The 288358-nt window shown below is 48.7% G+C and overlaps 1 protein-coding gene and 2 long non-coding RNA genes across 5 annotated transcripts; 2 read left to right on the top strand and 1 right to left on the bottom strand.

The window, feature by feature from the left end:
• Nucleotides 1-59425: 59425 nt before the first annotated feature.
• Nucleotides 59426-217849, top strand: LOC142070926 (uncharacterized). Of its 3 annotated transcripts, none has more exons than XR_012666855.1 (5): nt 59426-59777; nt 82545-82600; nt 167318-167428; nt 167557-168095; nt 212713-217849. It is a non-coding gene; the product is annotated as an uncharacterized LOC142070926 (long non-coding RNA). The 3 variants fall into 3 exon arrangements; XR_012666854.1 differs by lacking the exon at nt 212713-217849 and adding an exon at nt 180569-184701; XR_012666856.1 differs by lacking the exons at nt 82545-82600; nt 212713-217849 and adding an exon at nt 180569-184701.
• Nucleotides 71716-78279, bottom strand: ARC (activity regulated cytoskeleton associated protein). Its single transcript, XM_048841799.2, has 3 exons — nt 74824-78279; nt 74011-74170; nt 71716-73579 (listed from the first exon to the last, which is right to left on the bottom strand). The coding sequence occupies exon 1, from the start codon at nt 77734-77736 to the stop codon at nt 76519-76521; it is 1218 nt and encodes a 405-aa protein (XP_048697756.1). The 5' UTR covers nt 77737-78279; the 3' UTR covers nt 71716-73579; nt 74011-74170; nt 74824-76518.
• LOC142070927 (uncharacterized) lies at nt 133420-151471 on the top strand. The gene is made up of 2 exons (XR_012666857.1): nt 133420-133647; nt 151184-151471. It is a non-coding gene; the product is annotated as an uncharacterized LOC142070927 (long non-coding RNA).
• Nucleotides 217850-288358: the final 70509 nt, after the last annotated feature.

Below are 288358 nucleotides of genomic sequence, written 5' to 3'. Positions count from 1 at the left end.
TGAGGAAGTGGGTCCCGAGCTTCAGAGACTTCCCAGTTGAAATCCCGGACAAGCCCCCATTTGTAACGCTGACAGACCCCTGCTGTCGGCGAGCAGGATCTAACCTGGGACCTCTAGAGCTACATGCATGAGCCTCTACTGCATGATCTAAAAGCCACATGGCCCTTAGCTAATGATGTAGAGTGGACTCATTAACATCTCTCCCTAAGTGGTCTCGGTGCCATTACATGGGACAGAACACCACACCCAGGATGTGTGTGGGTTGCATAAGCAGCTGTCCCTGGGCCTCTTATTGATGCATGTCCACATAGAAAGACTCCCACCCCAGGAAAAGTCTTTGTATTGCTCAAGTCAGGAGCTGGGCCTAATACACGTAAATTATAACCTCACATTCCTCAAAGGAGTGACACCTCTGCGGATTTTGGATTGAACTCTGCATGGATTTTTCTTTACCCAGTGCCCACCCAGACGGTCTTTTCAGGGGGCTTTTCTGCTCCTGCAGCGTACCATGTGACAGAGCATGCCGAGGTCTGCTAGGCAAACCTCGTTAACATATCATTAGATGTGTTTATACCTCTGCAATGGCCAGCGAGGTTTCGAGCTTGCCCAAAGTGCCTGCCCCTCCAGCGTGAGCCTCCCCCGAGAACCCGCTTTCCCATCACCCCCTGGCAATGCGCTGGAGAAGGGGTGAGCTTAGATAATGCTCTGCATGGCATGGTACGTTCCCCTTATCAGCTAGTCAAAGCCAGTAAAGAGCTTAGCTATTGGAGACGCCTTCCTCTGCAGCGTGGGGCACGGGGTCACTTGCTGGAGGATTCTCTGCACCTTGAAGTCTTTAAACCATGATTTGAGGACTTCAATAGCTCAGACATAGGTGAGAGGTTTATTGCAGGAGTGGGTGGGTGAGATTCGGTGGCCTGCGTTGTGCAGGAGGTCAGACTAGATGATCATAATGGTCCCTTCTGACCTTAATATTTATGAATCTACACCCAATCAGTTGCACTGGGTATGCTTTTCTCTTGTACAGAACATGCCTGGTTTGTTTCCTCAAAGCACATCAGGCCTGTAATTTCCTCTTCAGAAATCCCTGTTCTTCCCCAAAGCTGGAAGGTGATGAAAAGTCACACAGTGTCGGCTGCCATGAGAGCAGTGTGGCCCAGTGGGTAGAACACTGGACTGGAACTTGGGTGAGCTGCATTCTATATACAGCACTGCCAGTGATCTTGGGCAAGTCACCTCCCCTCCAGTTCCTTTCCCACCCTGTGTCTGTCTTGTCTATTTAGACTGTTAGCTCTTTGAGACAGAGACTGTCTCTTCGCCGTGTACAGCGCCTATCACAGCAGCAAAGCTAGCCACTTCGGATCCAAGGTGACAAGAAACAGCTGTGCCTATGACCTTCCCCTTCTCCTAGGTGAACTATTGGTCGTCTGAGAAGAATACATTTTGGTGCAATGTAAGTCAGACGTGGGAAGGCTTTTCGTGAGTCTCCAGGCTCGTTTTCCTACATGCTCAAAGTACAGCAAACAAGATGAGTTCAGCAAAAGCCGCATGACCTAGAAGGATGATTTGGTGCCGAATCTCTCTGATTTGTTCCTCTTTCTCCATCTCCAATCGCTGTCCCTGTGTGCCCTTGCAGTGTTATTTCTCAGTAAACACAGTGCAGATATCGGCTTGCCCACGAGGTGGCGCGAGACCATGAATTGTGAGAGCAGTTGGCACAGGGATCTCGCCGATGAAGTGAGCTGGAGCTCAGAAAGCTGATGCTCAAATAAATGTGTTAGTCTCTAAGGTGCCACAAGTCCTCCTGTTCTTTTTTCCTTAGAGGGAGTACACGGCTGATATTTGAGAAGAGCTGGAGTCCTTCCCCAGCCATCTGGCTTCTTCAGCTCACCCACTCAGCTAGGAACCATGAGCAGCAGCCTCAGCTCCTGCCAATAGCATCCTATTTTCAGCTGTTTGGAATCACGAATCTTGGCCGCGTTGCAATGAGTGGAAACCCTTCGTGTCTTCCGTCGGGAGGGCGGCTACAGGACTGGAACTCAGCGGATCTGCATTCTACTTCCAGCCGTGCCAGGGACTCACTGCAGGTGTGTCTACACTGCAGCCGGGAGCACGCCTTCCAGGCTGGAGACTAGCCAGGCTCGAGCTAGTACACTAAAAAACAGCAGTGTGGACATTGCAGCTCCGGTGCAGACTCGGGCTAGCCACCCGCGCTTGGACCCAGGGGCCAGGTGGACTTGAGAACCCGGTCTGCCGCCTGACCCACAACATCCACGCTGCTAGTTTTAGTTTGCTAGCTCGAATCCTGCTAGGGCAAGTCTATCTACCTGAACAGGGAGGCTTGCTCAAGGGGCAGGGTAGACGTACCCTGTGTGGCCTGGGCAGATGGCTTTAGCTAGCCATGTCTAAGCTTCCCCCTGTGGGGAGAAATTTACTCCTTTCCTTTGCAAAGTGCTTTTAGATCCAGCTGTGGAGAGGGGAAAGTGGTTATTGGTTTCGGAGGAGAGGCTGTTGGCTTTGCAACCTTTAACCGTTTTCCCTCTGGGTCAAATGGGTGACCCACCTTGAGATCAAGAGAGGTGAAAACCCGGCTGATTCCAAAACAAGAGCCTTTAGGGCGTAGCTCTGCTGACCACTCATTTGGGCTGCTTGATTCTCTCCTGTGTTTGCCCCCTTCTCTTGGTTTTTGTATCCGCCCCTTTCATTTCCCCTCATTCTTTCTACCACTGGGGATTTTCCCCCTCTCACTGCTAGATGTCTTGTCTTTTGGTTTGCCCTTAGTCCAGATGGTTTTGAGATTGCTTGGGATGGTTTACTTGGGCCGCTTAGCTTTTCAAAACAATTCGGTAGTAGGTTTATTTCCAAAGTGCTTTGCAAGGGTGAAAGAAAGAAAGAAAGAAAGAAAGGTGAGGATTTGATGAGCGGAGGTGGAAAGATTCGACAGTTCCTAAGTTGGCAGGTGTTAGAATGAGTTGCTAAATGGTGTCATTGCATCAGAGCACGACTCGTGTCATAACATCACAATGCTGCATTCCAACATGACAACACGGCACATGGCAACATTCACAAAGTTGGGACGGTGGCCCAGAGGCAAGGTCACAAGGCTGAGACAGTTCTGCCCCTGGGTTGGCCCTGCCTGAATTTAGGAGTGGAGAGCAGAGAGGTGGTTTCCTGGAGAGCTCCAGTCTCATGTAGCAGACCTCAGAGGTTACAAATTGGGGGCACTTAGGATAAGAAACTATTCAAGCAAAACAAAATGTCCAGGCGTTCTTGCCGTAGGCAGTGTCAAATCGCTGAAGATATTGTGCAAAACTTTTTGTTGTTATTTACTTTATGGTAGCACACAAAGGTCCCAAGCAAAATCAGGGCCCCCTGGTGCTAAGCGCTGTGTATACTCACAGTGATAGATGGTCCTGGTCCAATAGGGCAGATGGTCGAAATCGACAGGACAAAGAGCAGGAGATGAAGCAAGCACAGAAAGGGGAAGTGACATGCTTCCAAATCCTGAGCCAATGCTATGTCTGCTAGACTACCCTGCTTTCCAATGTCTAGCCTGTAGTATGCTTGTGACAGGCCCAGCTAAATCCAGACTGGTTCAGACCCACAAACTCCAGGACTGGTAGCTTACTCAGGTCTTATTTATAGTCTGAGAGACAAGGTGGGTGAGGACGTATCTTTTATTGGACCAACTTCCGTTGGGGAGAGAGACAAGCTTTCGAGCCACATCAAGCTCTTCGTCAGGTCTGGGAAAGGTAATCCAAGCATTACCGCTAAATGCAAGATGGAACAGATTGTTTAGCATAAGTTGTTAGCATATACTATAAGGGTGAGAGAGTACGCCAGTAGAGGGCAGCAGTGCACATAAAGAAGCCTGTACACTACATCCTGTTTGTCCAGCAGCACGCATGATACCATGCAACATTTCCAAATGTAGTGTTTGTTTTGGATATCTGGGGCCTTGCTTAGCCATACCAGCACCATTGCCAACCGCACGTTAGGAGGCACGTCTAGGTTCAGCAAAGACACAAATAACTCCTGGAGCTTTGCGGGGTATGAAAGATCTTCTTCGCGAATTTACAGGTCTTTGGATAGTTTCTGTCTCAGCAGACTGGCATTGCATGTTGCATGTGCCAATGGAGATGAAAAGAACCCCCATAGCTTAGGTCTGGGTCCCCATGTCCCCTGCTGGTTGCTTGCAATCCAAGAAGGCAAGACGTTGGAGAGCTGTAAGTAAGCGTGTCTGATTTAATCAGGCTTCCTTATTAAAGCTCTCAGAACCCTCTGTCTCCAAAAAAAATCCATCTTGGAAAAAGAATACCCATAAATAAAGAATAGTGAGGCCTCGTGACAAGAAGCCCATCCGGGAATAACAAAGGACTAATTAAAGAAATGTAACATATCTCAGCCTGACAGTGGGTAAGGAAGGAGCTGTGTGTGGCTAAATGAATCTTTCTGTAACGGAATCAACATGGGCAATGCATTCGGAAATGCTGCCTTGCAATATGGTCCCCTTACTGGTTTAATCAGAATTGCTGGGCGATTTGCCTGACTCTGGCACCTCCTGTGGGCCTTGGCACCTAGGGAAAATAGGTTTTCATGTATATAAGAGCTGGCTGTTATTATGTACCGTCTGTCTAAGGTACTTATACAGCTCCCATCACCAATATACTGGAGCACCTCATGGACTTTAATGTATTTATCCTCTCAAGCCCGCTGTGTGGTAGGGCAATGCTGTGATCTCCCTTGTACAAATGGGGAACTGAGGCATAGATGGGTTAAGTGACTGGCCCAAGGTCACACAGAAAGCCTGTGGCATCCCTGTCTCTGTGCGTTTTCTTTCCAAGCAGCAGGAGGAGGGAATGAATGGTGGAGCTGATCTACTTGCCAAGCTGCACTCTCATGAGTAGCCTCATTTATGAGGATGATTCATTATATTGCAGCAAGTGGCTATGGGCAGCTAGGTGGGGGGCCCCTAGGACTGCCGATCAGCCCTGATCCTCAAAAGGGATTCAGACCCCTCTCTCCCACTGAGATCAATGGGCAGTATTGATCTGTATTGATCCACAGTATTGGATCTGGGCGCGGCCCTCAGAATCTTACAATCTCTGAACTCAGGGAGGCAGCTCCGGTGAATAGAATTACTGCCATGGACCGTTGCTTGCTCTTTTTCCTACCCAAGCTCCCTCTGGTATGTTTGCCCCAGGCTTTGTCAGCAGTTTATAGAATCGGTGTCTGATCCAACCCACACCCACGTGGGTCAAAAAGCCTCCAGCTCAACTGACTGTTTACAGCATGTTTTAAACCGTGACCAGCTTCTAGGCCTTTGCTCCCCTTCCGCACGCCCCTGCCTCCCCGTCCATCTTGCCGTCAGTCACAGCACAGGAAAGCAGTGCGCGATCCAGGGACATCGATCGAGATGTAATCTGGGCAATTAGGAGCTGGGTCACGCGGGGCTGCTGAGCTGTGACAACTTAAAGGAGCACGAGAGGAGAGCGAGATTGTAATCGCCTCATTGATTTGAAACCCGCTATGCGTGAGAGTGAGAGGCTGGGGGGGAAAAAAAAAGGCCTTACAAGGAATTCAGAATGAGGGAGGATTGGCAGGTTCCTCTGTGCCTGCTGTTTGTACGCAGAGCTGGTGAAGGGCAGGTCGGTTACCCAGTGGGAACTCCTTGGCACCCTGGCACTGCCTAGTCTAGCTAGAGTCTGGCATCGCCTGCACTCCGGCAGCAGTAGGGAATTAGCTGCAAGCAGCACCTCCGTGAGTCACTTTTGTCCACCCACTTTCAGTTGTCACCAGCCTCCAGAGACAAGGAGCGTCATGCCGTGGCCAACGCATTGTCAGAGCTGATCTTAACTTGCCGGCATGCATCGGGGGGTTGTATGCGGGATTGGGAGCAGGAGGGGCAAAACGTGGGCTTATGCGAGCTGCCCCAGGACAAAGCAGTCAGTGTCAGAGTTGGGATTAGCGAGGAGAGTTTCTGACTCCCATTCCCGCCCTCTTCCTGCACATCGATCACTCTAATCTGGAGAGGAAGGCTGGTGCACTGTTTGCAAAGAATGCTGGACAAGTGAAGGCATTTTTATGTACACATACAAAAAAAGGGAAACATTTTGCCACTTCCGTTTCTCTTTCTCACCCCTCCCCACTTTTTTCTTTCATTCTGTTGTTCCTTGTGTTGCATCAGTTAACCTAACACAACCTGCTAATGGCTAGGCCAGGGGGGAGCGGAGATCAGTACCCCTGACCAGCTAAGTATTGTGCACGTCCTAATGTATTTATTTATTCCACAGTCTCTCCCACTCACGCTCATTCTTTTGTTTGTCTCATCTTGCTGTTGCTTCTTTGTCGTTTAGACTGCAAGCTATTTGAGGCAGAGCTGTCGTTCATGATATGTTTGTACAGCGCCTAGCACAGGGGCCACAATCTGGGTATGGCATTTAGGAACTGTAGCAATAGAATAATAATTCACTTGTTAATCATTTCAAGATCTTAGCCTGATAAATATGGGCAACCTATGCTTCCCACCTCCTCTTACTAAATATACCCATCACAAACAAACAAACCCCAACCCTTTGCTTTGTATCCCCTTCCATTTTTGTGTCCAATCACAATTGCTTTGGAAGCCAAGGATATTGCTCCAGTACAGTGCAGGAGAACTGGCTGACCCTAAACAGAGCTGCTCTGCTAGGCTCTTGGTTCTAACAGCAGACCAGGAAGAAAGAGAGTAAGGGGCTGATTCAAAGTCCACCGAAACGCATGGGAATCTTCCCATTTACTTCAATGGGCTTTGGATCAGACCCTCTGAGAAGTGGTTATTGTCCTTAAGCATACTAGTTACAAAGCCCCACAGGTGTCACTCTAATGTGTTCATTACAAACCCCACTGAATGTCTTAGCATCCAGATCATTCCTCACCACCTCCATTTGCACACCAAGGACCATATGTCTCACCAGCACCCAGAGATCCCATTAGTCCACATCTCAGCAGCACCCACGTCTTCCGTTTGCGTTCCCAAACCTGCAGCATCCACCAGTTCAGTTAGCATTAAAGAGGGGCTTTTTTCCAGCCAAGAAAAACCCAGAATGAATCTCAGGAAAACAGCATCCGGACACAAGATGCCAAATGCAGATCAGTCATGTTAAAGCAGGGATGTGTTTGAGCCAAAGCCCATTCGCTTATGAAATGTGGAATAGTCAGCCATGGAAGGGATGCAAGTCCAATTGCTAGTGCCACTTGCAATTGGGGGAAAAACAGAGGGCCTGTATATACCACAGGTCAAGCTATCCCTTAGGAGCAGACATCGAGGCCTAGCTGGTGGGGTTTCCATTAATAGTGAAAATGATGCAGTCTGGGCATTCTCTTAATGTAACCTGTTTATTTACACAATATACACCAGTCCTTGAACAGAGGTGGCCACAAACAGCATTCCCTCTTTCAGAAATCTCAGCCTGAATACCAATGTGTGGTTGCCAGGAAACAACGCAGCCTCAAAAATTGAAGGGAGATTAAAACAGGGAGCAAAGACTTCCTGTTTGCAACAGCTTCCCCAAAATAAAACTACGTAACAAAACTAACAATGCAATCCTCTGGCTGCTGACATGCTAAGAAAGAGAACTTGTAAGACTATATGTAACAGGGCCAGCTGTTGACTTCTTCGTACATCGTATTCCATTCAGGACACGGATACCAGAAGGATATTGATAAATTGGGATGGATTTGAAGAGACAAACTAGAAGCATTAAAGAGTCAGGAGGGAGGAGAGATTAAAAAGGGTCAATACATACAGCTTGTCTAAGCTGTGACAAAGGGGACTAGAACGGTCTACAAGCATTTGCAGAACGTAAAATCAGCAGATTTTTTGACACTAAACCAATTAGGACCAATGGGATGAACAAGAGAAAAGGGAAGTTTAGCCTGAATATCATAACAATGATTTTTATTAGATTGCAGAATTATTACTTGTTAGTTGTTTGCTGTGTTATTGCCTTGTTGGTCCTGGGATATTGGAGAGACAAGCTGGGAGAAATAATCTCTTTTATTGGACCAACTTCTGTTGGTGAAAGAGACATGCTTTTGAGCTACACAGAGTGCTTCTTCCTCTTGTTTGTTAACTGACCATTTCACATTATTTTGATAAAAATATTATATTGACTTTGTTTAACTTTTTTGAAAAAATGCATTCTTTGCAGAATTTCTTGCAACATTTGTTACAAACGTAATAAAATTATGATCAAAACCATTAGCTAATTTTTTCATTTAGTAAAAAAATGGGATTTTATGTAAACAAAAATATTCTATCATCCCTCTGAATAGAACATTTTATAGAACATGTTTATGAAAAGTTTTGAAAAAAATAATTGAAAAAAGAGAAAAGGAGTACTTGTGGCACCTTAGAGACTAACCAATTTATTTGAGCATAAGCTTTCGTGAGCTACAGCTGATGAAGTGAGCTGTAGCTCACAAAAGCTTATGCTCAAATAAATTGGTTAGTCTCTAAGGTGCCACAAGTACTCCTTTTCTCTTTGCAAATACAGACTAACACGGCTGTTACTCTGAAACCTGAAAAAAGAGAGTGTTTCCAACCTTGAGAAATGGAGAAAGCTTTGAATTTTTTCAACAAAAAAATGTTCCTTTTCCAACCGGCTCCAGTATTTGTATGAATATATTTTTTTTACGAGCAAAAGGAATCATTATGATCACCAAGTCTGACCCCCTACATAACACATACCAGCCAATTCCACCCCTCCCTGCATCAAGCCCATAACTTTTATTTGAGCTAGAGCAGATATTTTAGAAAGACACCCGGTCTCGATTTATAAACGTCAAGTGACAGAGAATCTGCCACACTCCTTAGGAAGTTGTTCCAATGGTTGATTACCCTTGTTGAATGTTTGTGTCCTGTTTCTCGTCTGAATTTGTCTAGCTTCAGTTTCCAATCATTGGATCTCGTTATGCCTTTTCCTGCTAGAATGAAAAACCATCTGCTCTCAGAAATCTCTTCCCTGTGTAGGTATTTATAGACTGTGTTCAAGTTACCTGTTAACCTTTGCTTAGATAAACAAAATAGACTGAGCTTCTTTACTCTCTCTGCATGAGGCATGCTATTTTCCAGACCTTGTAGCTCTTTTCAGAAGCCTTTCCAATTGTTCCCCCTCATTTTTGAAGTGTGGATACCAGAACTGTACACAGTGCTCAGTAATAGTTGCATGGTGTTGTATACTGAGGCAACACTACCTTCCTATTCTTAGCGGCTAGTCTCCTGCTTGTGCACCTGAGGAGCACATTTGCCCTCTTAGCTACAGCATGGCATATGTTCAATTTGTTATCTACGATGAGCCTTCAATCCAGGATACTGATTCCCTCCTTAGAAGTGTGATCTACATTCTTTGTTCCTAGATAAATAACCTTGCAGGTCATTGTACCATAGCAGCACTGAGAGGCTGCCGTGGGGTTCAAGGCCAACGTTGCACTAAGAGCTGTACCAAGACGTGTGGTACAAGGCAACAAAACGACAGATGAAATTCAGTGTTTATAAGAGCAAAGTAAGGCACGCTGGGAAATGTAATCCCAACTGTACATACAAAATGAAGGGATCTAAATTAGCTGTTACCACTTGAGAAAGATCTTGGAGTCCCTGTGGAGAGTTCTCTGAAAACATCCACTCAGTGTGCAGAAGCACTCAAAAAAGTGAGCAGAATGTTGGGAACCATTAAGCAGGTCCCTTCCAACCCTGATATTCTATGATTCTATGATTCTAAGAAAGGGATAGATAATAAGATAGAAAATAATGACACTATATAAATCCACGGTACGCCCACACCTTGTGCAGGTCTGGTCACCCCATCTTAATAAAAGATGCATTAAAATTGGAAAAGCTGCAGAAAAGGTCAACAATAATGGTTATGGGTATGGAACAGCTTCTGTATCAGGAGAGATTGAAAAGACTGGGACTGTTCAGCTGAGACAAAAGATAGCTAAGGGGGTAGGTCTATAAAATTGTGACTGACATGGAGAAAATGACTTAGGACGTGTTATTTACCCCTTCACATAACACAAGAAACAGCGGTCCCTCAATGACATTAATAGGCAGCAGGTTTAAAACAAACATAAGGAAGAATTGCTTCACACAAGGCACAGTCAACCTGTGGAACTCATTGCCAGGGGATATTGTGAAGGCCAAAAATGTAACTGCGTTCAAAAATGAATTAGGTAAGTTAATGGAGGATAGGTCATCAGTGGCTATTACTCAAGATGGTCAGGGATACAATCTCATGCTTCAGATGTTCCTAAACCTCTGACAGCCAGAAGCGGGAACTGGACAACAGGGGCTAGGTCACCTGATGTTTTCCCTGTTCTGTTCATTCCATCTGAAGCATCTGGCACTGGCTTCTGTCAGAAGACACACCATTGGTCTGACCCAGTGTGACCATATGCATCCCTGTATTCACATCCTCCACACTATTGTAATAATCTTTGTACAAAATATGCCTTATAGGGTATCATTTGAAAACTAGTAACTCGCTGATCAATAACCCCCTTCTTCTCTGATCTCTATCCAATTAATCAACATCCTTCTTGAATTGTGGACATGTGGCAGGCCTGGCACCAGCCCGACCCGACCCCTTTGTGGCAGGGGTGGGATGGTGTGTCAGAACCTCACCATTCCCAAGTTCACATGCCTGTCTCTCTGTGGGTGGCTGGTTGCGGTCCTATGGCCTCCTTCCACACAATCACCCCTTGGCCAGGGTAGTGCAGCCTAGCGGCCAGAGTCCAGGTTACTCACCCCAAGTGTCAGGGCAGTATGGCCCAATGGCAGCATCCATATAATCCCCCTCTCAGACATGGTAGTATGACCTAGAAGCCAGAGTCCATAGGATTCCCACAGGGTGTGTGGGGAGGGTGGTAGGGGGACCCAGCCCCCCAGGTCCCAACCCAGGGCCCTGGTAGTGGCAAGCTCCCCTTGCCACCAGCTCGGCAGGGATCCACCCACAACGCACCAAATGTCTGTGTGGCTCTAATGCCATTTGCCTCTAAAGTTCCCCTGGGTCACTTCCTACCATAAACACCAGGTTCTCCGCTTCGGGGGGTCCTCTATTCTGCTCCCCTCCAGTGACATACTCCATCTGGTCATCAGAGTGTGTCCCAGCCTGGCTGGCCTCCGGATCCTGGTGCACAGGCTGTCCCTCCTCAGGAGCTGGCAGCATACCTCCTTCCCCTCCACCAGTCAGCCCAGACTGAGCAGCTCTGCAGGCTTTTATACCTGTTCTCCAGTTGGAGCATGCCCAGCAGAGCTCCCGGGGCGGGGCTTCCTCCACTAGGAAGGAAGGGTTAACCCCTGCGGTACCAGTGTGGGGCCACTCTGCCCCGTCACAGGGCACCAGAACAGGACACAGTATCCCAGCAGCGGTCACACCAGTGCCAAATACAAAGGTAAAATAACTTCTCTACTGCTACTTGATATTCCCCTGTTTATGCATCCAAGGATTGCATTTGCCCTTCAAGTGTTCAGCTGATTCTCCACCACAACTCCCAAATCTTTTTCAGAGTCACTGCTTCTCACCACAGGGTCCCCATCCTGTATGGCTGACTTCCTTTGCTCCTACATGGATACATTTACATTTGACCAGTATTGTCTTCTTGTTTCCTTGTATTCCGCTGTCTGTCTAAATCCATCTGTCATCTCTTGTCTTAGATTGGAGATTGTAATCTTCCTAGGGAAGGGACCATCTTTGTGCTCTATGTCTGTACAGCCCCTAGCACAATGGGCTCCTGGTCTGTGGCTAGGGCTCCTGAGTGCTACCGTACAGCAAATAAATAATAACAATGACCCTAGTACTGAGGATGGGGGTTATTTCCATGTTAACTCTTTAACATATCTGAGAATAGATGGCATGATTCTAAAATAATAAATTATATTTTACATTCTAGGTAAACAAGAAAAAAAAGTTGGGAAAAGGAGGATTATTACCATCATTCTCATTTAACAGAGGCCCAGAGAGATTAAGGGCTGGATTTTCAAAGGTATCTAGGCACCTACAGATGCAGATAGGTGGCATTGAAAATCCTGATAGGCACCTAAGCAAGATGCTTAACTCCTTTGGAGAATCCCGCTGGGTGCCCATCTCCATCTATGGGTGCCTAAATACCTTTGAAAATATGGCCTAAAGGTCACAGTGCAAAAACCTGAGAGATCTCCTGAATCTCAGACCCCACCTTAGTCAGTTTCAACTTGTACATTCTCCCTCTGTATGGGCATTCATAGATTGCCCAGGCTCCAACCTTTGGTGTTCCACTCAACTCTAACAATGGATAATTCATAGGCAGATTATCCATCCGTTATTTTACTAGCCTGCAAAAAAAACAGTGGTTCCCAACTTTCCCACTCAGCTGTAGGAATTTCCACTACTAAGACTTGATCTGTATTGGCTAGTGCCTGCTACTTCCATTTGCCTGTGTGCACTTCCACCCAACCAATCCAAGGCTGCTCGTGATTATGAGACTGGGGACTGGAGCAGCCAGCTTCCACGGTAGGCTGGAACTGACATGGCAGAATGAGAGGCAGGCATTGGCAACACAGTTCTGATCCCCATTCACAGAATCATAGACTATTAGGGTTGGAAGGCACCTCAGGAGGTCATCTAGTCCAACTCCCTGCTCAAAGCAGGACCAACCCCAACTAAATCATCCCAGCCGGGGCTTTGTCAAGACAGGCCTTAAAAACCTAAGGAAGGAGATTCCATCACCTCCCTAGGTAACACATTCCAGTGCTTCACCACCCTCCCAGTGAAAAAGTTTTTCCTAATATCCACCCTAAACCTCCCCCGCTGGAACTTGAGACCATTGCTTCTTGTTCTGTCATCTGGTACCACTGAGAACCGTCTAGATCCATCCTCTTTGGAACCCCCTTTCAGGTAGTTGAAAGAAGCTATCAAATCCCCCCTCATTCTTCTCTTCCGCAGACTAAATAGTCCCAGTTCCCTCAGCCTCTCCTCATAAATGATGTGCTCCAGCCCCCTAATCATTTTTGTTGCCCTTCGCTGGACTCTTTCCAATTTTTCCACACTCTTCTTGTAGTGTGGGGCCAAAACTGGACACAGTACTCCAGATGAGGCCTCACCAATGTCGAATAGAGGGGAATGATCACGTCCCTCGATCTGCTGGCAATGCCCCTACTTATACAGTCCAAAATGCTGTTAGCCTTCTTGGCAACAAGGGCACACTGCTGACTCATATTTAGCTTCTCGCCCACTGTAACCCTTAGGTCCTTTTCTGCAGAACTGCTGCCTAGCCATTCGGTCCCTAGTCTGTAGCATTAAAGTGGAGTAGGGGAGCTAATGTACTAGCCCCCCACAAAAAGCCTGCATTATTAGCACTGATAAATCTACACCAGTGTACCGAAAAGATTGTATCAAATAATACAGCCCGTTCTGTGTGGAGCCTGGATTATTTCTATAACTCGCAACATTTGTGTCTGTTCTTAATTAGTAGATTTTATGAGCTTTGTTTTGGGTTTTTTAAATTCTTCTGCATACTGGTAGAGAGTCATATGTTACATTCTCCAGTCCCTCTGAGACACCAGCAGGGGAAGTCTGGCCTTTGCTCTAATGCAAAAATAATGATTCACCAGAATAATTGCTTTTATTCCTGCAGTAATATAGACTGGAGAGCTTTTCTGCAGCCAGAAGAGCAGGAGCTGACTTACATTAACCCTGTGGATGCTAAGGTGGGGGAATTGAAACCAGTTCTCTATTCTTGCTACCTCTCTTCTTTCCTATATTTTCATCCCAAAAGAGATATTTGCAAGATCTTTAAAGAGCAGCTTCCAACTGAGGGGAGGATAGCACATTCAGGGCCTAATCTTCAACTAGCATTATTCATAGACTTTAAGGCCGGAAGAAACCATCATGATCATCTAGCCTGATGTCCTGCGCATCACAGACTACAGAACCTCACCCACCCACTCCTGTAATAGACCCCTAACCTCTGGCTGAGTTACTGATGTCCTCAAATTATAGTTGAAAGACTTCAAGTTACAGAGAATCCACCATTAACTCTAGTTTAAAGTGACCCGTGCCCCATGCTGCAGAGGAAGGTGAAAACCCCCCAGGGTCTCTGCCAATCTGACCTGGGGGAAAATTCCTTCCTGACCCCATATATGGCGATCAGTTAGACCCAAACAAATGGGCAAGACCAGCACCCAGGTACCTGCGAATAAATTCTCTGTAGTAACTCAGAGCCCTCCCCATCTAGTGTCCCATCACTGGCCATTGGAGGTATTTGCTCCCAGCAGTTACAGATCAGCTATATGCCATTGCAGTCAGTCCCATCAACCTCCACTGGACTTCCCTGTAGCTGCTCCCTCTGAATGACCAGGATATAGTTTGTGTCTTGATTAGGGCTGGCATATTCAGAGCAAGGACCCACCTGTGGGAGATGCTCAGCTCCCACTGACTGTCACGTTAAAGATAATATCACCCCATACACCAGTATGTTTCATGAGGGTGAGCGTGCCCTTGACACAGGCCAATTGGAATGGCCTGTGCTGTTCATAAGCTGGATGGGCCATCTCAATGCAGTCCAGACTCAGACATAGGGTAGCATCAGGGATATCCAAATGAAGGAGGCAAGACCACATTGTCGTAAAATCCAACAAGCTTTGAATACAGCCAGATCGCTCACAAGGCAGTGCCTGTTCCCCTAGAGCTGGGTACAGGAAGCCCCACATCCCAATACACTTTCATTTGCCCTTTCCAATCCAACACCCACCTGCAACTCAGCTAGTGGAGGAGGGGGAGACTCGTTACAATGTATTTTATTACTTGCAGATTTTTACTCCAATTTCTTTCTTTCTTTCTCTCCTGTTTTGTGCAGCAGGGTAACAATGCCACAGATTTAGGCTCTTCCTAAAGATTAAGGCAGCTGAGCCTCAGGAGGCTAATTTTCAGCAACCTCACCCTAGCCTCCGTTTGTGTATGTGAAATTTGCACATGTCCACACCCCTTTGGTACACCACTATGGCACATGCAGTTGCCAGACTGCAGTTCCTGTGTGCGGGTGAGAGAACTGGAAGGCACAGGTGTTCTTTTGCCCATGACCGTGCTAATCGCTGCAGGTTGCAGGGGTTCGAATCTAGCAACAGTGCAGGCAGGGGCTGGATTTACTAGCCCCACGCACAAGGGTTAATGCACCAAAATATATATATGCCAAAGTGGAGACTGCTTGCAGACAAGCAATTCTGTTATTGGGCCTGTGCATGATGGTCTACAGTATTTCATTTGCTCTAACCCCTTTTCTGCATCCTGGATTGAGGCAGAGCAGCCTGAATTAAAGGCTGTCAGTCTAGGAAATATGCCAGTTAATAACACTGCAGTAAACAGGGACTCCCATCCGCTTGCAGGTGCCTTGTTTTGTAGGACATGATCGCCACGTTTAGTGATTCTATAAAGGGCACTTCCATTCATTCCCAGAGTAGTAAAGTGCCAAGGGGCAGCCAGTATTGGCAGAGAAACTTCCTGCAGGCTGGTGGCTCTCATCACCAGCTGGGGATAGACAGACAGCTACACCCACGGTTAGGTTTCTGCTCCTTTATGACCCAGGTTCCACAGTGCCTTGCAGCCTGCTGCTCTCTTTGCCACAGAGTATTCTCTCTCTTAACAACCCCCACCCCGTCCCTTCAAGGCTCAGTTCTTCTATATATTCCAGCTGAGAGGGTGGGCCAGTCATGAGGTGCTGATTAGCTATGTCTGGGCTATGTCGGCTGCTTCTTGCCCCCTCTCCCATTGCTATTAAGAGGGCAGATCGCCTTGTAAAACTTCCCAGCAAAGAGTTCAATACGGAACTGAAATATATGAATGGATCTACCCTTTCATTCATGAGCCAAGGTTAAACTGGTCTTTGGAACATATACAATACCCAAGAAATCACAGACAGTGGGAAAAAATGGTATTTCCTTCAATTGTAAAGGAAATGTTTCATTCTTACAGTCTTTGGGGGTTTTGTCTACATGTTGCCCAAGTCTGAAAAGGATGAAATTTGCAAAATGACTGGTGTTTTCCTCAACCTTTGGAACCTGCCTGTTTCCCTCCAAGGGAGTATTCCAGAGGCATCTGTGGCCAATTAGCCAACTTATTGTTACATGCCAAAAGTGTAATTACAAACCCTGGACACGTTAGGACCCTGGAGAGTGAAAATAAATGGCTCAATACAGATCTCGCTGACAATAGACAAAGTCATTGACACCAGAACAGGAATGAGGCATTAACCATTTGTTGATGGTTAGATGCCAGTCGGTAGCAGTATAGACATGAAGAGCCAAAGGTTTAAAGAATATTTTGGCTCTATCATACCTCGATAGGTGTTGGTCCTGCTTTAAGCAGCGGGGTGGACTAGATGACCTCCTGAGGTCTCTTCCAACCCTAATCTTCTATGATTCTATGATTCTTCTATGATTCTCTCTGCTTGGCTTGCTCTCCCGTGCACTGTGCCATGTTGAAAGTGAACTGTTGCTCTGGGTTCTAATGATGACTCCATCTCTGTGCATGAAAAAGAGCAACAGATTCACATACTTTTAACTGGATCTGTCCTGGGTCTCACCCCCATGGGGCAGAGCTTCTGCTCTTATACAGTGTCAGAGCACCAGTGGATTCAGGTAGGAAGGATCGTTAGTGGTTAGGGTGTCTTTGTGTTAATATAGATGGAAGATATGGCCCAAAGGTGTTAACATAACCCAGTTACTTTCTGACATTAAACAGCGTTAAACAAGGTCTGGAGTTTGGTATACAGAGACTCAGCCTGCCTAGCTCCATGGCAAACACTATTAAAAATCCTTTTAACCTTTGCTGTATCTTTTTAATAAAAAAAGGGAACACAGTTAAAGCGTTTGAAATGTAAAGTATCAAGTCACGCTTTCATTTTAGCAACGTCCCTTGTTCCCTTTCCCTTTAGCTGGAGAGAGTTTTCAAAAGAGACATCCCTTTATCTGGCTGTCTTTGAGGTGGTCCCAAAGATGGTAACTGTTCTTTTGGGGAGAAGAGAAGAAGTGAGTTGAGGTAAGATGGAGCTGCTGTTGTTCAGTTCCAATCCTGCTTCATCTTATGTGGTGGCTGGGATCCAGGTGGACCTGCTAGGGAAGGTGATGTTATCTGGGTCCCTCTTTCTGGCCTGGCCTGGTCAGACATCTCTTAGGATCAGGTTGATGAAGTCCCTGGGTCCCAGGAAATGGGGTGGGTTTGGCAGTCATGATGGTGAAGCTCACTCCGTTAGCCTCCGAGGCTAACGGAGTGAGCTTCACCATCATGACTGCCAAAATCTCCCCCCAAAATCTCTTTCTTTAAGGGCCCCCAAAGGGAATGGTGGGCAGAAGAGCCCATCCCCTCATTAATCAGTCCACCAATTAGGCACAATATCCAGCATGCCAATTTTGGTTCATTAATTTCCAAGCAAGATTTCAGCATATGGAATCATATCAACTCGGGCTTTTTGTTTGGACTAATTTAGTCTGTCTGGCTTTCTTGCACCTGTAGAACGTTCATTATTGAGAACAGATGGACCTATTTTCCATAACAAAATTGTTATTCTAGGTTACTGTCTCATCTTGTAAACTTTTACGTGCTTTTTTACAACTGAGCTCTCAATTACGGTAAATTTGTCAGTCCAATTATCACAACAGTGCTAGCCTAAGAATGAGAAACCTGGGTTCAACATCCTGCTGAGCTACAGACTTCCTGTGTGATCTTGAGCAAATCCCTTAGCCTCTGTGTGCCTCTGTTTCCCCATCTGTTCGCTGAGGATAATAGCACTTCCCTACCTCACAGGGGTGTGGTGAGGATAAATACACTAAGCTGTGAGATGCTCAGATACTATAGTAATGAGGGCCATATTAATACCTCCTCTAAAAGACAGGCAGCTGAGTCTGCCACTAGATCCTAACACTCCAGATGGGGCTTTGAAATTTGGACCGGATTTTGCAAGTGTCCCCTTATCATAATAACGGCTTGAACCGAAACCCTGACTCTTAATAACCTCAAACAGTGTAGCTTTCCAAATAGCTATTTTATTCATGTCACACTTGTTATTAATTAGGTCTTCCTTTTCCTTTCCTTGCCCTTCACTGTTTCCAAAGATTTCAACAAGACTGTTGCTGAAGTATTTCCAAATTGGCCACTGTGTTACTTAAATTAGTAAAAATACTCAGAATAAAAATGAGGGTAAGAAAAAGAGCATGCCTTGCATTCATACATCAATGTTTATCTTAAATGAACCAGGGATTGTGTCATCTACCACTAGAATGCAGCCAGCTCTGGGGTGGATCACAGCACACAGCAACACTACAAAGCACTTTTAGGACATGAAGTGAAGTTATTAAAGGGTCTAAGCAAACTGTCCTTGGCCTCATGAAAGCAATGGGGACACACAGGACTGCAAAACGTTGTAGTGGACAGCACTGTATTTCTAATAAGCTTGATGCTCTGGTGTGGGATGATATGTCATATTACCTGTTAATCTTCCACCCACTTCCAATAGCTTCTTCATTATTTTCTCTGTCTGTAACCACTTTAGTTATTAGACTTATTATTAATAGTCTTTCTGCCTAGAAAGCTGCTCCTCGCTCTCTGGTTTCATAGAGAGAATTTCTCCTCCAACATGGTTTCCAGACACTTTGTACTGATATTCTATAATGATTTTGGCAGGAGGAAGAGAGGCTCTTTAATGACAACGCGCATGAATGACATTTCAAAGTTACTTCCTTTTATTAACAAGCAGAGATTTTTCAAATCCTAGTCAGGAGCCAGAAGGAGAATCAATCCCAGTCCTGATGAGTCTTTTTAATGGCTTGTCCTCTGCTATTTCATCCTGCACCACTGTACAGTACTAGGCCCTCTGGATGCCCCTATATGTGAGTTAGGGTCTCATTCTATATGAGCTCGTACGAATAGCTCTCAGATCGATGAGTTTCTTCAGGGCCGTTACAAGATGTGGAGGAAACATCTGTTAAGAACTGGTATAATGAGCTGCACAAAGAAAGCCATTCAGACTGTACACACACGTGTCATTAGTTTACACACTCCAGGAACTATGCCATGCATTCTGGAGCATCATCGACCGGCACCCGACTTTGTTGCTATCTATTTACATATAGACAGACATGCAGCAGTCTCCTAGCCTGGTTTCGCAGCTGGAACACGGGACTGCAAATCAGGAATCCTTGGCCCTCAGAACTTTGCCACTGGCTTGCTGAACGCCCAGTGTGTTGCTATGGCTAAAAAGAGCTAACACGCTCCGTGGGTGTAAAAACGGGTGACTATCGAGCAAAAGAAGATAGGTGGTAATATCTCTGTATGCAGCACTGGTGAGACCTCTGGGGGACTAGCTGTGGCCCATTCTGATAACCACACTTCAAAAAGGATAAAGATGAGCAGGGGTTCAAAGAAGAGCTACAAGAAAAGTTTAGGTTGGGGAAATATACCTTCCAATGAGAGACGCAGGGAGTTCAGTCTGTTGAGTTTAATCAAAGAGAAGGTTAAGGGGTGATCTGATCACAGGCTGCAAGTCCCTACCCGGGGAAAAGATCTCGGATAGGAGGGGGCCCTTTCATCTAGCAGACAAAGGCATAGCAAAATCCAAGAACTGGAAGTTGAAGCCAGACAAATTCAGGCGCCCCACTTAGGAAAGCATTGATGCACTGGCTTAATTAAAGTCCCATGGACTTCAGTGATAGAGGAGTCAGGGAAAGTCTTGCAGCCAGTTTTCAGAGCCCTTGCAGTAAGGGCAATAGTGTTAGCCACTCCCTATGTGGCTGGTTCACTTCTAGATCAGGTCGGGACTCTTCTGCTGAAATATTTTTTTCATTGGAACATACCAACTTGTCGGAACTGAAATGGTTCACTGAAAAGGGTCAATCCTGATGAATTTTTCAACTCCTAAAAGTTTTGAAATTGTCAACATGTTTTGTTTCGACAGTGTCTAAAGAAAAACTTGTTTATTCCAGTTCAAAATGACTTTTAATTTGGAAATTTAAGCTCACGATACTTTTTTACAAAATGGAAATGGTCAAAATCCATAATTTTGCAATGTTTGGTTTCAATTGACCTGACCCAATCTGCAAAAGTGTTTGAAATTTTGACTTTTCATCCCAATTCAGGACAGGAATTCTTTTCCAATATCTCAAAAATTTTCATGAGAAAGTTTTACGGACTCATTTCTATTTATTTCCCTTGTTCCTGATAACAATGAGAGTCTCTAATGCTCAGATTAAACTGTGTGTAGCTTACTGACCCCTGTGAGCAGTATGCAGCTGTCTCTCTGTGTCATCCGCAGAACATTACAACTGGCAACTTCTCACCTGGTGTCTCTTTAAAGGGCCAGTGTGACTCAGCAGTTCCGGTGATGGCAATTTGTTACAGGAGTCCAGGCACCTTGGGAAGAGCTATGTCCTCTCACTGACAGATTTATTTCCCAGCCTCGCTGCTACTCTGCTGATTCATAGTCTGAACCAGCATATGAGGCTAGAGCTCCATGCCAGGTGCTAAAATGGCAGCCACTGTGTGGGGCATGATGTAGGCCTTTGCAGACAAGGGCCCCCACCTTCCCTACTGAGGGGCAGCTCAGCATGGTGTGAAGAGAGCTGGCAAGTTCCCACGGTAATGGTGTGGGAAACATGTCAAACACAGAGACGTGCTTGTCATCAGCATCAGCTCAGACCAGGTTTCGGTCCCATGCAGTTTATCACAGCTTATTTCGGAAGCCACCAGCTTGACAGCAATGTTTGACTGAACTCATTTCAGGGGCGAAACAAATGGGCAGCCGAGGAAATAATGTATCATTGTCAAGCTGTCTCGCTGCTCCATTCAGGGAAGCCAGGAGGTGGAAATTTTAGCCAGACATACCCCTGCACTCATTCTGGCAGAGATTTCATTTTTCTCTTCTTACTAGATTGTATCAGAAATGAGCCGAAGACACAAAGTTGGAAGCAGGGTAGGATCCGAGCTTCTCCAAAGCGGAGAACATTCAGCATGGGGAGTGTGGTTTGGTCCATTGTAGAGACCCAGGTCTGAACTTGGTCAAAAGGCATATGTGCCTCTCTGGAAGGTATGCTTTACCCAAACACAAGTCACTGGACTCAGTGCAGGGGCAACAGGGTGAAATTCCACAGCCTGAAATATACAGGAGGTCAGACTAGAGGTTCCCTTTGAAGAACCAGATGAAAGATGGTAGATGACAGAACAAGGAGCAATGGTCTCAAGTTGCAGTGGGGGAGGTCTAGATTGGATATTAGGAAACACTATTTCACAAGGAGGGTGGTGAAGCACTGGAATGGGTTACCTAGGGAGGTGGTGGAATCTCCATCCTTAGAGGTTTTTAAGGCCAGGCTTGACAAAGCCCGGGCTGGGATGACTTAGTTGGTGTCAGTCCTGCTTTGAGCAGGGGATTGGACTAGATGACTGCCTGGGGTCTCTCCCAAGCCTAATCTTCTATGATTCTATGGTAAGGCCTTGTTCCTTATCATCAAAGTGCTCTATTGTCTATGCCCAGGATATCGAGGAAGACATCTAAAGCATTGGGACAAAGACCATGATCGGCAGCTATGCTCCTCCAGTCCGATGGAACTCTCAGCAATTGGAGCAAAGCTTGTCTCTGCGGGAGCCAGAACTTTCTCCGGGGGGCGGTCCAAGGTTGTGGAATGAACTCCCCAAGGTGCTAAGAACCATCACAAACCTCCCTACTTTCCACTCCAAGTGCAAGGCACTTTTTTGGACCCAGCCTTCTCTAAAACATAACAAGAGGTATATTTATTAAAAACCACCAAAAAACACACACCTACCAAAACAAGACACTCCGCTGAGCACATTTCTCCCTCTGGTGAGAGCACACACAATATGTGACAGATATGTGGAGTCATGTTGCTTTCGGCACTGCTGGAAGGCGCTCAGTTACCAAGGTGATGAGCATGGTCTGAGAACCTCCACAGCCTAGAATTCTGGCCTTAGATTCTATGAATCTCTGATTTCTACAATTTCATGTCCTTACCATTGGGTTCAGGACCAAACACTTGCAGTCTCCTCAGGAGGATCAGTTAGGGATAATCAAAAATTTTCTGTCAGAAAATTGGGATTTGGCTTCAGTGGTTTTTGTGTGTGTGGAAAGAGTTTGCTTTCCGTGGAAAAATCTGTCCAAAAACAACACAAAAAAACCTCATGAAAATCAGAAAGTTTTTGGGTTGTTGGGGTTTTTTTTGTCCAAAACCCTTACAACGTTCAGTTTTCATCTAACTTTTTTTGTTTTGTTTTGTTAATCAACAGCTGAAATTTCCCATGGGGGAAAAAATTCCAACAAGCTTTGAGCTCAGTTTGAACCTTTCTGCTGGCTCCGCTGTCACAAGGTTGGCAGTTAGTATCCATGCTAATACTGCAGAAGGTTTGCTTATGAGGATACCCACCAGCCCCAACTCTCCACTTTCACTATATTTAACCCAGTGCAACTTTTATCCACTCTTCTATATGGCTCAGAAACATGGATGACTTATGCCAAACATACCAAAAGACTAAAAAGTTTTCATATTTGATGCTTGCGTAAAATTCTTTAAGACGGCAAGACCGGGTGACAAATGTGGAAGTGTTAAATCATGCTAGTATGTCATTCATGGGAATGTTGATTAGTAAGAAAAGACTCAGGTGGCTTGGATGTGTCACGCGAATGCCGGATTACAGGATCTCATAGAGTGTGCTGTACTTTGAAGGCTGCGAAGGGTCCAGAAAGAGAGGCAGACCACTGCGCAGACATCAGGATGCTTGCAAAGATGATTTAGTATCCTTTGGAATCTCTGTGGATGATTGGGAAAGTAGTACAGAATGCCACTCCGGTTGGCGGAGTCAGCTTCTAGATGGAGTGAGGCGTTGCAAGGTGGACTGGATCAAGCTTTGTGATGACCAGTCTCAGATGAGGAAAGAATCTGCTACAAAGAATCTGTCAGATTCAGAGCATGGCTACTGCATGGGTGTGCCCTACCTGTGAACAGGCCTGTCACTCATGCATCAGACTCAATAGCCAACAAAGAACACTTTGGCACATACACCATGCTCTGTAAAGAGTGACGATGCCATTGTATTAACGTCACCCCCTTCTGTGGTGTTGCTCTCAGGGATGCAAATGCAGAGAAGAATCAGGCCCCAGATGGTTGTGTGTGAATGTGTGTTGTTTGTCTGTGTGTGAATGTGTAGGTCAATTTGTATGACTGTCAGCGCATGGGCACATCTGCGTGCACCGGTGCACGTATGAGTGTACACGTCTGTGTTTGGGTGCGCAGGTGGGATTGTGTCTCTACATGCAGGCTATGCGGGAGAGTGGCATTGGTATGTGTGAGTTGACGGGGAATTGATGGGCCTGGGTCTCTGCCATTGTGTGCACCTGTCTGTGAGTGTGTGTCCCTGTCGTAGAAAGTGTGTGCAAAAGTCTCAAATTCCTGCAGGTGGACAGGATTGTATTTTTGGTAGGTTTTCTCCCTGTAGTTTCTTGTGTTCTAGAAGACTTTTTTAAAAATTGTGGGGACCTCTGCATTTGACTTTCTTTCATAAATTCAGTGGAATTAGCAACCAGCTCACAGGGGAAATACAGAGCAGCAAAGTGATTTGGGCTTGACAGATTAGCTCTCAAGTCTTTATGAGAGCATTATTCAATGGTGCTCAAGAGAATCTCTTCTCGTTACACATTTAATTAATTAATTTGCTCAGAAAAGAGGAGTTTAAAAAAATCTGAAGTCACCCTGATGCAGTATGTCTCTCGGCAGCATTTCTGCTCATTTCTCGTTCACAGCATTTGTATGTATATTGGGGCATCATTGCAGGTATGTTAGGTTATACCTGAGGCTGCCTTTGTATATTGCAAATGGCTTTATTTTGAGAGTTGTCATTAGGTTTATGGTGGGTATATTTCAGTTTTCCTTTATGTATGTTGTCCTGTCCTTATGTTTACAGTGACATATCTTAGGATCCCTTTTTACATAAGAACGGCCACACTGGGTCAGACCAAAGGTCCATCTAGCCCAGTATCCTGTCTTCCCACAGTGGCCAATGCCAGGTGCCCCAGAGGGAATGAACAGAACATGTAATCATTGAGTGATCATAGAATCACAGAATCATAGAATATCAGGGTTGGAAGGAACCTCAGGAGGTCATCTAGTCCAACCCCCTGCTCAAAAGCAGGACCAATCCCCAATTAAATCATCCCAGCCAGGGCTTTGTCAAGCCTGACCTTAAAAACTTCTAAGGAAGGAGATTCCACCACCTCCCTAGGCAACACATTCCAGTGTTTCACCACCCTCCTAGTGAAAAACTTTTTCCTAATATCCAACCTAAACCTCCCCCACTGCAACTTGAGACCATTACTCCTTGTCCTGTCATCTTCTACCACTGAGAATAGTCTAGGAACATCCTCTCTGGAACCACCTCTCAGGTAGTTGAAAGCAGCTATCAAATCCCCCCTCATTCTTCTCTTCTGCAGACTAAACAATCCCAGTTCCCTCAGCCTCTCCTCATAAGTCATGTGTTCCACATCCCTAATCATTTTTGTTGCCCTTCGCTGGACTCTTTCCAATTTATCCACATCCTTCTGGTAGTGTGGGGCCCAAAACTGGACACAGTACTCCAGATGAGGCCTCACCAATGTCGAATAGAGAGAGACAATCACGTCCCTCGATCTGCTCGCTATGCCCCTACTTATACATCCCAAAATGCCATTGGCCTTCTTGGCAACAAGGGCACACTGCTGACTCATATCCAGCTTCTCGTCCACTGTCACCCCAGGTCCTTTTCCGCAGAACTGCTGCCTAGCCATTCGGCCCCTAGTCTGTAGCTGTGCATTGGGTTCTTCCGTCCTAAGTGCAGGACCCTGCACTTATCCTTATTGAACCTCATCAGATTTCTTTTGGCCCAATCCTCCAATTTGTCTAGGTTCCTCTGTATCCTATCCCTGCCCTCCAGCGTATCTACCATTCCTCCCAGTTTAGTATCATCCGCAAATTTGCTGAGAGTGCAATCCACACCATCCTCCAGATCATTTATGAAGATATTGAACAAAACCGGCCCCAGGACCGACCCCTGGGGCACTCCACTTGACACCGGCTGCCAACTAGACATGGAGCCATTGATCACTACCCATTGAGCCCGACAATCTAGCCAACTTTCTACCCACCTTATAGTGCATTGATCCATCCCCAGTCCCCCATTCCCAGCTTCTGGCAAACAAAGGCTAGGGACACCATCCCTGCCCATCCTGGCTAATAGCCATTGGTGGACCTATCCTCCATGAACTTACCTAGTTTTTTTTTGAACCCTGTTATAGTCTTGGCCTTCACAACATCCTCTGACAATTGGTTCCACAGGTTGACTGTGCGTTGTGTGAAGAAATACTTCCTTTTGTTTGTTTTAAACCTGCTGTCTGTTAATTTTATTTGGTGACCCCTAGTTCTTGTGTTATGAGAAGAAGTAAATAACACTTCCTTATTTATTTTCTCCACACCACTCATGATTTTCATAGAATCATAGAACTGGAAAGGAACTTGAGAGGTCATATAGTCCACTCCCTTGCACTCAAGGCAGGACTAAGTATTATCTAGACCATCCCTGACAGGTGTTTGTCCAACCTACTCTTAAAAATCCCCAATGATGGAGATTCCACAACCTCCCTAGGTAATTTGCTTAACCATATAAATTTTATAGACTTCTATCATATCCCCCCTTAGTCATCTCTTTTCCATGTTGAAAAGTCCCAGTCTTATTCATCTCTCCTCATACGGAAGCTATTCCATACCCCTAATCATTTTTGTTGCCCTTTTCTGAACCTTTTCCAATTCCAATATATCATTTTTGAATGCTGGGGGATCTTTATGTTCAAAGTACTGATGGGTGCAAACAGGCCTGGGTTTGGATGTGTAAATACTTGTCCTGGTGGCTTTTGTTTTGCAAAAGCTCAGACAGAGTCATTCCAATGAAGCACGCATTTCAGCAGACTCCTCAATATGAAAGGGGTTCAGACAAAAGGTGCAGGTTTTGAACTGCCAGTAACTTAAAGATTTCTTTCCATTGATGCTGAGTAATTCTTACAGGGGAATGAGCAGAGTTGGTCAGGAAGTGTATATTACTTTGAAGGAAGTGAAAACTTTTCATAAGCATTTTTTACGGAATTCTTTGGTTTGCATCAAAACGCAAAAAATCTCCAAACCATTTTTAAATAAGTTTTCAGAAACCCAAACATTTTCTGGTTTTGGTTGTCAAAACCCAAGAATGTCCTCAGTTGATGAACCAAAAATTGTCCATTTTCATTTTCAAATTTGGGGTTTTTTCCAGCAAAAACTCATTTTTGGATGAAAATGGACACTTTTGCAATAAAATACTGGTTTGTCAAAACCACATTTTTCACCCTCCTCCCTCCAAAAAAGTAACTGAATTTTTTTAACCAGTTTCAGTGTGGAAATTGCACTAATTATGACGCAGTGTTCTTTTTAAAATACCTTTGCCCTTTGAGGTTATAGTTACTATGTCTCCTTATTTGTCTTATGGATGTGACTAGGTACCTGAACTAAGATGAGAACCCCATTCGGTAGGCATGGTACAAACACAAGATCTCTCTATGTTAGAGGATTTGGTTGTGTTTTAAACTCCAATTAATGGGGTTAACTAGCCCAAGTTTAAATACTACTCTAGACACTAATTGTTTGTATCAGGACAACAAATGCTGTTTCTGGTCCTGCTTCAGGCTAGGTGCTGACTGACATGGGAACCCCAACGTGTCAGGCGCTGTACACCACAGACAGTGGCAGCTATTGCCTCAAAGATTTTACAAACTAACAGGAAAAACAGACAAATGGTGTGTAATACCAACAGACTCCGGTCATCACCAGCTAGGATCAAACCTGGGAACCTCTGGAGCTGAAGGCATGAGCTGCTACTGCATGAGTTAAAAGATGCATCTTTTTTAGCCAAGTCTGGAGCAGGCTCATCAATCTCTCCCTGGTCTCACTGCCACTCGAGGGGGACAGAGTGTCACACCAAGCAGGCATGGGTTACAGGTGGAAAGAAAAAGTTTCGTTGTCTCCCTTTAGAGATGGGGAAGGGGTCACTTCTGGCAGGATCCCCTCAGCCCAGCAACTTCCAGGGGCTTCCCATTATGGAGCCTGCGCCTCTGAGGGTTCTTCTCCCTGGGAGCAGGGTTGAACACAGCTCTCCTTCCTGGGGCGGTGTTTTGCTTCTGACAGGCTCCCCCAGGCCCAGCAGGGTTCTGTCCTACCAACCACTTTCCCTGCCCATCACCCCTGGCTGAGCCTTTCTCATGCTCCGCAGGGTAGTCGCCCGACTTCAGCCTGGTTCTACTGATGCTTTCTGGACACCTGTCCTTAAAAGGGCCCTCGCCTTGGAACAGGGCTGGCTGGTCCGAGGCCCCCACTGTCCTTAGAGGGGACAGGCCACCTTTTCCCTCCTCCTGGGCTGGGTCCTCTGTGCTGGACCTACACAGTACACATTCTAATGCGGTATATTTGTGGGCCGGTATCATCATCCTGAGATCTGCTTTATAAAAGAGGGGGAGAAGCAATCAGCAGCATCTGCCCCCATTCCCCATCCCTAGGCCTCACAGAGGATGGGGGAGAGGCGGGGCATGGGCCAGAGAGGGAGGGGTCAAGGGAAGATGCACATAGACACAACCCCACCCCAGATGCGAACCCCTCAGACACTTATGCAGCACAAGGATGTGTTGTGTCCTTCAGAGTGGAGATTCCCCAGGTTGCAGAACCTCATTTCACTGGGTGGGGGGCTCTCTTTGCAGGGGCTTTACCACAGCAATGCTGAAAGGGATCCAGATGAGATCAGGAGCCAGCATTGGGGCAGTGGGGAACATGGCCCCTTTGTGCCACCAGCAGATCAGAGGTCTGGATCACTAGAATCCTGGCGGAGATGCATATCTGGACAGAGGGTAGGTGATAAGAGATCTGGTGCTGGTGAGACCCTCAAGGGTGAGTGACACTACTTATTTCACATATATAACATCAAGCCGTGGCAGCTGACAATGATTACGGCGTGTTATACGTCTGCTATGGCTAGGGAGAGCATAGATGATGGTGCAATGCGATCTAAAGCTTGCATTATGCACGAGTGGCCTATCCCATCCATGATATGTGTTCATAAACCTGGTCGTTACTGAAGGACATCAGGCACATTCCTCTAGGGAAGATTACTGCATAATCCTCTTCTCACTGTCTCACTCCTGTGGCCTTGGGCAAGTCACTTAAATGATCTGTGCCTCAGTTTCCCCATCAGTAAAATGGGGATAATAAAGCCAACATCTCTTGAAGGGCAGGTAGGGAAGATGACTTCATTAATCTTTGTAAAGTACTTTGAGATCCTCAGGAGGAAAGGGCTATAATAATGAAAATTATTTTACCCGACACATGTTCTGAAGGTGCTAACCTGCTCAATGCTGTCCCATTCTCAGGTCTCCAGGCTGCCCCATGTGCTAGAAGCACTGGGTAAATCATTTGCTGTCAGGTTACAGCTGGAGACCCTCTTTCAGTGCTGCCGTCTCTGCATTCCATGCACAACCAGGCCCAACCTAAAGCTCAAACCTTTCTCAAGCCAGACGAGGGAGAGGCAGAGGAGGGAAGTAGCTGTGGAGAAGGGGAATATATTTCCTGCCCTAACCATTAGAACTCAGCCCATTAAGCCCGGCTCCATGTACTAAAACTGTGGGAATGCGGAGCGGCCACAAACCCATCCCCCATACAGAAGCAAACAAATTGGCACCAGGACCCCCCTTCCTGTCTCTAGTCCACCCCATTGAAGAGGTGTGAGAATTCGCGGTGTTTTTGTAACAGCGACAGGGGAGGGGCGGGATCTGAATGTGGTCCCCAGGAAGGAAAGGCCTGCAGGAGTAATCAGTCTGAGTTCAGTGTCACATTAGCACTGTAGCGTTTTACACTGGGGGTCTGGGCTCTGAGAGTTACTCAGAGAAAATTAGTCAGAGTGGCAATTTCAATGCAGCTTCTGCAAAGCCTCCAGTTTCAAAAGACAGCCACGGCCGCTAGCTATAGGCACAGTCGGAGGCCCTCCTACGCAAGAGCGATGCAAACAGGTAACTGGGAAAGGCCTAGACAGCTAGATCCTGGACTGAGCAGCGGTGCGATGCGGTCTGTATAAGCATAAGAGAAACGGTCATAAGCAGGGAAAAGAGCATGGGAAGGTTCCAAGCTGGATGAGGCATTCACAACCCAGCCGAGGCTGGCAATGGGATACAGACATCCAATGTATCACTTGGAGGATGCCGGCCTCAGAGACAGTGCAGGTTTCTACTGCAGCGTTTGTTTTCTCTTGTGACAAATCTGCGGCCATCTGGGTACTTTGTGGTTGCCGCCAAGTCCCACGGAGCAGGGCCCTGGCTTTTCACTGTGTTTTACACGGAGCTACTCCCTGTATCAGGGCTCAATACATGATATTTATGATGATTAATAAATACAACAGCAGCAATAAAATTAATAGGCAAGTATTCTTATTATTGTTCCTGGCTATAATCGGAATTGCCAGACTGGATCTGACCTGAGGTCCATTTAAGTTCAGTACATTGTTTCCAGCAGCAGTCACCACCACATGCATCAGAGGAAGGTACCCTGCAGTGGGCAGTTATGGGATAACGTGCCTCCAGGGAAAGTTTCCTTCTGACCCTCAGTATTTACAGGGGGGGGTTAAGTTGTGAAGCAAGGAGAGTTTCTAGCCCTTCCAAAGGTCTTCTAGAAATCTACTGGCTATTCTCATTATCCGGATGGGCTAGCCAGAAAACAAAAGTGCCATTTCCCAAACAATTGCAAGGTTTTGTTCCACAGCAGGATGAAACCACGACCTTGAAGACATTTTTCATGAAAAACCAGAGAAAGAGAGAGACCAGAATAGCAAGTAGCCGTGTGGTTGTGTTGGGAACACTGGGGCATGGCCACTAGGTAACTCGAGGGGATGGAAGACCACGAGTGTCGATGAAGCCCCCTTGCACTAGGCCCCGGTGTCCTTGGCCCCCCCTCCTGCCTGGAGGCACTCGCAGCAGCTCTGCGTACTAGGCCCAAGTGTCCTTTGCCCCCCCGCCTGGAGGCACACACAGAAGTTATGCTGAGAATCTGCAACAGTATGTTGCAGAGTCAGACTGCCTGAAATTAAGCAAGGCCAAACAGGGGAGATATGGAAGAACAATGCTGAATAAAGCAGCTTTATGTATAGTTTAACAAATGATACAGAGAATCAGGGAACTAGCTGGGAACTGGATTGGCTGGCTATATGGATACTTGGGGCAGCTTGCTATTGGATAAGTATGCTGGGAAAAAGGATGTATAAAAGCCTGTGTAACTTCCTGCTCTGTTGTGCAGGATTTGAGATTTTATTCTCCCTGTACCTTTTTGCAGCTGCAAATAAACTTTTCTGCTTCTCCACCCCGTTGTGATTATTGGGTGTAGCACACCGGGTAACGAACCAACTCAAGCTGTTGTTCAGCCTCTCGGCACTGGGTGCCGGCAACAGTTGGGGCATTCAGCAAGGATGTGAGAGATCAACTGTCACGTCCCTGCACCAAATCAGGTGGCACAGCAGGGCTTGAAGCTGGGTCTCCCATGTCCCAGGTGAGTGCATCTCTCTGAACAGAAATTCCATCCTGAACCTGAGAACCCTTCCTGTAGAAGAGTGGACTCATGGCTGGTGCCCCGCCTTGTGGTGGTGGGCATGGCATAGAAAGCTCTCCTCCTCCTCTTCTGGACAGCTGCTATGACCCTGCAGTGGTCTGCAACCAGGTCACTTATAATCCCCCCTTTTTGGGGTAACAGAGTCCTCACCACATGGTCATTACCCCCTTTGGCCTCAGGGCTTCATGACCTCTCCATCTTCCCCGGCTCCACAGCCGCTCCAGATTCACCCTTCTTTCAGAGCACAGGCTCCCCCTGGAGTCCGCCAGCAAATCCCACATGGAAACACAAACTTCAGCCACTTCTGCCCTCCTCAGGCTTGAATTTTCATCACCCTTAAGCTTCCCCTTTACTCAGTTCCTGAGGCTGCTGCATCAGAGGCACAGATCCTTCCCCTCATCGCTGGAGCTTGCTCTACCCTGGTGGATGTAAATATGTTATTCAAGCTAATGTTAAAAAAATTATATAATACATAGGCTGGGAAAAAAGTGTCTCTACATCTGGGTATAGTGTGTCTCCTGTCCTCTTGCCAGACTGCTCCTCTCGGGAGAGTGTCCCATGGCCAACTCTTCCCCAAGGTTCCTCCTTGACCCTCTCAGTTTCTCCACTCTCTGCTGCCGGGCCAGGGACTGCAGAGTTCATCCCTCTCTCCCTGCAGCCCTCTCTTGTTCTGGGCTTCCTCTCTTTACAATAAGCACCCAACTCCTCCTCCAGCTGGCATCCCCTTTAACTGGGCCTGGCCTACCTTCCAGGTGCAGCCAGGTGGTCTAATTGAGCGCTCCAGCTCAAGTTAACTCTGTCAGAGTCAATATGGGGTATACACCTCATCACATTGCCCAAGAAAAGTTTTGTGGAAATGTCAGTTTCGATAAACAGTTTCATTTTTGATGAATCAGCATTTTCCAATGCGGGGTGTGTGTGTGTGGGGGGGGGAACTCACTGAAAAATTCCTGACTGGCTCTATTACCCGTAAAACTGTCTAATCCCTTTGCTAAGCTCTTGGCTTTGATACTGTCTTGTGGCAATGAGTTCCATGGAATAAGCACACATTATGTGAAAAGATTACAGAAATATCCTCTCACTGTATTTTGGCACTTCCATTCCCAGACACGACTGGGAACAGCCTCCCCTTCCCTTAGGGTGGCATCAGGAACATGTGTTGTTTTTTTTTAATGTTATTCACATTTTTAAAAATAACCTTCGGTTTAAAGTTTAAGCAAGTTCTTCTTTCATCCAAACCAGTCTGCTCATCCTTAACCTGGATGCCTACACTGGATACCACCCCACCATAAGACATTTCCAGTGTTCCAGAAAGAGAAGGCCCATGGCCCATCAAGACCACTCACGAGATGAAGCAAATCACCAAGGGGATATGGTGTTACTCCGAATGCTTTGCTAGAGAAACAGCCTGGAACTGGCTTGCTACAGGAAACTCACAAGATGTTTTGAGAACAGGGACATACCATTAAGCTTCCCCAATGTAACAGTGGCTCCCTGACCTAGCAAAGGTCAAGGACTACACCTGGAGGATGTAAAAGATTCCTTTATTAAGGATATATCCAAGAAACATGCCAGATGAAAGCCACTTGCATATTCCATGTATGAACCTGGCATTATGCATCCGGCTGATGTGGGTTCATAACAAGGGAAACACGGAAGACCTGAGCCCTCCAATCCAATTAGCTTTCTGTCAGTGCTTTTCTAAGAGGTTTGCAAACAACAAATAGTGACGGGTTAATGGACTGCAGGAAAGTGTGGGCTTTGATGCACCATAGGATAGTAAGGTTCAAAAAGCCATTTCTCATCGCCTGTATCAGCAAAGCCATTGTGCTGTGGCTTCTGATAGATGGATTACAGAAATGCTCCAGGCTTAGTGGGTATAGAGGCAGTATTTAATGGACCAAATGAGAAAGACCTGCAGTAAAAGAGTCCTATTCCCAAATGGTGTACTACTTGACTAACCCTGCCATACTGAAGCGAGACAAGGAAAATGAAAGTTGCAAGCTGAGTTAGGTGAGGAATGGAAACACTGTGCCCCTGCAGAGCTCTTCTTTCCCACTGCCGGGGGAAGAGCCTGATTCACTGGAGCAAAAAAATAGGAGGGGTATTAGCAATAGTGAGCTCAATCTGCAGGTTGCCATATTACCTTCGCTGAAATCACTGGAGCAACACGTATGAGGCAAAACATAAAATGTCCAGTTAGTCCTCGGAATGTATTGGGGACAACTTTTTGTTTCGGAAAGTGAAGGAAGTCACTCGGGGAACAGGTATTTTAGATTTGATTCTGACCAAAAGTGAGGTATTGTCTGTGAATCTGAAGGTGGAAGGCAATTTGGGTGACAGTGATCATGAAATGAGAGCTTTCATGAGTCGAAGGAAAGGAAGGCGTGAGAGCAGCCGAGTAAGGACAACAGACTTCTAAAAAGAAGCCTTTAGCAAACTCAGGGAACTAGTAGGCAAACTTACATGGGAAGAAAATCTAAGGCAATGATACTCAGACTGAGGGCCATGAGCTGCAAGGGTCTCTCTAATGTGTCTTCATTTACTATAAAATGGAAAATGAAACAATGAATTCACACGACTGTGGCTCTTTTGGGTAATGTTGATCACTAATTTGGTTCCTGCACCACTGAGATCTGAGTATCACTGCTCTGAGGGATAAAGGAGTTCAGAAGAGCTTGCAATTTCTCAAGGGGACCATCAATATTAAAGGCAGGACTTTAATATTTAAGGTCAGGCTTGACAAAGCCCTGGCTAGGATGATTTAGTTGGTGTTGGTCCTGCTTTGAGCAGGGGGTTGGACTAGATGACCTCCTGAGACCTCTTCCAGCCCTGATATTCTATGATTCTATGAAACTATCTGATGTGAAGAAAAGATAGGCAGAATAGTGAGAGGCCCATATGGCTCCACTAGGAGCTCTTTAATGACCTGAAAATCAAAAAGGAATCCTAGAAAAACTGAAAACAGACTAATTGCTAAACAGGAGAACAAAAGAATAGCACAAGCATGTAGGGACAAAATCAGAAAGGTTAAGCCATAAACTGAGTTACACCTCGCAAGGGGCATAACAGACAACAAGATGTTCTTTTAATACATAAGGAGCATGGGAAAGACAAAGGAAAGTGTAGGTTCTCTACTTAGTGGGAAAGGAGAGCAAATAACTGATGATATCAAAAAAGCTGAGGTGTTTAATACCTATTTTGCTTCAGTTGTCACTGAAAAGGTTAATGGTGCCCTCAGCACAATGAATATTAACAACAAGGGGGAGGGAACGCAAGCCAGAATAGGGAAAGAACAGGTTAAAGATTATTTAAATCAGTTAGATATATTTGTTACCCTGGGTTCTTTCAACCCAAAGCTCTTGGTAACGTTTAGTCTGTGCGAGGTGGTGTCAGGGAATAAATCAGGGGAGACACGTCCGTCCGACCGATCGATGGCTGGCACAAACAGGACAACACACGAGTGCTTTCACTTAGAGCTAAACTTTACTTAGTGTCATTCACTTACACACATGTCCGCAACGGGTTAGTAAAACACCCCCAACCCTCGAAAATTACTGAAGCTGAGTATGGCTCTCTAGTGGCACAGTGGCAGCCTGTCTGCTAGTGGGAAACACAAGATGCATCCAGAGGGAGAGTTCAGTCCCGAAGAGTCCTCCTACCTCAAACTTTTTCCCCTTATTTATACATTAGTAATAGGATGACATGTCCCTTAAAGAAAACTTGTTAAGCAAGCTGTTCCAATGGGCAAGCAAGAGGCTCCTTCTGATTATTGATTAATCAGGGCTGGGTTTTTCCAGAGTTTGCAGCCTTGAGGCCCCAGTAGACATTCCTGGAGCACATTCTGCTCTTCTAAAATGCATGTATCAGCAACTTCAACACAATTCTTATCAGGAAGGATGTGGTGTCAAGCTGCCCTTTCCGTGGCATTCAAAACCTCCACCCCTCCTGCCTTGGTCAAGCTGAGTTTGCTACATGGCCACTTTACGGCCTGTGGTCTTGGCTGCTTTTAGCAATAAGTCATAGTTGTTTCAGGCACTTTACTGGTTTGCTGACATCTCCCCATACATATTCAAGTTGGCAGGGCCTGAAGAAATTCACCCTAGCGGATTTAAGGAACTAGCTGAAATAATCTTGGGACCGTTAGCAATTATCTTGAAGAACTCTCAGAGGATGAGTGATGTCCCAGAAGACTGGACAAGGGCAACATAGTACCTATCTTTAAAAGGGGGAACAAAGAATACCCAGGGAATTATAGGCCAATCAGCCGAACTTCGGTACCTGGTCAGATACTGGAACAAAAACAATTAATTTGTAAACATCCAGAGGATAATAGGGGTATAAGGAATAACCAGCATGGATTTGTCAAGAACAAATCATGTCAAACCAACCTAATTTCCTTTCTGGACAGAGTTACTGGCCTAGTGGATAGGAGGAAGCAGTAGACGTGATAGATCTTAATTTTAGTAAGGCTTTTCACACAGTCCACAGGACATTCTCAGAAGCAAACTAGTGACATTTGGTCTAGATGACATTACTGTAAGGGTGGGTGCATAACAGGTTGGAAGAATGTACTCAAATATTTCACTATCAACATGGATCCCACAGGCATAAGTCCTGGGTCTGGATCTATTCAATGTTTTCATTCATGTTGTGGATAATGGAGTGAAGAGCATGCTTATGAAATTTGTGGATGACATCAAGCTGGGCGGGGTTGCAAGCATTTTGGAGGATTAGAATTCAAAATGACCTTGACAAATCAGACAGTAGGTCTGAAATCAACAAGGTGAAATTCAATAAAGACAAGTGCAAAGTACTACACTTAGGAAGGAGAAATCAAATGCACAGCTACAAAATGGGGAATAATGGGTTGGGTGGTAGCACTACTGAAATGGATCTAGGGGTTATCTGGAGCACAAATTGAATATAAGAAAACAATGTCATGCAGCTGCAAAAAAGGCTGATATCACTCTGGGCTGTATTAACAGGAGGATTGTATGTAAGACAAGGAAGGTAATTGTCCCCCTCTACTTGGCACTGGTGAAGCCTCAGCTGGAGTTCTGTGTGCAATTCTGGACACCACACTTTAGGAAAGATGTGGACGAATTGGAGACAGTCCAGAGGAGAGCAACAGAAATGAGAAAAGGTTTAAAATACCTGAACTGTGAGTGAAGGTTAAAACCCTGGGCATGTTTAGTCTTGAGAAAAGAAGAGTGAGATGGGACCTGATAACAGTCTTTACATACATTAAGGGCTGTTATCAAGGGGATGGTGATCAATTGTTCTGTTCTCACTTTCTGGTGACATTGTAAATAGGAAACAAAGGCATTTATCTGAGTGATTGGCTGATCGAGAAGTAGGACTGAGTGGACTTGTAGGCTCTGAAGTTTTACATTTTACATTCTACATTTGTAAGTTCAACTTTCATGATAAAGAGATTGCTCTACAGTACTTGTATGAGGTGAATTGAAAAATACGATTTCTTTTGTTTTTTACAGTGCAAATATTTGTAATCAAAAATAAATATAAAGTGAGCACTGTATACTTTGTGTTCTGTGTTATAATTGAAATCAGTATATTGGAAAATATAGATAACATCCAAAATATTTAAATAAATGGTATTCTAATATTAACAGTGCAATTAATTGTGATTAAATTTTTTGATCATGTGATTAATCGTGATTACTTTTTTTAATCGCTTGACAGCCCTAGTCAAAACAAAATATTATGACTTTAAAAAAAAAAACCTAACTGTCAAATTCCTCCTGATTTTGTGAAAAGTTTCAGAGAGCCCAAACATGCATTTTTTTGTGAAAAAAATTATTTGCCAATTTTTTTTTGCCCAGCTCTAATCCAGCACTGGCTACTGTCCCAGAAAGAATACAGAGCTAGATGAACCATTCCTTCATTGCCAGAGAGTGACCCTGACTCAGATGAGTCACCAGTGGCTGTTCAGCTTGTGATTCAGAGTCCTCATACCTAGATCTGTGCAAAACATGGAGGCTGAGCTTACAGAGGGTTATGTGAACATTTTCTCTGAGTTTCCAGTTTGAAAGAAACTCTCAGACCAGGAAGGTTGCGTGTGGCTCCACCATAATTGAAACCTCAGACCATGGCTAATTTTTATAAACCCCTTTGTCTCTTTCTGTGCCAATGGTGGATTTTTCAGTTCAAAATAAAATTAGCCCATAAGAGTTGAATCACGGAGCGGCAGAGGCACCCTGGTTTAGGGGGCAGGCACACAAGAAGTGACTGAGGGAGGCATTATGTCTTCATAAAGCATTCTTCCAGATGTTTTTCACTTGTATGAAAGGCATAATATTGAAATATGGAAAGGGTAAAATTGTCAATAATATTGCAAAACAAGAAGAGGTGTTCAATAAATGTTTCTGTTCTGTATCTGGGGGGGAAACAGATAATGTAGTTTCATCATATAATGGTGATAACACTTTCATTCTCACTAGCATCTCAGGAGATGATAAACAGCAGCTACTAAAGACAAACATTTTTCAGTCAGCAGGTCCAAATAACTTACATCCAAGAGTTTCAAAAGAGCTGGCTAAGGAGCATGCTGGATCATTAATGTTGCTATTCAATGAGTCTTGGAACCCAGGGGAAGGTTCTGTAACATGGGAAGAAAGCTAATATCATGCCAATAGTTAAAAGTGGTAAACGGGATGATCCAGGTAATTATAAGTCTGTCAGTCTGACATCAATCCCAGACAGGATAATGGAGCGTCTGATACAGAACTCAAGTAATAAAGAATTAAAGGAGGGTAATATAATTAATGTCAATCAACATGGGTTTATGGAAAATAGATCCTGTCAAATTAATTTATCTTTTTTGATGAGATTACATGTCTGGTTGATAAGGGTAATAGTGTTGGTGTACTATACTTAGACTTCTGTAAGGCGTTTGATTTGGTATTGCATAACACTTTGATAAAAAAATAGAACAACATAAATTTAACATGACACACATTAAATGGATTAAAAGCTGCCTAACTCATAGGTCTCAAAATGTAATTGAAAACTGAATGATTATTGATCGTGTGTATTTCTAGTGGGGGCCCCTCAAGGATCAGTTCCTGGCCTTACACTATTTAACATTTTTATCAGTGACTTGGAAGATAACATAAAATCACCACTGATAATGTTTGCAGATGGCACAAAATTGGGGGAGTGTTAAATAATGAAGAGAACAGGTCACTGATTCAGAGTGATCTGGACCACTTGATAAACTGGGCGTAAGCAGACAGTATGTGTTTTAATATGGCTAGATGTAAACGTATACATCTGTGAACAAAGAACTTAGGCCATACTTACTGGATGGGGACTGTATCCTGGAATGGAGAAAAAGATCTGCGGGTCATGGTGGATAATCAGCTGAACGAGCTCCCAGTGCGAAGCTGTGGACAAAAAGGTTAACACAATCCTTGGATGCATAAACAGGGAAATCGCGAATAGGAGGAATGAGGTTATTTTACCTTTGTATTTGGCACTGGTGAAACTGCTGCTGGAATCCTGTGTCCAGTTCTGGTGTCCACAACTGCAGGAGGCTGATACATTGCAGAGGGTTCAGAGAAGAGCCACAAGAATGATTAAAGGATTAGAAAACCTGTCTTATTGTGATAGACCAAGAAGCTCAATTTATTTTACTTAACAAAGAGAAGGTTAAGGGGTGACTTGATCACAGTCTATAAGCACCTACACGGGGAACAAAAATTTCATAATGGGCTCTTCCATTTAGCAGCAAAAGGTCTAACATGAAGCTGAAGACTGACAAATTCAGACTCGAAATCAGGTGTACAGTTTTAACAGTGAGGGTAATTAGCCATTGGAACAGCTTATCAAAGTTTGTGGTGGCTTCTCCATCGCTGACAATTTTTAAATCCAGATTGGCTGTTTCTCTGAAAGACCTGCTCTAGGAATTGTTCTGGGGCAGCTCTCTGGCCTGTGTTACACAGGGGGTCAGACCAGGTGATCACAATGTTCCCTTCTGGCCTTGGAATCTATGAATATCTTCCTCTCAAGACTAGCTGATGCACAGAGATAGGTTAGACCTTGGCAACTCTGCCAACCCCGCAGTCGCCTCTCCTGTGGGCTAGGCAGCACTGTCAGCCCTAGCCCAGCAATAATCTCCCAGTCTGGTTCCCCAGGCTTGCTCTACATCCGTCTAAAAATAGCAGTACGGACATGGCAACTCGGGCTGGAGTTTGGGCTCTGGAGCCTTAGTGGGTGGGGTGGATGGACACTCCAAGCTCCAGCCCAGGATGCAATGTCAAAGTGCTGTCTAGAAGCTATTTTTGGAGGGCTAGTGCAGGCCCCACTAGCCCAAGTCTGTGGAGCGGGACTGGGAGCCTCGCTCCCAGGTGCAGAGTAGACGTGTCCTAAAGCGCCCATAGCTGCAGTCTCAGTGCTTAGCAGTGGTGTAGCTCTCTCCTTCATGGGCATATTGGGAGTGGAAGAGCATCCCTGCCTCCTCCCATTCCACCACTCCCAGCACAGAAATCCCCCGTAGTGCAGCATGTCCAGCTGTTGTATTTGGAGACAGGCCAGCTGGGCCTGTGCTCCTATGACCTGTCACACGCTCGGCATGGTTGGACCTGGTCGGTCGTTGCACAGGAGAACCTCCTTGGAAGTCTCAGATGCTCCTGATTAGGATTCAGTGGGTTCTAGCCAACCGCCAGCCCACCCTGCATAGTGTTAAAGGGGTGTCCTATTGTGAAGCTTGCTGGGCGCGGGAAGGGATCCCGACACACCACCCCAGAGACTCTAAGTCTGACTCTTAGCACTTCATGTAACTGCAGATACTGGCCACGGCCCTGGCTGCGATTGTTAAGTCTCTATGTTTGCCATCAGGGCGATGAAAATAATGCAACAGGCCCCTTTGGCTCACGTCCCTTTCATATGGGATGTAAAATTAAGCCTGAAATATTATAGCAGGCAACAATAAACAAAATCTGGCTTTATGGCTGAAAAAATCAGAAATGGCCTCATTTGTGAGTGAGGAGTGTCCTAGCATAACCTATATCCCAGACTAATTGCAGGCGTGAGATTGTGTCGGACTCAGGAACAGCTGCTCACCGGCACTGTAGCCCTGCTTTATTGTTTATGAGCAATCACTGAGCACATGCATACTCCAAAGCTGTAACAGGTTCAGATATTGATAAAAAACACCCCAGCGGAAGTACTTGGGGCTGATCGGCAGTGAAATAACCCTAGGGGGGAAGCAGCTGAAGGGTAATCACCATTGAATAAAATACAGCTTGATTGTGAGCAGCATCTTTCCTACAAACCGCATCCCAAAATGCTTTGGAGGGGTACGTAACCTTGCTGCGGAGTCAAACAAAACAGGTATAAATGAAAAACTAACAGCGAGAGAAAGTCACTCCAAGGCACAGGCCAGCGCAAGGTGCTGGCCGCTCAGTTTTGAAAATCCATGGTGAGCTGGGAAAGGGGGAGGGGACGCACACGTGGTTCCAGGTGGCAACAGCTACCCAGAAGGGTCTTGCGCCAGCAGCGGGGAGGTGGCATCGAGGGACAGAGCGAAGCAAGAGAATGGAGGTGCGACGGGGAACCGGCTGAGCCTTGGGTCTCTCCTCCCACGACTCATGGGCCGACACAGCTGAGCTTGCCCAGGGTTGTGGTCATCGGACGCTGGTCTAGACCAGCAGCAAATCACTTCCTCCCTACCCCGGCAGGGGAGACCTTGTGACTCTGCACCACAGTGCCTCTTTGGGGAGGCTGATCATCCTTCCTTGCTCAGGGGTGTGCCTAACCTCACAATTTAGCCCATGCTGTGTGATTTTGCCCCCCACACCCACATGGGCAGGTTAAATTCCACCCCTTGGCACCATGAGTTCTGCTCCTCAGTACCAATGAATGGGACATTTTGTTTGGCTTGGTGCTATCCGCAGCCAGGATCTCTGTTTACAGGAACACTGTCTGCTGCTCTCCCATTACAATGGCTGTCAGGCTGGCTGTATGAACCATCAGAGACAGCAGGCCTGGCCCCAAGCACAAAAGACAGTCAAGGTGTAATGGACTTGTTAAAGGCAGGTTTTAAAACATTTACACATGTTGTATGAACTGGAGGGCAGGCTGTTCCTGCCTCCTCCTTCAAGGCCTCTGCTGTGGTGACCCAGAGGGTGTCAGGAACAGATGTGTCGTTGAAATACTGGGAGGCCAAATACACAGCTTGCTACCAGCACCAGCTACTCTTCATTATTCTATGTATTGCAGATGCACTTAGACACTTCAGCTGAGATCTGGGCCCCGCCAGGCTCAGTGATCTCCATGTCCCCATGCTAAACAAACAAAGGAAATGCTATTCTCTTCATTTTACAGGTGGGGAACAGAAGCAGAGAAATTTGTCTGAGCCTATATAGGAAGTCATTGGCAAAGCTAGGAACTGAACCAAGCATCCCAGCCCAGTGCTATCGTAACCCACACACCTTCTGGGTGCGGGGTTCTGTCCCATCTCGTGGCACCAAGACCACTTAGAGAGAGAGATAAAATGAGTCTGCTCTACAGTCTTACCTAACAGCCAGTTGGCTTTTAGCTCATGCTGGAGAGGCTCATACACTAAGCTTCATTGGCCCCAGGTTCAATCCCGCCCGCCGACGACCAGGGTCTGTCGGTGTTACACTATCACCATGAAACCATCCTTCTCCTAAGTCGAACCTCTTCCACCCAAGGATCTCAAAGTGCTTCACAAGCATGGCATAATTAAGCCCCACAATACCCCCAGAAAGTGGGGACTAGATCCACGTCGTAGGTGAGATACAGAGAGGTTCTGACTTGCCCCAGTCAGTGGCAGAGACAGGAATGGGTCGGTCTGGCGGTTAGAGCTTAGGAATGGAATCCAGGAACGCCTGACTTGTAATGCTGGCAATCGTGTAATCCTGGCCAAATTGATGCTGCCTTTTGATAGCTCATGCTGCAAAATGGGGATGACAGTGGGTAGGTAACCTCTCACACATGAGTGCCACACGAGGGATAACTGGGTGATGCTTGTACAGCTCTCTGAGCATAGAGAGGCCTGTATACACGCTAAGTATCACTAGCGACTAGACTATACCATCTCCCCTGGGAGTGCCCTGCTGCACCACTGCATTTGGGACTCCCATTCTACTGCAAAGGTTAGAAACAGAATGAAATTTAGTAATGACAAGTGCAAAGTAGTACACTTAAGAGGGGAAAATCAAATGAACAACTACTCAATGGGCAATAACCGGCAAGATCAGAATGCTGCTGAATAAGATCTGGGGGTTTATAGTGGAACACAAATTGAATAGGCATCAACAATGTGATGCAGTTGGGGAAAAGGGCTAATATCATGCTGGGGTACATTAAGAGGAGGGTTGTATGTAAGACACGGGAGGTTATTGTCCTATTCTCCTCAGCACAGGTGAGGCCTTAGCTGGAGTACTGCATCAGATTCTGGGTGCTATACTCTAGGAAAGATCTGGATAAATTGAAGAGAGAGTCCAGAGGAGAGCAACAAAATTGATAAAAGGTTTAGAAAACCTGAACTATGAGGAAATAGGTTAAAAAACCTGGACATATTTAGTCTTGAAAAGAAGACTGAGAGGGGAACTGATAACAAGTCTTCAAATATATTAAGAGCTCTTATTAAGAGGACGGTGATCAATTGTACTCCATGTCCACTTAAGGTAGGACAAGAAATAATGGGCTTAATCTGCAGCAAGGGAGATTTAGTTTAGATATTAGGAAAACCTTTCTAACTTGAAGGGTAGTTACATTCTGGACTAGGGAGATTGGGGAATCCTGTCACTGGAAGTTTTGAAGAACAGGTTGGACAAACACCTGTTGGGATGGTCTAGGTTTCCTTGGTCCTGCCTGAGCACTGGAGGATGAATCAGATGACCTCTCGAGGTCCCTTCCAGCCCTGCATTTCTATGATTCTATGAAAGAGAACTATCTATGCAAGAATATGAATCCTATGCAGTTTCCATGGAGCCCCCAATGGGTCTAATCTCTGTTTCTCAGCTGACAGATCCATTTCAGATCTGTTGGCCATTGAATCCATCTAAAGGATGCATGGCCAAGTTTGCCAAGGATGCATGGCCAAGTTTTTCCCCAGTTGCCTGTCTGTTGGCAAGGAAAGAACCCACCTTCTCCATGGGATACTGGAGAAACGTTGAACATTCTAAGTGCCTTTCTGACATCATCATTACCCAGGGGCCAGTTATGACCTTTGACAATCCCCAAAACAGTACAAAGCAGCTGGGACATACCAGTGAATTTAGCCCATATAAAATGTCCAGTGACCAGATGACTTGATTTGAGCTGGTTAATTTTAGAGACCATAAATTCTTGTTGGTATTTTGCATGAGTTAGTCCAGCTACCACCTCTGCCATGACCTCACTCACGGCCTTGATTCAATTAATTGACTCACAGCCTCCTATCTTGACCTGGATGGTGTGCAGGAGAGAGCCATCACCGTTCCCTGAGATTGTCCCATCTGTAACATGGATGTTTCAAGAACAAAGAAAGAACTTTTGCATGGTGCCTCCTTAAAGGAAACATGCACAGGGTTTGCATTTTGCCCAGCAAATCCTAGACCCATCATGATTCAGCCTCTGTGGCTGAGGCTTAAGTACAACTGGAAGGAGAAGTGATTCTTCCCTAAGTGGCTTCCTAATGCCCCCCTGTGCCCTCTGTCATTTCTCTTCTCCTCCTCCCCTTACTCTTTTCCTTTTCTTCTGTGTGTCTTTACAAGATACTAGTTAACTCTATGAAGCCCACATCAGCGGCTGAACTGAAGAGAACATGGGGAAGTCTCTGACCCTGAGCTGTCAGGCTCTATCTGTTGCATATTGGCCGCTGAGTTATAATCCAATAATCACAATATCTCATTCTACTAGAACGTTAGAGGGTCTGCTAGATGGTCAAAGAGCTAGACATTTCCAATTGATACCAGGTATTCAGCATGGAAATTGTGGATGATATCTCTCAAGACCAGCTGATGCAAGGGAACACAGAGGCATATGGGATACCCTGTGGATGGCAGCTTGGCCCAATCTGTAAAGAAAATCAAGCTTCTCCACAAAGAGCTCTCCCACCATCCAATGAAGACAGATGATCCTTGTTGGCGATTCAATGCTCAGAAGAATTGGAAGAACATTCTGCAAGCGACAGGCAGATAGGACGCTGTGCTGCCTTCCCAGAACCGAGAGATGAGATGTCATTCTGAGATTGAATAGGCTTTTGAAGTCGGTGGGAAAGGATCCGTTGGCGATGTCTCATATCGGCACTGATGACACTGCATTGCAGGATCTCTCACAGAGAGCAGATGACTTCTGGGAACTCAGAAGCATGCTGAAGAAGGAGAAAGTCCATGTGATCTTTCCTGAGATTCTTCCTGGTCCATGAGCAAAGGAAGACGAAAGATTCTGGAAGTGAACCACTGTGAAAGTCAGTGAGATAGGTTGTAGGGGTTTGGTTTTGTGGAACATTGGTCCATCTTCTATGGTGCAAGGGGGCTGTAAAGTGTGGATGGCCTCCACCTCAGTAGAATGGGGACCTATCTTCTCAGGGGCAAGCTGGCTAAAATAGACAGGAGGACATTAAACTAACCAGGGAGGAGTAAGAAGAGGGAAGACCTAAGGACACAGCACAAAATTGAGTGCAGAATTAATCAAATAATCAGAGGACATAATGAGCAGACATTCTTTAATTGTCAGTGCTAGGAGCCTCAGTAACAAAAAAGATAAATTGGAATTGTTCATTTATGAGCATGAATTTGATCCAGTGAGTGTTAGTGAAATCTTATAGTATTGATTGCATACCTGGGATGTTAAAATCAATGGTTATAACCTATTTAGAAACAGAGGTTACATTGGACAAGAAGCTGGATATGAGACAACTGTGTGCCCTTGTTGCCAAGAAGGCTAACAGCATTTTGGGCTGTATAAGTAGGGGCATTGCCAGCAGATCGAGGGACATGATTATTCCCCTCTATTCGACATTGGTGAGGCCTCATCTGGAGTACTGTGTCCAGTTTTGGGCCCCACACTACAAGAAGGATGTGGAAAAATTGGAAAGAGTCCAGCAGAGGACAACAAAAATGATTAGTGGGGCTGGAGCACATGCCTTATGAGAAGAGGCTGAGGGAACTGGGATTGTTTAGTCTGCGGAAGAGAAGAATGAGGGGGGATTTGATAGCTGCTTTCAACTACCTGAAGGGGGGTTCCAAAGAGGATGCAGCTCGGCTGTTCTCAGTGGTAGCAGATGACAGAACAAGGAGCAATGGTCTCAAGTTGCAGTGGGAGAGGTTTAGGTGGGATGTTAGAAAAAACTTTTTCACTAGGAGGATGGTGAAGCAGTGGAATATGTTACCTAGGGAGGTAACGGAATCTCCTTCCTTAGAGGTTTTTAAGGCCTGTCTCGACAAAGCCCTGGCTGGGATGATTTAGTTGGGGTTGCTCCTGCTTTGATCAGGGGGTTGGACTAGATGACCCCCTGAGGTCCCTTCCAACCCTGATATTCTATGATTCTATGACCCTAACACTTTGCAGGGCTACTTTGGAATTGTGGTGTACCCTGGGGTCAGCACAGAATTCTTGCAGGGGAAAAGATGAAAGTATGCACAGATTGGTGACTTTCCAATGCAGAGATGATAGAAACTCACTTTGAACTGGGGCGGAGACGGGTTAAAGAGAGAGCGGGGTGGGTGCTCTCTGCATGGGGAGGGACGGGAGCTACTGAGACTCAGCGGGGGGGAGTGGGTGAGCCCCGAAATGACTGGGGCTCAGGAGAGAGAACATCTCCCCAGTGTGTGGGGCCCAGGCCAGAGAGTGGAAGGACCTTGCCCTGGGCTGTGGGGGGCGAGTGAGATGGATCTAAAGCCAAGCCAAACTGTGGAGCGACATGGATCATTCACTGGAGACCAATCCAAAGGAGAGGGGACAGACCCCACAGCCTGATGCCTACTGGCTGCTACTTACAATCTTGGAGACTCTGCTTTCTCCCCTGCTGCCCTTGCTCTTGGGAGGAGCTCCACGTGAACGCCTGCACATCTAATTCACTGGCTTCCTTCAAAATCCTCCTTAAAATTCCCCTCTGCCGTGATGTCCACCATAAACTTAACAGCCAGGCTGCTGATTTGCTGAGACCACAGCCTAGCGTGCTAACTGCTTTTGTCGCACTGTTTCCTTGTCCTCCCCGGTCTGTCTGCAACCTTCCGTTGTCTCGTCTTATATGTCGACTGGAAGCTCTGTGGGGCAGGGACTGTCTTTTTGTTCTGTGTTTGTACAGCACCTAGCGCTGTGGGGTCCTGGGCTGTGATTGGGTCTCCTATTCACTGTATACAAACAATAAATAATCGCAACTAGTGTTAGTTCTCAGAGGAGTGGAACAGAATAGTTTTAAGTGAAGGAAAATGTAAGGTTCAAGTAGGGGGAAAAATAACCCTGAGAATTGTTACTCATTTTTCATCGGAAATGTGACGGAGTTAGGAAGGCTACAATAATAATTCAGCGCTCCCACAATCAAACCCCAGCCAGCCAATTTCCCGTGCTCCGCATGCACAAGCTGCCAGCTGGGAGAATGTTCTGGGAACTGCTAGGCAGATTATTAGCCCACCAAGCATCTACTTCAAAACTTCTCGATCCAGAATGGAACAGAATGTACCATGGCTGTTGGCATTGATCTCATTAGCACATTTACATAGTGACTCTGTCTCTGCTTGAAAAACACCTCATCCTGGAGACTTCTGGGTCCTGATTCTGATCTCCCTCACGTTAGCTTTATGCTGGTGTAACCCCACTGAAGTCAATGTAGTTACTCCTGATTTACACCATTCTAAATGAGATCAGAACTGGCTTCCAAATGTGCATGAATTTCAGGGCTTCTTGGTAAGGGGAGTAAAGCCTTTTGGTTCGAGGTGAAGTGCCCTTCTGCTGTGTGCTTGGGCAAGGTAGTTAACTCAACCACTCAGCCATGGGTAGTTTCTCTGCCGGAACTGGGTTTATGAAAGGAAGTATCCAAGCACGTAATCAGCTCCTCAAGAGATCACCGGTGTGTGGCAAGATGGCCTGACCATGGTGGAACTGGGTATATATAACCTCACCCAAAATCATAAGGGTCTGGAGGTTAAAGGAGAGGAAAACTAGACCCAGTTCTGACTTAGTGCGGGAATTCACTGACTCCTGTCCATCACCATAGTATCTGGGCTCCAATTACTCTGTGATGCTCTCAAAGTTCAGGCTACAGCAACTGAAAGCTGGAAGCAATGATCTGTTTTGGGAAGGAACAGCTCAGTGCAAAGAGTCTACTCCTAGGACTGCAGGCTGGGAACTTGCTGCTTTATTCATCTGCACCACAGAGATGGGGGGTGGGGGTGGGTAGGGGGAAATAATCTCCCATTAACTAAAAGAGGTTGGAAGGAAGGAGGTGGAACATGGCTCCATCTCATAACACCCTGGGTAGCCTCATTAACCTTATCATGACCACTTTGCTATAATATACAAATAAGCATTCTGCTTGGTTCCAAATCCCTGTATCCCATACTGAAAATTGTTCCTACAAAATCAGAGGTGCTGGTAGAAAAGCTGAACCAACACCAACAAAATGACCTATGGCAGATGTCATGTTAAATGACCCTGATGCATGCTAATGACCTAGAAACCTCGCCTCTTGATTGTTTTCTAAACCCAGCTGGTGACCAAAAGTATTACCATCTGATGAGCCATTTATGGCTTATGTTCAAAAGAGTTTGGCGGGGCTGAGTCCAGTGAAAAGGCATCACAAAAACTCACCTGAACTGCCAGCCTCAGCAGAGATACCACAGAGCGGTGATGCCCAAACTTTTCCTGTTGTGACCTCCTTACCCATAATGGAACTTGTCTGCATGTCCCCCACCCCCGAACTGCTGTCGGGATCTGCAGCTGGGAGCAGGGCCAGGAGCCGGGGCCCGCGGTTGGGGGCTGGGGCCTGCAGGCAGGGACTAGGGGCCGGGGCCAGGAACTGAGGCCAGGAGCCAAGGCCAGGGCTAGGAGCTGAGGCCAGGAATAGAGGCCAGGAATGGGGCTGGAAGCTGAGGCTGGGTCTGGGGCCACAGCTGGGAGCTGCGCTGCGGGTGGGGCCGGAGCAGAGCTGGAGGCAGGGCCAGAGCGAAGATGGAGGCAAATCAGGACTCCACTTCCCCCACCCCCTCGGAGGCCATGCCCCACAGTTTGTGGACCACTGCCATAGACCGAATGGGCCTTGGAGACTCAACTGTCCTCTATCCTTTAGGTTGGTCCAGCCAATTAAGGACTGGGATGGTACTGTTGTTATTAGCAGTAGCACCCAGTGGCCCCAAGCAAGATCAGGATCCCATTCTGCTAGGTGTTGTGGAAACACATAGTTAGTCCCTGCCCTGAAAATCAGTCACAATAGACAAGACAGAAAAGGGAAATGGAGGTAGAGGGCGGTTAAGTGATTTGCCCAATGCCACACCATCAGTCAGTGGCAGAGCTGGGAATAAAGGTGCCCAATTCCTCACCTAGTACCCATGATCCCACTCAATGCTAGGGAGAGATACATGCTGTTGTCTGTGCCGTGGATAAGTGCTGGAGCTTAGATCCCAGAGATGCCTATCCAGCACCTTCCCCCATCACTACAATTTTACAGTGTGTTTTAAAGCTGAGGCAAACTCAGTAGATAAGCCCTGGTCCTATTGCCCACCATGGTCCACAGCCATTGGATGAAGTCACCTGCGGCTCTTGGTGCTGCTCTGGAGCCCCTTACTGCAATATGCCCTGTCTAGACAGACCCTGCAGGGCTCCTTCCTCTGAGACAGCTGTTCTGTTCTGTTCTGTTCAGCTGCGAGGGGAAATTCATTCAGGTGATTTTAAGTTCTTGTGTGTTTCCCAAGTGGGGCAATACCCCTCAGGAAGGGCTGCCTGCAGCCTGCCCTCTTCCCTTCACCCTCTGCCCAGGGACTTCCCAGAGATGCTTTTCATTAGCTGCATGGAAGCGGTGCAGTTTGTTCTTCCTTTGTAGCTTGAGCAAGCTCTGTCTGCCCCGGGGAGCAGGGAAGGGAACCAGAAACCTGTCACTGTTTAACAATGGACCGCTGGGTCTGTCAAAAAAAAGGGGGAGAGGGCCGGGGGTGCCACAGACAAGCTGGGTAATAGAATATTGACTGATACCCCGACACAGCTGCACAAGGCCATTAATCACTCCCATTGTCCGCTTTGATTTATTCTTAAAGAGCGCAGCGAGGAGAGACTATCTGGAGAGGGAATACATTCAGTTCTGCACGTGTCCGGCTGAGTGAGCCGTGTGGGACGGGAACGGGCAGCGGATCGGCTTGGAAAGAACTATACAAATCAAAGCCCCCCTACAACAAGGAACACCTCTGAGGCGAAACAGGGGAGAGGCCCCGAGCCTCCGATGCTGCGGAGCAAGATTTTACCAGCTTGCTGCAAAACGCTATCTAGGAGATCGGGGTGGGGGCGGTTTTCAAGGGACAGAGACACAATTTTTCAACTGCCCTGCTCTGCTATAACACTGGGGGTTTGCCCTGATTTCAGCCGGGAGGAGAGTGGCCTAGTCCCTAGAGGACAAAGGCAAAGTTCCTCTCTGCACCCGTGTCGCTTGTTACAGGGGGGGGGGGGGGGGCTGTATAAAAGGAAGCGATTACTTCACGTACTGCAGTAGCATGCAGACACCCCGACAGAGATCGGGGCCCCAGGCTGGATGCACACAGAGATAAATGAGTAAGGAGGGTGATAAAGGAGAGCCACAGAGTGGGCGGTGACTTGCTCCAGGGCAGGAAGCAACTGAGCTCGGAAGAGATCCCAGGTCTGCAGAGCCCAAGGCTAGTGCCCTATCCACTGAATCAGAGGTTTTCAAAATGTGGGGGCTCCAGGAGGTCGCTGGGGGTGCAAGGACCTGCCGTTCTGTATGTCTCGAGAGAGCCATCTCCAGAGCTCACCACTGCATGAGGCCAGGCCACGGTGCACTGACACAAGCTGCTATTCAGGGTTGACCCCAGCAGTGCGGGAGATTCACACGCAGAAGTGGGTGTCCCTTCGTGGCTGTGGCTGGGGCAAATCCCCAGTGCAGAGGAAGCCTTCGCCAAACGACAGGACGCCAGCGCTGACCGAACTGGAAAGGCCCCGCTCAGCTTGCGCTGTGTGGTCGCTGTCTGCGATTCACATTCCTCCGAGCTGGTGTGAGAGAGCTGACAGCTCAGTTTTGCTTTCCCAGCCTGCTCAGCGCGGGGGGCAAAGACCGTCTCCCTGTGCTGGGACCAGCCAGCTTCCTCGTGGTTACGCTTCTCTGCACCCAGCAGCCCACAAAGGGAATAGCCAGAGCTCCAGCCACGCTCCCTTTCCCCAGCAGCCTCAGCTTCATGCCCCAGGTGCCAGGGTCAGGGAACGCCATGGCAGCCAGAAATTCTACATCGTGGCACACAAGAGCTTTAGGGCCTGTGATCGCATCACTTCAGGGGGTGTGGCAGCTTGTTCTGTGGGCTCGCGTAGGGTCACATCACCCAGGTTTATTGCAGGCAGCCACTGGCTACCATGCTCGTACTCCACCCTCAATCAGGGCCCAGACCGGGCACAAACTCACTCTGCCGGGTTCAGAAGGAAAACACATTAGCCACAGGAAACAAAGCAAATATCAAAGTCCCATGCCAGGGCTGCCTGTCCCAGGGACTCTGGAGTCTAGCAGTCATTGGATAGATCCAAACACTAGATTCTGACACTAAACTGGGAGGAGTGGTAGATACGCTGGAGAGTAGGGATATGATACAGAGGGACCTAGACAAATTGGAGGATTGGGCCAAAAGAAATCTGATGAGGTTCAACAAGGACAAGTGCAGAGTCCTGCACTTAGGACGGAAGAACCCAATGCACCGCTACAGACTAGGGACCGAATGGCTAGGCAGCAGTTCTGCGGAAAAGGACCTAGGGGTGACAGTGGACGAGAAGCTGGATATGAGTCAACAGTGTGCCCTTGTTGAGAAGGCCAATGGCATTTTTGGATGTATAAGTAGGGGCATTGCCAGCAGATTGAGGGACGTGATCGTTCCCCTCTATTCGACATTGGTGAGGCCTCATCTGGAGTACTGTGTCCAGTTTTAGGCCCCACACTACAAGAAGGATGTGGAGAAATTGGAGAGAGTCCAGCGAAGGGCAACAAAAATGATTAGGGGTCTGGAACATATGAGTTATGAGGAGAGGCTGAGGGAACTGGGATTGTTTAGTCTACGGAAGAGAAGAATGACGGGGATTTGATAGCTGCTTTTAACTACCTGAAAGGTGGATCCAAAGAGGATGGATCTAGACTATTCTCAGTGAAAGCAGATGACAGAACAAGGAGTAATGGTCTCAAGTTGCAGTGGGGGAGGTTTAGGTTGGATATTAGGAAAAACTTTTTTCACTAGGAGGGTGGTGAAACACTGGAATGCGTTACCTAGGGAGGTGGTGGAATCCCCTTCCTTAGAAGTTTTTAAGGTCAGGCTTGACAAAGCCCTGGCTGGGATGATTTAGTTGGGATTGGTCCTGCTCTGGGCAGGGGGTTGGACTACATGGCCTCCAGAGGTCCCTTCCAACTCTGTTATTCTATGATTCTATGATCCTATCCCCAGCCAGGCCTTCTTTCAGTCAGTCTCTGGGTATGTCTACACTGCGATTCAAATCCCACGGCTGGCCTGAGCTAGTTGACGTGGGCTTGGGTGGAGGGGCTGTTTAATTGCAATGTAGACTTCCAGAATCGGGCTGGGGTCCGGGCTCCAGTACCCTGTGAGTTGGGAGGGTCCCAGAGCTCAGGCTGCAGCCCAAGCCAGAATGGCTACATTGAAATCAAACAGCCCCCCCGGCTGAAGCCCCACGAGCGGAGTCAGCTGGCCCGAGCCAGCCGTGGGTTTCTAATTGCAGCTTAGAGACATGGCCTGAATATCCCCTGGCCTCATCCAGGCTTTTCTTCGGGCAGTCCTTGGATCCGTGCTCCAGCGCTAAAAAAGAGCTGTGGGGCTGTGCTCCCGGGACTTGCAGTGAGCGGTAGCAGTGGAAGCCCCGGAAGTACAGTAACATCATTTCAGCCCCCAAAGAGCGCCCGCCAGAATGGCCGTTCTGGAGCACTCTGGCCTGTCATGAGCCCTGCGCTGGACAGGCCCTGAGCCTGGCCAGGCCTTTGTTCAAGGAGCTAGCCCAAGAGGTCCAGGCCTCTTCCCAGTCAGTCCCTGCTGAACTGGGCTTTCCCCTTTGTAACTGCTCTCACAGGCGCCGACTTTGTGGGTGCGCCAAGGCGGGAGCACCCATGGGAAAAAAAGAATGGGTGCCCAGCACCCACTGGTGGGCCCCACCAATCAGCTCCTCCCCTTCCCATCCAGTTCCTCCCACCCGCCGCTGATCAGCTGTTCCACAGTGGGCAGGAGGCACTGGTGGGGAGGTGGAGGGGTGGGGGCAGGAAGAGACGGACCAAGGGTAGGGCATTTGGGGGTGGGGGCAGAACAGGGCGGGAAGAGGCAGGGCCGGGGAAGAGCGGGGGCAGGAAGAGGTGGGGTAGGGCATTGGGGGAAGGGGTGGAGTGGAGGTGGGGTCTGGGGTACAGCGGGGGTGAAGCACCCCCAGGGAAATCAGAAATTCGGCACCTGTGACTGCTCCCTCCAGGCGTGACAACTTTCCCAGGTGTAGCCGTTTGAGTCCCCAGGCTCTCATTCACCCCGTCTTTGTCAGTGTGGGGGTCTAGCTATCCCATCCTAGGGCCTGAGCCAAAGCCTTGAGAGACTCCCCTTGCCTTTGATGGGCTTTGGGTCTGGCTTGTTGTGTGGGCCATGATCTGCGAGCCAGTGTCACCTCCAGGTCCTCTCAAGCTGTTGCTTGTTTTTAGAGCAGCTGTGGTTGGGTTTCCATCATTGCAGGGAAATGTTTAAATCACCCCCCATCCCCCTGTCCACAATGGCAGCCCCAAACAACGCCAACCTGTTTTCACTGGCATTCTTAGGAAAAAATCATGAAAGAGTTTGTGTCAATATCTGGTTCTCTAAAGTTGGTTGTTGAAGAGAAGCTACATTTGGGGTCCAAATGACCAGCCATCATCCCTGCAAAATGCTGTCCTGCCTCTTCCAAGCTGTTGGCATAAGAAACATCCAACATCTATGGCAGGGACCAAGTGGAGGCCTATGTGAATGGGCTGGCTTGGCCCCAGTCCTCTTAGACACAGGTGTGCACATCACAAAGCTACCGACGGTCAGAGCTGCCAACTCTGCAGGCAGCCTTAGCAGAAAAGCCAAGGATGAGAGGCCTGACCCAGAGCCTGCTGAACTCAATGGGAGTCTTTCCAATGATGTCAGTGGGCTTCGGATCGGAAGCTCAGCGTGCATGGAACCTGTTTCCCTTTTCAACCCTGGAGTTTGTCCCTGGAGATCAGGGTTGAGGTCCATTGGCACATCAGTAGACAGAGGACTCTAATCCCATGCCATACAGTAGGACCTCAGAGTTACAAACACCAGAGTTAGGAACTGACTGGTCAACCACACACTCATCTGGAACTGGAAGCATGCAATCAGGGTACAGCAGAGACAAAAGCAAGAACAAAAAAAGCGCAAATACAGTACAGTGTTGTGTGAACTGTAAACTATTAAATAAAAAAGTTTTAAAAAAAGGTTTGACAAGGGAAGGAAAATGTTTCTGTGCTTGTTTCATTTAAATTAAGAGGGTTAAAAGCGTCATTTTTCTTCTGCAGGGTAAAGTTCCAAAGCCGTATTAAGTCAATGCTGAGTTGTAAACTTTTGAAAGAACCACCAAACAACCCTAACGTTTTGTTCAGAGTTACGAACAACCTCCATTCCCAAGTTGGTTGTAACTCTGCGGTTCTACCCTGGATCGGTGATACTCAGACTGAGGCACGAGCCACCAGTGGCTCATTAGTGTGTCACCTGCAGCTCTTTGCAGCATGTGATTCTCCCAAGAGGAGAAGCATTCTCCTTTGCAGCATTCTCCCAAGAGGAGAAGGCGGGTGGTGGTGGTCGGGGACTCGCTCCTCCGGGGGACTGAGTCATCTATCTGCCGCCCTGACCGGGAAAACCGAGAAGTCTGCTGCTTGCCGGGGGCTAAGATTCGCGATGTGACGGAGAGACTGCCGAGACTCATCAAGCCCTCGGATCGCTACCCCTTCCTGCTTCTCCACGTGGGCACCAATGATACTGCCAAGAATGACCTTGAGCGGATCACTGCGGACTATGTGGCTCTAGGAAGAAGGATAAAGGAGTTGGAGGTGCAAGTGGTGTTCTCGTCCATCCTCCCCGTGGAAGGAAAAGGCCTAGGTAGGGAGCGTCGAATCGTGGAAGTCAACGAATGGCTACGCAGGTGGTGTCGGAGAGAAGGCTTTGGATTCTTCGACCATGGGATGGTGTTCCAAGAAGGAGTGCTAGGCAGAGACGGGCTCCACTTAACGAAGAGAGGGAAGAGCATCTTCGCGAGCAGGCTGGCTAACCTAGTGAGGAGGGCTTTAAACTAGGTTCACCGGGGGAAGGAGACCAAAGCCCTGAGGTAAGTGGGAAAGCGGGATACCGGGAGGAAGCACAGGCAGGAATGTCTGTGAGGGGAGGGCTCCTGCCTCATACTGGGAATGAGGGGCGATCAACAGGTTATCTCAAGTGCTTATATACAAATGCACAAAGCCTTGGAAACAAGCAGGGAGAACTGGAGGTCCTGGTGATGTCAAGGAACTATGACGTGATTGGAATAACAGAGACTTGGTGGGATAACTCACATGACTGGAGTACTGTCATGGATGGTTATAAACTGTTCAGGAAGGACAGGCAGGGCAGAAAAGGTGGGGGAGTAGCACTGTATGTAAGGGAGCAGTATGACTGCTCAGAGCTCCGGTACGAAACTGCAGAAAAACCTGAGTGTCTCTGGATTAAGTTTAGAAGTGTGTGCAACAAGAGTGATGTAGTGGTGGGAGTCTGCTATAGACCACCGGACCAGGGGGATGAGGTAGATGAGGCTTTCTTCCGGCAGCTCACGGAAGCTACTGGATCGCATGCCCTGATTCTCATGGGTGACTTTAATTTTCCTGATATCTGCTGGGAGAGCAATACAGCGGTGCATAGACAATCCAGGAAGTTTTTGGAAAGCGTAGGGGACAATTTCCAGGCGCAAGTGCTCGAGGAGCCAACTAGGGGGGGCGCTTTTCTTGACCTGCTGCTCACAAACCGGGTAGAATTAGTGGGGGAAGCAAAAGTGGATGGGAATCTGGGAGGCAGTGACCGTGAGTTGGTTGAGTTCAGGATCCTGACACAGGGAAGAAAGGTAAGCAGCACGATACGGACCCTGGACTTCAGGAAAGCAGACTTCGACTCCCTCAGGGAACGGATGGCCAGGATCCCCTGGGGGACTAACTTGAAGGGGAAAGGAGTCCAGGAGAGCTGGCTGTATTTCAAGGAATCCCTGTTGAGGTTACAGGGACAAACCATCCCGATGAGTCGAAAGAATAGTAAATATGGCAGGCGACCAGCTTGGCTTAATGGTGAAATCTTAGCGGATCTTAAACATAAAAAAGAAGCTTACAAGAAGTGGAAGGTTGGACATATGACCAGGGAAGAGTATAAAAATATTGCTAGGGCATGTAGGAATGTTATCAGGAGGGCCAAATCGCACCTGGAGCTGCAGCTAGCCAGAGATGTCAAGAGTAACAAGAAGGGTTTCTTCAGGTATGTTGGCAACAAGAAGAAAGCCAAGGAATGTGTGGGCCCCTTACTGAATGAGGGAGGCAAACTAGTGACAGAGGATGTGGAAAAAGCTAATGTACTCAATGCTTTTTTTGCCTCTGTTTTCACTGACAAGGTCAGCTCCCAGACTGCTACGCTGGGCATCACAAAATGGGGAAGAGATGGCCAGCCCTCTGTGGAGATAGAGGTGGTTAGGGACTTTTTAGAAAAGCTGGACGTGCACAAGTCCATGGGGCCGGACGAGTTGCATCCGAGAGTGCTGAAGGAACTGGCGGCTGTGATTGCAGAGCCATTGGCCATTATCTTTGAAAACTCGTGGCGAACCGGGGAAGTCCCGGATGACTGGAAAAAGGCTAATGTAGTGCCAATCTTTAAAAAAGGGAAGAAGGAGGATCCTGGGAACTACAGGCCAGTCAGCCTCACTTCAGTCCCTGGAAAAATCATGGAGCAGGTCCTCAAAGAATCAATCCTGAAGCACTTGCATGAGAGGAAAGTGATCAGGAACAGCCAGCATGGATTCACCAAGGGAAGGTCATGCCTGACTAATCTAATCGCCTTCTATGATGAGATTACTGGTTCTGTGGATGAAGGGAAAGCAGTGGATGTATTGTTTCTTGACTTTAGCAAAGCCTTTGACACGGTCTCCCACAGTATTCTTGTCAGCAAGTTAAGGAAGTATGGGCTGGATGAATGCACTACAAGGTGGGTAGAAAGCTGGCTAGATTGTCGGGCTCAACGGGTAGTGATCAATGGCTCCATGTCTAGTTGGCAGCCGGTATCAAGTGGAGTGCCCCAAGGGTCGGTCCTGGGGCCGGTTTTGTTCAATATCTTCATAAATGATCTGGAGGATGGTGTGGATTGCACTCTCAGCAAATTTGCGGATGATACTAAACTGGGAGGAGTGGTAGATACGCTGGAGGGGAGGGATAGGATACAGAAGGACCTAGACAAATTGGAGGATTGGGCCAAAAGAAATCTGATGAGGTTCAATAAGGATAAGTGCAGGGTCCTGCACTTAGGACGGAAGAATCCAATGCACAGCTACAGACTAGGGACCGAATGGCTAGGCAGCAGTTCTGCGGAAAAGGACCTAGGGGTGACAGTGGACGAGAAGCTGGATATGAGTCAGCAGTGTGCCCTTGTTGCCAAGAAGGCCAATGGCATTTTGGGATGTATAAGTAGGGGCATAGCGAGCAGATCGAGGGACGTGATCGTTCCCCTCTATTCGACATTGGTGAGGCCTCATCTGGAGTACTGTGTCCAGTTTTGGGCCCCACACTTCAAGAAGGATGTGGATAAATTGGAGAGAGTCCAGCGAAGGGCAACAAAAATGATTAGGGGTCTGGAACACATGAGTTATGAGGAGAGGCTGAGGGAGCTGGGATTGTTTAGCCTGCAGAAGAGAAGAATGAGGGGGGATTTGATAGCTGCTTTCAACTACCTGAAAGGGGGTTCCAAAGAGGATGGCTCTAGACTGTTCTCAATGGTATCAGATGACAGTACGAGGAGTAATGGTCTCAAGCTGCAGTGGGGGAGGTTTAGATTGGATATTAGGAAAAGCTTTTTCACTATGAGGGTGGTGAAACACTGGAATGCGTTACCTAGGGAGGTGGTAGAATCTCCTTCCTTAGAGGTTTTTAAGGTCAGGCTTGACAAAGCCCTGGCTGGGATGATTTAACTGGGAATTGGTCCTGCTTTGAGCAGGGGGTTGGACTAGATGACCTTCTGGGGTCCCTTCCAACCCTTATATTCTATGATTCTATGATTCTATATTAAAACATGGTGCGATTTCATTATTAACCGACCTAAGTTATTAACCAGCCAGGGCGCTTTTACTAGGTTATTAACCAGCCAGGGTGCTTTTCCTAGGTTATTAACCAATTGTAGCTGATAAAATATTCCTACTTGGCTGTGAGAATAATATATATCTATAGAGAGACTAAATATTTCCCCTGTTGTACTGTTTAAATATGAATCTATAGTGCTATATTAAATGGAACAATGAATTCACACGACTGTGGCTCTTTTGGGTAATGCTGATCTCTACTTTGGCTCCTGCATCACTCAGGTCTGAGTATCACTGCAAGGGCTGTATCACATGTTGGTATTAGACCAGTGCTAATAGGACATTGGGAAGCCATCATTTTCTGGCTCCCCATGTCTCCATCAGCAGGGAAATTGGCTTTTTAGTGGTTAAAGATTCAGCATTCTGACCTTAAAAATAAACTTGGGCCCGTTTTTGTTGGTTATGGGAAAGATTTTTTTTAAAAAAAATCTTAGATCTCGGGTTTATTTTCTCTCTCTTTTTCTTTCTCATGTGGCCTGAGAACCTAATTCCTGAGAAGTCAAAGGCATAGCCATTCTCGTCTTGGGATGCCAAGGAAGCAGTCTCCCTAGCAACAGAAACTGTGGAGGCATTTGGATCTGATTAACTCCCCATCCCATTCAGGTGCCTTTCACTCCCTGTGGTGGCCTGATTGAGGAATTAGCTGCCTTTCATTTTGCTGTAAGTGCCCTGGGGGTCAGGGTTGCTTTTCAGTGTTAATCCTCAAGCTGACCTCTACTAGAAACCATCCAGCTGGCATGCAATTTCCTCATTCAAACTCCAGCTAATGAGAAATCTGCTGTGGGGCTGGAGTAAGGGCTCCAGTTGACAGCCCTGGAGATCAACGTCCTTGGCTTATGCACAGAACAGGTGCAGCGTGGGCTGTAGCAATGCAAGCTTTCCATAGGCTGCCCCACTGATGGGCCTCCACCCTGACCTTCATTCTAGTAAGACCAGCTCTAGCCAGTGAGCAGTTCAGTCTCTGGGCTTGACACTGCCCAGAAGGATGCTGATTAGCGTGGCAAAGGGGTTTGCATGGACAGAACTCAGACCTCCGTGTTCTAATAGCACAGGCTACTAAGCTGAGCTCCAGGAAAATCTCCTCTAGCTGGTGACAGCTTTGGCCATATGACACACAGTGCACCAATGGTGATTCCAGATCCAGCAGAATCTAGCAGAAACCAGCACTTCTGCCAGCTCATTACAGTACAGTAGTGGGGTGAGGTAGTTAGTGGGTAGCTTGGTGTCTCAGGACTCGTGATCAACCTTTGATAGTGAGAGAAGCTTTGAGATGGGGAGAAAACATCAGGCATCTTCGTAAAACAAAATACAGAGCCTTCAGAAATACATACCACCCCTCAACCCTACTCAGTACAGACTCGTTTGTTTCAATCTGCCCTCCATGTCTGGCAAACCCTCCATGCACTTGTCTTTCCTACCACTTAGGCTTTGTCTGTGTCCCCTTTCTCTCTCCAAACTCCTGTCGCTCACCTGGGACTGTCCTCCTCTTTCCCCGCTTCCCACGCACTCCTCAGTGCCGGAGTGAGAGAGCCTTCTCCTCTGCACCTGCAACAACCTCTTGGTATCTTTCAAGCCCATAGACTCCCCAGCTCCACTTCAAATGCCAGCTGAAAAAGTCTCTTTTCTTCCTCACAAAGACGGTGAGTTTGAATTTCTCCCTCCCTCTGCTTGTTATTTGGCTATATGCTATCTAGCGTCCATGAGCCAGTCGCTATAAAGGGTGGTGCCCAGAGATGGGTGACTTCTGGCACCGAGCCACAGAAGGAAAGGGGACACAACCTGCCCACAGAATAACTTTGCCTCCTCGTCAGACCCCACTGACAAATTCAAAGTTGTAGGGCAAGATTTTCAAAAGCCTCTAGTCATATGGGGTGCCTCCATTTCTGGGGGCTCCAACCTGAGAGGCCTTTAAAGGGCCTTCACCCTTTTCAAGCTGAACACCCCAGAAATGGATGTGCTCTAAACCACTAGTCCTGTTGCATAGCAGTTGCAAATCCCTTTCATTCCTATAATGTCTGTATCACGGGAAAGCCATTAGCTGCATTTCCATCTTGCATCAATCATTAAATCATGTTTAATAAGTACGAAAAGGAGGTGAATACATGAAACTCAGGCTCAGAGCATCGTTTCTTCATTGAGATGTGAGAGGAGGAGACAGTGTTGCCCAGATCCAGGGAGAATCTAATGCCCTTTTTTTAGCAAAGGCAATATTAATATCGTATACGAATGTGAATATTCAGGATGGGAATCTCTGCAGACAGCAGCCCAACTGGCGCCGTAATAACCTACGTCTCGTTTCCATAGAGACTTGGGCCGTTTTTTGCCAGCAGCGAAATCCTGATTGACACCTAACACCTTCTGAGAGGTAGAACCCTGGTGTCATAGAAACGGGCTCTGGATGTGCATTAAAGCCTCTCACCGCAGGGCGTTGTTTTTGTTTCCCTAAGTCAATTGTGTGCCAGCAAAAGACGGACTGGATCAACAGCTCTGGAGACAGAGGGCCCATCTTTATTCCACCAAACAGGTACAGCTCAGGAAAGGGGCCAGTGCTCGCTGGGATGATGGGAGGGGGGCGAGTGGGTGGGGAAACAGAGACGCCTGGTTGCTTTCGCTGAACAGAATTGCGTGGGGGAATCCAGACTATGTGCTGACTTCACAACGCGTGGATGGTTCTGGAGGGCTCTTCCCCATAAACAGGCAAAGATGGTCTCCTCATACCACACTGCAGTGGCTGGTCTGCTTTCATTTCCAGTGTGAACTGGATGGCGCGGCAGAGTGATTGGGAAGGGGGCCTGGGATTGTTCCATCTCTAGGTTGACAGTTCACACAGCAAATGAGTCAGACCTGAGAATCCAAACTCCCCCATGAGAGGGGCTGTGTGGGAGTGGGAGCTGCTGCCCACTCGAGATTTAGATCCAAAGTCCTGAGGGAGCCATTTCCGGATCCAGATCAGGGTAAGGGGAGGAAGGATGGGGGGAAAGAATCCATAAGGCTCCTCTTCCTGGTGGTTCTCTCTCCTGGCCCCCACATCAAACCAGCTCTCCCTCCCTCTGCCCATGTCAGTGCCCCTCGCCCACCAGCCCTCCTGCCCCAGCGGTCACCCCTGACTTCCTGCAGGGGCCTTCATTCTCTTCCCTCTGACGGGGGCAGGAAGGGAAACTGGGGGGGACGCCACATAGTCTCACTGGGCCTTTCAGAGGGTTGATAGGTAAAGGACACCCCTTCCCCACGCCCAGAACATTCACGAACACGTCCTCTGCTCCCCACAGCAAAGCCTGCTCCAGCCATCGCACTGAGCTACAGGCCTCAGAGGCCCTACTCTGTGTTATCATGGGGGGCACCACCCCCCAAGGGCTGGTGAAGGAAGGACCCCTCTGATCCCCCCCCCACCCCCAACAGGCCGGGAGATGGAGAGGAGCAAGAGTCACTGCCCCACCCCAGAAGACAGGGATGGTGAGGGGAGCAGAGAGGCTTGGCGGTGAAGGAGGTTAAATGTGGGGCTGGGTAAGAAGGAAGGTACCTGGGAAAGGTGGGGCTGGGTGGGACAGAGGGAGGAGAGGCAGTTGGCTGGGGTGACATGGATCTGGGCTGGGGTGGCGGGGGGTGCTGGGAGGGGCGGGATGAGAAGGTGCTAGGAGGACGCACGTCTGGTCCCGCAGGACAACAGGAAAGATGCCGGCAAGAGCCCAGGCTGGGGGCCAGGCCTAGCATCCAGTCCCAAAGGGAGCGGGAGACTGCAGGCACCCCGACAGAAAACACCCCTGGCTAACGGGGTGCTGCTCTTGAGGGGCAGAGTCTGTGCTGGAGCCTGTAAAGCACCAAGCTTCTAGCTGCCCCTCCCCACCAGCACTGCTCTGGTTTCCTTTGGCTCCTCTGGGGCTAGAACATGCCACGGCAGCACCTCATCCCCCCGGGACCCTTTTCCTTCCCTGCCCAGCCAGCTCCACTGGCCAGTGCAGAACGGGGGCAGGGGCACAGCTAACCACTCCCCATCCCATGCACAGAGACGCACTAGCAGGAAGCTGCATCCACACTTAGGCAATTGCAATTGTAATTGGACCCCCATTGCCCCCTTTGTTCCCCGGCGCAAGGCAGAGCTATTACCTGGCTTTTAGACAACACTCTCCAGCTCTGCCCTGGCACAAATTCCCTCCTGCTTCCCCTACAGCTCCGTAAATCTACCTAAGCCCTTGGCTCTTATTGGGTACATCCACACTGCATTGTAAACCTGGTCTCACCGCCAGGCTGACACGTCCATACTACACTACGCAGCCCTTCTAACTTGCGTCTGTGGCTTGAGCTGCATCCACAAATGACGGGGTTTGGACCCGAGTCTCAGTGATACTTGGGCTCTGATCCACCCTGCTAGCAGGGTCATAGTATGCGGGTCCGGAGTGCTTGCTGCCCTGAGTCAGATTGATTTGTGTGTGGATGGAAGGAGGGCCGTGGGCTCAAACCTGAGTCACAGCCTGGACTTAGTCTGCAGTATAGACATTGCCCATTGTCTCCAGCACCCTCTTGTGGCTTCCTGATCTTCCCCCATCCCAAGTATCTTCCTTTGCCCCCAGCAGCCTCTGGCTTACGTTCAACGAGGGGCTGCCCCATTAAGTCATTGGGCTTTGGATCAGGCCCCAAACTTTCTTTCCTTCCTCCTTCTAAAATGTCCGACAGTGACCCGGTAATGAACTGAACTCAACACCACGCGAGTTCAAAACCCCACCCGGGTGACTCATCCTGCCAAGGCAGACTTAGTGCATTAACTCTTAGGCATGGATATCCTTACGACCAAGCCCTTTAAACTGCGCCTTGTGTCTAACTTGCAGCTGCTTGGATGCAAAAGATCCATTTTTCACATTTCAAAAGAGCATCATTAAGCCCCTTCCAACCTTTCCCATTCATTGCCATGTACTAGTTGGTTGTGACCCTCCACTCCAGAGGTGGCTGCATTTCAGTGGGGCTCTGTGCATATCGTTTGTGTAGGATATAATGATCCTGTGTTACTGGTGGCCTGGGAATTGATAGCCCACAGTGTGGCTGGTTTGGGTTCCCTCCAGAAGCGATAGGAGCAGGCACTGAATACAGCATAGTCAGTCATGCAAGCAATGGCTTCTGTGCATACCACGGTAACTCTCTGTATAGACCTCATTGTGACATTGCACTCCATAATGGTTTATGGAAATATGTTTATAAGTGTCAGAGTAACAGCCGTGTTAGTCTGTATTCGCAAAAAGAAAAGGAGTACTTGGTGGCACCTTAGAGACTAACCAATTTATTTGAGCATAAGATTTCGTGAGTTACAGAGCTGTAGCTCACGAAAGCTTATGCTCAAATAAATTGGTTAGTCTCTAAGGTGCCACAAGTACTCCTTTTCTTTTTGTTTATAAGTGTGAATATGATGTAACTAGAATGCTTCATGCAAAAGGTTTCTTGTAAGGTATCATTACAAAGCTTATAACCTACTGAATATATTCATTCTATTTGTCTGAATGTCTCGTTCTTGTATCTGAAACTAGGAATATGAAGTATAACTCTGAGGTCCTATTGTAATTATGCAAAGTGTGAGCCATTAATGGTGATTTAGAATCTTGATGGCTCCCATTGACTAGGACAATTGGTTGTAAATGGCTCTGTTTACTTGTAAGACTTCCTGTATACCTGTGTGCCAGCCAGTGGGTAACAAAGTCTTAGTGACATGTGACTATATCACCTGATACTGGAATCCATCTTAAACCTGGTGCTTTTCCATTTAGAAGGAGGGGTGGAGACCCAGAGAGACAAAAGAATCCCGCCTTGTGCCAAATATATAAAAGGGGGTGAAACAGAACAAAGGAGCTTCCAGTCATGAGAAAACCCCTAGTTTCCATCTAAGATGTCTGCTGGAACTAACAAGGACTGTACCAGGGGAAAAGATTGGGCCCAGACTAGGAAGGAGTCCAGTCTGTGAAAGAAGCTGTCATAAATATAAAGGGAAGGGTAAACCCCTTTAAAATCCCTCCTGGCCAGAGGAAAAATCCTCTCACCTGTAAAGGGTTAAGAAGCTAAAGGTAACCTCGCCGGCACCTGACCAAAATGACCAAGGAGGAGACAAGATACTTTCAAAAGCTGGGAGGAGGGAGAGAAACAAAGGGTCTGTATCTGTCTGTATGCTGTTTTTGCTGGGGACAGAACAGGAATGGAGTCTTAGAACTTTTAGTAAGTAATCTAGCTAGGTATGTGTTAGATTATGATTTCTTTAAATGGCTGAGAAAAGAACTGTGCTGAATAGAATGACTATTCCTGTCTGTGTGTCTTTTTTGTAACTTAAGGTTTTGCCTAGAGGGATTCTCTATGTTTTGAATCTAATTACCCTGTAAGGTATCTACCATCCTGATTTTACAGAGGTGATTCCTTTACTTCTATTAAAAGTCTTCTTGTAAGAAAACTGAATGCTTTTTCATTGTTCTAAGATCCAAGGGTTTGGGTGTGTGGTCACCTATGCAAATTGGTGAGGATTTTTACCAAACCTTCCCCAGGAAGTGGGGTGCAAGGGTTGGGAGGATTTTGGGGGGAAAGACGTGCACAAACTATGTTTCCCAGTAAACCCAGTTAAAGTTTGGTGGTGGCAGTGGAAATTCCAAGGGCAAAGGGTAAAATTAATTTGTACCTTGGGGAAGTTTTAACCTAAGCTGGTAAAAGTAAGCTTAGGAGGTTTTCATGCAGGTCCCCACATCTGTACCCTAGAGTTCAGAGTGGGGGAGGAACCTTGACAGAAGCTTATTAGAACATCTCTGAGGGTGAGATTTTATCTGTAATCTGTTTCTTAATGTATTGGGCTTAGACTTGCATGTTTTGTTTTATTTTGCTTGGTGACTTATTTTGTTCTGTCTGTTATTACTTGGAACCACTTAAATCCTACTTTTTATACTTAATAAAATCACGTTTGTTTATTGATAAACCCAGAGTAAGTGATTAATACCTGGGGGAGCAAACAGCTCTCTATCAGTGTTATAGAGGGCAGACAATTTATGAGTTTACCCTGTATAAACTTTATACAGAGTAAAACAGATTCTTTTAGGGTTTGGATACCATTGGAAAGTGGGTGTCTGGGTGCTGGAGATAGGTAGCCTGCAGCTTTGGGGGCGTTGGCCCAGACCTGGGTGTGTATTGCAGCAGGTTAGCATGTCTGGCTCAACAAGGCAGGGTTCTGGAGTCCCAAGCTGGCAGGGAAAATGGGCTCAGAGGTAAATTCAGCACATCAGGTGACAGTCCCAAGGGGATCTCTGTGACCTAACCCATCACACTCATCATAACCATCCCATTATCTGAGTGCCTCACAAACATGAGTAGTCCTTATCTTCACAACACCCCTGGGACTGGGAAGTAGAGAAGTATTAGCCCCCTCATACTAATGAGGAACAGAGACACAAGGTAGATTAAGTGACTTGCACAAGATCATAAGGGAAATGGGTGGCAGAACACAGCAAGGGAGCAGACCTGGTGCTTGGGAGACAAAAGTTATGTTCCCTACTCTGCCCCACAATTTCCCACTGACAACGTGACCTTGGGGAAATCATCCAGTTTCTCTATGCCTCAGTTTCCCAACTGGGACATGTGGGGAATTTCCCATTTGTAACATGAGGCTAATGCACGTTGTGAGGCTCAAAGCTGTAAAGGTTTGAGGTGTTCAGATACGATGGGCTGACATCAGCACCCTAGATAATTATGAATTGAACCCAACTCTCCTGGGTTCCAGCCCAGTGCCCCATCCCTTCTTACCTTCAATTCTTACATACAACACAGCACCCTACAATATTACACCTCTTCCTCCCAAGAGACACCAACAAGGGGTGTCCCATTCCAGGCAATATACCTAGTTCCTCCGACATGTGTTGTACAGAGCTCCTCCCAAAAGCCAAGGCACTCTCTCCCAAGCAATGACTGGTTGTGTGTCGGAAACAGTTGGGTTTTTATGGCTTGGATTATTTGCTATTTCTCAGCAAGCTCACACAAGGTCTCCCTGCATCTTACGAGAGGGCGGCTGTTTGGTGGGTGCAGGCTGTGCTCGGTGCCGGAAGCCAGAATGCACCTCTCGGGTGGAGGCAAGGGAATAGTTATTTTCAGTTCAGAGTTTGCCAAGGTTAATTAGAGGCTTGTTCGAATTCCCCAGACCCTAGATGTGATCCATTGAAATAGAGTCCGGTAATGGATGAATACGAGGAAATGCTAACGAAAGACACCACGGCACTGGCCTAATAAATGTTGGGTTCACCTGCCTGTTTACTAATGAACGGGGAGAAAATGATTCCCTGTTCATATTCCTTAGCACATGTCGGAGTGTGGCCCAGTGTGGCTTAAGGATCAAGGGGGACAGAATTAAATGCCTTTGTTTGGGGCAGGCCACTCCACCTGTGCAGCAGGGACAGAGGGGTAGGGGTATAGCACCATTCAGGGAGCCAGGCTTCAGGAGTAACTTACAGTGTCCTGTGCTGGGTGGGTAATCAGTGACTAAACACACATCCTCACCTCTAGGGCACCCCTTTCTGCCCAGACGTGGCATTGCAGGGGACTTTGTCCCTCTCACCCTCTCTGGCAGGCACTTTCTCAGTCACAGGGACCGCTCCCAGACAGCCTCTTCCCTGAATTCTCTCACTGGGTCTTTTGTGGCTCAGCCTTCTGGCCGAGTCATGCAACAGTTCAGCTCCCGTCTGGGGTTCAGCTCCAAACCAAAGGTCCTTTACCCACTCCAGGGAATCAGCTCCAGTCCGAAGTCATATATTCATAGATATTAAGGTCAGAAGGGACCATTATGATCATCTAGTCTGACCTACTGCACAATGCAGGCTACAGAATCTCACCCACCCACTCCTGCAAAAAACCTCTCACCTATGTCTGAGTTATTGAAGTCCTCAAATCGTGGTTTAAAGACTTCAAGGAGCAGAGAATCCTCCAGTAAGTGACCCGTGCCCCATGCTACAGAGGAAAGTGAAAAACCTCCAGGGCCTCTTCCAATCTCCCCTGGAGGAAAATTCCTTCCTGACCCCAAATATGGCAATCAGCTGAACCCTGAGCATATGGGCAAGATTCACCAGCCAGATACCCAGGAAAGAATTCTCCCCCGTAGTAACTTAGATCCCACCCCATCTAACATCCCATCACAGGCCATTGGGCCTATTTACCATGAATATTTAAAGATCAATTAATTGTCAAAATCATGTTATCCCATCATACCATCTCCTCCATAAACTTATCGAGTTTAATCTTAAAGCCAGATAGGTCTTTTGCCCCCACTGCTTCCGTTGGAAGGCTATTCCAAAACTTCACTCCTCTGATGGTTAGAAACCTTCGTCTAATTTCAAGTTTAAACTTCCCAATGACCAGTTTATATCCATTTGTTCTTGTGTCCACACTGGTACTGAGCTTCAATAATTCCTCTCCCTCTCCGGTATTTATCCCTCTGATATATTTATAGAGAGCAATCATATCTCCCCTCAACCTTCTTTTGGTTAGGCTAAACAAGCCAAGCTCCTTGAGTCTCCCTTCATAAGACAGGTTTTCCATTCCTCGGATCATCCTAGTAGCCCTTCTCTGTACCTGTTCCAGTTTGAATTCGTCCTTTTTAAACATGGGAGACCAGAACTGCACACAGTATTCCAGGTGAGGTCTCACCAGTGCCTATTATAACGGTACTAAAACCTCCTTATCTCTACTGGAAATACCTCGCCTGATGCATCGCAAGACCGCATTAGCTTTTTTCATGGTCATATCACATTGGTGGCTCATAGTCATCCTATGATCAACCAATACTCCAAGGTCCTTCTCCTCCTCCGTTACTTCTAATTGATGTGTCCCCAGCTTATAACTAAAATTCTTGTTATTAATCCCTAAAATGCATGACCTTACACTTCTCGCTATTAAATTTCATCCTATTACTATTACTCCAATTTACAAGGTCATCCAGATCCTCCTGTATGATTTCCGGGTCCTTCTCTAAAATGGCAATACCTCCCAGCTTTGTATCATCCGCAGACTTTATTAGCACACTCCCACTTTTTGTGCCGAGGTCAGTAATAAAAAGATTATCCTTTGCCTCTCTTGGGCTCAACTTCAATTCTTCCCCCGGCCAGAGAACTGACATCTCCCTCCCCCTGGCTTCTCCCTGCTGGGCGTCTAAGTAGCACATAAACTGACCTTACACCCTACTGGGCTTCTGCCTCATTCCCTGGTCCTCAGGGCGCTGCTCCAGGCTAGGGCCCCACCACAGGAGCTAACCCTGCTCCTGCAGCTCTGCTTCTTGGCCACAGCCCATCCCAATGACTGGACCTGACTTGCCTTACAAGTCATGGGGACTAAGCCCCATCACAATGATCTTACAGCAGCTGTTAGAGATGGAAATGTCCTAATGGGTCATCTAGAGGGAGGGAGGGCCTCAATCTTCATCCCCACACAAACCGGCTCGCAGTGATTTGTGACCCTCCAAGCCCATCATCCTTTGCAGCTTCAATTTTTTTTTAATTTGAATATTTTATCCATCGAGAATAAAGTAATTTCAAATGATACTGTTGGGGCAGTGCTTTGTAGATGGTGTGCAGCCGTGAGGGGCGACAGGTGGTGGTGGGATGCTCGGTGTTGGGAGGAAGCTGCCACGTGGATGGGGAGCAAGGATGGAGGCGCTTGGTGCTGCTGGGAAGGGGGTGTGGGAATTGAGAGCGCTGGATCATGTGGGGTGGAGGTGCGGCTGGTGGCTGCTGGGTGCTACCAGGTGGACGGGGGAGCTGGCTGGGATTGTGGTGGGCAGTGGATAACGGGGCTGCTGTCATGCAGGGCGCGTGTGCCAGATAGGAGGGTGTCACTGGTGGGGGCTGCCGCCGCCCTGGGGAAGGTACCGCTCCAGGGTGGCATGGAGCTGACAGAGTGCTGAAAACAGCAGGTGCTGCGGGAACCAGGAAGCTGAGTGGAGAGGGACGAAATCACCCACCCCTCTCCCTGTTGTTATTTTGTATCGTGCCTCTCGCCTTACCCCTCTCCTCTCACGCCTCTCCTCTCTAAACTAACCATTAATTGAAAGCCAACACAAAACCAGCCACCTGAGCATTCAAGCTTTACTATAAAAATAGAGAGTTTGTTGCATGTTTCAACTGAAGGCCCAGTCATGTTGTGAGGCCCTGTCCAAGGACTGGGTGTTCTGGGTTAGCACCTGAGAACTCCTCTCCTGCCCTAGTGTCACCCAGCACTCTCCCTATGGAGGGGCAGGTGAGGCCTCTTATCTCATCTGGTGGACCCTGATTGGCTACTGCTTCCTGCCAGCCCTTCTAGTCACTGGAGGACCAAGCCTTGTTGGTTCTGACAGTACCAGACCCTGAGTGACTTCTCTAGGCCGTGCTCAGTGGTCTAAACTCACAGCCCCTCTTTTCCAGGTGACACTCTCCCTTCAGGGTGGGATGTCGGGGGGCAGAAAAAGGCTGGTATACCCTGTCACAGTGACTTACAGGTTGAAGAGAATAGAAGTCACACCAACATAGACTGCCTCTAGATTCCCTGCTGAATTTGGGCTGGTATCACAATGCAGGGCAGGGTCAGAGTTAAGGCCATGATTTTAACATTGGCATGGTGTTTAAACTGGTAGCCTCACTCCACCGCTGTCTACTGAGTGGAATTAGAACTGTTCAACTACATGTCAGCAGCCCTCTACTGCTAAGCCCTGAAGGAGATTCTCTTTTAGCTCAGATGGTAGGAAGCCTGTTTTCAACAAAGGAGAATCTGAGTTCTACCCCTACCGGGGCCACGAAATTTTGCTTTGTCAGAGTATGCAGCGTACACACTGGATGCCTGCCTGTGGCATCTGCTGGAATGGACATGGAACAATATCATCTCCAGTGACCAGAGCAGCGAGCAGGCTAGTACGGCAGTAGTTATTGCAGCATCATAGTGGCATGATGAGTGGAGCTGTTGTAGCCTGTTGTGTCAGTAATGTAGGGTTTGGTGCCTTCCTAGTTACCCCTTGCCATACCGCAGCATAATGGCTCCGGGGAGCAGTCCCCTTCTACGCGCACCAATGCCTGATTTTGACAACAGTCAGTCAATATGATTGACAAGATTGACCATTCCAATTTCTTCGTTTAAAAAACAAACAAAACAAACTAACAACAACAAAAAACCCAACAACCCAGAGATTTTAAAAAATGCCATCCAAAAATATTCGAATAGGAAGGCCCAGATTGGAAAGGTCCCACCCACTGCGTTCTTTATGGTGTCCTGGCCAGTCAAAACCAGGGGATGAAAAGCAGGCTTGAAACAAACAGGAAACAATGGTTGTTTTCCGCTCCCTACAGGCCTGATCCACAGCACCATTGCAGTCAGCTGAAAGACTCCCATTGACTCCAATCCAAAGCAGATCAGGCCCCAAGAAACTTCAGGAAGGGTCCTGTCCTAGTTTGGTCAAGGGTTTCAGGTTGGTTCCATGTCGATTGGACTCAATCCAGTCGCAGCTTGTGAACATCCCTGGGGACTCCCTAATGACTGAGCTTGGAGCTGTAATAAGGCATTTCTTTGTTAATTGGAGGTTTAAGCCCCGTGGCTCCCCAGGGACCTGTGGGCTGCCCCAGCAGAAAATAGGTAAACAACAATGATTTGGCTGTGGTTGGATTAAAATTCAGATGGGACTGACACAAAATTGAAAACCTTGCTAATCTATAAAGCCCTCTGTGCTCCCGGCTATTGTTTATTGTTGAACTTTACGGGGAATAGATTTTTTAAAAATATTTTATTTTAACCTCTGCTAGCGTAGCTTTGTCCCCCTTTACTGGATGAGATGGTTACTGAGTAGGTGTAAGACCGACAGACAGACCCTGGTTGTTGGTAGGTAGAATTGAACCGGGGACCTCGGGAGCTTAGTGCATGGGCCTCTCTGGCATGAGCGAAAAGCCAGCTGCCTGTTAGTTAAAGCTGTAGCACAGACTCATTTTCTCTCTCTCTCGGTGCCACTTGGTGGGACACAGAGCCACACCCAGAAGGGCTTGTCTACAATGGCACTTTACAGTGCTGCAGCTTTCTTGCGGAGGGGTGTGAAAAAACTCCTCCCTGAGCTCAGCAAGTTTCAGCGCTGTCAAGCGCCGGTGTAGACAGCGCAGGTCCCGGCGGTGGGAGCTACGCCCCTCGTGGAGGTGGTTTTTTAGGGCGCCGGGAGAGCTCTCCCAGCACTCTGCCGTGACTGCACAAGCCTCATTAAAGCACTGCTGCAGCAGCCAGTGTAGACTGGCCCATAGGAATGGAGGCTGAACTAACCCTCACCCTGAAAAGAGATCCCTCCAAGTCAGGTTTGAAGTGCAAGAGCAGTGCAGAATCTTGTGCCGTGCTATGGAGAAAGAGCGATCTCCAGCTCGGTCAGTCCAGCACATTTCAACAGCCCTAAGTTCACTTCACCTACTGGGCTAGATTCTCTTCCATGGTATGGTCCCTTTACACTGCCCTGGACCCAGTCAATGGAAAATATCCGTGGTGTAGAGAGATTTCCCAGCTGGAAAGGGCCACCATAATGGCTCTCCCCTTCTCCTCCTCGCTGCTCCCAACATAGGGCACTTGGGAAAGATGGGCATGGCTTGCGTGCTACTGGGCTCTGGCTATTCTGAGCTGCTGATCCCCTTTGGGCAGTTGCATGTAGTTAGAGCAGCTTGGAGGCAGCCATAACTTGCCTCTGATTGGCCCCAGAATTGGGAGAGGACAAAGGTGACTGTAACCAGACAAATGCCTCCCCACCCTAGATGGCTCTGCAGCATTCTGCCTCAGTTTCCCTTTCTCCCAGCACCCCTTCAATTAACTCCACCAATCCAGAGTCCTTAAAAACATCCCTCTTTGGGGTCTAATTTAGTTGTATAAAATTCACAACACTCAGTCCTGGGGCTTCTCCCCAGAGAGGATCCAAGACCACTTTTCCCCGGAGCCAATCCAGACCTTCCCACTGAGACTTCCCTTGCTTTTGGCAGGCCCTGCCAGGCTGGAGTCATTTGGCCCCTGAAGTCCAAGACTCTTCTGCCACCTTCTTCTCCCTGCAGCCTGCCAGAGCTTTCAGCTCTCTGCATCTTCACACTCCTGCACCCCTCTTCCTCCAGCTCTTTATAGAGAGACTGTTAATGAGGCCCAGATGGACTGGAGCTGTTGCCTCTTAAAGGGCCAGGCCACCCTCTAATAGTGACTTAAAGCCATCTTTGTCCTGCACCTCATATCCATGCAGAGCACAAAACAAAGATCTGGGACCCCCCCTTTTGATAATTAGATTGCCTGCTGCATCCAGGATGGATGCAGGATCCGCAGGGTTAAGGGGAAATATGTACTTTAAAATAGCATTTTGTTCCTGCAGACACGACAGTAGGATTGTAGGGGGTTAAATAATTTCTTCTGGGTGGGAAAATTCAGCTTTTCTCAGGCTAGCGTGTACCTCGCTCTGCAGGGAACGAGGTAGGTTAAAGAATGGAGAGCAAGAAGCGGAATAGTGTAAGCAGATGTTTCAGCGTTTTATTAAATAAATCTACAAAAGGCTCTTTTCTAAGAACAGACTTTGCTACAATGGCAAACAGAAGGTGGTGGTGTTCTTTTGACAGATTCCAGCGACTGACACCCTTTGGGGGAGTCAGTAATGCCAGGGTGACACATGAGGAATAAACAAGCAGATACAGTCAGAATTAGGTCAAGTTATTTCACCGTGCAAAGACCTTTGGCTTCTAACCCAATGTAGTGAATACAGTGACCTGTAATGACACCAAACAGTCACCTTTTATACAATACCGTATGAATTAATAAGATCTATAGTAAAAATAAACCTATGTAGCAGCTTTGTCAGAGTTAAATGTAAAATTGCCTGACAAAATGATACAGTAGTTGAATGCTGTTTCGGTTCAACAGACACAACACACACCAACTCACGCATGTCAGTCTGCCCTGGGACAGAAATACTATCAGTCCTTTCAAGAAGAGCTGGTTATATAAACCAGGGTTCTACAAGTAAAGCTCCAATCTGCTAGGAGCAACCAGTGAAATAAAACCAGTACCAGAGATCCAGTTCTGCATACTCCAAAAGGTCAGGTGAAAAAACTCCCAGGGCCAAAAGGTGCCATGGCTTGGTTAGCTTCATTTATTTAACAAAGTGAGAATAAATGTTCAGGAAAAGAAAATGCCCAAAGACAATGGCAGTGGATATTGAGGGTCCCTGAAAAAGCCTTGGCACTGAACACTGCAAAACAGAAAGGATTTTTACCCTTGTGGTCTACCTAGCTGCCAGCTTCCTGTGGCATCCACATAATCTGGTCGCCGGGCATTTTTGCTGACTGATCATTGGAGTATGCATCAGATATCATCAGTTCAGTCAAATGTAACAAAATGCTGCAGAATTTGGTTATTGGGATTGATTTGGTTGCTCAGCGCACATATACACACACACACGCACAGACACACGGAACGGGTGGATTTGGAAGAAATAAGAACCGACCCGACCCTTCACCCGACACATGAACCAAAACTTTCTTGATGTTCAAAAAAGTTGGGTCAATTTCACTAGCATGATTGTTTTTCACACCCCATTACACTTCCTGGTTCTGGCCGGAAAGAAAAGCACCAAAGTAGCACAAGAAACCCACTTCTTGCGGTAATTCTGGCCCATCCAGAAGCAGGAAGTGTCTATTATCTCACAAGAGGGTCTGTTCTTGTGAGTTGGCCGGCCCAGCTGTGCAGACTCACGTTGTTCAGACAAGCATCTGGCTTCCAGGATGCTTTTCTGAACCTCCAAAGCTACTGAGGTTTGACCATGGCTACCTGCATGAAACGAAACTACCCACACTTAGGTCAAATGAGTTAAAACATTAACAGCCAGGAGGGTTCGCGGCCCGCTTGGATCTGTCGCTTTCGGCAAATTGAATCAGAGCAGGATTTCAGTTCACAACCAAGGATCGATTCTTTCCTCCAGGCCCCATCAGCCTCCAATTCCCTGGGTTCAGTTACGCCTAAATCAGCAGCGAGTATTGTGCAGTTATAGCACAACTCCAGCATTCCTGCTGTCCCCAAAGTCCAAGGACCAGCTTGTTTCTTCATGCCTACTTTTGCCTTTCCGTCTATACAGAGCTTGGTCTACTGAGCGTGGCCCAGCTTTGACCAGCGCCATCCCTGTAGTTTTTTCTGCTCAGCAGCTGTAGCTCCCTCTTTGACGCTTCATCGCCATGTCTTTCAAGCCACTCTTTCATCCCATCACCTCTTTCTCTGGCAGAAGGCTCTTCTGGGAGTGCTGAGGTCTCCCGTTCTTCCCAATGGAAACAGCGGCTCTCGGCCGTACAGAAAGAAGCTCAGCAACAGTAGCAGCAATCCCTAAAAGCAACACCAAACAGGATTAAGTGGAGGGTGCAGGATGGAGCAGGGGCTGGAGGGAGGGAATACTTTCAGGGCTAGGACACCAGGGTGGAGCCTGGGCTCTGGGACCCTGCGGACTGGGAGGGTCCCAGAACTCGGGCTCCAACCCCAGCCTGGACGTCTACGCAGCCCCGCAGCTCCAGTAGACTAGCCCGGGCCAGCCGTGGGGTTTTCTTTGCTGTGTAGACATACCCCAGGTGGCCTGGGTCAGACCCTGATGGCTGCTTGGTGGCCTGAATGTCATAAGCAGAAGACAAGGCTGTGATGCCCACTCCCCCTCTCAGGAATAAACTCCTCTGGGTGGTGCATGCAATGGCATCGAGCACCCTTCAGCACTTGGCATCAGACCCTTTAGGAGGTTCGGAAAGGTCTGGCTGAGCACTAATTACCTGGTCTGGGTGTTTCCCTCAGGACTGCAGATGAGGCACACGGTGGCTTTGACTTCGGACATCCGCTCCCCCTTGCTGAACCCTTGGAATTTAAGCATCTTTTCTTCTGTGCTAGGAGCAGTGTGAAGTGAATTCTTCAGAGGAGGGTCTGAGTGAGTCACTGTAACAGAGTAGATAATACACGTGAGCCACAGTGACAGATACTACTTTGCATTGACACTCTGTCATCCATTCCCACAGATCTCAGCTTGCTAGTGTAAAGATCCCCCTTCTGCACTGACATTCAGTCACAGCCAAGCAAAGATGTCTCAGCAGCAAGGAAAGAACGCTTGCTCTCTGACCCAGACATGGGCAAAGTCCCCGGTCCTGAGACTCAACTCATGCTGTATAGGTTACTATCCCCAGGACTTGAACTTGGAACCTCTTAGTCTAGAGGCAGTCGCTTATTCAGCTGTGCTAAAGAGGGAGCTGGTAGGTTGCTTAGCTAGCAGGAGGAGTCATCATCCCTGTTTTAAATGTCCCACCCCTCCCCTCGGGACATTATCCCACAGTTCAATGCATTTCATTTCCCTTTGCTCGATCCGCTCCCATTACTCTGAGTTATTGTACCTGCTTGGGCCATGCTATGCGATCGCCATCCCTCTCTCTGGCGTTACACGCTTCAGCGGCGCACCTAAGTTTAGGGGCCGAGGTCAGTCTTGGCGCAACACCCCTGGCTTCATTGCTGTGGGACCCACGCACCCCTGGGCTGAGTTAGCTCCTATGACACCTGCCTTAACACTTGCTAATTGCAGAGTGGGGAAGTTGTCTTACCTTCAGCCTCTGGGAAGGAGTCACACCCAAAGGCTTTCAGAGCCACCGGGGCAGCTGCGGAGTCCCAGGGAAATTCCAGCTACTACTTGTAGTTTCTCTCTTCCTCTCACGTGCTGATGCTGCCTGTTAGGTGATGGATGCTATGCAGTTGCTGAAGTGCAACCGTCAGTGGTGTGGGGCACTGTTGTTAGCACACCCCCAGTAAAGCCTTCCTCAGTACGTTACACAGGCCTGAAGATCAAGAAGGTCCAAACGTCCTGTCTCAAAGTCCCATCTTCATGCTTTAGTCAAAGTGCAGCCAGTTCTGGTTTTTGATATTTAACGTGAAAAAGTAGCACAGAGCCCAATTTCAGCTCCATCTAGTACCAGCTTGCAGAACGAAGGGGCTGGTTTAGAAAGTCCATCGGTTTTAGACAAAGTTCATCCATCAGACTCCTCATACCTAGGACATCAGACCTTCCAAAAGCAATGTGTCTGTAGATCTGCCATCAAGGAGTCTTCTTTGCAAGCAGGGTCTGGGACCCAACACATGTAGCACCTCTTAACTTTGTTTCTGATTTCCTGTGGCAAAGTTCCACAGAAATGGACTTCTGATGTCCTATTGTACTGGCATCTCCAATGGAGGGGCCTTGCTTTGCTGCTTGGGGGATATTTGCTCTGAGTTCAGGGTGTATTTGTTTGATTTAAAAAAAAGAATAGGAATTTACCCCTGTACAACGTTGGTGCCTTGTCTGATTGCCCCATCTCACAACCCCAAAGTAGAAAGATCTCTGGCTTATCCCCATTCATCTGCCTGGTCCTAAATCTTAGCTAGAGAAGACTAATGCAGCAAGGAACAAAGGTTTAGTTGCACCCAGTTTAGTGGTGAAACAGCACGTGCTGAATTGCCACCTGGAGGGATGGTGGGAAGCAAGTTTGGGCTTCCCTCTCCATGGTAGCAGCGGACATGGGATGAAATTTCCCTTGTTGCTGCAACGGCCTGTTGGCATGGGTCACCCACGGGGAGAGAAGGAGCTGAGAAAGGGAGAGAACCCCTGGGAGGAAAAATGAGAGCAAGTGCCGGGTGAGATACAATGTCAGGTGGTAAAATTAATCAAACCCCTTAAAGTTGCCATTTGCAAGTTCTAGGCTCACTTCGAAACCATTATGAACTTTAAAAAAGTTTCTGCCCTGAAGCTTTGGTGGGAGGTTGCGAAGGAAGCAGAAGCCAGTGGCTTCTTCTTGGGGTGGACAAAGTCCCGTCAGTATGACAGAGACAGGCAAGTGTCAAAACAAGGATGTTCCACTGAGGAAGGGGACCCCTCTCCAGAGGATACGAGACTGGTGGGTAGGTGGGAACTCTTGGTCAATAGCTGCACCTGTTTGAAGTCCTTGAAAGGCGCCAGCATAGGGTGGCTGCCTCTGCAGAGGGGAACAGTCTAGCTACTCCAGGAGTATCATAAAACTGTCCACCCCACAGTGGTTAAAATAGTATCCTCAGACTCGCACCATCCCTGTCACATGACTCGGGTGAGGCAGGCAGCTACGTTCTCACGTGGCCCATCCGTAAACAAAGTTCATTCCTCTGCCGAGGGCCACTGGACTGAGTCCAGCCATGACTGGTCACAGCCAGAACCTCTCGCTAAGGAGAAGCTTCCTAAATCAGCCCCCTCCACACCTTTGTATAATACAGGCCAATCCCATAGTTATACTAGCTCATATCACTGTAGTTGGTGGGCTAGGGGGCTCGGGTTGCGTCTCATCACTGGCAATGGGACTAGCTGTGGTTGAAGGTGTCAAGCTATCAGCTGAGTCCCCTGGCTGATGCTCTGGGGTTCTCTGGGGGGTCGGCTCTTCTGACTGGTCGAAGTCACTTAGGACTTCCTTCCCCCTCTGGATCAACTGCTCCAAGGTCTTGGGCAAGGGGTGACTCAGGAAGCGCTTGAATTTGGGCCGGAGGGTGCCTACCACATACTGGATAATCTCCTCCTCCTCTGCATCAGTGTAGAGTGTCTGATACAGGTCTCTCTTACGCCAGAGGAACTCATCCAGGGGTTCCCCCTGCTTCTGGGGTAGATCCAGCTCCCGTTTGATGGCGTCCCTGGTCAAAGTGCCCTCGCTGTACTGCAGGAACTCCTTCTTGAACTCCACCCAGTTCTTGACCGAGTCCTGCTTATACTCCCACCACTTTTTAGCTGGGCCGTTCATGTGGTTTTGGATCTGAGAAAGCCAGTATTCCTCAGTCCCTCCCACCTGCTTCAGATATTCCTCCAAGTGGCTCAAGAACTCCCGGGGGTCCTCAAAGATCTGGGTCTCCACCGGGGAGGCCGGAGCGTCCTCCGGGGCGGTGATCCACTGGTAGGAATCATGGGGCTGGGGCATGCTAGTTATCTCCCCGGGAGAGGGAGTCAGTGCGTACATCTGGCTCATGTCAAGGGCGTAATCATAAATCTCCCCATCATTGCTCCTGCCCTCCGGGCCTCCCACCCCGACGGAGACAGTCTGCCTGGCATGGTCCGTGGGGCCATATTTACCCCCCATAGACTCCAACCGGTCTGCCCATTTCTCCAGGCGGAAGAACACCTCCCTCCAGACATTCATCTCCCTTTTAACCCACCTCTCCAGGTGGGCAATGGTCTCCTGGCATCTGGCCAGGCAGGCCTTGATGGACTTTTTCCACCTCTGGTTGTCCGTGGATGGGACATGGTCCTCCAGGTTATTCTCTAGCTTCCCCACTGATTTCTGCAAGCCTTTCAGCTCCCTCTCCACCTGCTTGGACACCTCCGTGAGGAGGTGCCGGTGGGTCCTCCTGACGTGCTCCAGCATCTCAGTCCTGCACTTCCCTATCTGCAGGATCACGTTGGGCTTATTGGCTACTCCGCGGTGCCCCTGGAAGGTGTGGACGCTCCCATTGGTGATGCTATCCAGCTGCATGGTTCCTGTGGCGTGAGCAGGCTAAACCAAGTAGCAATGCAACAGAGCTAGAGGTAAAGCCCTAGTGGTTACCCCGGGCTTTTAATTTAGTGACACTCCCGCCCTGCTTTTAAATCCTCTCCCGAAAGGCACACACCACCCCTTCTTGCCTCCCCAAGTACGTCTCACACAAACACAACCGAGTCAGATATCACCCCAAGGAGAGCTGTCCAGTCCCCTTTGCAGCCAGATGGAGTCGGTGGCAAATCCGTTCAGGCCGTTCCCAGCATGCTGGTCCCACGTGCCTAGGGCGACGTTGTCAGGCAGCGAGCGCCTGGGAAAGAGAGGGCGTCCCGGCCTGGGATCTCCCACCGTGCGCCGTGTCTGCTGTCCTCTTCCGGAGTGCGGGATCTTGATCAGCCGAGAGTTCCCTCTGCCGAAACACACACACAGCTAGAAGCTGCTGGCTAATATCCTAGCGATTTCTCCTTTGCCTTCCAAACTGCTGCTAACTTCGAGCGCCGGGCGAAAGCGACACAGAGCTCTATTGCTTCCCGGTCGGAATTGCTCCTGTCTCAGGCATTCCCTTGTACTTATACCTCGCACAGCTCCCCATGTGGGTGGCTCCCTGCCTCTTCCTCCACTCGCAGCTCCGCGCTCATTGGAGGAGAGCGGGCCCGGTGGCTGTGGCAACCCAAATCTTGGCAGCACTCCCTTTGCTTCCCGCCCCCTCGCGCACACCCCCAGCCTCAGCGCTGAGAAGCACTTGAAAGGTTCTGGAGACAGTTGGATGGATGGATGAGTAATCCCACCTTCTGCCTTTCAACTCCCAGAAAGCACTTATTCATCGCTCAACTATTTACTCAGCCAGGTCATCATTAGCATGCTTCCCCCAGCGGCGCTCACAGAGGGGGGGAAACGCATATGAATTCAGTGTGTCACACCAAGCCAGCCGCCCACAGTCCCACGCACACCCCCTGCATACACACAGGCAATTGTTGGAAATTGTGATAATTCAGCAGAAAGGAGAAAGGGGAAGGAGCGGAGTGGACAGAGTCACTCGGATTCAAATGAAAACACTCCAGAATTTCTAAAGCTCTGGGAGGTGGAAGTTGTACCAGTCATTTAATGACACCAGGCCAACTGCTATCTTAGGGATGGTTGTGATGGAGGGAGGGAGGGAGGGAAGGAGGGAGAGGAGGGGGGAAATCTCATCTAGGTTTTCCACCAAATTAAATCCGCCCATCCAAAGTGCGTTCCTTACTAAGCTTGAATCAGATGCTTTAATTGCTCTGCCAGCCCACAGACATAGCTGAAGCTGCATTTGTTCTTGGCAAGGCAGGAAAGACAACCATAAAAGGAGATCGGGGCCTTATATAACCAATGGATAAAGGATTCCCTTCCAGAGAGAGTTCCCTTCCGGAAAGCCGTCATACGGATAGAGGAGTGGTGGGGTGGGTGCGTGTGTCTTCTCGTCCCAAGGAGGAAGGAGCTGTCCTCAGTCGCTTACTCAGAGGGTTCTCAGTGTTATGTAATAAGGTGGCTCATACTGGTCCCCAGTGGATGTCTCCCCCTTACACTCTGGGCAGCATGCCAGCCATGCCAAGGCAGTGTCCGCACCAGGCTATTTGCCAAGCGTCTCCTACCGTCAATAGTGCTGGTTCAGCTCTGATTCTGGCAGGGAGTGCGGGAGCCTGAGCGTGGACAGGATGTCAGCAGTTGCCAGCGTTTTAACGACCCCCTGCTCAGAGGAGAGCCAGCTGATACAGTGGTTCAAAGGCTGGTGGCCTCTGGTGCTCTCACAGGAGCTGTGGTGGCAATGTGTAGACAAAGCCATAGTGGCCGAGGTCAAGCCACACAACTCTCAGCGGGTGCCTGGTGCACCCTCCTCTCCTGGCATGTTATGATGTAACATGCCATGGACCTAGGGTGCTTCTCCTCCTCCCTTGGTCCCATAGTAGCAGGTATCCCACTGCTAGACTCACCAGCTGCCTTCTAGGCCCCTCTGGCCATGGGACCGATATCCCAGGGATCCTGCCTTAAACCTCCCTGGCTGATAAGCGGCTAGTCTCAGGGATTTCATGGAGTCATAGAAATTAGAGAAGAAAAAGAACAATCCCGCATGGGCAGCACTGGGTCATTCCCTAGAGGACAGTCTTAGGTGTTTTATCCAGCCCACATCCAATGTAGTGAGTTAAGTGAGTGAATTGGATTATGAACCCAGTTTTCAGGTGTCTTGCTTTGCGTGCCCAGTCACCACGGTTGTGCACGTGAATTGGGGAACTGCTTGCACAACTGCAGCAACAGAGGACACACTTTGCACACCTAACTGGACACCTGCCACTGTGCAACATTTCTCCCCCATCTTCCACCGCGCGCACGTGCTCACACACACACACAGAGCTAGCTCCATCCCGACTGTATCCCACCGAACACTGGAGTGACACCAGCAATGAATTCAGCCCACAATGTAAATAACAACTCGTGTCTCACTCCACACACAAACCCCGCGCCCAAAGTCCAAGTCGCCGGGAGATTAGGCTGGGTCTGCATGGCACCGTTTGGTGCTTTGGATCCAGTTTGACTGATTCCAGCTCTGCTTTCTGCAATGCACTGGTTCCCTCCCATTTCTGGGGGTTGTGTGGGGTTCCTACTGGGCTTCCTGGGGAATGTCTGGCTGGTGGAAAATACCATGACAACTGTTTTCCTTGTATTGCTAATTAAAGGAAGGTGAGTTGGCAGCAAGGAAGGAAGGAGGGGAACCAGAAGCAAAGAGAGAGAGAAAGAGAACTGGCACTGAGAGACACGGCGGAATGGGGACAGTGGGAGAGACAGACCCAGACAGAGGGTTGCTGGAACCATGGAGAGGGACAAACAGGAAGAGCGGGGCCAGGAGGGTCACAGGAAAAGGAGACTCTGATGCTAATTATTATGATTGCCACTGTTTATCGCTTGCCATCATGGTGCAGAGCACTGAGCTAGACACACGGTGCCCTCGTGCCCAGATTGATCGGATGGGGGGCACGAGCGGGGGAGAGGATGACAAGCTGGAGAGCAGAACAGGAGGGGAGGTGAGAGGCTCTCAATCTCCCTGCCATCTGTGGAGCTGAGCCAGTGCTAGCAAGCAGAGGAGACACTGGGCAAAGGGAGAAAAGAAAACCAGGGCAGGAAGTGAGCGGCCAGCTCCCATACTGCTGAGAGAGGGGAGGAGAGCAGAAATAGAAAGAAAGAAAGAAAGAAAGAAAGAAAGAAAGAAAAGGAGGGAGTGAGAGAGGTAGGGAAAGAAAGCTAAATAGAAAGAACATGATTCATATCTCACTGACACTGGGGTAAAATGGGGTTTATTCCCCTGAGATCCCTGGAGCTAACCCTGTGTGAGATCAGAATCAGGCACAAAACATCAGAAGAGGGGAAAAGGGCTAACTAGACTGACACCAGAATGAGTGCAATGGGAGAAAGAGCGCCTAAAACCCAGACAGACCATCAAAAGAACAATGGGCTGGACTGATCCCCGGTGCAGCTCATCATTCTCTAGTGGAGTCCCATCAGGGCTGAGTTTGAGCCTGAACCTTTAAGAGTGTGGGCTCCCCCCAGAACCCTGGGGTCCCCAGAGCACAGCAACCCCCCTGTGCACCGGCCTCTACAGGAGGGGCAAGAGGCAAGCTGTGGGGAAGAGCTCCCCTGGCCACCTGCAGTGGGGTGAGACAGCTCCCTGCATGTGCTAGGGATGTGCAGAGATGCTGCCTGCAGCCCCCTGTGCTTTCATGTCACACGCTGGCCCTAGAGAGATATTTCCCCTGGGGTATCAGAGGCAGTTGTCAACCAAAAGGACAAATGCCTACCCCAACGAGTTTGTGTGGGTCCTGTATTTGCCATAAGGGGAGGCTGCATGGCCAATGGAAATAACATGGGCTTGGCCCTCCTGGTTTGAATCCCAGCTGCACTCCTAACGCTACGTGACCCTGGGGAGAAATGTCCTCCCTGCCTCAGTTTACCCATCTACAAGACAGATGCAGGAGAGCAGCTCAAATCAAGGTGCTAAAGGAAAGCATGTCGGCTGCATAGTGAGGTGCACAGCTGAGAACAGGCAGAAGGTGCTTCATTTGCAGTATCTGCCCTGCCTAGAGCCTTACTGTGAAGACTCGCAACGTGAACTAGTCTGGAGCAGAACTGGCCCCCACCACAGCAGCTTCTGGTCAACTCCACTGCAATCACATGGTGGGATTACAGCTTGAGCTGACACCTGGAGCTAGCTCTAATCTGGCTAGCTCAGGTTCCAGAGCCGCAAAGGCGTGACAGCGTGAACTTCTGCATGGGCTGTGCAAACCGGCCCACAACCCTGGGGAATTATTCATGATGCTAGCCTGTGATTCGTAGATTTCAAGGCCAGCAGGACCTTTCTGATCATCTAGTCTGACCTCCTGTATAGCACACTGCAGAGAACTGCCCCAAATCAATTCCTAGTGCATACTGCTTAGAAAAACAGCCAGGCTTGATTTAAAAATTGTCAGTAATGGAGAATCCACCACGACCTTTGGTAAATTGTTCCAGTGGTTAATTACATATGCTGCTAAAAGTTTCTGCCTTATCTCCAGTCTGAATTTGGCCTGCTTCAACTTCCAGCCATTGGATAGTGTTAGACCTTCCTCTGATAGACTGAACAGCCCGTTATCAAATATTTGTTCCCCGTGGAGGCGTATAGACTGTGATCAAGTCACCCCTTAACCTTTTGAGTCTATCACAATAAGGCAGGTTTTCTAATCCTTTAGTCATTCTTGTGGCTCTTCTCTGAACCTCTCCAATTTATCAACATCCTTTTTCAATTGCAGCTACCCAAACTGGGCACAGGATTCCAGAAGCAGTTGCACCAGTGGCAAATTCAGAGGTAAAATAACTTCTCTGCTCCTACTCGAGATTCCCCTTTTTATGCAGCCCAGGATGGCATTAGCCCTTTTGGCCACAGCATCACACTGGGCACTCATGTTCAGCTAATTATCTACCAAAACCCCGAAAGCTTTTTCCGAGTCGCTGTTTCCCCCGTCCCCCATCCTGTAAGCATGGCCTACATTCTTTGTTCTCAGATGTATACATTAGCCATATTATAATACATATTATTTGCTTGTACCCTGCTTAACAAGTGATTCAGATTGCTCAGTGACCTGTCCTCTTCATTATTTACCACTTGGCCACACCCCAAGACTCCAGTAAAGTCACAAGGCAGTTGTTTTCTTCTAATACTGAACAAGGAACTTTACTGTAATAAAGAAAACAATGGGCTTGTCTTCACTGCAACAGCCATCTTGAGCAACTCCTCTACGCTTAGCCTTGCAAAACACTGAAGGTGCCCAGCGGGACTAGATTAGTAGTTGGTGACTTATGCTAACTCCAGCTGTAGCTGCATCTGTGATGTTGCACTCTATATGATTTTATGAAAATATGCTAATGAGTGTGAATATAATGTAACTGGAATATGCTTCATGCAAAAGGTCTCTTGTAAGGTATAATTACAAAGTTTATAATCTACTGAGTGTGGTCATCCATTTTGTATAAATGTATCATTCTTGTATATGAAAATAGAAAGATGGAATATAACTCTGAGGTCCTATTGTAATTATGCAAAGTGTGGGCCATTAATGGTGGTTTGTAATCTTGATGGCTCCCATCAACTAGAACAATTGGTTGTAAATGGCTCTGTTTACTTGCAAGCCTTCCTGTGAGTCAGACCAGGAAGAATGAAGGTTTTGGATCTCCCCGGACATGTGACCATGTCTCCTGGTACTGGAATCCATCTTAAACCCGGTGCTTTTCCATTTAGAAGGAGGGGTGGGAACCCAGAGAAACAAAAGATTCCTGCCTTGTGCCAAAGGGGGTGGAACAGAACAAAGGAGGTGCCAGTCATGAGAAATTCCCTAGTTACCATCTGAGCTGGAGATGACAAGAACTGTACCAGGGGAAAGGATTGGGCCCAGACTAGGAAGGAGTCCCGTCTGTGAAAGAAGCTTATTGGAACATCTCTGAGGGTGAGATTTTATCTGTACTCTGTTTCCTAATGTATTGGGCTTAGACTTGCGTGTTTTTTATTAATTTGCTTGGTAACTTACTTTGTTCTGTCTGTTATTACTTGGAACCACTTAAATCCTACTTTTTATACTTAATAACATCACTTTTGCTTATTAATTAACCCAGAGTAGGTAATTAATACCTACAGGAGCAAACAGCTGTGCATATCTGTCTATCAGTGTTATAGAGGGCAGACAATTCATGAGCTGACCCTGTATAAGCTTTATACAGAGTAAAATGGATTCATTTGGTGTTTGGACCCCATTGGGTGTCTGGGTGCTGGAGACAGGAGCACTTGAGCTGTTTTCAGTTAATTCTGCAGCTTTGGCACGCATGGTTCAGACCCCGGGTCTGTGTTGGAGCAGACTGGCGTTCTGGAGGCCCAACAAGGCAGGGTACTGGAGGCCCAAAGTGGCAGAGAAAATGGGCCCAGAGGTAGTCTCAGCACATCAGGTGACAATCCCAAGGGGGTTTCTGTGATTGAACCTGTCACAGCATCCCCACTGCATTACTGGCTGGAGTGTCAGCCACACCCAATCTTCCCCCTTCCCACTGCCTGGATGGGCCAGAGAGCTGGAATTTAAAGCACCACTTAACTCAAGCGAGAGATTTTTGTGCATGAACGGGTGCTGTTTTAGGGGCAACACTGGGTTATAGCTTGAGCTGACAAACCCACAGCGTTATCCATAAGCTGCCCAGCCTTTCTCCCTCCTTCACTGAAAAGGGCAGCCTAGATTAGAGGCTTCCCCAGCCTCAACCCCCCAGCCTTCCTGCTATAGATTTAAGGAAACAGTGCACAAACCCTCTCAGCTCTGCCTGTGGCCAGTTGGTTGTTGGCCAGTTGGTTGTTTTTCTGGAAGCAACGTCTGCGGGAAGGGCGGTCAGAAGGAGAGCTAGAGATGTGTAAAAAAAAATAATGACAATAATAATACATTCGGAGTACTCTAGTCATCCGTCTCCAGACTGGGAACACTGCATTCCATTCAAACCGCCACTCAGAACGCACAACATACCAATCACAACACAATTCACATCAGCGCCTGCACTGTTCTTGCCTCCTCAAAGCGTGGGTGCCCACTGTACTTCTTTGTTGAAACCCCCTCATTCTGTGGCAGTGGGGGGCTCGCAAGTGGGGGACATCAGAGGGTGAGTGCTTTATTGGTATTAATTATAATTATTATTGCTAATAGTTGGGAGCAGGGAAGCCTGCGAGTTCTTCCCACTTTGTTTTCCCCAACAAGCACTTCTTTTTGGAGACAGATAAACCTTTTCCGGCATTAAAAAAAAGAAAAAAAAAAATCAGAGCGGCCTTTATTTTCTAATGCAATGCCTTTTGGTTTTGTTTCCTTGGTGGGCGGGGAAAATATTAACAAGCGATTGTCTCCCTGCAGCATCAAACCAGCGGAGGCTTAATCAAGTAAACAAACTCATTCTCTTTATTATTACTGCTGTGCTTTTTGCCTTTCCAATCTGAACGGTGTACTTGGCTGTTCTGACACTGATGGGATTAATGCAATAATAGGGACGTAGCTAAATTGGCCTGGTATACTTGTCATGTATGGAACTGATTAGCTGAGAGGGTACGTCTGTTGCTAGAAAAATAACCAAGCCACATTTGGATCTTGTTTACATTGGTGAAAATCTGGACTACTGCTGGTCAAGTCAATCGAGTGACTTTAGATTGGCATGGATGTAGCGGGGCGTGGAATCCGGCCCCCATTGGGTTATTTTTTAAGTGTGTGCTCCTCTTCCTTTTAGCATTGAATTCTCTATCCAATGTTTCTGAATTATGTATGTTTTAATGCCTCTTCAGCAGTAAATTTTAAAATGATGGGGAGGAGGCATTCTGGTTTGATCTCCAGCCACCCCAGGGCCTGGTTTCCATCAATGGGTGAGATTACACTGACTGTGTCTGCAGAGTTCTCATCGGTTGCTACTGTGCAGTGTTGCTAACCTGAGCCTGAACCAGCTTTGCATCAAAGTCATCCAGGGACATGATAATCAGCCAGGTTCTTGAGGGCTAATGGAAAGTGGCACTTTCTTGTTAGAACAGAGAAATAAACAGCCCACGCTGTGTCCCTGATGCCTGTACTGGGATCACGGCATTCCTATGTGGAAGGGGTGGTGTTGGCAACATTCCCACTGTCCCAGCACCTGTAGGAGACCCTAGTGGGTCTGGGGGTCTCTTGTGGGGCTGGAGTGGGCTGAGGCCTTGGTATTGTCACCCCTGACTTGTTGATACATCAGCTGAATCCCCCGGTACTAGGGAATCCTCTTTACAGAAGGCAGGAGATGCCTCGGCAGCATGGGTAAGGAGTGGACATCCTGGCAGGTGGGCCCAGAATCATGGAAGGGCACAGAGAGATATCATCCGAGAGCTGCAGGGTCTGAGGATCAACCCCTTGCTCGTTCCATGGTGGGGAGGATGGGACAATGCACGAAGCCTGGGAAACAAGCAGGGAGAACTGGAAGTCCTGGCACAGTCAAGGAATTATGATGTGATTGGAATAACAGAGACTTGGTGGGATAACTCACATGACTGGAGTATTGTCATGGATGGATATAAGCTGTTCAGGAAGGACAGGAAGGGCAGAAAAGGTGGGGGAGTTCCACTGTATGTAAGGGAGCAGTATGACTGCTCAGAGCTCAAGTATGAAACTGCAGAAAAACCTGAGTCTCTGGATTAAGTTTAGAAGTGTGAGCAACAAGGGTAATGTCGTGGTGGGAGTCTGCTATAGACCACCAGATCAGGGGGATGAGGTGGACAAGGCTTTCTTCCGGCAACTTGCAGAAGTTACTAGATCGCAGGCCCTGGTTCTCATGGGAGACTTCAATCACCCTGATATCTGCTGGGAGAGCAATACAGCAGTGCACAGGCAATCCAGGAAGTTTTTGGAAAATGTAGGGGACAAGTTCCTAGTGCAAGTGCTGGAGGAACCAACTAGGGGCAAAGCTCTTCTTGACCTGCTGCTCACAAACTGGGAAGAATTAGTAGGGGAAGCAAAAGTGGATGGGAACCTGGGAGGCAGTGACCATGAGATGGTTGAGTTCAGGATCCTGACACAAGGAAGAAATACAGACCCTGGACTTCAGAAAAACAGACTGTGACTCCCTCAGGAAACTGATGGGCAGGACGGGGAAAGGAGTCCAGAAGAGCTGGCTGTATTTTAAAGAATCCTTATTGAGGTTACAGGGACAAACCATCCCGTTGTGTAGAAAGAATAGTAAATATGGCAGGCGACCAGCTTGGCTTAACAGTGAAATCCTTGATGCTCTTAAATACAAAAAAGAAGCTTACAAGAAGTGGAAGATTGGACAAATGACCAGGGATGAGTATAAAAATATTGCTCAGGCTTGCAGGAGTGAAATCAGGAAGGACAAATCACACCTGGAGTTGCAGCGAGCAAGAGATGTTAAGAGTAACAAGAAGGGTTTTTCAGGTATGTTAACAACAAGAAGAAAATCAAGGAAAGTGTGGGCCCCTTACTGAATGAGGGAGGCAACCTTGTGACAGAGGATGTGGAAAAAGCTAATGTACTCAATGCTTTTTTTGCCTCTGTCTTCACGAACAAGGTCAGCTCCCAGACTACTGCACTGGGCAGCACAGCATGGGGAGGAGGTGACCAGCCCTTGGTAGAGAAAGACGTGGTTTGGGACTATTTAGAAAAGCTGGACATGCACAAGTCCATGGGGCTGGATGGGTTGCATCCAAGAGTGCTAAAGGAGTTAGCGGAGGTGATTGCAGAGCCATTGGCCATTATCTTTGAAAACTCATGGTGATTGGGAGAGGTCCCAGATGACTGGAAAAGGGCTAATGTAGTGCCCATCTTTAAAAAAGGGAAGAAGAAGGATCCGGGGAACTATAGGCCATTCAGCCTCACCTCAGTCCCTGGAAAAATCATGGAGCAGGTCCTCAAGGAATCAATTCTGAAGCACTTAGAGGAGAGGAAAGTGAGCAAGAACAGTCAGCATGGATTCACCAAGGGCAAGTCATGCCTGACTAATCTAATTGCCTTCTATGACGAGATAACTGGCTCTGTGGATGAGGGGAAACCAGTGGATGTGTTGTTCCTTGACTTTAGCAAAGCTTTTGACACGATCTCCCACAGTATTCTTGCCAGCAAGTTAAAGAAGTATGGGCTGGATGAATGGACTATAAGGTGGATAGAAAGCTGGCTAGATTGTCGGGCTCAACGGGTAGTGATCAATGGCTCCATGTCTAGTTGGCAGCCGGTATGAAGTGGAGTGCCCCAAGGGTTGGTCCTGGGGCTGGTTTTGTTCAATATCTTTATAAATGATCTGGAGGATGGTGTGGATTGCACCCTCAGCAAGTTTGCAGATGACACTAAACTGGGAGGAGAGGTAGATACACTGGAGGGTAGGGATAGGATACACAGTGACCTAGACAAATTGGAGGATTGGGCCAAAAGAAATCTGATGAGGTTCAACAAGGACAAGTGCGGAGTCCTGCACTTAGGACGGAAGAATCCCATGCACCGCTACAGATTAGGCACCGAATGGCTAGGCAGCAGTTCTGCAGAAAAGGACCGAGGGGTTACAGTGGATGAGAAGCTGGATATGAGTCAACAGTGTGCCCTTGTTGCCAAAAAGGCCAATGGCATTTTGGGATGTATAAGTAGGGGCATTGCCAGCAGATCGAGGGACGTGATCGTTCCGCTCTATTCGACATTGGTGAGGCCTCATCTGGAGTACTGTGTCCAGTTTTGGGCCCCACTCTACAAGAAGGATGTGGAAAAATTGGAAAGTGTCCAGCAGAGGGCAACAAAAATGATTAGGGGACTGGAACACATGACTTATGAGGAGAGGCTGAGGGAACTGGGATTGTTTAGTCTGCGGAAGAGAAGAATGAGGGGGGATTTGATAGCTGCTTTCAACTACCTGAAAGGGGGTTCCAAAGAGGATGGCTCTAGACTGTTCTCAGTGGTAGAAGAGGACAGAACAAGGAGTAATGGTCTCAAGTTGCAGTGGGGGAGATTTAGGTTGGATATTAGGAAAAACTTTTTCACGACGAGGGTGGTGAAACACTGGAATGCTTTACCTAGGGAGGTGGTGGAATCTCCTTCCCTGGAAGTTTTTAAGGGCAGGCTTGACAAAGCCCTGGCTGGGATGATTTAGTCGGGGATCGATCCTGCTTTGAGCAGGGGGTTGGACTAGATGACCTCCTGTGGTCCCTTCCAACCCTGATATTCTATGATTCTATGATTCTATGCTGGGGCAGGGGTTTAACCGCCACCAGCACCTGTCTCCGTGGAAAAAGTCTGGGAGAACCCCATGAGAGGAGCTCCGTCCACATCGCCAGCATGACCTGGCCCTGGAGCTGGCTTAACCACCGCACTAGCTAGCCCGGGGAAGGCTGCTCCCGGGTATGAGATCCTCTGGTGACACAGGGGATCTCCTGCCATGCATCACCCCTGCTGCCTGCAGGGTCCAGGAGAGAGGACTTGGCTGGGACACTACGCTATCCTGATCCTTGATAGTCTTTTAAAGCCCCGTGTGGCTGCTGCAACCTGGCATGGCTACTTAGGGGCACTGGCCTGCAGAGAGCTACAGCAGGATCAGGGTCATGCACAGGCAAACTTTAAAGCCACCTGCAATGTGCACAGTGCACAGCTGCAGTCCATAAGTGGTCTGGATAATATCCGAATCCTATTCATCCAGCAGTGTGGGGTTGCTTGACTTTGGCTTTGGAAGCTCCTTGGTTACTAGAAAAGATCTCCTGAACATTGTTGGAAATCTCAGTGTTGCCAGACTTCACCAGTCTTGTGATAGTCAATGTTTTTTCTTAAAGCACCAGCACCTGGAGTCATGTTATTACATGAGAATCTCAGCTTATGTTAAAAAAAAAAAGTAAGACTCTGGCCCTTCGTGTCTGGGGAGAAAAGCTGGAAAGGGGAAACGCTAAAGTTAAAAAAGAACAGACGGCAAATAAAAATAGCCCAACCTTTCTGATTTTTAAGGTACTCTCATGAATTTGGGGATCTGACTTTTGAACACTTGGGGTTGACAGGACTGAAATCCCAGTAACTGAAATCACCAAAACACACCTACCAATAGAGCTTGCCTTTGAACTGTGAGAGACGGGGGTCAATTTGCTCTTTCACATACATTCTCTCAAGTCAGGCTTAAATGTGAAGCCTCAGTCAGTGTCCTGTAGCATATTAGAAAACTCATGGTCTGACCCTCAGCCCTATGCCGGCTGACAATCCGGCCACTGGTTCTTGTCTCTGATTTACACCTCTGGCCTTTTCATTTTGCTGTGCATCCCTCTTTGCCAGGAGGGCCAGGTTCAGTGAAAAGGTGGACAAGGGGAAATAGGAGCTTCCCAGGGTAATAATAATAACAACACCCAGCTCTTGCTCAGCTGATCTCAAAACACTTCACCAGGAGGTCAGTATTATTTCTGGCCCCATTTTACAGAAGGAGAAATGGAGGCACTGGCCCAAGAGCTAAGACTAGAAGCAGCCCTAAGGCCCAGGGTAGGGAGCTACCCACTCCACTAATTAAGTGGGCTGCATTAATTTACCAAGCTTCTTGTGTTGGCTAAACACTCATTCCACCCCACCAGGATTCATTCCAACCGGTGTCAAGACCCAGCCAGCTGCCCTCTCAGCAATAGCCACTGAAACACAGGCTAGCCCATGGCATGAGCTGAGGTTTGTTTATTTTCCCTGTTTTGCTTTCTGCTGCCTCTCACTGCTTTTTAGTTCTTGTTTAACCCACAGCGTGATTGCTTACTTCTGTGATCAGTGCTTTCATCCACTAAACTGTTCTAGCCAGTGGGAGTCTCAGCTTGATTAAATGCATGCAGCCACCTTCTGTTTGCCGAGGCTAGCAGGTGAGTAGCTGGTTCATGGTGCTCTGGAGAACCCATGCCATGGCTGATGGAGAGGAAGGGGAAGGTTACTTCCTGTGGTCAGGGGGCCTGATTCTGAGCTTTCTTAGCCTGGTTTTACACCAGTGTAATTCCATTGACTTCCTTGAAGTTACTCCTGGCCTTATAGTGGTGTAAATGAGAGGTGAATCTGGCCTCATAGAATCATAGAATATCAGGGTTGGAAGGGACCTCAGGAGGTCATCTAGTCCAACCCCCTGCTCAAAGCAGGACCGATCCCCGACTAAATCATCCCAGCCAGGGCTTTGTCAAGCCTGCCCTTAAAAACTTCCAGGGAAGGAGATTCCACCACCTCCCTAGGTAAAGCATTCCAGTGTTTCACCACCCTCGTCGTGAAAAAGTTTTTCCTAATATCCAACCTAAATCTCCCCCACTGCAACTTGAGACCATTACTCCTTGTTCTGTCCTCTTCTACCACTGAGAACAGTCTAGAGCCATCCTCTTTGGAACCCCCTTTCAGGTAGTTGAAAGCAGCTATCAAATCCCCCCTCATTCTTCTCTTCCGCAGACTAAACAATCCCAGTTCCCTCAGCCTCTCCTCATAAGTCATGTGTTCCAGTCCCCTAATCATTTTTGTTGCCCTCTGCTGGACACTTTCCAATTTTTCCACATCCTTCTTGTAGAGTGGGGCCCAAAACTGGACACAGTACTCCAGATGAGGCCTCACCAATGTCGAATAGAGCGGAACGATCACGTCCCTCGATCTGCTGGCAATGCCCCTACTTATACATCCCAAAATGCCATTGGCCTTTTTGGCAACAAGGGCACACTGTTGACTCATATCCAGCTTCTCATCCACTGTAACCCCTCGGTCCTTTTCTGCAGAACTGCTGCCTAGCCATTCTGTCTCTAGTCTGTAGCGGTGCATGGGATTCTTCCGTCCTAAGTGCAGGACTCCGCACTTGTCCTTGTTGAACCTCATCAGATTTCTTTTGGCCCAATCCTCCAATTTGTCTAGGTCACTGTGTATCCTATCCCTACCCTCCAGTGTATCTACCTCTCCTCCCAGCTTAGTGTCATCTGCAAACTTGCTGAGGGTGCAGTCCAAGCCATCCTCCAGATCATTAATGAAGATATTGAACAAAACCAGCCCCAGGACCGACCCTTGGGGCACTCCACTTCATACCGGCTGCCAACTAGATATGGAGCCATTGATCACTACCCGTTGAGCCCAACGACCTAGCCAGCTTTCTATCCACCTTATAGTCCATTCATCCAGTTCATACTTCTTTAACTTGCTGGCAAGAATACTGTGGGAGATCGTGTCAAAAGCTTTGCTAAAGTCAAGGAACAACACATCCACTGGTTTCCCCTCATCCACAGAGCCAGTTATCTCGTCATAGAAAGCAATTAGATTAGTCAGGCATGACTTGCCCTTGGTGAATCCATGCTGACTGTTCCTGCTCACTTTCCTCTCCTCTAAGTGCTTCAGAATTGATTCCTTGAGGACCTGATCCACGATTTTTCCAGGGACTGAGGTGAGGCTGAATGGCCTGTAGTTCCCCGGATCCTCCTTCTTCCCTTTTTTAAAGATGGGCACTACATTAGCCTTTTTCCAGTCGTCCGGGACCTCCCCCGCTCGCCATGAGTTTTCAAAGATAATGGCCAATGGTTCTGCAATCACATCCGCCAACTCCTTTAGCACTCTTGGATGCAACCCATCCAGCCCCATGGACTTGTGCATGTCCAGCTTTTCTAAATAGTCCCTAACCACTTCTTTCTCCACAGAGCGCTGGTCACCTCCTCCCCATGCTGTGCTTCCCAGTGCAGTAGTCTGGGAGCTGACCTAGTTCATGAAGACAGAGGCAAAAAAAAAGCATTGAGTACATTAGCTCTTTCCACATCCTCTGTCACTAGGTTGCCTCCTTTATTCAGTAAGGGACCCACACTTTCCTTTACTTTCTTTTTGTTGCTAACATACCTGAAGAAACCCTTCTTGTTACTCTTAACATCTCTTGCTAGCTGCAACTCCAGGTGTGATTTGGCCTTCCTGATTTCACTCCTGCATCCCCGAGCAATATTTTTATACTCTTCCCTGATCATTTGTCCAATTTTCTACTTCTTGTAAGCTTCTTTTTTGTGTTCAAGATCAGCAAGGATTTCACTGTTAAGCCAAGCTGGTCGCCTGCCATATTTACTATTCTTTCTACACAACGGGATGGTTTGTCCCTGTAACCTCAGTAAGGATTCTTTAAAATACAGCCAGCTCTCCTGGACTCCTTTCCCCGTCATGTTATTCTCCCAGGGCATCCTGCCCATCAGTTCCCTGAGGGAGTCAAAGTCTGCTTTTCTGAAGTTCAGGGTCTGTATTCTGCTGCTCTCCTTTCTTCCCTGTGTCAGGATCCTGAACTCGACCATCTCATGGTCACTGCCTCCCAGGTTCCCATCCACTTTTGCTTCCCCTACTAATTCTTCCCGGTTTGTGAGCAGCAGGTCAAGAAGAGCTCTGCCCCTAGTTGGTTCCTCCAGCACTTGCACTAGGAAATTGTCCCCTACACTTTCCAAAAACTTCCTGGATTGCCTGTGCACCGCTGTATTGCTCTCCCAGCAGATATCAGGGTGATTGAAGTCTCCCATGAGAACCAGGGCCTGCAATCTAGTAACTTCGGTTAGTTGCCGGAAAAAAGCCTTGTCCACCTCATCCCCCTGGTCCGGTGGTCTATAGCAGACTCCCACCATGACATCACCCTTGTTGCTCACGCTTCTAAACTCAATCCAGAGACTCTCAGGTTTTTCTGCAATTTCATACCCGAGCTCTGGGCCATCATACTGCTCCCTTACATACAGTGGAACTCCCCCACCTTTTCTGCCCTTTCTGTCCTTCCTGAACAGCTTATATCCATCCATGATAGTACTCCAGTCATGTGAGTTATCCCACCAAGACGCTGTTATTCCAATCACATCGTAATTCCTTGACTGTGCCAGGACTTCCAGTTCTCCCTGCTTTTTTCCCAGGCTTCTTGCATTTGTGTGTAGGCGCTTGAGATCACTCGCTGTTTGTCCTGCTTTCTTAGTATGAGGCAGGAGCCCTCCCCTCTCGCATTCTCCTGCTCATGCTTCCTCCCGGTATCCCTGGTCCCCACTTACCTCAGGGCTTTGGGTCTCCTTCCCCGGTGAAGCTAGTTTAAAGCCCTCCTCACTAGGTTAGCCAGCCTGTTCGCCTCTTTAGGAGGAGGAAGGAGCCAAGAGAATGAGGAAGGCAGTGACAGCTGTGGGTAAGGAGACTGATAGGTGAGGTTGAGTTCTAATGTGGGCAGGAGCTTCTCCCACATCTGCCTACTGTGGGGTTCTGGCACCATCTCCTGAAGCATCTGGCGCGGGCCTCTATTGGAGACAGGGTACAAAGTGGATGGACTATGGTCTGATCTAGTCTGGTAATTCTGGAAGGTGGAAAAAATGCAATTAAAAACCCTCTTGACTTGTAATTACCTGATTTTGCAGATCTGTCTTATAATTTTGCAAGACTGGAGGTGGCCATAACTGGACCTCTTGGTTGGTGTACTGTTGTGACACCCTGTGATGTTTCTCTTGTGTGTGTATACCATACAGGCAGCAGCTCTGTGCCTCATAATTGAATCAGTCAGAGAGACTCACAGGCAGGGAGAACAAACTTCCAGTGGTATGGTCAGTTTTTAAAAAAAACTGCATCTCAATTAACAGCAAAGCATGTCTCCAAGATCTAACAGCCTACACGTTCAGTTAAACTTGTAAAACCACCGGTAACTCTTTTCAGCTTGGAAAAGAGACAGCTAAGGGGGGATATGATAGAGGTCTATAAAATCATGACTGGTGTGGCGAAAGTAAAAAAGGAAGTGTTATTTGCTTTTTCTCATAACACAAGAACTAGGGGTCACCAAATGAAATTAATAGACAGCAGGTTTAAAACAAGCAAAAGGAATTATTTTTTCACACAATGCACAGTCAACCTGTGGAACTCCTTGCCAGAGGATGTTGTGAAGGCCAAGACTATAACAGGATTCAAAAAAAGAACTAACTAAATTCATGGAGGATAGGTCCATCAATGGCTATTAGCCAGGATGGGCAGGGATGGTGTCCCTAGCCTCTGTTTGCCAGAAGCTGGGAATGGGCGACAAGGAATGGATCACTTGATGATTACCTGTTCTGTTCATTCCCTCTGGGGCACTTGGCACTGGCCACTGTCAGCAGACAGGATACTGGGCTGCATGGACCTTTGGTCTGACCCAGTATGGCTGTTCTTATGTTCTTAACAGAGCCATGTGGTAGCTTTTAATAATATTACAGCTGGCAGCCTCAGCAGAGACCAGAGACTGTATGGGTCCTGATTCCCCACTCACCCGTAGGGTTGGGAACATCTCAGGTAATGGCTGATACACATTTAATAATGACAAATAATTACTAAAGACCATGTATATTTGGCAGGGGTTATGTGTGTGGGAAATTCACCCTGCCCCTGCTACAAAGGCCTTTAGTCTTCAGTGTGTCAGGACTGGGGTGTGGGTGGTCAGACTTACTGGTTGGAGCCACAGCAGTCAGGAACCAGAAGTCAGAGCCAAGAGTCAGGAACCGAGGAAGGGAACAGGCAGGAACGGACTAGAGCAGGGGAACAGCAAGGCTAGGAAAAAGGCAGGCATAGGAGCCTCACTTCAGCCAAGCAGGGGGTCCTACTGCAAGCCAGCTGAGCTCATTAATCTGCCTGGCGGCTAGTCCTTAGGCGTGGCTGACAGGGCTCGATCCTGACCCAAAGCTGCAAAACTCCTTTCACCAGCACTAAATTCACCAAGGGCCAGATTGTGAATATGAGTGTGCAAGGGGAGGAGGGGAAGCAAGCTTCCCCCACCTCCTCCTCCATTGCCTGCTACAACACTTTCAAAGGGGATTATGCCTCCCTGAAGCACAGCACCTCCTGCTGGTCCCACTGGGGTAGTGGAGCGCTGCACCATGGCCAGTGAGGGCCAGCCTTCACAATCCAGCTCCCAAAGTTGAAACAATGCCAGTCAATTCAACAGCTCGCTCCTGAACCCTGCCAGGGGCTGAGGGAGAGCCCTGCTCTGAGGAAATGCCCGCGTCAGGGGCTGCGCATGTGGGGGGGTGGGGGGGGTGAGCCGCTCTCTTCCGCACAATAGACTTGTAGGTAAGAGAGAATGATTCAGCCCGGGGGCAGGTCCCCGCTGCACCCCAACTTCCCTGGGTGACCCCGAGCAGATCATTGGCTCTCTCTGGGCTTCATCTGGGAAGTGGGGATAACCAGACTTCCCTTTGCCTGTTGGCTGCTTGGGGCAGGTGTGGACAGCTATGGGTCCGTACGGCACCTGCGGGGCCCTGATCTCAGCGCTACCGGGCCCCAGATAAGTCCAGAGGCATCAGGTCTTCGGCAAAGCTCTTTCGCTCATCACGGGTGTCTTCCTCCATGTCACCCAGAATAGCCTGTGTCGCCACTGACCTTACGAAGCAAAGGCGCCTCGGGGGGAGGATATCTGGATTTCCCGCCCCACCTCCCTTTTTTCTGTCAAGTTTTCCCCAGCACCTGCGTGGAACACCCTGGAGAACAAAGCTGGTCTGGTCTGCTCCTGCTTCCTGCTTTAGCGAGGCTCAAAGCCGGGGTGGGGAGAGATTCAGAGGCAGGAGGGGGAGTGAGAGGATGACAGGGAAAGTGTGGCGGGGGGTGAGGCGTGGGAGGGATAGACGTGTGGGCTGAGCATGTGTGACAGGTGGAGAGAGAGCAATCTCCTTGACTCCCAGATTCCTGAACATGGTGCTGTCGTTCCGTGCAACCCCCCCCCCCACACACACACACACACTTCCCCTGCTCTGGAAAGCAGTGAGACACCCTGAGACAGTCATAGGGGAGAGGAGGAATGCCTCAGAGCAATGGGGAGAGGGGGCTGAGATGCTGCGTAGCCACCTCCCGCTGGACACTGCTGAGAAACAGACCTGGGGACCAGAGCCCCTAGCCTGGGAGGGCCATGCCCCCCCTGCCCCGACAGACAGCTGGCCGGTCTCTGTCAGGCTTGGCAACAGCCGGCATGCCCAGAAAGTCTCCTCGAATTGAACGGAGAGTGATAGGGCAACCGCACGAGAGGGGGAGATTCTGAGCCCCCTTCCCCCCCGGCTCTGCTCTCTGGCTGGCATCCTAACAGCAAGCCACGGTCGTTACGTACCCCGAGGGGAAAACATACCAGCCCCATGCCCAGCCTGAACCCGCTGCTGTCTGGGCCGCGTCGCTTCCCCATGCTCTGCCTCTTGTTCTGCAGCTCAGAGCCCCAGCCAGCCAGGTGCTGAGCATCCCCCTCCCCTAGCAAATCACCAGGGGCAGAAGACACCGAGCGCCCTGCCGGCGCCTGCCAGGATCAGGGCTGTAAATTCGTCAGCTCTTGAGGATGGGGATCTTGGCACTGTGGGCAGCCCTTCCTTAGAGAATAGAGCAGCCCCACTGACATCAGGAATAACTCACGTGAGGAAGGGTTTGCAGGATCATGTCTACACAGCATCTTAAGACGATAACAGGGTTCAAAAAAGAACTAGCTAAATGCATGGAGGATAGGTCCATCAATGGCTATTAGCCAGGATGGACAGGGATGGTGTCCCTAGCCTCTGTTTGCCAGAGGCTGGGAATGGGCGGATGGGTCAGAGCCCAAGTCCTGCTGCGACTCAGGTCCAGGCCCTGTCATTTTGCAGTGTGGACGCAGCTCAAGCCGCAGCCCCAAGGCAGAAGGGCTGCGTTGCACAGCATGGCCGTGTTAGCATGGCCGTGAGAGCTGGGTCCATCAATTGCAATGCAGTGTGGACGCTGAAGTGCTGGCTTGGAAACACCAAGTCAGCAAGTCCGGGTGCCACAGACCCAGGTTTACGCTGCAGTGTAGACACACCCATAAAGTGCCTTGCCCATGTGGGGCACTGCCGTGCGAATACTGTCAGCGTATAGCACAGAGATGACCAAGGCCCTGTGTGCCCAGGGTTAACAGGTATGGCATTCTGGTTGTTTCGCCTCCCTTCCCCCGCACACTGTACGTCTCCAGTGAACCACTTTGAGAATTCAGCCACATCCTGCCCCAGCCTGCCTGGGGACACTGGGTCTGATCCAAATCCCACTGGAGTCTATAGAACGATTCCCATGGACGCCAGCGGACTCTGGATCAGGCTCATTGTCTTTGCTGGAGTGTGGCACTCACTGGGGCTAGGGGCAGTTCATGCAGCGCTGCGAGACCTGCTGGTGCCGGGTGCCCTGTGGCGTGGGAGGAGGGCTAACCCAACCAGGGACTGACAGAGACTCTGGTGCGACATTCATTGTCCAGATGCCAGTGTTGCGTGTGGCACGAGATTGCGAGCTCTGGAGAGACGGACTGGAGCTCCCCTGGAGATCAGGCCGTCTCTCCCTTTCTTGCAACCTCTATTTATCAGGAAACCACCATCCACTGCCCCCTCTCTGAACAAACACACACACACCAGCTCTGGATTTGTTTCCCTTCCCCCAGTGGCACCAAAGCCTCCTCCCCAAAGCTGCCTAGGCGGGGTGGCAGGGGGGCCGAGTGCTGGGGCATGGCACAGAGCTGGGGCATGCTACGATGCAGGATGCTGCAGCGTGCCGTGATTCAGGGTACCGGGTTGTGCCAAGGTGCAGGAGGCAAGGACATGCCGAGGTGCAGAATGTTGGCGCACACCATGGCTTTGGCTGCTGGGGCATCCCAAGGTGCAGAACGCTGGGGCATGCCACGGCTCAGGGTGCCAGGGTGTGCCATGGTACCAGATGTTGGACTGAGCTACAGCGCAGTGAGCTGGAGCCTGTCACAGTGCAGGATTCTGAACAGGATGTGGCCAGGGGTCACATTCAGACTTGATTCAAGAGGGTGAAACTCCCTCGACAGTCAGCAGAGCTACCCCTGCCCACACCAGCTCTCAATCTGCTTCAAACCTTGACGAAATGCCTCTTTTTCTCCATATTTGGGGCATTAGGTGCGCAGCGCAGACTTTGTTCCCTTTTTCTTCCCTCTCCCCTTTTCTCTCCAATATGCTTGCACATTACCTGTGCCGTTTAGAGCAGCTAAAATTATCTCACTGAAACATCTTCACTGTCTTCCTTTGTTGTTCTTTTCTTTCTGGCTCTTTCCTGCTGGGCAGCTGGAGCCTGTCCCGGTACTTGAAAGAAAAACAATCATGCAGCTCAGTTAGGTTTTCTTTAGGAACATAGAAGTAGAGGATGGTGTGATGAAACCAAAACCACCCAAAGTGTTTTGCGCAACCTTCAATCACACGACCCGTCCTGCCCACTTGAGCCTAGTGGACAACCTTTACTAAGTGCTTCAGAAGAAGGTCTCCCTGCTACCCCAGCAGCCCCCCAAAAATCCCTGCCAATCTGCAGTGGAAGGAAAATTTCTTCCCTGCATCAAATCTGACAGCTGGTGTATCCCTGTGCATGACAGCATGAATCACCATTGTAAAGCAACAGAATCCATTTATACATCGAGCTACTGTTAGTGTCCAAGCAATTATCCTCGTTATTCTTTAATCCTGAACCCTATTGTGATGCTGCCAGACCAGGTGGCAGTTCATGCTAAGGCCCTTAGGCCTCATGGAACAGTGACAAATGCACAGCTGGAAACCATCCTGGTTCCCCTGTGCGTTAGCATTGTTCAAATAGGTGTTAAGTTGATCAGAATATGTTCAGTGTTTAGATCTGATGAAATGCTTGGAGGATCTTGCCTGCATTGATCTCACTTCCAACTTCTGTAGCTCACGGTATAAGTTATGCGGAGCATTTGCATTTTAAAGCTCTTTTGTAACTGTGTAATGCGCCAAACAGGAAAGACGCATTAATTAACGTAAGTGCTGGTCTTGAAGGCCCATTGAAACCAAATGAGTCATTGTGAAAGATCAAAGGACAAAGATTTCACTGATTTCCTCCCCCGCCCCACCACACCCATGAAGAGGAGACAGGTGCAAACACTTGTCTCATCAGTTTGATCTCTGGGGGAAGGGAATGAAAATCCCTGACCAGAAGGAGCTGTATCACTACGCTGCTTGAAATTTGGGGAGGGCAACGTTTCTAAGCATAAAAGCAAGGGATCCCCAAGTTGCTTAGCTTGAGTTAGCACTAAAGGACTTATTGGGTAGGTCTACACTGCAATTAATAACCCGTGGCTGTCCCATGCCAGCTGACTCAAGCATGTGGGGCTCCGGCTGTGGGGCTCTTTCATTGCAGTGTGGACTTCCGAGCCTGGGTTTAGGACCCTGAGAGGTGGAAGGGTCCCAGAGCTCGGGTCGCAGGCTGAACCCAGAGGTCTACCCAGCAATGAAACAGCCCCGCGAGCCCAAGTCAGCTGGCACGGGCCAACCGTGGGTGTCTAATTGCAGTGCTATTTATTTAGACACACCAACAGAACTTGCATATTACAGCAGCTTCTATCACCTTTTGGAACCTAAGACTCATTCACACGACACAGGAGAGCCATGCTGACCACTTGATTCTAGTGGACAAAGCTGTGTGTGTGTTTACCTGCTTTAAATTCGTAAATAACTCTCATTTCTTTTTCTTAGTTAATAAGTCTTCAGTTAGTTTATTATAAGATTGGCTACTGGCGTTGTCCTTGGTGAGAGATCCGAGATACAACTGACCTGGGGTAAGCGACTGGTCCTTTGGGACAGGGCATAACCTGAATATTGTTGTGAATTTTGGTGTAAGGGAACATCTATCACAAAGGCAGGCTAGCCTGGGTGGCAAGGTAGATCGGAGTATCCACGGGGACTGTCTGTGACTCCATATTAAGGCTGATATAGTGCCTGAGGAGTTCACACTTGGTGCTTGGTTGGTGAAATCTAAGTGCAGAACTCACAACCCATTTGGGATTTGTGCCCTGGGTTATAAGAGTCTGTCCTGAGGTCAGGACACACATTCATGATCCACTCCAGACAGCTTGACACCTATCCCTGTGGATTCTGTCAGTACTATTGTATTCCTCTTCTTTAGTTCATCATTTTCCACTGGTTGACTTTTTGGCATCTCCTTGAATGTCTGCAGCTTTGTACAGACCTGGCATTTGGGGGGGATTGCAGCACGAGGCAGAGTTTGGGAATGTTTTACCCATAGACGCTGGGTATAATAGGCCAGGGGAGGCTAAGCCTCCCCTGGCCCAGACGCCGCCACCCCAGACACCTGGGCCGTGGTGGCCTGGCCTGCGCTCTGCCCCTTCCCGTCCCTGCTCTGCCTCTTCCGTGAGTCCCTCCTCTCCTCCACTACACCCCCCCCTTCCCAGAGGTCCCCACGGCTCGCCATGTCCCTGCGAGGGGGTTGGGGGGGAGGAGGGGGTTGGAAGAGGAGGGTCATGATGGGCGGGGGAGCCTCGTGGGGGCAGGGGGTGGAGGAGAGGAGGCACATGGTGGGTGGGGGGGCCTCGTGGGAGTTGGAGGAGGGGAGGGACACAGCCGGTGGTGGGGGCCTCGCAGGGCTGAGGGGTGGAGGAGAGGAGGGACGTGGGGAGTGACGGCGAGGGGGCTGAGCGGGGACGGGACCGAGCCGGGGCGGAGCCTGGGGCAGAGCAGCTGTGGACGGTCGGCGGGGCCGCGAGTGGAAAAGGCAGGACGGGGAGCTAGCCTCCCCCAGGGGAAGCTTCACCCGCCGCCCATGGTTTTACCCTTCCAACCTAACTCCATTTCTCCACCCCCAAAGATGGTTTGTTTAGGAAAAATATTTTAGCACCTCCGGGCCTACCTCTCTGAGAAGCTCACTCAAGCCAGTCTGGCAAGGGACATGTGCGTTGCTTATACCAAATGACAGGCTGCCGGGGTTTTTCTTCCATTAGATTGTTTTTCTGTCACACAAATACTCACCCCTCTGCAGCTTTTATTCATGCTCTCTCCGCAGACATTTTGTTCTCTTCCTACCCTTTGCACGGTTGTTTGCCCTCATTCTTCAGAAATGCGTGCTTAAGGGAAAGCTCCTAAATCCATATTTAGGAATTTTGGTGGGACCCACTCTTTTGAAAATGAGGCCATGCATAGGCTTCGAAGTCTAAAGCTGAATCCTATTTTTGACCATCTGGAGCTGGGTAAAGAGACAAAATACCAATATTATACTTACCATGGGAACGTATGGGGCATTGTGGGTTTAGCAAGGCAGCAAGATATTCTGGGATGTTCTGGATTTGGGAAAGGACTGTCTGACTACTCTACTAAGTTTCATTAGAGGATCGTAGAATACAGTACCTTTATTAAAGAAACTGCATCTGGAGCTGTTCATAAATATATTCTTTCTTTAACATTTTTAATTGCTGTGAAAGATCTGGTCTGCCAACGTAATTCCCTATCTACCAGAACCTAAGATTTTCACTATGCATCTGTTGCATGTTTTGGAGGCAAATCATAGCTTGTATAGTTTCTTGAGCAGTCCACTGTTGATAATCCGTTCACATCGGTGTCTGAAGGATGGGGCGACAAGCAACTCTTCTGCTGGGCAACCTTTATAAAAGCTTGAGTAGCTTTCCTGAAGCAGGAGTTCAGTGTTCTTAAGGAGATCAACTTGAGAAAAGAAAAGAAAAGAAAAGAAAAGAAAAGAGCCGCAGCACAATGGAGAGAATCACTAAAACAGTTTCCCAAGTAAACGAGAGGCCCACTCAGTATAATGAGACAGAAAAATTCAAGAGACCTAGAAAAAGAGCTTGTGTATCTGTTTTCTTTGACATTTTGGAACAAAGTTGGTGCGTAGGAAAGGTGTCAGAACTATACTGATGTCCTGTGTTTCTTTACAGTACCGTCATGAGGGGGAGTTTGGTCTCCATGGCCTATGTAGTTCCCAGCCTCTCTGCTCAGGTTGTCAGCAATCGCACCAAGTGTTAAGAGCTGGATTCAGGCCGCCACAAGCAGCACATAACAGCAATAACTTTATCGAAGCTACTAGGGCAGTGGTCTCCAACCTTTTTAAGCACACGATCACTTTTTGAATTTAAGTGCAACCCACAATCTACCTCTTCCCTTCCCCGAGGCCCTGGTCTTTCCCCGAGACCCCGACCCACTCACTCCATCACCCCTCCCTCCGTCACTTGCTCTCCTCCACCCTCACTCACTTTCACCGGGCTGGGGCAGGGGGTTGGGGTGCTGGAGGAACTGTGGTCTATGGGCTGGGGCCGAGGGGTTTGGACTGTGGGAATGGGCTCCAGGCTGAGCCTGGGGCAGGGGATTGGGATGCAGGAGGGGGTGAGGGGTTCATGCTGAGAGGGAGTTTGAGTGCATAAGGGGGCTCCGGGCTGGGGCAAGGAGGTGGGGTGCAGGAGGATTGGGGTGCGGGCTCTGGGAGGGGGCCCAGGGCTGGGGCAAGGGGTTGCGGCGCAGGAGGTAGCTCGGGGTGGAGGCTCTGGGAGGGGGCTCAGGCATGGGGCAAGGGGTTGAAGTGCAGGAGCTCTGGGAGGGGACAAGGGGTTGGGGTGCAAGAGGGTGTTCAGGGTGCTGGGTCCAGGAGGAGGCTCAGGGCTGGGGCAGGGGGTTGGGGTGTGGGAAGAGGTGAAGGGTGCAGGCTCCCGCCAGGCGGTGCTTACCTTGGTCGGCAGTGCAGCGGTGCTAAGGCAGGCTCCCTGCCTGCCCCAGTCCCGCACCACTCCCAGAAGTGGCCAGCACGCCCCTGTGGCCCTTAGAGTGCGGCACGTGGCTCCGCACCCTTTCCCTCCCTGCAGGCACCACCCCCGCAGCTCCCATTGGCCACAGTTCCCTGTTCCCAGGCAAAGGGTTGTACCTGCAGGCAGGAGAAAGGCACAGAGACCCCCCCGCCCCCTCCCACCAGTGGCCGCAGAGACGTGCTGCTGGCCACTTACTGGAGCGGCGCAGGGCCAAGGCAGGCAGGGAGCCTGCCTTAGCCCCCCTGCGCCACCAGGATTTTTAGCAGCCGGAGACTGAGATTGACCAGCAGAGGCTCCACAATTTACCAGTCGATTGCGATCTACCGGTTGGTGACCACTGTACTAGGGTGACCCGATTTTATAGGGACAGTCCTAATATTTGAGGCTTGTCTTATATAGGCACCTATTCCCCCCCACCCCATCCCGATTTTTCACATTTTCTGTCTGGTCACCCTAAAAGCTACTAACTTCTGAACAATGCTGCTATTGCTAAAGGTAGATGGCACTCTTTATATTAACTGTCTGCACACGTACAGTTCTAACAGCTCTCCCGGAACACCAAGCTGTGCCGTGTGCCGTGGGAAGGACAAGACACACACCAGATGGCAATGACCTACTACAGCCACGATGAGGCCGGATTGGAGCCAATGATTAGAGCTCGGGAAATTTTTTCAGCTGAAGCTTCCCCCCCCCGGTGAGAAACACAGATTTGGCAACACCAACATGTTGATATTGTCCCTTTGTTCGGTTGGGGGAAGAAAAATCCAAAAGAACACCTCCATGTTTTCATCTCAAACAACTTTTAGTTTCAGAAATGTCCTCGGGTTTTCAGAGTAGCAGCCGTGTTAGTCTGTATCCGCAAAAAGAACAGGAGGACTTGTGGCACCTTAGAGACTAACAAATGTATCTGAGCATAAGCTTTCGTGAGCTACATCGGATGCATTCCTTGAAGTGAGCTGTAGCTCATGAAAGCTGATGCTCAAATAAATTTGTTAGTCTCTAAGGTGCTACAAGTCCTCCTTTTCTTCTTGGGTTTTTAAACATTCAAAAATGGAAGCACATTTTGATATTGTTAAAACAAAATATTTCATTCCAGCCAAATATGACTCTCCCCCCTGCAAACTTTTCAATTGGCAAAATATTTTTTTTAAAAAAATCACATTTGGTCTCACCTGAAATGATTTTTTGCTTTGACTTTTCAAAATTGCCAATGAACAGAAAACTCCGTTACCCACTGGGCTCTCCCAATGATCTAGTAAAAGACGACATAACCCTTTGCCAAAACCTGAGCTATCCGCCACCTCTTTTTATGAGGAATGAAAGAGCTGTGCTTTGTCCGATTGTCAGTTTGGAATAAAATATTTCAAGAGCCCTCAAAGACTAAGAACTTAAATCAGCCTGGGGATAATTCATCTGTCGACATAGGCTGGGTTTCTCTGTCTTCTCTTTGATGGGATAAAGTCCAGGTTCCACGTTCACTAGGAAGGAACCTGGTTTAGTCCATTTAATTGGCATTGATGTTGCATTCCCATCTTCTTCATAATCTCATTATAAAGCCCTTTCAGCTGGCAGCTGGCGTGTTTTAATATTTTAAAGATCAAACTGCAGAGGGATCCAGCCTTTGAAATCTCTCATTTAGCTACAGCATGTCATTTCTCCTTGCGTGTGTTTCTCTGCCAACTGGCTTAATGTTTCCTTTCTCAACCACTCACAGCGTCTGATACCATTTATGGAGGGTAGCACGCCATCCCTTTAAGCGGGAGACTTGTACCCAATTCATCCACATCCTTGTGCAGGCATTTGCACCAAGGCAACATGGGTGCAAAATGGCATAACTGTTCCCATCTGGTCGTGTTTTAGCCCTATCTCGGACCGGTATAAATAGGACCCTACGAAATTCACAGCCGTGAAAAACACGTCACAAACCGTGGAATCTGGTCTCCCCCCCATAAAATCTGGTCTTTTGTGTACTTTTATCCTATAGCAGCATTTCTCAAACTGGGGGTCCTGACCCAAAAGGGGGTCAAAGTATTGCCACCCTTACTTCTTCACTGCCTTCAGAGCTGGGCAACCGGGGAGCGGTGGCTGCTGGCTGAGCACCCAGCTCTGAAGGCAGCAATGCGACCAGCAGCAGCGCAGAAGTGAGGGGGCATGGTATTGGGGGGGGTTGTCACTTTTGGGGGAGGGTCATCATAGGCTTTACATGTTTATATTTTGCCATTTTTAAATCCATATTCACGCTTTGCTACAACACAGTGAAATTTAAGATTTAAATATCGGAAACCGTGAAATACAACATTTTAAAAATGCTATGACCATGAAATTTATGAAAATGGGCCATGAATTTGGTAGGGCCATGGGTATAAATGATGGCACAAGGTGCAGGGCAATGCTGAGCCTCCTACAACTGTGATCGGAGCCCGTTACCTTGTGCTACCCCCAGCAGAGGGTCAGGAGCTATGCCCAAAGATCCCCAGTATGGTGCTGCCCGGGGGTGCCTTTGCCAGTCAGCGCCCTCTCATGGCTGTGCATGGTGTTGTGGCAACTCTGTCCTTTCCTGCACCCCTCCAAGAGTCATTTGGCCCTGCGCTGGCTGGCATCTTCTTATGACTCCTGCTCTCTGCCCAAGCTGTTCATAATCTCTCCTCTTCTGGGGCAATGCAGTCTGATAGACCTGCAGTCTAAGTGACCCTAGTGAAAGGTCAGTAACCCCAGGCCCCATAGAATCTGACTCCTTTGCTCCAATGGGTTTACTAGTCTTTGCTGGGGATAGTAGGAGAACCCACTCACTCTGCCTTCCAGTCACTCAGTCTCTCTGGCAGCAGCCCTCTTATCCCCAGATGTTAATGTCCCAGGGTTAGCCACAGATGAGGAAACAGGTAGCCTCCTGTTAACACCTTAATAGCCTACCTGTTAACCCCTTAGGGTACGTCTACACTGCGGCTAGGAGCATGCCTCCCAGCCCAGGAAGACAGGCACATGCTAACTCCACTGGAGTCAGATTCTATGGGGCTCCACTGGAGTTAGCATGCTGAAAATAACGGCATGGGTGTTGCAGCACGGGCAGCTCAGGCTAGCCACACAAGCTTGGACCCAGGGATCAGGGGGGCTTGATCTCAGGCAGCTAGCCAGCACCCCTGCCCATACTATAATGCTCACACCGCTATTTTTAGCTTGTTAGCTCAAGCCTTGCCAGTGCGTCTCTGTCTACCTGTGCTGGGAGGCTTGCTCCCAGCTGCTATGTAGACGTGCCCTTAGTGGCCATGGTAGGATGGGGTGGACACCCCATCACAGGTGCATTTACAGAAGAACATCCCCTGACTTTTATCTTTCTCTCATTTGGAGCCAACCCATTTGTACGTACAGCTGGGTGACATTGTACAACGAAAATATTTTTTGGCAAAAAAGGCAGATTCTATGACACCGAAACGTTTCACAAATTCGTGTCGATTTCACCAAATAGTTTCAGATGGGAAAAAAAAATTAAGAAAAATTCTGTACAATTGAAATGTTTTGTTTTCACATTTCAAAAACAAAATGGTTCCACTGTCAATTCTAAATAACTTTTCATTTTGAAATTTTCTTTCGTTTTATTTTTTTTAATGTAAAACATCAACAAAGCGCAAAGTCAAAATAAAGTGCCTTGTTTTGGGTCAAATAACATTTAATTTGACCTGAAATTATTTTCTTACTTGTCAATCAGCTGAAAATTACAAATAAATTCATTTTTGGTTTGACTCAAAACATTTTATTTTATTTTACGGCATTGCAAGTAAACTGTAAAAAGATACTTGCACAGCTCTATCGGTATGTCACTCAGTACGCTTGTCTTTTCAAATTTACTTTGTGAGAGGATTTAAAAAGCTATATCCTTCAACATCTTCTCTATGAAATTAAATGCCAAACAGAAGAGGACCACACTTGGCATTTTCCTACAGTTCATTTAATAGTCATTCATTCATTTAACCTAGAGGCTTGTCCATCCCTTATTTCATACCCACTTGTTTTGAGTTGACAGTGGCATGCACTGTCTCTAGATCTCTTCTCCAGATTCGAAAGAAAGAAAGAAAGAAAGAAAGAAAGAAAGAAAGAAAGAAAGAAAGAAAGAAAGAAAGAAAGAAAAAGCAATGGGCAGGGCTGGTTGAAATGGTACATACTCCCTACCTCATCTGGCACAGAATTCCTGTTCTTGCACATCACACAGACGAATATAGCAGACTTACAACTGGGGAGTCCTAGGAATTAATACTATCATAAAACACACAACAAGGGAGGATGGGGGGGGGGGAGGGCAGGAGGCTGCTTAGGGAGATCCAGAGAGTGATGGGGTAACACTAATCAAGGAAAACTGTAAGAGGATCTCAGGGCAACTCTTCTAGCAGGCAGGCTGTGGAATATTCTCCCAAGGGAAGGATGTATCCTGTCACTTTAAGAGCCTGATAAAAAGCCCACAGGGGTTTGTGTAAAGACTCCTATTGAGTTCAACGGGCTTCGGGTCAGGCTGTAAGTCGTGTACAGCTGAATCTGGGGAAAGCTGTAGAGATTGTAGCGTGGGGGCAGCCCACCCTGCCAAGAAGGGTGGACAAGATGGGCTCTAACAGGTCTTGTTGCCTCTCTAATTTGCATGTTCCCTGTTGCCGGAGCGCGACTGAAATCAGCGCCGAGTTCTCCGGCTTGTTCTCTGTCTCAAACCGATCTGCCAGGGAATCTAGTGCTCGTGGATGTGTGAGATTAATAACGCAGGCATGAGCCAGGCACAGTGTGGGCGGCCTCTCCCCCACACAGCTCTTGTCAGAGCACTTCAGTCTTCAGCGGCAACTCTGCCCTGGTATTCCACGGCCAAGCTCCCCTGCGGCTGTGCCCATGCTCTCCAGCCCTGGCTGGGCACTCACTGCTGTTCTGCTCCTGGGGCCCCACACAGCTCTGCCAGCCCACCTCTGTCCTGGCCTGCAGCCTCCCTGCTATCCAGGCCCTGGGCTCATCCCCACCCCAGCCAGCTCTGCCAGCCCATCTCAATCCTGGCCTGCAGCCCCCCTCCTGCCCCAGCCCTAAGTTCCCTCCCACAGCCCTGCCAGCCCACCTCAATCCTGATCTGCAACCCCCTGCTATCCCAGCCCTGAGCTGCACACCTCCCCGATCCCAGCTCTGCCAGCCCACCTCTGTCCTGGCCTGCAGCCCCCCCTGCTGTCCCAGCCTCCCCACCACCCCCAGCCCTCAGGTCTGCCAATGCGTCTCAGTCCTGACCTGCATCCCGGGACTCCCCCCCCCACACACACACTATTCCAGCCCTGGGCTTCCCTTCCTCCAGCTCTGCCAATCCCCCTCAGTCCTGAGGAAACCTGTCTGCTACTCCAGCCCAGGGGTCCCCCCACAGCTCTGCCAATCCCCCTCAATCCTGATCTGCAGCCCCCCTGCTATTCCACCAGGCTTTGAGGTCTACTGATGGAAAGGGCCTTATAAGAGCTAGATATTCGATAACAAGAGACAGTTCTCCCACCCACACACACCCTTTGCTCTTCTCCGAACCCTCTCCAATTTATCAACATCCTTCCTGAATTGTGGGCACCAGAACTGGACAGAGGATTCCAGCAGCGCTTGCACCAGTGCCAAATACAGAAGCAAAATAACTTCTCTGCTCCTACTGGAGATTTCCCTATTTATGCATCCCATGATCACATTAGCACACACTGGGAGCTCCTGTTCAGCTGAGTATCCATCACAACCCCCAAATCTTTCTCAGAGTCACTGCTTCCCATGGCAGAGTCCCCTCTCCTGTACGTACCGCCGACATTCTTTGTCCCCAGATGTATTTTACGTTTAGCTGTATTAAAACCCATATTGCTCGCTTGCACCCATTGTACCAAGTGATCCAGATTGCTCTGAATCACAGACTTTAAGGCCAGAAGGGCCTAGCGTGATCATCTAGTCTGACTCCTGTGTGACACAGGCCACAGAACCTCACCCACCCACTCCTGCAACAGGATCTTAACATCTGACTGAGTTACCGGCAGCTCTGGGGCCTCTGGCTGCTACTGGAATAATAATAATTAACAACAATTGGCCTCGTTCATTACCAATGGAGTTTAAGCTATACAAATAGGCAAACTATATTTAGAAATGCACTGGGCACTTGTTGTATTGCTAATGAGGTTTGGTGCCTTTCATCTAGATCGCAAGGGTAAATTCAGCCCAGGACTATAGTTGCTGACCACGGTCTCTCTATTACAGCTGTCATAAATATAAAGGGAAGGGTAACAACCTTCCTGTATACAGTCCTATAAAATCCCTCCTGGCCAGAGGCACAAAATCCTTTTACCTGTAAAGGGTTAAGAAGCTCAGGTAACTTGGCTGGCACCTGACCAAAAGGACCAATAAGGGGACAAGATACTTTCAAATCTTGGGCCGGGGGGGAAGATTTTGATCTGTCTGTTCTGTGTGCTTGCCGGACACAGATCAAGGAAGCAAGCAATCCAACTCCATGAGAATTAGTAAGTACTAGCAAGGGAATGAGTTAGCTTATTTTTGTTTTGGCTTGTGATTTTCTCTGTGCTGAGAGGAAGGTGTATTCCTGGTTTTCTTTTTGTAACTTTAACGTTTGGCCCGGAGGGAAATCCTCTGTGTTTTTGAATCTGATTGCCCTGTAAGATTATCTTCCATTCTAATTTTACAGAGTTGCTTCTTTTACCTTTTTTCTTTCTAATAAAGTTCTGTTTCTTTTAGAATCTGATTGGGGTTTTTTTTGTGTGTCCTAAAAAAAACCAAGGTTGCTCTGTGCTCATCTCATTCTCAAGCCACCCCAGGAAAAGGGGAGTAGGGGTTCGGGGGGATATTAGGGGGAAGTAGGAACTCCAAGTGGTCCTTTCCCTGAGTTTGTCTAAATCACTTGGTGTTGGCAGAGTTACCTAATCCAAGGTACAAGGGAGAATTTGCGCCTTGGGGAGTTTTTAACCTAAGCTGGTAGAAATAAGCTTAGGGGGTCTTTCATGCAGGTCCCCACATCTGTACCCTAGAGTTCAGAGTGGGGCGGCAACCCTGACAACAGCTGTGCAAATATCTGATTTTTTGGTTCAGTGGCTGACCCGAAAAAGTTTAAAAAAAATCATTTGGGGGTGAATGAAACATTTCTTGAGTTGTTTTACCTTTTTAAAAAATAAAATAGAATGAAAATTTAAAATGAAAAGTCATTTGGAATAAAACAATTTAGACATTTCCCTTTTCCCAGAATTTATTTTGTTTGCTTATTTTCCACCAAAATGATTCGGCGATTTTGACACAAATTTGCAAAGTGTTTCGGTCACATGAGGCAGGGCCCCCCCCAAACTCATGAGACTGGGTTAAAAATGATGAGATATTAAAATGATAAATATAGGGCTCTTTTTATTTGCTTTTGGTTTCTGAATGTTTGGGTTGCATTCAGATCCCATTTTCAAGCTTTCCTCTGCACGTACAAGGGTAAGAAACGTACTTTCTTTCACACACACACCCATTATGCGTGGGGGCTGTAGCTCAGTGGTAGAGCACATGCTTTGCATGTCTGAGGCCCTGGGTTCGATCCCGGCATCTCCAGGGGTTTTGCTTGGGTGGGGGTGAGACAGCTCAGTGGTTTGAGCATTGGCCTGCTAAACCCAGGGTTGTGAGTTCAATCCTTGAGGGGGCCATTTAGGGATCTGAGGTAAAAATTGGGGATTGGTCCTGCTTTGTGCAAGGGGTTGGACTAGATGACCTCCTGAGGTCCCTTCCAACTCTGGTATTCTGCGATTCTATTCTATGAAAGAGGAGATTCATGTGAAATCTCTCGATTCCAGCAGCTGGGACTTCAAGAGAAACACCAGCTATTGTGAGAGTCCCAGTAAAATCTTAAGAGATGCAATGGAGGGCCCGGGAGGGGGGGGGGGGATTTTAAAAAAACCATCAGGCGATATGAATGGAATAAATTCTCCACAATTAATATTTTGACCAGCTCTGAGCATTAGTAAATGACAGCCAGGCTGTATATAATATTGGAGTTCCAGAGAACTTTCCAATGCCTGGCCCCAAAAAATCACGGGATGGGTTTAAAAATGATCAGTTTTTTAAAAGCTAGTAATTGTGGGGCTCTTTTCATTTCACCCTGACACAGGGAACTCCTTGAGTCATTTTTATGCAGTGCGTCTGCCTCTGATATTTTCACACCAGCCTTCTTATGTGGGTGATTCTCTGCTCTCGTTTCCAAGCCGAAGAAGTTCGTACAAATTGGCGGAGGAGGGCTCGGCATCTCAGCAGGAGGGGAGAGAGTGAAATGAGGAGGAGGAGGAGGCATGGAACGGGCTTTTGAAAGTTATAAAATTAGCATCGAAAACGGCAGCAGCATTTCTTAACTCACAGCGAGCGAAAGACACTGCCGTTGCCTGGAGATTCGGGAGCTTCCCCATTAATGATCTTGACGGGTGGCCAGAGACGTATTCGATTCTCTCCAGCATGAGGCTGGGTGGCTAGGCAGTTAAGGCAGAGGATGCGGGGGGGGCGGGGGGGGGGGCTCAGAGAGAGAAGGGCTCAATTTGCAGCTCTGCTAGTGTCACCTTGTGTGACCTTGGCCATGTCACTTAAGCCCAGGTTTTTAAAGGTATTAAGGCGTTGCTGAGCTCAGGTTGTGGTGCCGAAATACCTTTAAAAATCTGGGTCTTCGTGCCCGATCTGAAGTCAGGTAGCGTCTAGCCATTAACTTCCAGGGATCATGCCTCATGGTGGTAATGTCTCTGGGCATCAGTGCCCTCTCTGCAAAATGGTGGTGACAAAGACACTTCCTTCCACCCAGACTCACGCCATCTAACTACGACCCTCGTGCAGTGGGGCCCTGATCCTGGCAGCCAGGGAGCAATGTAATACAAATGCTAATATTAAAATCAACACTGTAGGATGGGTCGCCCACCTCGCACGGCTCCATGCAGGGGGAACTCTGCCGGCTGCATTAACTCCACAGGGATTTTCAATGGAGCATTTCAATGGAGGACGAGTTGCATCTGAGAGATCTAAAGGAATTGGTGGCTGTGATTGCAGAGCCATTGGCCATTATCTTTGAAAACTCGTGGCGAACGGGGGAAGTCCCGGATGACTGGAAAAAGGCTAATGTAGTGCCAATCTTTAAAAAAGGGAAGAAGGAGGATCCTGGGAACTACAGGCCAGTCAGCCTCACCTCAGTCCCCGGAAAAATCATGGAGCAGGTCCTCAAAGAATCAATCCTGAAGCACTTAGAGGAGAGGAAAGTGAGCAAGAACAGTCAGCATGGATTCACCAAGGGAAGGTCATGCCTGACTAATCTAATCGCCTTCTATGATGAGATTACTGGTTCTGTGGATGAAGGGAAAGCAGTGGATGTATTGTTTCTTGACTTTAGCAAAGCTTTTGACATGGTCTCCCACAGTATTCTTGTCAGCAAGTTAAAGAAGTATGGGCTGGATGAATGCACTATAAAGTGGGTAGAAAGTTGGCTAGATTGTCGGGCTCAACGGGTAGTGATCAATGGCTCCATGTCTAGTTGGCAGCCAGTGTCAAGTGGAGTGCCCCAGTGGTCAGTCCTGGGGCCGGTTTTGTTCAATATCTTCATAAATGATCTGGAGGATGGTGTGGATTGCACTCTCAGCAAATTTGCGGATGATACTAAATTGGGAGGAGTGGTAGATACGTTGGAGGGCAGGGATAGGATACAGAGGGACCTAGATAAATTGGAGGATTGGGCCAAAAGAAATCTGATGAGGTTCAACAAGGACAAGTGCAGGGTCCTGCCCTTAGGACGGAAGAACCCAATGCACCGCTACAGACTAGGGACCGAATGGCTAGGCAGCAGTTCTGCAGAAAAGGACCTAGGGGTGACAGTGGACGAGAAGCTGGATATGAGTCAGCAGTGTGCCCTTGTTGCCAAGAAGGCCAATGGCATTTTGGGATGTATAAGTAGGGGCATAGCGAGCAGATTGAGGGACGTGATCGTCCCCCTCTATTCAACATTGGTGAGGCCTCATCTGGAGTACTGTGTCCAGTTTTGGGCCCCACACTTCAAGAAGGATGTGGATAAATTAGAGAGAGTCCAGCGAAGGGCAACAAAAATGATTAGGGGTCTGGAACACATGACTTATGAGGAGAGGCTGAGGGAACTGGGATTGTTTAGTCTGCAGAAGAGAAGAATGAGGGGGGATTTGATAGCTGCTTTCAACTACCTGAGAGGTGGTTCCAGGGAGGATGGTTTAGACTATTCTCAGTGGTAGAAGAGGACAGGACAAGGAGTAATGGTCTCAAGTTGCAGTGGGGGAGGTTTAGGTTGGATATTAAGAAAAACTTTTCACTAGGAGGGTGGTGAAACACTGGAATGCGTTACCTAGGGAGGTGGTGGAATCTCCTTCCTTAGAAGTTTTTAAGGTCAGGCTTGACAAAGCCCTGGCTGGGATGATTTAGTTGGGGATTGGTCCTGCTTTGAGCAGGGGGTTGGACTAGATGACCTCCTGAGGTCCCTTCCAACCCTGATATTCTATGATTCTATGATTCTATGATCTCTCGCCCCACGTTGGCACTGCCTGGAGCAATCGGCAGGCTGCGCCTTCGGGAGGAGGCCCTGCTGAGGATCTAATATTCGGTCTCGGTCCTCACCATCAAATAGCCTGGCTGAGGATGAGTGAATCAGAGCCCGTTTGTTCAATGTGTGGCAGCTTCTTCCCCCCACTCCCTGGGGCCTTTGGAGATGTGGCTGGCTGAGGAATGAAATCCAGGAAAGCTTCTTGCCAAGCCTGTAAATAGTCTTGTCTAGGTGGGTAACAGAGGGAGACAGAGACACACACGGAGCAGGAGGCCTGGGGGAGTTCAGAGGAGACCTCCCAATGGGTTGGCTTACAGGGGGACAGGATCTGAAACTCTGTGAGGCTGATTCACCAATCTGCGTCCTCCAGGGACATCGAACCGGAGTGACCTAACGGGGAATCCGGCTGGAGGAATTCCTGGCTTGCCATGCAGGCTGCGAGCCAGTGAGTTGCCGAGATCTCTCAGCTCTAGTTGATTTCAGAGGGAGCTGAGTGTGGTCGGCACCTGGCGGGAGCCACGCAGCTGCTGGCAGGATTGGGGCTGCAGTTAGGCGGGTGAGGGGCTCCCTTCCCCATCCTGCTCTTCTTGCCACACATAGTTCCTCACGGGGGCAGGGAGGGGCAGGGAGCAGTGGGGGGCTCAGGACGGGGGAGAGAGGCTGGTGGTGGTCTTGGCTTCCAGTCAAGACACAGGTTGAGGAGGCTGGAACACAAGACAGTCATCCCACCACATAAACCTCCCGATGCCCCACTTCTTCCATCCCTGGCTGAGAACTACAGCAAATAGCAGAGCAGCGCCGAGGGGCACCAGCAAAGCTTGGGGGTCTGACAGCGGCAGGTGCTGCTCGTGTAACCCACACACCTCCTGGGTTTGGTGCTCTGTCCACTTAGAGAGGGAGAGAATAATGAGTCTGCTCTACAGCCTTAGCTAAGGGCCATGTGGCTTTTAGCTCATGCAGTAGAGGCCTATGCATTTAGCTCTAGAGGTTCCAGGTTCGATCCTGCCCGCCAACGATGGGGGTTTGTCGGTGTTACACTTGTACATACAGTAAATGAATCTCTGCCCTGAGACTCTTACAGGCAAAACAGACAAAGGACAAGTTATCACCTGTACTTAACGGGCAGGGAAGAGGGAGAACATGACTGGCCCAGGGTCACACAAGAGGTTGGTAGCAGACCTGGGTATTGAACCCAGCTCACCTGTAATCTAGTGCCTTGTAAGATACGTCCGCAGCCTCTGTGCACCTCACAGCATGTCCCCGTGCCACCCTGTGATGCAGGGTGCTCGCCTCAATTTCACACAGGAACTCAGGCACAAAGAGCTAAGTGATTTGCCCAAGACCCAAAAGGGCACCTGTGGCAGAGCAGGGAATTGAACCCAGCATTCCCAAGTCCTAGGCTCAGGCTCTAACCACTGGACCATCCTCCCAGAGAACTGGTGCCTCCCCTCCTTGGAGGTACTTTAACTCCAGATGCAGGCTGACTCCAGAAACTCCCTCAGGCCCTGCACGCTCGCAGGATCCCCCGCCTCCACTCGCCTTCCCTGGCTCTCTCAGGCTGGCTTCTCCTGGCAGGTGGGCGTTGTCAGGCTGCTGCTGGCGGGCAAGCCAAGGTGAGTGGGCGGGCGGCACAGAGAGCTCAGGAAATGTGTTACTAGTTATTTCTGTTCCCTGCCGGGGGAAGGGGATTGCACGGCTCCTCGGGGGGAGCACGACTCACCAGCCGTGTCCACCCACTGCCAGCAGCCACCTTCACTGGCAGAGATGGGCAGGAGAGGGGCACTTTAAGGTAAAACTAATGAGAGGTCACAGACTCAGCTAGCTGCTCCTACGCATCTCTCGCTGCCCCCCATAACTCCTATCGGCAGTCCTTTGCACGCCGAGCCGAGCCAGACCCCCAGGAGTCACTCCCATCCCCCCCAGTTGTGCTCCTGCCTCACGGGCCCTAGCAGGAAAGGACTTGAGGGAGGCAAAAGGCAAACTGACTCCTATGCCCTCCCCGTCCTATGAGCATGTGGGAACCGGTTCCCACCCCCTTGCAGCACAGGGGTGAGTCTTACCGATTTCAAGAGGAGGCGTCCCTGGTGTCCTGCAGGGGGTGAGGCAGGCTCCGTCGAATGAGCCATCTGACTGGTTGGGATCCAGGACCTTAGCCCACTCTGCACCCTGCTGCCAGTGGCCGTGTGGAAGGGCCAAACATAGTGGCCTCCAGTTCCCTTGGAAGGGTGAGATCTTTGAAAGAATAGGGCCACGGCCTTCCACACCCTCCCGCCCCCCAGCCTCCCTTCCCAGTGGGCCTGTCCTTGCACATGGTCTGTTAAAGAGGGCGGAGTTATGCAAATTGCCTCTTGCCTAGCAGCTGTGCTCCTGGCTCCACCCCCTCCCCAAGTCTGGATGGCCACACCTCCGTGGCCACATGCTGCTCACCTCTGCAGAGGAGATGACGCAGCAATGGGATGCTGCCACACCACTGACTTTCCCCTTGACACATCTCATTCCCTGCCCCTTGAACCTCTATAGCGTCTCTTGAATTTTGCTCATCTCTGAATCAATTTAAGAGGTTAAGAAAAACACTTCTTCACAAGATATTTAATTAACTTGTGGAACTCACCACTTCAGGGTTTCATAAAAGAAAATAATAGGCAGGACTACACTTAAAACACTGCATTGGCAGAGCTGCATGGATGCAGCTGCACCTCTGTAGCACTTTAATGAAACCACTCTACACTGATGGACAATAGCTTTCCCATCGGTGTAGTTAATCCACCTCTGTGACAGGCAGCAACTATGATGATGGGAGAAAATCTCCCGCCAACATAGAACTGTCTACTCTGGTGTTTAGGTCAGTATAACTATGTTGCTCAGGGGTGCAGATTTTGCACACCTCTGAGTGATGTAATTATACCAGAGTAATTCTGTAGTGTAGACATGAGTCATCTATCTGCCGCCCCGACTGGGAAAACCGAGAAGTCTGCTGCTTGCCAGGAGCTAGGATTCATGATGTGACAGAGAGACTGCCGAGACTCATCAAGCCCTCGGATCGCTATCCCTTCCTGCTTCTCCACGTGGGCACCAATGATACTGCCAAGAATGACCTTGAGCGGATCACTGTGGACTACGTGGCTCTGGGAAGAAGGATAAAGGAGTTTGAGGTGCAAGTGGTCTTCTCGTCCATCCTCCCCGTAGAAGGAAAGGGCCTGGGTAGAGACCGTCGAATCGTGGAAGTCAACGAATGGCTACGCAGGTGGTGTCGGAGAGCAGGCTTTGGATTCTTTGACCATGGGATGGTGTTCCAAGAAGGAGGAGTGCTAGGCAGAGACAGGCTCCAGCTAACGAAGAGAGGGAAGAGCATCTTCGCAAGCAGGCTGGCTAACTTAGTGAGGAGAGCTTTAAACTAGGTTCACCGGGGGAAGGAGACCAAAGCCCTGAGGTAAGTGGGGAAGTGGGATACCGGGAGGAAGCACAAACAGGAGAGCGTAAGAGGGGAGGGCTCCTGCCTCATATTAAGGAAGCAGGACAAACAGCGAGTTATCTAAAGTGCTTATACACAAATGCAAGAAGCCTGGGAAACAAGCAGGGAGAATGGAAGTCCTGTCACAGACAAGGAATTACGATGTGATTAGAATAACAGAGACTTGATGGGATAACTCACATGACTGGAGTACTGTCATGGATGGATATAAACTGGTCAGGAAGGACAGGAAGGGCAGAAAAGGTGGGGGAGTTGCACTGTATGTAAGGGAGCAGTATGACTGCTCAGATCTCAAGTACGAAACTGCAGAAAAACCTGAGAGTCTCTGGATTAAGTTTAGAAGCGTGAGCAAAAAGGGTGATGTCGTGGTGGGAGTCTGTTATAGATCACCAGAGCAGGGGGATGAGGTGGACGAGGCTTTCTTCTGGCAACTAATGGAAGTTACTAGACCGCAGGCCCTAGTTCTCATGGGAGACTTCAATCACCCTGATATCTGCTGGGAGAGCAATACAGCGGTGCACAGACAATCCAGGAAGCTTTTGGAAAGTGTAGGGGACAATTTCCTGGTGCAAGTGCTGGAGGAACCAACTAGGGGCAGATCTCTTCTTGACCTGCTGCTCACAAACCGGGAAGAATTAGTAGGGGAAGCAAAAGTGGATGGGAACCTGGGAGGCAGTGACCATGAGATGGTCGAGTTCAGGATCCTGACACAGGGAAGAAAGGAGAGCAGCAGAATACAGATCCTGGACTTCAGAAAAACAGACTTTGACTCCCTCAGGAAACTGATGGGCAGGATGCCCTGGGAGAATAATATGACGGAGAAAGGAGTCCAGGAGAGCTGGCTGTATTATAAAGAATCCTTACTGAGGTTACAGGGACAAACCATCCCAATGTGTAGAAAGAATAGTAAATATGGCAGGCGACCAGCTTGGCTTAACAGTGAAATCCTTGATGCTCTTAAATACAAAAAAGAAGCTTACAAGAAGTGGAAGATTGGACAAATGACCAGGGAAGAGTATAAAAATATTGCTCGGGCATGCAGGAGTGAAATGAGGAAAGTCAAATCACACTTGGAGTTGCAGCGAGCAAGAGATGTTAAGAGTAACAAGAAGGGTTTCTTCAGGAATGTTAGCAACAAGAAGAAAGTCAAGGAAAGTGTGGGCCCCTTACTGAATGAGGGAGGCAACCTTGTGACAGAGGATGTGGAAAAAGCTAATGTACTCAATGCTTTTTTTGCCTCTGTCTTCACGAACAAGGTCAGCTCCCAGACTACTGCACTGGGAAGCACAGCATGGGGAGGAGGTGACCAGCCCTTGGTAGAGAAAGAAGTGGTTTGGGACTATTTAGAAAAGCTGGACGAGCACAAGTCCATGGGGCAGGATGCGCTGCATCCGAGAGTGCTGAAGGAACTGGCAGATGTAATTGCAGAGCCGTTGGCCATTATCTTTGAAAACGCATAGCAATTGGGGGAGGTCCCAGACAACTGGAAAAAGGCTAATGTAGTGCCCATCTTTAAAAAAGGGAAGAAGGAGGATCCGGGGAACTACAGGCCAGTCAGCCTCACCTCAGTCCCTGCATAAATCATGGAGCAGGTCCTCAAGGAATCAATTCTGAAGCACTTAGAGGAGAGGAAAGTGATCAGGAACAGTCAGCATGGATTCACCAAGGGCAAGTGATGCCTGACTAATCTAATTGCCTTCTATGACGAGATAACTGGCTCTGTGGATGAAGGGAAAGCAGTGGACGTGTTGTTCCTTGACTTTAGCAAAGCTTTTGACACGATCTCCCACAGTATTCTTGCCAGCAAGTTAAAGAAGTATGAGCTGGATGAATGGACTATAAGGTGGATAGAAAGCTGGCTAGATCGTTGGGCTCAACAGGTAGTGATCAATGGCTCCACATCTAGTTGGCAGCCGGTATCAAGTGGAGTGCCCCAAGGGTCAGTCCTGGGGCTGGTTTTGTTCAATATCTTCATTAATGATCTGGGGGATGGCATGAACTGCACCCTCAGAAAGTTTGCAGATGACACTGAACTGCGAGGAGTGGTAGATACGATGGAGGGTAGGGATAGGATACAGAGGACCCTAGACAAATTAGAGGATTGGGCCAAAAGAAATCTGATGAGGTTCAACAAGGACAAGTGCAGAGTCCTGCACTTAGGACGGAAGAATCCAATGCACCGCTACAGACTAGGGACCGAATGGCTAGGCAGCAGTTCTGCAGAGAAGGACCTAGGGGTGACAGTGGACGAGGAGCTGGATATGAGTCAACAGTGTGCCCTTGTTGCTAAGAAGGCCAATGGCATTTTGGAGTGTATAAGTAGGGGCATTGCTAGCAGATTGAGGGACGTGATCGTTCCCTTCTATTCGACATTGGTGAGGGCTCATCTGGAGTACTGTGTCAAGTTTTGGGCCCCACTCTACAAGAAGGATGTGGAAAAATTGGAAAGAGTCCAGTGGAGGATAACAAAAATGATTAAGTTTCAGAGTAACAGCCGTGTTAGTCTGTATTCGCAAAAAGAAAAGGAGTACTTGTGGCACCTTAGAGACTAACCAATTTATTTGCGCATAAGCTTTCGTGAGCTACAGCTCACTTCATCGGATGCCTACTGTGGAAAGTATAGAAGATCTTATTATATACACACAAAAAGCATGAAAAAATACCTGCTCCCACTCCACTCTCCTGCTGGTAATAGCTTATCTAAAGTGACCACTCTCCTTACAATGTGTATGATAATCAAGGTGGGCCATTTCTAGCACAAATCCAGGGTTTAACAAGAACGTCTGGGGGGGGGGAGGAAAAAACAAGGGGAAATAGGCTACCTTGCATAATGACTAAGCCACTCCCAGTCTCTATTCAAGCCTAAGTTAATTGTATCCAATTTGCAAATGAATTCCAATTCAGCAGTTTCTCGCTGGAGTCTGGATTTGAAGTTTTTTTGTTGTAAAATAGCGACTTTCATGTCTGTAATCGCGTGACCAGAGAGATTGAAGTGTTCTCCGACTGGTTTATGAATGTTATAATTCTTGACATCTGATTTGTGTCCATTTACTCTTTTACGTAGAGACTGTCCAGTTTGACCAATGTACATGGCAGAGGGGCATTGCTGGCACGTGATGGCATATATCACATTGGGAGATGTGCAGGTGAACGAGCCTCTGATAGTGTGGCTGATGTTATTAGGCCCTGTGATGGTGTCCCCTGAATAGATATGTGGGCACAGTTGGCAACGGGCTTTGTTGCAAGGATAGGTTCCTGGGTTAGTGGTTCTGTTGTGTGGTATGTGGTTGCTGGTGAGTATTTGCTTCAGGCTGGGGGGCTGTCTGTAGGCAAGGACTGGCCTGTCTCCCAAGATTTGTGAGAGTGTTGGGTCATCCTTCAGGATAGGTTGTAGATCCTTAATAATGCGTTGGAGGGGTTTCAGTTGGGGGCTGAAGGTGACGGCTAGTGGCGTTCTGTTATTTTCTTTGTGAGGCCTGTCCTGTAGTAGGTGACTTCTGGGAACTCTTCTGGCTCTATCAATCTGTTTCTTCACTTCCGCAGGTGGGTATTGTAGTTGTAAGAATGCTTGATAGAGATCTTGTAGGTGTTTGTCTCTGTCTGAGGGGTTGGAGCAAATGCGGTTGTATTGCAGAGCTTGGCTGTAGACGATGGATCGTGTGGTGTGGTCAGGGTGAAAGCTGGAGGCATGTAGGTAGGAATAGTTGTCAGTAGGTTTCCGGTATAGGGTGGTGTTTATGTGACCATCGTTTATTAGCACTGTAGTGTCCAGGAAGTGGATCTCTTGTGTGGACTGGACCAGGCTGAGGTTGATGGTGGGATGGAAATTGTTGAAATCATGGTGGAATTCCTCAAGGGCTTCTTTTCCATGGGTCCAGATGATGAAGATGTCATCAATATAGCGCAAGTAGAGTAGGGGCGTTAGGGGACGAGAGCTGAGGAAGCGTTGTTCTAAGTCAGCCATAAAAATGTTGGCATACTGTGGGGCCATGCGAGTACCCATAGCAGTGCCGCTGATCTGAAGGTATACATTGTCCCCAAATGTGAAATAGTTATGGGTAAGGACAAAGTCACAAAATTCAGCCACCAGGTTAGCCGTGACATTATTGGGGATAGTGTTCTTGACAGCTTGTAATCCATCTTTGTGTGGAATGTTGGTGTAGAGGGCTTCTACATCCATAGTGGCCAGGATGGTGTTATCAGGAAGATCACCGATGGAGTGTAGTTTCCTCAGGAAGTCAGTGGTGTCTCGAAGGTAGCTGGGAGTGCTAGTAGCGTAGGGCCTGAGGAGGGAGTCTACATAGCCAGACAATCCTGCTGTTAGGGTGCCAATGTCTGAGATGATGGGGCGCCCAGGATTTCCAGGTTTATGGATCTTGGGTAGTAGATAGAATATCCCAGGTCGGGGTTCCAGGGGTGTGTCTGTGCAGATTTGATCTTGTGCTTTTTCAGGGAGTTTCTTGAGCAAATGCTGTAGTTGCTTTTGGTAACTCTCAGTGGTATCAGAGGGTAATGGCTTGTAGAAAGTGTTGTTGGAGAGCTGCCGAGCAGCCTCTTGTTCATATTCCGACCTATTCATGATGACAACAGCACCTCCTTTGTCAGCCTTTTTGATTATGATGTCAGAGTTGTTTCTGAGGCTGTGGATGGCGTTGTGTTCTGCATGGCTGAGGTTATGGGGGAAGTGATGCTGCTTTTCCACAATTTCAGCCCGTGCACGTCGGCGGAAGCACTCTATGTAGAAGTCCAGTCTGCTGTTTCGACCTTCAGGAGGAGTTCACCTAGAATCCTTTTTTTTGTAGTGTTGGTAGGGAGGTCTCTGTGGATTAGTATGTTGTTCAGAGGTATGTTGGAAATATTCCTTGAGTCGGAGACGTCGAAAATAGGATTCCAGGTCACCACAGAACTGTATCATGTTCGTGGGGATGGAGGGGCAGAAGGAGAGGCCCCGAGATAGGACAGCTGCTTCTGCTGGGCTGAGAGTATAGTTGGATAGGTTAACAATATTGCTGGGTGGGTTGAGTGAACCATTGCTGTAGCCCCTTGTGGCATGTAATAGTTTAGAAAGTTTAGTGTCCTTTTTCTTTTGTAGAGAAGCAAAGTGTGTGTTGTAAATGGCTTGTCTAGTTTTAGGAAAAGTCCAGCCATGAGGAAGTTTGTGTGGAAGGTTGTTTTTTTATGAGAGTATCCATTTTTGAGAGCTCATTCTTAATCTTTCCCTGTTTGCTGTAGAGGATGTTGATCAGGTGATTCCGCAGTTTCTTTGAGAGCGTGTGGCACAAGCTGTCAGCATAGTCTGTGTGGTATGTAGATTGTAATGGATTTTTTACCTTCAGTCCTTTTGGTACGATGTCCATCTGTTTGCATTTGGAAAGGAAGATGATGTCTGTCTGTATCTGTACAAGTTTTTTCATGCAGTTGATAGATTTCCACTCCATACGGCTAAATGCAGTACCTTGCATAATGACAGGTTTCACACATGACTTATGAGGAGAGGCTGAGGGAACTGGGATTGTTTAGTCTGCAGAAGAGAAGAATGAGGGGGGATTTGATAGCTGCTTTCAAGTACCTGAAAGGGGTTCCAAAGAGGATGGATCTAGACTTCTCTCAGTGGTAGCAGATGACAGAACAAGGAGTAATGGTCTCAAGGTGCAGTGGGGGAGGTTCAGGTTGGATATTAGGAAAAACTTTTTCACTAGGAGGGTGGTGAAGCACTGGAATGGGTTACCTAGGGAGGTGGTAGAATCTCCTTCCTTAGAGGTTTTTAAGGTCAGGCTTGACAAAACCCTGGCTGGGATGATTTAGTTGGGGTTGGTCCTGCTTTGAGCAGGGGGTTGGACTAGATGACCTCCTGAGGTCCCTTCCAACCCTGATATTCTATGATTCTTTGATTCAAGGGCAGCATATTTTCACACTGACTCTGACAATAAGGGCCTGGACAAATAGTGATAACTAAAATCTTCTGGGCTAGATCCATCAAAGAACTTAGGCTCCTAAGTGCCACTTTAGGCAGCTAAGTCCAACATTTAGGCATCACTGACATCCTCAAAACCCAGCCACTGGCTAGCTCTGGAGGCATCTGAAATCCCGCGGTGACTAAGTTTCCACTGTTACAGTCCCTACGGCACCTACATATCTCCTGGTGAGCATACCTGCCCCCATCTATCTCACCTGATCCAGTAGCCATTCTTAGAGCACACACAAAAGGGCTAGTACCCTCCCTGATAGTCTGTAGCCCAGTGGCTAGCACACTCCCCTGGGATGTAGGAGATCCAGGTTCAAGTACCCCTCTGCCTTCTGCGGGGGATTTGAACCTGGATTCCCCACCTCTCAGGTGAGTGCTGGAACCACTGCACCATACAGCCCTTCTTGCTCATGCTCTGGCCCAGTGCATATTTAATTAGCTTCACCAGGAGAGACTGAGCAAGAGCCATGCCAGAATAGCCCAGTGGTTAGGGCACTCGCCTAAGAGACTGGAGTCCAAAGTTCAAGATGCCTAAAAGTCCCTTTGTGGATCTAGCCCTTTGTTACGCCATACAATCTGTAACACCCTCCCCCGACCTTTGTGCAAACCTTCCACTGTGGTGGGACAGGAAGGATGGCTTGGTGGCCAGGATGCTGGTTTGGGAACCAAGAAACCTAGCTCTAATTTCCACCTCACTCAGGCTTTTCTCTGTGACCTTGGGCAAGTGACTTAGCCAAGTTGCTGTTTCTGGTCCCAGTCTGCAGAAAGGGCAGGTTGCTTGCTTACCGCGCAGAGGTGTTATGATGATAAAATCCATGAATGATTGCAAGGTGCTATGGTAAAGAGGGTGCCAGGCAAATATATCGTCCTAAATGTTTCCCCCAGCCCACAATGAAACATGGAATTTGACCCTCTCCACGGGACAGGTTTGGCAGCCTTCTTAAAATGATGCTTGTTGCTGCTAAAATTGCACAGAGTCATAGAAATGTCAGGCTGGAAGGGACCTTGAGAGGCCATCTAGTCCAGCCCCCTGCACTGAGGCAGGACCAAGGAAACCTACATAAGCCCCAACAGGTATTGTCCAACCTGTTCTAAAAAAAAACCCAGCAATGGGGATTCCACAACCTCCTTTGGAAGCCTGTTCCAGAGCTTAACTACCCTGAGAGTTAGAAAGGTTTTCCTAATATCTAACCCCAATCTCCCTTGCTGCAGATTAAGCCCATCACTTCTTGTCCTACCTTCAGTGGCCATGGAGCACAATTGATCAGCATCCTCTTTATTACAGCCCTTAACATATTTGAAGATTGTTATTGGGCTCCCCCCAAGGCTTCTTTTCTCGAGACTAAACATGCCCAGTTTGTGTAAATGTTCCTCACAGGTCAGGTTTCTAAACCGTTGATCATTTTTTGTTGCTCTCCTCTGGACTCTCTCCAAGTTGTTCACATCTTTCATAAAGTGTGGGGCCCAAAACCATGCTCCATCTGAGGCCTCACCAGTGCCAAATGGAGTGGGACACTGACCTCCCGTGTCTTACATACGGCACTCCGGTTAATACAACTCAGTATATTAGCCGTTTTCGCAACTGCACCACACCGTTGACTCATATTTAATTTGGGATCCACTATAACCCCCGGCTCCTTTTCAGCAGTACTCTTACATAGTCCATCATTCCCCATTTTGTAGTTGTGCGTTTGATTTTTCCTTCCTAAGCGAAGTAATTTGCACTTGTCTCCGTTGAATTCCATCCTGTTGACTTCACATCGAGATGTATGTTGCGATGTCGGCAGACTGGAGGTCCTTCCAGTAATAGACATACAGTGTGTTCAAATTTGAAGTGGTTCCCAGCTCTAGAGTCATTGAATCCAGTAAGGGATTGACTCAGGTACACATTAGTCTTTGAATCACAGACGGGGGATAGAGAGATTGTAATTGTGTCTGCTGGCGGCATACAACAGGTACCCTGGAGACTTAAGGAGAGAAGAATTTATTTGCATAATTCCCTCCAGCTATTTTCTTCAGATGCTGTCCCCCTTAAATGACCACCCATGGGACTAGCAAAAACCAGTCACCTACGGCAGCAAAGAATGTTCTTTAAGCAAAGGTTAGACAAGATTCATCCAGCTGTGCCTTGGAGACGTTAGGCAGTGTGGCATGAGACGAGGGGTTGCCTGGAGAATGTGGTCTTTTGTGCATGATTCACAGCTAGGCTGGTGCCAGCCTTGTGCTTCTGTGTTTTCTTGGGCAATGCGGCTGTTCCCCATGGTTGCAGAAGTTTTAGAAAAATAAATGAAAAGGGACTTGAGAGGTACATGAGTAATAGGAACGGCATCTGCCGAGACACGTGCCAGGAGAACACAAACAACCAGCCTGAGCACTCATAACATGCTTTTCATCTCCCCAGGTAACACTCACAATGCCCCATGAGGCAGACGATCTCAGCCTCGCTGTTACAGATGGGGAAACTGAGGCACATACCCTTGCCCAAGGTCACACAGTTGGCCTAATGCACAGGAGACTCTCAATTATGTAATTTATACTTTCTTCCGGCTCCTAGATGTGTGAGTTACACCAGCTGAGACTCCCTTACACTCAGAGGGCCAAATTCAGAGGTGATCCTAACGGAGTCTCCATGTGTGTAATTTACATGCTGATGGGGCTGGGAGAATTCTACCATTTGAGGCTCCCTAATTAATTTAACCCAAGTGGCTCAATAGCAGAGCCAGGAAGAGAAGCCGAGTGTTCGTGATCCGCACAGTTCCATGCTTGGTCCACCAGATCCCTACCAGTCTTCAGCCTCTCCTGCCTTAATCAACCCCCAGCCTCCCACTGATACCAAGCAACCAGTAGTGACTGGATAATTAGATGGGGCACCTCTTTAGCTGCTTTATAACCGGTTTGAAAGTGCTCCTCAGCCCCCTGCTGTGGCTTCCAGGGGGACCACCCACCGCAGGAGTCAAGAGCTACTCTAGCGAAGTCAAGGTGGCCGGAGTACCGGAACATGCTGTTTCCTAGGAAGTGGGGCAGATGAAAGACCCAGTTGCACAGAGCTGACTTTGGGCTCCATCCACCCAGCTTCCTCCACCTCCAAGGGAAGCTGCACGTCCTCCAGAAAGGAACAAACACACCACAGAAGGGCAGCAATCTGTGCCAAGCACCGCGGAGCAGGGACTCACAGATGGCGTCTGAGATAGCAGCGGAAGATTAGCCGGGGCTCGGCGCATGACGTATTCTTGCAGATCAAGTGACAGACGACAAATGCTGAGGCCTCAGAGCTGGCAGCGAAATGATGGTGAGCTGGCCTCCCTTGACACTGATAACTATTAGCTTGTCAGAAACGCCCTGACCGCTCCGAAGGTCCAGGCCTCCAAGAGCAGGGCCGTTTCCTTGGGCACATCGTTGGTGTGTGAGTGTGACCTGCGATGCACGAATGATGCAGGAACGACTCCTGACAACAGCTGAATGGCAAGGAAGTGTGGACGACAAATCGCTGTTCCCGAGGGCTGGAGGAAGGAGACAAGCAATTACAATCTATTGGAGAGTGTTTCAGTGGCAAAACCTTGCAGCAACACACAAAGAACATATGACAGCTCCAAGGTGATAGATAGCGTGGGGTGGATTTTCTGCGGCTGTGAGGTTCCTTGGAGGGTCTTACATTTCCCTGCTACATACAGGATTTCCCTGCTACATACCAGATTCCAGTTACCCTAATGTAAAACAGGAGTATCTCTATTCACTTCAGTATAGTTACTCCAAACTTAGCAGCACTGCTGTGATCTCAGATTTTGGTGCTGTTCAGCAGGGTGGTAGCGAGCAAGACTGGTTGTCTCTAGGGATCTCCTCCTTGTCAGCCATACAAACACTGCATTGGAAAGTAGCTATCGATCTGTCTGCCTGGGCTGTTACCCAGTGATCATCACCATGGTACTCTAGCACCTTCCGAAATTATGAATGTAACCAAGATCCCCTCGGTCCTCCTCTAGTGGTGGCTGGTCTTGAGGCAGTGACTGAAAATCAGAACTGTCTGGTGGCCCCTGTGTGCAATGAGCTGCTCAGGCTCAGACAAGTTCCTGCTGGGCAGATGTCCGTATCACAAAAAAATCAGCCTCACATTTCGCACAAGGCCCAGACACTCAAAGGAATTTAGGTGCCTAACTCTCATTGAAATCAATGGGAGTTAGACACCTAACTAGCTTTGAGGAGCTGGGGCTAATTGACAGCCCTGGTAGGAATCGTATGAGACAGCTTAAGTACTGAATGGGCACATACTATTCTGGTTCTTATACTGCACCCATCACTGTGGTATTTGGGCTCCCTGGATTCATTTGGACAGCCTTTTCACAGCAATTGGTGCCCCCTGCAGGCCAGCGGGGGAGGCGCATTCATGGGGCAGTGGAAGAGACTTGTGCTCAGGGGTGCTGGAACAATTTGTATAGTGGGGGGGCTGAGAGCCATTGAACCAGACTGTAAACCCCGTATGTGATGGAAACCATTTCAAGCCAGGGGGTGCAGCAGCACCCCTCGTTTCAGCTCCTATGCTTGTGCTGCCCATCGACCTATTCTGTGGATAGAGGACTTCACTTGTCAGGATTGACAAGCTGACATCTTTCACCAGCACTAAATTCACTTACCCCCCCAAAAATATATGTAAATGCACAGTAAATTTTCTTTGTCCTCCAAAAGCCTGTGGTGGAAGATGTAGAAAATACACTTAATCTAGGGCTAGATGTCCAGCCAGACAGAAGCTGATATTACCCGAGGAGATTTATTAGATAACAGTCCCTGATACCCAGGACTTTACAAATTATCTGGCTAGTCCTGTCCTGGGGAACTTTCTAAGGAGTGACTTTCACACTGGGGAAAACTTTCAGCCATTCCAGCTGTAAGCAGGGCCAGGTAGATCTTCAGCTGGTGTGAATCAGTGTCATTCCACGGAGCAGCCGTTGTACACCAGCCGAGGGTCTGGCCCGAACCCCTTTGCATCATGCATCTTTAAAAAAAAAATTAGCGAGCAAGGTAAGAAACAGAATCAAGGGTCAAAGCTGAAGTCAGGGGTAGCTTTGGCTGAGTACAGATGTCAGGATTTAGGCCCAAATGCACAGCGCCTTTTCAGCTAACATATATGCCTAGATCCCTACATCATGGATCATTAGTGGAGATTCCATCCAGGACTGTCAGTGCTAAAAGCCTGAGATAAAATAGCTCCTTTACTGCTGGCTGTAGTAGACTTATCTTACGTGCATCAGCCACTGGATGGGGACAAAGATCCCATGTTCCCAGTGTGGATTTTGTAGAAAGGAAGTACTCCATATACTCAATACCATACAAATGTCAAAGATTTTCTTTCCTATGGAGGGGGTCAGGAAGCCATGCTCTTTGATCCAGTGAGTTATCCCAACAAAGTTGGGCATATGCCAGGTTCTAATGTAACTGCAGTTCTCCATTTAATGGGTGATCTTAGACAAATTACTTGATCTCCTCTGGAAGGTTGTGCTAGAAAGCAGGGACCTCACGCCCACCTGAGATCTGCATCTGAACTGAGTTTTCTATCAGAGAAAGGGTCCCAGAAAATTGGGAGCGGACCACATCCACCCTGACTGAATTGGCCTTGTCAGCGATGGTTCTCCACTAGTAAAGTAAATCCCTTCCCTTCATGTGCCAGTATATTTATGCCTGAATGTGTAATTTTCACTCCATGCATCTGAAGATGTGGGTCTTTTACCCACGATAGCTTATGCCCAAATGAATCTGTTAGTCTTTAAGGTGCCACCGGATTCCTCGTTGTTTTTGTGGATACAGACTAACACGGCCAACCCTCTGATACTTGATGGTTTGTTTGTAACTTCTGGGTAAAGCTGCTGTCCATCTGGAAACACCTTGATTGAGGTGTCTTAGTGTTGCTGTGAAATATAATTTTCAAGACTGGCTATAACCAGGCTCTCTTCTGATTTCCTAGAGAGATCTTTCGCCACCAAACGGTAATGAAGCTAACATCCCCCCCCTGTCTTGAGGCTGTTGGATCACTGCTTGATTTTCAACGGCGCTTGCCCAGTGCACAGAGGGGAATAGGTGACCGATGATACCGTACAACCAACACAAAGAAGAGGAGCTAGATGGAGGGTGGAAATTCCGTTTCATGAAGGGTTTTGAGATTTTGAAATTTGGTTTCATTGCAGTTCCGAGTGAAAACTGAAAATTTCAAAATTCTCTGTAAAGAGAAATTTAAGCTCCTCTCCAGCACCAGCCATTCTTTTCAGGTTGATCAAATGTTTCATTTCAGTTTCGACTGAACTGTACGGTACAGACGTGGGGACCTGCATGAAAAACCCCCTAAGCTTATTTTTACCAGCTTAGGTTAAAACTTCCCCATAGTACAAACTATTTTACCTTTTTCCCTTGGACTTTATTGCTGCCACCACCAAGCGTCTAACAAATATATAACAGGGAAAGAGCCCTCTTGGAAACGTCTTTCCCCCCAAAATCCTCCCAAACCGTACACCCCCCTTTCCTGGGGAAGGCTTGATAAAAATCCTCACCAATTTGCATAGGTGAACACAGACCCAAACCCTTGGATCTTAAGAACAATGAAAAAGCAATCAGGTGATTAAAAGAAGAATTTTAATTAAAGAAAAAGTAAAAGAATCACCTCTGTAAAATCAGGATGGTAAATACCTTACAGGGTAATCAGATTCAAAGCATAGAGAATCCCTCTAGGCAAAACCTTAAGTTACAAAAAGACACAAAAACAGGAATATCCATTCCATTCAGCACAACTTATTTTTATCATCCATTTAAACAAAACAAAATCTAATGCATATCTGACTAGACTGCTTATTAGCCCTTTACACGAGTTCTGACCTGCATTCCTGCTCTGGTCTGGGCAAAGGAAACACACAGACCGAGAGAGACTTTGTTTCTCCCCCCCCTCCAGCTTTGAAAGTATCTTTCTCCTCATTGGTCATTTTGGTCAGGTGCCAGCGAGATTATCCTAGCTTCTTAACCCTTTACAGGTGAAAGGGTTTTTCCTCTGGCCAGGAGGGATTTAAAGGTGTTTACCCTTCCCTTTATATTTATGACAAGAGTGAAAACTGAAAATTTCAATATTCTCTGTAAAGAGAAATTTAACCCCCTCTCCAGCACCACCCATTCTTTTCAGGTCGATCAAATTCATTTCAGTTTCGACTTCTTAAAAATCTGGCAAGACACAGTAGAATACAACTTTTTTAAAAAAGAAACAAAAGTCGTTTCTAAGTGAAAAATCAAACCGAGACAGCTCAGCATTGTCAGAACTTTTGTCTCCCCCTCCTCCTCCCCTGCCAGTGCTGGCTAGGCACCTGCCTTAGACCTTCCAGAGCTAGGGTCAACACAGTGTCTACGTTCAGCTGATGGCCCTTGTGGTAGGCAGGGGAGGCACTACCTAGCTCCTTTGGAGTCTAATCTCTCTGTTTCCCCATCACAGGCCAGTGCTGCCAAGCCATCAGCCTCCCCCAACTATTGCACCAGGCGCCACTGTTTAAAGCGATTTGAGGATCAGGGCTTCCCTGGGGCTGCTGACTCATATCCAGCTTCTCGTCCACTGTCACCCCTAGGTCCTTTTCCGCAGAACTGCTGCCTAGCCATTCGGTCCCTAGTCTGTAGCGGTGCATTGGATTCTTCCATCCTAAGTGCAGGACCCTGCACTTATCCTTATTGAACCTCATCAGATTTCTTTTGGCCCAATCCTCCAATTTGTCTAGGTCCTTCTGTATCCTATCCCTCCCCTCCAGCGTATCTACCACTCCTCCCAGTTTAGTATCATCCGCAAATTTGCTGAGAGTGCAATCCACACCATCCTCCAGATCATTTATGAAGATATTGAACAAAACCGGCCCCAGGACCGACCCTTGGGGCACTCCACTTGATACCGGCTGCCAACTAGACATGGAGCCATTGATCACTACCCGTTGAGCCCGACAATCTAGCCAGCTTTCTACCCACCTTATAGTGCATTCATCCAGCCCATACTTCCTTAACTTGCTGACAAGAATACTGTGGGAGACCGTGTCAAAAGCTTTGCTAAAGTCAAGAAACAATACATCCAATACATCCTCTGTGGCTTCAGGATTAGGGAGCTGTAAATGACCCCTGGCTTTAGTGGTATGCAGCCCCTGCAGGACAGGGCTAAGGAATAAGGCCAGAGGCTTTCAGGGAGACCAGACATCAAACTCCCAAACTTTTTCCCAGCGGTGTTTTCCCTACGTTACCAACATTAATGGGGGAAGAACTTGGAATACTGCAGCAGGTGTGAAGCCACAGAACAATGATTAGAGACCAACCCTGAAGTCTAAATGAACGCTCCTTTATTATTTATTCTCTTAGCTTTCCAGCTGGTGTCCTATAGTACCTTGGGATCAATGAGACAGAGATATTATCAAGGAAGCCAGGGGAACCCGAACCATATAAGTCTCTCTAATTGTTCAGCGGGGACTTTTTACCTGAAAGCTGAAAGGAGACCAAGGGAGAAATCTGTTAGCTAATGGGAAACCTCGGCATCGGGGGCCGAGCCAGGGCTATGCATTTATACATAAACGGGAGGTATTTATTGTACCAGCCCTCAGCCTCCTGCCTTGATGAAGGATTATATGTACTTTACCGCAAACCAGCCACTTGTGGCAGAAGTCTGTTTCCAGAATGAATTTTTCCCCTTCTGTGGCCTCGTTTGTTTTGTATTTTTGGTTAAAGAAGACAGGTGAGGAGTGCTGTGCTGTGCATACTGGTTAATTATTGTAGGGTCTCTCAGAGGGGAGCGCTGCTGGGACCTACTTTTTTGGCCTGACCTGAACTGTACCCAAGCCCACCTGTTGCAGAGGTGATTTAAAAGGTTACATGAATTTTAACAGGGAAAATCTTTTTGTACTCATTCTCAAAAAGCCCGAGAAAGTCCAGTTGTTTGCCCAGCTGACCCAACCTAGACCCTATCGTTGGGTCTGGGTTGGGTTGCAGTATGTCAGGGTGTGTCGACCTAGCACCTGGGAGCAAGCCATTCAGCCTGGCTAGACAGGCTCATGCTAGGACACTAAACTAACAGGTGAACATTGGCACACAGGTAGAGCGCGGGTAAGCCACCTGAGTGCAAGCCCGCCCTACCCTGCGTCCGAGCTTGGGTGTCTAGCCTGAGCCTCCGTCGGTGGTGCAATGTTCACGCAGCTGTTTTTAGTGTGTTAGGGGGTCATGAGCTAGTGCACATCTGTCTACTCTGGCTGGCAGCCTCGTTCCCAGCTGCCCTCGCAAACACTGAGCTGCTGCTGCTGGGTTGTTATTGTAGGGTTGCTTGTGAGTGTTGCACTGCTGGAATTGAGCTTCATTGGTGTTTCAAATGTAATTTTTTTCTTTAAAAAAAATATCACTCCAGGTATCTCTTTGGAAGCAAACAGAAGGAAGGCACTTTGCAAACAGCTAGTTTTATTTTGGTGTCGTCCCCCCACCCACCCCGATAGCGTTTCTTAAATACCGTAAATAGCCACATAAGAAAATGCCAAGAGAGACAACACCCATAGCGGAGAGATGGGGCATGTTTTTCAGGTTCCCTAGTGCTGTGCACCATAAAACATGTGATTCGGTGTCAATGCTAGTGCACACAAGTCACCTTGGGGAGGTCACGTCCCCTTCCTGTGACTCAGTCTCCCCGTCTATAAAATGGGGATAACGATATCTACCGGCCTCCCAAGGGTGCTGTAAATGGATTCAGACTCATTCTCTATAGAGCACAGGAGCCCGTGAAGTGGAAGGTACTAACTATTATTCTTGTTACAGCTGGTCAGTCATGGAACGTTTTTACATTGGGAAAACACCCTTTCGTGGGATTTCAAAGCAATTTCATTGAGCAGCTCCTCACACGCAAAGCATGTGGACACCCGCTGAACAGAATGTTTCCACTTTTCATTTCAAAGGGACCTTTAATTTTGAAATTTGAAAATAAAAACCTTATTTTTTTTTAAAAAGTCAAAATCAGAAAAAAAGTTTGTGTTATCAGAATGAAGCATCCAATTGACCCAAAGAGAAGTTTTTGAAAAAAATTGGCCCCAAATGAAATCTTTGAAAATGTCTTAATTTTGCTGCAAATTGTGCAATGTTTTGTTTTCATTCCAATTCAAAAGAAAAACAAATTTCAAAATGTCAGAATTTCTGAGGGAATGGAAATGTTGACGTTTGAACAGCTCTAATTACTGTTAATGATGAATACTACTTCTTATTCATCCGTCTTGTCACTTTCCGCTTCTGCAGTCAATAACAGAAGTTCCAGGAGAGGACTTTTCTGATGGTGATATCAATCCGACTGGGAAATAGGCTGGACCAGAAATCTCATGAGAAGGCCTGTTCTCTTAAGATTAACTGCCTGGTTTTACAGGTCCAGGAAGAAAAGTAAGCCTCTGATTTTGCATCCCTTAATGTTTGGTTGCCCAGCCAGAGACCCCAAGATGTCTGAAGTTGGCCCAAAACCATTAGGGCCCATCTCCACTACAGTTCAAACTGTGTCAGCAACACACCTGCTTGTCTGGTGAATTTGGGGCAACCTCATTCTAACATGGTTTCATGTTTGTAGCGTGGCCAAGGAAAACATTGTCCTGAGCTGTAACCACATTCCCTAACATGGCTCTCCAACTGCGTTGCCCTCGGCACACTACAAGCAAACAAAAAGGGAATGTCTCCATTGCAGAGTTAACTCAAGTGACTGGCACCTGGGTTTGAGCACTTGTGTTAGCCTAGCCCAGTTCAGAGCAGCCACACTGTGAAGCCCTGCTTGAGTTACTTGGTCCTCATTGGTCCTGCAATTCTTTGTGTGTGTGGCTAGGGCTTCTGGGGGCATAGTCCACAGTTCTTCATGCTGCTGGAAGCTGAGATGCTCTATCATTCTTTCCTGGTAAATTGTGGAAGGACTTGTCTGTCCTTCTGGGCACTCAGTGGGGAATTGTGGGAAGGCACTGGAGGAGTGTCAGTACTTCAGTAGTTTAGCCTGTGTCCTTAGTGCAAAGTGGACACGCTCCAGCCTGGGTGAAAGAGGAAACCGTGCTGTAGCCCACACCCCAGGGGCCAGCTACCCTGTGATGAAAGCACTACTTGAGTTGGCTGAAAGGGTTGCGCGTGTGGACGGAGGTTAGGGTAAGAGCCCAGGCTAACTCTGGAATGAAGACATGCCCAAATGTGAGAATACAAACTCTCCAAATTGTGCCAGATAGTCACACACTATAGGGCCAGATCCTCAGCTGGTGTGAGTTGCTGTAGTCCCCTGGAAGTCAAAGGAGCTATGTTGAAGCTATGTTACAGTGGCTGAGGACCTGAAGGGGCGGCAGGTTTGTATAATTTTGGGTGGTGCCCAGAACGTATCCAAGTTACACACACACACACACCCCTGCCTAAGGCTCTGGGCGGGAGTTTGGTGTGGGAGTGGGTTTGGGGTGCAGGCTCTGGGAAGGAGTTTGGGTGCTTGGTGTGGGTTCTGGACTGGGGCAGGGGGTTGGGGTGCAGGAGGGAGTGAGGGGTACAGGCTCTGGGAGGAAGTTTGGGTGTGGGAGGGGGTTTGGGCTCTGGGAGGGAGTTTGGGTGCGGGCTCTGGGCTGGTGCAGGGGGTTGGGGTGCAGGTGTGGGTGCGGGGGCAGGCTCTGGGAGGGAGTTTGGGTGCAGCGTGTGGGCTCTGGGATGGGAAAGGGGGTTGGAGTGCGGGAGGGGATAAAGGGTGCGGCACTTACCTTGGGCAGCTCCCGAAAGCAACCCGCACCCCCCTCTGGCAGTGGCTCCTGCAGGCACCATCCCCGAAGCTCCCATTGTGCACAGTTCCCGGCCAATGGGATCTGCGGAGTTGGCGCTCGGGGCGGGGGCAGTACGTGGAGACACGCCCTCCCCCGGGGCCATAGGGCTGTTCCAGCCACTTCCGGGAGTGGCGCGGGGCAAGGCCGGGCAGGAAGCCGCCTTAGCCCCCTGTACTGCCTGTGGTGGCAGAGGCAGCTGGGCCTCCCAGGCCCTTTTAAATTGCCCGGGGGTGGCAGGTGGGGCCAGGAGATGCTCTGGGGGAGGTGCATGGGGCGGCAGGCGGGGCCTGGGGAGAGACCCGGCCCCAAACATTGGTGGAGCCAGGCCTCCAGGCCCCTAATACTCCTGCAGCCTGGGCACCACGGGCCCATATATATAACTTGCTGCCCCTGAGCACCTGGGCTACAGCATCCTGGTCCCTTAGGGTATGGCTATATTGCGGTTAAATACCTGTGGCTGGCCTGTGCCAGCTGACTCGGGCTCTCGGGCAAGAAGGGCTGTTTAATTGTGTAGACGCGGAACTGCAGCCAGAGCTCCCACCTCACAGGGTTCCAGAGCCCAGGCTCCGGCCTGAGCGTCTACACGGCCATTAAATAGCCCCTTAGCCCGAGCCCTGTGACCCGAGTCAGCTGGTACAGGCCAGCCCCAGGGGTCTAACTGCAATGTTGATGTACCCTCAGTTTCACTCGGCGCTGGTAACTGTTTGTATGCAGCATTGGAGAAGAGAACAAAGAGCCTGCCAGGACCAGACAGGACAAGTCACTAGGGTTCAGTTGTCCGGAGCTCTGCCGTTGGTCAGTTAAGCTGTGACAACTTTTAGCCAAAGTGGACGGCCTGTGGGATTGTTCCCCGCCACCCCAACACAGTTTGTGCCGCTTGTTTTAAAGAGAGATGCGCTAGATCCAGACCCAATCGGGAGTTCAAGGGAGCTCAGAGACAAAGCTTAAGTTGGGGGTCACTACAGTGACCGGGGGCCAGCCACGGGGATTAGGTCCAGATCGAAGGTGTCCCCAGAGTTCGGGGTGGGCTCGTTCCATTCCACCTGAAAGGACAGAGCATGAAGCTCTTCTCAAATCCGGTGGCGCCACCTAATGGGGAAACGTCAAGGGACCCAGTTTCTCTGAAGCAAAATCCTCCCCTGTCTTCCCAACCCATTGCTCAGTGACACGGGGATGTAAATAAGAGAGCCCTGATCTAATCCCCTCCTTCCCTTTGTGACTGTCCCCTCGTCAACCCTGCCGCTTTTCCCCAGCAATGAAGCCACATGCAGAAATGCAAACCACATCACTCTAATAATGGGACTAATCAACCGAACAGCAAATTCCTCTCGTTCCTGTTCAGATCCTCTCTTTACAAGCACTGGCGAGCCAAACCGTTTCTGTGGCATCTCTGCTGCTTGCAGTTGGTCTGGACTGAAAAAATAATAAATGCATGACAGCTGCTGATTCGGGGAACTCTGTGCAGGTCAGACTAGCTGGAGCCGCCAGCTGCTAAGTGGAGATCTGTATTTAAACTCCCAAGGACTCCTCCCCCATCAGAAAGAACAGAGCACTGTGGGGCCGATTCTCCTCTCACACATTTGGCACGAGGGTCACCCCAGTGATCTCAATGTGCATGTCCACTCACTCATTGGCACCAGCGAGAGTGAAACCGGATCCTGTGACTCCCAGGGAAAAGCAGTGTGATTTGTGAAATCACAGACTACCCAGCTGCACAGTGACTTGCCAGGTTTTCAGCCTTACACAGGTCCCAGCTACCATCTCCTATAACTGTTCATAATACTAAACAACAACAGTAGGCAGAAGTGAATTTCAAACCCTCTCCTGGGCCCAGGGGGTTATTTCATCATCTGACTGTAAAGATTTCCCATCGCCTACTGCTGTTTCTTTATGACAGTCTAACTCACAAGAGGCTCAGGAGTGTGATCAGGTTGGAGGAGTAGTATCTAGTGGTTGGAACAAAGGACTCGGCAGCTGGAGTCCTTGCTTGGAGTCCGGGCTTGGACACTGATCCCTGTATGTTTTTGACCATGCCACTTAGGGTATGTCTGCACTATAATTGGAGGTTTGACTGCTGCTCGGCTAGGAAGACCTGAGCTAAATTTAAGCTAGCTAGCATGGCTACAGATGGCAGTGAAGACACGGCAATGTAGACCCTGGCATGGGCTAGGAACTGGAATACATACCCCAGGCTCCTGGCGGGTGTGTACAGCCCTTACTGCCAGGGCTTCCCAGTGAGATTAAAGCTGGAACGGGTATGCCTATCCAAGCTCCAATCACAGTGTAGACAGCCCCTTAGCTGCTCTGTGCCTCGGTTTCCCTCCCTGGGAAATAATACTTCTCAGCCTCCCGGGGATGTTCATTCACTAATGTTGGCAGAGTGCTTTCAGATCCTCCAGTGGAAAGGGAAATATGTGGGAGTCTTAGCAAGAAACCGTGCATGAGGCCAAAGTGCTGAGACTATTGCTTTCAGGGACAGCAGCTTCTGCTTTATCTCAGCACTTCCCTCGTTTGCATGCACAAGATGGCAGCCTATGCAGTTCCATGCCTCGAGAAGCGATTACCGTAAGGGCAAAGGGGGGAAACCTGCTATAAAGCAGGCCCAGTCCATTAATTCCCAGTGAGGTGTTCAGCTCCACTGGCAATGCCTAGTGTTCCACTCGCCCCCCAGCACCGACTGCTGACTATCACAGCCAGCTCTGCCCCTACACTCCTGTGCAGAGCTCAGGATATGGCCTCCTTGAGTGGTTTTCTTTTTCATGAGTCTAGCGCCATACTGAAGACGTCCTCTCTGGAAGGGGATCACGGTTGTAATAGACACGAGTCCAGGGTGCAGAGTTTGGAGCCGAAGCCAAACTTCCCCAGTGTGGAGGGGGTGTTCGAGATGGGGGTGGGAGAGAGGCTTGGTTTGGTTCTTTCTAGAGAGAAGGGGCAGGAACAAAGCGTGGACCTCATACCCTTTTCAGGGTATGAGTGTTTCCCAAAGACTCGGGGCAGGTGTTCACATCCAGCTGTTACTTTTGGGCCCCTTTCTCACCATGTGCTGAGCGCCAGTGGTTCAATCAGTGATATATAGACTGACAAGAAAGCTACCTCTGTAACATATGGACTTGGCATCTTGATCAGCGATGATGCCCCCTAGTGGCTGGGCGGGAGGGCATGGGACCAACTAACACAAGCTGGGTGTGGCTACACTGTACACTAAGCCCAGGTCTGTGGGAGCTGGGCTGGTGTATCTGGTGTTCCTCAGTCTGTGCTCGAGCATCCCCCCTGCATTATAAGTCTGGGTTTATCATTGCTGGGCTGGGTCTCACAGCTGTGCTAATGTAACGCCAACAGACCACAGTCGTCAGCAGGATTGAACTTGGGACCTGTGAAGCTCAGTGTATGAGCTAAAAGCCACGTGGCTGTTAGCTAATGCTGTAGCAGACTCATCAATCTCTAACTAGGCTGGGCACCACTAGTGGGGGACAGAGCACCCCACCAAGCAGGTGTAGGTTACATACTTCCCCTAGCTGAGGAAGCGCATCCCGAGCTTCAGAGACTTCCCAACTGATATCCTAGATAAGCCCCCACTTCTAAGGCCAATAGACCCCAGTCGTTGGCAAGGTGGAATCAAACCTGGGACCTCTGAAGCTGAGTGTATGAGCCTCTACTGCATGAGCTAAAACCCAGCCTCCTAGGCTAAGCTTCAGCGGTCCCCGGTTCAATTCTGCCCGCTGACAACTGGGGTCTGTCAGTGTTAACATTCAAAAACCAGTCGGAGAACACTTCAATCTCTCTGGTCACTCGATTACAGACCTAAAAGTTGCAATTCTTCAACAAAAAAACTTCAAAAACAGACTCCAACGAGAGACTGCTGAATTGGAATTAATTTGCAAACTGGATGCAATTAACTTAGGCTTGAATAGAGACTGGGAGTGGATGGGTCATTACACAAAGTAAAACTATTTCCCCATGTTTATTTTCCGCCCTCCACCCCCCAACTGTTCCTCAGACATTCTTGTCAACTGCTGGAAATGGCCAACCTTGATTATCACTACAAAAGGTTCCCCCCCACCCCCGCTCTCCTGCTGGTAATAGCTCATCTCCTTACAGTGTGTATGGTAACACCCATTGTTTCATGTTCTTTATGTATATAAATCTCCCCACTGTATTTTCCACTGCATGCATCTGATGAATTGAGCTGTAGCTCACGAAAGCTTATGCTCAAATAAATTTGTTAGTCTCTAAGGTGCCACAAGTCCTCCTTTTCTTAACATGTCCATGTTACACTACACAGACCTTCTGACTCAGGTCTGTGGCTTGAGCTGCATCCACACTGCAAAATGACAGGGCTTGGACCCGAGTCCCAGCAGGACTCAGGATCTGACCCCCACCCATTTGTAGGGTTCTAGGACCCAGACCCTGAGTGTTTGCTGACCCGAGTCAGACTCATTTGTGCATGGACAGAAGTGGGGCTTGAGCTCAAACCTGAGTCAGAGCCCGGGCTTAGTGTGCAGTGTAGACATACCTGCAGTTAGCTTGGCAGGTTCCTCCTTTAGCTCAAGTGACACAGGCCCATGGCTTCAGAGCAGAAGCACCAGACTTCAAGTCCCTGCCACCATAGGGGCAGAGGGTGTTTGATTCACGTAGTAAGCATGCCCTGTGGCACATGGATTCGTCACATGGGATTACATTGCAAGGCCACCCAAAAACTAAATCCCTGGGGAATGTAACGTTCTCCTTACTGCATGGAGCTCCAAGCAGGAGCACATCACACCAGGGCTGCAGCAGCTGCCTGTCGGTTTCCAGGTGGCACTGACGACCGCATTGCATGGTCCCTCCACTTGAACGTCTCCTCTCCCATAATCTCCCACCACGGGTCTGGTGCTGCTATGGAGACCTTGGACAGGCCATCCACACGAGGGTGAATGTCACCCGGCCCTCATGTCAGTGCTTGAAAGCCATTTCCCCTGGTGGTTTCACACAGAATGACATTCGGGCAGGTGTCTCTCCGGCTGTAATTACTGGCATTAGTCACCGGAGTGGGGGGATTATTGGGGTGACTTGTCCCCCCACCCCTTCCTGGGTAACAGGCTCCCACAAAGCAGTATTCCAATGGCCTTATGCCAGGGCTTTGGCCTGACGCCGGCCTCAGGAGTCCTTCCAACCCTTATATCAGGAGGCTTTCCCGCCGTGGTGGCTGGTAGGGGAAACCAGGCTGCCCCTCTATTCTGGGTCCCAATCTGTGGACACTGAAGGAAGCAGCTAAGGTCTGCTCCCTCCTTAGGCCAATTCCTCCCTCAGCCTTTCTCAGTCTAGGCCCTTTTCCCCAGGCTATTCCCGGGCTCACCCCTCCACAGACTCTTCCCCCATCCTGTACCGAGCAACCTCTCCCTGCGCTTTCTCATTGGGAGCCCAGTCCCTGGTTCCCTACCCCTGAAGCCCTTCCTTTGTGTCAGCCTCCGAGCTCCTCCCTAGCTGGATCTCATCCTAAATTGGGCCTTTGCCCTGCCCTGTAGATACGGGCAGGTGCCCTCATTGAGCTCTCCACCTCCCCTTAATCCTTTCAGTACCAGTGTGGGGCAGTGGAGCTGGAATACTTTTAATAGTGGGGGTACCGACAGCCAGCCCCCTTACCCCTGTCCGCCCCTCCCCCTGCCCACAGAGCTGGGGCTGGGAGCAGGGCCGTGTCTCCGGGAGGGGGGAACCCAGACAGGGGTAAAGGGGCCGAGGCTGGGGCCACAGCTGGGGTGGCGGGGGGCCAGCAGCAGAGCCCCAGGCATAGGACTGGCAGCCAGGACCCCAGGCTTGCAGCAGAGTGGCAGCTGGGACCTCGGGCGCAGGGCTGGCAGGGGACCCCCATGTAAAACCTAGGGGTCCTGCAGCACCCCCTCACCCCTAGATCCCGCACCTATGGTGTGGGGCTTATGTCCCCTCTCACAACATGGCTCTAGGCTTTCCTTCCCTTCCTAACCTGATTCTTCAAGAAGTGGGGAAACCTTCCAGCTACATCAGATTAAAAGTGATTGGCACTTGCATAGTGACTTAAATCCAAGGCTCTCAAAGTATGTCACAGACACTGAGTTGAGTCTCCTGTTAGCCAGGGAAATGTTGTCTCAAAGTTGCAGATGGGGAAACTGAGGCAGGGAGTGATATAAAAGCCTTATGTTCAGAGGTATTGAGGACCCCTGGCTCACGCTGATGTCACTCTTAATCACTCTATGGCTCAGTTTCCCCTTCTGTAACGTGGGGATGCTACTTCTCTACCTCATAGGGTTATTGAGTGATACAAGTGTGACCTTGGGCAAGTCACTTGGTCTGTGCTCCAGTTCCCCATCCATACAATGGGGCTGAAAGCTTTTTTCCACCTCCCAGGCCTGTTGTTGGGATAAAAACAGCAAAGATTCTGAGGAACTCAACTACTGCAGAGAGCATATAAGTACCCAGGGCACATAACTTCACAGTTCTCTTGTCACCACGGGAGTAGCACAAAAGTCAACTTCCCAGCCCCAGACCTGTAGATAGATTTTAAATTTCTGGATACTCTGATCTTAGCGAATGCAAGTTGTTGGAAATGACTAACACAGGGGAAAACATAGATAGTTCAAGCAGTAATTGCTGCTTCAAGGCGAGAAGTTTGCCTGACGGTTGTGTGTCATCCACTTTGCCACCTGTGGAATGACCTGTCTGAGGGTCGACGACAGGTTCACCTGCAAGAGCCAGACCAGTGGTGCCAGAGAAAAAGAAACGTGCCAGAGAACTCAGTGTGGAGTTTATATAACCATTAACTCCCCAAAGTTCGAAACCACACGAGCCGACCTTGCACATTTGAATCTGTTACATAAAACGGAGAGGAAAACTTTACATTTCCTTTGCTGAATACTCCAGATACTGTGCCACATAGTACAATTGCAAAACAATTTTAAAATCGCCTTAAAATACATAAATCACCTGCAGGCATTGCATTCCCTCCCCCCCCCGCCCCTCCCCGGAGCCAACATTTTCCCTTTCCAAAACACAGCAATCTTGTTGTTTTCGGTGTAATTATCTAACACACACAGCTCATTGCCACCTCTTAAATACACAAAATAGTGTGCATTGCACAGTACCAAATAAAATGCATATCATTTTCCTCTTCTATAATTGCTTTAAGTACCGAGGAAGTTGTCATGGTTATGGGGCTTATGTTACATTACTCTTTAGCTTAAAGGTTTTAATGGAGAGAGTTGGAAAAAATGACTCCAGCCTGTAAATGCAAATGTTTAACAACTTAACTTTGAACTACGTACTGAAAGATTGGAGCGAAACACTGGGTCTGTGTCTCAGTTACACTGAAGTGGCTTCACGCAGCCAGGGCCTCTTCAGCTGGCATGGAGCTGGCCTGAGGACCCTCTTCCCAGCAGGGGAGATATTAGAGGTGCAGAGGGGAGGGCCCGGCCTCACTGAGAGCACAAGGGAGACTGAAAAGCCACTTTAACAACACTGCCGGCCTGAAGCACAGGAGCGGGGTCTGTGTGTGTGTATGTGTGAGAACGGGGCCATTGGCCTTTATTTCTCCCTCCCAATACCATCCTCTCTGTGTCACAGGGCCTGATCTAGGCATTGCACTGAGTACTCAGTGCTAGCAAGAGCCCACAGCCCTCTACTTTCCCTCCTTTTCTCAGCCTTCATTACCCCGTAGCTAGGCCTCACACAGGACAAGATCCAACAACCCTTGCTGGTGGTGGTGAGCACTCGGTGGGTGTGCTTGGATGGATATATGCTGCTCCCCAGTGCGAGCCATGGGTGCACAATCTAGCCCTTAGCTTTCAACCTCCATGGGGCAGTAACCTGTCTATCACTTGTCTGGAAAGCACCATGCACCCCTATGGAAGGATGGCCCAGTGGTAAGGACACTAGTCTTGGCCTTGGGACATCCAGGGTCACTTTCCTGTTCTGCTACAGCCTTCCTGAGTGACCTTGAGCAAGTCACTTACCCTCTATGGGCCTGGATCGCACTGCCCTCCCTGCAGGAGCCCTCTGAGGATAAACACATTATAAACTGGGACATGCGCCAATGAGATGGGAGCCACACGTACCTTAGCTAGACAAATAAACCCAGCACATACAATAACAATGCTAATACCGCAGCCTCCCAGCATGCAATCGATTTGACAGGGCTCACGCAGAGGCGTAAAACAGTTTTCAGATGTCCTGGCTGTTAATTGGAGTTGATTTGCAGCTGAGTTTGGCAGGAATCTTGAGGGGTTTGCTCTACCTGAAAGGAGAGAGAGAGAGAGAGAGAGAGAGAACAACTTGAAATCCGGCCACGAGGGTGTCAGAGGACAGGTCTCCTCTCTTTTACATAGTGATCCAAGGTTCAGCTGGGCCCTGCTGTGGAAGCGAAGGGAGGTAACAGTGTCTGATCTATTGAATTCATCCCTGCTTTCAGCTGGGTGACTCTAACACGTTGGCAGGAGAGCAACTAACAAAGAATGTTTCTTGTCATAGGTCCTCTGTCACTGCCAGCTGCCATTTTCAAGGAGAACAGTCTGGGCAACCCCACATATTAAATATTAGTTACCCCACCCCCCAGTTACAGGTTCAGTCACAGAGACCCCCTTGGGACTAAAAGAAAAGGAGTACTTGTGGCACCTTAGAGACTAACAAATTTATTTGAGCATAAACTTTTGTGAGCTACAGCTCAAGTGAGCTGTAGCTCATGAAAGCTTATGCTCAAATAAATTTGTTAGTCTCTAAGGTGCCACAAGTACTCCTTTTCTTTTTGCGTATACAAACTAACACAGCTGCTATTCTGAACCCCTTGGGACTGTCACCTGATGTGCTGAGATTACCTCTGAGCCCCTTTTCCCTGCCAGCTTGGGACTCCAGAACCCTGCCTTGTTGAGCCAGACAAGCTAACCTGCTGCAATACACACCCAGGTCTGGGCCACGCCCCCAAAGCTGCAGACTTTAACCAAAACCTGCTCAGCAGGTCACCTATCTCCAGCACCCAGACACCCACTTCCCAATGGGATTTAAACCCCAAATGAATTCATTTTACTCTGTGTAAAGCTTATACAGGGTAAACTCATAAATTGTCCTCCCTTTATAACACTAATAGAGAGATAGGCACAGCTGTTTGCTCCCTAAGGTATTAATCACTTACTCTGGGTTTATCAATAAACAAAAGTGATTTTATTAAGTATAAAAAGTAGGATTTAACTGGTTTCAAGTAATAACAGGCAGAACACCTGTAAAGTAAATCAGCAAGCAAAATAAAACAAAACGTGCAAGTCTAAGCCTAACACATTAAGAAACTGATTACAAGTAAACCTCACCCTCAGAGATGTTCCAATAAGCTTCTTTCACAGACCAGACTCCTTTCTAGTCTGGGACCAATTCTTTCCCCTGGTCCAGTCCTTGTTAGGTCCAGCAGGCATCTTGGGTGAAAAGCAGGGGATTTCTCATGACTGGGACCCCCCATTGTCCTGCTCTCCCCCCTCCCTTTTATAGCTTTGGCACAAGGAAGGAATCTTTTGTCTCTCTGGGTCTCCACCCCTCCTTCTAAATGGAAAAGCACCAAGTTTAAGATGGATTCCAGTATCAGGTGACGTGGACACATGTCACTGTAAGACCTCAATTTACATTACCCAGGGGGTGGCCTACATATACACAGGCAGGCTGGCAAGTAAACAGAGCCATTTAAAGTCAATTGTCCTAGTCAATGGGAGCCATCAAGATTCTACACCACCATTAATGGCCCGCACTTTGCATAATTACAATAGGACCTCAGAGTTCATATTTCTAGTTTCAGATACAAGAATGATACATTCATACAAATAGGATAAGTGTATTCAGTAGATTATAAGCTTTGTAATGATACCTTACAAGAGACCTTTTGCATAAAGATGACTGGAAAAAGGCTAATGTAGTCCAATCTTAAAAAAGGGAAGAAGGAAGATCCTGGGAACTACAGGCCAGTCAGCCTCACTTCAGTCCCCGGAAAAATCATGGAGCAGGACCCCAAAGAATCAATCCTGAAGCACTTACATGAGAGGAAAGTGATAAGGAACAGTCAGCATGGATTCAACAAGGGAAGGTCATGCCTGACTAATCTAATCGCCTTCTATGATGAGATTACTGGTTCTGTGGATGAAGGGAAAGCAGTGGCTGTATTGTTTCTTGACTTTAGCAAAGCTTTTGACACGGTCTCCCACAGTATTCTTGTCAGCAAGTTAAAGAAGTATGGGCTGGATGAATGCACTATAAGGTGGGTAGAAAGTTGGCTAGATTGTCGGGCTCAACGGGTAGTGATCAATGGCTCCATGTCTAGTTGGCAGCCAGTGTCAAGTGGAGTGCCCCAGGGGTCGGTCCTGGGGCCGGTTTTGTTCAATATCTTCATAAATGATCTGGAGGATGGTGTGGATTGCACTCTCAGCAAATTTGCGGATGATACTAAACTGGAAGGAGTGGTAGATATTCTGGAGGGCAGGGATAGGATACAGAGGGACCTGGACAAATTGGAGGATTGGGCCAAAAGAAATCTGATGAGGTTCAATAAGGATAAGTGCAGGGTCCTGCACTTAGGATGGAAGAACCCAATGCACAGCTACAGACTAGGGACCGAATGGCTCGGCAGCAGTTCTGCGGAAAAGGACCTAGGGGTGACAGTGGACGAGAAGCTGGATATGAGTCAGCAGTGTGCCCTTGTTGCCAAGAAGGCCAATGGCATTTTGGGATGTATAAGTAGGGGCATAGCGAGCAGATCGAGGGACGTGATCGTCCCCCTCTATTCGACATTGGTGAGGCCTGATCTGGAGTACTGTGTCCAGTTTTGGGCCCCACACTACAAGAAGGATGTGGATAAATTGGAGAGAGTCCAGCGAAGGGCAACAAAAATGATTAGGGGTCTGGAACACATGAGTTATGAGGAGAGGCTGAGGGAGCTGGGATTGTTTAGTCTGCAGAAGAGAAGAATGAGGGGGGATTTGATAGCTGCTTTCAACTACCTGAGAGGTGGTTCCAGAGAGGATGGTTCTAGACTATTCTCAGTGGTAGAAGAGGACAGGACAAGGAGTAATGGTCTCAAGTTCCAGCGGGGGAGGTTTAGGGTGGATATTAGGAAAAACTTTTTCACTGGGAGGGTGGTGAAGCACTGGAATGTGTTACCTAGGGAGGTGGTGGAATCTCCTTCCTTAGAAGTTTTTAAGGTCAGGCTTGACAAAGCCCTGGCTGGGATGATTTAATTGGGGATTGGTCCTGCTTTTGAGCAGGGGGTTGGACTAGATGACCTCCTGAGGACCCTTCCAACCCTGATATTCTATGATTCTATGATTCTAAAGCATATTCCAGTTACATCATATTTACACTTATAAACATATTTCCATAAAACATGGAGTGCGACATCACCTCCCCCTCCAAAACATCATGAGTTTGACTTAAAGATCACAGCATTTAAAAACGAGCAGATTATGGGTTCCTTTCCTTTGCCTTCTGGTTTCTGGTGTCTTTAGGCTGCAATCAGGGCACATTTTCAAGCAACGGTGAGGGCTAGAAACTTGCTTATTTAAAAAGAAGGGGGAAAAAAGAAATCCGAGAGTCTTATGCTCAAATGAATTTGTTAGTCTCTAGTCTTCCTGACGCAGGGAAGAAAGGTAAGCAGCAGGATACGGACCCTGGACTTCAGGAAAGCAGACTTCGACTCCCTCAGGGAATGGATGGCCAGGATCCCCTGGGGGACTAACTTGAAGGGGAAAGGAGTCCAGGAGAGCTGGCTGTATTTCAAGGAATCCCTGTTGAGGTTACAGGGACAAACCATCCCGATGAGTCGAAAGAATAGTAAATATGGCAGGCGACCAGCTTGGCTTAATGGTGAAATCCTAGCGGATCTTAAACATAAAAAAGAAGCTTACAAGAAGTGGAAGGTTGGACATATGACCAGGGAAGAGTATAAAAATATTGCTCGGGCATGTAGGAATGATATCAGGAGGGCCAAATCGCACCTGGAGCTGCAGCTAGCCAGAGATGTTAAGAGTAACAAGAAGGGTTTCTTCAGGTATGTTGGCAACAAGAAGAAAGCCAAGGAAAGTGTGGGCCCCTTACTGAATGAGGGAGGCAACCTAGTGACAGAGGATGTGGAAAAAGCTAATGTACTCAATGCTTTTTTTGCCTCTGTTTTCACTAACAAGGTCAGCTCCCAGACTGCTGCGCTGGGCATCACAAAATGGGGAAGAGATGGCCAGCCCTCTGTGGAGATAGAGGTGGTTAAGGACTATTTAGAAAAGCTCGACGTGCACAAGTCCATGGGGCCGGACGAGTTGCATCCGAGAGTGCTGAAGGAATTGGCGGCTGTGATTGCAGAGCCATTGGCCATTATCTTTGAAAACTCGTGGCGAACGGGGGAAGTCCCGGATGACTGGAAAAAGGCCAATGTAGTGCCAATCTTTAAAAAAGGGAAGAAGGAGGATCCTGGGAACTACAGGCCAGTCAGCCTCACCTCAGTCCCTGGAAAAATCATGGAGCAGGTCCTCAAAGAATCAATCCTGAAGCACTTGCATGAGAGGAAAGTGATCAGGAACAGCCAGCATGGATTCACCAAGGGAAGGTCATGCCTGACTAATCTAATTGCCTTTTATGATGAGATTACTGGTTCTGTGGATGAAGGGAAAGCAGTGGATGTATTGTTTCTTGACTTTAGCAAAGCTTTTGACACGGTCTCCCACAGTATTCTTGTCAGCAAGTTAAGGAAGTATGGGCTGGATGAATGCACTATAAGGTGGGGAGAAAGTTGGCTAGATTGTCGGGCTCAACGGGTAGTGATCAATGGCTCCATGTCTAGTTGGCAGCCGGTATCAAGTGGAGTGCCCCAAGGGTCGGTCCTGGGGCCGGTTTTGTTCAATATCTTCATAAATGATCTGGAGGATGGTGTGGATTGCACTCTCAGCAAATTTGTGGATGATACTAAACTGGGAGGAGTGGTAGATACACTGGAGGGGAGGGATAGGATACAGAAGGACCTAGACGAATTGGAGGATTGGGCCAAAAGAAATCTGATGAGGTTCAATAAGGATAAGTGCAGGGTCCTGCACTTAGGATGGAAGAATCCAATGCACCGCTACAGACTAGGGACCGAATGGCTAGGCAGCAGTTCTGCGGAAAAGGACCTAGGGGTGACAGTGGACGAGAAGCTGGATATGAGTCAGCAGTGTGCCCTTGTTGCCAAGAAGGCCAATGGCATTTTGGGATGTATAAGTAGGGGCATAGCGAGCAGATCGAGGGACGTGATCGTTCCCCTCTATTCAACATTGGTGAGGCCTCATCTGGAGTACTGTGTCCAGTTTTGGGCCCCACACTACAAGAAGGATGTGGATAAATTGGAGAGAGTCCAGCGAAGGGCAACAAAAATGATTAGGGGTCTAGAACACATGACTTATGAGGAGAGGCTGAGGGAGCTGGGATTGTTTAGCCTGCAGAAGAGAAGAATGAGGGGGGATTTGATAGCTGCTTTCAACTACCTGAAAGGGGGTTCCAAAGAGGATGGCTCTAGACTGTTCTCAATGGTAGCAGATGACAGAACGAGGAGTAATGGTCTCAAGTTGCAGTGGGGGAGGTTTAGATTGGATATTAGGAAAAACTTTTTCTCTAAGAGGGTGGTGAAACACTGGAATGCGTTACCTAGGGAGGTGGTAGAATCTCCTTCCTTAGAGGTTTTTAAGGTCAGGCTTGACAAAGCCCTGGATGGGATGATTTAACTGGGAATTGGTCCTGCTTCGAGCTGGGGGTTGGACTAGATGATCTTCAGGGTTCCCTTCCAACCCTGATATTCTATGATTCTATGATTCTAAGTTGCCACAAGTACTCCTCATTCTTTTTGCTGATACAGACTAACATGGCTACCACTCTGAAACCTGTCATCTAACCACATGACTCCAGGAGCTGGGGCTTTAAGTAAAACAAATATCATGAGAGTTGGCAATGCTGGAGCCCAGGCAGAGGCAGCACTAGAAGGAGCCGGCTTCATCAGCGGTTGGAAGGAGGGGGACCAAGACCATGAATCCTGGCTGTGGAGGGGCTTACGCCAGGCAAGGCAGAAGATGTGACAATGAATTCTGGCAGGGGGCTGCTGGGCTGGGAGGTCTACACGCTGCGTGGGGAACTGTGTGAAGCTAACTAGAGAGAATTTGCCAGCAAAGAGCTTGCGGGGGGGGGGGTGAGGAATACCACACACTCAAGGCCAAGACATTCAGGTTTATTAATTCATACCTTTATGAAGCATGGCCTTGTGTTTCACAGTAACTATAAAAGCAATGAATAACAGATGTGTCGAAAAATATATTGATCAATTGCTTCTCCTGGGGCATAGTCAGCGCACAATGGATTTCTCTTACGAGTCCCCAGCTATGCCCTTCTACTCTAGCATAGATACCTTTCTACATTATCTGACCATTGTAACCGGTACCAAACGCATGCATAGGCATGCTCTCTGTGCTATTTTCACATCATCATATCACCTTACTCCATATCGGAACATTCCTGTTTTTCCCAATACAGGGACTTTTTCACATTACACTGTGTGTATTAAGAGGGTCCTGATTAACTTCCTCTTATCTACGTCCTTCAGCACAGTACAAAACACCTTTATCCTACATCGCTATAAGCATCATTTAAGCATTTAAGTTTGTCTCTGTCCTAGGGGTTGGAGCAAATGTCCACTTCCTGGACACTACAGTGCTAATAAATGATGGTCACATAAACACCACCCTATACCGGAAACCTACTGACCGCTATTCCTACCTACATGCCTCCAGCTTTCACCCTGACCACACCACACGATCCATCGTCTACAGCCAAGCTCTGCGATACAACCACATTTGCTCCAACCCCTCAGACAGAGACAAACACCTACAAGATCTCTATCAAGCATTCTTACAACTACAATACCCACCTGTGGAAGTGAAGAAACAGATTGATAGAGCCAGAAGAGTTCCCAGAAGTCACCTACTACAGGACAGGCCTAACAAAGAAAATAACAGAATGCCACTAGCCGTCACCTTCAGCCCCCAACTAAAACCCCTCCAACGCATTATTAAAGATCTACAACCTATCCTGAAGGATGACCCAACACTCTCACAAATCTTGGGAGACAGGCCAGTCCTTGCCTACAGACAGCCCCCCAACCTGAAGCAAATACTCACCAACAACCACATACCACACAACAGAACCACTAACCCAGGAACCTATCCCTGCAACAAGGCCCGTTGCCAACTGTGCCCACATCTATTCAGGGGACACCACCACAGGGCCTAATAACATTAGCCACACTATGAGAGGCTCGTTCACCTGCACATCTCCCAATGTGATATATGCCATCATGTGCCAGCAATGCCCCTCTGCCATGTACATTGGGCAAACTGGACAGTCTCTACATAAAAGAATAAATGGACACAAATCAGATGTCAAGAATTATAACATTCATAAACCAGTCGGAGAACACTTCAATCTCTCTGGTCACTCGATTTCTGATCTCAAAGTGACTATCCTTCAACAAAAAAACTTCGAAAACAGACTCCAACGAGAGACTGCTGAATTGGAATTTATTTGCAAATTGGATACAATTAACTTAGGCTTGAATAGAGACTGGGAATGGTTGATTCATTATAAAAAGTAACCTATTTCCCCTTGTTTATTCCTCCCCCCCACACACACACTGTTCCTCAGACGTTCTTGTTAAACCCTGGTTTTGTGCTGGAAATGGCCCACCTTGATTATCATACACATTGTAAGGACAGTGATCATTTTAGATAAGCTATTACCAACAGGAGAGGGGTGGGGGGGGTGGGGGGGGGAGAAAACCTGGATTTGTGCTGGAAATGGCCCACCTTGATTATCATACACATTGTAAGGAGAGTGATCACTTTAGATAAGCTATTACCAGCAGGAGACTGGGATGGGGGGGAGAGAAAACCTTTTGTAGTGATAAACACCCATTTTTTTCATGGTCTGTGTGTATAAAAACATCTTCTGTATTTTCCACAGTATGCATCCGATGAAGTGAGCTGTAGCTCACGAAAGCTTATGCTCAAATAAATTGGTTAGTCTCTAAGGTGCCACAAGTACTCCTTTTCTCTTAGCACAAATGTTACCCTGCCTGTAAACATGACCCACGCTTGTGATATTTCCAACAGGCAGATGGAAGACTGGAAGCTCTTTGTGGCAGGGACCATCTTTTGGTTCTGTGTTTTTACAGCGCCTAGTGGAACGGGGTCGTGGTCCATGGCTGAGGCTCTGGAGAGATACCAGACTAGAAATCATAGTAAGAAGAACTGTAGGGGAAAGTGAGAGCTCGGCAGATTGGCGATTCTCACAGGAGAGCCTGCTGACACGGCTCAGTTCCTCACTGAACATCAGTCTTTGTTATTGTTTTCTTGGCTGGTCAAAAATAAAGTGTTTGCCGGGCACAAGTTTGAACCAAACCAACAGGTTTCATTTCATTCACAATTTTTCTCCCCTTTCCCTTCTTTCCTCCCCTCCTTTTTCAGAAGGAAAAAAGGAGGAAAATGCTAAAAAGCAAGAAATTCCCCAAAGACAAAATGAAAATTTCCATTACAATTCATTCAGCAAATGTTTTCGAAGAAAACCAATATTACAAAAGAAAATTCCTGTTCCGTTTGAAAATCCATTTTCCCTCCGAAAGCAAAACGCCCAATGACATTCTTTTGGCCCGCTCCAGTTGGGATTAATGACAGCAATTCAAACCCAGGGCCACACAGCACAGATCAGAAGAAAGAAGCAGGGGCTGCACCCAGTAACCCAGTCTGCAGTAGGGCTCTTGGTGAGATCCAATATTGCTAGAGAAATGCCGTGAAATAAGGACTATTCAAGCTCCCAGGCCACACAGTGTGCCCAGCAGGATAGAGAGGGGCCCAGAACAGCCCATTGTTTTATGTGCCAGTTTGAATCCAGAGCCCCTATGGGTACATCTACACTGGGATAAAAAACCCACGACAATGAGTCTCAGAGACTGGGGCGGTTGTCTTGGCTCACAGGGTTCGGGCTGCAGGACTGAAGAGAGCCACGTAGATGTTTGGACTCAGGCTGCAGCCCAGGATCTCAGACCCTCCCCCTTCATGGGGTCTCAGAACCTGGGCTCCAGCCCGAGCCTGAATGTCGACAGTGCAATTCTAGAGCCCTGCGAGCCCAAGTCAGCTGACCCAGGCCAGCCGTGGCCATGCCATGGGTCTTTCACTGAAGTGTAGACAAACCTTATTACTCGGGCCCTACCATATTCATGGTCCATTTTTGTCAATTTCATGGTCGTAGCATTTTAAAAATCTTGACTTTCAGGTTTTCGGATAGTTAAATCTTAAATTTCACGGTGGTTTATGAAAACATGGATATGTCTTTAAAAACAGCAAAATATAAACATATAAAGCCCTTAAGACACGGCATTTCTCAAACTGGGAGTGCCAACCCCAAAAGGGGGTCCCAAGGCTATTGTAGGGGGTCAAGGTATTGCCACCCTTAATTCTGCGCTGCCTTCAGAGCTGGGTGGCCGGAGAGCAGCAGCTGCTGGCCAGGTGCCCAGTTCTGAAGGTGGTGTTGCTGCCAACACAGAAGCATGGATGGCATACTTTTATCCTGTCGGGTACTTTCATAGTATAGGGTAAAAGTACACAAAAGACCGGATTTCATGGGGGAGACCACATTTCATAGACAATGGCCCGTTTTTCACAGCCATGAATTTGGTAGGGCCCTACTTATTACATCAGTCCCTGAAACAATTCCCACCGAGTCAGCTGGAATCTCCTGTTCTGGATGAGATGGGACACAACTCCACAGTCTGGCTCTTTCAAGGATTCGTGTCTGATTAAGCTACCAATCAACAGGGTCTGCTTACCTGGGCGCCTGCCAGCATTTTAGCTGAAAGAACAGGAGGACTTGTGGCACCTTAGAGACTAACAAATTTATTTGAGCTTAAGATTTCGTGAGCTACAGCTCACTTCATCGGATGAAGTGAGCTGTAGCTCACGAAAGCTTATGCTCAAATAAATTTGTTAGTCTCTAAGGTGCCACAAGTCCTCCTTTTCTTTTTGCGAATACAGACTAACACGGCTGCTACTCTGAAACCTGTCATTGTAGCTGAGTGTGTCAGACTGAAAAAACCGTATTTATGAGCTAGAGCCCACTTCCTTTTCTAGCCCTTGGCCCCAATCCCTCTTTGGGTCCAATCGCGAAGTGGAGGAGCCAATTCCAAATCCAGCCCCACTCTCCACAAGGGATTAAAGCCCCAGCTCTGCCATTGAGCCTGGGATCCAAACCTCCTGACACAAAGCCCTTCCTGATCGAAACCTTGGTCAGACAGCCCTACACAGCCCCTGGGAAGGAAAGGAGCCATTGCCCCCATGTTCTGTTCTTAGTCCATCAGCCTAATACAGCATCGCTCCATTGCCCGCAGTCTCCTGCCAGCACTTCAGCTTCTTCTACCTCTGCTGAAAAATCCTCCAGCTCCAGAATGACTGGGGTCCAGCTTTCATGGGCATTATCTCCGGCGGAGGTGGAAAGGGAGAGAAAGGAACCTGTAAACAGACGGTGACAATGTTACTCCCCCTCTCTCTTCCAGCTGCATCCTCTCCTGAACCCTGCAAACAGATGAGTCACTGAGCCACTTGGCTTATGGATAATAAACCCTGGCTCTCTACCTGCAGAGCCAGCACTGAGCTCTGCCAACCTGCCATCCTCTGTCATGACCGTGGCTAGCGTCACCCCAACAAGCTCACCCAGACAGCGAGCGGGCCTTGCAGACTCACAGAAGGGGCTGATCCTGGGGTTGGTGCCAAGCTCAGGACCCAAGGAGGGCAGGGAAGAAGGTGCTTTTACATCACCTTTGTGATTCCCCAATGCCAACCCGATTCAGGGCACGGGGAAGGTTGGCCAGTCTGCCCCCTTTGGGGAGTGTGGCACCACTCTGGGCATTGCAGCAACTGTCCCCACTCCCCAGTGGGAATGACTGGAAGGCACGAGAGGAAGATTGCTTGATTTTGCTCCTTACCCCTTGCATATTCATATGTAGGTAGGGAGATACACTTAGCCACCTCTGGGGTAGGATGTGGCTGGTGTTTAACAGCCCACAGGAACACTATGCAGCAGAGCCAGTTAAGAGATACCAACAAAACATTGTATCCGAGTGAAGCAACAATAAGATTTTAGGAATTCCAAATCACAGCCAGGGCCTGATCCAGCAAGGTACCAAGCACCCTCTGCTTCCCCTGACATCCCTGGGGTTGGCAGGCATCACCCTGGCAGACGGCCCTGCAACGGATGATACGGAACGGTAGCAGAGAGCAGCATCCCCCTCCTTACAGCTGACCACACAAGAACTGTCATACTAGCTGCAGATTTCTCAGCAGTTAGCTGGGATTGAAGCTTGGCGATGGTCCAGACAAGCCACACCCCACAAGACTCTCTTTCCCAGCTTCCCTTCTTTCTCCATCAGATCCATTTGCACCAAGGAACAAATCATAGAAAAGTAGGGCTGTAAGAGCACTCCAGAGCACATGTAGTCCAGCCCCCTGTGCTAAGGTAGGACCAAGTAAACCTAGACCATCCCCGACAGGTGTTAGTCCAAAATGGTCTTAAAAAACCTCCAATGACAAGGATTCCACAACCTCCCTAAAGACCCTGTTGCAGCCAGTGCTTAACTATCCCCATCATTAGAAAGCTTTAACTTGTATCTAACCTAAATCTGCCAGGACCCTGAACACTGATGCAGAGCTCTTCTACTGACTCACCCTCCTGCCCACCCGGGTGGGTCCTATTATCTCCAAGCCAGCTTTATAGAACGATTTGAGCATCTTTCTCAGGCTGAGGGAATTAGAGGCAGGGAAAACCCTAAGAACAGCGTCTCCAGTCTGGCCCTCACAATCCCCAACCACTTCTGAAAATCCTGGCCAAAACCTCCATCTACCAAACCCATGAATCCTGCAAGTCATTCTATTGCCAAGCCAGGTCAAGGGGATGGTACTGGCCTCTAGGTGGAGATCCTGTCAAGTGTGACATTCTTCACCCTGCAGGTGAGCACCTCCCAGAAGGGTGTAAAATCCTTTCCTGCCTTAGGCCTGATCTACACTGAAAAGTTTAACTGACACAGCTATGTCAGTTGGGGAGTGTGGGGGGATTTTTTACTGATATGTCAGGGTTGGTCTACACTGGAAACTCACCCCGGCACAGTGACCCGGCAAGGCCAGGCTATGCTAACTGTGAGGCGAGTCAGAGGCAAACCAAGACACAAGGGATCCCGTCAAAATTTTAGCAATTTGTCATTGTACCAGGAGCTCGAATAAGATAGAACGTTCCCAAGTATTTATTCCTTGTCATACTAAACAATAGGTTAGCAACACGTGACCCTTGGCAAGCCTGTACACGCTACTCTTCCTCACTCTGCGCAGTTAATACCAAAGGCATTGTTATTAACGAGAACAAAAGAGATGACTCAACAATACACTGTGTCACTTCAGGGAAGCATCGACTTTTCCTTTCCCCGGCTGTAAATCCAGCTCTGCTCTTGCTGTCCTCTTCTTTGATTTTCTCCAGCTTGAAGGTGCTGCTTAGATGAGCTGTTCCTGTGGTGACACCTCTTTTCACCCAGTTTATCCACGAGCGGGGTTCCTTCGTGGAGCGGGACCTTATTTGTCCATTAGGCACCTTTGAACGACGTTCCATCAAGAGCTGTTCAAACAGGCATTCTCTCTGTTCAGCTACTTTAGGTTCTTTGTGGGTGAGCTTCTCATTTCCTGTTTTCAGGATCCATTTTCATCGAATGCGGCTTTTTGATCAGTGCCCTTTTTCACCAATTATATTTCCTTGCAGTTTTTCCCCTGGATACTCTCTCTCCAGTTCATCAGTAGATTTTATTTCCCTCTCCTTCCTGTCTCTAATAGTGCCCGGTCACACACCCAGCGCTGTTTCTTCTGCTTCTCCGTCCTGACCTGAAACCCTTCCCCTTTTCCTTCTTTCCTCCTTCTTGTTTCCCTGTCCCCTACTTTTATTCTCTTGTTCTTTATTTCATCACCTCACCTCCTACCCAGCCTCCGATTCTTCCACTAGCTCAGCATTTAGCTTCTTCTCCTTCCCTTCTTCTTCTCTAGCAGCTTTCTCCAACTGTCCCCTTTGGGCGGATTCAGAGCCCCCTGCCCAGCACTGGCTGTCTCTCTCCCCAGGACTGAGCTCGGGGCTGCTGCCCCACATGCTAGTGCCAGGGTCAGGGTTACTCAGAGGTGCGAAAAATCCACATCCTTGAGAGCCGTAGCTATGCCGACCTAACCCCCCATCAGGGCAGTGGAGTCTTCCCCAAAATGGCCCCACCCCTGGCCCCACCTCTGCCCCGACCCTTCCATCTGAGCCCTGCCCCTGGCCAAGCCGGAAGCCAGAGCGGGCCAAAAGCCACAGACCCTCCACCTGCCCGGGGTGGGGGAGCCAAGAGCAGGCCCCGGCCCATGTCCCCGCCCCGCGGGAGCCCCGCCCAGGGCAGGAGCGTCCGCGGCTCCGCACAGTTGCCCACGCGGCTCTTACCCCAGCCCAGCTCCAGCTAGGGTGCCGCAGCCTAGTCATGGTGAGAGCCGTGCGGGCAGCTGTGGGGAGCCGTGGACCTGCCCTGGGTGGAGGGCCCATGGGGTGGGGACACGGGCTGGGGTTGCTCTCAGCACCCCCCCGGGAAGGGGAGGGCCCGTGGCGCTGCGCCCCATATCTGCCCAGGCTCCCTGGCCAGGATCCAGCTGCCAGCCTGGCCAGGGGTGTGGGGCCTCGGGGAGAGAGGAAAAGCGGGGCCCTGGTGAAAAATGGACAGGACAGGCCCTCTGGCCTCCCCTATTCAGGCTTCCCTGCACCCCATGTAGACAGTGCTAGGAAATGGGAGAATTCCTCCCTTGACGTAGCTGCTGCCTCTCGGGGAGGTGGATTAACTACAGCAACGGGAGAACTCCTGCAGCGACTGCTACACGTGGCTGTTCCGAGTGACGACGTGGCCTTAGCAAACAGCTACGAAATCACATCCACGCTAATCCTACCCCGCCCGATTACACACTCGCTGCAAATTACATCAGCCCCAGGAGCGAATTCTGTCCCTTAGAGCAATGCCTCTGAGGGCCTAGCAAAGGGAAGATGCATGATGTCAAGGTGGGATTGCAACACGTGCTTTCCCGGGGAGGGGCGGGGGGCAGGGCGGGGGACAGCCATTTAGACCGCTCAGTCCCCGTGGGCTACATGTGACCATGCTGACCTTGACGTCTGGAAATGAATTTTTGACACCCCTTGTGACGTTATTGACATAATCTGGGACCGTACAGATAATTGTTGCAACCAAGGTCCTGTAGTGGCACCAAATCTTGTATAAAGGGGGTCAAATAAGGTGTCTAAGACAAGGTTATGGTTTGCTGGTTTTGATTATGCTGTCTGTATATGTGTGTCATTTTTGTAGTTGAAGTTATGAATATTGGCTCTAAACTGTCTGTATTTCAAACTTGTGCTATGCTTCTGGGTGACACCCCAGTCAAGTTGGTGTCAGCTCTGCCTAGCCTGCTGGATGGCCCATTAAGGACCATCAGCTACACAACTGACCCATTGAGAGAAGGCGGATACACCTTGGGACTCAGCAAGGCATGCAGGGACATGCCTATGGACAAAACTCTGAGGTTTTCCCATGCCACGTGCTGGATAGCGTGTCCTTGGGACAAAGAAAGAGAGGCCACATGACATGAGACTATAAAAAGCTACTGCAGCTCCTCCATCTCGTCTTCAATCCTGCTTCTTACCTCTGGAGGGACTTTGCTACAAATGGAAGCTCCACACAAAGGACTGAATGACCCATCCCAGCCGGGGATGTTCTCCAGAGACTTGATTTGAACCTGCAGTTTATTCCATCACTGCTACAAGCCTGAACTAAGAACTTTGCCATCACCGTATGTAATTGAGTCCACTTAACCAATTCTAGCTCTCATCTCTATCTTTTCCCTTTTATGAATAAACCTTTAGATTTTAGATTCTAAAGGATTGGCAACAGCGTGATTTGTGGGTAAGATCTGATTTGTATATTGAGTTGGGGATTGGTCCTTTGGGATCAGGAGAACCTTTTTTTCTTTTACGGGATATTGGTTTTCATAACCATTCGTTCCCATAACGAGTGGTACTGGTGGAGATACTGGGAAACTGGAGTGTCTGAGGGAATTGCTTGTGTGACTTGCGGTCAGCCAGTGGGGTAAAACCAAAGTCCTCTCTGTCTGGTTAGTTTGGTTTGCATTAGAGGTGGAGAAACCCCAGCCTTGGGCTGTAACTGCCCTGCTTGAAGCAATTTGTCCTGAATTGGCACTCTCTGTTGGGTCCCACCAGAACCAGCATTGTTACACCCCTAGACAAGGGATCAATATGAACAGGGATGGCTGCAGCTGAAACCCTAACCCTAGCCTAGGTGCTCAGATACCACCATGATGAGTGCAGTATAAGAACCTATATAAAATAGAACAGCAATCCAGGCTCAGACTAGTTTCTTTTCGTGATACTGGACAAATTCTCATAATGCCATACTGTGACATGAGTGAATTTGTTTAATGGGGGAAAAGCTGTCCAGAACTTAAAGGTGGATCTGTCCCTAGTTTATTCCACTTCAGGGCTGGGGGCAGAGTTCCAAGTTCCACTTGCCTGCCAACGTCACTAGAACAAAAAAATCTCACCTGAACCCAATATGACATAAAGAAGCTGGGGGTTCAGCTGGCATTTTTCTCCCTGTGGTAGAATCTTAAAGGTTGCTTATCCAGTTAATGACACATCTGGGCAGAGATCCTTCAAAAAGGAACAACATCAATTCATGGAGGATAGGTCCATCAATGGCTATTAGCTAGGATGGGCAGGGATGGTGTCCCTTACCCTCTGTTTGCCAGAAGCTGGGAATGGGTGACAGGGGATGGATCACTTGATGATTCCCTGTTCTGTTCATTCCCTCTGGGGCACCGGGCATTGGCCACTGTTGGAAGACAGGATACTGGGCTGGATGGACCTTTGGTCTGACCCAGTATGGCCGTTCTTATGTTTTTATCCTTCTGCAGCTTAAGTCATTGAATTGGAGAAATAGCAGGAGGGAAATTATATGGCAAAAGAAAAAGAGCTCCCTCCATGAAACAGTTCTGATAGCTACATTCATATCCATAAATCTGTGGACAAATTTGCATATGCAAGGCATTTTGTCCATAGCAGACAAGTTCCATTTCTTTGGCGGAACACTGTATAAAGAAACTGGCTGTGAGGGTTTGTATTGTTTTCCACGGTTAGCACGTAAACTAATTGGAACAATCTCTTGCTTCCCTGAAAGTAAATCACAGCCCACATTTGGTGTGGGGTTGCCAGATGAAATGTAGGCCATGGCATACAAGATTTTGGGAAGTGACTGACAGGTATTTCCCTCCCTTCTTTCATCAGGTCTGTTGCATGAGGTTAGAACTCTGCCTGTCTAATTAAACCCCGTGAGTTAGGCTTGGTCTACGTTACAAGGGTTGGTCGACCTAAGTCAGCTTGCGACAACCTAACTGTTGTGACAAAGTTCCTGCTGTACCTTGGTGGGTCTTGTGCTTATTGGCGGATTTGCTCGCCTTGGAGCTTCACGGCAGCCCTCAGCTTGGCCGTTTTTATGAACCCACAGTCCAGGTCGACTCCTCCTGTGTCTGACCAGGAGTTGGAAGGATTTGGGGGGAACCCGGGCCCGCCCTCTACTCCGGGTTCCAGCCCAAGGCATTGTGGCACGCAGCTGTCTAGAGTGCCTCCTGGAACAGCTGTGCGACAGCTACAATTCCCTGGGCTACTTCCCCATGGCCTCCTCCCAACACCGTCTTTATCCTCACCATAGGACCTTCCTCCTGGTGTCTGATAATGCTTGTACACCTCAGTCCTCCAACAGTCTGCGGTCTCACTCTCAGCTCCAAGTGCCTCTTGCTCCCAGCTCCTCACACGCACACCACAAACTGAAGTGAGCTCCTTTTTAAAACCCAGGTGCCCTGATTAGCCTGCCTTAATTGATTCTAGCAGCTTCTTGATTGGCTGCAGGTGTTCTAATCAGCCTGTCTTAATTGTCTCCAGAAGGTTCCTGATTGTTCTGGAACCTTCCCTGTTACCTTACCCAGGGAAAAGGGACCTACTTAGCCTGGGGCTAATATATCTGCCTTCTGTTACTCTCCTATAGCCATCTGGCCCGACCCTGTCACAGTTCATATTCACTTTGATATTCATACTTTTTTTTTAATTCCAAAAGGAAACGTTAAATTGTCTAATCTGACTTCTGTATAACATATAAAAATAAAGTACTTAGATTGTAAGCTCAAAAAAAAAAAAAAACAAAAAAAAAACCCCTTCCCTGTTACCTTACCCAGGGAAAAGGGACCTACTTAGCCTGCTTTCCTGCTGCTGCCCTCTGGCCTGGGCTTTCCTTGCTTTTTGCCCCTGCTTTCGGCTTCCCCCCCGACCGGGCCAGACGCTCCCCCCACCTTCTCCTCCCTTTCTTTTTTTTTTTTTTGTTTTTTTTTTTCTTTCCTGCTGTTGCTAGAGTGCCGGCCGGCTGTTAGTTAGCCTCCACCGCACCCCGCCCGCCCTCGGACGCTGTTGCCACTTCAGCTGAAACCCCCTCCCCCGAGAGAGCGGGGGCCTGCCGGCCCGCTCCCCAGAAAGGGGGAGTAGAAGGACCCAGGCCCCAGACCCAGCCGCTTGCTGTTTGTCTGTGGACCCGTTTTCGGTCGAGAGGATTCTTATCACTTACTCCGACATTTCTGGAATGCTGTTGCTGAAAAAAAGAAAACCCAGAATAGACGGAAAAAAAGCCGTCCACCAGAGGAACACTGCCCGGGGAATCTACAAATCGCCGTGGAGGGGGCCTAAGACTGAGTAACTTTCGAACTGTGCTCTCATGTGGGGGGAGGCTTTGATTGTGTTTTAATTGTGTTTGCAGGGACATGGGGGGACATCTGTGTCCTCCCAACCCCACACTACGACCTTCCTCACTGCCCCCCCACCCGCCATCTTTGCTGGCTATCTAACATCTGCCTGTGGACTCAGCTGCTCACCCTGATTCCACCGCGTGGACCAGAAGCACCAGCCAACCAAACAGGACTCTCTGGACAAGCGTACCATGGTTTATGTGCCCCCCCCAAAATTGTCCACCCCACAGCTTGTCCCTTTCTATCTGACCCCAACTTCTGTTAACCACCTGCCACCGCCCCCGCTGGGGCATCGGCAATGGAGGGCACCGGGGTGACCTCCACCACTGCCATGCCCATCACCTCCCCAGACTCTAGGGAAGCCCCTCCAGCCAGCAGGAAAGGCCAGGGCAAGAAGAAGGGGAAGGGCCGCTAAAACCACCAGGCCCTCCATGGAAGGAGAAATGCGGCGATAGAGCAGTTGGAACGGGAGGTCTTAGAGCTGGAGAGGCGTCTGGCCACCAGCCCCGAAGGCCCACTCCTCTGCAGAGCATGCCGGGAGAAGCAGGAGGAGCTCTGGGCCCTCGAGGACCATTGGGCCCGGGGCGCCTTTGTTCGATCCCACATCCGCCTCCTTCAGGAGATGGATCGCGGTTCCCGCTTCTTCCATGCCCTGGAGAAAATGGGGGGAGCCAAGAAACACGTCACCTGCCTCCTGGCAGAAGACAGCACCCCCCTCACGGAACCGGAGGAGATGTGCGGGAGGGCCCGAGCCTTCTATGCAAGTCTTTTCTCCCCGAATCTGACCAACCCTAATGCTTGCAGAGTGCTTTGGGAGGAGCTCCCTATGGTCAGCGCGACCATCGTATGCCCACTAATAAGTCTCCAGGCATTGACGGGCTGACCGTGGAGTTCTACCGCGTGTTTTGGGACATCCTCGGCCCAGACCTAGTTACCGTCTGGGCTGAGTCTCTGCAGAGCGGGGTCCTCCCTCTTTCATGCAGGCGAACTGTGCTCGCCTTATTGCCGAAGAAGGGGGACCTCCGCGATTTACGAAATTGGCGTCCCGTCTCACTCCTCAGCACGGACTACAAAATCGTAGCGAAAGCAATTTTGCTGCGGCTAGGGTCTGTGCTGGTGGATGTGATCCACCCAGACCAGACCTACACCGTCCTGGACCGCAGTATCTTTGATAACCTATTTCTGGTTCTGGACCTTTTGGAACTCGGGCGTAGAGACAGTCTGTCGTTCACCCTCCTGTCCCTAGATCAGGAGAAGGCGTTCGATAGGGTGGACCACGGGTACCTCCTGACAACTCTGTGGGCGTTTGGCTTTGGACCCCAGTTTGTGGGTTTTCTCCGGGTGCTATATGCTTCCGCAGAGTGTCTGGTTAAGCTCAACTGGACCCTGACCGAACCGGTCAGCTTCAGACGAGGATTATGGCAGGGGTGCCCCCTCTCAGACCAGCTGTATGCTCTGGCAATCGAGCCCTTCCTCTGTCTCCTCCGCAGGAGGTTGACAGGGTTGGTGCTGCGGGAGCCGGAGCTGCGGCTGGTCCTGTCGGCGTATGCTGATGACATGCTCCTCGTGATCCAGGACCCCAGCGACTTGGCTCGGGTTGAGGCTTGCCAGGCCATCTATTCGGCAGCCTTCTCCTCCCGGGTCAACTGGGTCAGGATCTCTGGCTTGGCGGCAGGAGACTGGCGGCAGGCGAGCTCCCTCCCACCCGCTCTTCAGACCATCCGGTGGAGCACGGGTCCACTGCTCAACCTCTGCGTTTACCTTTCTGCCACGCATCCCTCTCCGCCGGAAAACTGGGAAAATTTAGAGGGCGGGGTGATAGAGCGGCTCCGGAAATGGACGGGACTACTCAAATGTCTCTCCCTCCGAGGGAGAGCGCTGGTGCTTAACCAACTAGTCCTGTCCATGCTCTGGTACCGGTTCAACACCCTGGTCCCGGCCCCGGGTTTCCTGACCAACCTCCAGACATCGATTCTGGGGTTCTTTTGGTCAGAAATGCCCATGTAGGGGTTCTTCATCTACCCCAAAGGAAAGAGGGCAGGGCCTGAAGTGTCTACACACTCAGGTCCGTGTCTTCCACCTCCAGGCCCTACAGAGGCTTCTTTATGGTGCAGGCAGTTCGGCGTGGAGCACACTGGTGCACGCCATCCAGCGCCATATCCGAGGGCTCCGGTATGACCGGCAGCTCTTTTATCTCCGTACGGGAGGTCTTCCACAAGACCTCTCGGGGCTGCCGGTCTTCTACCAGGACCTCCTCCGGACTTGGAAACTGTTTTTAACGACCAGGTCCGTGGCGGCCACCGAGGGGGTAGATCTCCTCGCGGAGCCCCTGCTACACAAACCTCAGCTCCGTGTGCAGGTGGCGGAGTCCCGCTTGGTGCGCCAGAGCTTGATCCTGGCAGAAGTCACAAGAGTCGGAGACCTCCTGGACTATGACTGGGGAGACTGGCTGATCCCCTGACGCTCACCCGGTGCATGGGGCTCTCCAGACCTCGCACCCTGCGGCGCGTACTTCAGGAGGCGAAGGCCGCTTTGCCGCCCGCTGCTTGAGCTTACCTCGACTGGGTCCTGCTCGAGGGCACACCCTGCCCACACCCTCTATGCCAGGCCTGCTGGACCTTTTAATTGGACCCCTGCCCCGCAGACCCAATCGACCCCCTCACCCCTTCACTGCGAGCCAGCTGCATGAACTGCAGCCGGTACACTTCCAAACCGCGCCAAGGAAACATCTATACACGCTTGTGCTTCACACCCTTCACGCCCTCACCCTAGTGTCCCGCCCTGACACAAAGTGGCGAGACCTTCTGCCACCTTTGGAAGGTGAGCAGCCCCGGTGGGCCAGCCTGTATTCCAGCTTGGTTCCAAGGCCCGTCGGGGACATCAGTTGGCAGCTCCTTCATGGAGCTGTGAGCACGGGCATGTACTTGGCGCGGTTCACCCCCGTCTAGATACTTGTCCCTTTTGTGGAGTGAGGGAAACCCTGGTGCATGTATTTTTAGAGTGCGCCAGGCTGCAGCCCCTATTCCACCTCCTCACAAATCTCCTATTATGTTTTTGGTTGCATTTTTCCCCTCACCTTTTTATTTATGCACTCCCCATCCATGGCCTCACAAAGTCGCTGGATCTCCTAGTTAAACTCCTCCTGGCCCTGGCTAAAATGGCCATCTATAAAACCAGAGAGAGGAGGTTGGCTGATGGAGTTTCCTGTGACTGTGGGGCCGTTTTCCGATCCTTGGTCCATTCACGTATCTGGGCGGAGTTCCTCTGGGCGGCGTCCACCGACTCCCTTGATGCTTTTGAGGAGCGGTGGGCGCTGTCCGAGGTTCTCTGCTCAGTGTCCCCGTCCGGGTCCCTTTGTTTGACCCTTTGACTGGGGGGAGAGAGTAAGGGACCCCAGCCCCAGCCATTGCTGCTGCGGACACCACCACCTTAGAGGGGTCCTTTCACACGTGGGTGCACGTGCCCCCCCCCACCCCCCGGATTATCCACCACACAGCCTGCCCCTCTCTTTGGGTGTTTTCAGAGGAGGGAATTCTTGGTGACACTCAGGCGTGGCGTCAATTAACTCGAGGGGTTGGAAGACCACGAGAGTTGATGAAGCCCCCTCGCTCTGGGCCACCAGGTAACTCGGAAGGGTGGATGACCACGAGAGTCGAGGAAGCCCCCCGCTCTGGGCCCAGGCAAGCTTGAACACTTCCCTCCCCTGAAGCTAACAAGAAAACAATTGTGATTGGTTGCTGTGTTACACATTTCATATGCCACTGTTTTTACTTTGTAAGTGTGTTATGCAAATAAAAAAACATCTTTTGCTTCAAAAAAAAAATTACTCTCCTATAGCCATCTGGCCCGACCCTGTCCCACTGTGCATGTGTTTACACCAAAATTTGTCTCCTGGCAATGTAAGTGCCCCATTCCAGTGACCCAGTAACACCACCTCCCTGAGCAATATGGAGAGACCACTTAGGTCAATGCAGTGGAGGCATAAATACTGCATGACCTGTGTCAATCTTAACAGTCCTCCAGAAGCTGCCCCACAATTCCCCTGTCCCTGTGGCCTGGTTATAATGTGGGACTCAGAGACGCAGAGGTCACAGAAACTGGAACACTGCCCCCTCTCCCTATAGGGTTGCTACTTTTCTAATTGCCGGTAACTGGACGCCTGAGGCCCTGCCCCCTGGCCCACCTCTTCCCCCAAGGCTCTGTCCTGCTCCACCTCTTGCCCCGAGGCGCTGCTCACTCACTTCTTCCCCAAGGCCACGCTCCTTCTCTGCTTCTTGCCCTTTGCACACTCCTCTTCCCTACCCCATCACTCACTGGATCGTCTCAAGGAGCCTACCTGCAGGTAGCAGACAGCCCCAGCTGAGCAGGAGCTGGCATGGGTTAATGACCCAGTGCCTCCCTTTGCCCCACTGTAACTGGACTTTTGATTCAGGTGCCTTAGGATTGTTGGGTCCCCTTTACAAATGGACTTTCTGGTCGACAACCAGGCACCTGTCAACCCTAAATGGCCCCCAGACACAGAAGCCAAAAAACAAACTGTCTGGGGGAAACCCAGTTGGGTGGCAACCCAACCTTCCCATTTAAAACCTCAACATGATTTGGAAATGCCTTTTCCTGATTGCCCACCTTAGTGAGCAAACCTAGCAGCTCACCTTTGCTGTATTCATCTGACCATGTGCACAGAGAGCTTCTAGATCCTTTCCTGCCTGGAGCAGGCAAGAAGCATGGGATCTTCTCAGCCTGTGGGGAGAAGATAGGGTGACCAGATGTCCCAATTTTATAGGGACAGTCCCAGTATTCAAGGCTTTGTCTTATATAGGCACCTATTACCCCTCAATTCCCTGTCCCGATTTTTCACACTTGTTATCTGGTCACCCTAGAAGAAGAGTCTGTGCAAGCCCAGTTATGTAACAGCTGTAGAAACATCAACATCTACCAGCAGAGTGCATGGGGGATGCTGGCAAAGGGGCATGGCAGGGACCAGCAGCAGTGCCCCATGAAAGTGAAGGAGCTACACCAGGCATACCAGAAGGTGAGGGAAGACGACAAGATTTATGGTGCATGCCGAACTTGGCAGGGACCCCACAAGCAGCCCGCAGACCACTGTGGACACTTTGCGGGGAGTCCGAGCTCCCTGCTGTGAACAGCACTGGGGGGCGACGTGGCAGGGGACTCAACCCATGTCATGAGTGAGAAGCTGTTTACAACTTCTTCGGAGACAAGCCAGTCCCACCAGGTGAGCACAGATGAGCCTGTTGATGAAGGGGAAGGGAGCTTGGGGAAAGGAGCTCGGGGAAGTTTGTTGAAGATTTATTCCTTACAGTGATTTTTCCCCTTTTTGTGCCCCCAGACTTCACCTCCCTCACTCTTCCCCCTCCATCCCATCTGCAGCTTTGGCGAACATTGGCTTTTGATTAATTACTCCGCTGTTATGTAATGTTAGAAAACACAGCCAGGCAATGAGAGTCATGTGGAGTACGACATGTAGCTGATCTGCAACTGCTAGCAGCAAATAGCTCCAATGGCCAGTGATGGGACACTAGACGGGGAGGGCTCTGAGTTACTACAGAGAATTCTTTCCCAAGTGTTTGGCGGATGGGTCTCTCCCACATGCTCAGGGTCTAAGTGGGAAGGAATTTCCCCCCAGGTTAGATTGGCAGAGACCGTGGGGGGTGGGGGGGTGGGGAGGGTTGCCTTCTCTGAAGCATGGGGCATGGGTCACTTGCAGGTTTAAACTAGTATAAATGGTGGATTCTCTGTAACTTGAAGTCTATAAACCATGATTTGAGGATGTCAATAACTCAGCCAGAGGTTGGGGTCTATTACAGGAGTGGGTGGGTGAGGTTCTCTGGCCTGCAATGTGCAGGAGATCAGACTAGATGATCATGATCATAGAATCATAGAATATCAGGGTTGGAAGGGACCCCAGAAGGTCATCTAGTCCAACCCCCGGCTCAAAGCAGGACCAATTCCCAGTTATGATGGTCTCTTCTGACCTGAAAGTCTATGAGTACTTTGTTTTCTCAATAGGGCGTCCCCTTTGTTCTCTTGAGAGATCTCAGTGACACTTCCAGAGAAATCCTCTGCAATCCTCTCCCAGACATGTCCAGGGATGGCAGCCTTGTGTCTCCCTCTGTGACGTAGCCTTGCCCATGCCACTCAGTATGACGAGTTCATCTGGGACCATTGCCATGAACAGGCTAGCAGCATGGGGGCAGCTTTTGGATGCTGCTAGCTGCAGGGTTCTCTGTGCCTCTGTCACCCTCAGGAGCGACATATCAGCCAAGATTGCCACTGCCTGGGGAAATATTGCCCACACTCACTGCAGTTTCCCTCTCTCCAAATACCCAGGGATCGGCATCCAGCTTTTAAAGCTTCCGTGCAACAGAACATGCCCTGTCCTCCCCGCCGGGCTGGGCTATGCTTGCCGTGGCTTCAGCTACAGAGCGGTGCTGTAACGAGGTACTTCAGTGACAATTATCATTTCTCATTACAGATATTTATGGGAATAATGCAAGGCAATTTTAGATGTATCTTTCCCTTTTCATTGTGACTGTAAATCTAATGGTGTATCTGGCTGTTTTAATCAGTAGTCTCTGGTGTACTGGCCTTGAGGGGTGCTGCCTCCCTGCCTGCTGCATGTCAGACCCTGATCGGGAAGAGAAAGAAGAGGACTAGGGAGGAGGTGTTTGGCAAGCTCCTCCAATCCTCTGTGGCCTTAGACTGTGAACACAGAGCTTGAAGGGGCCATGGAAACCATGGAGAAGGACTGAGAATGGGGTGATCAGCTTCTGCAGGAGTGGGAAAAGGACCGAGAGGCGCAGCGGGGAATGCCCCAGGACACCATGGGTCTGCTCAGGCAACAAATACAAATGTTGCAGTGCATTGTTGACCTATATGCCCAAAGACCATTGACTCTGCAGCCTTTTCCAATCCTTGGATTGCTCCATGGTCACTGGTGTCTACATCCCTCAACACAGCAGATGGCACCGTGGTGTGCACCCGGCCCCTAGCACACCACACTCGGAGAAAACAAGGGGAACCACAGCTACATATACACGGACTGGTGAAAACAACAGGATCAGGCAATGCTGGTGTTTCATTCTGTTTTGGACCGGGGGCGTTTAAGGTATAGTTCAGCCTGTTAACACTATTGACAGTTCTTAATGTTTCTTTGCACATAATCAAGTTCTATTTGTGGAAATTCTGAGTATCTTTACTACTGTACAGCAAACATTACAGAATTCATAGCAGGAGATCATTAACATCCCATATTCAAAATATTACACCATGCATTACAGAAATTAGATCAGGAGGCAATAACCTCCATATTAAATAGCGTGCATGAAGAATTACAGAATTAATAGCGGCAGACAATAACTCCCCTATATTAAATAGCTTACACTGAGCATTACAGATTTCTAAGTGGGAGCCAACAGCACACCTATGAATACTGTTTCATAAGTGTTCATCAGACAAAGACTAATGTGCCTGAGTGTTAAAATAGTCTTTTAAAGCCTCCCTCAGCTGTACCGCTCCATGGAGAGCACTTCTAATTCAGCAGACAGCTAGTCCACCTCGCTCCTCCACCATGGCGGTAGCTTTTCCCCCTTTGCCTCACAGATATTCTGCAATACCCAACATGCAGCAATAATGATGGGGATGCTCACCTCACTGAAATCCAATCTAGTGAGCAAACATTGCCAGCGCCCCTTCAATCTACCAAAAGTACATTCAACTGTCATTCTGCAGCTGCTAAGCTGGCCATTGAATCCCTCCTTGGTGCTGTCAGGGTGGCCACTGTATAGATTTATGAGCCAGGGGAAAAGGGGTAAGCTGCATCCTGCAGAATCACTATTGGCATTTCAATATCACCAGGGTTAATGTGCTGGTCAGGGAAGAATGCCCCTGGATGCAACTTTTTGAAAAGTCCTATGTTTTTAAAGATTCATGTGTCATGCACCTTCCCTGACTAGCCCCCACTGATGTCTGTGAAGCATTCCCGGTGGTGCACCAGGGCTTGCATAACCAAGAAAAAGTGTCCTTTTCTGTTGATGTACTCAGTGGCAAGGTGAGCTGGCGCCAAAATAGGGATATATGTGTCATCTATCACTCCACCGCCATTTGTGAACTTCATTGCTACACATCCATCCACTATTTCCTACACATTACCAAGATTCCCAGACCTGTGCAGCCAGGGATGATTAATGGCCTTACACATGTAGATGACAACAGCCTCCTCTGTGGATTTTGCACCTTCAAACTCATTACTCACTGCCTCATAGCAATCTGGCATTGCAGACTTCCAGAGCATGACTGTCAATGGGGCTGTGATTTTGGTGTCCGTGTATCAGATGGCTGGGGTGAGCTTGACGCACAAATCCAGGCATGGGGCCTTTCATATCCAAAGTTCTGCAGCTACTGTTCATCATCCCAAACCTGTCCTCCAATCAAGCAGTGTTTGTTGCTCGGGCCCAGAAGTGGCAATCCATAGTGTGGAGCTTCTCCGTCAATACCAGCAGCAGCCGGACATTTTCGGTCACTGCGGCCACCAGCATGCAGTTATTGTGCTTGAATATCTCTTCATCTTCCTCCTCACACAGCCAGTTGTAATAGCTCCTGTTCAAATCCTGCAAATACAGGAGAAAATTGCATCGTGTGTTAGCGGTGCTTGTGAGAATTGCACTGTGCTGTGTCAGGTCCATGCTTCTGCCAGAGAGAATGCAGTGTGCAGGACTGTGGGAGTTTTAAAAAACGATGCAAAAATTATGGGCTGAAGTAGGCATTACGGGATGGAGAAAGTGATCCCCCCAGTTCCCAGAAATCCCTGGGTGAACCAGTGGCTTCCCACAAAGCTCTGAGAAAATGTCCCACTAGGTACTGCGCTCCACAGCAGGGCTGGGCACACTGGGATACCTACCTGCAGTGCACTGCAGTTTACGTTGATGCAACCACTCACAGTGAGAATGCGCAGGGCCGATGCAAGCACCCAAATGTCCAGGTGCACAAGTGACAGGCTACAGTTGGTGACTCTACGCCAATGTGACTTGCATTGACAAAATATTGTCGTGTAGACATGGCCTAAGTAATAACTGCAGATAAGACTGGTAAATTCAGATCTAGATCCAGATTTTGAACTCCCTCGAGTTCCATCTAAGGGTTTATTTAGCCTATTATGGAGATAAACAGCAGATGGGATCTTTGGAGTTTTTAGCTGTGAAGTTCTAGAAAGTCTCTGAGCACGTGCAAACTGATTTTTCAAAGGTTTAAGACTTGGCCACATGTGCGTGGCTTTTCAAAAGGATAACCAAAGGTACGTCCCTGATGCAAAGGCTGTCCCCTGCCAAATTGCAGATCCCTACTCCAAAGGAGAGGAGTGAAAAATTTTCCATGACACTTCTTTCCATCCAAACCAAAATGTCTCATGGGGTGTCAACAAAATTTTCATCAGGAAGTGTCTCAGGTCCAGGATGGAAATCCAGGGAGCAAGAGACCTCAGAGCAGCCATGTGGTGGTTAGGACACTCTGATTGGAAGCAACGACTTGAACCCAGGTCTCCTATATCTCAGGTGAGCATTCTAGCCATGAGTCCTCTTGCCCAGCCAATCTCAATTACCCTCTGCTGCCAGCCCTAGGCTCCTTGACCCAATCCACACATCCTGTTCTTGTCACCTCTGCATTCGAATCAAGCAGATGCATGGGGAATTATGAGCACAGGACAGACAATCTCCCTCATTTCAGTCCCAAAGTCTAGCTCCGCTTCCCAGATCCACAATTTCAGGGAAAGTCCAGATTTCCCTTCTGCAACTCCAGGCTGGAGAGCGCTCAGGACAGCTGGAATGTTTGGAGTTTTTCACTGGGAGGCTCTATAAAGTCTCTGAGCATGTGCAAACTGACATTTTTCAGAGGTTCATAGCTCAGCCAAATTTGGGTGGCTTTTCACAGGGACAGCCCAAGGCACATCCGTGAGGCAAAGGCCACGCCCCTGCCAAATTTCAAGTCCCTGCTCCAAAGCTTTGGGGCAAAAGAGCTTCTCTGAGAAAAGGTTGCCAGAATTTTTTAACATGGGCAAAACAGTGTATTGGCCCTCGCCTCATTCTGAGAAACAGCTACATGGTTTTGACCAAAGTTTAAACAAAAATCAGCCTGAGGCAGATGCTCTGCAGGGGAAAATATCAACCCAAATGGTTAAATGTTGGCAATGTTCTGAGCAGTCCAAAACAGGGTCTTACAATGGGAAGCATTGGGCAACTTTAATAACAGGTCACGCCACCAGCCCTGCTTATCGCTGAAGCGTGCAAGTGCTTGGTTGTCTGTTGACCCTAACCATAGAGATGCAGCCTAGACTGTCTTTTGGGCTCTCCATATAAGGCTACTGACTCACCCAGGAAGGAGCAGTGTGGAAAGCAGCTACATACCTGGGGCCTTCCCTCCACAGGAGGAGACTGAACATGCCTGGGAACTTGTGGGACCCTGCTTAGTGGAAGCCCCAGGCCTGTGGAACTCAATGACACTGGAGCACTGGCTGAACATGAGCCTTGCTGCCTTTTGGCTGTACTGCTGCCCAAATGGGGTACAGATGGACCCTTCTTTTTAAACCACACAGCTCTGCGTGCAGGAGACGAGGAGAGAGCGTGGCTCCTGCTACAGCATTCTGTTGCGTGATGCATGCACCGGCATTGCAGCCATGGGTGCCTGATAAACGGGGATAAAACAGTCAAGCAGATGATCAGTCCCCCTAAGCAGTAACCAGGAAGGTCTGCGTCCCAGGAGCAGGGCCGGTCCAACTCCCCGACTTCAATGGCAACTGGACAAGCCCGTTCAGTGGCTGTTGCTCCATTGGTCTGACTCTCCCCCCCGCCCCCACACACCATGTTGCAGACAGGTTGTAAGTATCTGCACAACCAACACCTGGGCCAACTTAGGTTCCACGCTGCTGATGCTTCCCTAGCACTACCAGCATCTCAAGCCGGGCTTCCCCTGGGGGACCCTGTGAAACTAGTCCCTGCAAGAAGTTCCACCCTGCAGGGGCTGAGTGGCACCTCCTGCAGCCCTCTGATTGGCCCATGCCGATATATAAATCAGGAAGCCATCACAGGGAGCTGTCTGAGCAATGATGCAGATTGCCTGCTTGCTTCCACGCTAGACTGTGGCTTACCGTGAACCTTAGACTCTGGTACCTGACCCTGGCTTGTCCCCAATTCCACTAGGTGCCTCCTGACCACAGCTTGGCATCTGGCCAGCGATGCCAGCCGCCCACGGCTCTTCCTATTACCGTCACAAATCTGAGCACTGAGCTCATACAGATCTGGGTTGAGAACGTCATCGAAACACATTGAACCCCTCAAGGCATGATGCCCGAGGCCACCCATGTTCATGGGTCTGTCAAAGACCCACATGGGATTTGACTGCTAGGTGCAGGATTACCCAGAGCTGATCCTGGAGGAGACAATCAGGATCAGGGCCGGGTAAAGGAATGCCAGGATGACGGCCAGAGCTCTGCCAGGGGCCAGCACAGACTGTGTAACCCCTGGGACTTGTGCTGAACTCTGCACAGGGGCAAATTTCATCCTCTGCCTATATCCATACAACCTTGTAGATGAATTGGCTCCCTGGCGTGTTTTGCATTCTTCCCCTCCTGTCACCCCCCCCGATATAATATTCCAGTGAAGGAGTTTCCTGGTGGAAAGAGTCCAGCTTGTCGGCTCAAGAACAAGAGTGCAAATAAACGCTTCGCTCTTACTCCCAGTGAAGTCAATGGGAGCTTTGCCACCAACTCACAGGAGTAGGATCACACCAAAGAGGCAAGATGCCTCCACTCTGGCTGGGTTCTCCTGTCCTTCCTCAGCCACAGTAGGAAGCCACGTGTGGCCACAGTAGGAAGGGAAACGTGGGGAGCTCCAATAACGTTGCAGAGCAAGGTTGTCCGGGAGCAGGAGCACGGAGGGGATAATGGGAAGCAAGGGAGTTTCCACAATGCTGCAGGGCAAGGCTGGGGAGCAGAAATGGGGCTGGTGTAGACGTGAGCAGGTATGAACGCACCCTCGTATTAACCCTTATTCCTCTCTGATTGCATCTCCTATAAACTTACTTTGGCTCTGTTACATTTCTCCTCTCGGGAGGGGTGGTTTGTTCAAATGAAATAGGATGAAACTCGTCTCCCTGCCTCCCTTTGTGCATTGATCTGGGGGGCCGGCGCTCCACACCCTCGCTAATGCAAAATAAGGCAGGGCAGAGCTCTTTGGGACCCTAGGTACAGCCACACTCTTTGGTCCAGAGCCACAAAGGTATTTAGGCTCCTAACTTGCATTGAAATCAATGAAACACCTTTGGGCATAAATACTCTTGTGGGTCAGGGCCTTTGTGCCCATTGATTTCTGAATGCTAGCGGGTGGACACACGCCGACCTGGATGGGCGATGGGTGTGTCTAGGCTGAAGCTGGAGGCATCATTTCCAGCAGATGGACATGCACTAGCTTTGGTCAAGCCGGCATGCTAGGAATAGCCGTGTCGCCATGGCAGTGCGGGCAGTGGGAGGGGTTGGCCGCCCCCAGTACGATCCCACCTGAGACCGGACGCATTCAGGGCAGCTAGCCCAGCCTGCCACTCGGGCCGCTGTAGCTACGCTTCCATTTCACTAGCGCAGGTCTGTCTGCTTGAGCTGGCAATGGCAGCATCCAGATCTGGGGTAGAAATACCCTATGAGCCTGATCCTCGGCTCGCATAAATCAACATAGTCAATGGAGCCACTTCAGTTTACACCAGCTGAGGATCTGTCCCTGTGGCTTTCCAAGAGGGGGTTTCAAACCACCTCTGAGCTCTGAAATGCTGACGGGGCCCTGATGTCTGCGGCCTCTCCTCGTTGTTACAGGTTTGATGGCCTAGCTGTTAAGTGGCCAATGAGTGTATAAATACCTGATATACCCATCTGCACCTTTATGGCTTCGATTCCCTGACCTGCTCCGGTCTGCTGAGCCCAGATCCAGCCCAGCAGCACGTATGACTGTAAAGCCATTCAAAACAAGAGTTCATTACCCAGCGGGGAGCTTTTAGGATTTATAGATAATAATCCTTGCAATGAAATGGTAACAGCCTAGCCAGCTGCGGCCTCTGCCACTCACTCTGGAGTCTGTGCTCTGCCTTCTCCCCTCCTCCTCGCTCCCTCACGGCCTGCTCTCTCCTTTCAGCTGGCCCATTGGGTTGCCTCTCTCTACTTGGGCAAGTCACTTACCCCCCCCATGCTGCGTCCTTAATCCCCCCATCCCAGAGGAGGGTGACAGGTCATACCTATTGACAGCAAGGGGTAGGTAAGTGCTATCAATAGGTATATATATATGTATATGTTAATATATTGCTTTATATATATATATATTAATACAATTAACCCAATCTCCAAACTGGGCATGCACCTAACCTGAGTAACCTCCTGGGCCATGCTGCTCTTAGCCATCCCCGTGCCTGCTGTTTGCTGCCCCACTCGTCATGAGCCAGCCAAACCTTGGCGCTGATCCAGCATCAGGATCTGCTAACACAGCCCTGTGGGCCTCTTTGAAGACTCAGGAGCAGGGCCTTACCTTCTAAGCCAGCTGTGTCTTCTGCGAAGCTCCTGGCACACTGCTGGGCACTATCCAATGACACGGGGACGGTGCTGGGCGCAGGGGCAGCGCACGGAGCCACCTCCCCGCCCTCGCCAGGGGCCACAGAGACGTGCCAGCAGCCAGCCACTTCCGGGAGCGGCGTGGAGCTATGGCAGGCAGGCAGCCGGCCTGAGAGCCCCTCGTAGTGGCCCAGAGATCACTGCCTGTGATTTATTTTTGCCGGACCCCCACTTGAGCCGGGATCCTGGGCTGAAGCCCCTAAAGATCCTGCCTTAATCCGACCCTGGGGGTGGGTGAGGTTCTGTGGCCTGCATTGTGCAGGAGGCCGGACTAAATGATCATGATGGTCCCATCTGATCGTAAAGTCTATGAATCTATGAGGCACCTCAGAAGACCCCTGCCCTGAAGAGCTTCCAAGCCATAGGTCTGATCCAGGGTGTTGCAAAATGTGTCCGAGTGAGTGGGAGAGTTGGCTGTGAGAAGAGGAGGAAATGTGGCGTTTGTGTGGCTCAGCCCCATGAGCGGAGAAAGTTTGCCACATCTCAAAATGATTTGGAAGCCAAACTGATCAATATTCCGGGCTGTTAGCAGTTCATTTCCGCATTCACCACACAGCCCCTAATAAATTGTCTGGTCAACAAGCATGATATGAAAGCTTCAGAAAATATGATTGCAAGTCAGTAATATACGGAGAAGACTTTTTAAAATAACACTGCATTGCCCCAGTTTTTCAGTCAGCTTCTCAGTATGTGCATAATTTAGAAAGTTGTGGTCCTCATAGATAAAATTCCACATAGATTTATGGAGTGGTCTCAGAGGTAGTTCGAGAGATGGAATCTGAGTTTTAAAGGCAGTTGTGTGTATAGATGGGTCTGTGAGTTTTCCACCCAGATTGAGCATGTACCATACACACACAATACAGGAGGGGGGAAAAGTATATTCTCAGTTCACAGACTAATGAGCTAACCTGAGAATCTCATTTGAAAAGGTGCCAGCTGTTTCATTTGCATGTTAATATTCACATAAGCGAAACAGACAACTTAAGTCAGTTTCATAAGGCAACTACAGACCACAAGAAATAAACCCTGCTGTCTGGAGGATGTGGTTTATTGTTTAGATCGCTGGCCCAGTTGTTTATTGTTTGGGGCTTTACAGCCTCAACTCAGTCTGCTGGCTTATGTTCTGTGATGAAGACCTGAAAATCAAATTCATACTGAGCCTGTACCGGGAAACGATGAGAAGGCAGGCACACTTTTCTTTAAAATGGGGCAAGGCACGACTGACTTAGTTTTGCAGTATTGCTGGGTTATAATTTAGGCTGTCTGACCAGTCTCGGCCAATAATGATACAAAACACCTTTGTTTTGCAGAGTAACTTTCCTACGTATAAAGAAAAGGAGTACTTGTGGCACCTTAGAGACTAACCAATTTATTTGAGCATGAGCTTTCGTGAGCTACAGCTCACTTCATCAGATGTATACCGTGGAAACTGCAGCAGACTTTATATACACACAGAGAATATGAAACAATACCTCCTCCCACCCCACTGTCCTGCTGGTAATAGCTTATCTAAAGTGATCAACAGGTGGGCCATTTCCAGCACAAATCCAGGTTTTCTCACCCTCCACCCCCCCCACACACAAATTCACTCTCCTGCTGGTGCTAGCCATCCTTTAGATAAGCTATTACCAGCAGGACAGTGGGGTGGGAGGAGGTATTGTTTCATATTCTCTGTGTGTATATAAAGTCTGCTGCAGTTTCCACGGTATACATCTGATGAAGTGAGCTGTAGCTCACGAAAGCTCATGCTCAAATAAATTGGTTAGTCTCTAAGGTGCCACAAGTACTCCTTTTCTTTTTGCGAATACAGACTAACACGGCTGTTCCTCTGAAACCTTTCCTACGTATGCAGCCTAAAACTTTTCAGAGCTGCATAGCAATAGAGGGAAGTTGAACTAGGGAGAAGAGACATGTGTCAGACCGTTTCAATTCAACATAAACAGGAGACCCTTTGATCTAGAAAATAAAGTCAGAGGTTTCAATCAGAACTAAGTATCAGCTGCCCTTAATGATTTTAACAGTGAAATCAAGCTAGAATAGTTCAATTATTACCCTATTTATATTATGACACGTCATTAGCAGTAGCGCACTATTATGACTAATTGGCCAAACAGTAATAAAATGAGTAGAAAAATGAAAAAAACAACATGAATTTTCAAACTTCCCATACAAAATTCTGAAAGGTTCCTAAACCAGTTGTGCCATGGGAATTTTAGTCTAAGTCGCCACATTTTTCGAAATGGTTTGATTTCAATGAAAAAGGCATTTTCCCCTCGAAAATACGTTTTGATAACAATTTTCCAAGCAGCTCTATGAGACAGAGTGGCTGTTCCAGATGGCAGGAACATCAGAGGAGGAGACTTTTGCATAAGCAATGGTAGAAGGGGTGAAGGAACATGCTGGATGATGTAGCAGGGAGGCCCCTCCTTGAGCACAACCCCCCCGGTGGCAAGGCAAGGCACAACTGGTGTGCATGCCTCAGTTTCCCCTTCCTTCCAACCATTGAAGAAACTTAGAATCTGAGTGTCTCATACAAAGCCTGCCTCTGGGCACACTTTATTCTCATATGCCAGTGCAGTAATCCCCCCAAAACCCTTTCAGTAAAACAGTCTCACCATTTCCACAATAAACATAAACATACAGTGGGCTTTTCCTATTCCCTGCTCCTGGGACACCACCACCAAGTCACCCATCTGAGAGTCAACAGCAGCACTCTGTTCCCAGCTCCTTTGTGCCGGATCTAGGCCCAGCTCTCCAGTATCCCTGCCTGCAAGTGGCCAGTCTTCCCTCCACCCTTCGCTCAAGTCTTTGCCCCCAGGGCTAACCTCCTTGTGGTGTTCCACTCCTACATGCCTGCCGGCCTGACAGTCCTACCCCTGCTCAGGAGGAGCCAGCTGCCTGCAACAACCCTCCCATTCTGGATCTTCCCCTTTTTCTAGATTGGCCAGGCTAAACTACGTCCAGCCTAGCGCTCATCAGGAGTCCCCAGCTTTGCTCAGTTCTCACCAGCAGTTCCAGGTCTCCTCTCAACTCAGCTCTCTCTTCTGGGTCTCAGGCAGCTCTCACCTGCCCTTCCTGTACCCAACTCCTCTTCAGGCTTCTGACTCACCCAGTCTCCCCATCTTGAGGGCCCTGGTGCTCTTTCTTAAGCTCAGTTGGCCAGTGTCATTCCCAGAAGGAATGGACATGGGAGTAGATGGAAAGAACTGGCAGGCAGAAGGGCTTATAAAACACAGCAGGCTGCTTGGAGCCAGACAGGGGGCCAGTGGAGTTATTCAAGGGTAGGGACGATGATGTCATGCTCTGTCTCCAGAGGTGGGACCTGGGGAACGACAGAGAGGGAGATGCAATAGCCTGGGATTTAGGAGAGATGGTATCAGAGTGTTGGCATACAGCGGCACCGGGCAGTTGGAAGCTCTGGTGATGAGAGCATCACATATATACATAGTGAGATGAGCTGTGGCAGAAGTGGAGACCAGCTGAGTTACAGATCTTAGAGATGTGGGAAAAGGAGTGTTCTAGGTCAAGGATAATGCCAATATTAACACCTTACATACAGTCATGTAGCATCTTTCATCCTCCAAACAGTGTGTCAAGCGAATATCCAGGAATCACGTCACTCATGACTGAAATGCAGCCTCGGGGAGTGGCCTATTTAACATCCCAATGCTACCCAGCATAGGACAGTACGTGAAGAGGAATACTATCCTTTGTCTAGCTGAAATTGCCGTCAGCAAAATGTACGTATCTAGGTTTGAAGTCAGCCTGGAGCAAGGGTTAAGATGTCTGTTCAAAGAAAAATGCCACAAGACCTCTAATGACCACAAGGGTTAAGTACTTTTGGTATTAAATCTCATAAATAAGACAGCACCCCAAAACGGTGTGATGGAGAATTGCTTTAGAGTAGAGTGCCATCCATTGAATTCCCGTACAATCTATGTTTTTCTTGGAGGTCTCCGATCCAAGTATTGACCAGTCCTAATTCTATTACTTTGGGCTGTCATCCTATCAGGTTTTACATACAAACTACTATGGCTACAGATCCCATGGAAGGGACAAAGCTTAGAGTTCCTTCCCTCTGAAGCACCTGGCATTGGCCGCTGTCAGAAGACAGGATACTGGGCTAGATGGACCTTTGGTCTGACCCAGTATGGCCATGTTTATGTTCTTATGTATGTAAGGGAGGACATCTCACCAATTTGCAGATCTGGCAACTCCTTATACAACAGCTTAAGAAGCTTGGGGAATAGATTCAGGAAGGCATGAGAGGGACTGAGAGGTTTTATTTTATTTTTGGTTGCACAGTAGGTTCACCTACAGTCACTGGAAACATGGATGGAAGGCCTAGAATAAGTCACAAGCGAGATGAGTATGATGATCATAGCTTTGTTCCTTTGTGGCGGTTTGATCACATCACATGAAACCTTCTCACCAGTAGGCACAAGTTGTCGTTATCACTAGTTAGAGCCCCGTGAATTATTTTTTTTTTGAATATTTTCATTTTCGTTTTCAAGAATTTCATACTATTTCATTTTATCCTGCCCCAAGGAGGGTGAGAGGCCCTCTTGGCGGAGGGTTGGGGCCTGCCCCCGTGGTAGGTGAGAGGCCCTGGTGGAGGGGTTTGATCCCGCCCTGGGAGGGGTTGGAGCGCGAGCTCACCCCACACTCATCCCACAGAGGCAGCTCCTGTCCTACAGGGCTGGGCCAAGCTACTTGCTCTGGGCATTGTGACTTGGTGGATGGGGTCACAGCACTACGCACTCAGATTTGGCCAGGTGGCACCGAGACCCTGTGTTCCAGGTTGCAAAGCCTGAAATAGGGGGCCAGGCCCGGCCCCTGGGACAGGAGCTGCAGGACCCGCTGCTGTAGGGTGAGTTTTTCGTTTTATGTCATTTTATACAATCTTGTTCATTTGGTTTTGTGTTATTTCACATTTGCAAAAAAACCATGGGGCTCTATCAACAGCTGTACGGCTGAGAGGCATTCCTGGAGTACAACAGCAGGGGGGGGCTGCAGGTTAGGAATGAGGTGTGTCAGCAGACCTGGTGCACGAAGACCGTCCTGGTGCATAACAAACCTGGGTCCAGCCACAGTCAGTGCTGTCAATCCTTCATTTTAAAGATGGATAGGAGGAACGGACATGTTGCAGCATGGACTCTAACCTGCTACCTTTGGTGCCTTCGGAATCGGCATAGAATCATAGAATCATAGAATATCAAGGTTGGAAGGGACCTCAGGAGGTCATCTAGACCAACCCCCTGCTCAAAGCAGGACCGATCCCCAACTAAATCATTCCAGCCAGGGCTTTGTCAAGCCGGGCATGGCCGACTCTGAGAAACAAACACACATTGCGAATCTCTTCGGCTCTGTGCCACTCATTCATCATGAAACACAAACTCAGGGAAAGTAACGATGGTTACTGGTGCCATTAAAAATCCAAATCTCAGGGGTGATTAGCCCATGAATCTGTGTAGGGCAGAGTCAGAGCAAGCTTTGTTCTGAGTTTCCAAGCAAGCCAGGGAATCTAGGTTTGGAGTGATCCCAGGGCCAGCTGGGTGAGCCTGGGATGCGGCCATTCAAGACGCCTGAGGATAGAGCCAGTCAAAATCTTTCCACTGAAGATGAAATTTTCAATTTTTACCCCAAAAAGGTTCCATGGTGAAAACACATTTCATAGAAAAAAGAATTATTTTTATGACATTTTTGCAGGTTTTTGTCAGCTGAAAACCAAACGTGTTTGGGTTAAAGGTTTGTGGGTTTCAGTTTTCAAAGACTTGAGACTTCTACCACAAATTTGTGATTTTTGAAAACTGACATTTTCTTTCAAGTTGAGGTTTTTCATCAAAAACAAACAAACAAAAGGTTTGGGGCGACATTCTGAGGAAAACAAAAGAAAACAAGTGTTCAGCCTTTCTCACCAAAAATCATCTGTATTTTTCCACCAGCTCTGCCTGAGTTCCAGCCTTTGACCGAGCCCAGATAGCCTGCCAAAGAGCCAGCCTTTCAAATGAGTTTTCACCTGAATTTGCAGCAAGCCTGCGTCTGGCTTTCCATTGAGGCTGAGCCTCGCTTTCAGAGCGAGGCTGGGCCCGGAGTTATAAAGCTCTCGTCACAGTATGACCCTGGGGGCTGACTTCTGGCATTACCCTGGAGGTGCATTTTGATACGAACCCTGGGACTGAATTTGAATGCAAGCCTAGTCTGGGCCTGGTTCTCTCTGAAGCGCACCGAATCCTGCCTACTTTGGTCACGCTTCCCTTACAGAGTGGAGGGGTTGTTCAAATTCCAAAGCAAACCACGGGGGACCTTCCCCACAAACTGCTGTGAGCCACCACTGAGTTCTAAGTGCCTCCGGCCCCTTCCTACTGAGTCAGGTTTGTGCCACCTCCCTCCGACCTGGCACATCTTGACACAGTCTAAGCTGAGAACACTGCGGGAGGGGGGAAATAAATAAACAAATCAGTTAAAAAAGTCCACTGAAGTACCTGTGAATGCACCCAAGCGCTCCTCTGTGCTTCTTAGGGTTGTAGATGGGTGGGGAAGACCAGCTCTTCCGAACGCCGCTGCTCATAATTGTTTTTGCTTTGTATTTGTAATTATTGCTGGTAATGCCGAGCCTACAGTTTATTTATAATGTACTCAACCTAATGTCCACCATGAAATGAAACACCCCCCTGGGGGCTTTCCTATTTTCCTTCCTGCATTTATTTGCCATCTCAAGTTTAGTGCCTTTATACTTCTCAACAGGTTTATAATAACTTTGTTCTGCCTCACTACTTTCATTGCTCTCATCCCCGGGTTATTTACCAGGCAGAGGGACTGCTGCAGAAAGGGCAAACAGATTATGGAATTCAGAGCGCCGATGAGTTTACAAGAAAAGTACACGTGCCTGCACACACCGACACAGAAGGAAGGCGAAAGAGGCGATGAGTGTATGCCAATTAGCAGCTGGACTTTGTCTAAACAGATAAGAACATAAGAACGGCCATACTGGGTCAGACCAAAGGTCCATCTAGCCCAATATCCTGTCTTCTGACAGTGGCCAGTGCCAGGTCCCCAGAGGGAATGAACAGAACAGGTGATCATCAAGTGATCCATCCCCTGTCGCCCATCCCCAGATCAGACAATCAGGGTACATTCAGGTACAGTGTATCCACCATTTTGGGCATGTCCAGATGGATGTTTGGTCTGACCCAGTATGGCCATTCTTATGGTCTAACTCACCTCTCATACCATCCCTATTCCCAGTACATACAGACAGGAAGCATCAGCCTGTCATGCCGATGAAACATACAGATAAGATAGCCCTCTAGTGCTGTGTATTATTTCCATTAGCAAACTTAGCATGTCCCAATGGAATACATACGGCACCCCAAATTACAGGGGGAGCATGTCTGTCTTGTCGCCAACTGTTCTAATTACTTCTGGGAAGAGGAACAAAACATTCCCGCTACACATGCTCACAGCAGACCTGCCACATCACTGAATGTTGCAGGAATCCTCAGGTAGTCTGTTCCATAAGGCCAATGAAGGCAGAAGGCTTTCATTCTATCGCTCTGCATTCCAGGAACGTTCCATCCTTATCACACAGCTGCTTTTCATCAGCAGACACTTCATAATCTTTAGATGATCACAGTGGTCCCTTCTGGCCAGGGGCGGCTCTACCAATTTTTGCCGCCCCACGCAGTCGCCGCCGAATTCCCCCCCCCCCCCCAGAAGAGCTGCGGAGCTGCTGCCGAATTGCCGCCGCAGGACACGGATTGCCATCCCATTCTGAAGGCCGCCCCAAGCACCTGCTTGGAAAGCCAGTGCCTGGAGCCGGCCCTGCTTCTGGACTTGGAATCTATGAATGCACTCACCTTGCCTGTGAGGTAGGTCAGGGTTTTTAATCTCTTCTTGCAGCTGGTGACCTGAAGTACAGAAGAGCTAATTGATTTGCCCACCATCTGTGAGAGAGCAGGGACTTGAATCTAGCTCTCGTAAGTCCTTGTGTACTACCCACACCACTGGACCATTCTCTGTGATGGGGCTGCTGGTGATTACAGGTATGCTGAGGTAGGGACTGGAGGCAAACAGAGCTTTGGGTACACGGAATTACCCTGCCCCTTTGGCACTCAAACTGAACTATTACTGGCATATCAAACTTAAGATAACCTTTTTTTCCAGCTCAGCACTTGTGGACTCCTGCCAGGATCAGAAACAAAAGAGGCAACGTAGCATTGGGTGATCTGCCTCTTCTTTCATATGGCAAGCCAAGGGACTAGCAGTGTTCAAGTAACCACAGCCACGTTAGTGAGCCAGCGAATAGCTTTGCGAGTGTCTCGGTGTCAGTCTGAGATGCCCCCAGCAAACAATCAAAGCAGGTGCTGCTGTACAATGCGGGCCATAGTTTGTGACTGGCGTCCAGCGTCACGTTGTGCTTTGTCTCTCGTCTTCCGGAGGCGTAAGAGATGGCAGCATCTGCCATGCGATCTTCTGAAGTGGTTCAAAGTACAGGGTTGCCAACCTGTTACTTAAAAAATACTGGAGAGACCTCAGGTGTCCCCAGTCTTGACTTGAACCTCTGGGGACAAGTCCCTTTCCCACCACCCCCATGCTGCAGAGAACCTAGGGCCTCATGTGCTCGGCCTGCAACCACTGCAACTCCTCTTGAGGATCTGCGCGGGCACCAGGAGCTGCGTTGGAGGCTGCAGTTGCTGGTCTTCGCCTGCTGCAGTGCTGTGCACCCTGCTGGGAAGGTTGGCAGAGACTCTGCGAGTGGGGAGGCTACGCCTGGGGAGTACTTACCCCCCTGCCAGACAGAGCCCCTTCAGTGCAGCTCCAGGCCACACAGCCCCATCCACTTGCCCTGCCAGACAGATCCTGTGCAGGGAAACCAGACGGGGCTGCCCTCACGGGCTGGAGTCAGCAGCGGGCATGGTGGAGGGGGTGTAACATCTCAAATAGGGGATTGCTCGTTGGAGCTATGCCATCAGCGATGAAGGCTCGTTCAAAATATCGCCTTGGGCATTATGTGAGGTGGACAAGTTTAACGAGAACCCTGGAAATGATGGTCAATACAGGCGGTGAAGATGCAGGGCAGCATCTGCAGTTAGCTACCTGAGGTGAGGGAAGTCGTTGAGAGAGACTCAACATCTCGGACTGCATAGCGTGAAGCCAAGAAGAGGTTTGCGTTACTGCGTCTCCCTCTCATCCCAGTGGGACAAGGCATTCTTTGGGACACTCGTTCATTCGCTCGAGGTCTTCACTAAACACTGACAAGTACAGAGCTGGAACCCATCTGGCTCACCTGTGTATTAGTGTTGTTAAAATTGGGATTTGAGTTATAAAAATATGTTTAGATTTTATTGAATGACTGTAAATTGCTGTCTGCATTAATCTCGCTTACACTGTCTGTAGCCTGTGTTATAAGGTAATATGCAAGTATTTTCTCTGTAACTGCACAGCACCAGATAGCAGAGAAGCATTAATGAGTGTGAAATACTAGTCTCCAACAGGAGGTCTTATCTCTTGGCCAACCAAGAAGGCCCATCAACACCAGACTAACTATTGTGGAACATCAGAGGACAAAAGACTTTGTTGATTGCTTTCCCCACACCGCCACCCGCATGAAGAGGAGGTGTGCAAGTGAATTCCTCCCATCAGGTGCTCAGAGAATGGGAATGGGATAAACCTCCCTAACAAGAAACTGTGTCTCTGTGCTGCTTGGACTCTTGAGGGCAATGTTTTCTAGGCATAAGGAAGAGATCTCCAGTGTTTAGCCTGGGTTAGCCCTATGGGACATATAAAGCTTGCTTATTATAGAACCTTCTATTACTTTTTGAAATTAAGACTGTTGTTCCTTTGTGTATATATGTTTACCTGCTTTACCCTTGTAAATAACTCACTTACTTCCTTTTCCTAGTTAACATACTATATAAAGATTTATTACAGAATTGGCTACAAGCATTGTGTTTGGTGTGAGATCTAAGGTGCAATTGACCTGGAGTAAGCAACTGGTCCTTTGGGACTGGGAGTAACCTGAATTTTGTTGTAAGGGACCATCTATCACAAAGGCCAGCTTACCTGGGTTGGGAGATGGATCGTAGTATCTGAGGGGACTGTCTGTAACTCCATGTTAAGGCTGTTATAGAGCTTAAGGAGTTTACATCTGATAATTGGTTGTTGGAAACTAGGTATAGAGCTCACAACCAATTTGGGGTTTGTGCCCTGGTTCTTAAGTTTACCCTGAGGTTGATACTCATGCTCTCGAGCCATTGAAGGGCAGCTTGGCAATGCCCTTTAGTGGCTGTTCCACAGAGAGGCTGTCAAGGCTGATTCCCTACTCTGGCATTTCAAGTGCAGAAGGTGGGGGCTTGCAAGGACTCCAAAAATTAATACTTGCCACTTCAGGCTTGTATTAAACTCCCAAGGCTACAGCTTTTCTCTGACCTTGGCTTGGTAGATGCTGCCATCACCCAAGTGCAGAACCCCTTTGAGGTGCACTTGGGAATTCCTTCCTGTGGGATACCCTCCAGCCCTTTCAACCCCCACCCCCTCCGGGGAAGAGCTGAGAAAGAAAGAAGAAAGGAAAGCAGCTGTTGCCACCAGCTAAATAAACAACATGTGCACAAACCTTTTAAGACACAAAAATCCAATTCTGTTCTTAAAAAAGGTAAATTTTATTTTTTTAAAAAAGAAAGAGAATACATCTGGGAACTCAGGCTATTGCTAGATTTTAAAAGAGCAACTACAAGGATTAAGCACCAAGAATAGCTTTCTTGAGGTCCAGCTTAAAGTTTACAAGCAAAACAAAAGCACCTGGGGTTAGCACTGAGGAGTCCGCAAGCCATAAAGAAATAAAAAGAGATAAACCTAATCGCGTCTTCCTAGACATTTCCTGATCTACTTACATATCTGGGGTTTCAGATGAGTAGTTTCTAGGTATGATGCTGAGGATTTTTCATACCTGGCCCCAAGCTTCTTACAGGAGAGCTCTGCCCTATCCGCCTCTCCCCGGGAGAACAACAACAGACAGACAAAAGGGGAGTCTTTTCTCAATTTTAAAAAGTTCTAGCCTTCCCATTGGTTCTTTTGGCCAGGCGCCCACTCACTTCTTTTACCAATGCATAGCAGTCAGACTTTTTAACCCTTTACAGGTAAAACAAGTAGAGAACAGCTACTAAGAGGGATTTTATAGCTAACTGCCTGGCTGTCCATAAAAGGGAGCTCCTCCCCCATCCTTCATTTATCAGAGAGGCTAAAGGACATGTGATACTAAAAGAGGTCTTCCTACAGCTCAAGCGGTGGGGGCCTGTCCCCTTGGTGATGAAAATCTAGGTTCTAGTACCCAGGGGTGAAAATAACTTACAGAATTTACCAGTACTCCTGAGTCCTGAGCAAGGGGGTGTGGCCTTGAGCGGAAGAGGCGTGGCCTCACCCGGAAGAGGCAGGGGCTTTAAATCAAGATTTAAAGTCCCCAGGGCTCCGGCTGTGGCTGGGAGCTCTGGGGCCTTAAAATCACCTGCGGAGCTCCCAGCTGCAGAGGCAGCAGGGAGCCAGGGGTGATTTAAAGGGCCCCAGGCTCTGGCCGCTGCTACCGCAGAGGAACTCCAGGCCCTTTAAATCACCTCCGGACCTACCCTGGGGCTCCAGCAGTGGGGCTCGGGGGGCGCTTTAAAGGGCCCGGGGCTCCCCGCAGCAGCCGGAGCCCCAGACCCTTTAAAGCGTGGCCGGAGTCCCGCTGCCAGAGCCCCGGGGTAACGGCAGCAGGGCTCCGGCCGTGCTTTAAAAGGCCTGGGGCTCTGGCTGCTGCGGGGGGCCCGGGGCCCTTTAAAGCGCCTGCCTGGGGAAGCTGGTCCGGTCTGGCACAGCATACTGGCTCATACCAGACCGGACCAGCTTACTTTCACCTCTGCTAGTACCAGATCCCTAGGTGTGTGTCTCTGTCTCTGAGCGAGAGAGATTTATTCAGCACTTCAGTCTACTATCTGCAACACGTGGATCTGAGAGCACAGATCAGCCACAGAACTTCTGGATGCTAGTTCAAGTGGAATCAAGTGGAAATTCATCATCATTATTAGAATAAAACTCTTTGAATGTCAACACTCCACCCCCAATGCCACACACCACACATACTCACATAAAATTATGCTTTACTTTTCCTTGTTCTAATTACAAAGCATTACTCATTAGAATGTCAAGATTTTATTACTCAGTATGACACAATTTCTTTATTATCTAACCCTAACAAAAAGAAAGAATACAAAAAGAAGTTATATGGGGGAGGGACAAAAAACCCCTCCTAATAAAGAATGACTTAATTTTAAGAACTCTGACTTCAAATAATTATTTTCTCACACTTAGAGGTTTTGGTTAAAAACCTTAATATTGGGTTTTGGTTTTTTTAACTAATGCCACATGAAGTAATTTTGTAATTAGAATAAACATGTCATTTCTGTGATTAATTCCTTTTAATTAGAACTAAACTGCAGAAAAGTTTTATCATTTCAAGTGAAGTCAGATAATGTATTGATTAGTGAGGCACCAGTGGAGGAATGCTTCTTTTTTTCTTTAATGGTTTAGTATGTGTGTGTGTGTTCCTAATGTCAGTCACTTTTCACCTCCCATTAAGCCTCCCTTCTCTGTCACTTTTTGGAAGAAAATCGAGTCTCCAAGCCCAATTTCAACTCAGGTGATTCCCTTCTGTCTCCTGAAATCCTTCCTGCAATTTCCCCTGGCTACACTGCTCATCACTTCCTACCCTAAATAGTTCTGCAGCTTGTCTGGCCAGAATGGGTCCCATTCCACCCCAGAGGTGGCTGCATTCCAATAGGTGGTGAAGTGATTACTCACATGACAGAGAGTTGTGAGATCTTTGGGGATGAAAAGTGCCAAATATAAGAGATTTTTATTACCTATAGAAGAGAAACAATTTGGCCAGGTGCAATGAGCCTTTGATTGCAAGGACATCGGGACCATAATCATCCCTGGGATGACTCCATTGTACTAAGTGGCATTATAGCAGGGGTGAATTTGGTGACGTGGGACTGTGCCTGTCCAGTGGATGACAAGAATCATAGAATCATAGAAGATTAGGGTTGGAAGAGACCTCAGGAGGTCAACTAGTCTAACCCGCTGCTCAAAGCAGGACCAACCCCAACTAAATCATCCCAGCCAGGGCTTTCTCAAGCCGGGCCTTAAAAACCTCTAAGGATGGAGATTCTACCACCTCCCTAGGGAACCGATTCCAGTGCTTCACCACCCTCCTAGTGAAATAGTGTTTCCTAACATCCAACCTAGACCTCCCCCACTGCAACTTGAGATCATTACTCCTTGTTTTGTCATCTGCCACCACTGAGAACAGCCAAGGTCCATCCTCTTTGGAACCCCCCTTCAGGTAGTTGAAGGCTGCTATCAAATCTCCCCCTCACTCTTCTCTTCTGCAGACTAAATAACTCCAGTTCCCTCAGCCTCTCCTCATAAGTCGTGCCACAGCCCCCTAATCATTTCTGTTGCCCTTCGTTGGACTCTTTCCAATTTCTTCACATCCCTTCTGTAGTGGGGGGACCAAAACTGGACGCAATACTCCAGATGTGGCCTCACAAGCATAGACTATCAGGGTTGGAAGGGACCTCAGGAGGTCATCTAGTCCAACCCCCTGCTCAAAGCAGGACCAATCCCCAATTTTTGCCCCATATCCCTAAATGGCCCCCTCAAGGATTGAACTCACAACCCTGGGTTAGCAGGCCAATGCTCAAACCACTGAGCTATCCCTCTGATGGTAGTTCCTGGCCACGTTTCCATTTGCAGCTAATACCTACAAGCTCTTCTAAAGCCAGGTCTACACTAAAAAGTTAGGTCAACCCAGCTATGTTGCTCAAGAGTGTGAAAAATCCCCACCCATGAGCACCATAGTGAAGCTGACCTAACCCCCGGAATAGACAGCACTAGGTCAATGGACGAATTCCTTCGTTGACCTCGCTATCGCTTCTCTGGAAGGGAACCCCTCCCAGCCCTGTAGTGCAGTGGTGCCCAAACTTTTCCTGTTGCACCCCACAGCTAAAGGCAGAGCTGAGGGCTGAACTGGGGTAGGGGGAGGAGCTGGGGCTAGAGGCGGAGTTGGGCTGGGACAGAGAAAGATTGAGGACACAGCTGGGGGCGGAGCAGGGAGCGGAGCTGGGCCGGGGTGCAGCTGGGCAGGGGGAGAGTGGGGCGGGGTGGTGCTCCTTCCTCGTAGTTTGGGGACCACTGCCGTAGAGCGTGTCTGCACTGAAGCGCTACAGCAGAGCAGCTGCCAAAGCGGTTTAAGTGTAGACATAGCCTACATCAAGTGGTAGAGGTCTGTGCCCCGGGACCTGGAGATTCCCACAGTCAGTCCCGCCTGATAGCCATGGCACCTGTAGGTATGTAGTCACGGTGCCTCATAACAGCACAAGATGTTATCTTCTCACCCAGTGCCTGCAGGCTCCCCCTTGCTGAAAGCAGGCTGGAGTGCGGTGGTGTTCATCACAAACAGCCAGAGAATGCCCACTTAGCAGGGTTTGCAGCGCACCTCGGGTTCAGCCTTGCTGTGTTTGCAAAATGCATGCAAATAGCAACCAAGCGCTGGACTAAATTATCCCAAGGCCCATTGGGGCTGGGGGGAGAGGAAGGGAAACCGAGGCATTTTGAATTGCCGAGAGGCACAGCCTGGAAGCAGGTTCCTGGGAGAGAATGTGGGAAGTGGTTACTTAATAAATGAGGAAAATGACACCTTCCTGGCAGGGGCTGGGAGGCTGAATTATTAATTAGCTACTGTTTTTACAGCTCAGCGAATGTTTGTACTAGGCACCGGGGATGACTGCTGTATTAAAGGGGAAGCAGTGCATTATCTATTTAGCTTACATACTTCATCACTGTCGTCTCTGAGCACTTCGCAGTCTCTAATATATTTATCCTGCTGGCATCCTTGTGAGGCAGGGCAATGCCATTAACCCCATTTTATGGATGGGAAAGCGAGGCAGAGAATCGGTAAGGCCCAGATTTTTAAAGGTATTTAGGTGTCTAACTCCCATTGAAATCGGTGGCATTTAAGCACCTAATTACCTTTAAAAATCTGACCCCAAAGGGCACACAGAAATGCTGTGGCAGAGCAGGGCATCAGATCGGGTCTCCTACATAGCAGGCACCACTGAACAATCCTACCTCTCTGACTCTACTTCCCTCACATTCGATGATCCCCTTATCCCCATGGGGCTAGCTTGCACCAGCTACCCAAAGAGAAAGATTTTCTTTTGGCTTCTTGAGCAATGAATGAAGGCTTGTTGGGGGTGGGGGTCCTTTTATTATAGACCTGGAAGGGTGACGGCTTGCCTGCCCCTGCGTGTGACGCACTGCAGCCAGCCATGCCTCCCTCACAAACACGCACTAGGGCTGCACTAGGGTCCTGCCATTGTTGTGCTTTACCAAAGGGATTTGTTGTTGTGGCAAAACAACAAGCTCACTCGCTGTTCTTGTGAGCACTTGGCATCAAAGCGCTGCCAGGAGCCTGTTCAGTACGTGCTTCATAGAGTTTGAAGCCAGAAGGGACCAGGGAATTCAGACACCTGGATGTTCCCAGCAGGGGAACTATGCCCATGCTGCAGAGGAAGGCAATCCCGCTTCTGCCCCAAGGTCCCTGCCAATCAGACCTGGGGGAAATTCCTTTCCAACCCCCTAGTCTGGCAGTTGGTTAGACCCTGAGCATGCGAGCAAGACACACCAGCCACGTTTCTAGAAAGGATGCTCTGTATCACCCCATATGTGGATGGAGAATCTCTTTGGCTGTGACATAGGGAAGGGATGGAAACCCCATTCCTTGAGATGTTTAGAACTAGGCTGGATAGAGCACCAGAGAATACAGAGAAGGGCACAGAGATCGACTGATGAACTCTGTTGGCCTCTGACTCCTGACCTGGTTTATTACATAGAAAGCGTTTAGGTGAATACATTATAGAACGTGCGTTCAAGAGATAAGAGTAAAACTGAAGATTGCGGAGATGCAAGTAGAGGAACATGCCGTATAATCTGACAGGCCTAGCAAGAAGGTGATATCTAGCCAGGCCTATGCGGTGGTCATGAATGCGCATCACTAGCGTGGGGATGTAAGGGCCCACAGACTTCAAACCCCAGCCCATTCGCTCCCATGCGGCTCTCACAAGCTGGCTGGCGAGAGCTACTGGAACTGAGGGGCTAGCAGAACTCTGACCCCTCCCAGAGGCACCGCCCATGAGGATCCTGATTGGGGAAGATGACCGGCCCCACCGATTGGCCGGACCATAAAATTTAATCCAGAAACAGTCATAGAAAGCTATCTGAGAAATTGAGACATTTCTTGGCTGGCTGCTGCACTGGACCCGATTCTTGAATGATCCCTGGTTTCTGATTTTGGTTCTGATCCTTGGACTGTGATTCTCGCTCTGACCCCTGGCTTGGATCTGGCTCTGACCACTCCTGCTGTGGCCACTAGGTAGGGTGACCAGATAGCAAGTATGAAAAATTGGGACAGGGGTTGGGAAGGTGGGGTAATAGGCACCTATATAAGACAAAGCCCCGAATATTGGGACTGTTCCTATAAAACTGGGACATCTGGTTCTGACAGTGGGTTAGCGTTAGCCAGTGACCTAGTCTCATTTTGCAATATGTGTCTTGTGACAGACAAAGGTGACCGTGAAGAAGCAAAACCAACTTAAAATAGTAGATTTGGGGGGAATTCTGAGCAGAGGTACCCATGGAGCTAACCGCATGGATGTGTGGAACGTATTAGAAGGGGGTGGACACACATGACTTAGGCTGACCTGGAAAGGAGAACTATGGGGAGCTGGAATACCAAACAAGGTTTCCTGGAACACCACACATGGAATACCATCAGATACAGTCCCTGACCTTTGTGGGTGTCAGAGGGAAAAGTTGTATAAAGAAGTTGTATGTCCGACCTTTAGTGGGCACAGTGGGAGGTTGGTGTGAACTGGATCGTGACTTCCTGCTCTGTATTTGGATGATAAATAAAGTTTTTATGTCCCTAATCCTGCGATTCACCAACCTCATCTGTTAGCAAACTTAGGTAGACAAAGAACCCGTTAGCTGGGACAAGTGCACTTTGCGACCCACATAATGTTCAAGCTACAGCTAGCAGGTCTTTTTCAGCTCTAACTCCTGCACCATGATTCATTCCCTCCGGTGCAAAACAGTTTCCATGCACCTGTAATTCTCCTCGACCTTTTTGCAACTCCTGGGGAACCAGAAGGCATTTTCACGCACTTCTCAGTGTGGCTGGAGACTCCAGGGACAAAGCCCGACCCTTTAGCCTTGCCACTGCTGCTGCCGGGACACTAGCTTGAATTAATTTAGCCACGGAGAGCACTTCAACGGAACAGAAGCATCACATTGGAGGCACGGAGAGATTGTTTTTTTCTCTCAAATGTCAGCTCTTCAGCTGCGAGTTATTTCTCCTGGAGGATCCAGATGCTCTGTCAGAGGCAGGTGTAATTCAGCAAACTCTTGTATGTGTTAAAGTTGGTTCCAAACACATTGGAAGAGAGAGAGAGAGTGAGAGAGAGACAGAGACAGAGACTCTCTTCTGCATCTGGAGTGACTGAAGCTGGGGGCAGCTTAGCTTTATCGAGAAGGAGAGAGAGGGAATTAAATTCCAGGGTCAACATGAGTCTCAGATGCTCTTCTCCCTTGAAGGAAAATAAGCTTCCATCTAATATAAAAGAGCCAACATCATCAACTGCCTCTCAGAACATGTCCATATGGGGGCCACTTCCACAAGGAATTAAGCTAAAGCAAACCAAGGCCACTTTACTTCTGAATGAGAGCATCCACACCGGGGGCTAATGCTGTTTAATTAGCGTGCTTTAAATTCACACCTGCAGTTAATTTGGTTCAGCTTTCCTGAGTCTCTTTGTAGACACTCCCTGATTTTGGGGACAAGGACAGCAGAGGAAGGAAATCACTTAATGCTGTTTGAGTCATCACGCCCCTAAAACTCCTGGGGACAACACTGGCTATTGAAATGCAGGCTTGATTCTCTCCTTTGTGTCTGCCAGCAACTGGCTCGCTCTCTCGGGCTGTGGGGAAAACGAAATGCCAGGACAGATCAAAGGGGAGTGCTTATCCTGGACAGTGAGTGATGGCTCAGAGAGGTTCCAAACACTCCCGGGGATGCTTACATGGCTCCTGCATTGGCTTAGAAAAACAAGAGAGAAAAACAGATTTCAGCGATGACAGCTCTGTGAAAGACTCTCTCTATACATTTAGCCCATCAGTTAGTGCTGTCACCACCTCCATCACATGTGTGAGACACGTGTATGTATTTGTGTGTGTGTGTGTGTGAGAGAGAAAGAGAGACGTGTGTATTGCTGGGAGGAGGAGAGTTTGGGGAGTTTGAGAACTACTTTGAAAGAAAGGGATAGGGTCTGAAGTTCTGTTAATCTAGGAAAGCAGCGTAAAGAGGCCTTAAAGAGCGTGCACGCACCCCCAGATAATAGCTGCCCAGTGGCAGAACAGCTCTCTGCCAGCCCCCAATGCATAGAATCATAGAACTGTAGGACTGGAAGGGACCTCGAGAGGTCATCTAGTCCAGTCCCCTGCACTCATGGCAGGACTAAGTATTATCTGACCATCCCTGACAGGTGTTTGTTTAACCTGCTCTTAAAAATCTCCAGTGATGGAGATTCCACAACCTCCCTAGGCAATTTATTCCAGTGCTTAACGACCCTGACAGTTAGCAAGTTTTTCCTGATGTCCAATCTAAACCTCCCTTTCTCCAATTTAAGCCCATTGCTTCTTGTTCTCTCTTCAGAGGGTAAGAAGAACAATTTTTCTCCCTCCCCTTTGTAACAACCTTTTATGTACTTGAAAACTGTTCTCATGTCCCCTCTCAGTCTTCTCTTCTCCAGACTAAAGAAACCCACTGTTTTCAATCTTCCCTCATAGGTCATGTTTTCTAGCCCTTTAATAATTTTTGTTGCTCTTCTCAGGACTTTCTCCAATTTGTCCACATCTTTCCTGAAATGGGGCGCCCAGAACTGGACACAATACTCCAGTTGAGGCCTAATCAGCGTGGAGTAGAGCAGAAGAATTACTTCTTGTGTCTTGGAGTCCGGTGGCACCTTAAAGACTAACAGACTTATTTGGGCATAAGCTTTCGTGGGTAAAAAACCACTTCTTCAGATGCATGGAGTGAAAATTACAGATGCAGGCATTATATACTGACACAAGCAGAGAAGGGAGTTACCTCACAAGTGGAGAACCAGTGTTGACAGGGCCAATTCAATCAGGGTGGATGTAGTCCACTCCCAACAATAGATGAGGAGGTGTCAATTCCAGGAGAGGCAAAGCTGCTTTTGTAATGAGCCAGCCACTCCCAGTCCCTATTCAAGCCCAAATTAATGGTGTTAAATTTGCAAATGAATTTTAGTTCTGCGGTTTCTCTTTGAAGTCTGTTTCTAAAGTATTTTTGTTCAAGTATAGCTACTTTCAAATCTGTTACAGAATGTCCAGGAAAATTGAAGTGTTCTCCCTCTGGCTTTTGTGTGTTACCGTTCCTGATGTCTGATTTGTGTCCATTTATTCTTTTACATAGGGACTGTCCGGTTTGGCCAATGTACATGGCAGAGGGGCATTGCTGGCACATGATGGCACATATCACATTAGTAGATCTGCAGGTGAATTAACCCCTGATGGTATGGCTGATGTGGTTGGGTCTGCGGATAGTGTCGCTAGAGTAGATACGGGGACAGAGCAGGCAACGAGGTTTGCTACAGGGATTGGTTCCTGGGTTAGTGTTTCTGTGGAGTGGTGTGTAGTTGCTGGTGAGTATTTGCTTCCGGTTGGGGGGCTGTCTGTAAGCAAGGACTGGCCTGACATTGTTGACTCATATTTAGCTTGTGATCCACTATGACCTCCAGATCCCTTTCTGCAGTACTCCTTCCTAGGCAATCACTTCCTATTTTGTATGTGTGCAACAAATTGTTCCTTCCAAAGTGGACTACTTTGCATTTGTCCATATTGAATTTCATCCTATTTCCTTCAGACAATTTTTCCAGTTTGTTCAGATCATTTTGAATTTTAATCCTATCGTCTAAAGTACTTGCAACCCCTCCCAGCTTGGTATCATCTCCCAGTGTAGCCAATGATTTTAGTTTATTGTTCATTTATTGTGTGCTTATAATTAACTCACCCCACCCCGTCTGCGGGCCTGAGGCTGAGGCCTGAAAAATTTAGGTTCTGGAGATAAAAAGTGCTGACATAAGTATGTGATGAAAGAATAACTCTCGGCCAGAAGACGATGGGAAAAGATGTACCAGTGGGTGATACTGCGAAAAATTAACAGTAAAAGTAATTTTTTTTTGCTTACAAGATACCCAGTAATCACATTGTTCAAACACATGTCCTAAATGCAGGGTGCTCTGTGCGTGTAAATGCTAATGAGATATAGTCAGAATCACATTATACAAAGGGGGTGGCCAGAGTGGCAAAATTGAGCTCCCTATGGGAAACTCCAGCAGGAACCATCCCTTTACTGATGATCAAGCCATGAGAGACCCATCGGACTCTAAGTTAAGGATGTAGTTAAGGATGTGAGTATAACTATAGTTGTAACGTGTGCATAGGTCTGTTTAGCATTTCTGTAGGCTTGGGTAATCATAAATTGAATTTCAGAGGAACAGCCGTGTTAGTCTGTATTCGCAAAAAGAAAAGGAGTACTTGTGGCACCTTAGAGACTAACCAATTTATTTGAGCATGAGCTTTCATGAGCTACAGCTCACTTCATCAGATGCATACCGTGGAAACTGCAGCAGACTTTATATATACACAGAGAATATGAAACAATACCTCCTCCCACCCCACTGTCCTGCTGGTAATAGCTTATCTAAAGTGATCAACAGGTGGGCCATTTCCAGCACAAATCCAGGTTTTCTCACCCTCCACCCCCCCACACAAATTCACTCTCCTGCTGGTGCTAGCCCATCCAAAGTGACAACTCTTTACATAATCAAGTCGGGCTATTTCCTGCATAGATCCAGGTTTTCTCACATCCCCCCCACCCCCATACACACACAAACTCACTCTCCTGCTGGCAATAGCTCGTCTAAACTGACCACTCTCCAAGTTTAACTCCAAGTCAAACCAGAACATCTGGGGGGGGGTAGGAAAAAACAAGAGGAAACAGGCTACCTTGCATAATGACTTAGCCACTCCCAGTCTCTATTTAAGCCTAAATTAATAGTATCCAATTTGCAAATGAATTCCAATTCAGCAGTTTCTCGCTGGAGTCTGGATTTGAAGTTTTTTTGTTTTAAGATAGCGACCTTCATGTCTGTGATTGCGTGACCAGAGAGATTGAAGTGTTCTCCGACTGGTTTATGAATGTTATAATTCTTGACATCTGATTTGTGTCCATTTACTCTTTTACGTAGAGACTGTCCAGTTTGACCAATGTACATGGCAGAGGGGCATTGCTGGCACATGATGGCATATATCACATTGGTGGATGTGCAGGTGAACGAGCCTCTGATAGTGTGGCTGATGTTATTAGGCCCTGTGATGGTGTCCCCTGAATAGATATGTGGGCACAATTGGCAACAGGCTTTGTTGCAAGGATAGGTTCCTGGGTTAGTGGTTCTGTTGTGTGGTATGTGGTTGTTGGTGAGTATTTGCTTCAGGTTGCGGGGCTGTCTGTAGGCAAGGACTGGCCTGTGTCCCACCTGTTGATCACTTTAGATAAGCTATTACCAGCAGGACAGTGGGGTGGGAGGAGGTATTGTTTCATATTCTCTGTGTGTATATAAAGTCTGCTGCAGTTTCCACGGTATGCATCTGATGAAGTGAGCTGTATCTCACGAAAGCTCATGCTCAAATAAATTGGTTAGTCTCTAAGGTGCCACAAGTACTCCTTTTCTTTTTATAACTTGAATTGTAACTTTAATAAAACTTGTAAAACAGACTAGACCTTGTACTTGTGAATGTCTGTGTGGCCATGACCCTTGGACTTTATGTGTCCTAGAGACTCTATATCTGAAGCAAATAGCAGAGGTGACTTTCAGGCTGTTGAGCTTGAAACTGTAGCTGCCAGAGCCAAAACCAAACAAGTAAAAGGCTACATCGCCCGCACCCCCCTTGCAGTGGGCTCAGTGATCTCTCCACCCACCAAACACCTGTAGGAGGTTCCACATTCCGTTCTCTAGCCCCGAATGCCCCACACTGCATGTGGGAGGGGGCCATTGCAGCGTATACTCTGTGGAGTGCAGCCAGTATCCTGCACATGGTGCTAGCTTCCACAGAACAGCAGAGATGAGCACTGAATTAAGGCTTCAGAGCTGTACATCCATATAGGCAGAGACAATCTCTCAGTCAAAAAGCTCGCAATGTAAATAAGCAAGAATTATTATCCCCATTTTAGTAATAGGACATTGAAACACAGAGAGATTCAAGATCAGATGTTCAAAGGGATCTAGGTGTTGCTGCGCTCAGCATTGCAACACCCTAGTGCTTTAGGAGCCTAAGGCTCCTTTCCAAAGGGACTTAGGAGCCAATTAACACAAATCCTGACTCAGTCAGGTGTTGCAATGAGTGCAGCAGTGCCTAAATGCCATTAAAAATCTGGGCCTCAGTGGTTTGCCCAAGTCAAACACAGAGTGCCACACAGCAGGGAATTGTTTCGAAAATTTTCCATTAAAAAAAAATCCAAATTTTCCTTGGAATTTTTCAAATGAAATCGCTTTGTTCGCAATTTTACTTGGAAATAATTTTGGAATTATTGAATTATTATCTTGAGTCCCTGGCATTCTCCTATTCCTCAAAAGTTTGTAACTTTCAGCCCAAAGCTTTGCAGGTCACCTTGCCCTGACTAACTCCATCAAGTGTCCGTGTAGTTCCCAGCACTTCCTTTGCCATCGCTGTCCCTTCACTGGATGTGAATAGAAGCCTGTCAAATTTAATTCCCTTCCTTTCCTGCTGACTCACCGCAATCAATCGCTTGTGACATCAGAATCCATTACCCTGGAGATGGTGTGATGTCACAGATGATGAGCTGCCTTTGTGAATGAGTCAAGTGAGAGTAGGAGGCATTGATTAAAGGAAGAGGATTCTGGTTCACAGCCAGCCCTCGATGATCAGCGGTGACAGCAAAGGAGAGACAGGAAAACCCAACTGTCAGAGAGAAAAGGAGACTTACATAAATGTTAGTAGCTAAGGCTCTCAAAGCACTTCTCCTGTATTAACTAACCCTCACTGTCCCCTGTTATGTTCATGGCATACATGCAGAGAAGTTAGAGACAAACATAAATATTCCTGCTGGAAGGTTGCAATGTAATACAGAGAGACACAGCAGGCTGCTATCTTAGCTGTCTAACACAGAGAGGCACAATTCTCCCCCTGCTACAGTGAGAACACAGGGCCCGCCTGGGCTGTGCTCAGTACAGGACCAAAAATGGGGGGAAAGGGGTTTTTATACCCCCTTTGCAGCACCCAGGGGCAGTTGCACCAATCTGGTGTAACCCTCCTGCCAGGTGGAGCCAGGAACAACAAGGGCTGGGTTCAGTATCTAGGGGTTCCTTTCCATGAGTACAACCCAACACCGGCTCAAGCCCCCACCCAATGACCTGGGACAATCACACACCACCACCCCCGGGTGCCTCTAAGAGGCCATACTTCCCCTCTCGCAAGCACAGAGTCTGAGTGTGGCAAAAACTTTCAATAAAAGGGGGGAGGTAACTCAGAATTAATTTGGGAAAACATCACAACTAGGTTCATAAACATAAACCATGAGCAAAAGACCCACCCCCAAGTAAGGTGGGCAGTGTCCTTTTCCCCTCAGGTTCTTAAGTCCAGCAACCCACAAGTCCCTTTCACGTGCCCGTCCCTTCTCTGCACCCCACTCACAGTTGCCATCCTTGACCAGTGCAGCCCCAGAGTTCAGAGCTTCATCTGCAGAGTTCCCCTCCCACCCTCGGTGGAAGGGGGGGTGGCGGTAAGGAGGCACTTACACACTCCACTGCTCAGGCATTCGCTCGCCGCCCTGCCAGCCAATTGCCGCAACTCTCTCGGGGGCTCTGCTCTGGCCCTCTCCGCCAGCCACTTCTCTCCACCAGTTGCCCTGCTGGCCGCTTGCCACACCTCTCTGCTAGCTGCCCCTGCTGGCCGCTCACCAAGATGTCTTCAGGGCCCACCAATTAACACAGCTCTTAGTGATTCCAGCTGTTAGCGGGGGAGTCTCATTGCTGGTGCACAGTCCCAAAGCAGGCCTAATACTTAGACCTAGGTAATAATGATTTCAGCTGTACAGCATGGAACAAGACTCTCAATTGAGTCTAAATAAGCTCTTTTATTATACTGTGGAGATCGGAAGAGTCAAATTGCATCTAAAAACAAGCATCTGTCCCCATCCTCTCTCAACTCACTAGGCTTTGGAACCCATGTCCCCTGCCTAGCAAGTGCCATTCAGTTGAGGGTGAATCCCTCCATCAGGGTATGCCAGGTACAGTTCTGCTGCCCTCAATTCACACAACAAGGATAACAACCCTGTATTACTCCTGTCCCAATAACAAGGAGATTGGGGATCCCAACACCAGCCACAAGTGATCATTTGGGCAAGCAATCCCATCATGCTGAGCACCTAGGCAGGGTGAGTGTGCCCAGGTAAATGAGATCAGCTCCTGAAGTCCTTGTCCACAGCTCACTACTAGATGTCAGGGGAGAGCTCATTCAGACTCTGCTTACACTTGCACAAGTTAGAGCAGCCTCGGGCTTGTCAAAGGTCATGACTCAAGCTTGCCTATTTTGGGTGAAGTTAGGCACCTTGCTTACCTTGTATGTCCGTTCCCAGATCAACAACTGCCCTATGGCATGAGCTATAGCCCAACACCTGCCGTACCTGTTAGTGAGTCTTCCCCTTCCTGGGGGGGTATAAAATAGCACCAACAAAAAGGAAAATGATTCCAAGGCCCACAAGGGACTAGGCCCTCTTTCCTCGCACAAAGGTGAGGAAGCTATCTCTGCGGTTCTGCAGGAAGTCTCAGCTCCCATCCTCCTGGGCAGCTAAAGACCAGCCTGTCCTGGGGATTTCAACAAAAGAGACAAACCGGCCCTTTCTTCTTTCCTCAGAGAGCTTGGGCTGGTGGTATTCTCAAGCTGCTCCTTAGTAAACAACCCAGTGCCCTGGCCTGGGCAGGCTAGCTCTGTTTGTTTCAGAGTGCCGCCCCAAGAGGACTGAATTCCTTCCTTTTCATGGTCCAGCCCAAATCTGACAGGCCCCAGAAGTGTGGCGGGTTGGGGCTGACTAGGAACACAGGAGTTCTTTAACCCATTCTTGACTGGTGGTGGTGGTGGTGATGGGAGGGAGGCGTTCATCTGCTGTAAATTATATCCAGCTCCCTGTGGCTTTAATGGCCATTCCAGTAGCTGGCCATGTGCCCCTTTCCCTCAACGATTTCGGCAGATATGTGCCACTTTGCACGAGTTTTGGCTCTTTGGATTTCCATCGGACCCTGTTACATTTTGGCCACCCTTTGTATTAAGGGTGGATTGGTAGCTAGCTTATAAATGATTCAGGGATGGTATAAGCATATTACAGACATGAGGAGTAGGTGCCACAGATGTTTATGAGCACCTCAGTAGAAAGTGTGGTAGATGGTTCTAAGCAACCTAGTGGAGTCTATAACAATCAACTGTTTATGAAAATATCTATTGACCCGATATAAACTATTTATAAATATTATGAAGCGCGGCCTACATTTCTGCAGCCCCTTATTGGTTTCATCCCGATATTGTATAGGGCTTAATTTCTGTTGGATTTTTCCATAAGGGTTAGTCCTGGTTGACGTTAAGCATATATTACTTGTCCTTAGTTGTAGCTTGCTGGCGTGTGGCACTGGCTCTTTAAGGCCATTTCACAAGGAGCACTCACGGGATAATGGGCTTGGACCCGTTTGAACAAAGACTCCGCCGCCCTTGTCACTCTCTGTCGAAATGTGCCCTGTGATGGATGTTTTTCCAGCTGGCAGAGCTGACGAAAAGAGACCCACCTTGTATGTCCAAGCAGGTTGGAGTCAACAACAACCCTGACACCTCTGCTATCCCTGCATGCAACAGAACAAGCCTTTGGCACAGATCCCATGCTGGGCTTGCTGACATATTACTTGACATCTCTCCCCCCGCCCTCTGGCTCAGGGCGATGCACATGGAGCTAGATGTAATGGGAATTTGTTCTTCTTCCCCGTTCTGGAGACAGCTGGAACATCTGGAGGGCTCCTAACGGAGCTCTGAGAATTGCAGAACGTCAGCGGCAAGGGTTCAGTGACAGGGGAGGCAGGAGCGGGATTAAATTTGCTGTTCCTGCGGGATTCTCTCGCTCTCCATTCTCTTTGCATGAATGGAAGCCGCGCAGCCCACCAAAGGAAGCGCATTAAAGGCAGATTACTCAGCAGCAATGTGTATTAATGTTTCCTTTGTGTTGCCGCTGCTAAGACCCATCCAAGCTGTCGTTAAACGCATCCATCGATGCTGGGAATTTGCCCCGCTGGCCTTTGATGAAATGCTTGATGCAGCAATGGCACCTGGGCTGCTGAGCTGGGTCCTCAGTGTAAACAGGAGTTGCCACGTGTCCCATTTTCAGCTGAACACCCGCTCGAAAAGGGATCCTCTCCCCAGCCCTAACAAGCCCAGTGAAAATGAGTGAGTGATTGAGGGTGGGGAGAGCGTGCGACGGAGGGAGGGGGGATGGAGTGAGTGGGGCGTGGCCTCGGAGAAAGGGCGGGGCAAGGGTGTTTTGCTTTTATTCGCTCAGAAAGTTGGCAACCCGAGTAAACAGGCAGAGCAGAAATCACTGATTCACACCCGCGGGTGAGCTGGCCTAGCGCGTGCAGTCCTGGTGTCGGCGCTCCACCAGACCGATTGAAATGATGATACCGCAAAGCCTGTCTTCCAACAACCGCCCAAAGAGCTCACAAAGAATCACTTGCTTGGCAGATCTGGGGCTTTAATTAAAGGTCAGGCAAAATCACAGTAGAGGGTCACTTCAAAGCAGGAGCTGTAGGCAGGCACTCACTGGAATAACAACACTTGGTTCTTAGAGAGTATCCATCCTTGGTGCTTAGCCTTCAACTACAAGGCCGTTATGACGTCCCCCTCACGTTGTTGTTGCTTAGCCCTGCTAGCTATAGTGACCTCACCAATCCAGGCTCGGGATGATTCCACTCCCTCCAGTCTGTCAATATCTAACAGGTACATTTATTTTAGGGTCCCAACTTCCACTGATATCAGTAGGTGTGGGGTGTCTATACGCTTCTGAAGATCTGGGCCATGTTGCCTAGAGCCGGACTCAGTATAAGAGGGGTGGCTATGCCAAAGCCATGCAGAGATTGCCTGGTATTGGATTCAGAGTAACAGCCGTGTTAGTCTGTATTCGCAAAAAGAAAAGGAGTACTTGTGGCACCTTAGAGACTAACCAATTTATTTGAGCATGAGCTTTCGTGAGCTACAGCTCACTTCATCGGATGCATGCCGTGGAAACTGCAGCAGACTTTATTTATACACAGAGAATATGAAAAAATACCTCCTCCCACCCCACTGTCCTGCTGGTAATAGTTTATCTAAAGTGATCATCAGGTTGGCCATTTCCAGCACAAATCCAGGTTTTCTCACCCTCCACCCCCCCACACAAATTCACTCTCCTGCTGGTGATAGCCCATCCAAAGTGACAACTCTTTACACAATGTGCATGATAATAAAGTTGGGCCATTTCCTGCACAAATCCAGGTTCTCTCACCCCCTCACCCTCCTCCCAAAAACCACACACACAGACTCACTATCCTGCTGGTAATAGCTCATATTCTCAATTCCTGGTATTGGAATTATTGCCAGGTGTGGGTCAAATGCATGCACAGCTCTGGCCCATGGGCCATGTGCTCTATGCGGTGGCATTCTGTAGGGATGGCGACAGGACACTGCTCCCCACAGCACTGGGGTGGGGCCCTAGCAGTGAAGGGATTAATGGAGGTGCCATTCTCCAGGGGACGTTACAGTGTTGTTACAATTCATTTCTATTATGATAATCTTCAAAGGCACCATTCAGGGACCAGGCCCTGTTGGGAGATACGCTAACCCGAGGTCCCTTCTCCTTGTCTTTTCTGGCAGAGGTTATAAAGAGGTCCCTTGGCATTTTCTGAGAGGTGTAAGAGTCTAACAGTGTTGTCCCGCTCAATTATCGCCCCACTCTGGGTGGCTTTAAGCCACCTTTGCGTCTGCCTCCCTCATACTGGGTCTGCTTCCCAGGGCAACTTAGAGCAGCCCCAGGGCCATCCCTCAGGTGCAGAATCACTGGCGTGCAGTGCACCCAGCCCCCACTCCTGCTGCTAGTCCACTATGAAATATTCCCTATACTGGAGAGCCAACAAGGAGGGGGGCCGACCTAGAGTCACCCAGCTAGCCAGAGGCACACCCCCCCCCAGGACAGGGGGACTCTGCACTGGCTGTTTAACCCCCATAAGACGTGCTGCTGGATTATAAAACAACATTTGGCCTGGCCACTTGAGTTCATCTGGGGAAGCAAGGGGTCGGTTGGTCTGTGCAATGTCCCCGCCTCCCTTTTCCTTCTCTTTCTCACTCTTTGCTTTCTTATTTCCCTTCCCCCACACATCCCTTCTTCTCTTTCTTTCCCCTCCCCCGCCCCTTTCATCTCCCGCAGCCCTTCCTGGGCTAAGATGTGACCTTTCAGGGTCCTGGTAACAAGCCTGGGCAGCAAAACAGCTTCATCCGCCCAGGGGAAAGCCAGGCCTGCAAACAGCTGACAGTGCAGCCGTGCTGATGGAACTGCATTAGGCTTTAGCATGAGCGGTATGAGAACAGAGGAAGCAGCCCTTGACCGGTGCTGGACGTTTCCGAAGCAGCTGTCATAGCGCAGAAGGGCTGGGCGGATGAAAGTAACAACGGCTTTTGTGCTCCGGCAATGCCCTAGCATTGGGCAGCACCCGAAGTGCCGTGACGCCTAGCAATTATCTAGAGCTTTTTATCCCTAGGTCTCAAACCACTTTGCGAAGGAAGTCAGTGTCATCATTCCCTTTTTCACAGTGTGGGGGAGGGGATAGCTCAGTGGTTTGAGCACTGGCCTGCTAAACCCAGGGTTGTGAGCTCAATCCTTGAGGGGGCCATTTAGGGATCTGGGGCAAAAATTGGGGATTGGTCCTGCTTGGAGCAGGGGGTTGGACTAGATGACCTCCTGAGGTCCCTTCCAACCCTGATATTCTACGATTCTGTGAAAGTGAGGCATGGAATAAAGTGACATGCCCAAGGTCACTCCAAGAAAGAAAGAAAACAGTCTCAAGGGTTGAACAACATCAGCTGAGACTGAGGAAGCCCAGCTCAGTATGTGCATGCGAAAGGAAAGCCAGAGATTTCAAAGCTGTAAAATTAGTTTAGGGTTTTTTTTTTATTATTTGGTTATTTTATCATGGGTTAAACCGCTGGTGAAATTAATCAGAAATCTTAACCAAAACGTGACCTTTCCAGCCCGCCATTTGAAAGCCTCCAGTTTGTCTCATGCATTGAAATATTGAGCAAGGTCGTGGGTATTTCAGATTATGGCCTTGATCACACAAAGCTTTGTGAATGTGCTTCATTCTGTGTGTAACCCACGCCTGCTCGGTAGGGCACTCTGTCTCCCTCTCGTGGCACCTAGCCTAGCTAGAACTTGATGAGTCTGCTACAGCATTGGCAGAGAGAGCTGTCTCTTTTAGCTCATACAGTAAAGGTTTATGTGCTACGCTCCCGAGGTTCCCAGGTTTGATCCCAGCCAGGGTCTGTGGGCATTACATATGGAGATGAGCCGTCCGCTTGTAGTGATTACTGCCGATATTGATCACTCAGCTTTAGGGAATTAAACTTGACTTTCCAGAAGTCAGAACCCACCGGTGAGGTAAGTTTGCCACTTGCATATATTCTCAATTCTACCAAGTCATTAGACGACCTATCCTCACTTCCTGAGTGAGGATAATGCTGTAAAATGGGGATAATGCTACTTATCCATCTTTGGGAAAATCCTCTTAAGGGCCATGCTATCTAAATCGGTGGCTTTCAAACTGTGGGTCCTGACCCAGTATTGGATCATGGAGTGGAAGGCACTGGGTCATGGCGGCTCTGGTCAGCACTGCCGTGCAGTGGGTGGGAGCTGCTCAGGGGAAGGGATCTGGGGGAGGGGGAGGAGCGGGGGCAGGAAGAGGTGGAGTGGGGGCAGGGCCCCACGGGCAGAGTGGGGGCAGGGCATCGGGGGAGGGGGCAGACCCCGTAAGGGGCATCCACGAGCAAAACCAAAAGTCAGCGCCTCTGACTAAGAGTCTGCACAGTTAACACCAGCTCTTACCTGGGTTTTAGCCTTAACCCCTCTATTGCCCACACAGAAAAACCTCTGATCTGGGTTTGCAGGTGCTTTAAGCCCAGGTTGGCTGACCCTGCTCGGGGTATAGGTTTATACAGCTTGGGCTCTTGTTTCACTCTGGCTAGAACCCATCCATACTGCAGTGAGGCTGCAGCCTACAAGCACCGCAGTGATGGTCTTCCATTGCCCTTCCTGCAATTCATCCCAAAGGGAAGACACATTCTTCTGCCACAGAGTGGGACAGAATCCTAGAGCCATGCAGCAAAAAGACCCGTGGGAGAGGCTGCCGGACCAGTGAGGACACAACACTGGGAGCAGTGCTTTGCAGAGGGGACCCTCACAGCCAGCTTAACTACGCAGCATAGACACAGGCTCAGGAACATCCCCAGGGCCAGGGATAGACCTCAGCTCTCCTCTGTAGCCACCGTAGAACCCTCACCACAAGGCCACCCCTTCTCTCCCACTAGCCTCCCCTTAATCTTTTAACATCACTGTCTTCCCTGGCTACATCTACACCTCCAGCTGGGGGTGGTTCCCAGCTCACTAAAACTAGTAGAGTAGCCAGAGTAGCCCGGGCAGCGGTGAGGAGTGGCACAGGCTAGCCGCCTTGCGTACAAACCCACCTGTTCCCCATGGGTACGTATTTGGGGGGGGCTAGTTGTTTGTCTCAGATTATCTCCCCCCCCCCCCGAATTTATATCAGCTGCGTTTCCTGAATGTCCTTAATTGTTTTCTGCTCACGTCTTTGTTCTCCCAGGGCAGCGGAATAAGGGGAAGAGGGCGGGGTAGCGGCCCTGCAATGGAAATATTGGGGGGTAGATCTGTATTTCTGCCTCCCGCCCCCAATATATCATGGAGGAGAGCAGGAGCAGAGGAGGGGCTGCACGGCTGCTGCAATGTATAATGTTAGGCACTGCAGCGAGCCAGTTAGACGCCCTGGCCCAGCCCCCTGCACTATGAACCACTGGGAAGCCCGCACCCTCCAGGCTCGGTAGCTCCTCTAACTCCCCCACTACTCCTCTGCCTCCACCCCATTCACAGGGAGCATTCCCCGCCCCTTCCCGGCCTGTGTTCTCCCTAGTCCCCTTTGTATTATGTCTCTGCCCACACAGGTATTTGCAATGTTTGCATCATCTGCAAAGGACATGAACATGCCCTCTGCTGCCTTTTGTAGATTAATGAAGATGTTACATAAAACTGGGTTTAACACCGACCCCTGCACTGCCCATCCTGCGCCCTCCCCAAGCTTGCTGTACCCTCATCTCTCATTCCCCTTTGTTCCAGTCCACCCGACCGTCTTTCTAGCCAACCCTATTCGATTCCAGCTATCAAGTAAGATTTCATGAGATGCAGCACCAAACGCTTTGCCAAAGTCCAAATAGATTGAGTGCGTTGATTTCCTTTCGTCCGCTAATTGGCCAAATCTAGCTCTCCCTTCCCCGTAATGCGGGGCCAAGCCTGAAAACACATATGCCCCTGCTTACCCTTACACATGGGCGTGGTGTCTTTGAGTTCAATGGGATGGTGCATATTGACTTAACTTAATTCATGTTCGCAGGATTAGGACTCTAAGTGCTTGGAAAGATTTAATTTGATAGACCCAAGCTTTGTATTGTATATGGTTAGGTTTTCCCTCTAAAAATGATGTTTCCCTGCCAATATTTTTTTCTGTGGTTGTTATTATTTATCTAATACTCTTCTTATGGTAGTGCCCTGGGGGGCCTTTATCAAAGGTTCAAGGCCCCATGTGCTAGGAGCTGTACGAAAGAATAATGCAAAGTCAGCCTCTGCCCCAAAGAAGTCAAAGTCTAAGAGTAACGAGGAGTCCGGTGGTACCTTAAAGACTAACAAATTTATTTGGGCATAAGCTTTCGTGGGTTAAAAAATCCACTTCTACAGATTTTTTTTTTTTCAGTTTTTTACCCACGAAAGCTTATGGCCAAATAAATCTGTTAGTTTTTAAGGTGCCACTGGACTCCTTGTTGTTTTTGTGGATACAGACTAACACAGCTATCCCTCTGATACTTGAAGTCTAAGAGTGGGATTTTCCAAAGTGCCAAAAAAGCTAAGTGTCTAACTCTCACATCTTTGTGCCTAACTCTGAGGCTCGATGCTTTAGAAAACCCCACACTAAAAAGACAAGCCAGACAAAAGGAGAGTTATGAGCCTCATTTTACAGATGGGAAACTGAGGCACAGAGCCATTGATGGTGGAATGTTCAAAAGGCATTAAGCTCCGAACTCCTTTTAAACATTCCAACCTAAGTGACTTGCCCAAGCTTTGGCAAGGCTGGGAATTGAACCCAGAGTTCTAAAGCCAGTGGCCCAGCCTCTCTCCCTAATCACAAGCCATTTCTTCAAGGTGAACTACCTAAAAGAATAAAGGACAATAGCAGGTGTATTCTATTGGCTAAAAGGGTTTAAGTATTATTTAAGCAAACCCTGCCCTTCCCCAGCACAATGAACTTTACCACATTTTCCTCATGCCAGCTCCCTCCTATAGCCTTTCCCGCAAGAGAGCTGGTCATTGAGCCCACTGGGTGGCTTGCCTGCTCAGCTGGTACGTCTGACGACCTATGGGAGCAGGAAGCGCAGAATTCTGTTCCCTCTGATGCCACAAAACTCTAAATGGCCACAGCTCGCTGTTTGATTTCAGTGAAATCAGGTTTTTCTGGATTTCCCCCAAAATCAAGAGAGTTCTCACCCTTGATGCCCAACATTTTGGAATGGATTGGATGCATTTTTCAAAAGTTATCACATTACAGCCAAACAGAAGAATGCCACTGAGTTGGGTTTAGAGGCTTGCTCTGTTGGGCCACCTACTCCCATCACAAGGGTAGCAGGTGGCTTGACGTGTTTGCAGAATGCTTTGCAATCCCTGCATGAAAGATACCATAGAAGCCCTTATTAGCTTATGGAATGTTCCTCCTGAGAACTGATATCCCAAAGGGTAAATACAGATGCTGTTGTTCGTTGCTTCTGTCACTGGATTTTGCCTCAGAGATGGTGGCCTTTACCTATTTATTTGTTGTTCTGTTAAGGGTAAATTGGATGTGAATTACAGATTTCTGATGTGTTTAGATGGAAAATGGAATTTTGTGTACCTCTGCCAGGGCAAGGGAGAAAAATGGAGCTGAATATGCAGCTAACTCTCTTTCTTGGGCAGTTTACGGCACTTTGCTAATTTAATCTGGTGGTAAGTAGCGATAGTATTTGATAGCAATGTTTTACAGCTTATGTTATCAACATTGAGAGTCAGACGTTTGATACGTTCATTATACATTTCTGGGATCCCATGAAGCTTTGGGATGTAGAGAGAGCCACATAAAGCATGCAGTATTTTTATTGCTAAATTGAAATATGCAATATAAAGACAAATGGATTTAGAAATCGCTTTTTTAAAGGTATCTCTGAATTTTGATGAGCTGGGAAGTTGGAGCTTCATCGAGATGCCAATTTGAATGACGGAGAGTTTGCTGAGCATCACTAATTATTTCACTAATTATAAATATAATTATTTATTACAAATTTTCAAGGCTCAGTGCACTGGTAATTGCATTTTTTCCTTGGTGACAAGATTCATAGATTCATAGATATTAAGGTCAGAAGGGACCATTATGATCGTCTAGTCTGGCCTCCTGCACAATGCAGGCCACAGAATCTCACCCACCCACTCCTGCGATAAACTTCTCACCTATGTCTGAGCTATTGAAGTCCTCAAATCATGGTTTAAAGACTTCAAGAAGCAGAGAATCCTCCAGCAAGTGACCTGTGCCCCATGCTACTGAGGAAGACGAAAACCCTCCCAGGGCCTCTGCCAATCTGCCCTGGAGGAAAATTCCTTCCCAACCCCAAATATGGCGATCAGCTGAACCCTGAGCATGTGGGCAAGATTCACCAGCCAGATACCCAGGAAAGAATTCTCTGTAGTAACTCAGATCCCACCCCATCTAACATCCCATCACAGACCATTGGTGTCAAGATGTCCTGAGCCAATATAGAAGCAATTCCCCTGTTCAGCTAAAGATGCTCTGGTACAAACAAACCTAAAAATTACAGTCCTAACCACTTGTAGCCACTGTAGATTCCATGATTCTGTTTGCAAGTGATGTCCTAGCTAAATTCCACACTGGGTAATCCACACAGTTTTGTTGGATTGAAATTCACCACTCATCAAATCAGCTTAACAAATCTTTATTAGTCAGGCAAAACATTAGCAAGCAGTGATCAGTTACTTACAAGTGGGAAGCTCATCAGGACGATATCATGCAGGCTTCTAGGAACAGTCAGTTCACAGCTTCCCCAATCTCTTTTTAGGCTGACTATAACTTTTTGTTATCTTTTCTTATACGTATGTACTAGTTCCTCATTTCCCTGTTAACTGTCCTCTTCTGTAAGGACAGGACTTGTGTGCTCACCCCAACCTGTACTTTCTAGCTTTATAGTTACTTTATCTTCTGTTTCCCCAACAAACATGATGACTCAGCCCTGGTCTACACTACAAGTTTAGGTCGAATTTAGCAGCGTTGGCTCAATTTAACCCTGCACCTGTCCACACGACAAAGCCATTTTTGTCGACTTAAAGGGCTTTTAAAATCGATTTTTGTACTCCTCCCCGACGAGGGGATTAGCGCTAAAATTGACATCGCTGGGTTGAATTTGGGGTAGTGTGGATGCAATTCGATGGTATTGGCCTCCAGGAGCTATCCCAGAGTGCTCCATTGTGACCGCTCTGGACAGCACTTTCAACTCAGATGCACTAGTCAGGTACACAGGAAAAGCCTCAGGAGCTTTTGAATTTCATTTCCTGTTTGGCCAGCATGGCGAGCTCATCAGCCCAGGTGCCCATGTAGTCCCAGAATCGCAAAAGAGCTCCAGCGTGGACCGAACGGGAGGAACTGGATCCAATTGCTTTATGGGGAGACGAATCCGCGCTGTCAGAACTCCGTTCCAAAGGCAGGTTCTGCCACCATTCTGCACTTGCGCAGCCAACAGTTGAACTGCTCCTTACTACTGTCCAGGCTTCATGAGCCATGGGAGCAAGGGGTAGGTGCGACCGCACGGTGCTGCCGGCCGGGAGAGCAGCCTGAGGCAGAAGCCTCCAGCTCACAGAAGCTCAGGATAGCAGAGTTGCAGCGGAAGAGCAAGAGCGAAAACCCTGGAGCTGTTACATGTGGAATGTACGGAATGGGGAATGTGGAATGCAAGACTTCTTCACTAGCAACAAAGGACAGGAATACGAAGCACCTAAAATCTAAAAAGGCCCACACATTTCCCAGAGTCACTACCCTTGATAACAGAACATCAGTGATTACATTGGCTACTTGGATCATAGCAGCCCCCACAGTAGATTTGCCCTCAACAGCATTGGTGACAGTGAGCTGAACGGGCTCCCGCTTGCAGTGCTATGGCGTCTGCATGGTTAACCCAAGACAAAAGGTGCGAAACGATTGTCTGCCATTGCTTTCATGGAGGGAGAGAGGGAGGCGCGACTGATGACATGTACCCAAAACCACCCGCGACAATGGTTTTGCCCCATCAGGCATTGGGAGCTCAACCCATAATTCTAGTGGGCAGAGGAGACTGCGGGAACTGTGGGATCACTACCCACAGTGCACCGCTCCGAAAGTCGACACTAGCCACGGTACTGTGGACGCACTCCGCCGACTTACTGCGCTTAGTGGGGATGCACGAAATCGACTGTATAAAACCGCTTCCGAAAAATCGACTTCTATAAAATTGACCTAATTTCGTAGTGTAGACTTATTCTCAGTGTTATTCATAATTCGACTCATGCTAAGCTGTTAAACTGTTATTAGAACAGGAGTTGTCTTGAATATGCTTTCACACAACTAGCACCAGAATTTAGGGCTATGAATTTAAATTCAGTAGCAACCGGAATATCCCAAATAGCAAAGTATTCGTATTGCTGTTTATATTTCTTGTGGCCTTTTTTCCTCAAGTTCCAAAGTAACATGAAGGTTAAGGTCAGATTTTCTAAAGAAGCCAATTGTCTTACAAGCCAAAGTCCTATTTTCAAAATTGAGTTAGTCAAGTAGGCCAGATCCTCTAAGGTATTTAGGCACCTAACTCCCATGGGAGTTAGGTGCCTAAATTCCTTGGATGACCTGGGCCTTAGAATCATAGAATATTAGGGTTGGAAGAGACCTCAGGAGGTCATCTAGTCCAAACCCCTGCTCAAACAGGACCAACACCAACTAAATCATCCCATCTAGGGATTTGTCAAGCTGGGCCTTAGAAACCTCTGAGAATGGAGATTCAACCACCTCCCTAGGTAACCCATTCCAGTGCTTCACCACCCTCCTAGTGAAATAGTGTTTCCTAATATCCAACCTAGACCTCCTCCACTGCAACTTGAGACCACTGCTTCTTGTTCTGTCATCTGCCACCACTGAGAACAGCCGAGCTCCATCCTCTTTGGAACCCCCCTTCAGGTAGTTGAAGGCTGCTATCAAATCCCCCCTCACTCTTCTCTTCTGCAGGCTAAATAACCCCAGTTCCCTCAGCCTCTCCTCATAAAACTCTGAAGTCTCATCCAAAGTCAGTCGGACTTAGGTTCCTAAGTCACCTTGACACATCTTTAAAACGTTATCCCTAGTCTTGTCCGGGAACGGATATACCATGGAAAGTTCAGATCCCATGTTGGTTTCAACTCCATGAACCGCAGCTATTATAAAATAAAAAACTGGAGAACAACAAAGGGGAAAAAAATTCACCACAAGGAAAACCCATAGCACACATGAGAAATAGCCTCCAAAAATGTGATCAGTGAATGAATGAACAGGGCCTTCCGTAACACTCTGTAAACCAGGAGAGCTGACCCTATGTGATTAGCATAACACGAGGAGGCAGGGAATAGAAGGGGGCAGAGGAATCAAAGTAGCCTGGGGGTAGGAATCCTGGATGGCAGGTGAGTGGTTGTGGGTTTGAATTCCATATCAAGGGACGGTTTGAATGACAGACGCTAGAGCGGGGCTAATCTGATCTCATTGGACTTCTGAAATCTATTTAGACTGGAAGCTCTTTGAAGCAAGCTCCCCTCCTTCTTCTGTGCATGTACAGCCCCTAGCATAATGGGGTCCTGGTCTGTGACTAGAGCTTCTAGGTGCGATAGAAATACAAATAATAGGCAGAGGGACCCAACCACAGTCTCACTGAGTGGTCATCTGTAAAATGGGGCTTTTGTTACGCCCTTGCCAGTTTAACGGTGTCCAGTATGACTATTCCTAAATAGAGATGAGCCCAGACCAGAACAGCTACTGCTTGAGCCCCCACGTCGCTAACCCCATTGAACGTGCTCCTTGAGATACCAGACATTTCTGGTGCAGTGAGTTAGAAGAGAGCAGGACGGGTAATTCCCAGCTGAGGGGGTGGGGCTTAGTGGACGTTTCCAATCATGGCGCAAGATGGAGCGTGTTGAAATCCCAGTCAAGATGCTGTGATTGCATCAGAGCAGGATGGGGCAGTAAGCAGGGGTCAGGCAGCGAAGATCCAGGCACTTAAGAAAAGGCAGAACGATTAGCCTTCCCTGACCCAAGTGCCTGGTAGCCAGAGCTCTCTGGTCCTTGGCAAAGCTGAAGGAGATGCTGCTTCTTTGCAGGTCAGCTCCTGGCTCCATCTCTTTTCTTATTACTGGAGCATGGAAATGATGTTCTAATAATTCCACTAATGTTTCTCTGTGCATTTTCTTCAGCCTTTATAGACTCTTCAGAGCTCAGCCAAACTTGAACCTACTCACACTGACTGCAGAATTCTTAGAAGCTGGCTTCCCCCTAACTGCTGCTTCATAAACATCTGAAGCCAGCAGAGATTGTCCTCAGTGGTCATAAAAGGAGAAAAATACTGAGAGAGAGAACAAGAAAGGATGAAATGAAGAATCCATGAGTCAGATCCAAGCTTCCAGACGAAGAGCACACCTGGGCTAATTCATACCTTGGTCCTAGGTTCTCATCCCGTCTTTGCCATCGGTCTGGGGCATGGCTTTGGGCAAGGTACCAGTGCTGGAAATTTCAAACTGGGGTGCCCAAAGTTTGGTGTCAAGTCCCATGGATAGACTCCTAAATCAGTGGCCTGATTTTCAAAGGTGCTGAGTGCTTTGAGCTGCCGGAAGCAGTTCAACAGGGACTGCTGCACTGGGCTGGGGAAGGTGTAAAACGGAGCCCAGCTGAGGCTAGCCCTCCCCGGCAGCAGGCCCTAGACCCAGAACTGAATGGGGAGACCCCCACACACATACACAAAATCCAGGGGTATTCCCCACACCCAGTTCTGTGGCCTTTGGTACAGAAACAGCAGGGAGGAGCGAGTCAGAGGCTGAAGGCAGCAGGAAATCACAGAATTAAAGACCTCACCCCTCTTCTAGGCTGTTGATCATAAATGATGGGTGTTTACAGCTAACGATGACAAAAGGAACCATGGTAGGGGGTGACGTGCTCCCTGAATCCCAGCACCCTGAGCTAATTTTCCGGCACCCCGCAGGGACGTTACACGGCAGGGCGCTGGCAGCTACGTAGGGGCGTGAGATGTTGGAAGGAAAATCCAAGTGACATGAATGCTTGCGAAAGACACCAAGCTGGCAGCCGTGGAGAGGGACGCCTGCTATTTATCTACAGAACAAGCACAGCAGTGTGTGTGTAACCCTCCTCAGCACGGTGTGCGTCATGCCTGCGTGGGGCGACTGGTCCACTAGAGGAGAACAGCCTACAACTGCTGCCAGCTGACGGAGCTACTCCTTTAGCTCCAGGGGTTGAAATCTGTGCTGTGGGTCTGAGGTTCAAACCCTGCTGGCAAGGCACATGGGGGGCAGTTTACCAAGGCTTCCCCTCCCCTGGAGGGAGGAGAAAGGTGCATGGGAACTGCTGTCCCAAGTTTAGTTTCCCTGGGATGTGCCTTCCCACAAGCGAACCAGGCTGGGGCTCGCCAACACCCGGCCCCTTTGACCTCCCTCTCCAAACATGAATCCTAACCCAGGCTGCTTTCTCTTTACCCCTCCCCACCTTGGGGTATGGCTACCCCACAGCTGGAGGGTGGAAATTCCAGCTCGAGTAGACACCTCTGTGCTAGCCCAGATCAAGCTAGGATGCTGAAAACAGAAGCATAGCCATAGTGGTACCAGTGGCGGGATGAGCTAACGGCTGCCCGAGTACAATCCCGACCCTAGCTACATTCTTTGGGTGGCTGGCCTCTCCTGCCCTCATGCCACTGCAGCCACACTATTGTCTTTAGCACACAAGCTCAGAACTAGTGTGGCTTCTTGTTGCCGCCACAGAGCCGATAAGAGACAGGGCAAAGGGCAGATGTTGGAACTTGACTATCCTCCCTGGAGCAGCAGCAGGGCACTTTGGACTCCTGGGTCCCCCGGCTTAGCTGGGCTGAAATTTACACCCACAGAGCCATGTGTGAGGAGACCGAGAGCTCACTTCCTATGCACTCAGATGGCTAGATTTGAAATGGCACCAGGCTTCATAGCCCATTGCCGATCCTCAGAGCCTTCCCAGTCCCTCCAACTCCACCAATGTTTACTTTAGGCTGGGGGAGGGAAGCCAGGCACAGAATCACTGTATTGGGTATTAAAATAACGACACACCCTGGATCTCATCTAAAGCTAATATGCCCAGGGCTAATATTGAAAGACTTCCTGGAGGCTCTAAGCACACATGGTTTATGCAGTTGAATCTAAATCTGTTTGCCTACCTCATACACCATTTCCACCGGAGTCACGGAGGGGCTGCCACGTGCTTAGCAGACCCACCTGATGCTCCCAGGAGATCCCTCTCTACCCTGTGTTCAATCCAGGCCATTGCAGACACCGAACAAACCCTTCTGAGGAGATTGTAACAGCCAGTCCTGGCTTCACAGCCCCAGCTGGCAATGCTGTGGGTCTCAGGGCTGGAGCCACAGTGTGGGGGGGGTTCATGGCACTGGGAGCAGGGATGCTGGAAGGAGCTGCCATCTCAGCTGCTAGTTCTCATTTTGTGCCGGATCCAGCGCCCACTGGTGTCTATGGGGCAGTGAGGGTGTGACACGCCGGTTTATCCCTGTGGTCTAGGAGCTGGCCTGAATGGCCTGCTACTCAATGCTAGAGGAGCTATCCTGTAGCTCAAGTGAGGCTGGTTTGGGCCTTGAAGGTCCTGTCTTCATTCTCCGCTGATGATGACCGTGATGTAACAGAAGTGCACAGGGTGAGATCCTGGCTCCATTGACACCAAGGGGAAAATTCCTGTTGATGTCAATGGGGCCAGGACTTGACCCATAGATTGTAAGGCCAGAAGGCACCATCACGCTCACCTTCTCTGACCTCCAGCGTAACCCAGGCCATAGCTTTCCCCCTCAGTGAGCCCTGCATGGAGCTCAGTGCCCCTTGCCCACCAGCTGCCCCCACAGTGTTCTGCACTTCAGCTTCAGACAGACCCAGAGCAGCTGGCTCTCCTTCATGATTAGGGGGCACGTCAGATAATCTGGGCATTCAGCCCTTGGTCTTCCACCTCAGACTGCCATAAACGATACCACCTGAGGAGAAGTCACTTGTGCAATGAGTCCTCCAGCTCCTTTCTCACACGCCAGTGAAGATCATAGAATCATAAAATATCAGGGTTGGAAGGGACCTCAGGAGGTCATCTCGTCCAACCCCCTGCTCAAAGCAGGACCAACCCCAACTAAATCAAGATCCTTCCGAGGGGAACGTCTCCCAGGGTTCTGGATGGGGACCGAGAAGCAAAAGGCTCAGGAGCTCATGGTGCACACCAGAGCCATCAAGCCCCCTCCCTTACTCAGGAAGAAAGTGGTTCTCTCCAGCCCCATGCATTGGGCATCCCTGTGATGTAGCATTCCCATCCCTCCGGATTCAATGTGCTGCTGACCCAGCCGCATGGGCTTCCCCTGCTTTGCGGGCACCATCTTCAGTGCACAGAAAGGGAATATGCAAGAGTGACTTGTGCCTGAGTGTGACGTAGCAGGATCTCTTCATCTAGCGCCAGATGCAGGCAGCTGCTCCGGCCCTATGGTTGTCTGCCTCTTCCCGTGACTCAGCCCTCTGGCCAGCTCACTGTAGCGTCTCACCCAACCCAGGGGATCAGTGTCCCACAGAAAGAGCGTCCCCCACAACTGCAATTAACACCTTGGTGTCTCCCACCCGTCCGGGCCTGCTCTGCAGCCCCACTCTTCTCTCAGGGTGGTGGCTTTCCTGGCATCCTCCAGAAGAACACCCAAACCCCAAACAAACTTAGCCCAGCTAGAGCCGTTTCCACTTGGCCGGGCATGAGCTTGCTGTCCTGATGAGTTCTCCCCAGCTCCCTCTTCCTGCTGGGGAACACCCACTCCTGGGCCTACTCCCCTGGATCCAGGCCCTTTTCCCAAGCTCCTCTCCCACAGCTTCCCCATGGATCCTGTCCCAGAGGGAAGGCAATTTAACCCTCTCCCTCCTGAGATCTCCCTCATAACTTTCACTTCCTTCCTTTATGGAGAAGGCCCAGCTCCTCCGCACTGGGTCTGAGAACCAATCAAACCTCACACACCCTCCAAGTGCAGCCAGGTGGGCCATCTGAACTCTTAGGCACCTGTTAACCCTTTGTTCACCCGTGTGGGATTTACACCCTATTCCAGGTGGGGGTGGGGCTGGGGTGGGCACCTCGTTCAGAATGGCTGCAGCTTCCCGGCCAGGACACAGCCCTGCGACCTCTCTCATGGACTGTAATATGAAGGGGCTGGAGACTGTAACTGGCACCAGGTCAGGGCCGGATGCTGCTGCCCCGCCCAGGCAAACTGCCCATTTACAATCGTGGGAGTTTGACTATTGTAGGGATCTTAACATCCGAGGCACAATAAACCCAGATCCTGCCGTGGAGACCTGCCTGCCTGCAGCCACTCTGCCATGATGCCATGAGCATATTTGCTTCTCCAGCCTCCATTGCAGTGCCGCTGTGGGTTCTCCAAGCCAGAGGGCCCGGGCTTCATTCACTCAGCAAAGGCACACCACCCCCATCGCCCAGGGGTGCTTCGCCTTATTGATTGAGACCAGGCACCGAGCAGTCGCTGCTGGGCAATGGGCCCTCTTGTGTGGCCAGAACAAATGAAGGCTTTGCAGCAGGACACAGACGAGCCCTACATGTGCCATCAGGAGCAGCTCTCACCTACGGTAAACCTTAGAGCACCGGGCTTTCCCAGAGCACTAACCAAATCACTGCTAGGCTTGGTGAGTCCAACGGGAGGGGGTAGAGAGTGAAAGAAATCCTCTACTCCTGAAGCCCTGTGGAAGCATCAGCACCTAATGCGTGTGCACGTCTACTCTCTGAAACAGTGTTGGTGACATCACTGCCCTGCCCCGTCCCCAAGCCCAGGTACACGGAGACACACAAGGTCCAGACCGCCCCCCATACAGGCTCCCTAAATCTTGCACACACCCCATGCTGCAGCACTGCACAGGTTCCCCTGATTCTGGGGGCTGGTCTGCATAGGGAGCATTTTGCACCAAGGCCACTGCACTAGTGCAAACCCTTAATGTAGATGTGTTGTGCTCGTATATAAAGTGGCTAGCACTGGTGGTTTGAAAGTGGAACAAGCTGTTCTGGTTCAAATCACCTTTAACATCAGTGCAGTACACCTACAATGCTCTAGCACAGCTGCATAGGCTTAGCTGCATCATCGGTGCAAAACATACCCTAGTGTAGACAAGCCCTGGGACTCATTCATGGTCGCAGTGGACAGGGAAGATTTCACCTTGTAGGACTTGTAAGCACATAGTCCACACAGAATGTGTCTGCTAACCCCAAACTCCAGAGTTTCAGAGCATTGGAAGCTGATACACCCAAGTCTTCCCTGACTTTGATCTGAGATTTACATGTTGTCATAAATATAAAGGGAAGGGTAAACCCCTTTGAAATCCCTCCTGGCCAGGGGAAAGCTCCTCTCACCTGTAAAGGGTTAAGAAGCTAAAGGTATCCCACCGCTGCCACCATGTCAAGGTTCCTCCCCCACTCTGAACTCGGCCTGGTCCTCGGCAATCCCCCTTCTGTTTTACTGGCTGGCTGAGAGTCACGTCTGACTGCGAAGTTGGGGTGCAGGACCCTCTGGCTTCCCCAGGAGCCCCGCCTGAGCGGACTCGCTGTGGGAAGCGCACGGAGGGGCAGAGGATGCTGAATGCTCCGAGGTCAGACCCAGGAAGGTGGAAGCTGAGTGAGCTGCGTGTCCTGAAGACAGGCTGCTCACAGAAAGGCGACTGCCCCAGAGTCCTGACTGGCTTCATGGGGAGCAGTTCCAGATCATCGCCCAGGGACTCCGTGACAACTGGTGGCAGTGGTGGGATGTACTGCACCCCATGGATGGCGCTTCCTGCAGTAAGTGACTGGGGAGCAGTAACACGAAGGGGGATTGCCGAGGACCAGGCCTGCTGAAGGCTCAGAGAGGAGCGGTTTCGGGGGGCGGTTAACCCCTGGGAGTGTGTGACCAGCGAGAAGGACTGTGCAGTAACAGGGTTCCCCTGGGGACTGCAGCGAGCAGTCCAAGGGGCGGAGGAGTCTGCAGCTCGACCCTGGCAAAGAGGTGGTGACCTCGAGAAGGGCTGGCACACTAGGGGTTCTCCCTGGAAACCGTGGGGAGCTGAGAACACACGGGCCTGTGAGTCCACAACAACTTGGGAGGAGCGGAGTGATGGCCTGTCACCGTCTCCTTAAGAAGGACATTGTAACCCTGTGCAGAAAGAGAGGGTTGAGCATTGGGAAGTTCACCAAAGCAGAGTTAATCGTGCAGCTGGAGGAGGATGACCGCTCTAAGGAACAGATTCCTGACCCCAACTGGGGCTATAGCAGGATCTGGGAGCAGCTGAAGCGGGAGCCAGGCATCGCCAAGACTCCTGTCCCCGACCAGACGAGGGTCTTCACAATCGGGTTCCCCATCGGGGGATCGAGACGGACGGGATTGGAGCTGAGTCTGAGAGAGCAAGAGGACCGTGGGAGACAGCGAGAGCCCGAGAAAGAGCTGCAGAAGCAGCAGCAGCATGAACTGGCAGTGGTGGGGCGGAGAGGCCTAGGGGACCTCCCCGGGGTGAGTGGGGATAGATCCCGGGGGGCCAGTTCCGCAGGGAACCTCGAGACTAAATTGCTGCCCCTGGTTAAGGGGGGGTGTGTGGATGCCCACCTCACTGCCTTTGAGCAGGCTGGCGATTTGAACCAAGGGGACCCTGCGGAAAAGCCCCGGTGTCTAGCTCCCTTGCTGGGTCCCAAGGCCATAGACTCCGTCAGCCAGATGGTTGGGGATGTGGACAGGCTCCCACTCCTGACCCCAACCTATATGTCTGTGTGGAGTTTCCTGGGGCCAGGCCCCTCGGACCTCCAGTGGGAGCAGAAGGTGATGGTCAATGGGGAGACATTCTTGGGGTGGCCAAAGGGCATGGGCTGCATAAACCTTCCCACATGCGGCCTGCGAGTGCTATCGACCACCCCTGACCTAAGGGAGGGCGTGAAACTGGAAGGGCCTGGTGTAACTCCTACCAAGGAATGGGAGAGATGCTGGGGCATCCATGGGAACGTTGGTGGCTTCGAACTTCCCCAGGTCACCGGCTAAAGTGACCCCGCTCAGTTCGATCTCGAAGGGGGGAGAGATGTGACGAAGTGGGACTGTTCTTAATGTTTCCTCTGAATAGTGTGGGGGTGCCTCAGTTTCCCCTAGGCAGTTCTTAAGTATCTAGGGGGTGGAGTAAGGGTGTATGATCATTGCAGAGCCCTAGAGGGCAGGTGTGTGCAGGAGTCTGGACACAGAGAATGGCCGACACCCTGTTTCCTGGCAACTGATGGCCTGGGCCCTTCCCCCCTGCAAGGTGAGAGCTGAAGGGCTGGAGAACAAAGGAATCAGGTGACCACCTGGCCCGGGAAAGGAACAAAGCCCAGAGGAGGAGGGGCTGGAGGGGGTTTCAGTTTGGGGCTGGCTGGGACATGGAGTGAAGTGCAGACGTGGTTGTCTGGCTCACTGCCCCCCAAAATGGACCCAGCTGAGGGGTCCCGTTCTCTGCACCTGCAAGCTCTGTGTTAGACCATGTTCCTGTCGTCTAATAAACCTTCTGTTTTAAAAAAAAAAAAAAAAGTACACAGACAGAAATAGTTATTCTATTCAGCACAATTCTTCTCTCAGCCAATTAAAGAAATCATAATCTAACACATACCTAGCTAGATTACTTACTAAAAGTTCTAAGACTCCATTCCTGTTCTGTCTCTGGCAAGAGCAGCACAGAGACAGACTCTTTGTTCCTCTCCCTGCTCCCAGCTTTTGAAAGTATCTTGTCTCCTCATTGGTCATTTTGGTCAGGTGCCAGCGAGGTTACCTTTAGCTTCTTAACCCTTTACAGGTGAGAGGAGCTTTCCCCTGGCCAGGAGAGATTTCAAAGGGGTTTACCCTTCCCTTTATATTTATGACACATGTAATTTCCCTCACAGAGGAGATATTCGAATATATTTTTTAAAGCACTTCAACTCGGCAACAACAGAAACGAGGCCTGATGTTGGTGCTTCTGCACTGATGGCGCCCAAACACCAGCTCCCTTTGCGGTGGTGGTGAGTGCTGCTGGATATAGAAATGACTGTAATTTGAAAAGCAAACAAAGGCGACTCTTGCCAGAGGAACAAAAGAATGGTGTATGATGGGAGTTCTGTTAAGGAGAATGGTGAATTGTTTGCTGGGACTAGTTAATACACACGTGAAAGACGCAGGACTGAAAGCGTCATGCATGATTATCTGCTAATAGCTCTGTCTCTGACAATCTTTTCTAAAGTTACAGGCTTCCTAAAAGATTGACCCTCAGTACAATAGGCCTGCACTTATTATTTCATGTCGCTTTTAGGCCCTGATCCAAAATCCATGACTTCAGTGGCTTTGGGTTAGGCTCTTCCAAAGCACCTTCAATTTCTCACAAGCTTGGGAAGGATGGGCCATATCTTCAGCTGGCATAAGTCAGGGTATGTCCATCAACTGGGGATCTGGCCCATTGACTTCAATGGAGCTGTGACGTTGCACTCCATATGCTTTATAAAAAATATGTTTATAAGTGTGAATATGATGTAACTGGAATATGCTTTATGCAAAAGGTCTTTTGTAAGGCGTAATTACAAAGTTTATAATCTACTGATCATCCTATTTGTACGAATGTATCATTCTTGTATCTGAAGCTAGAAATATAAAGTATTACTTTGAGGTCCTATTGTAATTATGCAAAGTGTGGACCATTAATGGTGGCCTGGAATCCTGATTGCTTCCATTAACTAGGACAATTGGTTGTGAATAGCTCTGTTTACTTGCAAAACTACCTGGGTATCTGCCGGCCAGCCTTGTAAGAATGGAGACTAGGGGTCTCACAGGGCATGAGAACCCAGAGAGACAAAGGATTCCCGCCTTGCGCCAAAGCTAGAAAAGGGGGTGGAATAGAAAAAAGTACCTGAGTCATGTGGAATCCCTTGCTTTTCACCTAAGATGCCTACTGGAACTAACAAGGTCTGTACCAGGGGAAAGGATTGGACCCAGACTAGGAAGGAGTCCAGTCTGTGAAAGAAGCTTATTGGAACATCTGAGGGTGAGATTTTATTTGTAATCAGTCTCTTAATGTATTAGGCTTAGACCTGCGTGTTTATTTTATTTTGCTTGGTAACTTTCTTTGTTCTGTCTAAAGAACAGGAGGACTTGTGGCACCTTAGAGACTAACACATTTATTTGAACATAAGCTTTAGTGAGCTACAGCTCACTTCATCGGATGCATGTTGTTACTTGGAACCACTTAAATCCTACTTTTTATACTTAGTAAAATCACTTCTGTTTATTAAATAACCCAGAGTAAGTGATTAATATCTGCGGGAGCAAACAGCTGTGCCTATCTCTCTATCAATGTTATGGAGGGCAGACAAATTTATGAGTTTACCCAGTATAAGCTTTATACAGAGTAAAACGGATTCATTTGGGGTTTGGATCCCATTGGGAACTGGGTGTCTGGGTGCTGGAGATAGGTGACCTGCTGAGCAGGTTTTGGTTAAAGTCTGCAGCTTTGGGGGCGTGGCCCAGACCTGGGTCTGTGTTGCATCAGGCTAGCGTGTCTGGCTCAACAAGGCAGGGTTCTGGAGTTTCAGGCTGGCGGGGAAAACGGGCTCAGAGTTAGTCTCAGCACGTCATGTGACAGTCCAAGGGGGTCTCTGTGACTGAACCCGTCACAGGAGCACCCATGATTTATACCAGCTGGAGATCTGGCCCCGGGTGCAGGGCGACACTGAGAGGTGAGGACGAGAGCATGTAAATGATTTTCATCTGCTGGCGAAGTGCGGCTACCTCTGGAGTAGGTTGCAGCAACTCTTTAACAGGACATAGCAACTGGGCATCTTCGAACAGGAAGTGAAGGAAAGCATCGTAACCAACAGCAACTGCGAAAGGGGCCTTTGGTCAGAACGTTGCTATCCCACTCGGGAATTTGGCCAGATCTCCAGGGTGAATAGCTCTGCACTTGGGGAAGGTGCTGTTGGCTCCTGAGACATTCCAATAATAACGTATAAACACAAGGGATCACAAAAAGAAAAGGAGGACTTGTGGCACCTTAGAGACTAACCAATTTATTTGAGCATAAGCTTTCGTGAGCTACAGCTCCCTTCATCGGATCGGTGTCTTGGTTTTTGCATCCCACCATGTGGCGGCGTATGCACACCCCATCCCTTGTAGAGGTAGGCAGGAGGCGTGCTGGTACCATGGTTACCGCCTTCCCGACTGTCTTGAGTCTCGCTACTCTGAGATTCAATGGTCAGGGTCTAAGCGGCAGGCCTCAGATACAGGGCAGCGCAGCCTAGTGGCCAGTACCCAGGAGGCCATCACGAGTGGTCTGCCACTGGTCAGTGGGGAGTCCCACCGAAACCCGCTGACCTCACACAGGTGGGAGATACCCCTTGCACACCCTCCCTGCGTCACTTCCTACCGAGCTTCCTGAAGCTGCAGTCCATGGGGCATCGGGATGTCTGGGTTCCTCAGAGCAGGTAACTCCCAGGGACTCTGATGGCCACAGGTCTCCAGTCCAGTTCTCAGGATCTCTCGCTCCCGCAGGCAAGGGCTGAGCTGGCTTCTCAGCTGGAGCCTCCGCCAAAGGTCCTCCCTCTCCAGCAGTCAGCCCAGACGGAACTGGGCTGCTCCCTTTTATACTAGCCTAGCACTTGGAGCATGTCCAGTATGGAGCACGCCCATAGTGTGAGGTTAACCCCTTGCGGCCCAGTGCAGGTTATGCATGCTCCATCACACCCCCCGAAGACAGGCCGCCTGATTCTGATCTCATTTTCCCCACTGTAAACAGAGAGTGATTCTGCTGAAGACAATGGATTTACACTACTGCTAAGTGAGATCACAGCTGGGCCCAGCGACAGGATTTGCCCTCTACTGCCATGTGGGGTCCAGTGCTGACCTGCACCATCTCCTATCACCCAACACCACTGCCAGCAGCTCACTGGATCTACAGGGCACTTACTAACCAGCTCCCACTCAGTTTAGCTCCTGAGACTCCAGCATCCAGCCCTCTCCATTACAGGGCTTGTGCGTGAACTCAGCTGTGCACCCAGGCCACAGAATGAGGGGGCATAAGGAGCCTCCTTAATCCTGTGCGTGGACCAGCCACATGGCCAGAGCCCGGACCAGCTGCCACCCAACTACTGCTCCAATGGAGGTAGCTGGGAAGGCAGTGTGCCCTGGAGTTGACGCTAAGGGGAACTGAATTGCCGCAGGAAAAGGGATGGTTCAGGTTCGTTCCGCTCCTCCGTCCCCCATGGGCAAGGGGGGAGCAGGGACTGGATGGTGACTGTCAGAGGAACAATGGGAGCAGTATGTAAGAACCAAAGGTCCATTTAGCCCAGTATCCTGTCTTGCCACAGTGGCCAGTGCCAGGTGCCCCAGAGAAACGGGGAACCATCGAGTGAGCCATCCCCTGTCGCATTAGCCCTTATTCAGCTATGCAGTGCCCCTTGTAGGGTCATGATACAACTCACAGCGCGTGCGACCCTCCCAGCTAACTGATGCTTCCAGTTAAGGGGGGTCTTGGGCATTGCACTGACTCCACTCTTTCCAATTTAGGGCCTCTGCAGAACTGGCTCTCCCTGGACAAGAGGAATCAAGGAAAGATGGTCCAGTGGTTACAGTACTAGCCTGGGCTCCAGAAGACCTGAGATTAATTCCCCGAGTTCCCATAGACTTGGCCTAGTCTCCCTCAGCATCAGTTCTCCGTCTAAAAGGGGAATAATAGCACAGCATGGCCCTACCTCACAGACGTGCTGAGAAGATAAAGCCGTTAAAGACTGTGAGGTGCTCAGGGGCTCAGGCAATGGGGAAAAATCAGATCATAAATAGCAGGGCCTTTCCTGCAGCCATGACCATTTGCATCTCTGGAGCAGCCCGGCTGGGTGATGAGGTGAGTTCTTAGAAGGACTTCTCCCTGCACCAGGATCTCTGTGTCCATCGTCAGGCAGGTTTGGAGCTGAGCCAGGCCCGTGGGGAGCTGGGAGGTGGCTCCTGTTGATGATCTATTCCGTTCCATCTCCGTCTCCTGCTGGGTGTTTACGTCGGGAAAGGGTGTGCAGATGGCAGCTGTAAAATACATAAAGGTGCACAATAAAGCTGCTATGTCATCTGCCCAAGTAGGTGAGCATCACCCTCACCCCAATATGACCTAGCACTACCGTGGCTCTGACTCCTCGTCTGCCGAGATCTTCACCCAAGCCTTTATCTTCAACTCCTGTAGCTTCTTCCTCTGTGGCGTCCCCAAGTCCCACCTCTGCACAGTCTGTGGGCCAACTTTCAGAAGAGCTAAGGGCTGGAATTTCAAGCCCTCAGCACCCCCATCTGGCGCCGGATGTTCAAAAGCACTCAGCGCCCGCTGCATGCTCAACGTGCTGGGCTTTTTGAAAATCTGGCCTCACTTATGGGTGCTGAACTCATTGGAAATGGCTGGTCTGTTTATGCATCACGGAGCTTGTGTTTTCTTTGTCCGTTCAGTGTCATTTTTCACTACTGAACACTCAGTTGCCACATTCCCGAAATAGCAAACAGATCCATAATAATCAAGGTCGAGTTGAAAAATGACAGTGTACCTCCCTGCCCCTCCACAAACTCCTCCTCCATGTGTGTTTGTACATAGAATTTCATCCCCCCCTCTTACAAAGAAATTCTGTTTTATGTTTAAGGCACTTTATGGCTTAATAGAGCTGTAGAGAATATACATACATACATATATATATGTGTATATAGATTTATGCAGACTAAAAGATCAGCCTAAATTAAATGACAATACTTTCCATTCTAAATTCATTCAGATTGGACAAACAAAATACCGATATATGAATAAAAAAAACCTGGCAAGATTGATAAAGACGGCAGAATGATGACTTTAAAGTGGATTTTCCTACTTTAAATGCATAGGTTACATTTTCTTTATGCAGTCTTTAAATAATTCATTAGTCCCCAAGACAGGTTTATTAAGTCTGCGACGATTGCTATAGAATTCCAAGTAGCTATAACTTCTCTGAAGCTTATGGGACCAGACAGTTAGAATGCTAAAACATACTTAAATTGAAACAGTCATATATTTGCGCTGTGTGATTGTATTTTGTCACCCTGTTGCAGCTTTTTATGTTCTGAAATCAGAATGCATCTTAGTTATTGGATCATGAGCAATCTACCGATTTGATCACATTTCCGGCAATCAGTGGAGATTCAGCAGCTTTTAACACCCTTCCCTTTCAAAGAAGACACATGTGCACAGGAATGTGGCCCAGGGGAACAAGAAGGGAAGTTTGGGGCTGTTAGAATGCCAGGAGATTTTGCATTTTGCACAGAGAACAATGGGAGGGCTGGCCAGCACAGGGGATCTTTAACAGGGCATGGAGCCTTCCATATGAAGGTTGCCAGTTGAAACCCTAAACTCTCAGGTGCTGTTGAGTGGCAGTGTGGTCCAGCATACAGGATACTGGACTGGGGCTCTGGAGCAGAAATTCTATTCCTGGTTCTACCCCTAACCTTCTCTTTAACCTTGGTCAAGTCACTTCATTCCTGCTTCCCTTCAGACCCTTGAACTGCCTTGTCTCTATAGGTCATAAGTTCCTTGGCACTCGGATTGTCTCTCATTATGGAGCTGTCCAGCTCCCAGCACGATGGGACCCTGGCCTTTGTTGGTGCCTCTGGATATTACAGTAATACAAATGATGATGTTAACACATACACCACATCTTGTGACAATAGGGCCAGATCCAGCTCTTGTGTATCTCCATTGACTTCAGTGGAGCTGTCCCAATTCACAAGAGCTGAGGAGATAATCCATTATATACTTATATGGCACCCAACAGCCTAGTGTCTGAGCATAACCCACTAAGGACTGTATTACAGGTCCCTCTTTAAACCACTAGCTACCAAACTTTAGCTTAAGCAGTAGCAGCTCATGCTCTTAGCTCTGGAGATCACTGGTTCAGTCCCTAGTGTGCCAGTCAGCATATCCTCCGTATGTTTGGATTCATCCTCCCAATGCCAGAGGGAGGCTTTACTAACCTCATTTTACAGACGGGGATGTGAGGCACAGATTACTTGCCCAAGGCCACAGAAGAAGTCTGTAGCAGAGCCAGCAACCAAACCCAGATTTCCTGAATCCTGCCCCATAGACCATCCTTCCTTTGCTAAGGTAGCTGAATTAAGCTCATGACTTAGGTGAGAGACGTCTGTCCATTTATTATTAGATGTGGCCACATGGCCATACTGGGTCAGACCAAAGGCCCATCTAGCCCAGTATCATGTCTTCCGACAGTGGCCAATGCCAGGTGTCCCCAAGGGAATGAACAGAACAGGTAACCATCAATCTTCAAACCTCTGCAAATACATCACACACAAACCTGTCATATCTTACATCAGCTGGCTTCCTTACTGGTAGTCTCAGCACAAAGGCAAAGGATTAAATGGGGCCCCACCGCTCTCACCCCTAGAACAACGTCCCTGGAACAGGTGTGAAGCAATGTGGAGAAGCTTGCCCTGCTACTGCATATGCTAAGCCTCTCCATAGACAGAGGCCATCTGTCTCCAGGGCGGTCAATGCAACACCTCTCCGCGGATGTTACAGTCACTTCAGCATCTTTGAAATGGCCCACTGAGCCAGTGTGCCTGAAGTTACCTGGAAACACCAGAAAGGGATGTGAAGGGTAACAAGAAGGGTTTCTACAGGTATGTTAGCAACTAGGGCTGTCAAGCGATTAAAAAAAATTAATCGCGCTTCATCGCGCAATTAAAAAAATAATCATGAATAATCGCGCAATTAATCGCATTGTTAAACACAAATGGAATACCATTTATTTAAATGGCCCAACTTGATTATCATACACATTGTAAGGAGAGTGATCACTTTAGATAAGGTTTTCTCACCCTCTGCCCCCCCACACACAAACTCACTCTCCTGCTGGTAATAGCCCATCCAAAGTGACCACTCTCTTTACAATGTGTATGATAATCCAGCATTGTTTTAAGTGCTGTTACATAGCACAAGGCCTGAAGGTGACACCGTGGTTGATATTGGTGGAAGCAAAGAGAGACCCAGTGAGAAACAAGATCCAAGTTGCGGGCTGAGAATGAGCTTTGCAGGGCCTTGGACAGGAGGTTGAGAAGTTTAAATTTGCTGCAGTGGGCAAGATGGAGCCAGTGGAGAGATTTGAAGAGAGGAGTTACGTAATCACATCATTGGGTGAGGAAGACAATGCTAGCAGCTACCTTCTGGATGGACTGGGGGAACAGACAGGGTGTCAATAACACTGATTCATTGATTCGGATTTATTTATTGATTCTAGTCTTACCACATGCTTAACACGAGCTGGAGAATTTCACCTAGTGATTCCTGCATCAAGCCCATAACTTCTGGCTGAGATAGAACAGATCTTTTAGAAAGACATCCAATCTTTTGTTACGGTCTCCCACAGTATTCTTGCCAGCAAGTTAAAGAAGTATGGGCTGGATGAGTGGATTGTAAGGTGGATAGAAAGCTGGCTAGATTGTCGGGCTCAAAGGGTAGTGATCAATGGCTTGATGTCTAGTTGGCAGCCGGTATCAAGCAGAGTGCTCCAGGGGTCTGTCCTAGGGCCAGTTTTGTTCAGCATCTTCATTAATGATCTGGAATGCTGGATTATCATACACATTGTAAAGAGAGTGGTCACTTTGGATGGGCTATTACCAGCAGGAGAGTGAGTTTGTGTGTGGGGGGGCAGAGGGTGAGAAAACCTGGATTTGTGCTGGAAATGGCCCAACTTGATTATCATACACATTGTAAGGAGAGTGATCACTTTAGATAAGCTATTACCAGCAGGAGAGTGGGGTGGGAGGAGGTATTGTTTCATGGTCTCTGTGTATATAATGTCTTCTGCAGTTTCCACAGTATGCATCCGATGAAGTGAGCTGTAGCTCACGAAAGCTTATGCTCAAATAAATTGGTTAGTCTCTAAGGTGCCACAAGTACTCCTTTTCTTTTTGCGAATACAGACTAACATGGCTGTTACTCTGAATGCTGGTATGGACTTTCATTTGTTCATTTCCAGGGTGCCAGGTGACTCTCTTGACAGGTTTTGACAAGTCCCTATTGAAGATCCATTTCTTCCTGGATGCTCTCAGACCCTAACCCATAAAAAGTGCCCATTGTAACCAAACATGGCACTAAAGGAGAGGGGACCAAGAACAAAAACCAGCCTCTTCCAAATGTCCAGTGCTTTTTGTCTTCTAGGGTGAAATCCACCCCATGCAGAAGGTTCAAGACCTATGTACAACTTAGCCCTTCAAAAGAGAGTTTAATTTGGAATGAAGTAGTTTTCCTGGTCCCCTGTGCAGGGGTGAATTCCCCACTTAGATCGAAAGCTTCTGAACATATGGGTTTACTTTGTATTAATGTCTGGTACAGCACATTGCACGTGGTAAATAAATAATACATGCTAAGAATAATAACCTTTATTGATTGATATAAGGCCTTTGCAGAATTACCTGTAGGGTTCACTTCACCCGTCACTGCAATGCAAACACCTCTGGAGCAGAACACAGGAGTTGTCTTATAGTTCACAGCAAGTCCACACAACAATTTAGGACAGGAAGGGGTAAAAATACCCCACTCACAGTTAAAAAATTCAAGGAGAGTTTACATAGGCAGGCTGGAATTAGCCATATCAGAATGTAGCCGAGGACAGCTGGGCCGATGTGCTGAATCTTGTCGAAAGCGCCATGGGATCGTTAAGCACCACAAGGTATCTTGGACCCAGGTTTGCATCTCACAAGTGATGACTCCCTGAGTGGCAGAACGCTATGCAAGCACCATTCTGGGACAGGACATTGGCCCTGAGGCATGGGGGGGTTGGAGTAGGAGGCCCAGCATGGGTTGGTAGTTATTTCTGAAAGAGACACAGCTCGAGCGATTTGTCTGGACTGAAGACACATAAGTGATGCCCCTCATATTTTCTTTCAAAAACCTTATGTTTTAAATGGGTTGGAATTCTAGCCTGCAAGGACCACTTCTGAGGCCGGTCTCAGCCTCTGTGTGCCCTGAATCTACGCGCTCTCTGCTGGGGGAACACCCATCACCAGGCCACACATGCTGAAGGGAGGACATGCCAAGAAGCCAAGGCAGACAGCGGCAGTTTTGATGATCTGGGTACTTGTGCTCCAGGATCAAAAGTTCATTCGGCATTAGACACTGGATCCAGTGAAACTACTTGCTTCAGAAGGTATCCATTATGAATTTAGGCCCTATTGTTGCTAGCGGCTCATGATTCCCTGTGTGCTTGTACAGCACCTGAATGGGGCTCGTGAGCTATTATTAGATAATTATTGATCATTATTACTCACAGTTGATTGTTATTGATGTCCTATTAGAAGAAGTTCTACTGTAGCACAAATAATACACATCTGCTAAGGATCCTGTTTCTCTTGGAATGCATTTGCTTGTTATTCATAAGTACCCTCACCTAATTCTCAGCCTGTGGAATGGGGGTTTTCTCGCAAACTGTTTACTCTGTGTTTGCTATTTAGCGTGTGTGTTGTACTCCGGGGGCGGAGGCAGGCAAACAACCTCACTAGTTTGCGGATGGAGATTGATAAATGTTTGGCTAGGTTTATATGACAGGGCGCCTTGATGACCATGGGATGGGGTAGGGGAGTCCCTTTCAGTCCTACGTCCTGTTATTGGTCAGATGGCATTGTTTCTGTTCCCTGATTGGATGACCAAACTTTTTAAAATGAGAACATTTTTTGATACCCAAAGAAATGTATCCCAAGGACAAAAACCACGCAGTGTTGGAGCAAGTGACAGATGGCCAGCATTTCAGCATCCCTCACCCTACCCCTGGCTGCACACTCCTCTTCTTTCCTCTTGGGGGCAGCCTTGCTGGGACCTTTCCTCTGCAGAAGGCCTCCAGTAGGGCAAAGTCCAGTGAAATTAGTAGCTCCAAGGCCCCTTTCCTTAATGGCATTTCCTGGGGTGGGGGACCATCTGCTGGGTGTGGCAGGGGCTCAGATCCACTTAGCTCCTTCCTTCATTCCTGCTCCCTGGCATCCGATTGCTCAATCCAGTGCACCTCTCCCACCCTTGGAGAATTGGAATCCCCACCTGAGGAGATCCCACCACAGAGAAGAGACAGGGAACTACGACTGCTGGTTGTCCCCACACTGCTTGATATCTATATCGAGAAAAATGAGACCAGTGAAATCTGAGCCTGTTACTATAGGAAACTGGGGCTTGCCTGAAAAACCTAGAAAAGCCACGGAAACATGGAGAGTCCATATGATTGGCTGGGATCCCCTTGACGCGCAGCACCATGGGATCTTTGCCAGCTACCAGAGTTGAGCAGATGGGGCCTGGGTTTCATAATAAAGCCAGTCAGGATTTTTGCATCAAAACATTTTTCCCACCAAAATGGCAATTTCTGTAATAAAATGTCAATGTCTCTTTTTTGTGTGCCCTCCCCGCCCCCCCTTCTCTGATTCTTTCCCTCTCCTTCTTTTCAAGCGGGGACAAAACGGGAAGAACGGGGGTGAGGATGAAAACCAAATGTTTTTTCTTTCCTCAGACTCCCCCCCCCGCCCCTCCCCCAAAAAAGCTGCAAACAATTTTGAATGACATGAACATTTCCCCTCTCATTTGAAAATGTTCCTTGCAAATGCATGGCATTCCCCGCGCCCCATCTCTATATAATACCTCACACAAAGGACAGCTCCTCTAGCAGGGGGTAGCACTTATCAAAGTCAAAGCTCCCCCCTGCACTCGCCAAGGGCTCGGCAGGCTAACATGGTTAAGGCTCATGAGTTTCATAGCCTGGGGAGCAATGCAGGCAGCACCACATCCAACCAGCTTTGACTGCCCTAACCCGATGGCTCAGGTACCCAGTTTGCAGTTGGGTGAACTGGAGGGAGCCTTTCAGGGGGAGTTCAAGCATGACTCAGTCCCATGATCTTCAGGATGGTAAACAAGCACCCTCATCACTTACCTACCGCACCTCAGGGTTATAGTGCTAAGAAAGGCCATACTGGGTCAGACCAATGGTCCATCTAGCTCAGTATCTTGTCTTCTGACAGTGGCCAATGCCAGGGGCTTCAGAGGGAATGAACAGAGCAGGGGAATCATTGAATGATCCATCCCTTGTTGTCCACTCCCAGCTTCTGCCAATCAGAGCCTAGGGATACTCAAAGCATGAGGTTGCATCCCTAACCATATTGGCTAACAGCCATTGGTGGAGCTATCCTTCATGAACTTATCTATTTTTTGAATCCCATTATAGTTTTGGCCTTCACAACATCCTCTGGCAAGGAGTTCCACAGGTTGACTGTGCGTTGTGTGAAGAAATACTTCCTTTTGTTCGTTTTAAACCTGCTGCTTGTTAATTTCATTGTGTGACCCCTAATTCTTGTGTTATGTGAAGGAGTAAATAACACTTTCTTATTCACTTTCTTTATGGCCCTTGAGGGACTGGAGCTTGGCTGAAGAAGTCAAAGGGCACAAGGGGTGGCTGCAACAGTGTTTGGTGTGCTCTGCAAGGACTCAGCTGCAATGAGACCTGGGCAAACTGTGTTTGTTTGACTTGGGATAACTAACGTTAATTAAAGTCCAGTTTTAAAACGGTTCCCGGTCAGGGAATGTAATGTGCAGCACCAGAAGCCCTGACGCTGCAATGCTGAAGCCAATATAGGAAACAAAGACCTACTGTGCCACTTAAATTAACCACCAAAGGACCAGTTAAGCCATTGGACCCTTGCCAAGCATTTGAAGGAATGCAGTTCATCTGAAAGACACTGTGGTGCAAATCAGCCTAACGCCAATGACTTCCCCAGTGGAGGATCTGTCCCCGGAACAAATGCAGGTGGGTTGTCCCATATTTTATTCCCAGGACATGTGATCATAGGATTATAGAATATCAGGGTTGGAAGGGACCTCAGGAGGTCATCTAGTCCAACCCCCTGCTCGAAGCAGGACCAATCCCCAATTTTTGTCCCAGATCCCTAAATGGCCCCCTCAAGGATTGAACTCACAACCTTGGATTTAGCAGGCCAATGCTCAAACCACTGAGCTATCCCTCCCCCCTATCCAGATCAGCAAAACAGAACAAGGAACACAGGCTTTGCCAATCACCTACTTCTAGAACGTTTGCTTTCCCCGGAAATCATTCAACGAAAGCAAGTTCTCCTAACTTTCCACTTAGCCCCAGCATATGTTTATGGAAGCAGCGAGTGATTCATATTCCAGGCTGTAATTTTCTGTTGATTTTTAGTGACTCATTTATATGCCAGCTCAGCACCACTTAAGGCTGACATGGACTTACGCTTGTTCAATTTTGGTTTGCTGTTCATTTTCCAGGAGGCCCTGAGTAGAGAAATGAATCATCCCATTAGCACTGAATTAATATCATTGAGTGGAGTGGGTCGGGAGTGGGTCCAGCACAAGGTTGTTCTACACCCACGGGGTCACCGCAGTTGACAGTCAATTCCATTCTACATTCCTGCCCCTCTTCTGTCAAGACTGTCAGATATCCTAATTTCACTTATTTTACCTCGATTATCTCTCAGAAGGGCTAGAAGCTCTGATTGTCTGGGGTGTTGGTTGATTTACTTCTATGTCGGTAAGAATCCATCTCTTAGTTTCCCCAATTACCTGTTAGATAGATAGATAGATAGATAGATAGAACCTTGGGCAATTCACTTAATCATTCTGTGACTCAGTTTCCCATCAGTAAAGTGGGGATTATATTACTGACACATCTCGCAGAGATATTGCAAGGCTTGATTCATTACCATTACCATTTGGATATTAGGAAAAACTTTTTCACTGGAGGGTGGTCAAGCACTGGAATGGGTTACCTAGGGAGGTGGTGGAATCTCCTTCCTTAGAGGTTTTTAAGGTCAGGTTTGACAAAGCCCTGGCTGGGATAATTTAGTGGGGGATTGGTCCTGCTTTGAGCAGAGGTTGGACTAGATGACCTCCTGAGGTCTCTTCCATCCCTAATCTTCTATGATTCTATGACAAACACTTTGAGATCCCTGGATGGAAGATGTTCCAGAGGTACTGGCTATCTTACATTTAGATACCACCATCCAGACAGGGAAGTTCCAGATAATTCATGGATAATTTCTTCCAAGATCTAAGCCCCCTGACATCCACTTATGCTGCAGGACCCACAAATGGGAAATGTAGACAATTCCCTCGACAGTAAGTCCTTCCTCTGGATCTCATAGTGGGGCTTGTTATCTTTTAGACTGCAATTTCTCCTATCTGTGGTGGCAGCACTTAAAAATAATAACAAGCATTATTATTAATATTTATTTTTATGTCACCCACCATGGAAATGCAGTCAGCTCTGGGGAGGGACACAGTAACTATTTCACAACTGACAGCCCTATTACATTACAGCGTGGGCCAGAAAGTGACGAATACCACATCCAACTGAAGCTCCACTGGTGAATTTTAAATTGGCAGAATGCAATCATCTCGCAGTGCAGTTTACTCAGAAGCTAACATCTCTAGCCTGGAAAACATAACCAGCAAGAGACTTGCCGTTGGTGGTCAGCAAGGGTCCATTTTGCAAGAAAAGGGGCGTTTGCTATGGTCTGCTGGCCAAAGCTATAGTTTGTGTAGCTCCATTCTACCTAAATGTTTCCCTGAAATTTCAGTGATCTCAGACTTCTTCACTTCCTTTCCTGAACTAGTGGGCACTGCTGTTGTTCTTTGCCAAGAAGCTCCCATTTACCCCTTTAAGGGACAGTCTGGCGCCGGCAGCCTGGGGATAACCAAGGAGTCTCTGCCCTACATGGGTGGGGAGGGGGGCCTGAGCCATATCATTAGGAACAGAAGGCAGAGCACGGGAGCGAAGAAGAGAGGAGTAAAGGCAGGGGGATGCAGCTGCTCTCCCTGACATCTGGAGACAAGCTGAACCTGACTCAGGGTTGTGGTTGGGGACGGTAAGTTGGGGAGCCCCGGGCCTAAAGAACTGTTTGTTGTAAGGATCCCTGACATGAAACTTCATTACAAGGGAAAATGGCATCTGGCTCATGTGTATTGGCCTCCCCTGGCCTTGGGCTATTAAACTGAATCTTTTGCTGCTCCATTTGGGGAAATTAAGGTGGGGCCCTCCAGCAGCACCGCACTGGAGCCTTTACACTCCCTCTGTGCTGTGTAATGAGCAAGACATAGCCTTTCCAGTTTGCAGGCATTGGGCACATCCGTGCCACTGCTGGGCCCAGCACAGGACACATGCATGAGCCCCACCCTCTTCATGGCCCCGCCCCATGCTCCTCGTCTTCGCCCTGAGGCCACGCCCCCTGGCCAGGCCAGAAGCCAGAGCTGGGCAGTGGTCAGAGACATCCAGGGATCCTGGGCCACTGTGGGGAGCCCCTGACCCCTCCACCTGCCTTGGGTGGGGGGTCCAAGAGCAGCACCAGACTGTGTCTCCATCCGCTGGGGCAAGCCACCTAGGGCAAGGGAAGGGTCCGGGACTCCAGGGTTGCATGGGCGGCTCATACTACAGCCCGGCTCTGGCTTCCACCCTGGCCAGGGGCTGAGCCTCAGGAAAAAGAGGAGGAGCAGAGGGCAGAGCCTCATGGTGAGAGGAGGGGCTAAGGCCCACCTCAGCCCCCATGCCAGAAAGAGGCTGGCACGGCCCCTGAGCCTCGGGCGGGCCTGGAGCCGCATCGCAAGGAATCCGGAACAAATGGCGTCCCGGAGTCATTCAGCCCGGAACTTGAAATGTACATTTCAGGACTGTCCTGCCCAATTAGGGATGGGTGGTCACCCTATTGTTAACTCCAAACTGGTTAGCCCCAAGCTATAACAATCAAGGGTAGCCAGCTTCCAGGTGGGAATAGCTGCCTGCCTCCGGAGTGGCATGGCCTCCCTCATCTGGGTGTTCGGGCACTGGAGGGCTGGACAGTCTCCTCACTCAGCTCCAGGGACGCGGCATGTGGAAGTTCTGGGCCCACTGCAGTCTCCATTGCTCCATGTCTGCAGACAGGCTGCACAATCTAGTTTGCAGGATGACGAGCTGCTGCTGAAATGCCCTGCCTCTGCCTCCTGGGGCCAAAAGGAGAGTTGCCAAAGGTTGCCACTGATCCTAGCGAGAGCCCTGTCACGCCGTCTGGAGTGGCTCGCGACTGTGAGCGCCAACCTCAGGGCAGACTGTGTTCCATGATTAGATTTCACCAACCATGCAGCAAGTGTTAACTCCGGAGGCACTAGTCCATTCTTACCATGGGGTCACAGATAGTCCCTTGGGCCACCCAGGCAAGCTGGACTTAGCGATAGTGGTTGCTATACACCAAAGATCACAAAGATTCAGGTTGCTTCCAATCCCAAGGGACCCGTCACTTACCCCAGGTCAATTCATACTACAGATCTCACACAAAAGACAACACCGGTAGCCAATCCTGTAATAAAGTAACTAAAGATTTATGAACTAGGCTAAAGAGATGAGAGAGCTAGTTACAGCTTAAAGTAGGCAACATATACACACAAATGAGTTACAGTCTATGGTTCCAACAGGTGTCAGGGTTGTAGCAGTCTGTCAGCACCGAACGGCTTTTAGGGCTAACCCATGTTGCCCCTAGGGATCTCTGCTTTAGTTCCCTCACTCCGGCCCTGTGAGAGTCCAAACAGCAAAAGAGATTAAACGTTTTCTTGCCAGCTATCTTTATTTCCTTATTCCAGAATTCAAGCTGATGGTTTGAGCCCTTTTGCACATGGCTATTAAAAAAGTCTTTTGGATTGTGATGTCCCACCGGGACCCATTTCATTCTGATAGCCCTCTTTGATGAGCAGGGGACGATCCCTCCTGACAGGTTCACAGTTTCAGAGCAAACATTTTTTACAGTTAGAAACGTACCCATTACCTTTATAGCATGTGACTCAGTAAACACGCCCATCTTTTATGCCTTTCAAATGCTTTTGGATGGTTAGCGTCTCCTCCTTAGTCCATGTCTATGAGCTAGCCATCTTTAGCTCCTTTAATCGCTGGGATGAATTGATGACTCATGGGGCTAGTTCTTACATTGCAGATCTTGGTGGATACCATTAATTCCAAAATCCACTCTTCTTTTGGGTAGTTTTCCAGTAATGCCTACGAACGCACAAAGACATAATCCCAGACAAAACCACTGCCATTACCACTGCTTCTGAAAATGATGGTGAAAAGAAGGGAGATCTCGATATTTCTCCTGTAATTTAATTGCCCAGCATCGGACATCCCTGACCTCAGGAATCAGACAGTGGAAGTGATCCCATGTCCCTCTCTTTGCAGGTCCCAACGCTTCCTCTGTTGCGACATGCTAGAAACACTTAAAGGGTGAGTTTAAAGGACAGTGATGACAATAAGTTGTATTTGTACAGCATAATTTCTCCAGAAGGAACCCAGAGCACTTAACAAGATGACTGGAGCAATCACTTCCCCCTCCATGGAAATGCAGCTGGCTCTGGGGTGGATTACTGTCATTTATCAGTGCAAAGCTGCACCTTAGCATAGGGTGTAAGTGAATAATCCATTAATACTTTGAAAGTAGGCAGGATTTGATGATGCTAATTGGAACTGAGCCAGCCCTAATCTTTCCAAAAGTGCCGGAAGATTTTTAATGATTGCAAACCACAGAGAGCTCAATTGTACATCCCACTGGAAAACACCTTAGTGCTTCCATATTGGCTCAGACTCTGCCATCCAAGTGCTAACCAAGCTGCATGGCATGAAGCCATTAACTCCTCCAGGCATTCAGACAAGGAAAGAAATCACAGAAGGGTTTGTTTGACAGGCCAGTTCTTAAGGAGTCCTTCATTCTGGGACTTAATTGTCCATGTAGGGTTCACTTTCTGCTCTCTTATTACCTTCCTGGGTCTGACCCCTTCACTGAGCTCATAGTTTTAATCATCCCTCCCTGGCTCTGTGCTGAAATTGTAGTTCCCATTGACCTTTCTCCACTCCCCTAGTCTCATTAGTTTGACTAATTAACCAAGCTGCCACTAGACAGAAAGCATTATGTAAGTCTCTTCCCATTGCCTTTTGCACTTCGGCTAAGTACAAGAAACCCTAAGGAAACCAATAACATGACATGAGTTCATAGATAGAGAAGAGCCCTGTCCCTAGGCAACAATCTGGACACCTCTTAACCTTCCGGTCTCCACTGGTATCCATGGAGATGCAGGTGTTATATGAGGAATGACTGACATAAACAAAAAAAACCACAAATTTTCGGAGCAAACCTGCATGCTTCAGGGCTTAAGTCAACCTCTAACCGATGGGGGACAGGCGGAACCTTAGATAGGTTATCTCATAACTGCTTGCTGCAGGTTTCTTGCATCCTCCTCTGAAGCATCTGGTATTGAGAAAGGATATTGGTCTTGGTGGACCACTGAGTCTTACTGTCTTCACACAGGCTAGTCACATGAGTGAGAATTACTCATGTAACTAAGAGCGTGCAAGAGACAAGTCTCCAAGGTTAGGAACTGGTATAGAAGGAAATTTCCTTCCTTTCTATAATGTTGAGTCCTCTCTGTTTCAAATCTGTCTCTCCAGTTGCACCTCTGCCCACTGACCTTCTTGTACATTGCAGAGGGAAAAAAGGGAATAGTACCACGAATAGTCTGATTTTTGCGGCAAATAATATAATAATAATAATAAATGTCTGAACTGCAGGATTTACAGATGTTTGGCTTTTATTTTCCAGGTTTAATTTCCTCTGAGGGGGTTTTATGGTTTTCTTTTTCTAAATGAAAAATGTCTCCAAGCCCTTGTGGTCTCACATGTAAATGATTTTTCTGGTGCTATTTACATAATCACAGGCTTTTCAAAGGGCATATAATATAGGGCTGATCCCACAGCGACTCCTCGGTAGTCTGCTGCCAGAAGCTTTTGTGTAACTGAGGTTATGGGATCTTTTAAAACATGCAGGTTCAAACGCTGCCCTCTGATGTGGATCCTCTTGGATGAGGGACGTCGACAAGAGCCACACATTGCTTTTCAGGGCAGGATTGGCCCTAGAGTGAATGGGCGGGAGAGCGACATGATAAAGAATAACCTGGTGTGCAGATCTGCCCAGGAGCGCGCTCGCTCTCACTTGCCTTTCTTAAACACAGCCATTGCTGGGTAGTGTCAGGAGAATGTCAGCACCCGCTAAGCAACAGCCTACCAGGAAATCTCCACTCCCCACTGTTAAATATTGTCAGCCACTGGCAGACAGCAAGGGAGCGGGCTCTTCAAATGGCTGAAAGGTGTCACTTGCTGCTCTGAGCTGGAATGGGCTGTCTTCTCTAGGCAACACCAGCAGGAGGGGGAATTTGATGGGAAGGGACTGTAATTTCTCAGCTGTGGCTCTAACTCAGGGCAACAGAGCTAGAGGCTCTGGGCTGCCCCAGTACACTGCAACACTGAGGAGTCTGTTGGACCATGGGAAGCTGTGGAAGCCTCGCAATGGGGGACACTTAAAAAAATTGCACTGGAGGGAACAATCATAGAATCATAGAAGATCAGGGTTGGAAGGGACCTCAGGAGGTCATCTAGTCCAACCCCCTGCTCAAAGCAGGACCAACCCCAACTAAATCATCCCAGCCAGGGCTTTGTCAAGCCTGACTTTAAAAACCTCTAAGGAAGGAGATTCCACCACCTCCCTAGGGAACCCATTCCAGTGCTTCACCACCCTCACAATCTTCACAATCCTGCAGAGGTCTCTCCTGAGGAAAGAGATGGATGCTTTTTTTTTCCATTCTTAAATTCCCTGGGTTTGATTCTCTGCTGCCTTGTGTGACCCATGCTAACACAGCATCTCTCTTTGTCCCCCTCCAGTGGCTAGGCCATGACTCGGGGTTTATGAGTCTCTTGCATTCTGTAAGCTAAGCGAGGCGGTCAGTTAGCTCAAATATTAGAGTCTTGTGCTTTTAGATCCAGAAGTCCTGGGTTTGACCCCAGCAGAGCTGACCCATCTAAGAGCACCCTGACAGTTGCACCTGTAGTCAGTGAGACCAGTGCAAGGTGGGTGAGAAATGCTGCCCTATCAGAGTCCTCCATTCACTGACATCCACAAACCATTGTTATTATCACAGCTGCGTTTCCCATGCACTCTGCAGTCACCTTGGATGAGTGTAAATGTTCACACGAGGCAGCGGTGAGGCCGATTCCTTGATCCTACCAGATTATTATCCTAGGCCAGGATACACCATGAGCAGCTCCTCTGATGTTCCACTCGTGCAAATCTAGCACGAGATCAGAATTGGGCCCTCTGTGCTTTGCAAATATTGACGTCTCTCTTGTTTTTCAGGTTAACAGATTTGTGCTTCAAACGAGTCGCAACCACTGCACAGTTAGCTGGCTGACGGATAGCTCGGGCTCCTGGAAGAAAGCCTTTATGAAAAATGTCAGTTATATCAAAATAAACCATCATGATTTACTCACTTGTCAGCTCTGGAAAAGAATTTCTAATCTGTCTTCTATTTCCTGTCCTTAAGTAAGAGCCCTTTTCCCATTTATTTTCATCATCACGATTGCCTCATGCACAGCATGTACTGCTCCCAGCGAGCGGAGATTAAATGCCAGGTAGAACCAGGGGTGAAAGTAAGTCCAGTGACTTACCGGTACTCTGGGGCCAGCTCTGGCCCCCAGAAGGGGCGGGGCCTAGGGCAGAAGGGGCGGGGTTGAGGGGGTCAGACCCAGCCCCAGCCCACCCTGTAAGGTAAGTGCCCTCCCGCACCAGGGTAGCAGCAGCAGTCCGGGGCTCTGGGGGATATTTAAAGGGCCCGGGGCTCCCCTCTTCTACCGCCCCGGTCCTTTAAATAGCTGCCGGAGCCCTGGGGAAGCGACGGGGCTCCAGCAGCTATTTAAAGGACTGGGGCGGCCGAGACAGCTGGATCCCCAGCCTTTTAAATAGCCCTTGGAGCCCCCGCTACCCCAGGGCTCCGGGGGCTATTTAAAGGGCCCGGGGCTCCCCTGCTTCTACCACCCCAGTCCTTTAAATAGCCGCCGGAGCCCTGCAGCCGCTACCCCAGGGCTCCAGCAGCGGGGCTCTGGAGACAATTTAAAGGGCCTGGGGCTCCAGCCACTGCTGGGAGCCCCAGGCCCTTTAAATTGCCCCCTGGGGAAGCCGGGCTGCCCCAGTACGGTGCACCGGCTCCTACCGGTATGCCGTACCGGGGCGTACCAGCTTACTTTCACCCCTGGGTAGAACCCAAATACGGGCCGGTCAGAACCTCTGCTGCTGGCTAACATAATGCTTAAAGACCCAGACGCTCAGCTGGCGTGACTCAGCATCGCTCCATTGACTCCTGCAGAGTCAGGCTAATTTGCACCAGCTGCAGATTGGGCCCGCAGGTTTCACTCATTCTCAGACACAGAAGCGAGCATGGGGAGGCAACAGGTGGAGTCACATGCCCCACTCCCTCCCTCCCGCCCCCCCCCCGGGTTGCTGCTTGGCTTGTATTGAGCATGCTCACATGAACGGAGCATGCTCAGGAACATTTGCTGAAGCCACTGCCCTCACTCTGCCCGACCACTGTCAGCAGGGACAGGTCGTCTCTGCTCAGAGAAATGTTGAAAATATCTTTACACTTGCCCATAGCAACCTTAACACTGATCCCTTCCCTTTCTGAGTTCAAGAGAGACAATTAAAATAGGTTGAATGCTTGTTTCAACACATCAAACACGTATGTATCTTCAATCACTGTAACTGGGATACCCCGAATAACATCAATAACGCCTTTCAAGATTCATTGTACACAACTTCTACCAGAAGGCAACTAACAGTTAAATGAACAAATTATTGACATTGCATGGAGAATGTCTTCTTGTGTCTAACACTGATGTGGAACTAAGACACAAATCTCTTCCTACAGCTCATCTGCTGAATAGAATATTATTCTAAGCATATCAGAAGCAAAATAACCCACTATTAATCAACTGGGGAAAAATGACTTCCCACTCCACGTCAGGGTTATGATGCACACTGCTGAGCAACTGTCTTACATGAGGAAAAACCAGGGTTAGCGTTAAGATTGTCATTGGAATACCTAATGCTAATTTTCCGATATGTGACTAAAGAAGCGGACCAGACAGGCTTCAGCAAGAGCCTCATTAAGTCCACACCTGGGAAAGGCCCATCAAAATCCAGGACCGAACTGATTCCTAGGACAATTGGGCCAAACCTGGACCCTAAAGTCTTAGGATGGAATCCTGGCTCATTGAAGTTAATGGCAAAACTCTTGTTGGCGTCAGTGGGGTCTGGATTTCACACCAAACCTCTTCAGATTTCAAAGGTGAGAGGGGTCATAATTGGATTTCTGCACCTGAAGCTGCCCCTATGGCTTTGGTGTGGGTTGAATCCTAAATCAGAAGGGGCCTAGTTGCCTCATTCCTATTGAGGTATGGACAAAATCACGCAAGAACCACTGCTGACATCAGATGTCAATGCAGGATGGCAGCGGACTGAACTCATGAGAGTCTGGGCTGGAATCTGGGGAGATCAGCCTGTGAGAGTTTAGTGCCTAATGAATCTGAAGCCAAATCCCAGTCTTGAGTCAGGCTCAGATCCTACGCTAACCCTCCACCAGATCTACCCATCACCCCATCTCTGTGATCTAGAAATCAAATCACCTGGAATATATTTTACCCAGTCCAGTCCTTCTCTCACTGCAGTCAATGGCAAAACTGCCATTGCCTTTGATGGAAGAATGGGGAGGCCCATCCTATGTCTTTGTTTCAGAGTAACAGCCGTGTTAGTCTGTATTCGCAAAAAGAAAAGGAGTACTTGTGGCACCTTAGAGACTAACCAATTTATTTGAGCATAAGCTTTCGTGAGCTACAGCTCACTTGCCAGTGAAGTGAGCTGTAGCTCACGAAAGCTTATGCTCAAATAAATTGGTTAGTCTCTAAGGTGCCACAAGTACTCCTTTTCTTTTTGCCAATGTCTTTGATCACTGATGTTTTACTGCTGGATAATCCACCCCTGCAGTTGATCACACATGGAGAAAGAGTGCCAACCAGTGGCCAGTTCCGTTCCTACCACGGCATGGGAAGATTTCCTGGGGTACATTCCCTCTTTCAAAGTCCGAGTGGGAATTGAAATGTGCTAGGGATTAGCTAACGCTAACAACATTAAAGAAGCCTAATCCCTCCACAGATCTGTCTAGAACAGGGGCAGCCGAATTGCAGATTTGTTTTGAAGTAAGAGCCAGCAGAGTTCAGCCCACACAACGCTACCCTGGTGTGTGCATCTTTCAGTCAACCCCTGGGTTTTCAGAGAATAAAATTTGCCATGATCCAGCAACTTTCTGGCCTTTGCTGCCAGTAAAGTTTTGCAGGGATTGTCCAGGGAGAAGATGCATGCTGCACTGCAGATGCTTCAAACAGAGCCGAGAGGCCCTTGATCCAGGCAGAGCACATTAGCTGGATTGAATTTGTAGGTATGGGCATTTTCTGTGTTGCAAGATCCTCACAGTACATCAGGGATAGAATGCACCCACAGTGCCGCCAATTCAGGGGTAGGGGCAGTTCCAGTCAAGCAGCAGAAAAGCAATGGGTTAATCAAGGCTAGGCTAAATGAAATGCTCTCGTTGGTAAGTCATTCCAGAAATACACAAAATGTGGGAACATTTTTGTGTGGACATAAAAAACATCATGATGGCTATTAAAAACCCGGCAATGCAAAAACAGTCAGGTTGCTTTCAGAAGGATATCGGCTCATCGTCTTATTTAGCCAGATACATAGTATTTATAAGATCGCTCTCAAGGGATTTTCCCCCTCCCCATTTTATTCTAATATGCAATAACTTCGTAGGAGCTGGAAACAGAAAACTCACTCCTCATTGAAATGGGCTTTCTTCTCCTGCTCCTACCTACGTGGATACAGCCCCGCACAGATTTGTTATTGTGAAGATGCTTTCAGAAACCGGGCTGGCCGTTGCGCATTGTTATTGTAGGGTTGCTGGTCAGTGCAGGGCTGCGCATTTCGGTTCATTGCCGTAGGGCTGCTCACGAAGGCCAGTCTACACGGCCAGCATGTTTGGTGATTTATTTCAAATTGCAAGCTGGCTTATGAGCTTTGGCGACAATCTCTGATTTTCCCGAGAACACGCACTGCAGGAGATGCGCGGCAGAGGGAGAGAACTGCAGGCATATTTAGAAAGCATGACACTTTGCAGGTGTCCCTGTTTTGAGCATATGGTCCTGGGGGAGTTGGTGGGGAGGGTGCAAGCCCAGCCCCCAACTGCACAGAATGCCCTTTGATTGGGAAGGATGATGTGACCAAAAGCTAGGCCTGCTGGAGGATAGTGCTCAGTTTGAGTGACAGCAAAGCTGAGGGGTTTTGCTATGGAGATGGAGGTGGTCTGGGAATAGAACCCACAAAGGGTTTAGCTAGAAGAAGTCTAGGTAGAGGACAACAGAGTCCTAAAGGAGGGACTATGGTCTGGTCTCTGATACAAGGGGACAAAAAGATGCCCTACACTGAAGGGAAGAGGACTGTGAAGGGCCAGGACCAAAGGACTTGTGGGCTCTGAGAAGGGTTGCCCGACTCTTGTTTGAGCTGGACTGTAAATTATATGCTAATAAAGAGATTCCAGGAGGGAAGACTGGGGTCTGAATGCTAAATCTTGCGTCTAAGCGGTTAAAAAGGGAAAAGGCCTGGCACAGTGCTGTGCCAACAATTGGTCACACTTGACAACAGGTGGGCTGCTGGTGTGTTGAGACAGCTGCCTGTCCAACTGACCAATACTGTCCCATTGTTTCCCGCCACTCCTCCGTCTGTCTCCGCCTGTTGTCTGACTTTTGCTGAGATTGTTAGCTCATTGGGGCGCAGACAGTCTTTTTGTTCTGTACAGTGCCTGGCACAGTGGGGTCCTGGTCTCTCAATAGGGCTCCTATGTGGTATGGGAATACAAGTAATATTGTTTCATTATGTATATGTATTAAAATATGAAATGCATTTGATTGCTAATGGCGACGCTGTTGAATTAATATAAATACGAACATTTCATCCGCTGATTGCTTGGCAGGCTGTGTGCTCTTTGCAGTCTTGTCTGGGTCTCTTCTCATACGAAATAATTATTTTTGTGGTGCAACAGGTGCACACGGCACTCTGTAGATGAATAAGTAACTGATAACACTTTCTGACAGCGCTGCAGGAGGGCTGTGGTTTCTAGCAGAGCAACTCAAGGTAAAAACACTGAGTTGGATTATAGGGACAAAATAGCTTAGAAAACAAGCATTTTGCAAATCCAACACCTGAATTAAGCTTATTACCAGAACAGTGACAGACCAACCTGACTGGGTCAATTGTAAATGCCCCCTGCAGTTTCAAATACACATGGGATTCTTTTTCCACATCCTGTCCCAGACTATTGCCCATGTGTTAGTGAGCCGCTGCTGTGTTCCACCCTGGAGGTGGCTGCATTTCCATGGCGCATGAAGTGAGCCACACATTTAGCACAAGATTCTGGTCTCCGTTACACAGTTGCTCCTATGGGAAATGGGAGTTACTCCTGACTTCCCCTGGGGTAAACAAGCTCCAAAGCTGGCCTGGCATTGGCCAATCAAATCAGTCTGACGCTAGGATATTTGGTGCAAAAGATTTTAGGAATGTCAGTCGCCGTCATCAGGGAGGAACAATTCCATGCACCACCCACTGAGGAGGAGTTCTGCACCATAAACGTATTTCATGCCCCACTGGCTTCATAACTGACCATCTGGGGTCAATGGAGCCAGCTTCCACTTTCTGAAGGGAAGGGGAGACAAACCGGAGAGCTGTATAGCCCTCGTGTGCATGCTGAAACCTCTTAGGACAACCCCAGGGAGATGCTGCGAGACATGGTGTTGACTCAGGAAGTGATGTCCAAACCAGTACCCTGGCACCGTGGATCGGGGCACTCCGCTGTGATTGGGAGGAACTGCAGACCTAAATTAAGACCAGCTGTAGCCAGTCAAGATCTGATGGAAGGGATCGCTCCGGTGTTCTGGCCAAATATCAACTTCAGCATCCTGCTTAACTAGAAGCTCTATGGTATTCTGCGCTTCCAGTTCTAAACTCTTCTGTAGTGGTGCCATGTTCCACCCCAGAGGTTGCTGCATTGCCACGTTAAGGAATTGCTTCACTCATATCTAGTTTGTATGATCGGGGGGGGGGTGCAAAAGCGGGGGGGGAGAGAGGGACCACATGGGAGAAGCCTGCTATGCAAATGAGATTGTCGTCATGTGTCCAATCATCCCTTTCCGCCAGGCACCAGCTGGGGGGTGCGGTTAGGGGTAGGAAGGGTGTCAAGGCAGGGGGTGCTGCCGGCTCTCTAAGTAATAAAGCAGATAGCAGAGCCAATATGGACTGTCTCTCCAAAAGGGCATCCGGGCCATAGCCCCAGCTGCGCTCCACCCTGAGGCCCCCCTCTGGCTCATCCTCTTCCCCCCGAGGTCCAGCCCTTCCCCAGAGGCCCCCCCGCCCGCAGCTAGGGGCAGAGAGACATGAGCAGTGGGCGGGTGGGCGGGTTGAGGGAGAAGAGGGCAAGTGGAGGGCGGGATGGGGTGGCCTCAGGGGAGGGACCAAAGTGGCGTAAGCAGCGGGTAGGGTTTCAGGGGAGGGGGCTGGGCCTGGGGTGGAGTGGGGGTGGAGTAGGGGCGGGGCCTAGGGAGGAGGAGGCCGAGCAGGAGTGGGCCTCGGGGCGGAGTCGGGCTCAGGGCCACGTCTGGGCTCCGGTGGTCCCCTCTGTTTCTAGGGAGCTTCCGTCGCTCATGCCCAGCCTCTGCAAATGCAGGAGTCACACGCCTCCCATGATCTCTGGCTTGTGCTATGCCGGAGGTAAGACTAGGTTATTGTAATGCTCCCTTCTGGCCTTAAAAATTGGTGAATCTTCTTGTGAGAGCTCCAAATTCTCTGCTTCCAGTCAGGCTGGAAATAGCATTGAAAATAATTTTGCTCGTGCTGCTTCCGTATCAGGAAACACAGTGGCTGATGCCAAAAGGAAACATAAAAGCAGGGGAAGGGGGAACATAACAAACAAACTTTTTCAAACCTTTAAAGGCTTTTTCTGGTTCAGTCCAGCCATCACTCTGTGCAGTGACAGAGGTCAGCTCTTACTTTATCCAGATTAGTTTGCTCGACTTTATGTGGCTTTTTTCCCCCTTCCAATATTATACATAATTTTCAAGTTCAAGTCAAGAATGGCCTTTTCCACCTGCTGTAAACGGGGAGGTTAATAGTCTACTGAGGGAGAAAGGATCTAATGCCTACTAAGAGTGTCGGAATCAGTGTGTTCTTCACTTTCTCTTTTGAGTAAACTCTGCAAAAACCTAAACTGTGTCCATAGTGGGGGGGTTTTAATGGCACGAGTCTAATCCCATTTCACATTGGCTACCAGCTGAATCGGTTCAAGACTTGGCTGAATCATTCATTTGGCAAATTGCACCTCTTTAGGACGAGAAATTCTCCAGTTTATGGGCTATTGGAAATTATTTGTAAACTCCGTAGTACGGAAGAGAAAGGAAGGATGAGCTAAGGCTTGGGAGACACCAGGGCTGTATCTAACAGTGAGGGTAATTAACCACTAGAAGAATTTACCAAGGACTGTGGTGGATTCGCCATCGCTGGGAGTCTTTACATCTAGGCTGCACGTGTTTCTAGAAGATGCGCTCTAGTTCAAAAGCAGCCACTGGATTTGAAGCAGGAATTAATACAGGGAAGTCCTATGGCCTGTTTTATGGTCAACCATGAGGACGAAGTTGTCGACGAGGAGCTTGAGCTGGAGAAAGGTGTGGGACTGGCGACAGCCTTGGCCAGTGGCGTGGCGAGCCAGGACCGCTTTTTGACTCCCGGCAGCGGCCAGAGCCCCTGGCCCTTTAAATCACCACCAGAGCCCCAGGGCTCCCAGCCGCCACTACCACGGGGCTCTGGCGGTGATTTAAAGGGCCAGGGGCTCTGGCTGCTGCCGGGAGCTCTGGGCCCTTTTAAATTGCTGGCCTCGGGGAAGCTGCCCCTTTTCCCCCACATCAGCGGCCCTGGCAGTGCGGTCGGCTGTGGACCGGACCAGCTTACTTTCACCTCTGGCTGCTTTGGTTCCTACAGAAGTGCCCCAGGCCCTTTAAATCGCCGCCGGAGCCCTGGGCAGTGCAGGCCGGGCAGTGCTGAATACAGTGACCAGATGTCCCGATTTTATAGGGACAGTTCCGATATTTGGGGCTTTGTCTTATATAGGCTCCCATTACCCCCCATCCCCGTCCCGATTTTTCTTGCTGTCTGGTCACCCTAGCGCTGAAGGGCTGGCTGAGGGAGTCTGGCCCCAGCCCCGTCCCTTCCTTCCGAGGCCCCGCCCCTTCCAGGGGCCCAGAGCTGCCCCCCACCTTGCTCGGGCCCCGGCCACCTGGCATACCAGTAAGTCCCTTAAGTTACTTTCACCCCTGAAAGCAGCACACAGGGAAGCAGCATACGGACCTGGTCTGAAGCTGCATGCATGCAGGAGATGCTCCCTTGCATCTTCAGTTACCCTCGGTAGTGTGATTTCAGCTTCGATCACCCCCGCCTGTGAAAACCGGTGTCAGTATTCAGAATAGCGTCCCTAGGCGCCTGTACTGATCCCCTTCTGAAACCACCCAGACCCTTTGTCCCAGCCTGCACCACAGCTGGGGTTAGAACCCAGGTCTCCTGTGATTTAAAGGCAGTAAGGAGTTCTGGGGTTTGTAGCATTGCCTAGTGGATCGAGCACAGGCCAGGAACTCAGGAGACCTGGGTTCTATTCCTACCTCTGCTGCTGGGTGACCTTGGGCAACCATGGCTATGCTCTGAGACTCAGTTTCCCCATCTGTAAAATGGGGATAATGACAGTGGCCTCTTTTGTAAAGCACTTTGAGATCTACTGACAAAAAGTGCCACACAAGAGCTAAGGCTTGTTATTAGTACCTCAGCTCCACACTTAAATCACAGGACCCTGCTTGACTTGGGGCAAATAGCTGAGCCAGCACTTATGGGGATGCAAGGGGAAGGACTAGAAGATAGGGTGGGAGTTGAGAGAGCTGACTTCCTGGATCTGCCACTGTGTAGTCTTGGTAAAGTCACTTAAACTGCTCAATTTCCATTGATTTCAAGGGGAGTTAGGAGCCTAAATACCTTTGAGGTTATGGGTCTTCGTCTCTCTGTGCCTCAGTTTCCCATCTGTACAGTGGGGGCACTACTTCCTTGCCTCACTGCGGGGCTGTGGGGTAAATCCATTACTGACAGCGAGGTGCTCAGCTAATTAATCATCATCTCGAGCTTTTCACCAGTAGATCTCAAAGGCCTTCCCAATCTTTTAAAATCTATTTCTCCTCATCACATCCCCACAAGGCAGGGCAGTGCTATAATCCCCATTGTACAGATGGGCAGCTGAGGTACAGAGAGACCAAGGCCCAGATCCACAAAGGTATTTAGGCTCCTAACTCCCATTGACATCAGTGGCAATTAGGACCCTAAATACCTTTGCGGATCTGGCTAAGTGACATGCCCAAGATCACACAGGAAGTCAGCGGCAGAGCAGGGAATTGACAGGGGCCAGATATATATACGCAAGGAAGCTAGGTGGCTCACCCCCGATGCTTGGCCAGAAAGCATATACAGGCACTTCTTCTGCAACTGGATGGACAGAGGCAGATTGCAATGCCTCAGCAGGTTCCCACTGAGTCAAACAGCTGTTGCACAGGGTTTCACTCCTGAGCCCCTGTGCTGCAGTGTGAAAATGGGGCAGGCCTGGGAGCACCTCATGGCAAAGGCACTTGCGTTTCCAGCTCACCCAAGGCCAGCCCGGGCCTTTGACAGCTTCATCAATAAAACATCCTGTTGAGCAGCTTTAAGTATTTTTCCCCCTAAAAGTGTGAGGCAGTAAAAGAAAGGGAGTAAACAGATTTAGGGCTTTTATTTGTTTTAAATGCCTGTCATTTGTATCTTGTAGCAGGGCAATAATCTGTAAGTAATTTCTCCTGCATTACGAAAACACACACCGCCGATTTGCTGTGAGTTATTTTAAGTGACACTTGGTTAAAGCACGGTGATCAATCAGGTGCCTATGAAATATTGGTTTCTCAGCTTTGGCTTTTTATTTAAAAAAAAAAATGAGAGAAAGAACCATTGCTAGTGAATTGAATGCTCATGTTGTGGAGTGATTCACAGCGGTTGGAGACAGGCGTTCAGCAAGCAGGTGCTTAGCAAACTTCTGCCATGCAGCTCTGCAGCTAGAGCTTACCTCAGACCTGCCCCTGCATGTCTTTGCAGACCCCGATGCCGCTTTGCTAATACACTTCAGCCCTGAACTCGCACTTCCTGTTGTCCCAGATTTGGGACAGCACCCCACACTGGAAGGCTGCTCAGTTCACGGCACCCCCTGCTGATGGGCTCTCCAGATGCACCGCTCTACCAATGCACCTCAACCCCCTGCTATTCCAGTCCTAGGGCCTCCACACTGCTTTTCCAATGCAGCTCAGTCCAAACCCACAGCACCCTATAATGCTGCAAGCCTGGGACCCCACACAACTCTGCCAATGCACCTTGACCCCCCTGCTATTCCAGTCCTGGGGCTTCCACACTGCTCTTCCAGTGCTGTACAGTCCTGACCCGAAGCACTCTCTGATGTCCCAGTTATTGAGCAAAGATTGCTAGTCACGCTGTTGCATTGTAACAGGAAACAGAGGATTTGCTCTGCACAATCAGGACTCTCGTCCATCATGTCTGGTACTCTGCTTTCAGCAGTTGCCAATACCTGATGTTTCATAGGAAGGTTCGGGGAGGGAGGGCAGGAATGTGACAATGCTGCATTTGAAAGATAGGGAACAATTCCTTCCTGACCTCTGTGGAGAGCAGCGTGTGTCCTGAAGCATGAGATTTAATCACTAATGATGCAAAAATCAGATAATTTCCAGACAACATTATCCAAAGCCTGGCAGTTTGGAGTGACCCGAAGGGGCTTTAGTCTCCTCTGGATGCTCATTGCTTTTTCAACATAGTGTGTTAATCTCATTCAAATCCCTGAGCACTGTATGGTCCCCGACGGCCAGGCTGGGCTGTGGTGTGTGTATTGGACACTCATGTGAGAAGTGCCCAGAGGCCCCAACATGCTCAGCAGGTGCCTCTGAGCTGTCATGCCTATGGCTGCGTAGGCTGGAGATCCCCTGAGAAAGGGAAGGGAAGATAAGGACTCTGTGAGGTTGGGAAATAGTATCACTCACATTTTACAGTAGAGAAACTGAGGCACGGTGCAGTGAGTCTGACTCAGCACAGTGCAGAGCAAATAACCCACATCACCATCCCTCCTCCATTGAAGATGTCATTATCGCTCCTCCAACGATCTGGGTCCTTTTATAAATGCAGAAATAGAGACAAAATTCACAGTGCTTTCTGCCCTGATGGAGGAACTGGTGCTGGTCCCCTGCCACAAACAGCCTGAGTGCCAGGCTCTCCACCATGTAGGCTTCCATTGACATCTGACCAGGCTGCAGTAGCCCACTGGACCGCTGGACTGACCACACTGTCCGCCACATTGCTTGACTTGCTGCTTGGTAGTGACAGAGGTTCCTCACTTCTGGTCTCTGCTTTTTGCACCAGTTTTCTCTGCCTGTCCTACCTTTGGATATACTGGAAACATCCCCAGTATTATCCTGCATGGGAGACCAAATCCAGACTAGCCTTAACTCAGGGGGGCGATTTGCAAAGGCACAAAGGGCAGCTTGGCACCTCATCCCAAGGCATCGCCTTTGAAAAAGCTCCTCTTCACTCCCACCGGCCCTTATAGGGCCACAAAAAGACAGACCCTGGAAGCCTACCTCATGGGAGGAGTGCCGCTGAAGTCAACGGGATTACTTTCAGGAGTAAGGTTTACTCCCATGAGTAATGACTGCAGCCCAGGTTCAGCCAACAAAAGGCCAACTGTGTCGCACGTTCCCTTCGCCGCTCAGATCTGGCATTCCCCACTTAAGGAATCTGCCTATGTCTTTTAAAGCCTGGGATAAAAACTATTCAATTGGACTCCACTTATCTCCTTCCCTAATACTATGGAAATCAGGGGCGCGTGGATAGATGGAGCGATTATACAACAGCCCTGGAGCATTAGCAATGCTGAATGCACACACGCCGATCAGCCGAGCAGTATTTTTGGAGTCTGGGCTTTTTAACTCTTGCCTATAATTCTATGCAAGCTACAAAAATAACCCTAAGCTGCATTGGGGGATGAGGGGTGCTATTAATTATCGGTATTGCAGGAATACTTAGAGGCCTCGACTGAGATCAGGGACCCATTGTGCTAGGTGCTGCAGATATGCATAGTACGAGATAGCCTCTGCCCCAACGAGGCTGTGCAATGGGGTGGCTGCCACCTGAGTGCCCCCTTGTGGCCAGGTGTGTCTCTGCAGTGCCCTGCCCCTGTTTTCCCTGCCTTCAGGGATCCCTAAACAAACTCCGCGCAGCCATGGGCGACACATAACAGAGGCTGGGGGAGGCTAAGCCTCCCCAAACCTCTGGTAAGGCTCCCTGCCACAGCCCTGTGGCAGGGCTCAGACCTCCTCCGGGCAGGCCAGGGTTCGGGTGGGCTGGCTGAGGCTCCTTTGGCCGGGGTCGGGGGCTCAGGGCTCCTCTGGCCCCGTGGGCGAGGGGGGAAGTGGGGGCAGAGCCTCAGACAGAAGGGGCGGGGTAGGGGTGAGCCCTTGGATGGAAGGGGCAGGATGGAGGGGCTAGCTTCTCCGAATGGGGGTTCACGTGCCACCCATGCATGCAGCCTTGCTCACCCACTCCCAGCCCTTGCTGGGGGGGCTGGTTTCTTTATTATGGCAAAGCTCCAAAAAAGCAAACACAAGACCGAAGCTTACACCTAGCTTTGAGCCGGCCACAGCCCCTGCACCCTGAGATACTGGGCCTGCCTTCTTCCAAAGGAAAACCTAAATGTTCAGCTGAGTCTCCTTACCCGGCGCCCAGCTCCCTTCTTCAGGGATGCCCCCGGCAGCTCGCCTTCTAGCTTTTCTCTCACTGAACTCCCATGTGCAGCCCCACCCCCTTAACTGGTTCCGCTGGGAGGCTGGCACAGGAGAGTTGGACTTATTTCAATCACAGGGGGGCCAGGCACCCTGCGACAGGTTGCAATCTAAAGAGACAAGACAAGCAAAGGAAGTGCACTGTCACTATTCCCATTTTACAGACCGGGAGCTGAGGCAGAGATTCACCCAAGGTCACGTGGGGAATCTAAGGGAATGGGAGAAGGCCCAGGAGACAATCCGTCTGTCTATTACAGTGTGGCCCAAGGCACAAGAAGGCTTCAGGCCTGTTGCTCACAGAGATCAGGGAGTCTTTGGGCTGTAAATTTAGAGATAAGCCCCAGCAGAACACCCACTCCATCGCCCTGGGACCCGCGTGAGCCACAGTCTCTGTCCACCCATTCTCACGTCAGCCAAGGCCCCCCGTAGACTGTGAATGGATACCAGCAAACCTCCCATATGCCCCGCTCCTCCTCACTCCATCACTGGGGCAGATTTCTCCCTTCGCTCCCCAAACCGCCGCCGTTCAGCCGCAGGGGTCACTCTTCTGTCGTAGAAGATGCATTATCCTCACGCCAGTTCTCTCCCTGCTTTGCCTCTTAACAAGGGGCGGGTTCCAAACCCTGTAACTGACACCACGCATTATTCCGACGGCGGCGGGAACAGACAGGCCTCGGCGTGTCACCAGTAGTCGAGCTGAGCCATGTCTGCAGTGCCGCACGGAGCACCTCTCACAGCTTCCAGGCAGTGAGCGAGCTCCTGCAGGATCCTGGGTCAGCTGGGAGGATCCGGAGCCACATATATTTCAGAACGAGGGAAGATGGGGCTTTGGGCCGGGGTGCCGTGTCGTGTCTGTGATCGGGAGTGGCTTCTCATGGGGGGAATGGCCACGCTGCAGTCAGGAGGGGTGAGTACGCATAGACATACCCAGCTAGCTGGCTAAAACCAGGGTAACTGTGTCAGCACAGGCAGCGGCATGGGCGAGCCGCCGTACCTAGGATCCTGGGCAGGACTGTACTTGGGCAGCTCGTCCAGGCGGCTGTGGCTACATTGCTATTTTTAGCCAGCCAGCTCAATCAAAGCTAGCTTGGGTCTGCTACGCTGGCTGCAATGACACCAGGGCAGACATAAGAATGGCCCTACTGGGTCAGACCAAAGGTCCACCTAGCCCAGTATCCTGTCTACTGACAGTGGCCAGTGCCAAGTGCCCCAGAGGCAATGAACAGAACAGGGAATCATCAAGTGATCCATCCCACGTTGCCCACTCCCAGCTTCTGGCAAACAGAGGCTAGGGACACCATTCCTGCCCATCCTGGCTGATAGCCATTGATGGACCTATGCTCCATGAACTTATCTAGCTCTTTTCTGAACCTTGTTATGGTCTTATACCCTAAGAGGCTGGAGCTCGGGATGCCAGTCCCCAGAGAATTAGTGGGAGGAGGCTGGGCGTGGGCTCTGCAGCCTTAGGGTTAGATTGTGACACACCCCCCCCACCATGAAAGGAAGCTTTCGACCCTTGTGGGGGTTAACGCATAGGAATAAGCAGCGCTACTCAGCCACTCCCTCCCTCTGCAGGGCAGGAAGTGGGAGGGGCAGAAAAAGGGGGCGGGATAGACCCTTGGCCCCACCCACACACTTGCCAGAGTAGCTGAGCTCGCGCAGAGCAGGGTAGGGAGGATAGTGCTTTGCTGCCAGTATGAAAACCACATAATTGACCCGCTGTGTTACTGGGCTATGGAGCACCGGTGGGGACTGCATGAGAAAATAAATCTTGTAAATACACACACATTTTTGCAGAGGACATGTAAATGCCCAGATCTAAAAATGCAGCCCCAATTTATTTATTAGGTCAAACTTTCCCAAAGGAAGATGCCGTTTGTAGTAGCACATAGACTCATAGAACCATGGGGTTAGAGGAGACTGCAAGAGTCTGCGAGTCTAACCCCTGCCCAGATACAAGATACAAACATTTTGTATGAAGGTTATGACCACGGGGCAGTGAGTTATACAGGTTAATTATGCATTGTATGACTAGGTGCAATCTGGGATGGGGGCAGTTATTCCTTTGTCTGTAACAATCAGGATTGGCCACTGCCACAGATAGGATACAGATCTAGTTGGTTGGCAGTTTTCATGTGCTTTCATCACTTCACAGATTTCAAGGCCAGAAGGAACCAATCTAGCCTGACCTCCTGTACTACACAAGCCATAGAACTGCCCCCAAGTAATTCCTAGAGCAGATCTTTTAGAAACACACCTAGGCTTGATTTAAAAATTGCCAGTGATGGAGGATCGGCCACAACCTTTGGTACATTGCTCCAATGATTAATTACTCTCCTGGTTTAACTCAATGGTTAAAAATTTACACCTTATTTCCAGCTTCAACTTCCTGCCATTGGCTCATGCTAGACCTTTCCCTGCTAGATGGAAGATCCCACTATTACATAGTTACTCCCCATGTGAGTACTTATAGATGGCGATCAAGTCACCTCTTTACCTTCTCAATAGATTGAGCTCCTTGAGGCTGTCACCAGGAGATAACAAAAGGGGCCAGCACGCAGATAGAGATCTTGGTCGTGCTCCCCTTGCAACAGCCAGCTGCCTGCAGGAGTGGGTTTGTGATAACTTAAAACAAAGGGACTAATCATTATTACATATAATCAATATTTTCCTTGGTCTCTGTGTTTATACTTTGCTACCATCAAGTGTATCCTGTTGATACTGCACCCGAATTCCTACAGCAGAGGAAACCCACAGGCGTGTGGATTCCCTGCCTCACCTTCTCTCCTACTTATGTAGCTCACCCGAGAGGAAGAGGTGATTGATAGATTTTCTTTTAAGGATTATAGTGTCACTCATTAGTCAGGAGAGAGGCACCAAAGCACATGGGAGCATCTGGCTTGAATGGTGCTGCCCCAATGACTGGCAGTTGACGGGGGGAAGGGATGGACACAGGCTGTGAGCGACATGGCTGATCCTGGGAGGTATGAACACAATGGAAGGTGGAATGCCACTGTGACCTATTCTACTGGCTGCCAGCTGAATCTGAGATGCAGGCAGGCATGGTGAGGCGACCAGACATGAGATGTGTGACAGCAGAAGCCCTGAGATGTGGCAGGCATAGGTGCCGACTCCGTGGGTGCTCTGGGGTTGGAGCACTCACAGGGAAAAATTAGTGGGTGCTCTGCACCCACTGACAGCCAAGCTCCCCTCACCCACCGCCCCACCTCCTCCTCTGCCTCCTCCCCTGAGTGCGCTGCGTCCCCGCTCCTCCTCCTCCTACCTCCTAGCGCTTCCCGCCGCTAAACAGCTGTTTGGCGGTGCTTAGGTCGTTCCAGGAGGGAGGAGCGGGGATGCAGCGCGCTCACGGGAGGAGGTGGAGAAGAGGCAGGGACTTGGGGGACAGGGGTGGAATTGGGGGTGGAGCTAGGAGGGTGGGGCTGGGGGGGGCGGTCGAGCACCCACTGGGAACAGAGGAAGTCGGTGCCTATGAGTTGTGAGCATCCAGGGAGAGAATGCCCCGGTAGCCTGACCTACTGGCTGGTCCACTCATCTGTACAGGCAGAGCGAGCCCAGTGGGGGCTGAAATCCTGTATAACCGCACACGTGCTGCCTTCTCCACACCTTTAAAGGTGCCCAGGGCTGGCTCCAGGCACCAGCGAACCAAGCAGGTGCCTGGGGCGGCAAATGTAAAGGGGCGGCAGGAGGTCAGGCTCTGTGGCGGCAATCCGCCCTCTGCGGCGGTGGGAATTCGGCGGCCGCTCCGTGTTCAGCGGCAAGGTTTTTTTGTTTTGTTTTTTTTGCCGCTTGGGGTGGCAAAAACGCTGGAGCCGGCCCTGAAGGTGCCACTTGCCCAATAAAATCCTGCAGTCAGGTCTTTGGAGCGACACACTGTCTGGAGCAGCAACGGAGCTCAACCTTCCTAACCCACGTGCTCAAGGTGGTATATTTGTCCCCGTGGTGTGGTGTTCACCACCACACAAAGGCTGAGCAGGGTAATGTGGGCCAGAAGGGTCCAGGGGAGCTAGGGGTGGATATGGCCTCATGGCAGATGAAGCCCAGCTGGGGGAGAAGCTGGGCTAGGATGATAAAGCCAGGAAGTGAGAGCAGGAGGTCGGAGCTCTGCAGTCACTCTCTAGAGGGAAGGGGAGTTGACCAGGAACAAAGAGGAAGTCCAGGAGAGAGTAAACGCTGGAGTCCTGCCCTGGATTAGGGAGTCCAGCAAGAGGCCGAGAGGGGTGAAATAGCTACGGGAAGCAGAGGAATCTCTAGTAGTGGTGGGAGGGAAGATCTTCTGAGACAGTGTCCGGACAGCTTGTCCTGTGGGACTCTGACACCCTGGAAGGGGGGCGCTGCATCGTGTTATTTCAGCCTCTCTCAAGGTTAATTCCAGCCTGCAGTTTCGGCTCTCTCCATAGCAACAGTACAAGTGCAATTCCCCCTGGGCAGATGTGGGGAAACACTGAGCTCAGCTCCAGGGACCAGGTGGAGGCAGGACTGAGGTGGAGGCCAAAAGACCCTCCCCTCATCTGCCTCCCTGGGTAGCTGTTCAGGCTAAGAGCTGGATTCTTGGGCTTGACCCTTAAGGAGTATCAGAGCGTAACTGCCTCCCCATTACCCTCTGCTCCCTCTGCCTCAGTTTCCCCTGTCTGTTATCAAATGGAGACCGGTGCTGATTGCCCAGCCCACTCCAAACAACCCCCCTGCTCCTGGGTCTGGCGTGATAAAGTGTCAAACAGCAGCACCCGCACCAGGGCCTTACAGCGCAATGCTAACAGAACGCCATTCTGCACCCTCCCATCCAGAGCCATCCCCCCCACCCACCAGGGCTCCTTCCCACCAGAGCAGCCTCTGCTGTGCCCCGAGCATCCCCTCAGACTTGGCTCTGTCCCCAGTCTCTCTTCTCGAGAGATCCACAACAGCCCCCTTCTCTGCAGCAGCAAAGCCCATAAACAGCTCCTACACCTCTCACCACACTGACCAAAGCAGGTTCGCCTTATATCCTTACCCCTTCTTCCCAGAGTGCATTGCTGCCCCAGCCTCCGTGCTAGGCTGCAATCGGTGTCAGCGTGCTGGACCCGGGCTTGCCCTTAAAGGGCCAGCGAGAGGGCAGGATGATCCATTCTCATTATTGCTGATCCAGGAGCTACCATGGTGACGGGCCGCAACAAAGTGACATCGTCTGCTGTGTGCGGACCAATAACCAGCAGCAACTGTGGGATAAAGCAGGGTTAGGGCAAATCACCTCTTGCTGTTGGCTGGGGGTGGGGTTTGTAGCTAAATGACTCAGATCCCAGCATTCTGGGGAAAATGCAAAACGCCTGCCAATTTCCCAGAAAGCTTCTGTCACTGCCGCAAAGGCCAAATGTCACCAGCAAACAAATCCCAGCAGGAAAACTCCACCGGGCCCAGCCGTCCTTTCATTAGGCTGCTGTGTGGTGTGCATCTCAGAGCTAAGTCACCTGCAGAATTGGCCTGTACCCAGTGACAACAAGGAAGGGGTTCTCTCCGTGGTGGGTGAATTTCACCCTGAGCAGAGGTCTAGCACTCAGGGCTACGCACCGGGTAAGGCCCACATCAGCCCACTGGCTTGCTGCAAGAGGTGTGGAGCATTCACAACTCCCACTCTGAAAATCAGGTCTGATGTGTCTCAAAGTGGGCACCCGGAAAAGGGGGAACATAAATGCTGGCCACCGCAAACACCTCAGGTCCACATGTAACACCGACAGACCCCAGTCGTCGCCAGGCGGGATCAAGCCTGGAACTTCTGGAGCTCAGTGTATGAGCCTCTACTGCATGAGCTGACAGCCACATGGTCCTTAGCAAAGGCTGTAGCAGGCTCATTAATTGCTAATTGGTCTCTGTGCCGCCAGATGGGACAGAGCACCACACCTAGGAGGTGTGTGAGTTACACACACACACAAAAAGAAAAGGAGTACTTGTGGCACCTTAGAGACTAACCAATTTATTTGAGCATGAGCTTTCGTGAGCTACAGCTCACTTCATCAGATGTTTACCGTGGAAACTGCAGCAGACTTTATATACACACAGAGAATATGAAACAATACCTCCTCCCACCCCACTGTCCTGCTGGTAATAGCTTATCTAAAGTGATCAGCAGGTGGGCCATTTCCAGCACAAATCCAGGTTTTCTCACCCTCCACCCCCCCACACAAATTCACTCTCCTGCTGGTGATAGCCCATCCAAAGTGACAACTCTTTACATAGTCAAGTCGGGCTATTTCCTGCATAGATCCAGGTTTTCTCACATCCCCCCCCACCCCCATACACACACAAACTCACTCTCCTGCTGGTAATAGCTCATCTAAACTGACCACTCTCCAAGTTTAAATCCAAGTTAAACCAGAACATATGGGGGGGGGGGGGGGTTAGGAAAAAACAAGAGGAAACAGGCTACCTTGCATAATGACTTAGCCACTCCCAGTCTCTATTTAAGCCTAAATTAATAGTATCCAATTTGCAAATGAATTCCAATTCAGCAGTTTCTCGCTGGAGTCTGGATTTGAAGTTTTTTTGTTTTAAGATAGCGACCTTCATGTCTGTGATTGCGTGACCAGAGAGATTGAAGTGTTCTCCGACTGGTTTATGAATGTTATAATTCTTGACATCTGATTTGTGTCCATTTATTCTTTTACGTAGAGACTGTCCAGTTTGACCAATGTACATGGCAGAGGGGCATTGCTGGCACATGATGGCATATATCACATTGGTGGATGTGCAGGTGAACGAGCCTCTGATAGTGTGGCTGATGTTATTAGGCCCTGTGATGGTGTCCCCTGAATAGATATGTGGGCACAATTGGCAACGGGCTTTGTTGCAAGGATAAGTTCCTGGGTTAGTGGTTCTGTTGTGTGGTATGTGGTTGTTGGTGAGTATTTGCTTCAGGTTGCGGGGCTGTCTGTAGGCAAGGACTGGCCTGTCTCCCAAGACTTGTGAGAGTGTTGGGTCATCCTTTAGGATAGGTTGTAGATCCTTAATAATGCGTTGGAGGGGTTTTAGTTGGGGGCTGAAGGTGACCGCTAGTGGCGTTCTGTTATTTTCTTTATTAGGCCTGTCCTGTAGTAGGTAACTTCTGGGAACTCTTCTGGCTCTATCAATCTGTTTCTTTACTTCTGCAGGTGGGTATTGTAGTTGTAAGAAAGCTTGACAGAGATCTTGTAGGTGTTTGTCTCTGTCTGAGGGGTTGGAGCAAATGCTGTTGTATCGCAGAGCTTGGCTGTAGACGATGGATCGTGTGGTATGGTCAGGGTGAAAGCTGGAGGCATGCAGGTAGGAATAGCGGTCAGTAGGTTTCCGGTATAGGGTGGTGTTTATGTGGCCATTGTTTATTAGCACTGTAGTGTCCAGGAAGTGGATCTCTTGTGTGGACTGGACCAGGCTGAGGTTGGTGGTGGGGTGGAAATTGTTGAAATCATGGTGGAATTCCTCAAGGGCTTCTTTTCCATGGGTCCAGATGATGAAGATGTCATCAATATAGCGCAAGTAGAGTAGGGGCTTTAGGGGACGAGAGCTGAGGAAGCGTTGTTCTAAATCAGCCATAAAAATGTTGGCATACTGTGGGGCCATGCGGGTACCCATAGCAGTGCCGCTGATCTGAAGGTATACATTGTCCCCAAATGTGAAGTGAGCTGTAGCTCACGAAAGCTCATGCTCAAATAAATTGGTTAGTCTCTAAGGTGCCACAAGTACTCCTTTTCTTTTTGCGAATACAGACTAACACGGCTGTTCCTCTGACACACACACAAGTATTCCAAACAGTCTATCTCCGTTCCAAGAGCAACTCACATTAGACTTGCTTTTGGCAAGTCTAAGAACTGGATCAAGCAGAACTGTTTTAGTGCCAGTGTTGACATAGACTAGCCCGAGTAGTTCCACTAGGCTCCCACACCATTGTCCTATGATGCACCAGTGTATCCGTCCCAAATCTCCTCTGGGAACTGTGTGGGGGTTAGCTACAGGGCAGCACTATTGTGGACATCAGGCACACCAGCAATAGCTAAGAATGTGAATCACTGTGTCAAGGACTTGAACCCCAGACAGCACGCACCTAACAACTGTATATGCCCTGATCTGCTTGTTCTAAAATTGGATCTATCCCCCCAATTCAATTGCAGCCCCTTCACTTCTCTAGTGTGCACACAATCATAGAGCTCTGCAGAAAAGAGAGAGTGGGGAAAGCAGGCACCTGGGGGGGTCATGGGGGTATTTCCTCTCCCACTCTTATGCCTAGGGGAGTCAAGAAATCTGGTTCTATCCCCTGCTCTGTAGAGCTAAGTGAAATGTTTTCAGTAAACAGAATGTTTGCCAAAAAATATATTTTGAGGGGGCTCCAAAACTACTTGCAAATTTGGGTCCATTTCAATGAATAGTTTTGACCTTTAAAAAGCAAATGAAATTTTTTCATTTTGTCTTGTCCGTTTCGAAACCCTTGGTGTCGAAAATTTTTGAAATATTGCATTGCGACTTTTACTTTCAAAACTGTGTTCCATTTTTAAATGTGGTCGAGTGGGGTTTTTTTAACGTGAAAAACACCTGAAAACAACCAATCTAAAACACTGAAAACATTTGTTTTTGGCTCAACCAAAAATGTTTCAGTCAATTCAAAACAATTTTATTTTTTCAGGGTTTTTTTAAGACTACGACATATTTAAAAAAAACCCGTTTTGGTGCGATTCAACCCAATTTCTCCCCCTCCCCCCGATTTTTCAGTTCAGTCCCCAAACTGAAAAAAAATCAATCCGCTCCATTCTTGTCTAAATGTGGGCAAGTCACTTGATCTTGCTCTACTCAATGAGAGTTTTGCCATCGACATAAATGGCAGCAGGTTTCCATTTTTAGCCTCTCTCTGCCTCAGTTTTGCCATCTGTAGAGAGGGTTCATACTGACCTACCTACCAGAACGGTTGTGAGGCTAAACTTGTCAATTTCTATAACATCACTATTTAGTGTTGAATATGGAGGCAATTGCTGATTCTCCTCCCTTTCCTTATTCTCTTTTTACAGACTCAAATGTCCAGGCCAATCCAGACTTTTAAAAGCTCCTTTAGTGCTCATTAACCTGGGTACTGTGACTGCATTGTAGTGCGATAAGTCAGGGATTGATACGCTGTTGTTTCAATTGGCAGACGTAATTTCTGCTTTTTGTTCCTACCCTTTGTAGATACGATGTCGTTATTTGTTATGACAATTCAATAACATTTTAATGATTAAAAATAAATCCCATCTGTTTATTTTTCCCCTGGCAGAACAAGAAAAGATTTATTTAGTAGGAATTCCTTCCATTTCTAATTTTTGAAAAATATATTTGTATAACCTGGGGTAACTGAATGAAATTTAAATGAGAGCAATTCAGCTGAATAGGATGAAAACCATCCTCCTGGTAAGATCTATCATCTGTGGAATTGTAAGGAGGTTTTCAGAACAGGAATAAAGAGACAATGCCTAGTTAATCAGTGGAACTCCCTGTTATAAGATATTTAGTCCACAAGCTTTGTGAGGTTCAAAACAAAATGGGATGTTTACAAGAACAGATGTTCACACAAAAAGCAAGGCTATCAAGTGTTACAGTAGATACAGTTTTTAAAATATTAGAAGAAATACAAGGGATGTGCTTGAGAAAGGATGGCCCAGTGGTTAGGATGCTAGCTTGGTACTTGGGAAACCTGGGTGCTGTTCCCAGCTCTGCCACCAGTTTCTTGTGTGACCTTGGTCAAGTCACTTATTCTCTTTAGGCTAGATCCACAAAGGGGATTTAGGTTCAGCATTGCAATTTAAAGTGCCCTGTCACTTACTGGGAGCCACAGCCCTGAGTTTGTTGCCCACGCTCCTTACACAATGCATGGGGAGAGTTTGGCACCAAAGAATGAGTTTTGCAAAAGCCAGCATGCTGAGTGGGGACCCACCTAAACTAGTCAATAGGAAAAGGCTGAGGAGAGTGATGTGGCCTAAGCCCTGCCCTCCTCAGTGTCTACAGCATGCAACTCCACTTGGGATTTGCTGTGAAACAACAGCCTGCCTTGTTCCTCAACAGGCCAGTGGTTCAAGCTCTCACCCAGAATGTGAGAAATCCAAATTCAACTCCTTTCTCTGCTTGATGTAGGACAGGTCTTTGGGGGTGAATACCTGACCCACTCTTTCAGTCTCCCCTGTTAAAGCTATTCTGTTTTGCATCACATATTTAAATATGTATTGGAGCAGGACCTTCCCTCCTCTCCCTCTCACGCCCGGTGAAACTCCTGATCTATTAAAGCAAAATGTTCTGTGGGAATTTTTCAGTTCTGTCAAAAAATTTCAACAGAAACCAGGCAGGGGAACAGGATGGCTCATTTCCTATCAGCCAACTAGCTGGTGAGAGGCTGCCAAGCTCCCAGGCTCCCCCTTTCCTCAGCTGTCTACCTGGTGGGCTGATGGGCTCTCTGGCTGCCCACCCAGCAGGCTGCCAGAAAGCCAGGGTCCCTGGCCCTGGAAGGGGTGATGAAGACTCCTGCTCAGAACCTCGCTTTCAAATCTCCGTGCTAAGACGGCATCTCCCACATCACAGCACCCCCAGCCACGTGGCTGGCTCACTGCTTTGACACCAGCTCAGGGTGAGACCACCACCTACGGACTCATCAAAACTGTTTCCTGGGTCACCCTGGCTTTTCCACAGAGCTCCCAGCCCAGGCTGCTCTAGACTATGAAATCTCATGAGCCCACAGTGACATGGCTATAAAATGGAAAGTTTTCCAAAAAAGAGAGCTTTTGATTTGCTTTCATAGAATCATAGAAGAATCATGAATCATAGAATCTCAGGGTTGGAAGGGACCTCAGGAGGTCACCTAGTCCAACCCCCTGCTCAAAGCAAGACCAACCCCAACTAAGGGCTTGTCTACACGGGCACTTTACAGCGCTGCAACTTTCTCACTCAGGGGTGTGAAAAAACACCCCCCTGAGCGCAGCAAGGTTCAGCACTGTGAAGCACCAAGGTAGACAGCGCGGCTCCCAGTGCTGGGAGCTGCGCCCCTCGCGGAGGTGGATTTTTTTAGAGCAGTGGGAGAGCTCTCCCACAGTGCTCTGCCACAACTACACTGGCAATGTTAAAGCACTGCCGTGGCAGCAGTTTAACATTGCCAGTGTAGACCAGCCCTAAATCATCCCCGCCAGGGCTTTGTCAAGCCGGGCCTTAAAAACCTCTAAGGATAGAGATTCCACCACCTCCCTAAGTAACCCATTCCAGTGCTTCACCACCCACCTAGTGAAATAGTGTTTCCTAATATCCAACCTAGACCTCCCCCACTGCAACTTGGGACCATTGCTCCTTGTTCTGTCATCTGCCACCACTGAGAACAGCCAAGCTCCATCCTCTCTGGAACCCCCCTTCAGGTAGTTGAAAGCAGCTTTCAAATCCCACCTCATTCTTCTCTTCTGCAGACTAAATAATCCCAGTTCCCTCAGCCTCTCCTCGTAAGTCATGTGCTCCAGCCCCCTAATCATTTTTGTTGCCCTCTGCTGGACTCTTTCCAATTTATCTACATCCCTTCTGTAGTGGGGGGACCAAAACTGGACACAGTACTCCAGATGAGGCCTCACCAGTGCTGAATAGAGGGGAATAATCACTTCCCTCAATCTGCTGGCAATGCTCCTACTAACGCAGCCCAATATGCCCTTAGCCTTCGTGGGAACAAGGGCACATTGCTGACTCATATCCAGCTTCTGGTCCACTGTAATCCCCAGGTGCTTTTCTGCAGAACTGCTGCCTAGCCATTCGGTCCCTAGTCTGTAGCGGTGCATGGGATTCTTCTGTCCTAAGTGCAGGACTCTGCACTTGTCCTTGTTGAACCTCATCAGATTTCTTTCAAATTAGTCCTGAAAATTATTAGGTTTCAGAGTAACAGCTGTGTTAGTCTGTATTCGCAAAAAGAAAAGGAGTACTTGTGGCACCTTAGAGACTAACCAATTTATTTGAGCATAAGCTTTTGTGAGCTACAGTTCACTTCATCAGATGCATACTGTGGAAATTGCAGAAGACATTATATACACAGAGACCATGAAACAATACCTCCTCCCACCCCACTCTCCTGCTGGTAATACCTTATCTAAAGTGATCACTCTCCTTACAATGTGTATGACAATCAAGTTGGGCCATTTCCAGCACAAATCCAGGTCTTCTCACCCCCCTCCCCCCCACAAACTCACTCTCCTGCTGGTAATAGCTCATCCAAACAGACCAATCTCCTTACAATGTGTATGATAATCAAGGTGGGCCATTTCCAGCATAAATCCAAGTTTAACCAGAACATCTGGGGGGGGGGGTAGGAAAAAACAAGGGGAAATAGGCTACCTTGCATAATGACTTAGCCACTCCCAGTCTCTATTTAAGCCTAAATTAATAGGACTGCGGAAGTGAAGAAACAGATTGATAGAGCCAGAAGAGTTCCCAGAAGTCACCTACTACAGGACAGGCCTAACAAAGAAAATAACAGAACGCCACTAGCCGTCACCTTCAGCCCCCAACTAAAACCCCTCCAACGCATTATTAAGGATCTACAACCTATCCTGAAGGATGACCCAACACTCTCACAAATCTTGGGAGACAGGCCAGTCCTTGTCTACAAACAGCCCCCCAACCTGAAGCAAATACTCACCAACAACCACATACCACACAACAGAACCACTAACCCAGGAATCTATCCTTGCAACAAAGCCCGTTGCCAACTGTGTCCACATATCTATTCAGGAGACACCATCACAGGGCCTAATAACATCAGCCACACTATCAGAGGCTCGTTCACCTGCACATCCACCAATGTGATATATGCCATCATGTGCCAGCAATGCCCCTCTGCCATGTACATTGGTCAAACTGGACAGTCTCTATGTAAAAGAATAAATGGACACAAATCAGATGTCAAGAATTATAACATTCATAAACCAGTCGGAGAACACTTCAATCTCTCTGGTCACGCAATTACAGACATGAAGGTCGCTATCTTACAATCCAGACTCCAGCGAGAAACTGCTGAATTGGAATTCATTTGCAAATTGGATACTATTAATTTAGGCTTAAATAGAGACTGGGAGTGGCTAAGTCATTATGCAAGGTAGCCTATCCCCCCCAGACGTTCTGGTTAAACTTGGATTTATGCTGGAAATGGCTCACCTTGATTATCATACACATTGTAAGGAGAGTGGTCAGTTTGGATGAGCTATTACCAGCAGGAGAGTGAGTTTGTGTGTGTGTGTGGGGGGGGGGGGGGGTTAGAAGACCTGGATTTGTGCTGGAAATGGCCCACCTTGATTTTCATACACATTGTAAGGAGAGTGATCACTTTGGATAAGCTATTACCAGCAGGAGAGTGAGTTTGTGTGTGTGGTTTTTGGAAGGGGGTGGGGGTGAGAAAACCTGGATTTGTGCTGGAAATGGCCCACCTTGATTATCATACACACTGTAAGGAGAAAAGGAGTACTTGTGGCACCTTAGAGACTAACCAATTTATTTGAGCATGAGCTTTCTTGAGCTACAGCTCACTTCATCGGATGCATACCGTGGAAACTGCAGAAGACATTATATACACACAGAGACCATGAAACAATACCCCCTCCCACCCCACTGTCCTGCTGGTAATAGCTTATCTAAAGTGATCATCAAGTTGGGGAGTGAGAGAACCTGGATTTGTGCGGGAAATGACCCACCTTGATTATCATACACATTGTGAAGAGAGTGGTCACTTTGGATGGGCTATTACCAGCAGGAGAGTGAGTTTGTGTGTGTGTGGGGGGGGGGGGGGGCGGAGGGTGAGAAAACCTGGATTTGTGCTGGAAATGGCCCAACTTGATGATCACTTTAGATAAGCTATTACCAGCAGGACAGTGGGGTGGGAGGGGGTATTGTTTCATGGTCTCTGTGTATATAATGTCTTCTGCAGTTTCCACGGTATGCATCCGATGAAGTGAGCTGTAGCTCACGAAAGCTCATGCTCAAATAAATTGGTTAGTCTCTAAGGTGCCACAAGTCCTCCTTTTCTTTTTGCAAAGACAGACTAACACGGCTGTTACTCTGAAACCTGTCATTGTAAGGAGAGTGGTCACTTTGGATGGGCTATTGCCAGCAGGAGAGTGAGTTTGTGTGGGGGGGCGGAGGGTGAGAAAACCTGGATTTGTGCTGGAAATGGCCCAACTTGATTATCATACACATTGTAAGGAGAGTGATCACTTTAGATAAGCTATTACCAGCAGGAGAGTGGGGTGGGAGGAGGTATTGTTTCATGGTCTCTGTGTATATAATGTCTTCTGCAGTTTCCACAGTATGCATCCGATGAAGTGAGCTGTAGCTCATGAAAGCTTGTGCTCAAATAAATTGGTTAGTCTCTAAGGTGCCACAAGTACTCCTTTTCTTTTTGAAAATTATTAGTTTCTCATCATTTATCCTGATTAAAAAGAAGGTTGAGGTTAAAAAAGAAGCCAAAGATCACGAATCGTTCAGAAAATATAAAGGCTAATTTGAACATTTTAAAGCAAAATATTTGATGAGTGATATCCATCCCTCCTTTGCCCTCCTCATCAGAGCTGAGCTGATGTTTCCATAATCCTTAGCAACAGGCAATGACCTTACTAAAGACAGCATGATTACTCTGCCTGCTCCAGGTGCTGGAGATATCATCAGCTCATGCAAGGGAAACCCTGGATTCAGTTCTTGGCAGGTAAGTGAAGGAGAAAATAGTTCTGACTGCTCTGCATTGATTTTAGTCTATTAATGATATGGGCATGATCTTAAAGGAGTTTTAAAAGAAACTGCAAAAGGGTTTCTGTTCATTTTGAAGGGGATTCATGCATGAGGGCTCATCCCTGGCTGAAATTGACTCGCCTGACCTCTGCCTTCGGCTCTTCTGAGTTCAGCCAATGAGGCGGGGTTGTGCAATGCAATGTCTGAATGGAAATGAATAATTTATGCCCAGAGGAGGAGGAAGAAGAGAGATGTCAGAGAACAGAGACCGTGGGACTGAATCAAGAGAGGAGAAAGAACCAGGAACAAAAGGGAATGTTTTCCTTGGGTCTGGGAGAGTGGTCAGTGAAGGATTAAGCTCTGCTCTGATGGTGAAATTCACCCCTCTCTGGATAGTCAGCATAAGGCCTAAAGCACCCAGAGGTCACACAGCAGGTCGTTGGCAGAACTGCCTCCCCTCCAAACATTCGGAGGTAGACCCACGAGTGCCCAGACTCCTGGTCCCTGACAATGTGCAATACAAGCTCATATGGTAGCTCTGTGATTAAGTGGACATGAGAAACCATGCATGCATGCCTGTGCACGTGCGATGGAAGAAATCCCACAGCCAGGCCACTGAATCCCACTCATTTCTGCCCTGATTTTTACTGGCACTTTTCACATCTGCTGCTAAAATCTCCTCCGGCGGTTTAGATTTCAGGAACACCACCCAGCAATCCTGGGGTCAGCAAGGGGGAGGACAATGTTAGGTAGCTTTGAAGTGCTGTGTTTGCTCTACCTGATTGCTTCAGAGATGGAGCTGGGAAAGGCAAGAAAGAGAGAAAGGAAGGACTAGTCACTTGACCCTCAGGGTATGTCTAGCAGCTGGGAGGTGTGGTTCCCAGCTTCAGTAGCCATGTAGGTGCTAGCCCATTAAAAGTAGACGGGTGGCCACAGCAGCAGGAGTGATGGCTTAGGCTATAGGACTGAATCACTGGCTGGTTAATAATCCATCTCCCCTGGACTTATTCTAGCATTGCAAACCCCACTGTTCCACATGACATCTGTGTGCACATATATGGACACACACACACAAAACTATAAGAGATGAAAGGTGGGTTCAAAAAGTCAATACTAAAAAAACAAACCCCGTAAGGATGTGTAATGTTTAAAACTAGGGCCCTTTGTCTTGCAGTGAAAACACACCATTTCCAGGGAAGGACTGCCAACTAAAAATACCCCTGTAGGGAAGAAGATGCAGATTTAAAGAGACAGTGTGCATAAGAACTATTGTCCTTTAGGGACTGCTCAACTGTAGTTAGTTACCGACGCATCTTCCTTCTGTGCTGGTTACTGGCTGCGATTTGGATGTTACAATGTGCACTTATATACGTGCCAGAGAGGGCAGCTATGCAGTGCCAAGGGGGGCACTGGCATTCAGGATATTGTGATGGGTTGGTTCAATCACTTGGAAACTGGGTGGGGGGGGAACCTCTGCCCTTCATTTTAAATAGTTGAAAGAAGTTGTTAAGCTCCTTTAGGTAACCAAACAGCTGAAACAACAGCAGGTCAAGCACATGAGAGAGAAACAGGCACCTGTCACCGCATTAAACATAGGCACATATGGGGGGGGGAGAGGTTCTCTGACTATCGTTTTGTGAAGGTTTTTGTGTCTGTGAGAGAAACAGCAGAAGGACCAGATAAGCTGAGAGAGAAGGCAGTGAGGAAGCACCAGCCACAGAAGCACTGGTAGCACAAGGCTGAGGAAAGGCTAAGAGACAGAGAGCTTTTGGGCAGAATGCTGTCTGGAAGAGGTATGGAGCTCTAAGTAAAGAAACTGTCTCCTGTGGTCTTCACAGTGGTGTTCACAGAAACAGGACTTTGTTCATTCTTTGTAGACAAACAGGATTCCATCAAAGGTGTCTGGCTCCGTCATCCATCTGCCCTCCTCACCAAAACAACCCACAGGGCCCCAGATTTTGGCTAACCACTCTGGTCAAAAAGGGGTAACACTATTGCAACAAGTCTGTACCAATCTAGAACTTCAGTGATGTCCCTATACCACATAGCAAGGCCACGGAGGACTGCATAGTGGGAGAGTACTCAGAACCTCCTGATCCAAAGACCATGGTCCCCTACCATTTAAGTGAAAGGAAACTCTTCATCAGTTGCCACTATAGGGCTATGATGCACAGTTGAGCAGTTCCGATTCCACCCAGTAGAAGGCAGCGGTGAAACGGACGAGCCAGTTCAAAATATGACAAAGAGCTGGATTTACAGATGGTGCAGCCTGGGACAGGACAGAGGGGGCTGTGGAGAGAGACAGCCTATTAAGGGTAGAGAACACAGCAAGGGCAATGATCACATAAGCTTGTTATTAACAGCTCTAGCCCTGGTGAAGGTTCGAGGGGGGAAAACATTGGAAGATGCCGGGCAGTTGATTCAGAGACCAGGTGCAGCAGGAGTTTTCTTCTTCCCCCCAGAGTGCCCCAATCATGACCTGGAGAGAACCCGCTGGGGTAGTTCACTCAGTGGCCCACCCAATTACCAGCCTCTTCTGCCTCCCCCAATCAATTTCCTCCATGCTCCTCAGCCAGCAAGTCCTGGGCCATGGACTCGGCTGAGCTGATCATGAAAGCTCAACTGTAAGTTGCCAAGAGGAGCTGTGCTAATGGGCGGCATTGCTAGCCTCGAGACCTCTTGGGCTCAATGGGAGATTAATTGGGCCCTGTGTCATTGCCAATGGAGGGTTATTTCCAACGCAGTAGTCATTGAGAGGGGGTAGGGTAGAGCTGAACAAAAATCAGAATTTCCATTTTTCAAGAAATTCCATTCTGTCAGAACAAAGAGTTGAAATAATGGCGTTTCCCACAATGTGAAATATTCAGAACTATTTCTTCAGAGGGGTAGCTGTGTTAGTCTGGATCTGTAAAAGCGGCAAAGAGTCCTGTGGCAACTTATAGACTAACAGACGTATTGGAGCACGAGCTTTCGTGGGAAAGCTCGTGCTCCAATACGTCTGTTAGTCTATAAGTTGCCACAGGACTCTTTGCCGCTTTTACAGAACTATTTCTGTTTGACTTTGTCAACATGTTTTGTTTCGATGAGGCCAATCATTTCAATTTCATCATTTTGACTTTTATCGTCGATTGCAAAACGAGAATATAATTTAAAAGTTGAAACAAAATGTTTCAGCCTGATCAAAACATTTCATTTGGAGATATATTTACAGGACTCTTTGCCGCTTTTACAGATCCAGACTAACACGGCTACCCCTCTGAAGAAATAGTTCTGAATATTTCACATTGTGGGAAATGCCATTATTTCAACTCTTTGTTCTGACAGAATGGAACTTCTTGAAAAATGGAAATTCTGGTTTTTGTTCAGCTCTACCCTACCCTCTCTCAATGACTACAGCGTTGGAAATAACCCTCCATTGGCAATGACACAGGGCCCAGTTGAAAATGTTGACCAAATTGGTATGTTCCCATGAAAGGTTTCAATTTTGTCAAATCAGCATTTTTGGACGGAAAACTTGCCTAGCAGAACATTTGCAAGCATATGTGGCAGGGCCCCGCTCACTCCTGCCTCTGCTCAAGTCCACAAACAGCACAGAGACCTTTAGGCCGATAAACTACATGGTGAAGTTTATTTACAATGAACACTGTCCAGCCTTATGCTTACAGTCGTACGGAGCCATACACTGCTCAGGGAAGAGCAATCTCTCTCTATCTGCTTCCTCCACACATACACCCCCCCACACCCCCACTTACTTCCTGTGCCTTTTTGTATCCACTGCCTAATGGCTTAATTAGCCTTTCAGCTCTCCTCCACCCATCCATTAGGCACAGCTCTTCTTAACACGGTCTGTTCTGCAGTAATTAATAACACAGGCCATAGGACTTCCCTGATTTATAAATCCATGGTACGCCCACATCTTGAATACTGCTAGCAGATGTGGTTGTCCCATCTCAAAAGAGAGATATTTGAATTGAAAAAGGTTCAGAAAAAGCCCACAAAAATGATTAGGGGTATGGAACGGCTGACGTATGAGGAGAGATTAATAAGACTGGGACTTTTCAGCTTGAAAAGAGAAGACTAAGGGGGGATATGACTGAGATCTATAAAATCATGACTGGTGTGGAGAGAGTAAATAAGGAAGTTTTATTTACTCCTCATAGCACACGAACTAGGGGTCACCAAATGAAATTAATAGACAGCAGGTTTAAAACAAACAAAACAAAGTATTTCTTCACACAATGCACAGTCAACCTGTGGAACTCCTTGCCAGAGGATGTTGTGAAGGCCAAGACTATAACAGCGTTCAAAAAGCACTAGGTAAGTTCATGGAGGATAGGCCCATCAATGGCTATTAGCCAAGATGGGCAGGGATGGTGTCCCTAGCCTCTGTTTGCTAGAAGCTGGAAATGGGCGACAGGGGATGGATCACTTGATGATTCCCTGTTCTGTTCATTCCCTCTGGGACACCTAGCATTGGCCACTGTTGGAAGACAGGATACTGGGCTAGATGGACCTTTGGTCTGACCCAGTGTGGCCATTCTTATGTACCTGTTTGTACCAGAGCAGATCTTTCAGAAAAACTGCCACGCTAGATTTAAAAATGGGAAGTGATGAATCCACCAGAGCTCTTGAAAAGTTTTTCCAGTACTTAATGGACCGGCTTTGAATTTGGGCTCTGCACATCTTAAAGGGCTTCTAAGATTAATGTCCTTCAATCAAGCCTTTGCTGCTCATGCCTGCTTAGCAAATTCCTCCTAGCCGCCAGATCGCAGTAGCTGGCAAGACCCATCTAAGACCTGGTCTACACTACACCGTACGTCGACCGAACTACAGAATTGTCTGCACTTAAATTTTGCTCCCACTGACGTAACTGCCCAACTCCACCAACTTAATAACTCCACCTCCATGAGCAGCGTAGAGTCAAGGTCGATATTGGTAGGTCAAGGCAGTGTCAGTGTAGACGCTGCGTTGGTTATGTCAAGTGATACTGGTTCAGGAGCCAACCCACAATGCCCCACACTGACAGTACAATCAATGCAAGCGCTCCTGGTGAGGACATGTACCACCGACACAAGGAGCCAAGTGTAGACACATACAAGCGCTATAGCTACTGTGGCAGCTGTATGTCGACGTAAATTTGGTCAACTTAATTTTGTAGTGTAGACATGGCCTAAGATTCCTTCTATCGTCTCTTCCTCTCACTTCTTCCTCTTCCTGATCTTGGCTCACAAGCCCTCCATCTTCCTCCCCCACACCCTCCTTAACAGCCCCCATCTCTGGAGTTCCTAACTTGCCCCAAGCCTTGATTTAAAATTTACACTGCCAGCCTTCCACAGCAAGTTCCAGTTTAACGCTGTGTTAATACCACTTCGTGATGGGCCTTGTCAATTTTGAAGGAGTGAGACAGGCTTGTAAAAATTAGTCTCCCTTGCGAAAAAAAACCACTCTGTCTTGAGGGAAAGTTTAATTAAAAAGAGCAGAGTTTTTAATTACCAAAGAAATCTACTTGAATGGTTCATTTGCATAATCCCGATGGCAGTGGGGGAACAGGCACGAATGAGATAAGGTTTCTTTACAATCATTTCCCTGCGTTCCCATATCTCTCTGGAAAGTACTCTGATCCGTCCCTCCCTCCCACTTCCATATTCCTCTGACTGGCTGACTGCCTGGCCTGGCCTTCAGCTGCTCCTGTGTTCGGCTTCCCCTTTGTTTGCCCCCAGTGCATCGAACAATAATAATGTGCCATTCTCTGGGTGGGGACACGTGGGTGAAATGGAATTGTCCCGCCTTCTGCTTTGGTGGATTGTCCTCCGCTATGGAGCGCGCATGCAGATGCTTGTCAAAACACTCGTGGGGCAAGCGGGGAGAAGTCTGACACAAGAGAAACCTACCAGGAAAGCAGAAGGACCAGGGCTTGCCTGCTGCTTGAAATTGGCCAGGAAAGACACACCCATGCATCCGGATGGATGATTCCTATTCAGCAGAGACAGATTAAGGCAAACCAGGCACCCAGACACACCAGAACATAGGGTATCCCTTGAATTCACCCCACAGCCCAAGTTCTGTGCTGTGGCCCCATCTCTAACATGACACAGGGAATCGTATGGCTCCGCCCCCCAGCCCTAGCCCTGTGCTGTGCCCCACCCCCTACAGGACATGGGGTAACACCTGGCTCCACCCCACAACCTGAGCCCTGTGCTGTGCCCTCACCCCCTGCCCAGGGTGGTGGTGACAGGGAGGCTGCTCCTTCCACCCCATCAGAAGCAGCAGCATGGGGCTCCCTTTGCTCCTGCCAGGAGTGCCAGCAGGGGCTCCCTGCCCTCACGGGCAGCAGGGTCCTTCCTTCCCACTGCCCAACTGAGCGGAGAGAACCTATTGCCCAAGGAGAGAGAAAACGGGAGCGGAAAAGGTGGGGGAAGGGGCTGGTCCTGCAGAATCAAGCCCTGGAGAACCTCTGCCTCCATCAGCAAGTCCCACCAAAGAGCGGTTCACATTATACTGCTGAAGGGACGGGGCGCTACCTATCCGGTCCCCAACACCACAGTAGCTGAGCCCCTCCCAACACCCCCAGGCCATAGGGAGATATCCCCATCCCCACTTTACAGATGAGGAAACTGAGGCCCATAGAGATGAGGTGTCTTACCCTAGGCCTGGATTCGGTTGTGGTTGGAAAGTTGTTGTGTTGGTGATGACCCTATGGTTTAAGAGATAGAAACCTGGCTAGTTCCAAAGCCCTTCCCCCAGCCATCCGGCATATACTGTTCTCTCAATGCCATTCTCTGCCGACTGCCTTTACTTCCCTCTTTCTTTGAGGCTTGGATCAGGGACAGCAGAAAAACCCTCCATTTTGCACCCTTCAGACCCTCATTTCCCAGGGTTTGACTCCGGTGCAGGGTTTGTGTGGCCTACAGAGAGCGGTGGCCAGAGAAAACCTCTGAGCACAAGACCCTGCATTGGGGTGTTTGGTTGGCTTAGTCGATCACACCCCTCCTGCCATAAAATCATAGAATATGAGGGTTGTAAGAGACCTCAGGAGGTCATGTAGTCCAACCCCCTGCTCAAAGCAGGACCAACCCCAAATAAATCATCCCACCCAGGGCTTTGTCAAGCCTGACCTTAAAAATATATAAGGAAGGAGATTCCACCACCTCCCTAGGTAAGGCATTCCAGTGCTTCACCACCCTCCTAGTGAAAAAGTTTTTCCTAATATCCAACCTAGACCTCCCCCACTGCAACTTGAGACCATTACTCCTTGTTCTGTCATCAGCTTCCACTGAGAACAGTCTAGATCCATCCTCTTTGGAACCCCCTTTCAGGTAGTTGAAAGCAGCTATCAAATCCCCCCTCATTCTTCTCTTCTGCAGACTAAACAATCCCAGTTCCCTCAGCCTCTCCTCATAAGTCATGTGTTCCAGTCCCCTAATAATTTTTGTTGCCCTCCGCTGGACTCTCTCCAATTTTTCCACATCCTTCTTGTAGTGTGGGGCCCAAAACTGGACACAGTACTCCAGATGAGTAGGGGATTTAGTCATTACATTGTTATCCCCATTTTACAAAGGGAGAACTCAGATTTAGTCGGGGATCGGTCCTGCTTTGAGCAGGGGGTTGGACTAGATAACCTCCTGAAGTCCCTTCCAACCCTGATATTCTATGATTCTATGAGGCCTCACCAATGTCAATTACAAGGGAACGATCATGTTCCTCGATCTGCTGGCAATGCCCCAACTTATACAGGCCAAAATGCCATTAGCCTTCTTGGCAACAAGGGCACACTGTTGACTCATATCCAGCTTCTCGTCCACTGTAACCCCTAGGTCCTTTTCTGCAGAACTGCTGCCGAGCCATTCGGTCCCTAGTCTGTAGTGGTGCATTGGATTCTTCTGTCCTAAGTGCAGGACTCTGCACTTGTCCTTCTTGAACCTCATCAGATTTCTTTTGGCCCAATCCTCTAATTTGTCTAGGGCCCTCTGAATCCTATCCCTACCCTCCAGCGTATCTACCTCTCCTCCCAGTTTAGTGTCATCTGCAAACTTGCTGAGGGTGCAATCTACACCATCCTCCAGATCATTTATGAAGATATTGAACAAAACCAGCCCCAGGGCTGACCCTTGGGGCACTCCACTTGATACCGGCTGCCAACTAGACATGGAGCCATTGATCACTACCCGTTGAGCCCGACAATATAACCAACTTTCTATCCACATTATAGTCCATTCATCCAGCCTATACTTTAACTTGCTGGCAAGAATACTGTGGGAGACCGTGTCAAAAGCTTTGCTAAAGTCAAGAAACAACACGTTCACATGAACTGGGGCTGTATTATCTTCTCTGAAGAGACCACGCCCGGTGCCCTCCCTCAGGGTTCCGTGACGGTCGCAAGAGGCACCCCGGTGGCTTGCCTTCAACAGAGCTGTGCGGTCAGGAAGGCAGGAGAAGGGGCCCAGGCAAGGCCAGAGCCAGGCGAAGTGCTACTGTCACAGGCCGATCAGCAAAAGAGAAAGTCCTGGGAACATGCCAACAGAAAGTTCCACTTGTGTGGGTGAATTAACCTGGCCCAAAAGGGAGCTGAAAGGACAGACGCAGGCTCAGCGTTTCACTATTACCAACTCTCGCGATTTTTTTCCTCAGGTGGCAGAATTTTGGAAGAGGCTGGAGCCCGTCTGGGAATGACACGAGAAGCTCCAGCCCCCCAACACATGCCAGCCCTGTGGAAGCCAGCTGAGTCTCTCCCCCCCGCTTGCTATTCTCACAGGAAGGGAAAGGGGAAAAGGGTGCAAAGAAACCAGCAACTCAGGGCAGCTCCCCTGCATCCTCCCATCCAGTGAGAAACATGGCCAGGATTGTAACACTTCTCCTTCGCCTTGCAGCACCTGTTCTGGGAAGGGGCAATGGTTGGGGTGAAGAGCTCCTGGAGCTGCTCCCCAACCTAAGAGGGGGTGAAGGACGCCCTAGAACTCCCCCCCCCCAGCCTGTAATGGTAGGAGGAGAGCCTGCTGCAGCCCCCGAGGGCTGGGAGAAGGGGTGAAGAGGCGCAGAAAGGAAGCTGGGGAACTGGGGCTGAACTAATGAGGTGGTGGCTGGGTGGGTTTTGAATTGAAGTTTGGAGGACAGGATTAATTGCCGGGCAGGACACAGGCAGATGTGGAGGTGAGAACTCCTGCAGTGAGGAGGATGAAATCCCCTTAATCAATAAATTTGGGAGCATGGCCAGCACTAATTCTCTCTCACTCACACACACACACACACACACACACACACACTAAGCATAAGCAAGGGGAGTTCAACAATCAAAAGACAGAACGAAAAAAGCACAATAAAGTTTTTTTTTTTTAATCTCATGGTTTTTTGAACCAATCTTAGGATTTTGGGGGGTCTCACTCCTGATTTTTGGTCTCCTGAGGTTGGCAATACTGTTTGCAGCCCCAGGAACTCTTCCAAGGTGTCTGCCCCAATGCCCTTGCAAAAGAAATGATTACAAAATAAAATACAAGGAAAACAGGTTTACTTACCCATTCCTTGCAGGAGAGACGACCTAGACACGTTGACTTCCTCCAGGTCTCTCCCTGTTCACTGGGAATGGTGCTGTTCATATAAACCACCTATTTCCCAGCAGGCCTTGCTATGACTACAAGTCTGGTTGCCATGATGGACTACATTTCCCAGTCTGCCTTGCTCTCCTGAGCCCCTAAGGAGACTGGATGCAGACACCAAGACTCAGCCTTGTCCCTCACCATAGAGGGGCGTTCCAGCCCAACCCCCTATATTGTGGTCAGCAGATCAGGATGTCTTGTATAAACCACAGACCTCTTCCCTGAGGCAATTTCCTCCCGCTCAGTGACGGTGCCCCCTCTGAGACTCTCACAGATGTTAGGGTTGCCTGGGTGGAGCTAGACGCTAAGGTTTAATATTTATCCACAGAATAGGTTGCATCAGCTTGTGCTTTCCCGTGGCCCCACTGTAAGCTGGAGAGGCCTCCTCCTTGGGCTGAGAACTGATTTGATCTCCATGACCCCTCTAATTTGTGCTCTCTTGCTGGTGACTGCCAACAAGCATATCAGTTGGTACCAGTTGTGGTGTGACCATCACCCCACTAGATATGGGACTTTATTTCCTACAGAACAGCCTTCAGACGTGTGTTTCCACAGACGGCAACAGCTTTTGATGTCTATTTGGCCTGTGGTAGACATGAACGGTTGTTCTAGAAGAAAACATCTGTAGCCCATCCTACCCATCCAGCTTTCCTCATTCCACTGTCTAATGAGCTCCCCTGGATGCTATATTCTAGAAGAAGAGATGCCCCTTTGTACGATAACTCTTATGGAACTGTTTTTCCTCCTTTAATTCTCAATGTCCCTGCTATTTATGCCACATTGAAGGCAGAAATTTGCATTAATATGCCCAGTGCTATCTGACAGATGATCTGTCTAATTTACACCAACCCATGGGCTTTCATTGTTTTCCACAATGTGCCAGAAATATACTGTACAGGAATTAGAGATGAGCCTGAATCAAAATCCAAATTCTTATAATAACAACCTTATCTCTGACCCCCAAACTCTATATGTGGGCTCTTTCATTATATACATCACTAAAAAGAGATAGAGAGAGAGAGAGACCAAGATATGCATATACTACACACTCAAAAGTGTGTTAAAAGGCTAAAATTGCAAAGTCAAGCACTCAAAAGCAACGAAGAGCAAGGGATAGGGTGACCAGGTGTCCCGATTTTATAGGGACAGTCCTGATATTTGGAGCTTTGTCTTATATAGGTTCCTATTACCCTCCCCCCTCTTGGTCCCTATTTTTCACACTTGCTGTCTGGTCACCCTAGCCAGGACAATGATTGTCTGAGCATCTTTAATTCGACCCTCTTGTGCATATGCATTATGATACAGTCTTGAATTACATGATCACATACTACTTTTCCACAGGACCCCTGCTGAATTCAGTGCATAGGGTGGACAATGCTGGATGGTGAACTTTGGTACACTAGATTTGCCATATTAGATGAGACTCTGGGTCCATCTTCTCCAGTATCCCGTCTTTGGCAGTGGCCAGCACCAGATCCTTCAAAGACTGTGCAAGGCAGCCTACAGTAGTGTAACTATGGTGTAACCTGCCCTTCGTGGAAATTTCTTCCCAAACCCTATTAGTTTGGGATGGTTGATGTAGGCGTTAAGTGGTGCATAGGCCATGAGCTGGCCTTCTGCATGGGGAGTGAATTTCACACTGTGAGTTTGAATTGCAGTGTGTGTCTGACCTGGACTGTGGGCAGGACCCTGTCTCCCTCTGTGCTTCATACCCTGACAGCACTCAGTGAGTAAACAATTCTAATTAACAACACTGCCATGGCCTGCCTGATACCTGTTTTGTGGCATCAACCCCTAGGATGGTCAACTTGGTGCTTTTCAGCGGCACAGAACTCACCCTGAAGAATGGCAGAGGGGCAATTCTCAGCCCCTTGAGCATTTCTCCCTCTCAAAATATTGCCATCAACTTTGGCCCTCTCCACTGTCTAGAACGTCCCAAGAGCAGATACCAGGTGACTTCTCGATTGGGGTTTTGCCATATGGGCAGAATTAATTGCAAAGGGCTTGTTCTGCTTTTTTTTTTTGCTTTCCAATGAGACGCATAACGGCTCACTCCCCCTGCCAGGCCTGGCTATAAGCATACTCTAGGCCCAATCCACACAGCACCAAAGAGAAATAAAGGTTGCAATCATTTATATCTGTTTCCGATGGTGATGACATTGGAAGCTTATTTTATTTAACTCTATTAAGCAAATATTAGCCATTAATTATCGCCTGCCTCCTTTCATTTCTGCCTTTGTCAGTAAAACATCTAACGTGGGGACAAATTATGCTAATTCCATTCCAAAAATGATTAGGCAGAGGGATTTAATTTTTTTTTTTGCCTGGGATTGATCTTCTCTGACCTCTAAACCACTAACTCGGCATTCTGTCTTCACACAGCTTTGCAAAGAGGATAAAGATGGAAACAGACATATGGTGCACAGGAGCCTAACTCATGCGTAGTTGCTTATCCCAAGCAGATGGAAATGGCTGTTTGAGTGCCTTGCTTAGAGAGCTGCCTTTAAAACGTACCTTCTTTTTATTTTCCCTTTGTCATCAGCACAGCTAATTAACCGCTCCAAGGCAACTTTTCGCTCGGCTCTGAACTCCACGCGCACATTAATTTTCCAGTGGGGTCTCCCCCTCCCCAATCCATTTGCCAGTTTAGATGACAGGCCGATTACTATAATGGTAGCAAATGTAAAATATGCCCAAGCTGCTGTGAATGCTAATACAGGAGGGGCACAGCCGCGGGTGGGGGTGGAGTGAGTGAAGAGCGAAGTAGCAGCTTGAGGATAGCTGAGACTTCCAAGGATAACAAGGACAAGGGCAGAGTCCTGCACTTAGGACGGAAGAATCCCATGCACCGTTACAAATGAGGGACCGAGCAGCGAGGCAGCAGTTCTGCAGAAAAGGACCTAGGGGTTACGGTAGACAAGAAGCTGGATATGAGTCAGCAGTGGACCCTTGTTGCCGAGAACGCTAACGTCATTTGGGGCTGTATAAGTAGGAGCATTGCCAGCAGATCGAGGGACGTGATCGTTCCCCTCTATTCGGCACTGGTGAGGCCTCATCTGGAGTACTGTGTCCAGTTTTGGGCCCCACAGTACAAGAAGGATGTGGAAAAATTGGAAAGAGTCCAGCAGAGGGCAACAAAAATGATTAGGGGACTGGAGCACATGATTTATGAGGAGAGGCTGAGGGAACTGGGATTATTTAGTCTGCAGAAGAGAAGAATGAGGGGGGGATTTAATAGCTGCTTTCAACTACCTGAAGGGGGGTTCCAAAGAGGATGAAGCTCGGCTGTTCTCAGTGGTGGCAGATAACGGAACAAGGAGCAATGGTCTCAAGTTGCAATGGGGGCGTGGATATTCGGAAACACTATTTGTCTAGGAGGGTGGTGAAGCACTGGAATGGGTTGCCTAGAGAGGTGGTGGAATCTCCATCCTTAGAGGTTTTTACAGCCCGACTTGACAAAGTCCTGGCTGGGATGATTTAGTTGGGTATTGGTCCTGCTCTGAGCAGGGGCTTGGACTAGATGACCTCATGAGGTCCCTTACAACCCTGATAGTCTATGATTCTATTATATTCTTCAACTCTTCCCTAATTACCACTGTAACTCTCCTGCATTATGAGTATTAAGGTAGCCTCTAAATATCACATCTGAGCTCAGGGCCCGGTTTTGGTTGGGTGCTCTGCATACACAGTCCCTGCCCAAAGAGTGTACAGTCTAAGTAGAAAAGACAAAGCCAGAAAGAAAGTCAAACTCTCCCCCGTTTTACCAGTGGGAAACCATGCAACAGACTGATTAAAGTGACCTGCCCCAGTTTATAGAAGGAGTCTACGGGAGAGAACTTGGATTGAGCTGGGAACATGCAATGCACGAGGCTGGGGAGAAAGTTCTCTGGGGAAATTAATTCTGACTGCTCAAAGGAAAGTAACACCAGATAATGGAGCGACATCAACTGACTCCAGCAAACAAATGAAGCAGAACTTGGAGACGTGGAATCATAAGCAAAGAAAACTCACCGAATGCAGAGCCTGCAGCTCACTATATCCCTTGGTCCTGCCAGCTTGGTAGGTCACAGAGACGGTCCTTCTTGGTAAAGCCATGATTCTGGCTGCCTAGTGACACCAAAAGTCCGACCTTTTCCGTTCCATTCCCCTTTTTGGCCGAGGAAGCAAACTGATCCCTGATTTAGGGATCCCCATTGCTTTCCGTAGCTTTGGCCCACTACGTACTTGGCCCGTTACATACTTGAAACACACTTTTCTCTCAGTTCTCCTTTTAGAGAAGAAGCTGCAATCGTTTGATTTCAGAGGGCCTCTCTGTGTAAGCTTAGAATTAATTTCCAAGACAGTGCACCTCACAGCTGCAGTCGTATCAGGACCTGTTTCCTAGAGATGAATAATTCAGTCTCCTAGAATTTTGCTGTAGCCTGTGACATGCATTCTTGCTCCAGAGAGGATGGCATCGACTGTCTGTGATTTGTCCTTTTTATTCACTATGAAACGCTAGCTACTGGGGGAAAGACTGGAGTTTGTGTGGCACAATGCCAGTCCTGGTGGGTGCTACGCCAGTTAGACCATCCAGCGATGAATTCATTTAATATATAAGAGCAGAATCTGGGTCTGCTATGCTCATATAGCTTCTACTGACTTCAGTGAGCAGGAGACACTCACGTCCAAGGGCAGAATTTAGTTGTCACACAGGAGGGATTATCATGCTGACAACAGGTTTAAAATCTATGAGCACCTAGGATTTCCTCACTATGCTGTGAACCATGGAAACTCCATAGCAGCTACACAGAGAGCACTTGCACCCTCTTGTCTTGAAAGAATAGGCTTTTAACACTGGAGCCAATGGAGACTCACCTTTAGCTTTTGGCAGTATGGTACATATGACACACATAATAGAGCCCTTCAGCTTACACTCAGCAGAGGGCAGTACACGCGCATGCAGGCACACACACACACTACAGGCCACAGGCACTGACAGGTATCTTGGATCCCTGTGGGTTTGTAAATGGACTGAGCAGGCCAAACTCCTCTCACAGTGACTCCAGTGCAGTGCCCATTGAAGCTTTGGTTTGTTAAATAAAGTCTGGGAATCCCAAGGGGCACCCAGATGAGTGGAGCACATACCTACCCTTGCCAATCAGAATGTGGCCCTGAGCCATACATTCAAACCCCTGTCTTTTCCTCAAGGCTTTGCACACTATAGTGAATTAAAGGGACAGATCACAGACACCCTTGAGCTTCAATAGAAGTTGGGTGCCTAACTCCCTTAGGCACCACTCTTTAGAGGAACGATGGCCCAGTGGTTAGGGTGCCAGCCTGGGACTGTGGAGACTCAGGTTCAATTTCCTGCTGTACCACAGTGACCTTGGGCAAGTCACCTAGGCCCACATTTGTAAAGGTATTTAGGACAGTTGATAGGATTTGGTTCCTTTTGAAAAGGAGATTTAGGCTCCTAAATCAGTCAGGTGTACCAATGCTGAGCCCATTGATGCCTAAATACCTTTAAAAATCTGGGCCCTAGTCTCTCAATGCCTCAGGGAGTATTTCTTCACAAAACGCATAGTCAACCTGTGGAACTCTTTGCCAGAAGATGTTGTGAAGGTCAGGACTATATCAGGGTTCAAAAAACATGAGGTAAGTTCATGGAGGATAGGTCCATCAATGGCTATTAGCCAGGATGGGCAGGGATGGTGTCCCTAGCCTCTGTTTGCCAGAAGCTGGATGTGATGGTGCACCCCCTAAGGCTTTATGGAAATATGCTTATGAATGTATATATGTCATAACTGGAATATGTTTAATGCTACATATGCCATGTAACATATCTCTTGTAAAGATTATGATCTATTGTATCTATTCATCCTATTTGTATGCATGTATCATTTTTGTATTCAAAGTTATAAATATTGGCTGTGTACTTGCTTGATTTTTAAATAGCCTTAGTAAAGCATTTGGTCAGCTTCTTGAGAAAGGAATGTGCAAATTAAGTGCCCAGTCAAGAATCCCTAAACGGACAATGGATCTTGGAAGGCTCCAATCCACATAAGAAGTCTACATGAGGCGTTCAAGATAGCATGTGAACCATGGCTGCTACCTGTAAGTTCTGAGTCATGCATGGACATGTGACTTGCCCACTTGACTCCAAAACTCCATCTTGGAGCTGGACTTTGCATAGGAGAGAGGAGGGGGTCTCCACCCACAGGAGAAAGTCTATTTAATCCAGTGGGAGACCCCTCCATTTTGTCTTCAGCTGGCTCAAGAGATAGCCTCTCCACCCCCAAGGATACCTGAAAGAAACTGGAACAAAGGACAGTAACCACAGGGGGCGTGAGTGATTGCTGGACCCAGACTAGAAGGAGACTAGTCTGTAAAAGGAAGCTTACTGGATTCCTCTGAGGGTGAGGTTTTATCTGTATTCAGTTTTCTTACTGTATTAGACACAGGCTTGCGTGTTCTATTTTATTTTGCTTGGTAATTCACTTTGTTCTGTCTGTTACTACTTGGAACCACTTAAATCCTTCTTTCTGTATTTAATAAAATCACTTTTTACTTATTAATTAACCCAGAGTATGTATTAATAACGGGGGGGGGAGGGAAACAGCTGTGCATATCTCTCTATCAGTGTTATAGAGGGCACACAATTTATGAGTTTACCCTGTATAAGGTTTATACAGGGTAAAACAGATTTATTTGGGGGTTGGACCCCATTGGGAGTTGAGCACCTGAGTATTAAAGAGAGGAACACTTCTTAAGCTGCTTTCAATTAAGCCTACAGCTGTTAGGGGACATGGTTCAGACCTGGCTCTGGGTTTGCAGCAGGCTAGCGGGTCTGGCTCAAACCAGGCAGGGCACTGAAGTCCCAAGCTGGGAGGGCAGGGAAAGCAGGGGCAGAAGTAGTCTTGTCACATCAGTTGGCAGCCCCAAGGGGGTTTCTGTGATCCAACCTGTCACACTGGGAATGGGCAACAGGAGATGGATCACTTGATGGTTACCTGTTCTGTTCATTCCCTCTGGGGCATTTGCCATTGGCCACTGTCGGAAAACAGGATACTGGGCTACACGGACTATTGGTCTGACCCAGTATGGCCATTCTTATGTTCTTATGTTCAGTTCCTCCCCTGTGAAATGGGGATAATAGCATCTACCTCACCAGGTGTCATGAGGCACTCAGATACGAAGGTGATGGGACCACAGACATACCATAGATAGATTAAGACAAGATTCCTCCTTCCTGGGGCTGTTATTCTGGAATCTCACCAGACTGTCCAGTTTGCAACGACCCTGTGCAAACTGCCCCTCTCATTTTGTCTCCTGGAAAATAAGCATTGTATTTAAATATAAAACATAAAGAGATAGAGTTCTGAAAAGCTTAGCACAAAGCAGCCCTCAGACTGCCCTACTAATCCCAGGACTATGATTCTGCATAGCAGGTGTCTTCAAACTCAAGCAGTTTCGCTCTTCCCAACTGTTTGGGTTGCTCAGGGGGAGGGGCTGCCCTTCAAGCTTCTGAGAGAAGACATTTGTGGGAGCCATCTGCTACATGCAAACTCATTTAGAATTTAAAACTACAAGGAGGAACGGGCTAAATAGATTACGGAACAGAGCATTTGTCTCTTAACTTTGCAAATCAGGCCCTGAAGCGACTGAGTTGCGAGGTTGCTTAGTTGAAAGCTCCAGTATTTTCTGTAACATGAAAGCCAGACGTTGGCGTCTGTATAAATTCCCTCACAGTGTGGCACAATGGCTGGGGAGAAGGGGAGCTTAGATCACATAAGGAAGTGCAGGCCCTAAAGAGAGAATAAATTCTTACTTGTCTCTAGGGATGGACCTGCTGCCTGCATGCCTGCTTAGTGTAGCTGTGGCCAATGAAAATTACAGGACTTTTCCTTGAATAGCTGTCCGGCTTGCTGATACCTACTTGCTCAAAAAGGGGTTAAACCAGGTGGAAATTTCCCCGCTCACCCCTTTGCTGTCTCCAAAGCCACTCCATCTAGCTAGGTTATTTTATTGGTGCCCATAAAGACCTTCACAGCCCTAAAGCTTGAGGTTACAATGACTTCCAGTTTTATTTTTCATTAACAATTACATGGATTGAAATCAGCTTCTTCTTCTGGGTAAGTTAATACAGGCCCAGTTTAGAAACTGGAGTCCCATGATATTGTACAGAACAGGTACAAGGGCAATAGGACCACATCCTCCCTCATCAGCATGCTTTGCCCCAAACCCTAACACAACATCTAGAGCTGAGAGAGCCAGAGACCAGCTCTACTGGACCACTGACACAGCTGCCAAGTAGTCGTGGTTTCATAACATAAATGCCTGTCAGCTGGGAAGTGGACTACAATCTATGCCCTGGTGTCACACGTAAGTATAAACATGCTTCAGGCTGGATTTCAACTGGGGATGAAGGGCGTGACCCCATTAGTTGGGGTTGGTCCTGCTTTGAGCAGGGGGTTGGACTAGATGACCTCCTGAGGTCTCTTCCAACCCTAATCTTCTATGATTACCCAATCCTTGAGCTATTCACTCACTTTTTCTCTCTGTGCGATGCCCACACCTGCCCCACACCTCTGTGCCCCACCTCGCTGGGCCCTACGCTTTCTCAACCACTCCATAGCCTATCTTCTTCTGTCCCAGCTTCTTGTGCTCCACCCACCCTCAGGTCCTGTCTCCTTTCCTACTCTTGCTGAGTTCTTCTTGCATCCCTGTCCACTCCATCCCCCATCCTCACCTGCCTGTCCATGTGATCATACAAATGCACTTGTCTGATCATCTTTCTTCTGAATGTATGCCTGTTGGGAAAGTGGAGTGTGTTTAACTCATTCATGTTGTTCACCTGGTACTTCACCCAGGAGAATGTTACGTGTGACTATGATGACAACAATAGCGGTGATGTCAGTGACAGCCTTTGGGGGTGGATAATAGAATCACAATTGGTCTTTATTGCTTGGTCGTTTATATTTTTATGCCCACTCCACAGGTATTATCTCTGCCCTCAGATGCCTCCACCTGTGTCCATTCTTGTCCCTCGTCAATTCCAAGCTCAGCATCTTCAATGCTCTGCAAAGTTATTATACCGCAACTGTACACAAACATGCCTATGATGCGTCTTCACTCTCAGGTTCTGCTCCAACTCCCTCTTCGGTGCAGTCCTTTCCCTTCCCTGGCGACTTTGTCACCTTCTTCCATTCTCTTCAGGCAAACCATGGGGCCAGGCCTGGCTAAGTGTTCAAATTCTGAAGCGCAGGACTATGGGTGTACATGCCCTTACCCTGAATGCCCTTCTCATGCACACTGGAGTCTGAATCCTGAGGAGAAAGGGAAGTATTTGCTCACTGCTGGTAGTTCTCAGCCAATTCCTAGTTTTTCCACCTGTGGTTTGGGGTTTTTTAATGTTCCTCTCAGGTGACTGGGGGATCAGACCTCTATTCGCAGTGAGTGCAGGGTATCAGAAACCCCCTTAGGTCACCCATAACTGAGCAGAAAGTGTGATATCCTTTTCTCAGGGGACCAGACAGATGGGCAGAAACTTTGCAGCCAGAAGGCATTGTTACATTCTATGCATTGGGGGAGCGACCGGTAACCCCCATATTCCTCATTTATATATAATTGTGATCTTGCATATACAGCAGGCCGTGTCAGGTATCAGGGAAAGGTTATGATCTGCTGAAAGTCATGGTTCTACCTAAATATGTATGTCATTAATGCATATGACGTTATGAGATTGTGTTGTAAGGTTGTCAGTAATACATGCTGTAAATTGGGGAATTGGCCAGTGTCATAAATATAAAGGGAAGGGTAAACACCTTTAAAATCCCTCCTGGCCAGAGGAAAAACCCTTTCACCTGTAAAGGGTTAAGAAGCTAGGATAACCTTGCTGGCACCTGACCAAAATGACCGATGAGGAGACAAGATACTTTCAAAGCTGGAGAGGGGGGAGAAACAAAGGTTGTCTCTGTCTGTGTGATGCTTTTGCCGGGAACAAAAAAGGAATGGAGTCTTAGAACTTAGTAAGTAATCTAGCTGGATATGCATTAGATTCTGTTTTGTTTAAATGGCTGATAAAAATAAGCTGTGCTGAATGGAATGTATATTCCTGTTTTTGTGTCTTTTTGTAACTTAAGGTTTTGCCTAGAGGGATTCTCTATGTTTTGAATCTGATTACCCTGTAAGGTATTTATCATCCTGATTTTAGTGAGGTGATTCTTTTACTTTTTCTTCAATTAAAATTCTTCTTTTAATCACCTGATTGCTTTTTCATTGTTCTTAAGATCCAAGGGTTTGGGTCTGTGTTCACAGATGCAAATTGGTGAGGATTTTTATCAAGCCTTCCCCAGGAAAGGGGTGTAGGGTTTGGGAGGATTTTGGGGGGAAAGACATTTCCAAGCTGGCTCTTTCCCTGTTATATATTTGTTAGACACTTGGTGGTGGCAGCAATAAAGTCCAAGGGCAAAAGATAAAATAGTTTGTACCTTGGGGAAGTTTTAACCTAAGCTGGTAAAAATAAGCTTAGGGGTTTTTTCATGCAGGTCCCCACATCTGTACCTTAGAGTTCAGAGTGGGGAAGGAACCTTGACAGCCAGATATTAGCTCCCTACAGACAGCAGCAAGGAAAGTAACCAACGCTCAGATGGGTGTCAAAGAATCATCAACAGCCATTGTCCAGCAAGGGAGCTACAATTCAATGACTCATCTGCATAAGGCCACACCAGGGAAATTGCTCAAACTTACCTGGGGACTCAGCAATGCCCTCCAGATATTCCTGGACCTGTGTTCTCCAAGCACATGGGACTAAGGGTATAAAACAGAACACAGGGGCCCCATGCTTTGCCTTTTCTCCTTCCCCCCACCTATGCTGCAAGAAATAAGGACACTCAGAAGACTGAAGACTCCAACAGAAGGGACTGGCCCAGGTTTCAAGGGTGAAACCTGTGTAATATGAACTGCAATATCCAGTGGGTGAGAAAAACTGCTTAATCAAGATGTTGCCCAATCTAATAGGATTGAGAGTTTAGACTGCAGGTTTATATTTTGTTTTCTTTTGGTAACTACTCTGACTTTTTGCCTATCACTTATAATTACTTAAAATCTATCTTTTGTAGTCCATACATTTGTTTAACTGTTTAACTTTACCAGTGAGTTTTCCTGAAGTGTGTGATAAATCTGCTCAGGTGTACAAAGGCTGGTTTATGTCCACTTCCTACTGATGAACTGGTAAACCAATTAATAAATTTGCACTGCTCGTCTTGAGCAGTGCAAGACAGTGTATTTCTGAGGTACAAGGCAGGGGGTTAGGGGGAGTGGGCTCCGTGTGATTGATGAGCGGCTCTGGAAGCAATCGTGCAATCTAGCTGGGTGTGGGGCTCCACATGCTGTTGTGCTGAGTGATCACAGGGCCTGGAGGGGTTTGCTGATTGTCACTAGCAAAGCATTGAGAGAGACAGTCCAGGCTGGAGTGTTAAGGGGGCACAGCGATCCCACAATCCCAGGCTACACCCCGGGGACCCCGTCACAGGCATTATTTCCATAAGACCCCATTGCTTTCATGGCCCTATAACTTCCC

This window comes from Caretta caretta, chromosome 2 (assembly GCF_965140235.1).
Source record: "Caretta caretta isolate rCarCar2 chromosome 2, rCarCar1.hap1, whole genome shotgun sequence".
NCBI classification, from domain to species: Eukaryota; Metazoa; Chordata; order Testudines; family Cheloniidae; genus Caretta; species Caretta caretta.
The sequence above is the reverse complement of the archived record's forward strand: the minus strand, read 5'-3'. Positions and strand labels throughout refer to the sequence as shown.

What these genes read in the sequence shown, in the direction of transcription:
- ARC (XM_048841799.2), bottom strand. Translation starts at nt 77,736, where the DNA reads ATGCAGCTGGATAGCATCACCAATGGGAGCGTCCACACCTTCCAGGGG.